At 39.3% G+C, this 288,358-nt stretch overlaps 2 protein-coding genes, 1 non-coding gene and 3 pseudogenes across 4 annotated transcripts; 3 read left to right on the top strand and 3 right to left on the bottom strand.

The window, feature by feature from the left end:
* Positions 1 to 17,453: 17,453 nt before the first annotated feature.
* LOC136306645 (PAS domain-containing serine/threonine-protein kinase pseudogene) lies at positions 17,454 to 21,232 on the bottom strand (annotated as a pseudogene).
* A 45,972-nt stretch (positions 21,233 to 67,204) lies between these two features.
* LOC136306160 (elongation factor 1-alpha 1 pseudogene) lies at positions 67,205 to 68,990 on the top strand (annotated as a pseudogene).
* A 76,247-nt stretch (positions 68,991 to 145,237) lies between these two features.
* Positions 145,238 to 219,506, bottom strand: CENPC (centromere protein C). Its single transcript, XM_066278711.1, has 19 exons — positions 219,108 to 219,506; positions 213,031 to 213,077; positions 210,497 to 210,567; positions 209,674 to 209,768; positions 203,982 to 204,081; positions 198,612 to 198,894; positions 197,256 to 197,465; positions 192,312 to 192,925; positions 185,353 to 185,538; positions 182,201 to 182,492; positions 177,483 to 177,629; positions 176,156 to 176,235; positions 167,941 to 168,000; positions 159,146 to 159,250; positions 158,238 to 158,366; positions 156,893 to 156,988; positions 155,075 to 155,229; positions 151,465 to 151,555; positions 145,238 to 148,179 (listed from the first exon to the last, which is right to left on the bottom strand). The coding sequence occupies exons 1-19, from the start codon at positions 219,489 to 219,491 to the stop codon at positions 148,109 to 148,111; spliced, it is 3,216 nt and encodes a 1,071-aa protein (XP_066134808.1). The 5' UTR covers positions 219,492 to 219,506; the 3' UTR covers positions 145,238 to 148,108.
* On the bottom strand, positions 147,835 to 147,965 carry LOC136307269 (small nucleolar RNA SNORA33). Its single transcript, XR_010725926.1, has one exon. It is a non-coding gene; the product is annotated as a small nucleolar RNA SNORA33 (small nucleolar RNA).
* Positions 219,507 to 219,536: 30 nt separating the features above from the next.
* On the top strand, positions 219,537 to 279,257 carry STAP1 (signal transducing adaptor family member 1). Of its 2 annotated transcripts, none has more exons than XM_066278713.1 (11): positions 219,537 to 219,808; positions 222,065 to 222,203; positions 233,376 to 233,555; positions 243,772 to 243,843; positions 256,048 to 256,161; positions 257,079 to 257,135; positions 260,736 to 260,908; positions 262,535 to 262,663; positions 269,744 to 269,813; positions 275,076 to 275,172; positions 278,240 to 279,257. In XM_066278713.1, exons 3-11 carry the CDS (start codon positions 233,436 to 233,438, stop codon positions 278,272 to 278,274), a joined length of 867 nt encoding a protein of 288 aa, XP_066134810.1. In that variant the 5' UTR covers positions 219,537 to 219,808; positions 222,065 to 222,203; positions 233,376 to 233,435; the 3' UTR covers positions 278,275 to 279,257. The 2 variants fall into 2 exon arrangements, with proteins under 2 accessions (XP_066134810.1, XP_066134809.1); XM_066278712.1 differs by lacking the exon at positions 219,537 to 219,808 and adding an exon at positions 220,183 to 220,253.
* Positions 263,478 to 263,578, top strand: LOC136307102 (U6 spliceosomal RNA; annotated as a pseudogene).
* Positions 279,258 to 288,358: the final 9,101 nt, after the last annotated feature.

The raw sequence follows: 288,358 nt of genomic DNA, 5'->3' as shown, positions 1-288,358 counted from the left end.
GGTGCCCGTGTTGCCCCACGGAGAGGCAGGGTCAGAGGCCTTTCTGTGGGCCAAGGACAGAGTCTCTGGGCAGCCCCAGCGCCCTGGGAAAGCCACGCACGGGAGGGAGTGAGAACTAATTCCAACGGTGGAGATTTTCCATGCTGGTGAGGGTTTCACTCAGAGGGAACCACGGCCGGCCTCATATCCTGGTTTGCGCGCGCAGATAAGGAGTGAGTGATTCCTCCGAGTGCCTCGGCAGTGTGCGCCCGTGTTATCGCAGAGAGGGGCAGAGTCAGGGGCCTTTGTGTGGGCCAAAGCGGAATCTCAAGCCGCCCCAGCGCCTTGCAAAAGCCGCGCACGGGGACGGAGCGAGACTCAATTCCAACGCTGCAACTTTTCCCTGCGGTTGGGGGTTTCACTCAGAGCGTGAGACTGCTGGCTGGATATACTGGTCGCAGACAGTGAGTGAGAGTTTCCTCCAAGCGCCCCCCAGAAGTGGGCGCCCGCTTGTGTTACCGGACAGAGTGGCAGAGCCAGTGGTCTTTGAGTGGGCGGAAAGCCCGCCTGATTATGCTAGCAGCTCTGACTGACTGAGCCTTACCCAGAGCCCTGTGCTGAGTGGAAATAGAGTGGGGAGTTGCCAGCTCTTTGAGCCTCTTACTATCCAGGCAGAGGCAGCAGCAACCCCATAGCTGGATTATCAGGCTACTAATTGAGGAAGGAAAGACTAGGAGAAAGGCTCCAGGAACACGGACTCTCTCACTGTCGGAGCCTATAAATGCTAATGAGCCTCGAGTCCCACGAGACTAAAGCACAATACATGACATTGCCATAGAGACTTATCAACTGCAAGCCTCTACCTGAGCGTGCCAAAGGGGAAGAACCCAGGGTACAGAGTCACCGACCAGGAAGAGGGAGAGAAAAGAAAAAGCAAGAAGATAACCTCTCAAAATCAAGAATAATCTGCAGACTTTATAACCTATCCCATTTTATTATATTTGTTCGTTTGTTTCTCTTATCTTCATTCTTGAGACTTTTTTTTCCTTCTCCAATTTGGCCGATTAACTCTCTACCAGTCTTACTCTCTCCTCTCCTTGAACTACACTACCCACAAGTGTTACATCTCCCATTATCTTTTCTCTTCTCTTCCTTTCTCTCTATGAGGGTTGCACTCCAAAACACTTAACTCTCTCTCTCTCTCCTTTCTTTTTTCTTCTTTTAGTGGTTCCCTCTTTTTTTCTCTCTCTCTCTTTCTTTTCTCCCTCTATATTAGTTTCTTCCTTTCTCCTTTACATCTCCTCTCATTCAAACCTCAATAACAAACAAATTATCTTATCTGGGACTCAAACCTATGTTTGTGGTATTTTGGGGGGTTTTTACTTCACCTTTTTAACTCACTAGCAGTGCTCCCATCCCTGGCTCTCCACATTATCTAGTTCTTGTTCCACTAAATACAATAGTAAGTTTTTAATTTGTCCCCCCATTTTTCCGTTTTCCTCTTATTCCTCTCATCATAACTCTTAGACAACCAACACCTAAAAGCAAGTCATTTTATTTTTGACCCAAATTTTTTCCTTATTTGCTTTTTGTGGGTCCATATGCTCTTTTTTTTTTTCTTTTTTCTTTTTTTTTTTTTTTCCTTTTTTTTTTTTTTTTCTTTTTTTCTTTTTTGCCCCTTTATTACTTTTCCCCAATTCAGGCCTTCCATCACAGGCATTGTTTGTTATAACTCACAGTCCACCACAAGATTTTCTCAAGAAAGAGGGGAGAGGAGAGGAGAGGAAAAAAGGAGGGGAGGAATAATTTCCTTTTTTAAAAAATTTTTATTTTATTTTATTTTTCTTTATTTCATTATTAATTTTTTTAAAAAAAAACAACTCTTTTCGATTTTTTTTAACTTTTTATTCTTTATTAAATCTCATTAATACTATCAACAAAACCACCCTCAGATGCCATTAAGGAAGAGAAAATCGAATATCATGAATACAAAAGAAAGAGAGGTAACACAGCTAGATGAGGAAAAATCTATGGAGAAAAAATTTAATATATTGGAAACCTTGGAGCTAAATGACAGAGAATTCAAGATAGAAATACTAAAAATCCTCCGAGATATACAAGAAAACACAGAAAGGCAATATAGGGAGCTCAGAAAACAACTCAATGAACACAAAGAATATATGTCCAAGGAAATTGAAACTATAAAAACAAATCAAACAGAGATGAAAAACTCAATTCACGAGCTGAAAAACGAAGTAACAAGCTTAGCTAATAGAACAGGTCAGATAGAAGAGAGGATTAGTGAAATAGAAAACAAGCAACTTGAGGCACAACAGAGAGAAGAAGAAAGAGACTCAAAAATTTAAAAAAATGAGATAGCCCTACAAGAATTATCTGACTCCATCAAAAAGAATAACATAAGAATAATAGGTATATCAGAGGGAGAAGAGAGAGAAAATGGAATGGAGAACATGCTCAAACAAATAATAGATGAGAACTTCCCAAGCCTGTGGAAAGAACTAAAGCCTCAAGTTCAAGAAGCAAACAGAACTCCAAGTTTTCTTAACCCCAACAAACCTACTCCAAGGCATATCATAATGAAATTGACACAAACCAACAGCAAAGAAAAAATTCTCAAGGCAGCCAGGGAAAAGAAGAATACAACATATAAAGGAAGGCCCATTAGATTATCATCAGATTTCTCAGCAGAAACTCTACAAGCTAGAAGAGAGTGGACCCCAATATTTAAAGTCCTGAAAGAGAGGAACTTTCAGCCATGAATACTATACCCATCAAAGCTATCCTTCAAATATGAAGGAGAAATAAAAACATTCACAGATACAGAAAAGATGAGGGAATTTATCATCAGAAAACCCCCACTCCAGGAATTACTAAAGGGGGTTCTCCAATCAGATACAAAGAACAAAAAAAAACAGAGCCACAAGTAAAAGCTCCAAGAAGAACACAATAAAACCAAATTTAAACTGGGACAACAACAAAAAGAAAGAGGGGGAGAAGATGGAGATTAACAGTAGCAAAGGACGATGGAGTACAAAAGTACTCACAAAATAGTTCGCTACAATGAACAGGGTAGGGACCCTTTTCATTACTCAAAGGTAACAACCATTGAAAAAACCACCACAGAAGCACATGAGATAAAAAAGATAGCAACAGAGGAAAGATGTATGGAATACAACGAAATAAAAACAAAAGATAGAAAAACGAAAGAGAAGGATCAAACAAGACACAAAACTAACAGAAAGCAAGATATAAAATGGCAATAGGGAACTCACAAGTATCAATAATTACACTAAATGTAAATGGATTAAACTCACCAATAAAAAGGCACAGAGTAGCAGAATGGATTAAAAAAGAAAATCCAACTGTATGCTGCCTACAGGAAACTCATCTAAGTAACAAGGATAAAAACAAATTCAAAGTGAAAGGCTGGAAAACAATACTCCAAGCAAATAACATCCAAAAAAAAGCAGGTGTAGCAATACTCATATCGGATAATGCTGACTACAAGACAGGAAAAGTACTCAGAGACAAAAATGGCCATTTCATAATGGCTAAGGGGACACTGAATCAAGAAGACATAACAATTCTTAATATATATGCACCAAACCAAGGAGCACCAAAATATATAAGACAGCTACTTATTGATCTTAAAACAAAAACTGACAAAAATACAATCGTACTTGGAGACCTCAATACACCGCTGACGGCTCTAGATCGGTCATCCAAACAGAGAATCAACAAAGACATAGTGGCCTTAAACAAAACACTAGAGCACCTGGATATGATAGACATCTACAGGACATTTCATCCCAAAGTGACTGAGTATACATTTTTCTCCAGTGTACATGGATCATTCTCAAGAATTGACCATATGTTGGGCCACAAAAACAACATCACCAAATTCAGAAAAATTGAAGTTGTACCAAGCATATTTTCTGATCATAAAGCCTTGAAACTAGAATTCAACTGCAAAAAAGAGGAAAAAAATCCCACAAAAATGTGGAAACTAAACAACATACTTTTAAAAAATGAATGGGTCAAAGAAGAAATAAGTGCAGAGATCAAAAGATATATACAGACTAATGAAAATGACAATACGACATATCAGAATCTATGGGATGCAGCAAAAGCAGTGATAAGAGGGAAGTTCATATCGCTTCAGGCATATATGAACAAACAAGAGAGAGCCCAAGTGAACCACTTAACTTCCCACCTTAAGGAACTAGAAAAAGAAGAACAAAGACAACCCAAAACCAGCCGAAGAAAGGAAATAATAAAAATCAGAGCAGAAATAAATGAATTAGAGAACAGAAAAACTATAGAAAAAATTAATAGAACAAGGAGCTGGTTCTTTGAAAAGATCAACAAAATTGACAAACCCTTGGCAAGACTTACCAAGGAAAAAAGAGAAAGAACTCATATAAACAAAATCCAAAATGAAAGAGGAGAAATCACCACGGACACTGTAGATATACAAAGAACTATTGTAGAATACTATGAAAAACTTTATGCCACTAAATTCAACAACCTAGAAGAAATGGATAAATTCCTAGAACAATACAACCTTCCTAGACTGAGTCAAGAAGAAGCAGAAAGCCTAAACAGACCTATCAGTAGAGAAGAAATAGAAAAAAACATTAAAAACCTCCCCAAAAATAAAAGTCCAGGCCCTGACGGCTATACCAGCGAATTTTATCAAACATTCAAAGAAGACTTGGTTCCTATTCTACTCAAAGTCTTCCAAAAAATTGAAGAAGAAGCAATACTTCCAAACACATTTTATGAGACCAACATAACCCTCATCCCAAAACCAGGCAAGGATGGCACAAAAAAAGAAAACTACAGACCAATATCTCTAATGAATACAGATGCTAAAATACTAAACAAAATACTAGCAAATCGAATACAACAACATATTAAAAAAATAATGCATCATGATCAAGTGGGATTCATCCCAGAATCTCAAGGATGGTTCAACATACGTAAAACGGTTAACTTAATACACCATATCAACAAAACAAAGAACAAAAACCACATGATCTTATCAATAGATGCAGAAAAGGCTTTCGATAAAATACAACACAATTTTATGTTTAAGACTCTCAACAAAATGGGTATAGAAGGAAAATATCTCAACATGATAAAGGCCATATATGATAAACCATCAGCTAACATCATATTAAATGGCACTAAACTGAAGGCTTTCCCCCTTAAATCAGGAACAAGACAGGGTTGTCCACTCTCTCCACTCTTATTTAATGTGGTACTAGAGGTTCTCGCCACAGCAATCAGACAAGACAAAGAAATAAAAGGCATCCATATCGGAAAAGAAGAAGTAAAGGTATCACTTTTTGCAGATGATATGATCCTATACATCGAAAACCCCAAAGAATCCACAAAAAGACTACTAGAAACAATAAGCCAATACAGTAAGGTCGCAGGATACAAAATTAACATACAGAAGTCAATAGCCTTTCTATATGCCAACAATGAAACAACTGAGAAGGAACTCAAAAGAATAATCCCCTTCACGATTGCAACAAAAAAAATAAAATACTTAGGAATAAACATAACAAAGAATGTAAAGGACTTATATAATGAAAACTATAAACCATTGTTAAGGGAAATCGAAAAAGATATAATGAGATGGAAGAATATACCTTGTTCTTGGCTAGGAAGAATAAATATAATCAAGATGGCTATATTACCCAAAGCAATATACAAATTTAATGCAATTCCCATCAAACTTCCAATGACGTTTTTTAAAGAAATAGAGCAAAAAATCATCAGATTTATATGGAACTATAAAAAACCCCGAATAGCCAAAGCAATCCTAAAGAAAAAGAATGAAGCTGGGGGCATAACAATACCTGACTTCAAACTCTATTATAGGGCCACCACAATCAAAACAGCATGGTATTGGCAGAAAAATAGACACTCAGACCAATGGAACAGAATAGAAAGTCCAGAAATAAAACCACATATATATAGTCAAATAATTTTTGATAAAGGGGCCAACAACACACAATGGAGAAAAGAAAGCCTCTTCAATAAATGGTGCTGGGAAAACTGGAAAGCCACATGCAAAAGAATGAAACTGTACTACAGTCTCTCTCCCTGTACAAAAATTAACTCAAAATGGATCAAAGATCTAAACATAAGACTTGAAACAAGTACATAGAAGAAGACATAGGTACTCAACTCATGGACCTGGGTTTTAAAGAGCATTTTATGAATTTGACTCCAATGGCAAGAGAAGTGAAGGCAAAAATTAATGAATGGGACTACATCAGACTAAGAAGTTTTTTCTCAGCAAGAGAAACTGATAACAAAATAAACAGAAAGCCAACTAAATGGGAAATGATATTTTCAAACAACAGCTCAGATAAGGGCCTAATATCCAAAATATACAAAGAACTCATAAAACTCAACAACAAACAAACAAATAATCCAATAAAAAAATGGGAAGAGGATATGAATAGACAATTCTCCCAGGAAGAAATACAAATGGCCAACAGATATATGAAAAGATGCTCATCTTCTTTAGCTATTAGAGAAATGCAAATCAAAACGGCAATGAGATACCACCTCACACCTGTTCGATTAGCTGTTATTAGCAAGTCAGGTAATAGCAAATGTTGGAGAGGCTGTGGAGAAAAAGGAACCCTCATACACTGTTGGTGGGAATGTAAAGTAGTACAACCATTATGGAAGAAAGTATGGTGGTTCCTCAAAAAACTGAAAATAGAACTACCTTATGACCCAGCAATCCCTCTACTGGGTATATATCCCCAAAACTCAGAAACATTGATACGTAAAGACACATGCAGCCCCATGTTTATTGCAGCATTGTTCACAGTGGCCAGGACATGGAAACAACCAAAAAGCCCATCAATAGATGACTGGATAAAGAAGATGTGGCACATATACACTATGGAATACTACTCAGCCATAAGAAATGATGACATCGGAACATTTACAGCAAAATGGTGGGATCTTGATAACATGATACGAAGCGAAATAAGTAAATCAGAAAAAAACAGGAACTGTATTATTCCATACGTAGGTGGGACATAATACTGAAACTAAGAGACATTGACAAGAGTGTGGTGGTTACGGGGGGGAGGGGGATATGGGAGAGGGATAGGGGGTGGGGAGGGGCACAAAGAAAACAAGATAGAAGGTGACAGAGGACAATCTGACTTTGGGTGGTTGGTATGCAACATAATTGAACGACAAGATAACCTGGACTTGTTATCTTTGAATATATGTATCCTGATTTATTGATGTCACCCCATTAAAAAAATAAAATTATAAAAAAAAAAACAAAAAAAAACTTATTTTCTCACTGTGTTGGATGCTGGAAGTTCAAGATCAAGGTATCAATAGTGTTGGTTTCATTAGAGGCCTCTCTCCTCAGTTTGTAGATGGCCATCTTGTCCCTGTGCCTTCATGTGCTCTTCATTCGTTGTGTGTTTGCGTCCTAGTCTTTTCTCATAAGGACAACAGTCATATTGGATTAAGGCCCACCCTAACAACCTCATTTAACATTAGTTACTATTTTTTTTTGAAATACCTTATCTTCAAATGCAATCATATTTTGAGGTACTAGGGTCTAGAGCAGGAGTCGGGAACCTATGGCTCACGAGCCAGATGTGGCTCTTTTGATGGCTACATCTGGCTTGCAAACAAATTTTTAATAAAAAAATAATAATAACGTTAAAAATATAAAACATTCTCATGTATTACAATTCATTCATTTCCTACCACTCATGTTCATGGTTGTGGGTGGTTGGAGTCAATCACAGCTGTCCTCCGGGACAACATCAAATTTTTATTGGATAACATGTAATGTACATGGGTCATTGTGAGGTCAGGAAGTAAACTTCCCTCCTTTTAATCAAGTAGTCAGCTAGCTAATTGCAGAAACCCTTTTGATGATGAAGATGGCTAAAAGAAAAAAAGATGAGTATCGTACTTTTCAGCAGGGATGGACAGAGGAATTTACCTTTGTGGAGAGAGCAGGTTCTGCAGTGTGTCTAATATGCAATGATAAAGTTGCATCGATGAAACAGTCAAATATAAAGTGGCAGTTCGACACATGCCATACTACATTTGCATCAAAATATCCAGCAGGCGACAGCAGGAAGAAAGCGTGTCAAGAGCTACTGTACAGAGTGCAAGCTAGTCAGCAACAACTCTGTGTTTGGACCCAACAAGGTGACTGGAATTCGGCTAGCTTTGCTGGTGCTTTAGTAATTGTGAGAAGCAGAAAGCCATTCACAGATGGGGAGTATGCCAAAACATTCATGCTTTATGTTGCCAATAAAATTTTTGACGACTTTTCTGATAAAGACAAGATAATCAAATGAATAAAAGACATGCCTCTATCGGCAAGAACTCTTCACGATCGTACCAGCATGATAGCAAATCAAATTGAGGCAACACAAGTAAAGGACATAAATGTAGCACCATTCTTTTCTCTTGCTTTGGATGAGTCAACAGACATAAGCCATTTATCCCAGTTCAGCGTGATTGCAAGGTATGCTGTTGGTGACACACTACATGAGGAAAGTCTTGCTGTTTTGCCTATGAAAGAGACAACAAGAGGGGAGGATTTATTTAAATCTTTCACTGAGTTCACTAAAGAAAAAAAATCTACCAATGGATAATTTTATTTCGGTGTGTACTGATGGTGCTTCGTGCATGGTGGGGAAAAACAGGATTCGTAGTGCTTTTTCGTGAACATGAAAAGAGACCCATCCTAAGTTTTCACTGCATCCTACATCAGGAGGCGCTTTGTGCTCAGCTGTATGGTGAGCAGTTTGGTGAGGTGATGTCACTGGTCATTCGGGTGGTCAACTTTATTGTTGCTCAAGCTTTAAATGATCACCAGTTTAAAACACTGCTGGATGAAGTTGGGAATAATTATCCTGGTCTGCTTCTGCACAGCAATGTGCATTGGTTGTCAAGAGGAAAGGTGCTCAGCCATTTTGCGGCTTGTCTGAGCAAAATCTGGACCTTTCTTGAAATGAAAAACATCGAGCATCCTGAGTTACCTAACACTGAGTGGCTCCTGAAGTTCTACTATCTCATGGACATGACTGAACATCTGAACCAGCTCAATGTGAAAATGCAAGGCATTGGAAATACAGTCTTATCCCTTCAACAAGCAGTATTTGCATTTGAAAACAAGCTGGAACTCTTCATCACCAACATTGAAACAGGTTGTTTATTACACTTTGAAAAACTAGGAGAGTTTAAAGATGCATGCACAGCAAGTGACCCTGCTCAACATCTTGATCTCCAGCAGCTAGCAGGCTTCACATCTAATCTCCTGCAGTCATTCAAAGCACACTTTGGAGAATTTTGTGAGCACACTCATCTTTTTAAGTTCATCACCCATCCACACGAGTGTGCAGTGGACAGTGCTGACCTGAGTTACATCCCCAGTGTCTCATCAAAGATTTTGAGCTACAAGCTGCTGACCTGAAGGCCTCAGACATATAGGTGAATAAGTTCAAGTCACTTAATGAAGATTTGGAAAGACTTACACAACAGCAAGCAGAGTGGCGAGCAAACACAAGTAGGGAGAAATGAAAAAACTTCAACCCACGGACCAGCTGATTGTCAAAACTTGGAACATGCTTCCCGTCACATACCACACATTACAGTATGTGAGTATTGCTATACTGACAATGTTTGTCTCTATGTATGCATTTGAGCAGTCTTTCTCACATCTAAAGAATGTTAAGTCCAACCTATGATCACTTTTAATGGATGGATGTCTAAACACCTGCATGAAGCTTAACCTCACCACGTATCAACCAGACTACAAAGCCATCAGCAAAACCATACAGCACCAGAAGTCGCATTAATGGTAAGAAGTACTTTATTCATCATTGGTTAGCAACAGCATAAGAACATTATTAAAAAAAAATTCAGAGGCCCTGGCCTGTTGGCTCAGTGGTAGAGCGTCAGCCTGGTGTGCAGAAGTCCCGGGTTTGATTCCCGGCCAGGGCACACAGAAGAAGCACCCATCTGCTTCTCCACCCCTCCCCCTCTCCTTCCTCTCTGTCTCTCTCTTCCCCTCCTGCAGCCGAGGCTGCACTGGAGCGAAGATGGCCCGGGCGCTGGGGATGGCTCCTTGGCCTCTGCGCCAGGCACTAGAGTGGCTCTGGTCGCAACAGAGCGATGCCCCGGAGGGGCAGAGCATCACCCCCTGGTGGGCAGAGCATCACCCCTGGTGGGTGTGCCGGGTGGATCCCGGTCCGGCACATGCGGGAGTCTGTCTGACTGTCTCTCCTCATTTCCAGCTTCAGAAAAATACAAAAAAAAAAAAAAAAAATTCAGAGACTTATTGTACTTTAAAAGTGTTGGTCTTAGATAAAATGCACACATTTACTTGTATTTAGTGTTAAACATATTGTATGGCTCTCACTGAATTACATTTTAGAATATGTGACATTCATGGCTCTCTCAGCCAAAAAGGTTCCCAACCCCTGGTCTAGAGCATCAACATATTTTGGAGACACAATTCAGCCTATAACAAGGGTGATTATGTAATGAAATAAAACTGTGCTAGAGTCACATAGAATGACCCTGCAATAAATACTTACCAAATGCCTGAGTCAGATGATGAACTTCCTTCCCTAGCCCTTGATAACCTCTTCCTCAATTTTTGTTTCTTGTGTTTTATGCATTTTTGATGTTTTTTAATGCTTTGTTGTTATTTAAAGGCAGGAATTAAATCCTAATTATTTTTACATCTCTCCAAAGAACCTTCATAGACTCAAATAAATAATTGATCAAGAAGCTCTTCTTGAATGGAACAAAAATAAATTTAATTGAATTAATTAAATTTTAATTTAATTGCCAAAGGAAACTGAAAGCCATTGCAAAGACCTCCACTCCAATCTTTTTTTTTTTTTGACAGAGACAGAGAGAGAGTCAGAAAGAAAGATAGATAGGGACAGACAGGAAGGGAGAGAGATGAGAATCATCAATTTTTTGTTGTGGCACTTTAGTTGTTCAATGATTGCTTTCTCATATGTGTCTTGACCATGGGGCTATAGCAGGCCCAGTAACCCCTTGCTCGAGCCAGCGACCTCGGGCCTAAGCTGGTAAGCTTTGCTCAAACCAGATGAGCCCGCACTCAAGCTGGCGACCTCGGGGTCTCAAACCTGGGTTCTCCGCATCCCTGTCCGACACTATCTACTGCACCACCGCCTGGTGAGGCACTCTCCAATCTATTCTTAAATTCATTTTTGCTTCCATTATTTTCCATCCTTTCCTCTGTCACAGCCCCTGCTGCTGTTCCTCTCTGTCATATCCTACAAGAGAGCAAACTCATCAAACTTCTTCCCATCTTCTGACATCTTTGTAGACCTTGCTCTTCTCCTTCCCCATGCACTTGCCAGGATATTGAGTTGCTCCGTGTTGCTGATCAGTGGCTAATTTCCTTTTTATCAGGAATAAAGAAACCCTTAATTGCCTCCTGCAATACCACTGGCATAATCCTGACACTAACACATCACAATGAACAGGAGGCTCATTAATAAACATGCAGTGCTGTGAAGAATTTCACTGATCCCTCTCCAGGTCATTAAATCTATACATGTTTGATGGGCAATAAAAGAGAAATGTGGAATGATAATGGCAGCTGGAGGAGGCTGCTGCTCTCCCGGTCTGACTTAACCACAAGAAAAGACAGGAGATGATCCATGTATTTTTTTAAATATGTATGTATTCTACTCATTATTACTAATTTCGAGTGCCTATGCATATTTCACAGGCAACCGGTTTATAAATAAAACTCAGACTGAGATTTCAGCATTAAATGTTTTCAACTGGAAGTAGGGATGTGATATCCAGTCTGATTAAACAAGGAGAAGCAGTGTGCTCTACAAAAAGTTCTTGTGTGGGGGTGACTTGGAGGCCAGGTGCTAATCAGAACACATTTCTGTCTGTCACTCTTTATGATGTTGCCCTGTGTTGTTAGGATATCAAGCAAAGTCAGATTCTAATTCCAGAAATAACTCAATAAATCAATAAAAATAAAACAGCCTTATAAGTTTATTCTTTAAAGCTAAAAAATCAAAGAAATAATTCATATCATATAAGACAGGTCAAAATTACTTTGTTTTATTTCTACTGCTTACCTTACAGATAAAGTCAAATATAGATTACAGCTTATAAAATAAAATGCCTAAAATACCTAATGTTAAAAATCAGCAAATTCTAGCATAAACCTACAATGGTGACCTACTTTGAACCAACACAGACAAAAAAATACTGCAGTAAACCTTTGGTAATTGAACATACAAAGTTTGTGCTTTCTAATACTTTTCAGCAACCCCAGAATTTACAGCAATTTTAAATTTTGCTGAGACTGAATTTGAATCATCTCCTCCCCCCCCCCACCATGAGTAAAATGAAGTAAATTACAGAACTAGTGAATTTACCTGGACACTCAGTATCTGTTCATTTGCTCAACCCCAATGCTCAATGCTCTCATGAAATTTTTTTTTTTTTTAAAAAGAAGAAAACTTGTTGGAAGATAGATAAGGGGGGTGTGGCTTATATAAAATCTAACATTGAGGTGAAAACCAAATAAGGATAATGCTGGAGTATTGAGGGAAATGAACTGTGTATTTTTTAGTGTAATGTTTGCCAGCAAATCGCAATTACAATGGATTATGCTTAATCTGAGTCAAGTCTAAATCTGACTGGAGATTATGACACAAATGATGCACCTAGCCTTTATTTAAAATCCTAAAGGATGAAGCCTGAAACTACCTCAATGACAGCTTGAACTAAAACAAAGGTGATTTATCCAAGTTAGCGAGCACAGTGGGTGGTTGCACCTGCAGCCTCTGCGCCAGGTCACCTGAATTTGCTCCCAGCTCCATCCCTTTTATGTGCGTGTGGTGAGGGGAGGGAGGTGGAACTTTCATATTATCTTGAGTATTGGCACAGCTCTTTGAGAACAAGCATCACTGAAAACATCTGACTCTGGTTCATTGAACATTGAACTCCAGGTTACAATCTCAATGAAATGGTGGCAGATATTCTTTGTGTTTTACCCACGTCCCTTCAGCCCTTCCCTGTCATCACCTGCAACTTTGATGGCTATTTCCCACACACCAACTACTTCTGCTCTCTACTGCAAACTCCTGTGCACTTGTCTGAAGCTTTCTCTGGCCACCACAGCATTCTCAGACAGGAAATACTAGGTAGAGGTTGGTTGTAAAGGAAAACAGAGAGAGCCATTCCCAAGAAATGGGACTCAGAAAGTCAGAATGCCCATTTATTAATTTATGTTATAAAATAAAACTGTTATTCCCACCAAAACACTATTATATTCTTTCTCTGTTGGAATAGACCTACTTAGAAGAACAAATTATAAGCAAGATGTTAGCTGGTTCAATGGATTAGTGGTATCACATTGGGTTGCCTCTTGTTTCCACAAGAGTAAGAGGTTACCAGGCTGTGACCCAAGTCTTTTCCCCTCGCCAGTACTTAGATGAGAACCATCAGCCCTTGCTGATGGAGCTCTCCCTTTTCTGCCTGCACGACTGACCTTCTTCCTCATATGGGTGACATGTTCTATGTTAATTACATGTGTTCATTCTGTCAAGCTCCAGTCAATTTTAGAAGGCCTGGGGTTCACTTTGAATTCTGTTGGTTTTTTCTATCTCTACTATGATTTTTACATAGGTGTTGATTTTATAGTTTAACATGTGACAGGAAATATTATATTCCAAGTTCTGGAAAAGGAGTGAGAGAGGTAATTCACTAAACTTCCCACTATACTGTCAAATATGTATAAAATGCACACACCCATAGCATACGTGTGGATACCTACATATAACACATCCACAACATGTATATACATAAAGCAAAACCTTGCTAATTTTTAATTGTTTCAGATATATATCTAGAAGAATGTTTTGTTGCATTTGGCATTGAGGCTCTCAAGTGATTAATATTGGATTTATATGAAGTTACAACTAACTTTCAAATGGAAAGAACATTATAGCTCCCATAAATGATGTGTTAATAATTATAAAATGCCATAAATGTTTTTGTAAGTAGCAAATTCCAATTAGAACACTAAATAATAATGAAATCAATGTAGGAGAAGCCAAGGCATTTAAGCAATTATTTAACTGTGCAGTGCTGAGCTAAGTATGGTTCTATATTTAAAATCATCCAACATGTAGAATAACTTTTTAAAACTTGAGGTAAAATTTTCCCAGCGAGCTCCTTACTCTGTCATTCTAGAAGTCTCTCTATTCCGTTAAGAGAGCTGACCTCCTTCTTGCCTTGAGGTCTCCCCCACACTATTTCCTCTGCCTGAAACCAACACCCCTGACCTATCCTGACCTCAAATCCTGGAAATCTTCCAGGTCCCTTAAAAGTTAATTCCTTAGGGACACCCTTCCTAATGCACCTTTCCAATCCACCCCAATCTGATGAAGTAAGTCATCTTGTTATACACCCTCATAGCATCCTAAATATTCTTACATAGTATGTATTACAACTGTTGTTGTAGTGAAATAATAAAGGGGACATTTTCTGCCTCTCATAATTACAAGTAAAGCTCCCATGCTGAGAACAATAGGTGCGAAGCACGCTTACATTCTTCACGAGAGCACCAAACACGGCCCATGGGATTTGCTAGCAGCAGAACCAAGCCTGCAGTGATGACCCAGGTTCAAGTCATGTAACAAATTATTAGTAATTTGGAGGAGGAGTCAATAGAAGATATAAGGAGTTTGGGGAAAATTATACATCTCTCCAAAGCCAAGTGACAAGTTAAGAGAATCACTCATAGAGGCTTGGGGGGGGGGGGGTGGAGTGGTCTATGAAAAGGGAATATTGACACCTTCAGTCAGCACACACCTTGACCTTCCCTTGGTTATGTAAGCAGAGAAATGGAGAACTGGAAAGAGAATGGGGCGAAAGCAGCAACTGTGGCCCTCCCACCAGCCTTATGATAAGGACATATGTGTTTTCCAGAGAAAAAGGTGGCCGGGCTGTGTCCTGCTCTAGAGAGTGAGCAGCCTTACAGGGGTGGGGACCCTAGCAACAGGTGATCCACCAAGTGCACCACTGGCGGTAAGGGCAGGAGCCGAAAGAGAGCGGCCACAGTAACCATCAGGAGGCAAGAGAGGGCCACACGTAGCACTCGTTGATTAAAAATACTCTTGCCTCTTTTCTGTAAAGGCTCCCCCCAATCCCAGCACATTCCTAGCCCCACATGGGTCAGAGAAAAGGAATAGGAAAGCCGGCCACGCCCCCTTCCCAGGGCACATCCCACCAGAAGTCAGGCCAGGGCCGGAAGAGAGAAACAACAGTGCATCAGACAGGGAGTACACTTTCAAATTAATCTGGAAAGGAATTTTTTTTTTTACCATAAAATTGCTAGTAAATTATGAAACCCCCCTAAAAGTCATTAAGGAGGGGAAAGGGAGAATCAACAAGTATAGCCAAAGGCACTAATTGGAGAAAAACAAAACTACTTCATACCTGCATCCCACCGAATTTTGGCAGTTTAATTCACAGATCTGACATAGTTCTTAAAATTTATCAGTGTGTTTACTTGCTCCATGTTCACGTCTCCCACTAGACCCTAAGCTCCATGGGGGCAGAGGTGGATTCCCCCGCGTAGGTTCAGCGCTGACACACACTGTGCTTCTATTGATATTTGTCTAATAAACGAGTGATCAATGGTTGTTAAATAAATGATCCTTATAGAATGTTTATAGAAATTAACTCTCTTGAATTCTCATTTTAAAATTCTCATTAGTTCAAAAGAGCCATCAAAAATGTGCTTTATTACATCCATATTTAAAAGATACCCTAATGATTGGATTTACCAATTTAAAAATTAAACTTTAAACCATGAAAAGAAATTTGGGGGGGAGGGGAGAGAGAACCTTCTGCCTGAGGATCTCTTCCCTCTGGAGATGCCATTTTCAGTATAAGTTTGATATTCCTCAGAGGGAAAGGACTGTGGGAAAACAGAACTGGATCAGTTAGTCTGATGGGAAAAACGTCTAAGTAGCTGTTGCTTGTTCCGGAGAAAAGGCATGCAAGGTGGGAGGTGGAGGGAGTTACTTTTCCTGTGCTTTCCTTATAATGTCTCTCAAGGTGATATTTCATCCCAGACTAATCGAAGTCCCTGAAATTTCAAGAACAGGCAGGCCTTCTTTTACAAGCAACAGTAAAAAAATTTTGAGCAGCTAAGCATGTTACTAGGGAATTAATAATAAATCTGTACAGATTGATATTCCCCTGAGATAAAAGGAAAGAGAAAATATTAAAAAAAAACTGATGCTTCTGGCAAATGAAAAACTATTGGAGTGTATATCTCTCTGGGGAGGGAGAGACACAATGCCTGCTTGCATTCCCAAGACCGAAGCCTGCCGTGTGAGCTGATGAGCAGGGCTGGCCTCTTGACCTGTGATGCCGTGAGACCAGTGACAATGACCCAGCCAAATAGCCCAGTCCGAGGAAAGGGCCCAAGGGGCTTCAGTTAGTATGCCAGTTCTACTGCCTGTTGCTGTGTGACCTCAGACAAATAACGTCCTCCAGCCTCAGTCTTTGCGCCAGGAAATGGGATGATGTTGTCTTCGTAAGGTAAGAAGAATTCAACCAGAGCATGCACACATTTACTAGGATCAGTAAGGACTCAGTAAGCTTCAGATTCTTTTCCCATGATACAGTAATTTTTCTAGTTAAGCTTATCTTTATCCAACAAAGCTTCTTTACACCGTATAAACTACCTACTAATTCACATACGGTAGTCCTCTATCATAATAACAATTCAAGGTCTTTAAACTCAGGAAAAATTTTTTATCCAATTTTAACTTATCAGATTGTATGGACACCAGGTTCCTTGAAAGTGTTGATCTTACTTCTTTGAACTTCCTTCCACCAATTCTCCATCTCACTGCCATTAGTCTTTAGTAGAGGTTTATAAGAGCTATGAAGCTAAAGTCTATATATTTTTCACTATTGTACCCAGCATTGACACAGAATCTGGCACTTTGTAGGTACTTAGTAGGTATCTGTTATCCGAATAGATGAATAAAAGATATTTTCATTATGACAAGCTAACTGTGTATCAAACAACTTCAATATCCCATTATTTTAGGCCAATAAGTGGGTATTTTTCATATGTGCACAGTTGAATGTGAGTGAGCATGGGGCCATGCTCTGCACAGTCATTCAGGCACTGAGATCTTTTCATCCAGTCAAAGTAAAAAACTCAACTGAACACTACAATGTTTATCCACAGTCAGAAAGAATGACTTCCACATCTATTTTATAAACTTAATGTAACAGCATCACTGGTTTTTGTTCCAGCATTTATCCGACTCACATGAGTTTTTAGGTGAATTGAGCCCAACCTTGAGAATTCCCTTCCTTGAATGGTGGAGCAGTTAGGGGGCACCCTGGGGGCAGGAGGCCGTGTGCACCTCACCATGCCCAGCCGCACCGCTGGGGCTCCTGCTCTCCGCCTCCAGACTCACAGTGGACAGGACTCCACTCTCTGGCTTAGTTACTCCACACAGCTCCTCCCAGGTGTAGTCAGCAAGGTTTACGGGCTGCATCACCCAGGGGTCTGTCACTAGCTTCTCCAAGGTGGTGTGCTGCTCGGGACCTGTTGCAGCAGCCCAGATAAGAGGTTCATGAGATCTTCTGACACCAGGCACGGGGGGTTTATCGCAGCCTCCACGGTCTCCTCGAGCTCGCTGAAGGGGTTCTCCTCAAAGATGAGTGTGTACAGCGTGACTCCCAGCGACCACATCTCCAGCTCCGGTCCCTTGTAAGGGGGGGTTCCCCAGAAGGTGTAGAAGAGCTTGCCCCTCTCCAGGTAGGCAGCGGAGCCGAATTCTGTGAGCTTGATGGTGAAGTCCTCAGCGATGACAATGTTCTCGTCCTTGATGTCCCGGTGCAGGACGCTCTTCAAGCGCAGATACCCCACCGCCGACACCAGCTGCCGGAAGATGTAACTGGGCAGCGGCTCGTCCAGGCTGGGGTGGTGGTCAGTGAATGCAAAGAGGTCCAGGCCGGAGCCGTGCTTCTCCATCACCAGCTGGAAGAAGCCCTGGTTCTCAAATATGTCCAAGACCTTGATGATGTTGGCGTGCTCTACCCTGGAAAGGATCGCAATCTCTAATTTAACTTTTCCAAACTTGGGGTCCTCGACCCAGCAATCCTCCAGAACCTTCTTCTTTTTAATAAACTTCACCACCACCTCCTTATTCTGTTCCCTGTCCAGTGCGGTCCACACAAAGCCAAAGGCCCCGCTGCCCAGCAGGCTCAGCGGGCTGTACTTGCGGGAGTACGCGCCCTCGCAGGCTGCCAGCCCCTCCAGCTCCCCCGCTTTGGCGGGCTCCTCAAACCATGATCTGCTGGTGACCACCTCGCCCGGGCTGAGCGGAGGGCGCTCACACGTGGAGTGTGTGGAGCTGGGCGGGCTGGCCAGCAGCAGCTGGGTCCGCGTGGCCCCGGCCTGCTGGCCATGCCAAAGGTCCTTCACCAGCCAGCAGCAGCAGAGGGGCGCAGGGGCCTGTAGCTCCACCCGCTTCACCTCCAGCTGCACACTCAGCAACAGGCCGTCGTGGTGGCAGCAGCTGCCCGTGTAGGTGCCCTCCTGGATGTCGCACTGCGCGCTGGTGGCCCTGGGCGCCGCCACATTGTCCCCTCTCCCAGGCGTGGAGGGGACCTGGATGCTCAGCTTGGGCCCCTCTAATGGGCATGCGCCCACGGGGCTGGTTCCCAGCCTGGGCAGGACACAGCCAGGGCTCTCCCTGCCACGCCCATCGTCACATGCCGAGGTGTCAGATGGCTCTGTCCGATCGAGGCCTGGATGGGTCTCACAGAACTGCTGACGTTCGCCAAGATCGAAACAGGTGCGGATCAGCAGTAACAGCTCCCTGTTGTGCACGGCCCCCGCCCCCTGCCCACGCACCACGCTCACATCCGCGTCGGAGCCGGCCAGCGAGGGAGGGGCTGACCCCACCGGCTCGGACAAAGCGCAGGAACAGTTGGAAGAAGTTCGGTCCGTCCATTTGCTGAATAACAGTTCTTTGAGGTTTCAGGAAAACAAGTTCCCGTTGGGCTCCGGGGCCTCCATTGTGTCCAGAATGCCGGGAGGTCTGTCGCCAGGGTATAGCAGGCCGAGGACTGCCCAAGCGGCTGCCGGACAAGGGAGTGTGTGCTGCCTGGACCAGCTCAACAGAGGAGACGCCCCAAGGCCCCCCCAAGCTCCTGAAGCTCTATGTGGACAGCTGCTCCTTCAGTAAGCACCCCTGCAGCTCTTCCCTGTCGTCCTGAGCTCTTGGCCACGGCTGCTCCACAGCTGGCATCGAGAGCAGGAGCCGCGCTGTCCCTAGTGGGCTGAGGGCCGTGCCCAGGCTCCCTGGGGGCGCACTCCGCTCAGCCCCGCACTCACACTGCTGCATGGGGAGGCCCGCCCCTGCCGACAGCCCCCTGGCAGTGGCCCCATGGCTGGGACTGCTGGCAGTGCTCAAACCCATGTGCTCCAGTGGTGCTTTCTGGGAGGGGCCACACACTGGACCCTGGCTCCTGTCCTCAGCGGGGGTCAGAGCTTCCGAGTCTTCACAGGAAGCGAATGGTCTCATGTCGACTGAGTCAGACCTGCTTCCCCCCAGAAGCTCCTGTATGGGGCTCTCTGTTGCCATCGGTTCCAGCTTCTCCCAAGACAGTGCCACACTGGTCCTTGGGTGGCAACGGCTGGTGATGGGCTGGTGGGCATCCTTCTGGGATGCTGTCCACCCCCGGAGTAGGCAGGGAGGGCAGGGGAGAAGGGAGCCGGCCTCCGGTGTCCACTGGGCCTGGGTTCTCGTGATGGCTGCTTGGCTCCCCCTTGGCTTTGCTGTCCTGTCTGGTGGCAGCACCCCCTGGGTCCTCAGCCCCATTGCAGCCCTGCAGGGCGTCCACGGTTGCCTCCTCAGGCCCACCCGAGCTGCCTGTGTCCGGGTGGTTGGCCAGGTCGGGCAGGGGCATGGAGCGGTTGTGCACAAGGTCCATGTAGTGGTAGAAACCGGGGATCAGGAAGGTGATGTTCTTGCCCCGGAGCTTGGTCCTCCCATAACCGAACAGCGTCAGCGCAAAGCTGTGGTTGATGCCATAGATGGTCCCATCCGGCAGGAGGGTGATGAGGCCACTGGTGGTGGAAAACACCCAGACAGATGCTGTGCAGCCTGGCTCAGAGGCCGCCTGGCCAGCTTCTGCCTCCTCACTGCTGGGCTTAAGTTTCAGCTTCAAGCTCAAAGGGAAGGTGGGACCATCCTTGGCTCTTCCGACAGACCTCTGAATCTTGAGATTCTGTGGGACATGCCGGCCTGGTGCAGGGAACTGCACGGAAGGGATCAGGTCTGTGCGGTGCTGCCCGGCCACGTCGTCCCCACACTCGTAGCCGTGCAGGTGAGCAAAGACGCTGTCGCACGCCGTGACGGTCCCATCGTTCTGGAAAGAGACCCAGGCTGAGACCCTCTCCACGGGCTCCAACACGACCACACAGCACAGGCAGGGCTCCTGCTTCATCCTCTTCATCCACACGGACACCGGGATCCTCTCCCCGCTGCGGCTCACGATGTCCACTACTCTGCCAAACACCACGGCAGCGTGGCCGGCGGCCTCCACGTGCTCCTCACTGAGCGCTTCCACCGCGTCCCAGTCGGGCTTCAGGAAGAGCTGCGTGAGCCTCTGGCGGATGAGGTCATGGCTGCTCTAACCCAGCAGCCAGCAGGCATTCTCGTTGGCCACCAGGATCTCCGAGGTGTTGGCATCCACCGTGAAGATGGCCTTGTTGGGGTTGCCCGCCGGGGCCGGGAGCAGGGCCGTGGAGCACCCCAAGGACAAGCAGCGCAGCAGTGAGCAGCAGGACGTGCTGGCTAGCGACCCCCCGGGTCGGCCGGTGCGGGGCTCCGTGCTTTGCCCGTGCAGATGTTCTGGGCAGCCAATGATGGGAGACCGTAGGAGCTCCATCTATCTTTGGAGAGCGTCATCCTGCTCTGGCAGAGTTTCGAGAGCCCATTCCTTCTGCTCAGGTGTCTGTGGGCCAAGGACACAGACTTGCTGAGTTGGGGGGAGGTCTGCACAGTGGGGCCCTCGTGGGCGCCGGCAAGGGTGGGCCCACGCACAGGCACCTCCGATCCTCGTCAACGGCCGGCCAGCCTCTGTCCTCCATTGGGAGACGGTCAGCTGTGGAACAACTGTCAACTGGGGCCGACTACCGACACCTTGCGGGGCTCTTCTTGACATAAATTTGTGTCTTGAGTAGATTTTTTCCATGCAACACCGGTAGTTCCCAGAGGGCTGGAGTACTTACTACACCCCACCTCCAAATACATCCACACTGCAGATTAGCCTCAATATATGATATTTATGAGGGACACAAACATTCAGTTCATAGCAGGCCTTACCCTGGAGGATGCGTTCAGGATCCCCTGCGTGCACCTGAAAGGCAGTGGCCTGCCTCTCCCACACTCGCTGCGATGCAGCCTCCTCGCCTGGACATGAACAAGGGCCCGGCTCTCACCTGCAGCACTGCCCTTGACCGGAGACTGACAAGACCATTCTCTCTCTCAACTCTCAGGTCTCCCCTTTGCTGCACATTTCCTCCCTACCAAGCACAATAATTAGTGCTTCTTTGTGGGTTTAATTATACATTTGTTTTGATTAATTAGGTTCAGAGCTGACTTGACAGTTTTTAAGGCGTTGGAGAGGATTCTGGATTTACTTTCTGTTCAGACCCCTGAGCTCTCTGGGATTTCTTTCTCTGACAGCAGCAAAACTTCCAGTTCAAAACTGACTATGTTAGAAAATGCTTTATGTGTCAAATTAACTATTTGTCACATAAGTACAAAGATAAAATTTCACCATCCTGTATAAGGTGATGGATGTGGATCTTTTTATAGTGCCATGGACCAGGGAACTCAAGAATCAGTGTCTAGCCTTGGGAACAGTGACAAAATTGTCTAATATATTAATTTGTGCTGTGACACATTACTTATGATGTAACATTCCAAATAGTCCTGTTAATGGCAAAAGTAGACCTTGGTTCTTGAATTGTGGTTAGGAAAGGAATTCAGAGCTCAGACTCAAACTCATCACGAGAGAAGCTTTACTCAGTAAGCAAAGTGAAAGTACATCGAAAGAAAAGTTTTAAGCAGGTGGCTCAAAGAGCTGCCTTGGGGTGTGGGCTAAGACGCAGCCACCATCACAGCCGCCTGGCCCATGCAGGTTTGCATTTGATTTGGACAGATGGTAATGAAACAATGGAGCCAAGAACTGGTGGGCCATCATCTTTAATCCTAGCTCACACCCGCTGAGCGAGAAATACACACAGTGGGAAAATACTTTCCTTTCATTCAGGGCTCCCAAAGCCACTGACTCATCCGAGTATTCCTAGAATCAAATGTTTCTACCTCACCAGCCTTATTCACCTCTGTTCTCCATCTCCTTCTCTCTGCACAAATTCTGCACAAATGGCTTCTCCTTCAGCTCTCTGCCATCTTGGCTGCTTCTTCTCTGCAATGCTAATTTCAGGAACTGAGAGAGAGAGAACCCCTGGTCTTCCTTATTTTATGGTGTAGAATTTAAAGTCTTTATGCCAGTATACAAATAAGGAAGTCTCTGATACAAAGCCACTCATCTGAGGCATAAATGGGATTCCTCAAAAGAGTGCACCACCAACATCATGCAACAGTCAAGGCTGTGGAGAAAAGCTGAGTTTTGAGAAGATCTTAGTATTAAAAGGGTGGGAAAGGCTTAGTCTTAAAACTAAGCCTTAGGCTATAAGGACCCTGCCTGCTTACAACCTGTCCCCACACCCAATGCAAACTATAAGAGAGCAAACATATACATCATATTTGCAAACTTACTTGATCCACAGGGTCCTTTTTACCCGAGGGGTAAGGAGGGGAGAATTAACTGCTTTTTTTCTTCGAGTTGACCTATTAGGGCCTGTTGGGCAGATAAAATGTATTATGCTCACTTTGTTAAAGAGGCCGTTGCCCAGGTGATATTAATGTGTGTTGAGAATCCTTGTAGCCTGGGGCTTGGTTTTGGGATTAAGCCTTTCCCACCCATTTTGATGTGGGGCGGTACAATCCAATCATGCCTCAGAAGTGACTTTGTATTAGAGACTTCCCTATTTTGTATATTGGATTAGAGGTTGTGAAGCTACAATATAAAATGGCGGTAGACTACACGAGGGCTGGCGCTCTTGGTTCCTGAGATTATCATTAAAAGAGAGAGCAGAGGAGAGCAGAGTAAAGCCACGTGGAGGAGGCCAGGAGAAGCAGCCAAGAAGGTGGAGTGCTGAGTGAGATGCCAGTTTGTGTAGAGTTTGTATTTGGGATAAGGAAGGAGATGGGGAACAGAGGTGAATAAGTCTAGTGAGCTAGAAATCTTTGATTCTAGAAAACTCGGATAAGTCAGTGGCTTTGTGAGCACTGAATGTGAGTGAGTTTTGGAGCCCAGTGTGTATTTTTACTTGCCCGCCAGGTGCAAGCTAGAATTAAAGACTATGGCCCACCAGTTTGTGGCTTCGTTGTTTCTTTACCGACTGTCCGAATCCAATGCGAACCTGCATGGGCCAGGAGGCTGCTAGGATAGTGGCCCTGGCCGTGGCTTCTGGTTTTACATTTGGCGTAGTCTGTGGCAGGATTCGATACAGATCAGCAAGGAGCCTTTGAGTGGTGGAGTAGAGGACTGGCTAGTGTTAGGGTTCCCCATGGCTGTCCTTTTGGGGATTGTAGGCTGGCTGACTTTTACAGCCATGCGTGAAGAAACTGAGAGTTCTGTGGAAGAGGCTGCCCGGGACCTGCAAACCAAGCAGTGGAAGGAGCTGGAGCAAACGCGGGAGAAACCGATGCTGACTCTTGAGCTAGAGGAAGCGCTGGAGGAGGAGGCCGACCAGGTTTGCAAGATTCGCCTGGAAATGGAGCAGCTGCTGGAGGAGGATTCACAAGTTCGTGAGTTGCAGCTTGCCCTGGATGTTGCGGAGAGCCAGCAGCGGCAGGAGGCCGGGGCTGAGGCTGAGGCTGAGGCTGAGGCTGAAGCCAAGTCCGGAGCTGCAAGGTCTGCAGAGCAGAAGGCGGCAGCGGATGGAGGCTCGAGCCGGAGCTGGTGTTTTCAGTTCCTCTTTGGAGGATGAGGAGAATCGGGCTGGAGTTGCAATCCACAGTCTCCATAAGTTGAGAGCCCAGCTGGAAGGATCACCTACTATGGCCCTGGTAGGTCTGCGATTTTGGGGACATAGGATGGACGCTGTAAGGCCAGGAGCCGCCATCGTGACCATTCACATGCAGGTTCCCATTGGATTCGGGCAGACGATAAAGAAATGGCGGAGTCAGAGGATGGGGGGCCATCCTATTTATTGGTGTCTCACCAAGACAGGCAAACCACAAAAGAAGACAAGGGAAAAGCAGAAAACCAGCTCTTCCCATGAAGGGCAAGGGATCAGGGGAGCCCCTGCAATTGTGATAGCAGGAACTGTGTGTCTGAGCTCCTGGTCTGTCCCACTTTATAGTGTAGAAAACCCAAATCCCTTAATCCAATATACAAACAAGGAAGTCTCCGATACAAAGTCACTTATCCAAGGCATAATTGGATTCCTCATGAGAGTGCACCACCCAGATCATACAATCAGTCAAGGGTGTGGGGAAAAGCTTAGTCCCAAAACCAAACCCCAGGCTACAACGACCTGGCCTGCTTATAGCCTGTCCCCCACACCCATTATAAGTCACAAGCGAGCAAACATATATATCATGTTTACAAACTTATTTGACCAACAGACGCTATCATGCTCTCCAGAGCCAAGATGGAAATGTTGACTGCCATTGCCATGTGGCCTTCTTTGGGACAGTGTAAGACCTGCCAGGATGGCAGGAATGAGGGAGGTGGCTGATGACCCATGTGCGTGGACTGATTTCCTGGACTACGACCGGAGTGGGTATTGGCTCCTTTGTTGGATGGACTTACGGTTTACGGATCTTGGACAATGTGAAATACCCTGATGGGGGTGGGGGGTGGCTTTGCTGGAAGCACTGCCCTGCTCCGGGAAGTTTTTCCCGTGGCTAGAAAGAAGACCGAGGACATTTTGCGCTTTGGGCTAAGTGCTCAGAGACTGGTGAAATGTACCTTTGTAATTGTTGAAACTGTATGATTTTTGCTGTTGTAATCTGTGTAATGTTCTAATTTCCTTGCACAGGAATGCTGGTGATGTAAATTGTGGGTAGTAAAGTGAGCATAGGGGTGGATTGTTGGGCAGATAAAATGTATTATGCTCACTTTGTTAAAGAGGCCGTTGCCCAGGTGATATTAATGTGTGTTGAGAATCCTTGTAGCCTGGGGCTTGGTTTTGGGATTAAGCCTTTCCCACCCATTTTGATGTGGGGTGGTACAATCCAATCATGCCTCAGAGAAGTGACTGTATTAGAGACTTCCCTATTTTGTATATTGGATTAAGGGTTTGGATTTCTACACTATAAAATAGGAACGGAGCAGGACCTTGGGCCCTTGGTTCCTGAGATTATCATTAGAAGAGAGAGCAGAGGAGAGCAGAGAAAGGCCACGTGGAGGAGGCCAGAAGAAGCAGCCAAGATGGTGGAGTGCTGAGTGAGATGCCAGTTTGTGTAGAGTTTGTATTTGGGATAAGGAAGGAGATGGGGAACAGAGGTGAATAAGTCTGGTGAGCTAGAAACCTTTGATTCTAGGAAACTCGTATACGTCAGTAGCTTTGTGAGCACTGAATGTGACTGGGTTTTGGAGCCCAGTGTATGTTTTTACTTGCCCGCCGGGTGCAAGCTAGAATTAAAGTCTATGGCCCACCAGTTTTTGGCTCCGCTGTTTCTTTACCGACTGTCCGAATCCAATGCGAACCTTCATGGGCCAGGAGGCTGCTGTGATAGTGGCCCTGGCCGTGGCTTCTGGCTTTACCGGGCCCATCCTGTTGTCTCTTTTCCTTATAGGGAAGTGAAATGGGGTCTTTCTCCAGCCCCTTTGTTCTTCTCTGTGGGGGTCTCTTGCATGACTAGCCACATGCCAGGGTGTAAAGCCAGTATCCAGAGCTGCCATCACCGCCTGGCCCATGCAGGTTTGCATGGGATTCAGACAGTCGGTAAAGAAACAACAGAGCCAAAAACTGGTGGGCCATTACCTTTAATCCTAGCTTGCACCTGGCGGGCAAGTAAAAAACACACACTGGGCTCCAAAACCCACTCACATTCAGTGCTCACAAAGCTACTGACTTATCTGAGTTTCCTAGAATCAAAGGTTTCTAGCTCACCAGACTTTATTCCCCTCTGGTCCCCATCTTCTTCCTTCTCCCTGCACAAACTCTGCACAAACTGGCTTCTCACTCAATACTCTGCCATCTTGGCTGCTTCTCCTGGCCACATGGCCTCTTTCTGCTCTCCTCTCTGCTCTCTCCTCTAAAGATAATCTCAGGAACCAAGAGAGCAAGCTCCCGTTCTGCCCCCATTTTATAGTGTAGATTCAAAACCTTTAATCCAATATACAAAATAGGGAAGTCTCTAATACAAAGTCACTTCTCTGAGGCATGATGGGATTGCACCACCCCACATCAAAAAGGGTGGGAAAGGCTTATCCCAAAACCAAGCCCCAGGCTACAACGATCCTGCCTGCCCACAGCCTGCCCCCAACACACATTAATATCACCTGGGCAACGGCCTCCACGTGGGCAGCGCCATCTTTAACAAAGTGAGCATAATATATTTTATCTGCCCTACACAGGGGAAAAAAGGTCAGGGGGACAACCTGACCCACATGACGCAGACAATCTAAGGAGAGGAAAAGGTGCCTTGGGAGTGAGTTCCTGATTAACAACACTTATCTCCAGTCCTTGTTCTGTCAGTTCTGTCCCTGCTTGCTGTCCAGGACTTTCTGCCCTGATGACCTTCAGTAACTGACCCATTGTCCTTGCTCTGCTCATGTCTGTCTAACTGCCTACACAGTTTCTCAAAATTTTAAAGCCTCCTCCCTCCACGGAAATTATCTTAGGTCTCTATCTGCAAAAATCAAAGTGAACACTGAAGCCGGCAATATTTAGCCCAGCAGAGCAGAGCCAACAGTCCCAATGAAATTTGTGGGAAGAGTCCAACCAAGAGACTGAAGATCAGGAATTGAATCTTATCCCTGCCACTCACTATCTGATTAGGACTCTCAGACATCCAACTCAAATGAGCGGAGGCAAACAGGAATGTTTGAGATCATATGACTGCAAAGTACAGGAATTAGTCTTCAGACACAGCTAAATCTAGAAGATCGAACCATGTTGCCAAGGCTCTATGGCTCTCTCTCCTGTACTGGGCCTCTTTATATTTTATACTGGCTTTATTTGTAAACAGTATGTTCAAGGTGGTTAGGGCAGACAGCCAATGGCAGCAATAGGTATGCATGGGCCTTACAACTCTCAATCCAGTTCAAAGGAAGTGCCTCTCTCTCTGAACCTTCCTAAGCAAAATTTTACACTAGTCTCTTTTTATCTCATCTGGGTCATTGGCCCACCCTGAATAATCACTGTAGCAAAGGGATAAAAATAATCTGAATCATGCAGGCTGTGTCTTATACCCCTTCTTATGGTGTTAGGCAGATAAAGTTATTTTTTCTCCCCCTTGTTAAAGATGGCCGCTCCCCACATGGATGGCTGTTGCCTAGGTGATAATATTAATTGCCTTCATGCTTGGAAAAAGGCTTGGTTATACTAATGTGTGTTGGGGGAGGGCTTTTGTGCCAAAAGGTTTTAAGAGGAGGAGCTAGAAGGCCATTGGAGGAGAGTAATCACATTCTTGTAGAGAGGGAGAGCCCAGGTTGGAGCAGGGCAGGGAAGCCACATGGAAGACGCAGCAAAAATGGTGGAATGGGGGAAGGAGAAGCCAGTTCGTGGAGGAGAAGGAGATGGGGAACAGAGGAGAATAAGGCTGGTGAGCTAGAAACCTTTGATTCTGGGAAACTCGGATGAGTCAGTAGCTTTGTGAGCACTGAATGAGTGAGTTTTGGAGCCCAGTGTGTTTGTTATTACTCGCTTGCCAAGTGAGAGTCTAGAATAAAGGAAAATGGACCACCAGTTTTTGGCTCCACTGTTTCATTACCGTCTGTCTGAATCAAATGCAAACTTGCATTGGCCAGGCGGCTGTGATGGTGGCCGTGGCTACTGACTTTACATATGGTAAGATGGCAGGGGGGGAATCAAAACAGTAATAGAATCATCATAACCACCTGCACTGGAGAAACATGGTCCAAGAAATGAAAGATCAGATGCTATTATCAGACACAAAAGAAGACAGGATAGACAAACAAAAACACCAGAAATTTGCTACATCACCTGTTTAAAACAATCACTAATTTTATCTGAAAAATAGTGCTCAGAACGTCTCTATCCACTTTACATGGAAATAAAAGCACAAAAAATGCTGAAGTAAATAGGACTTTGGAGAGAAAATATGTTAGATGCTCTAAGAAACAAATTATATCTCTTGAACACTGCTTTTGAAAGTAAAAATGTGCACTAACACTTTAGAAAATAATTTGGCTTTGTAAAACTGAATATTCATAAACCCTGCACAACCCACAAATTTCATTCCTAAGCGGCAGAGACAAAGGTGATCACAAACATCTATCTGCCCCTTGCATTAGGTTTGGCTTTACGGCTACTTTGGGTAAAGGAAATGTGAATAGTGTCATCTGTCACTTCTGGGATAAGACAAAAGCCCTAAGCAGTTCTATAATGTCCCTCTTACTCTCTAAGAAGGCAAAGGTCTTAAGTTCTTGAAGACATAACTAATGATGGAATAGCCTCTGTCAGCCTGGGTCCCTGACCCTCCCCCACTAAGAAGTCAACCTTTTTTGGGTTAAGCAATCTATATCTAGGGGTTAATTTTTCACAGCATAATATGCTTATCCTTTCTGATACAATCTTCAAGAGAAACTTTTGTACATATACACAATGATCATACCAGCACTGTTCAAAATACTAAAGATGTTTATGCAACCCGAATGCCCACTGACTTATGCATTTTTTAAAAATCACAGTATATTTACATAGTAAAGTATTACACAGCAATAAAATGCTTTGCTACAATAATCATTATCTATGAATTTTAACAACTAATGACAAGAAAAAATGTCAGCAAGTCTCAAAAGATGGCATATAGTGTGATGGCCTTTCAAAGTTTAAAAATAAGCAAAGGAAAATATATCATGTAGGCATATAGCTATTTGTAAATTTTAACTTAATTTATTAGGGTGACATTTCTTAATAAAATTGTATAGATTTCAGGTATACAATTCTATAACACATTATCTCTATATTGTACTGTATATTTACCACTCCAAGTCCAATCTCCTTTCATCACCATTTATCTTCCACAAAAACAAACAAACAAAAAAAAAAGACCTCATAGACACAGACAGCAGTATGGTGATTGATTACCAGAGGGAAAGAGAGTTTGAAGGAAGGTAGAAGAAGGTATCTGGATTTTTTAAAAAACAAAAAAACGACCATCACCAACATTAGTTTAGTGTTTACTTTGAGAGGTGACATGGGAGATGGAAGAGGAAAAACATATAAGTAAATATAATTTACGAGTAATTGCCAAGTACTGAATATTTGTGTCCCCCAAAAGTCAAATTGGTTTGGTTTGGTTTTAGGAGGATGAAGATAATATCTGAAATGTGAGACTGAAAGCCACATAATCCTATCAAAGCTACTATTTCCTCCACATTTCAGTTTTCAAACATTTCTCTATAGAATGGGCAGTCACTGGCAAAAATGGGAAGCTGTTCGAGTCTGTCTTTGGCTAACCAATCTCTAAATGTATGTGCTTTTCCCTTACAGCCCCTTAGATGCCTTTATCTTCATATTCTCTCCAGTCCCTCACCTACCAAAACATGGCTTTTACAGCAAGCTTGGACTTTTCTCTGTCAAGTATTCTTCAAGTTTCTCTGTCAAGTATTCTTCTTCTCTCCACTCTCTAAACACTTCCCAAGGGCAGTCTCAACAAACATGGCTTTGACAGTTTATATGCTGGTAAACTCCCCTTTATACAATTCTCTCCTGAGCAGCAAAATAACTTTGCTAACTTATCATATCTATTTGGCATCTGACAGACATCTTTAATTCAAAACATACATTATTCACTTTTTAACTTCCCCCAAAATCTGCTCTTTCTCCTTCCCCTTTTTTGATTAATGAATGCTGCTATTAGTTATGTTGTTTCTAGAACCATGGTTCTGGAGTTAACCCTAGACAATTTTCTACCTTTAATTACCTGAGTGAATGTTGCTAGCTTTCCATTGGGACAGCAGGGCAAAAATGGTTAGGGAAGATGTGAAGACCATTCCTAAACACACGTGAACCACTCCCACAAACTCCCATAAGTAACTGCAGAGAGTTGGGGCATGGATTTTAGAGACCAGGTTTTATGTTATCATGTAAAACTATAAACCAGGAGGCCTGACCTGTGGTGGCGCAGTGGATAAAGCGTCGACCTGGAAATGCTGAGGTCGCCGGTTCGAAACCCTGGGCTTGCCTGGTCAAGGCACATATGGGAGTTGATGCTTCCAGCTCCTCCCCCCTGTCTCTATCTCTCTCTCTCTCTCTCTCTGACTCCCTCTCTCTCCTCTCTAAAATGAATAAATAATAAAAAAATAAAAATAAAAATAAAAAGAACGAAAAAAAACTATAAACCAGGAGAATTTAAGTTACTCAGTTTTAGACCAGTAACACATAGAAATAGTCAAATTACATAGTTTGGATGTCTGTTTCCTACGCTGTATTGTAACTGCCTAGAAAGTATGGGCTATGTTTTATTAATCTTTGATTTCTCAATACCTACCATGGTATATATGCCTACCAACATAAAGTAGATAACAATACTATTTGTTATTTACGTGAATAAGTCAGTATAAAATGTAACCTTGACAGGCCCTGGCCAGTTGGCTCAGTGGTAGAGCATCGCCCTGGCGTGCAAGGGGTCCCGGGTTTGATTCCCGGCCAGGGCACACAGGAGAGGCGCCCATCTGCTTCTCCACCCCTCCCCCTCTCTTTCCTCTCTGTCTCTCTCTTCCCCTCCCGCAGCGAGGCTCCATTGGAGTGGAGATGGCCCGGGCACTGGGGATGGCTCCTTGGCCTCTGCCCCAGGTGCTAGAGTGGCTCTGGTCGCAACAGAGCGACTCCCCGGAGGGGCAGAGCACCCCCCCCCCGGTGGGCAGAGCGTCGCCCCCTGGTGGGCGTGCCGGGTGGATCCCAGTCGGGCGCATGCGGGAGTCTGTCTGACTGTCTCTCCCCGTTTCCAGCTTCGGAAAAATACAAAAAAAAATGTAACCTTGACAGAGCTATTTACATGTATATGATTGAGGACATTTGGTGGCATGGTGAGCCACCTCTGAGCCCCTGCCCACAAAAGGAACCACTCCTAAGTGAGCCCACACATCAGTCCTTTCTCAGTAAGAAAATTGTTTCAGAGCAAGGCTGCCTGACTCTTTGCCAGCAAGTTATCTTGCCTTGCACTTAACATGTTTTCTAACTCCACATAAATAAGCAAACAGTATAAGAAGGAAAAGAAAAGGCAAGAGTTCAGGAACAAGTAGCTTACTATGTTTTGGAAACATCTGCCTCAAAGGATTTGGCAGCACAATTCATAATCATTTTGTCTTTGTTTTTTCTGAAGCATCAACAAATAATATCATAGAAAGAGGCAAATACTCTCACAGAATGTAAATGAGATGAAATAAAGAGACGGTTATTTCTACCAGCTTAAATATTTACCAGTCCGGTTCTTAGAGATCATGATGAATAGGCGACTGCTCCTGGTCAGGGGAGCTCTGGATAGTTGTTGTAAGCTTATCCAGTGGAAATTGAGTATTTACTCTCTTCTATAATTTTAATGTTTGTTAAAGCATGTTCATTTATTTACCTTGTGGGATTCCAGATTTTTGTCAGGTTATTTCCTTTATGTTGTAAGAACCAATGTCAGATATTCATTGTGGTGACACTTGTAAAACCACCCAGTGGAATATAATGAGGCCTGAAGTCAATAAATTAATAATGTTGACCTGAAAAAAATAGGAAAAGCACAACTTCTACCCACCAGTCACTATTAACTGCACCACTAATGCCACAAAAAGAACACTGTGCCCATGGCAACCCAGCAGTTGAACTCCAATGGTCGGTTTTTATTTAGTCTTAGAAGAGGGGGCATGGATGTGCTTTCACATGCCCACCATAGTAAATAATAACTTCCAAATCTGGCATTTCCTGATAATGCAACAAGCTTATAAAACAGCTTTCATCCAAGACCTTAAAAACGCTCAAATCAAGAACATATTATCCGCATTTGAAAGATAAGAAAACCCCCAAAGATTATGCAATTTGCCCAAGGTTGGACAGAAAAACTTACTAAAGCAAAAATACAGCTCAAGGTAACTAGCTCCCTGTCTGTTGTTCTAATTAGACAATCCTCTCCTGTGTTGGGTTTGAAAGTCTGCCTTAGGTTCTCAAAACCCTCCAACAGATCACTGAAGTCCAGGAAATGTTCCCAAAGGGCAGCTGTGGTTAATTGAACATCTTGCAACTTGTAAGATTCTGTTATTAGTCTCATTAATTAGTTTAAAGCATTTCTCACAAAACAAATTCTCAAAACATATGAAAATTAAGGATTTCCCCCTTGTTTTATAATCTCATAAATTAAGACATTAAAAACAAATTATAATTGAAATGAACATATCACATTTTCATTTACAACTCAATAGAAAAATAAAGCTGTGAAATGTACTCAGTTAAAGTCACTGCAAAGAGGCTGAAAGTGCAAAAGTCAAACACAAGCATTCCTTCATGGTGAAGAGAGCATTCTGAATTAAGTAGCACAAAAAATAATTTGAGTAAATTGCCTAACACAGGCAAAGCTCTCAAAAACACTAAGTGATAATATCTAATATGTTTCTTTCTGTGTTTGTGCTGCACTTGCTGTTCCCTAAACCCTGGCCACCTCTCCTCTCTCATTTCTCCTTCTTCATCATGGTAATTCCCATAAGTCCCAACTTAGGTATCACCTTTTTCCTGAATCCTTGCCTGCCCTTTCCATTTTCCACCTCAACCCTCCAGACCAGAATATAGCCCTCCTCTGTGTTACCATGACCCTTTTGGCTTTTCTTCATCAACCACCTACTTCAGTGTTTGAATGGTCTCTCCCATGCATCAGATTAGACCGACCTCCAAGAAAGCAGGAAAAGTTTCCATTTTGCAGAAGTGGGAGAGGAGCCAGTGATTATTTCTATTCCTCCAAATCTGTGTCAACATTTATTATGGGCTGGGCAGATAAAATATATTATGCTTACTTTGTTAGAGATGGTGCTGCCTACGTAGAAGCCCATCACCCGGGTAATGATATTAGTTGCCCTTCTTGCTTGGGATGGGTGTGATTATGTTAATATGTGTTGGGGGAGGGCTTTGACGCCAAAAGGTTTTAAAAGGAAGAGAGATCACATTGTTCTGGGAGAAGAGTGATTACAATCTAGGAGAAGCCCATGCTGTAGGAGAGTAGAGAAAGGCCACATGGAGGAAAAGAGAGGCAGCCAAGATGGTGGAGTGCTAAAGAAAAAGCCAGTTTGTGCAGAGTTTGTGCAGAGAGAAGGAGATGGGGAACAGAGGTGAATAAGGCTAGTGAGCTAGAAACCTTTGATTCTAGGAAACTCAGATAAGTCAGTAGCTTTGTGAGCACTGAATGAGTAGGTTTTGGAGCCCAGTGTGTGTTTTACTTGCCCACCAGGTACAAGCTAGGATTGAAGGTAATGGCCCACCAGTTCTTGGCTCCATTGTTTTTTTACTAACTGTCCAAATCTAATGCAAACCTGCATGGACCAGGCGGCTTTAATGGTGGCTGTGGCTACTGGCTTTTCATTATGGTAAGTATTTTTAATTTTAGCCATTTTAATAAGTTTATAGTGGTATCTTATAGTTTTAATTTTCATTTTCCTGATGACTGTGAAGGAATATTAAGCATCCTTTTTATGTGCTTATTTACCCCACATATTTTCTTTGGTGATATATTAGCTCAAATGCTCTGCCTATTTTTCAATTGTGATTTTTGTTTCCTAACTGAGTTTAGAGTGTTCTATACCAATGCTTGATACAAGGTCTTTATCAGATATATGATTTGCAAATATTCTTTCCCAGTCTGTGGCTTGTTTTTTATTCCCTTGAGAGTGTCTTTCAAACATGGCGAAGAAAAAAGCCATACAAGTTCAGGAAGCACTGAGTCCCAATCAATATGAACCCAAAGAGACCCATACCAAGATACATTATAATTAAAATGGCAAAGGTCAAAGAAAAAGAGAGAATCTTTTTTTAATTTTATTTCTTGATTTTAGAGCGAAGGGGGGGAAGAGCAGGAACCATCAACTCATAGTAGTTGCTTAACACATATGACTTGACCAGGCAAGCCGAGGTTTCATGCCAGCAACCTCAACATTCCAGGTTGATGATCTATCTACTGCATCACCACAAGTCAGGCAACAAAAATAGAACCTTAAGAACATCAAGACAGAGACAGTTGGTTACCTACTAACTGTCGTTAGGGAGTTCCCATAAGACTATTAGTTGACTTTTCAACAAAAACACTTCGGGCCAAAAATGGTTGGCATGAAATATTGAAAGTGATGAAAAACAAGACTATTATTTAAAATCAGACACAAAATAAAGAGCTTCCCAGACCAAATAAATTAATTAATTAATATCACCAAACTAGTACTTCAAGAAACAGTAAAGGGCCTGCTTTAAAAATAAAAAGGGGAAAAAGAAAATAGAGAGAAAAAGCAACACAGTTAAAAAGACTAAAATGGCAATAAATAAATACCTATCAATAATAAGTGCAAATGCATTAAATGCTCTAATCAAAAGACACACAATAAAAAAAAATGACCATATATACACTATTTACAAGAGACTCACCTCAGAACAAAATATACACACAGACTGAAAGTGACAGGACAGAAAAAAAGATTTCGTGGAAATGAAAATGAAAATAGAAAAGGCTGGGAGAAGAATACTTGTATCAGACAAAATAAACTTGAAAACAAAGGCTATAACAAAATACCAAGAAGGTCACTACCAAGCGATCAATCCAACATAAAGATATAACCTTTGTAAACACATATGCACCCAATATAAGAGCACTTAAATATATAAAGAAAACTTTGGTTAACACTGAGGGAGAGATTGACAGCAATGCAATCATAGAGGGGAATTTTAACACCCCTTCAGACAAAAAAATCAACAAGGAAACAAAGACCATAAACAACACACTGGATCAAATGAATTTGACTGATATTTACAGAACATTTCCTCCCAAAGCAGCACAATATATATTCTACTCAACTTCACATGGAACATTCTCAAAGATAGACAAGCTAGGACACAAAATAAATCTTAGTAAATTCAAAAAGAATGATATCATATCAAGCGTCTTCTCTGACAACAATGATATGAAACTAAAAAGTAATTTCAAAAAATTCCTGAAAAATACTCAAACGCATGGAGGCTAAAAACATATTATTAAATAATGAATGGATTAACAATGAGATCAAGGAAGAAATTAAAAGTTTTCTGGACCCTGACCAGGTGGTGGCATAGTGAATAGAGCATTAGCCTGGAGTGTTGAAGCCTCATATTTGAGACCCTGAGGTCAACAGCTTGAGCATGGGCTCATCCAGCTTAAGCATGGGCTCACCAGCTTGAGCGTGGAGCTTCTGGCTTGAGCATAGGATCATATGCATGATACCATAGTCGCTGGCTTGAGCCCAAAAGTCACTGGTTGAAAGCCCAAGGCTGCTCGCTTAAAGCACAAGGTTTCTGGCTTGAGCAAGGGGTCACTCATTCTACTGGAGTCCCCGAGTCAAGGCACATATGAAAAAGCAATCAATGAACAAGTAAGGAACCACAACAAAGAATTGATGCTTCTCATCTCCCTCACTTCCTGTCTGTCAGTCCCTCTCTCCTCTCAATAAACAAAATTTTTTAAAAAAGGTTTTTAGAGACAAATGAAAATGAACACACAACAACCCAAAAATCCATGGGACACAGAAAAAGCAGTCCTAAGAGAATAGTTCATAGCATTACAGGGTGTTGGACAGATAAAATGTATTGTGCTCACTTTGTTAAAGATGGCGCTGCCCACGTGGAGGCCATTGCCCAGGTGATATTAATGTGTGTCTCTGTGGGCTGTGCGCAGGCAAGATCCTTGTAGCCTGGGGCTTGGTTTTAAGACTAAGCCTTTCCCACCCTTTTTGATGTGGGGTGGTACAATCCCATCATGCCTCAGATAAGTGACTTTGTATTAGAGACTTCCCTATTTTGTATATTGGATTAAAGGTTTTGATTTCTACACTATAAAATGGGGACAGAACAGGAGCTTGTTCTCTTAGTTCCTGAGATTAGCATTAGAGGAGACAGCAGAGAGCAGAGAGAGGCCACGTGGAGGAGGTCAAGAGAAGTAGCCAAGATGGCAGAGTGTTGAGTGAGAGGCCAGTTAGAGCAGAGTATGTACAGGGAAAAGGAAGATGGGAAACAGAGGTGAATAAGTCTGGTGAGCTAGAAACCTTTGACTCTAGGAAACTCGGATAAGTCAGTAGCTTTGTGAGCACTGACTGTGAGTGGGTTTTGGAGCCCAGTGTGTGTTTTTACTTGCCCGCCGGGTGCAAGCTAGGATTAAAGATGATGGCCCATCAGTTTTTGGCTCCATTGTTTCTTTACTGACTGTCCGAATCCATTGCAAACCTGCATGGGCAAGGCGGCTGCTGTGATAGTGGCCCTGGCCACTGGCTTTATACAGGGTTACCTCAAGAAGCAAGAAAAATCTCAAACAATCTAACCCTACACCTAAAAGAACTAGAAAAAGAACAAACAAAAATCCCAGAGTAAGCAAAATGAAGGAAATAATAAAGATCAGAGTAGAAATAAATGACAGAGACTAAAAAAAAGGACAAAAGATTATTGAAACCAAAAGGTGGTTCTTTGGAAAGATAAACAAGATTGATGAACATTTAACCAGAATCATCAAGAAAAAAAAGAGAGAGAATCAAAATAAATAAAATCAGAAATAAAAGAGATGTAACAACTGACACCACAGAAACACAAAAGTTGTAATAAACAACTATATACAACCTGGGCAACTGGAAACATTTCTAAAAACATACAACCTTCCAAAACTTAGTTGGGAACAATCAGAAAATCTGAATAGACTGATTACAATGAAAAAAAAATCAAAGCAATAATCAAAAAAATTCTCAAGAAACAGAAGTCCTGGACTGGATGGTGTGAAAATAAGTTTACCAAACATTCAAAGAACTAACACCTATCTGTATCAAACTATTTCAAAAAATTCAAGAGGTAGAAAAACTTCCAAGCTCTTTTTACAAGGCCAGCATTATCCTAATTCCAAACCAGATAAAGATACTACAAAGAAAGAAAATTAAAGGCCAATATCTTTAATGAACATAGGTGCTAAAATCCTCAACAAAATATAGGAAAACAGATCCAACATACTTTAAAAAGATCATACATCATAATCAAGTGAGATTTATTCCAATGATGCAAAGTTGGTACAATATCTGCAAATCAATGATACACCACATAAACAAAATGAAGTATAAAAATCACATGATCATATCAATAGATACAGAAAAAGCATTTGACAAAATCCAGCACACATTTTTTTTTTTGTATTTTTCTGAAGCTGGAAATGGGGAGAGACAGTCAGACAGACTCCCGCATGCGCCCGACCGGGATCCACCCGGCACGCCCACCAGGGGCAATGCTCTGCCCACCAGGGGGCGATGCTCTGCCCCTCCGGGGCATCGCTCTGCCGTGACGAGAGCCACTCTAGCGCCTGGGGCAGAGGCCAAGGAGCCATCCCCAGCGCCCGGGCCATCTTTGCTCCAATGGAGCCTTGGCTGTGGGAGGGGAAGAGAGAGACAGAGAGGAAGGAGAGGGGGAGGGGTAGAGAAGCAGATGGGCACTTCTCCTGTGTGCCCTGGCCGGGAATCAAACCCAGGTCCCCCCGCACGCCAGGCCGATGCTCTACCGCTGAGCCAACCGGGCAGGGCCGAGTTTTTCTTAATATCACGAACAAGACATGGATGTCTGCTTTCACCACTCTTATTCCACATGGAACTGGAAGTACTAGCCACAGCAACAGTCAAGAAGTAATAATAGGCAACCAAATTAGAAAAGAGGAAGTAAAAATCATTATTTGTAGACTGCAGTATTCCAGCCCACTGGGAACTACTGGTGTCATGTGGAAAAAACCTACTCAAGACACTGTTCGGCAGATAAAATATATTATGCTCACTTTGTTAAAGATGGTGCTGCCCACATGGAAGCCTGTCACCCAGATGGTAATATATATTGCCCTTCTTGCTTGGGATGTGTTGGGCAGATAAAATGTATTATGCTCACTTTGTTAAAGAGGCCGTTGCCCAGGTGATATTAATGTGTGTTGAGAATTGTAGCCTGGGGCTTGGTTTTGGGATTAAGCCTTTCCCACCCTTTTTTGATGTAGGGTGATACAATCCAATCATGCCTCAGAGGTGACTTTGTATTAGAGACTTCCCTACTTTGTATATTGGATTAGAGGTTGTGAAGCTACAGTATAAAGTGGGGGCGGAACGGGAGTTTGCTCTCTTGGTTCCTGAGATTAGCATGAGAGAGCAGAGAAAGTAGAGCCAGCAGCAGAAGGAGGCCACGTGGAGTAGGCCAGGAGAAGCAGCCAAGATGGCGGAGTGCTGAGTGAGATGCCAGTTTGTGTAGAGTTTGTATCTGGGATAAGGAAGGAGACGGGGAACAGAGGTGTATAAGTCTGGTGAGCTAGAAACCTTTGATTCTAGGAAACTCGGATAAGTCAGTGGCTTTGTGAGCACTGAATGTGACTGGGTTTTGGAGCCCAGTGTGTATTTTTATTTGCCTGCCGGGTGCAAGCTAAATTAAAGACTATGGCCCACCAGTTTTTGGCTCTGCTGTTTCTTTACCGACTGTCCGAATCCAATGCGAACCTGCATGGGCCGAGCGGTGGCTGTGATAGTGGCTACTGGCCTTACAGGATGGGTGTGATTATATTAATGAGTGTTGGGGGGCGGGCTGTGGGCAGGCAGGATCCTTGTAGCCTGGGGCTTGGTTTTGGGACTAAGCCTTTCTCACCCTTTTTGATGTAAGGTGGTGCACTCTCATGAGAAATCCTGTTATGCCTCAGATAAGTGACTTTGTATCAGAGACTTCATAGTTTGTATATTGTATTAAAGGTTTTGGTTTCTACACTATAAAGTGGGGCAGACCGGGAGCTTGCTCTCTCTCGGTTCCTGAGATTAGCATTAGAGGAGAGAGCAGAGAGGAGAGCAGAGAGAAGCCACGTGGAGGAGGCCAGGAGAAGCAGCCAAGATGGTGAAGTGTTGAAGGAGAAGCCAGTTTTTGCAGAGAGGAGATGCGGAAGAGAGGTGAATAAGGCTAGTGAGCTAGAAACCTTTGATTCTAGGAAACTCGAATAAGTCAGTAGCTTTGTGTGCACTGAAAGAGTGATTTTTGGAGCCCAGTGTGTGTTTTCACTTGCCTGCCGGGTGCAAGCTAGGATTAAAAGGTAATGGCTCACCAGTTCTTGGCTCCGTTGTTTCATTACCATCTGTCCAAATCAAATCGAACCTGCATGGGCCAGACGGCTGTGATGGTGACTGTGACTACTGCTTTACAGACAGAAATTTACTTCAAAAGGAAGAGAGAGGGAGGCCTGACAAGGGAAGCAAAAAGAGACCTCCTGATCTTCTTCTCCCTCAGCTTTTATTATCAAAAGCAGAACAGAGGCACAGGATTACAAGGAAGGGAGATCAGGTGACAAGGGGAAGAATGATTAATGGCCATTTTGCTGACATGGAGAAAGGGTTAATTTTGTCAGAACATTCTTTTCTTTTGCTAATTAACAAGCACAAAAGAAAGGGCAATCCAGGATCTTTAGACTACCTTTCTAAAGCCCTTTCACATGCATTCCTTTGTGTCTGCACAAAGGTCACACACTCACTCACACAGCTTCTTGGTATTTGTATCCAAGAAACATTCACTCAGGGCTTTTAACTAAAGTTCCCCAATCCAAGTCATAGAGCATAGTAATAGAGCTTCAAGGTTAGATGGGTGATTCCCCACAGCAGATTGTGACAAGGTGCTAAGAAACTCTAAAAACTGTTAGCATTAGCATTTTAAAAGGAAAAGTCAGGCCCCCCTACCTCTCCTTTCTAAGGGAGAAAAGAAAAAAGAAGAAGGGTTAACTACTTCCTATAATTCTCTGAAAGGGTGTCTGGAGCCACTTGCTACTCAGATCAAAGAAGATAGAATGTATCTGGAAACACTTCCTCTTCTCTTTTCTTAAAAGCCTTTAGAAAATAATGTTTATGGACCTTAATTAAGAATTCCTACACTTTGACTCACCCTCCCATCCTAAAGTCATGGGAGTGAGGAATACCTCTAGACAAGAGATCACAAGCTCCTCCTTACCCACCCCAACCATTATGTGATTTTGTCTTTAAAAGCAGGCTCAGAACTGTATTGGGGCCTACATAATTTGGTATTGTGCCTTGTGTAGCTAGCCGGCTAATAAACTCATCTTTAAAATTTTCCTGTAACTTGGGTGTTTTTGTGGAACTCGCTAGTCACTTTACAACAAGATGACATGACATTATATATAAAATCTCTAAAAACTCCACCAAGAAAACAACTACTAGACCTAGTAAATGAATTCAACAAAGTGGCAGGATACAAAATAAATATTCATAAATTGGGGCATTTTTATATACTAACTGTAACCGTGAGTGGAAAAATTCTGCTTGACCTTTTGACTAAAATTAAAGAAAGCAGGAATTGACCGCTCCCTACCATAAACTACTTAGAAATTTGCTTAGAGCTAGTTCACAGGAGGCAGCTGGACCCCAACCTGCTTACTCGAATAGGTATGTGTTCCTGATAAAGATAGAGATAGGATAAGGGTTAACGACTAACTGCCAACGCAGCTTCTGTAAACGGTTGCTTGCTTGCCTACCAAAGTATAAAAGCCCTTGCAAAAAGACTGAGAGTGCTCTTGGCCACCTTTTTGCCTTGAGCCCGCTCGCGAGTGTAATAAACTTTTTCTTCTGTTTTACCCACACACTTGGGTCTAGAGTCTTCGTGGTGCGCCCTCGGTCAACACTAACAATCAGAAAGAGAAATTAGATTGTCACATTTACTATTGCAACAAAATAATAAGTTACTTAGTGTTTAAACCAGCAGCCATGGCCAGGGCCACTACTATCAAAGCAGCCCGGCCCATGCAGGTTCGCATTGGATTCGGACAGTCGGTAAAGAAACAATGGAGCCAAAAACTGATAGGCCATTTTCTTTAATTCTAGCTTGCACTCACCGAGTGTAAAGCCAGAAGCCAGGGCCACCATCACAGCTGCTTGGTCCATGCAGGTTCGCATTGGATTCGGACAGTCGGTAAAGAAACAACGGAGCCACAAACTGGTGGGCCATAGTCTTTAATTCTAGCTTGCACCCGGCGGGCAAGTAAAAACACACACTGGGCTCCAAAACCCACTCACATTCAGTGCTCACAAAGCCACTGACTTATCCGAGTTTCCTAGAATCAAAGATTTCTAGCTCACCAGCCTTATTCTCTTCAGTTCCCCATCTCCTTCCTTCTCCAGCGTCAAACTGCACAAACTGGCCTCTCACTCAACACTCTGCCATCTTGGCTGCTTCTCCTGGCCACATGGCCTCTTTCTGCTCTCTGCTCTGCTCCCTCTGCTCTCTCATGCTAATCATCCCAGGAACCAAGAGAACAAACTCCCGTTCTGCCCCCATTTTATAGTGTAGATTCAAAACCTTTAATCCGATATACAAAATAGGGAAGTCTCCAATACAAAGTCACTTCTCTGAGGCATGATTGGATTATACCACCCCATATCAAAAAGGGTGGGAAAAGCTTAATCCCAAAACCAAGCCCCAGGCTACAATGATCCCTAACACACATTAATATCACCTGGGCGACGGCCTCACGTGGGCAGCGCCATTTTCAACAAAGTGAGCATAATACATTTTATCTGCCCAACAGCGGGCAAGCAAAAACACACAGTGGGCTCCAAAACCCACTCACATTCAGTGCTCACAAAGCTACTGACTTATCCGAGTTTCCTAGAATCAAAAGGTTTCTAGCTCACCAGACTTATTCACCTCTGTTCCCCATCTCCTTCCTTCTCCAGCGTCAAACTGCACAAACTGGCCTCTCACTCAATACTCCGCCATCTTGGCTGCTTCTTCTGGCCACATGGCCTCTTTCTGCTCTCTGCTCTGCTCCCTCTGCTCTCTCATGCTAATCATCCCAGGAACCAAGAGAGCAAGATCCCGTTCTGCCCCCATTTTATATTGTAGCTTCACAACCTCTAATCCAATATACAAAATAGGGAAGTCTCTAATACAAAGTCACTTCTCTGAGGCATGATTGGATTGTACCACCCCACATCAAAAAAGGGTGGGAAAGGCTTAATCCCAAAACCAAGCCCCAGGTTACAAGGATTCTCAACACACATTAATATCACCTGGGCGATGGCCTCACGTGGGCAGCGCCATTTTTAACAAAGTGAGCATAATACATTTTATCTGCCCAACACTTAGGAATAAATTTATGCAAGGAGGTAAAAGACTTGTACTCAGAAAATTGTAAGACTGAAAAAAGAAATCAAGGAAGATACAAATAAGTAGAAACAGATACCGAGTCCATAAATAGAAAGATTAACATCATTAAAAAGCCCATACTACCTAAAGCAATTTGTAGATACAACACCATTTCTATTAAAATACTAATAGCATATCTCACAGATCTAAAACAAATATTTCAAAAATGTATATGTAATCACAAAAAATCCTGAATAGCTTCAGCAATTTTGAGAAAGCAGAATAAAGTTGTAGGTATCACAATATCTGATGTCAAACTATACTACAAGTCTATAGTAATCAAAACAGTATGGTATTGAGCTAAGAACAGCTATATAGATCAGGGGTCCCCAAACTTTTTACACAGGGGGCCAGTTCACTGTCCCTCAGACCGTTGGAGGGCCGGAGTATAAAAAAAACTATGAACAAATCCCTATGCACACTGCACATATCTTATTTTAAAGGAAAAAAATCAAAATGGGAACAAATACAATATTTAAAATAAAGAACAAGTAAATTTAAATCAACAAACTGACCAGAATTTCAATGGGAACTATGGGCCTGCTTTTGGCTAATGAGATGATCAATGTCCGGTTCCATATTTGTCACTGCTAGCCGTAACAAGTGATATGACATGCTTCTGGAGCCGTGAGGCGTGCATCCCGCGTCACCGGAAGTAGTACTGTACGTGAGCAATGCTGCCAATGACCACCAATGAAAGAGGTGCCCCTTCTGGAAGTGCGGCAGGGGCCGGATAAATGGCCTCAGGGGTCCGCATGTGGCCCGCGGGCCGTAGTTTGGGGACCCCTGATATAGATCAATAGAACAGAATAGAGAGCACAAGGCATCTAAATCCATAACATGCCTGACCTGTGGTGGCGCAGTGGATAAAGCGTCGACCTGGAAATGCTGAGGTCACCGGTTCAAAATCCTGGGCTTGCCTGGTCAAGGCACATATGGGAGTTGATGCTTCCAGCTCCTCCCCCCCTTCTCTCTCTCTGTCTCTTCTCTCTCTCCCTCTCTGTCTCTTTCTCCTCTCTAAAAATGAATAAATAAAATAAAATAAAATTTAAAAAAAATAAAAAAATAAATCCGTAACACATTGAGAGCGCCTGACCTTGCATGATCTCAGAGAGCACAGAAATAAACCCATGCATCAATGGTCAATTAATATTTAACAAAGGAAGAAAGAACATAGAATGGGTTAAGACCATCTCTTTAATAAATCGTGTTGGGAAAAGGTCAGCCACATAAGTTTGTAAATATGATATTGTTGGGTGGATAAAATGTATTATGCTCACTTTGTTAAAGATGGCGCTGCCCACGTGGAGGCCATTGCCCAGGTGATATTAATGTGTGTCTCTGTGGGCTGTGGGCAGGCAGGATCCTTGTAGCCTGGGGCTTGGTTTTAGGACTAAGTCTTTCCCACCCTTTTTGATGTGGGGTGGTTCAATCCCATCATGCCTTGGATAAGTGACTTTGTATTAGAGACTTTCCTATTTTGTATATTGGATTAAGGGTTTTGATTTCTACGCTATAAAATGGGGGCAAAATGAAGGCTTGCTCTCTTGGTTCCTGAGATTATCATTAGAGAGCAGAGAGTGGTCATGTGGAGGAGGCCAGGAGAAGCAGCCAAGATGATGGAGTGCTGAGTGAGAAGCCAGCTTGTGCAGAGTTTGTACAGGGAGAAGGAAGGAGATGGGGAACAGAGGTGAATAAGTCTGGTGAGCTAAAAACCTTTGATTCCAGGAAACTCGGATAAGTCAGTAGCTTTGTGAGCACTGGATGTGAGTAGGTTTTGGAGCCCAGTGTGTGTTTTCACTTGCCTGCCGGGTGCAAGCTAGGATTAAAGATGATGGCCCATCAGTTTTTGGCTCCGTTGTTTCTTTGCCAGACTGTCCGAATCCAATGCGAACCTGCATGGGCCAGGCAGCTGTGATAGTGGCTGTGGCTACTGGCTTTAAAGATATATATGTTTGTTCCCTTATAGTTTGCACTGGGTGTGGGAGACAGGCTGTAAGCTGGCAAAGTCATTATAGCCTAAGGCTTAGTTTTAAGACTAAGCCTTTCCCACCCTTTTAATACTAAGATCTTTTCAAAACTAAGCTTTTTTCAGTAAAGCCAGTAACCAAGGCCACCATCACAGCAGCCTGGCCCATGCAGGTTTGCATTGGATTTGGACAGTCGGTAAAGAAACCTCGGAGCCTGTTGGTCAAATAAGTTTGTAAACATGATATATATGTTTGCTCGCTTGTGACTTATATTGGGTGTGGGGGACAGGCTATAAGCAGGCCAGGTCGTTGTAGCCTGGGGTTTGGTTTTGGGACTAAGCTTTTCCCCACACCCTTGACTGATTGTATGATCTGGGTGGTGCACTCTCATGAGGAATCCAATTATGCCTTGGATAAGTGACTTTGTATCGGAGACTTCCTTGTTTGTATATTGGATTAAGGGATTTGGGTTTTCTACACTATAAAGTGGGACAGACTGGGAGCTCAGACACAGTTCCTGCTATCACAATTGCAGGGGCTCCCCTGATCCCTTGCCCTTCATGGGAAGAGCTGGTTTTCTGCTTTTCCCTTGTCTTCTTTTGTGGTTTGCCTGTCTTGGTGAGACACCAATAAATAGGATGGCCCCCCATCCTCTGACTCCACCATTTCTTTATCGTCTGCCCGAATCCAATGGGAACCTGCATGTGAATGGTCACGATGGTGGCTCCTGGCCTTACAACTGGCGTAGTTTCCGGCAGGATTCAGAGATTGGTATGGAGCCACCACCCTTGATGGGTGGGATAGAGTACTGGTTGCTGCTCTGGCTCCCCATGGCTGTCCTTTTAGGGGCCATGGGCTACATGTTTTTTACTCAAGAGGAAACTGCCCAAGGTCAAAAGCTTCAGCATGAATTGCAAACAGAACGGCAGAAAAGGCTGGAATTGGAGCGAGCACTGGAGAAGGAATTACGGGTTCGAGAGTTGCAGTTTACCCTGGAAGCTGAATGTCTTCACCAGCAGTTGTTGGAGAAACAACTGCGGATTCAAGAGCTCGAGTCTCAGCTTCTGGCCAAAAGCCAGCAGCCACAGGAGCCTAAACGGTCACCAAAGGAGCAGCAGCATCCGTGCCGGTGGATTGGCTTTGAGTCAGCGGGAGCAGACGCTTGCGACTCCTCTTCTGAGGATGAGAAGGCTCAGGCTGAAGCTGCCATACGCACACTGAGAGCCCGACCAGTTGTCGCCAAGAAGGTAAAAACCCAGCAACAAAGAGTCCCTCAGGGGCAGCCACAGCCTCCTGCCCAGGTAATGGAACACTCTGTGGTCCGGCCCTATACCCAGGCAGAGCTGATGGAGTTGGGGGCACAATTTAGGCAGAAACCTACTGAATCCCTGGTAGCCTGGTTACTACGATTATGGGATATAGGGGTGGATGGCATCATGCTCTCCGGAACAGAGATGGAGAAATTGGCCACCATTACCACACACTCTTACTTGAGGCAGCATCTTCAGAACTGCCATGGCAACCCAGGAGACCATACCCTATTAGAATGGGTGATGGCTGCCATTCGTATGGTCTGGCAGAATGCTGGAGAACTGCCGGGGGCAATGAGTCGGTGGCAGTGCTACAGTGAGTTAGTAAAGGTCCTTCGAGAACTAGGTATGAAGAATGCTGTTTTCAACCCTGGGTCTTGTGGGCCAGACGAGGAAGTGTTTACAGCCAAAATGAGGGAATTTGTCCTTGCTAGCGCCCCATCAGCCCTTTTTGGGTCACTTGTGGCTATCTTGGGCCCCTATGTGGGGCAGCCCATCAATGCAGTTACACAGATGGTAGCAGATTTGGGAGAGCTGGAGGCCGCTCGGGATCATAAAGCAGTGAGGGCTGCTGCCTATGTTTCCCCCCCAACTAACAAGGGAAACAGGCCTGTAAAGGTTACCCAAACGCAGATGTGGGTAGACTTGATTGCGGCTGGAGCAGATAAGGGGAAATTGGATGGCCAGTCTAATAAAATTCTTTTGGAGCTTTGGCGGCAGCTTAAACCAGAACAGAAGTTCCAGCCACTGAGACGAAAGGCCCCAGCAGCTACCAATAAAACGTTTGGTGCGCGCACAGCTCAGTTACAAGATTATATGATAGAGACAGCCGAGGGAGAGGGGAACTCCCAAGACCCATTGTACCAGTTTGAATAGGAAAAAGGCCGAGGGACCCGTCTAACGGGGATGGGCGGGGACCGGAGGCCACATGTGGAACTGGCTATCCACTGGTCCCCTTCCAACGTACAACAGGTGTTGGCCTTGGTGGATACAGGTGCAGAATGTTCCCTTCTCTATGGAAACCCAGAGCGGTTTGCTGGGACCCCAGTGGCCATTGACGGTTATGGGGGCCAAACTGTTCAAGTGAAGCCAATAACTATTCCATTGGGGATAGGGAGACTGCCTCCTAAGCCATATAAGGTGTATGTATCTCCTATTCCTGAATATATTTTGGGGGTAGATGTCTTGCAAGGACTGTGGTTGGAAACTACAGCTGGGGAGTTCCGGCTGCAGATCAGGGTTGTGAAGGCAGTATTGTGGGGACATGCATCACATTCCCCTTTGCAATTACCCATCCCTCGGCGTGTGACTAACACCAAGCAGTACCGCCTGCCAGGTGGTTATGAAGAAGTCACAGGGACAATCCTTGAACTAGAAAAGGTGGGGATCATCCGGCCAGCACACAGTCCTTACAACTCCCCAGTATGGCCTGTGCACAAAGCGGATGGAACCTGGAGAATGACAGTAGATTACAGGGAACTTAATAAAGTTGTTCCCCCTTTGCACGCTGCTGTTCCCTCGATAGCTAACATGATGGATCGGCTAAGCCATGAGTTGGGGACATACCACTTTGTGGCAGACTTGGCCAATGCTTTTTTCTCTATTGATATAGCCGCAGAGAGTCAAGACCAATTTGCCTTCAGTTGGGAAGGGAGACAATGGACCTTTACAGTGTTACCCCAGGGCTATTTGCATAGCCCCACCTTGTGCCATGGGCTGGTGGCTGCTGACCTAGCTAAATGGAAACAGCCAGAGGTAGTCCGCATGTACCATTATATTGATGATATTATGCTAACTAGTGATTCTCTTTCAGAATTGGAGCAAGCAGTCCCTACCCTGCTATCCCATTTGAAAGCATGTGGCTGGGCAGTTAACGAGAACAAATTACAAGGACCTGGGTTATCTGTTAAATTCTTGGGAGTTGTCTGGTCGGGTAAGACAAAAGTTATCCCTGACGCAGTTATAGATAAGATTCAAGCATACCCCGTGCCCACTACGGTAAAACAGTTACAGGAATTCTTAGGTTTGTTGGGGTATTGGCGAGCATTTATACCGCCAGCATATCATGCTGGTGACAGCATATCATGTCACAGGGCATGCCCCTCTAGCCCATCCTAGGAATGATGAGGCAGATACGTTGGCAAGGGTGCAATGGTTGGAGATTGCACCTGCAGGTGATGTGGCACAGTGGCTCCACCGGCGCCTGCTCCATGCAGGACAGAAAACTATGTGGGCTACGGTTAAGGCTTATACCGCATTTGGCTCAGTTACTACGCCCCTTGTACAACCTTATTCGAAAGGGGGTTCGCTGGGATTGGACTGAGCAGGCGCAAGGTTCATTTGCAGCTGCTAAGAGAGCTGTCAAGGTGGCACAGGCCTTGAATGTGTTTGATCCTGCCAGGCCCTGTGAGCTGGATGTTCATGTAACCTCGGAGGGGTTTGGATGGGGCTTGTGGCAGCAGACAGAGCGCCTACGGCAACCTATTGGATTTTGGTCCCAATTGTGGAAAGGTGCTGAAGTTCGTTACTCATTAGTAGAGAAGCAGCTGGCAGCTGTGTATGCTGCCCTCCTGGCAACTGAGAGTATTACAACCACAACACCAGTTACAGTCAAAACAACATACCCTATAGCTGGATGGGTGAGAGATTGGGCAACTAAACCACGTAGTGGTATGGCCCAAATATCTACCCTGGCCAAGTGGGGTGCCTATCTGCAACAACGCTGTGCTCTTAGCACCAGCCCATTGAGGGCAGAACTGCAGGAAGTCTTGGGTCCAGTCACCTATGCGACCTTAGAGTCAGGTGCAACTGGGGCTCAGGAGGCAGAACCTGAGGTCAGTCCCTACCAGGAGGGGCGGGTGCCCATCCCCAAAGATGCCTGGTATACTGATGGTTCCAGCAGGGGCCAACCTGCCAAATGGACGGCTATCGCCTTCCATCCAGCCACTGAGACTATTTGGATGGACACGGGTACAGGCCAAAGCAGCCAATGGGCAGAATTAAGAGCTGTTTGGCTAGTTGCCCATAATGAACCTTCACCTCTGGTGATCTGTACTGACAGTTGGGCTGTCTATCATGGACTGACCCTTTGGATTGCTACTTGGCACATTAACCAGTGGATGGTAATGCACCGTCCATTATGGGGTCAGGCCATGTGGCAGGACTTATGGGAAATAGGACACCAGAAGCAGGTGACAGCATATCATGTCACAGGGCATGCCCCTCTAGCCCATCCTAGGAATGATGAGGCAGATACGTTGGCAAGGGTGCAATGGTTGGAGACTGCACCTGCAGGTGATGTGGCACAGTGGCTCCACCGGCGCCTGCTCCATGCAGGACAGAAAACTATGTGGGCTACGGTTAAGGCTTGGAACTTGCCTGTGTCCTATGCAGAGGTACTTGCAGCCTGTGAGCAATGTGCAGTATGTTCCAAGGGACACCCTCGGAGACCACTGGTGTCACCTGGACAGATCCAGAGGGGTCATGTCCCACTGACACGATGGCAGATAGACATCATTGGACCCTTACCAAAGTCAGAAGGGTACCAGTATGCAGTCACTTGTGTAGATACTGCCACCGGGCTGCTTGCTGCTTACCCCGCTCGTAACCCTGACCAGAGGGCAGTCATACAGGCTCTGGACCGCCTGAGTGCTGCATACGGGCGACCGCTGGCCCTTGAAAGTGACAATGGTACCCACTTCACTGGTTCAACGGTGAGGCAATGGGCTCAAAAGCTGGGGGTGGACTGGAAGTACCATGTTCCCTACCACTCCCAGGCTGCTGGCATCATTGAGCGTTATAATGGACTCTTAAAGCAGGGACTGCGACAGGAGGGGGGCACTGGCTCTCTAACTGGATGGACACGCCGCTTATGGACAGTACTTCGGATTTTGAATGAGCAACCTCGACGGGGAAGCCCAGCTCCAGTAGAGGCCCTCCTGCATCGGACAGCTGCCCCTATTCAGTTGCAGATATGCACCAAGGACATTTTACTCAAGCCAGGTTTCGGACAGCAGGGCAATGTGCTCTTGCCTGCTCCAACAGCCCTTCTTAAAGGACAACGGCTTCAATGGACTTGGCCCTGGACTGTACAGGCCCCCCATCTGAGATGGGTGGCCTTGTTGGCACCATGGGGAAAGGCGTTAGAGGTGGACCTCCAGTTAACTCCTTGGGCAACCAGCACCTGGCCACCTAAGGTAGAGTGTATTATCCCTTGAGTGCTCAAGGGGACAGCATTTTGAAGGGCACCTTCGTAATTTCTTTATGGCCAATAATGAGTTCCCCTATTTTACTACACATAGAACCAGCAGATGCTGGTGTATTGGCCAATAAGGTTTGGTATGCCCGCTCAGGGCAGCCTCTGGTGCCAGCTACAGTGCTGTCTGCAGACTAAACTCTGGCCTGTATTCTGCCAGAGGGAAAGGATTTGCCTCTCTTGGTGCCACTGACAGCTCTCTCATTTCGCCCATAGTTTTTGATCTGTTAATCCTATTGCTGTAGTTGGTACTATTTCTGTTTATGCAATGTATCCTACTCTTTGCACAGTGACCATCATGGAAGATGCCTGTGGTTTAGATTGTAAAGCGAGCAAAGGGGGTGGAATTTTGGTCAAATAAGTTTGTAAACATGATATATATGTTTGCTCGCTTGTGACTTATATTGGGTGTGGGGGACAGGCTATAAGCAGGCCAGGTCGTTGTAGCCTGGGGTTTGGTTTTGGGACTAAGCTTTTCCCCACACCCTTGACTGATTGTATGATCTGGGTGGTGCACTCTCATGAGGAATCCAATTATGCCTTGGATAAGTGACTTTGTATCGGAGACTTCCTTGTTTGTATATTGGATTAAGGGATTTGGGTTTTCTACACTATAAAGTGGGACAGACCAGGAGCTTGGACACACAGTTCCTGCTATCACAATTGCAGGGGCTCCCCTGATCCCTTGCCCTTCATGGGAAGAGCTGGTTTTCTGCTTTTCCCTTGTCTTCTTTTGTGGTTTGCCTGTCTTGGTGAGACACCAATAAATAGGATGGCCCCCCATCCTCTAACTCTGCCATTTCTTTATCGTCTGCCTGAATCCAATGGGAACCTGCATGTGAATGGTCACGATGGCGGCTCCTGGCCTTACAGAGCCAAAAACTGTTGGGCCATCAACTTTAATCCTAGCTTGCACCCGGTGGGCAAGTAAACACACACTGGGCTCCAAAACCCACTCACATTCAGTGCTCACAAAGCTACTGACTTATACGAGTTTCCTAGAATCAAAGGTTTCTAGCTCACCAGACTTATTCACCTCTGTTCCCCATCTCCTTCCTTCTCCCTGAACAAACTCTGCACAAACTGGCTTCGCACACAACACTCCACCATCTTGGCTGCTTCCCCTGGCCTCCTCCACGTGGCCTCTCTCTGCTCTCTGCTCTGCTCTCTCCTCTAATGATAATCTCAGGAACCAAGAGAGCAAGCTCTTGATCTGTCCCCATTTTATAGTGTAGTAATCAAAACCTTTAATCCAATATACAAAATAGGGAAGTCTCTAATACAAAGTCACTTATCTGAGGCATGATGAGATTGCACCACCCCATATCAAAAAGGATGGGAAAGGCTTAGTCCTAAAACCAAGCCCCAGGCTACAAGGATCCTGCCTGCCCACAGCCCACAGAGACACACATTAATATCACCTGGGCAATGGCCTCCACGTGGGCAGTGCTATCTTTAACAAAGTGAGCATAATACATTTTATCTGCCCAACAATCCACCCCTATGCTCACTTTACTACCCACAATCTACATCATCGGCATCCCTGTGCAAGGAAATTAGGCAAATTACACAAATTACAACAACATGACAAATCATACAGTTTCAACAATCACAAAGGTACACTTCACCAGTCTCTGAGCACTTAGCCCAAAGCGCAAAATGTCCTCGGCCTTCTTTCTAGCCGTGGGAAAAGCTTCCCGGGGCAGGGGAGTGCTTCCAGCAAAGCCACCCCTCACCCCCATCAGGGTATTTCACATTGTCCAAAATCCGTAAATCCATTCAACAAAGGAGCCAGTGCCCACTCCGGTCGTAGTCCAGGAAATCAGTCCATGCACATGAGACCTCAGCCACCCCCCTCATCCCTGCCATCCTGGCAGGTCTTACACTGTCCCAAAGAGGAGTACGTGGCAATTGCAGTCAGCATTTCCATCTCTGCTCTGGAGAGCATGATGTCGTTCAGCCCTATGTCCCAAAATCGCAGACCTACCGGGGCCGTAGTTGGTGCTCCTTGCAGCTGGGCTCCCATCTTATGGAGACTGCAGATTGCAACTCCAGACCGATTCTCCTCATCCTCCAAAGAGGAACTGAAAACACCAGCTCCTGCTGCTGGGCTCAAGCCCCAGGCCACTGCAGCCTCTGCTCCGCAGACCTTGCAGCTCCGGACCCAGCCTCAGCCTCAGCCCCAGCCCTGGCCTTCTGCTGCTGCTGGCTCTCCACAGCATCAAAGGCAATCTGCAACTCACAAACCTGTGAATCCTTCTCCAGCAGGTGCTCATTTCCAGGCAAATCTCGCAAACCTGGTCGGCCTCCTCCTCCAGCGCTTCCTCCAGCTCCCGGGTCAGCATCTGTTTCTCTTGCATTTGCTCCAGCTCCTTCCACTGCTTGGTTTGCACGTCCCGGGCAGCCTCTTCCACAGAGCTCTCGGTTTCCTTAGTCATGGCTGTAAAAGTCAGCCAGCCTATGGTCCCCAAAAGGACAGCCATGAGGAACCATAACAGCAGCCAGTCCTCTACTCCACCGCTCAAAGGTGGTGGTGGCTCCTTGCCGATCTGTATCGAATCCTGCCACAGACTACGCCAAATGTAAAGCCAGTAGGTACGGCTACCCATCACAGCAGCCCAGCCTCCTTTCTAGCTGTTTGAAAGGCTTCCCGGGGCAGGGGAAGGGCCTCCTTGTGGGCAGCGCCATCTTTAACAAAGTGAGCATAATACATTTTATCTGCCCAACATTCCCACACCCTTGACTGTTGCATGATGTGGGGTGGTGCACTCTTATGAGGAATCCCATTTATGCCTCAGATAAGTGACTTTGTATCAGAGACTTTCTTATTTGTATATTGGCTTAAAGTTTTTTATCTCTACACTATAAAATGGGGCAGATCGGGGGCTTGCGCTCTCTGAAATTAGCATAGCAGAGGAGAAGCAGCCAAGATGGCAGAGTGCTGAAGGAGAAGCCAGTTTGTGCAGAGAGAAGGAGATGGGGAACAGAGGTGTAAAGGGCTGGTGAGGTCGAAACCTTTGATTCTAGGAAACTCGGATAGGTCAGTGGTTTTGGGAGCCCTGAATAAATAGGGAAGTGTTTTCCCACTGTATTTCTCACCCGCCGGGTGCGAGTTAGGATTAAAGGTAATAGCCCACCCGTTCTTGGCTCTGTTGTTTCATTGCTGTCCGTTTGAATCAAATTTGAACCTGCACTGGCCAGGTGGCTGTGTTGGCAGTGGTGGCTACTGGCCATATGAACAACTAGACAGATAAATGTAAAAAGAAGGAGAAAAAAAACAAAAACACTAAACCACCACTTTACACCATACACAAAAATAAACTCAATATGGATTAAAGGTCCTGGCTAAGTAGCTGAGTTGATTAAGAGCATCATTCCAGCCCTGGCCGGGTTGGCTCAGCGGTAGAGCGTCGGCCTAGCGTGCGGAGGACCAGGGTTCGATTCCCGGCCAGGGCACACAGGAGAAGCGCCCATTTGCTTCTCCACCCCTCCGCCGCGCTTTCCTCTCTGTCTCTCTCTTCCCCTCCTGCAGCCAAGGCTCCATTGGAGCAAAGATGGCCCGGGCACTGGGGATGGCTCTGTGGCCTCTGCCCCAGGCGCTACAGTGGCTCTGGTCGCAATATGGCGACGCCCAGGATGGGCAGAGCATCGCCCCCTGGTGGGCAGAGCGTTGCCCCTGGTGGGCGTGCCGGGTGGATCTCGGTCGGGCGCATGCGGGAGTCTGTCTGACTGTCTCTCCCTGTTTCCAGCTTCAGAAAAAAATGAAAAGAAAAAAAAAACAAAAAAAAACATCATTCCAATATGCTAAGGTTGTGGGTTTCATACCCAGTCACGGTACATATATGTGCCCTAATCAACCAATGAATGCATTAATAGGCGGAACAAATCAATGTTTTTATTTATTTATTTATTTATTTATTTCACTCTATATCTATGCCCTTCTTTTCTCTCAAAATAAATCAATAAATATAGAAGTTGGATTAAAGACTTACATGTAAGTTGTGAAACAATAAAAATCTTAGAAGAAATAATAGGCAATAAAATTTTAGACATTTCTCATAGGAATATTTTTGCTGATATATCTCCTTAGGCAAGGGAAATAAAAAAATAAACAAATGGGACATCAAACTAAAAAGCTTTTGCATAGTAAAAAGTAAATAAAAATACCATCAATAAAATGAAAAGAGAACACACTGAATAGGAGAATATATTTGCTACTGATATACCTAATAAGGGGTTTGTTGGGCAGATAAAATATATTATGCTCACTTTGTTAAAGATGGCACTGCCCATGTGGAAGCCCATTTCCCAGGTGATATTAGTTGTCCTTCTTACTTGGAATGGGCGTGATTATATTAATATATGTTGGGGGTGGGCTGTGGGCAGGCAGGATCTTTGTAGCCTGGGGCTTGGTTTTAGGACTAAGCCTTTCCCATCCTTTTTGATGTGGGGTAGTACACTCTCGTGAGGAATCTCATTATGCCTCAGATGAGTGACTTTGTTTTTGTTTTGTTTTGTTTTGTTTTGTTGGGTTTTTTTACAGAGACAGAGAAAGAGTCAGAGATAGGGACAGAGATGAGAAGCATCAATCATCAGTTTTTCATAGTTGTTCATTGATTGCTTTCTCATATGTGCCTTGACCGTGGGCCTTCAGCAGACCGAGTAACCCTTTGCTCAAGCCAGCGACCTTGGGTCCAAGCTGGTGAGCTTTGCTTAAACCACATGAGCCTGTGCTCAAGCTGGCGACCTCGGGGTCTTGAACCTGGGTACTCCGCATCCCAATCTGACACTCTATCCACTGCACCACCACCTGGTCAGGCAGATGAGTGACTTTGTATCAGAGACTTCCTTATTTGCATATTGGCTTAAAGTTTTTTATTTCTATACTATAAAATGGGGCAGACCGGGGGCTTGTGCTCTCTGAAATTAGCATAGCAGAGGAGAAGCAGCCAAGATGGCAGAGTGCTGATGAAGAAGCCAGTTTGTGCAGAGAGAAGATGGGAAACAGAGGTGAATAAGGCTGGTGAGCTAGAAACCTTTGATTCTAGAAAACTCGGGTAAGTCAGTAGCTTTGTGAGCACTGAATGAGTGAGTTTTGGACCCTAGTGTGTTTTTACTTGCCCGGCAAGTACAAGCTAGGATTAACGCTAATGGCCCACCAGTTCTTGGCTCCATTGTTTCATTACCGTCTGTCCAAATCTAATGCGAACCTGCATGTGAATGGCCACGACGGCAGCTACTGGCTTTACATTTGGCATAGTTTGTGGCAGGATTCGAACAGTGGAGTAGAGGACTGGCTGCTGTTATGGTTCCCCATGGCTGTCCTTTTGGGGACCATAGGCTGGCTGACTTTTAACAGCCATGCGTGAGGAAACCGAGAGTTCTGTGGAAGAGGCTGCCTGGGACCTGCAAACCGAGCAGTGGAAGGAGCTGGAGCAAGCGTGGGAGAAAGAGATGCCAACCCTGGAGCTGCAGGAAGCAGCAGAGAAGGAAGCCGACCAGGTTCATGAGATTCTCTTGGAAATACAACAGCTGCTGGAGGAGGAATCACAGGTTCGTGAGTTGCAGATTGCCCTGGATGTTGTGGAGAGCCAACAGCTGTGGGAGGCCGGGGCTGAGACCGGCGCCAGGGCTGCACAGCAGAAGGTGGCACGACCTGTGGCTCGAGCCTGGTAGCAGGAGCTGGCATTTCCAGTTCCTCTTTGGAGAATGAGGATAATCGGGCTGGAGTTGCAATCTGCAGTCTCCAGAAGATGAGAGCCCAGCAGCAAGAAGTATCTACGACTCTCCTGGTACTTCTGCGATTTTGGGACATAGGGTGAACGCCATCATGCTCTCCAGAGCAGAGATGGAAATGCTGACTGCCATTGCCACGTGCTCCTCCTTGGGACAGTGTAAGACCTGCCAGGATGGCAGGAATGAGGGGGGTGGCTGCCACCCCATTTGCGTGGACTGATTCCTGGACTACGACCGGAGTGGGCACTGGCTCCTTTGTTGGATGGACTTACGGATTTTGGACAATGTGAAATACCCTGATGGGGGTGGGGTGTGGCTTTGCTGGAAGCCCTTCCCTGCCCCAGGAAGCTTTTCCCATGGGGCAAGGACAAGAAGGCCAAGGACATTTTGCGCTTTGGGCAAAGTGCTCAGAGACTGGTGAAGTGTACCTTTGTGATTGTTGAAACTCTATGATTTGTCATGTTGTTGTAATTTGTGTAATGTGCCTAATATCCCTGCATGGGGATGCTGGTGGTATAGATTGTGGGTAGTAAAGTGAGCATAGGAGTGGATTGTTGGGCAGATAAAATATATTATGCTCACTTTGTTGAAAATGGCACTGCCCATGTGAAAGTCCATTGCCCAGGTGATATTAGTTGCCCTTCTTGATTGGAATGGGCATAATTTTATTAATGTGTGTTGGGGCGGACTGTGAGCAGGCAGGATTTTTGTAGCCTGGGGCTTGGTTTTGGGACTAAACCTTTCCCACCCTTTTTGATGGGGGCTGGTGGACTCTCATGAGGAATCCCATTATGCTTCAGATGCGTGACTTTGTATCAGAGATTTCCTTGTTTTTATATTAGATTAAAGGTTTGGATTTCTACACTATAAAGTGGAGCAGACTGGGAGCTTGCTCTCTCTTGGTTCCTGAGATTAACATTAGAGGAGAGAGCAGAGAGGAGAGCAGAGAGAAGCCATGTGGAGGAGGCCAGGAGAAGCAGCCAAGATGGTGGAGTGTTGAAGGAGAAGCCAGTTTGTGCAGAGTTTGTGCAGAGAGAAGGAGATGGGGAACAGAGATGAATCAGTCTGGTGAGGTAGAAACCTTAGATTCTAGGAAACCTGGATAAGTCAGTAGCTTTGTGAGCACTGAATGAGTGGGTTTTGGACCCCAGTGTGTGTTTTTACTTGCCCGCTGGTGCAAGCTAGGATTAAAGCTAATGGCCCACCAGTTCTTGGCTCCATTGTTTCACTACCGTCTGTCCGAATCTAATGTAAACCTGCATGTGAATGGCCACAATGGTGGCTACTGGCTTTACAGGGTTAATATCCAAAATATAGAAAGAACTTATACTAAAGGAGGAAAAACCAGAAGAATGCAGAGGAGAGGGAGGCCTGCAATATTTGGGGTCTTACACTCCAGCCTGTGACCTCAGTGTTTTTGACTGAGGGAACAAGGCCAGATAGAAATGTTTGAAAAATAGCAAACCAAGGGTGTGAACCTTGCTGGTTATCAGTTCCTTGAAATGAACTGTAGCTTCAGTAAGAAGAATGAGTGATAGGATTATCAAGGACAGACTCTCTGGCTACCTTGCCCCTTTCCTTCCCAAAGACATGAAAGTCACATAGGCCTGCAACCAAAGAGGTCATAGAAATCAGACATTTGTCACATGAAAGCTAAAGCTGTAAAGGTATATAAGATGTAAAAAATCTAACTTTGGGGAGCATGTGTTTTGGTTGCTTCTGTTGGAGACATGCTGCTCTGCCAGTAGAATAAATCCTACTTCGTTCATCAAGTCACCTGGGTGTTTTTGTCCTGCTTTGATTCCTGCAGTGATAGAACTTAATACCAAGAAGACAGCCTATTTTAAAAATGGGCAAAGGACATGAATAGACACTTCACCAAAGAGGACATACAGATGGTGAGTAAACATATTAAGAAATGCTCATCATCACTAGAAAGATTCAAATTAAAAACAGTGAGATATCACCTCACTCCTATGAGAATGGCTATTATCAATAAATCAACAAATAATAAGTACTGGCAAGGATGTGGAGAAAAGGAAACCCTTTTGCACTATTGGTTGGAATGCATACTTGGGTAACCACTGTGGACTACAGTATGGAATTTCCTTAAAAAGCTTAAAATGAAACTGCCATTTGACTCAGCCATCCCACTTCTGAGGATGTATCTGAAGAAACTATAAACACTAATTTGAAAGAATGGATGCAGCCTTATGTTTATTGCAATGTTATTTAGACTACTGTAAGGCCAGTAGGCATGGCCACCATCACAGCTGCCTGGCCCATGCAGGTTCGCATTTGATTCAGACAGACAATAATGAAACAACAGAGCCAAGAACTGGTGGGCCATTAGCTTTAATCCTAGCTTGCACCCAGCGGGCAAGAAATACACACAGTGGGAAAACACTTCCCTTTCCATTCAGGACTCCCAAAGCCATTGACTTATCCGAGTTTCCTAGAATCAAAAGTTTCTACCTCACCAGCCTTATTCACCTCTGTTCCCCATCTCCTTCTCTGTTCCCCATCTCCTTCTCTCTGCACAAACTCTGTACAAACTGGCTTCTCCTTCAGCACTCCACCATCTTGGCTGCTTCTCCTCTCTTCTGCATGACCTTTCTCTGCTCTCCTCCAGCATGGGCTCCTCTGCCCCATTTTATAGTGTAGAAATCAAAACCTTTAATCCAATATACAAACAAGGAAGTCTCTGATACAAAGTCACTTATCTGAGGCATAATGGGATTCCTCATGACAGTGCACCACCCCACACCATGCAACAGTCAAGGGTGTGGGGAAAAGCTTAGTTTTGAAAAGATCTTAGTATTAAAAGGGTGGGAAAGACTTAGTCTTAAAACTAAGCCTTATGCTATAACAACACTGCCTGCTTACAGCCTGTCCCCCACACCCAATTCAAACTATAAGCAAGGAAACATATATCATATTTACAAACTTATTTGACCAACACTAGCCAAGAAGCAGTCCAAGTGTTCATCAGTAGATGAGTGAATAAAAAAGGAGTGGTACACGTACTCAATGGAATATTACTTGGCCATAAAAAAGAAAATCTTACGTTTTTGAAGCATGGATGGACCTGGAGAGCATTATTTTAATAAGTCAGTCAGAGAAAGACAAATACCATATAATCTCACTCACATGTGGAATCTAATGAACAGCTGTCATGGGAGGGTGTTTTTGGGGCTGGATGAAAATAGGTGAAGGGATTAAGCAAAAAAATATGTATATAACACACAAGGGTAGGGGGGTAGGTGGAAGTGGGCAAAGGGGATTCATGGGGATGGAAGGAGAGTTTGCTCTGGGTGATGGGTACACGATGCAGTGTGCAGATGATGTTTTGTTGAATTGTACACTTGAAACCTGTATGGTTTTGTAAACAAATTTCACCCCAATAAAGCCAATTTTAAAATAAGAGTGTCATTCAAAGAGAAGTTTCTAAGCTTGATAATGTTCAATTTATCAATTTCATCTTTTATGGATCATACTTTTGGTGTCATACCTAAGCAATCTTTGCTTGTTTTCAGCTTCTCTGATTATCGCTCATGGAGACGCCACATTGACAGCAGGAGCAGCACGCCTGCCTCCAAGCACATGCACACTCTGCACGCACATTTACATATACCACAGGTGTCTCTCAAGTTCTCTGAACTAGGCACAGATTTTGTTGTCTCCTTTCTAACAGTCAATGAAAACTTTATGTTTCTTTCATAATTAAAATGAAAGCTAATAAGTACAGTATGTAGATAAGAATCAGAACAGACTATCTCAAAATATGCCACCTTAGCATAATTGAATATTTTAAACAAAGGAGTTTGAGAAAACAGCGGAAACATGGTCAGTTTGACCTCTTCCAACAACTTTCTCTGACACAGGTCATAAAAGTCTCATGTGGCAGGTGCCTTCTCTGGACATGGGAGAAAAGAGCATCCTTATCTCCAAAGACCAAGAAGAATCCAAACCAACAGGCTTGCTCAGCTTTGCCCAATTTACTATGCTTACTTCATATTCTCTGACCTATCATATTTCTATGCTCTGCCCACCCTTTATCAAACTGAGGCATATTAGTAAGAAGTTAGAAAAATTCCTTAGCAAGTGGAATTAAGGAAACTGAGACAGACAGTTAAATGGCCGAGCAATTTACAGCCAGATAATAAATAGCAATATCTTATCTTCCCGAATCAAAAATAAGTAGGAGGAAATGGTTTACACTCCCGACTATGCTGGGGCAGACTCATCTTGGTCCTGGTCCCTTTTTGGTGACATTCTCTGAAGGTGAAACTGACCAGAGAATGACTTTGAATGTTCTATGCTTTTATTTTGATTCATCAGCATATCAAGGGGCATACTTAGAAAGCTGATGAGTATTCTGATTGAGAACTCCTAAAATTCTCACCTTTAGAAAACAGATAAAATCCTTTAAAGACAAAGAACCCAGTACACCCTCTCCATTGAGCAAACCCACACCTTTCCACCCTTCTTTCCACAGGCACATATCTTTGCTTTCCTTTACCTAATCTCTAGAGTGTTTATTTTTATTTATTCATTTTAGAGAGAGGAGAGAAAGACAGAATAGAGGGAAGAACAGGAATAGAGGGAGGAACAGGAAGCATCAACTCCAATACGTGACTTGACCAGGCAAGTCTGATGCTTCCAACTAGTGACCTCAGCATTCCAAGTCAACATTTTACTCACTGCACTACCACAGGTCAGGCATTTCTTTTTCCTAATCTCTAAAGATTACTAGAAGATTTGCAACCAGAGAAGCAGAGAGCAGTGGCAGCTTGTCCCAGGCTAACACTCTGAACCTGTCTCCAAGGGCCCTCCTTTTGTCTCTAACTTGTTTCCTGAGTCCACACAGCCCAGCTGGCTCACTTCTTCTGCCTCTGTGACCAGTGGTGGGATTCAAATAGTTGAACAACTAGTTCTCTGCCCTAATAACCGTTTTAAGTATAAAAAAACAATATACCAAAAGGTAGTTTATTATTTCATGCATGTAACACTTAAATAAGAACAATAAAAGAGGTACACAAAACTAGATTATAAAAAAGAGTTTTAAAATATTAATGAAAAAATATTACATAATACCTGAGAAAAAAACAATAAAACTGTTATTGAGGACATTTCCATATTGCTTCTTGATTGGCATCCTCACTTGCAATTTTTTTCACCTGTGGGTGCTTAGAATATGCTGTTGCCCAAATGAACGTTAAAAAAGAGTAAAGAATGTAAATTTGTGATTTCTACATTGGGCAGCTGCCCAGGCGCCCACCTTAGAGAGAATCCTGATTATAAGTGCCATTTTAACAACCAATTTGCCAAACTCCACAATAAAAATTAGGTATCCGTTCTGCTGAACCGGTGCGAACAGGATGAATCCCAACACTGTGACTTTCTTTCTAAAAAGCCGAGGCAGCCGTGCCTAGGCTCACCCCTGTTGAGATGATCTTGTCTCTTCCATCCTAAGCCCCTCCCTGTTTCACTGTGTCCAGCTTTAATAAACATACTGTCAAAGTCACAGGCACTCCTGTTGTGATGTCTGTCCTGCATGAACTCAAGAACCCACACGATCCAGAGCAAGCCAGGGTAAGCCCGCCTCAGTTCCAGTCCCTTTCCTAAGAAAAAACTTAGGAGAAAAGACTCAGAAGTGTTTCTCTGAGTTTCTATTTTTTTTAATAAAGGTTCCCATGTCTCATAAAACTTACATCAAATGTATGCTTCTCTCTTGTTTATCTTTGACAGTTTAATTTTCTTTTTTTTTTTTTTAATAAATTTTTATTAATGGTAATGGGATGACATTAATAAATCAGGGTACATATATTCAAAGAAAACATGTCTAGATTATTTTGTCATCAAATTATGTTGCAAACCCCTCGCCCAAAGTCAGATTGTCCTCCGTCATCCTCTATCTAGTTCTCTGTGCCCCTCCCCCTCCCCCTAACTCTCTCCCTCCCTCCCTCCCATGTCCTCCCTCCCCCCCCGCCCCACCCTTGGTAACCACCACACTCTTGTCCATGTCTCTTAGTCTCATTTTTATGTTCCACCAATGTATGGAATCATGTAGTTCTTGTTTTTTTCTGATTTACTTATTTCACTCCGAATAATGTTATCAAGATCCCACCATTTTGCTGTAAATGATCTAATGTCATCATTTCTTATGGCTCAGTAGTATTCCATAGTGTATATGTGCCACATCTTCTTTATCCAGTCTTCTATTGAAGGGCTTTTTGGTTGTTTCCATGTCTTGGCCACTGTGAACAGTGCTGCAATGAACATGGGGCTACATGTGTCTTCACGTATCAATGTTTCTGAGGTTTTGGGGTATATACCCAGTAGAGGGATTGCTGGGTCATAAGGTAGTTCTATTTGCAGTTTTTTGAGGAACCACCATACTTTCCTCCATAATGGTTGTACTACTTTACAGTCCCACCAACAGTGAATGAGGGTTCCTTTTTCTCCACAGCCTCTCCAACATTTGCTATTACCCGTCTTGTTGATAATAGCTAATCTAACAGGAGTGAGGTGGTATCTCATTGTAGTTTTGATTTGCATTTCTCTAATAACTAATGAAGCTGAGCATCTTTTCATATATCTGTTGGCCATTTGTATCTCTTCCTGGGAGAAGTGTCTGTTCATGTCCTCTTCCCATTTTTTTATTGGATTGTTTGTTTGTTTGTTGTTGAGTTTTATGAGTTCTTTGTAAATTTTGGATATTAGGCCCTTATCTGAGCTGTCGTTTGAAAATATCAGTTCCCATATAGTTGGCTGTCTGTTTATTTTGATATCAGTTTCTCTTGCTGAGCAAAAACTTTTAATTCTGATGTAGTCCCATTCATTTATCTTTGCCTTCACTTCTCTTGCCATTGGGGTCAAGTTCATAAAATGTTCTTTAAAACCCAGGTCCATGATTCTAGTACCTATGTCTTCTTCTATGTACTTTATTGTTTCAGGTCTTATATTTAGGTCTTTGATCCATTTTGAATTAATTTTAGTACACGGAGACAGGCTGTAGTCGAGTTTCATTCTTTTGCATGTGGCTTTCCAGTTTTCCCAACACCATTTGTTGAAGAGGCTTTCTTTTCTCCAATGTGTGTTGTTGGCCCCTTTATCAAAGATTATTTGACCATATATATGTGGTTTTATTTCTGGGCTTTCTATTCTGTTCCATTGGTCTGAGTGTCTATTTTTCTGCCAATACCATGCTATTTTGATTATCGTGGCCCTATAATATAGTTTAAAGTCAGGTATTGTAATGCCCCCAGCTTCATTCTTTTTCCTTAGGATTGTTTTGGCTATTCGGGGTTTTTTATAGTTCCATATAAATCTGATGATTTTTTGTTCCATTTCTTTAAAAAATCTCATAGGGATTTTGATGGGAATTGCATTAAATTTGTATATTGCTTTGGGTAATATGGCCATTTTGATTATATTTATTCTTCCTATCCAAGAACAAGGAATATTTTTCCATCTCATTGTATCTTTTTCGATTTCCCTTAACAATGCTTTGTAATTTTCATTATATAGGTCCTTTACGTTCTTTGTTATGTTTATTCCTAGGTATTTTATTTTTTTTTGTTGCAATCGTGAAGGGGATTATTTTTTTGAGTTCGTTTTCTAATATTTCATTGTTGGCATATAGAAAGGCTATGGATTTTTGTATGTTAATTTTGTATCCTGCGACCTTACTGTATTGGTTTATTGTTTCTAATAATCTTTTTGTGGAGTCCTTCGGGTTTTCGATGTATAGGATCATATCATCAGCAAAAAGTGATAGCTTTACTTCTTCTTTTCCGATATGGATGCCTTTTATTTCTTAGACAGTTTAATTTTCATACCCTGCCAGAGACCTTAAAGGGTCAAGAAAAATTTTCCCCACTACAATATACAAATAAAAGTGGATGCAATTGAAAGGCATTGATACCCAGCAGGTATCTGTAACTAAGGGCCCATTTAGCCTTAATGATTCAAAAAAAAAAAAAAAAAAAAAAAAGAGGGTCTGTGAAAATGACCGTCCTCTGTAAATGGTGACTAAATCTAAGTCTGATTTTATACATTCAGAGCACTTTGTTTTGATAGTAATGGTGTCTTTCTCTTCCCAAATGCAGGGGAAACTCTCCATGAGCACTGTCTGCATCCTTTATTATGGAAGGCCTGCTCTGTAATGGAGTCATTATCTCACTGGAAGACTAAGAAAAAGTGTTCCTTCTTTCCTGTCTGTATTAAAGTGTCTGCTCCTTGACTCAGTTATTAAAATGAGGGAGCAAATAGCTCCTTGTTCTAATTTTCCTTATCAGCCTCCACAGGGCCCATTTCAGGCTGTCTGTGAAGTGTTAGAACGCAATTGTGTGCTTGAATAAAAAGGAGAAACTGAATTAGAGCCTCTTAAGACCATTATACTGTCTTATTTAGTAACACTGTTTGCCTCATCATTACTAAGCAATGACCTAAGTGTTCTTCCTGAGTAATAATAATAACACCCACATTTAACTAGCACTTTACACTTCACAAAGCACTTTCCCAAATGTTTTTTCTTTTGGTTACCTCTTTTGAGTCCTGAAAAAATGCTGGAGCACGTGGGAGAGGTGGGGAGAGGGTTTGCTGATCATCGGTTTACAAAGACAGGGAGTAAATCATGATTAAATAATCACTTTAACACTTCAAAGCCAGAACTGAAAGCAGATGAGCTGGTATTAGAGCAGAGCCTGTTTTGTCTTTGGTGAGGCCACAGATGGCCATTGGGAACTCAACACTGAGACTCCCTGCAACCTCTGGGTAAAGCCCTCTGGATCCCAATTTCATTTATTGATTTTTTAATTCATTTTTTAGAGAGGGCGAGGGAGAGAGAGAAGGGGGAAGGAGCAGGAAGCATCAACTCCCATGTGTGCCTTGACCAGGCAAGCCCAGGGTTTCAAACTGGCAACCTCAGTGTTCCAGGTCTACGCTTTATGCTCTAGGTCACCACAGGTCAGGCCTTGATTCTAATTTCAATAATAGTCTGAGAGGACAGAAATGAGTCAAATCAGAAGCACTTCCTATTAACGGGCATAATCACAAACATTTGTTATTAATCCACACATTATGGAGAACAGATTATTTTTAAAAGTTTTTAATTATTTAACAGCTATTTTAACTATGGATCTTTATGTAATTTCATAATCTGTTTAGTTATTACCATATATCAAGAAAAGTCCACATTTTATAGAACGTTTCAATGTTGTCACAAGTGATTTGATTATGAATGATCTAGTAGTTATATATGCTCTTTTAGAAGTAAACATAATCCAATAATATGTTTGTATAAACCAATTTTATAATAAACTAAATTTTATAAGTTTTTCTTATTTATATAATTCCTTAAAGATGCTATTTAAATGATGCAAATAATTTCTACATCACTACCTTTACTGATTAATTTCTATTTTGAGTAAATATAGTTTTCTTCAAGGAGAATGCATGTGTATGACTTTTAGATATTTCAGATTGTTTAGTCTAAATCATCTATAACTTTGTTGAGCCCATACTACATGCCAGGACTTACTCTTACCCTAGGTAGCAAAAGAAATAAAATAACTAGGATAATGTTTATTTCCCCATTTGATGGTTTGCAAGTCCCCAGAGATTTCTGAAAATATTTTTTCATTACCAAAAATAGCATCTTATCTTCCTTAGCCTGGAGACTCTATAAAAGTAGAGCCTTACCAAGGACCAAAAATGGTAATACATTGGTTAAACTAAGGCCAAGGCAAAAGGGTCAGGGAAAAGGGAAGGGAGGTCAGGGAAGATGTGATGTGCTACAGCAATGCACCATTGTGTGGGTTCTCACTTTATAGGGAGCCAGCAAGTTGTTGAGCAAGTGTTAAAAGATAAACAGAGTACGTATATTAAAAATTTTTAAAGTGCCTGACCAGGCAGTGGTGCAGTGGATAGAGCATCAAACTAGGACATGGAGGACCCAGGTTTGAAACCACAAGGTTGCCAGCTTGAGTGCAGGCTCACCAGCTTAAGCAAAGGATCGCTGGCTTGAGCATGGGATCATAGACATGACCCCATGGTTGCTGGCTTGAGCACAAAAGTCACTGGCTTAAAGGCCAAGGTTGCTGGCTTGAGCTAGGGGTCACTCACTCTGCTGTAGTACCCTAATCAAGGCACATGAGAAAGCAATCAATGAACAACTAAGGAGCTGCAACAAAGAATTGATCCTTCTCATCTAGCTCCCTTCCTGTCTGTCCCTGTCTGTCCTTTTTCTGACTCTCTCTCTGTCTCTGTCAAAAAAAAATTTTAAGGGTTTATTCGAAGGCCCTGGCTGGTTGGTTCAGTGGTAGAGTGTTGGCCTGACGTGTGGAAGTCCTGGTTCGATTCCCAGTCAGGGCACACAGGAGAAGCACCCATCTGCTTCTCATTCCTTCACCCTCTCCTTCCTCTCTATCTCTTTCTTCCCCTCCTGTAGCCAAGGCTCCACTGGAGCAAAGTTGGCCTGGGTGCTGAGGATGACTCCATGGCCTCCACCTCAGGCACTAGAATGGCTCCAGTTGCAACTGAGCAACACCCCACATGAGCAAAGCATCATCTCCTGGTGGGCTTGCTGGGTGGATCCCACTCAGGCACATGTGGGAGTCTGTCTCTCTGCCTCCCCACTTCTCACTTCAGAAAAATACAAAAAAAAAGTTTGAGTAAAAATTGATTCGAATCAGGCAGAAGCAAACTGGAAATTCTTAGGAGAGCTTCGCTGTTAGGAGCTTGGGAAAGACTTTTCTAGAGAAGAAGCAGAAGCAAGGCAAGAAAATCGTTTGATTGGCTGTATGTAGTTTAAGCTGTTGACTTGTTTGGGTGAAGCTGGCTGACTATTGGTGCAAAGTTGCCCTTAGGTTTTGATTTCTTGCGTATGTTTGCTTATGTAGGCTACTAAGGTATTACAGCCTCTCATTCTAACTGTCTCCTTGTCCAATTAATTTAACAAAGTTCTGCTTATTCTATGTTAGAATTTCTTTGGAAAGACTATAAGAAGGAACTACTCAAAGTAGTCCCTGAAAGAGAGAAAGAAGGTAGAGTTTATGTTTCAGTTTCCCTTTTAAAAAAGAAAAACTAGTGGGTTTTTTTTGTTTTTTTGTTTTTGTTGTTGTTGTTTTTGCAATGGGTTTGCCACCAAAACACAGGTGTCGTGAAAACCACCACTAAGTCAAGGCCAAAATGGGAAAGGAAAAGACTCATATTAACATCGTAGTCATTGGACACGTAGATTCCGGCAAGTCGACCACTGCTGGCCATTTGATCTACAAATGTGGTGGGATCGACAAAAGAACCATCGAAAAATTCGAAAAGGAGGCTGCTGAGATGGGGAAGGGCTCCTTCAAGTATGCCTGGGTCTTGGATAAACTGAAGGCTGAACGTAAGCGTGGTATCACCATTGATGTCTCCCTGTGGAAAATTGAGACCAGCAAGTATTATGTGACCATCATAGATGCCCCAGGACACAGAGACTTTATCAAAAATATGACTACAGGCACATCTCAGGCGGACTGTGCTGTCCTGATTGTTGCTGCTGGTGTTGGTGAATTTGAAGCAGGTATCTCCAAAATTGGGCAGACCCGCGAGCATGCCCTTCTGGCTTACACACTGGGTGTGAAACAACTGATTGTTGGTGTTAACAAAATGGATTCCACTGAGCCTCCCTATAGCCAGAAGAGATATGAGGAAATTGTTAAAGAAGTCAGTACCTACATTAAGAAAATTGGCTACAACCCTGACACAGTAGCATTTGTGCCAATTTCTGGTTGGAATGGCGACAACATGCTGGAGCCAAGTGCTAATATGCCTTGGTTCAAGGGATGGAAAATTACCCGTAAAGATGGCAGTGCTAGTAGAACCACACTTGAAGCTTTGGATTGCATCCTGCCTCCAACTTGTCTAACTGACAAGCCCCTGTGTCTGCCCCTCCAGGATGTCTACAAAATTGGTGGTATTGATACTGTACCTGTGGGCCGAGTGGAGACAGGTGTTCTCAAACCTGGCATGGTGGTCACCTTTGCTCCAGTCAATGTTACAACTGAAGTCAAGTCTGTTGAAATGCACCATGAAGCTTCGAGTGAAGCTCTGCCTGGGGACAATGTGGGCTTCAGTGTCATGAACGTGTCTGTCAAAGATGTTCGACGTGGCAATGTGGCTGGTGACAGAAAAAATGACCCACCAATGGAAGCAGCTGTCTTCACAGCTCAAGTGATTATCCTGAACCATCCAGGCCAAATCAGTGCTGGCTATGCACCTATGCTGAATTGTCACACAGCTCATATTGCTTGTAAATTTGCTGAGTTGAAGGAGAATATTGACCGCCATTCTGGCAAAAAGCTGGAAGATGGCCCAAAGTTTTTGAAATCTGGTGATGCTGCCATTGTTGACATGGTTCCTGGCAGGCCTGTGTGTGTCAAGAGCTTCTCTGACTATCCTCCTCTGGGCCGTTTTGCTGTTCATAACATGAAACAGACAGTTGCTGTGGGTGTCATCAAAGCAGTGGATAAGAAGGCAGCTGGAGCTGGCAAAGTCACCAAGTCTGCCCAGAAAGCTCAGAAGGCTAAATGAATATTATCCCCAATACCTACCACCCCAGTCTTAATCAGTGGTGGAAGAATGGTCTCAGAACTATTTGTCTCAATTGGCCATTTAAGTTTAATAGTAAAAGACTGGTTAATGATTATAATGCATCGTAAAACCTTCAGAAGGAAAGGAGAATGTTTTGTGGAGCATTTGGTTTTTTTGTGTGTGTGGCAGTTTTTAAGTTATTAGTTTTTAAAAATCAATACTTTTTAATGGAAACAACTTGACCAAAAACCTGTCACAGAATTTTGAGACCCATTAAAGCAAAGTTTAATTTAAAAAAAAAAAAAGAAGAAGAAAAACTAATCAAAGCAGTGGCACAGTGGAGAGAGTGTCGGCATGGTACACTGAGGACCCAGGTTCAAAACCCCTGAGGTTGCTGAGTGTGGGCTTATCTGGCTTGACTGTGGGATCATAGGCATGACCCCTTGGCTGGCTTGAAGCCCAAGGTTACTGGCTTTTACCCAAAGGTCACTGTCTTGAAGGCCAAGGTCACCGGCTTGAGCAAAGCATCCCTCACTTTGCTGTCGTCTGCCAGTTAAGGCACATAATTATAATATAAGAAAGCAATCAATCAAGAAAGCAACAACTAAGGTGCCGCAACTATAAGTTGATGTGCTTTTTATCTCTCTCTCTTCCTGTTTGTCTGTCCCTGTCTGTTCCTCTCTCTCTCTCACTCTCTCTCACACACTAAAATAAATAAATTTATTAATTTAAGAAAACTAATCAAATTTCACCCTACAGAGAGCTAGATTATGCAAATCAGAAAGTCAATTACTACTCCCAGGGGATGGTGTTTCACTCAAGTCCAAACATGGATGGAAAACTTGGTGAGAGTAAAACTTCAAAGGAGTGAAAGAGAAAGAGGAAGGAGAGAAAGAAGGAGGAAGGAAGGAAGGAAGGAACTTAGAGATAGCCAATTATCTTTTATCCCAATATGGTATCCCTTCTCATTTTATGTTTCAGACTCAATACATAAAATAATTAAAAATCTGGCTTTTATCTTCAGTAAGCTTCCAGTAGCTGGCACTTAGTAGTTGCTCAGCAAATACTGAATAAATAAATAAATGGATGAGATGAGTGCTCTCAAGACTTCATCACTAAGCTGTTAGCATTCAGCGACACCTTGGCAGCTCTCTGGTGCTGCTATAGGTTTATAATATTTTTATTCTTCATCATATTTTTGAATAATCTTTTCTCAGTGTGTATAAACATTACATCATCTTTGAGTGCGTGCGTGTGTGTGTGTGTGTGTGTGTGTGTGTGTGTAGTCTTCCTCTCCTTTTATGTTTCTATCTCTTTGGTTTTTTGAACAAGGGAAAGAAATTAGAGGGAAAAAATGAATCACTTTAATTATAAACGCTGCTGTGGTCTCTCAAAGACATGAATGCCCTCTGGTGACAGACATCCCAAAGCTGGCTCCTCTGTAGAGAGTATGTGTTCTGCCAAGGCCTCTACTCTGCCAAGTTCCTTGATATCATAGATCTGCTCCAGCTCAACTTTCCCCAACACCCCCTATGCCCCCACTTCTGGCAGTCCAACCCTCAGGCTTGTTTTCCTGGGGTCCTTTCACTTGGTAACCAGCCCTCTTAGGCAGATGAGGGAAAAGTATTGTCAACATGGCTCAAGCTAAGCTTCCTCTAAAGTATTCAGTTGTCAAGGAGAATTTCTTTCACTGTTATGGAAGAATGAAGGTGTTAGTAATTTCTCTAGAACAAAAAGAAAGGAAAAGGAAAGGAAGAGGAAGAGAAAGAAGGATGTTAGTCAAATAAGTTTGTAAATATGATATATATGATATATCTGCTCACTTACAGTTTGTATTGGGTGTGTGAGACAGGCTGTAGACTGGCAAGGTCTTTATACCCTAATGCTTAGTTTTTTTTGTTTGTTTTTTTTTTAAAGATAAATGAGTCTTTTTTTTTTTTAGATTTTATTTATTCATTATAGAGAGGAGAGAGAGAGAGAGAGAGAAGGGGGAGGAGCAGGAAGCATCAACTCCCATATGCGCCTTGACCAGGCAAGCCCAGGGTTTCGAACCGGCAACCTCAGTGTTTCCAGGTTGACGCTTTATCCACTGCACCACCACAGGTCAGGCCTAATGCTTAGTTTTAAGACTAAGCCTTTCCCACTCTTTTAATACTAAGATCTTTTCAACATCCTTCTAATACTAAGATCTTCTCAACACTAAGCTTTTCCCCACACCCTTGACTATTGCATGATGTGGGGTGATGCATGCTTATGAGGAATTCCATTTATGCCTCAGATGAATGGCTTTGTATCAGAGACTTCCTTATTTGTATATTGGCTTAAAGACTTTAATTTCTACACTATAAAGTGAGGCAGACCAGTGGCTCTCTCACTCTCTCAGTTCCTTCCATTAGCATTGCAGAGGAGAGGCAGCCAAGATGGTGGTGTGCTGAAGGAGAAGCCAGTTAGTTTAGAGTTTGTGCAGAGAGAAGGAGATGGGGAACAGAGGTGAATAAGGCTGGTGGGGCCTTTGATTCTAGGAAACTTGGATAAGTCAGTGGCTTTGGGAGCCGTGAATGAAAAAGGAAGTATTTTCCCACTGTGTGTATTTTCTCACCCACCAGGTGCAAGCTAGGATTAAATAATGGCCTACCAGTTCTTTGGCTTCATTGTTTCATTACTGTCTGCCCAAATTCAATAAGAACCTGCATGTGAATGGCCATGATGGCAGCCCCTGGCCATACAGAGGGGAATGAAAAGGAAAAGAAAAAGGAAACATATGAAACTAGAAAAAAAATCATCAAAAGCAACCATTTCAAGGCCCTAGACATCCTTACTGCAAGCTATCTATGTTTGCTAATCCTCCCCTCCATCTGATTTTCTGACCTTGGTACTCAAATCACTACCAGGTAATTAGATGACTAAGCTAATCTAATTCCTGTTGCAGTGGTATTGATAAGTATGAATGATGTAATTAATGGCTTAAACTATATATCTAGATAACACATTTGCAACTTACTGGGTCCTTCAAAGTTTTACCTATAAGGAAGAGGGGGGAAAATGATAATTTGAGCAATAATGCAAATCAAAGATGGGGATATTTTAGATAGAAAAGAGAATGATTCAGCTCTTAAATGTATTATGTATCTAAGTTGCTGCGTTCTCTATATGCATTAAAATTTATATTTGTACTTAAAGAGAATTATAATAATTTTGTAAGATTTTTGTCATAATTTTGAGATAATGGAAGACTTCTTGATGTGACATAAACCTGGGTTAAAATTTTTTGCAGTAAATAATGTAATAGTTTGTGGAAAGCTTATACTTCCAAACCGAGACCAAATATCCAAATTCTCCCTCCAAAGCGCTGGTTCTAATCCTTAAATTATTCTGATTCATTTTAACAGAAGCTACTGTGACAACTGAGCTATAATTGCTAGAGGTACTATACATTAATGGTGTTATGTCTTTCTCTTTGATAAAGTTAAACTCTTACCGTTAGTCAGAAATTTGAGTGGTTTGTATAGATTGCAGGTTCAGAGCACCACCTGCTGGTATATTATATGGTTGCAACTTTTCTTTATAGCTAATACTCTTGTCTGGTCAGATTTATATGACCAAAAAATAGAACAATAAAATTTACTTTCAAAACAAAAGGAATTACTATACATAAAAAGTGTGCATTTTTTCCTGAGGTTATTCAAAACCTTTTAATTAAAAAAATTACTGAACTTATGTTAGAAAACCTGACTTAGGTCTACCAATTTCTAGCCAGGGGACCATGAGCAAGTTTTTAATATAACTGAGCCTCAGGTTCCTAATCTGTAAACTATAAATTAAAAACATTGTCCTGGATGAAATAAGATACCGTGGCATGCTGAGGAAGACTGCAAAGTACTGAGGATTGTGAACTGAATGCAGAGTAAGGAATTTACTTACACACTGATCCCAAGTCCTGTGCAGTGAGATTTGCCATGGGGTGGGAAAATAATAGGAGATCCTGGCAAGAGAATAAAAGATATTGTATAAGGATGTATCCTGGTAAGAAAAAGAGTAAAACCTAAGCTCAGAAAAGTACAAAAAGGCAAGAGACTATAAGGTGAGAGAAATGGTAAACCGTAAAAAAGGAAGTGAGAGACCCAGAAGAATAGATGATAAAGTCCAGATAAAAACAATGACACAAGAGTAGATAAGAACCATCTGATTTCACTCATATGTGGGATATAAAATTGAAAGCAACAAATGAATATACAAGAAAAACAAATTAACAAAAACTCATAGACACAGACAACGTATACCAGAGGGAAGGGGACGGGGATATTAAAGAGTAAAGGGGGTCAAATATATCATGACAGAGATAACTTGACTCTGGGTAGTGAGCACACAATGCAATATAAAGATCATGTACCATAGAATTGTATACTAGAAACCTATATAATCTCATTAACCAATATCACCCAATAAATTTAATAAAATAAAGTAAATAAGGGTAAATCTCACAGGGGTAGAGGTGCCACCAGCGGTCCCCAAACTTTTTACACAGGGGGCCAGTTCACTGTCCCTCAGACCGTTGGAGAGCCACCACATACAGTGCTCCTCTCACTGACCACCAATGAAAGAGGTGGCCCTTCCAGAAGTGCGGTGGGGGCCCAGATAAATGGCCTCAGGGGGCTGCATGCAGCCCGCGGGCCGTAGTTTGGGGATGCCTGGTTGAGCACTGAATGGTCAATGGCAGCAGAGAGAAAAGATCAAAAGCAGGAGTCAAAATCTTTACAAAATATGAGGAAAAGGCTGATAAAAGGAGGGATGGAAGTTATTAAGGCAGGTGGCATCAGTGTCACAGCAGGTAGAATTTTTACTTGAAGACAGTGGTTTCTTTAATCTCTCAGTAGGTAGATGATATAGATAGATAGATGGATAGATGATAGATATCTCAAAAGTCTTAGTGTAGTTTTAAACTTTAATAATTCCAAAATTATAAGTACTACCAACTTGAAAACCACATTATTTGAGGGTTTAACTATTTAAATATTTATATTATTCACTCTTAGTTTTGTGGCTTTTTAAATATAAATTTCTCATTTTAATTTGTAGTTTCAGTCAACATTTGCCATCTTCAATCAGAGGAACAGAATATAATAAGATGTGATTCTATTCCTCTACTACTTTGGTTAGTAAACCAACTTCTTCTACTATAAAATGGAGATGGTAACAATACTACTTATCTCAAAGGGTCGTGGAAAAGATTTTTTAAAATAACATACAAAAAGCCATACGTACACATCAGAATGGTTGTTTTTTATCATAATTAGCTCAACCATCTTCCCATCATCCTTTTCCTTTCCTCCTCCACATATTAACCTGGACTGCCTCCAAAATGTTAAGAAGTGGGAAGTTAAACTTAACTAGATACCCTGAATCTTCTTTTTCCAAATTCACTGTAGACAAGAGTGCTCCTTTTCTTCTGATCTCCCTTCCCCATATAAGAATTCAGGAGCAAACTATAAAACAATTAACTTCATCTGAATTTCAGGGAGCTCATAGTATATTTGAGCTCTGTCTACTCACTGTCATCTATCTCACTATTAGACTCTAGCTCTTAAATCAAAAAAAAAATGTGGATATATTTTGGTCAGCCAAATTCTATTCTTTGGTGCTCCCTGAACACAAATAAAATGAAGATTATTAAAAGTTTAAAGTATGTTTTTTTTACAGAGACAGGAAGTCAGAGAGAGGGATAGACAGGGACAGACAGAGAGGAACAGAGAGATGAAAAGCATCAATCATTAGTTTTTCGTTGCGCATTGCAACATCTTAATTGTTCATTGATTGCCTTCTCATATGTGCCTTGACCGCGGGCCTTCAGCAGACCGAATAACCCCTTGCTCGAGCCAGTGACCTTGGGCTCAAGCTGGTGAGCTTTTGCTCAAACCAGATGAGCCCTCGCTCAAGCTGGCGACCTCAGGGTCTCGAACCTGGGTCTCGAACCTCTTCCACATCCCAGTCCGACGCTCTATCCACTGCGCCGCCGCCCGGTCAGGCAAAAGTTAAAGTATTTTAAAAACCACATTATTATGCCTAGCTTTAACTAATTTATTAACCCTTCCATTGAATTAATGACAAGGTTAATTAGCTCAAACAAGATAGATCATTTACTTGGAGGGGGGAAGCCTTAGAAATTAGTCATTCTTTTGCCACCCTGTGGTTTCACTCCCACACTGTGGTGTGTTAATTAGATGTCTATAAAAGCTGGATAGATGCACTGTGCATGCATGTAATTTTAGTATATCTCAGCACAGCATTTAAAGCTGCCACTTAAAACTACCAGATGATTGCATTTGGTCCTTTTATTTTTTTCAAAATACCAGGTACTCAAATGTTCAGTCTTGATTAAAAGAGAGAATATTTCCATATACAGCTGTCAATAAATAAGACAAGATGATATAAGAAAGAGCCAAGTTCAAAGAGGAAGGTTGGAATTTGTACAGTTCTCTGGAACTCTCATGTATTATATAAGCTACATTCTCTTCAAGTGCATCATTCTTAGTTTTTATCAGGACAACCAGTGATATCCCTGGAAGACATCATTGACACAATTTAGACTACTTGGGGACAAAGTGTTGCTGTGCTATGCTGCTGTTTCTTTTGTTAACTTTCCATTCTCATATTCAGAAAGCCAATTCCTTCATTCCTTCACTTCATTCAAAATGCTGACAAAAAGAAAGCCTGAAAGTTACCCTCACCACAGGGCCCTCTCATTGCCAAGGAGGACACAGATCAGAGTACCAGTGCCAAGGTCCGGGGAAATGTTAAGTTCCTTATTCCTGTTCTACACTTATTTGCACCAAAGGCTTAAAACATAGCCTTGTTTATATAGCACATATAAAGCAAAAATTCTCCTGTTTCCATTGCTCCAAAAAAAAAGAGAATGACCAGAGATAACCTTTGAAGATAAAATAGTACCCAAAGCTAAACAAGCAATGTTCCAACTAAAACTCTAACTGAACATTGGCATACAGGTACATCCATCCTTAAATAACGTTCTGCTTTGTCTCAAAGATAGTGTTGCAAATGAATTCACTAGAAAAAGTCTCCTAACCCAGATCAGTTAGCTAATATAGCAAATATTGATAGTTAGCTGGGTAATCTGTATCAGTTAGCTGAATAACAAACCATGCCAAAGCTTAGTGGTTTAAAGCCATAATTTTTCAAGTCAAGAATTTGGACTGGGCTCAGCTGGGTGAGTCTTCTGGTCTTTCCTGGCTTTATGTGTGGATCTGTGCTTATTAGCTGGGTTGGCCAAAAGGTATTCTCAGGGTGTCTGGAGTAGGTTTTCAAGGCCTGTCAAGGCTGAAACTTAGAACTTGGCTGAGAACCGTTTAAGAACTCTTGGAGCATAGGCTTCAATTTGGAGCACTGTCACTCTACTGAGTTCTATTAGCAAAAGTAAGGTACAAGGCCAACCGAGTCATTTTACAAAAGGTATATTTTCAAGGAGAAGTGGAGAATAACTGTGGCTTTTTTTTTTTTTGGCAGTTTGCCATTTTTATACTCAACATTTGAAATTGCATCACCCTTATCTGAATACTTTCAAATTTATTCCCATTCACTATAGGACAATGATGTATTAGACCAGGTTCCCAATATTACTGAGAAGCTAATAATTTTCCATGGAAACTTATTCAAGACACTTTTACAAAGACCAACCTTATTTTAACTTGACCATTTATACATTAACTTCTTACATTGTAACTAAAAATTGATAGTGAATTTCAATGCCAAACAGAAAAATAATGCATTCCAGTGGGAACAGTAATGAACTGGGAAGCAGATAAGACAGTTGTATATTGGTTCTACCTATGACTCCCTAAGATAGTGTCTTCATGATTAAACCTACAAATCATATAGTTATCTGAATTCAGAAACTTTGCTCAATCAAAATAAGATAAATGAATGAAGAGAGGAGAAGTAGAGGTGGTGATGGAGAGGGAGAAGGCAAATAATTTTCCTGAAATTTCTCATTGGGAGGTAGCCTGACAGAATAGAAAGATTACTGGCTCAAGAAATAGAAAACCTGGGCTCTACTCCCAGCTCTACGACTTAGTTTTGGTGATATCTTTAGGACTGTGTTTGCTCATTTTCATAAATTAAGGAAATTGATCTCAAACATCCCTGCCAGACTGTGAAGGGTCCTGAGCTCACCATATAATAACTTTGCCTAATTCCTCACCCTGCCACTCCCACTTTTCATGCATCCTGGGGGGTGGAGGGGGGGGAATTTCAGAACTATGTATGAAGAATGGCCTCAATCCAGTTGGACTAAGATCTCTTGCAATGTAAACAGGAGAATTCAATATGCTACTGTTGGTAGTGAGTGAAACTTATTTGACAATCAGATCACGTGACAAGACAAGACAAGGCTGCCAGCAGTATCTTTTATATGTGACTGGCAGTGGGGAGGGGTACAAAGAATGCCAGCAATATGAAGGAAATAAAGGTTTTCCTCAGAAAACAGATGATCCAACAGAAAGTAAAAATGAAGCCATTTTGACAAAGGTAGATAAATAAGACTTCTAGGTAAACCCCTTGAATAGCTACCAGGATTGGTAATTAGAAAAGGTTTGAAAGTTGAAGGTGAGACGAGGAGAACGCTGATAACTCAGGGGAGCTGAATAGGACTGTGAGCTAAAAAAAAAAAAAAAAAAAAAAAAAGGAGATTCAGCCCTGGCCAGTTGGCTCAGTGGTAGAGTGTCGGCCTGGCGTGCAGGAGTCCCGGGTTCTCTTCCCAGCCAGGGCACACAGGAGAAGCGCCCATTTGCTTCTCCACCCCTCCCTCTCTCCTTCCTCTCTGTCTCTCTCTTCCCCTTCCTCAGCCAAGGTTCCATTGGAGCCTTGCACTGGCACTGAGGATGGCTCTATGGCCTCTGCCTCAGGCGCAAGAATGGCTCTGGTTGCAACGGAGCAATGCTCCAGATGGGCAGATCATCGCCCCCTGGTGGGCATGCCAGGTGGATCCCGGTCGGGCACATGCAAGAGTCTGTCTGACTGCCTCCCTGTTTCCAGCTTCAGAAAGATAAAAAAAAAAAAAAAAGAGGAGATTCAGAGAGATTTCTAGGAATGGAGTTCCTCAAAGAACTAGTATTCAATTCAACTCCATAAATTCATCACATGTGCATTGAGAGCTTACTGTATACCAAGCAATTTTCTTGAGTGAAAGAAAAACTTTAAACACATATACTTGTCTTCATCAACATATTAGTAAGGGATAATGAATAGAGAGAGAGAAGATGGCAGCGGAGTAGGCGGATGCACAGACACCCAGCTCTCAACACCAAACTGGAATACAAATCAATTTAGAAAAAATCAGCATGAAAAACCAACACTGAACTGCAAGAACAGCTCTCAAAAACCAAGGAGCAAAGAGGAAGCCACAATAATCCTGGTAAGGAGTGCCTGAATCTCCTCTGCTTACAGGAAGGGAAGGAGGGGGGTGAGGCTGAGAGCCCAGAGAGGATTTCACAGAGGAAAAAGAGCAGAAACTACTGCTCACAGCCACTTACCTGGCGACCAGGGAGCAAGGTGGGTTGAAAAGACCAGCTTATCTCCCAAGTGGAAAAGACAGGGAGAGGGACAGACTGTGAGGGGCTAAGGTATGCAAGAAACAAAATAAAAAAGCTGACTCATTCGTGCTGGAGGCGGCCATAGCTGGGGGAGGGACTGAACCTTTCACAAAACAGAGCTGAAGTGCTTCCGGATCAGAGATCTCCGGACATCTATCCAGCTCCAATCAGCACAACAAGACACAGCTGAAAACAAGAAGTGGGGAGGAGGGGCAGTAACTCAGGTCTCCATGGAGATCTGAGATACACCTCCCCCTACTGAAGCTGAGAGAAAAAACCCTGCCCCCAGTGAGATTAGTTGGAGGAAGAGACCTTCAGCATCTCAGGTTACACCCACAGCATTCCTGGATACAGTTTCAAGGAAGCCCCCTGCTGAGATCAGTTAACAAGACTATCACCTGTTAAGAAAACAAACAAATCAAGACTTCAAAGCTGCCCAAATCCGAAAGTGGATTACAAATAATAGCTGATACCAACCCACGAAGACCTAAAAATAACACAACTGAAAACTGGAGGCAGACAACACCAAGCCTAGACTCAATCAACTCTACAAATAAAAAAAAGAAGAAGAAGAAGAAGAAGATGAGAAAACAAAGGAGTGCAATCCAAATGAAACCACAAGAGACACTTTCGAGAGATGAACTGAGAGATATGGAAATAATCAAACTTCCAGATGCGGAGTTCAAAATAATGATTGTAAGGATGCTTAGGGATCTTAGAACAACAATGGAGGGGGAGTTTGAAAACCTAAATAAAGAAATAGCAAGTATAAAAAAGAATCAGTTGGAGACGACAAATACAATATCAGAAATAAAGACCACAATGGAAGGAATTAAAAACAGGATAGATAGAGCAGAGGATCGAATCAGTGAGTTAGAAGACAACTGGAATGAAGGCATGAAAGCAGAGAAGAAAAGAGAAAAAAGACTCAAAAAGTCAGAGGAAACTCTTAGAGAGCTCTGTGACAACATGAAGAGAAATAACATCCGCATCATAGGGGTTCCTGAAGAAGAAGAAAAAGAACAAGGGATAGAGACTTTGTTCAATCATATCATAGCTGAAAACTTCCCTAAATTAATGCAAGAGAAACTCTCACAAATCCAAGAAGCACAGAGGACTCCATTAAAGAGAAACCCAAAGAAACCTACACCAAGACACATCATAATTAAAATACCAAAGCTAAGCGATAAAGAGAAAATATTAAAAGCTGCAAGAGAAAAAAAAGTTATCACCTACAAAGGAGCCCCCATAAGGATGACATCTGACTTCTCAACAGAAACACTTGAGGCCAGAAGGGAATGGCAAGAAATATTCAAAGTAATGCAGAACAAGAACCTACAACCAAGACTACTTTATCCAGCAAGGCTATCGTTTAAAATTGAAGGAGAAATAAAAAGCTTCCCAGACAAAAAACAACTCAAGGAATTCATTACAACCAAACCAATGCTGCAGGAAATATTAAGGGGCCTGGTGTAAACAGATAAAGTGAGAAAAGAATACAGAAAAAAAAAAAAGAAAAAGGAATACACATTTAAAGAAGAAAATGGCAATAAACAACTACATATCAATAATAACCTTAAATGTAAATGGATTAAATGATCCAATCAAAAGACATAGGGTAGCTGCGTGGATAAGAAAACAGGACCCATACATATGTTGTCTACAAGAGACACACCTTAGAACAAAAGACACACACAGATTGAAGGTAAAAGGATGGAAAAAAATGTTTCATGCAAACGGAAATGAAAAAAAAGCTGGGGTAGCAATACTTATATCAGACAAATTGGACTTTAAAACAAAGGATATAGTAAGAGATAAAGAAGGCCACTACATAATGATAAAGGGAGTAATCCAACAGGAAGATATAACTATTATAAATATCTATGCACCTAATATAGGAGCACCCAAATATATAAAACAGATTTTGATGGATTTAAAGGGCGAGATCAACAGCAATACTATAATAGTAGGGGATTTCAATACCCCACTAACATCACTAGATAGATCCTCAAGAAAGAAAATTAACAAAGAAACAGCAGACTTATTGGAAACACTAGATCAACTCGATTTAATAGATATCTTCAGAACCTTTCACCCTAAAGCAGCAGAATATACATTCTTTTCAAGTGCTCATGGTACATTCTCTAGGATAGACCACATGTTAGGGCACAAAAGTGCTCTCAACAAATTTAAGAAGACTGAAATCATATCAAGCACTTTCTCCGATCACAACGGCATGAAACTAGAAATGAATCACAGCAGAAAAGCTCAAAAATTCTCAAACACATGGAAACTAAATAGCAGGGTGTTAAATAATGAATGGATTAAGAATGAGATCAAAGAAGAAATAAAGAAATTCCTAGAAACGAATGACAATGAGCATACAACAACTCAAAATTTATGGGACACAGTGAAAGCAGTGCTGAGAGGGAAGTTCATAGCACTACAGGCACACTTTCAGAAGCTAGAAAAAGCTCAAATAAACAACTTAACCCTGCATCTAAAAGAATTAGAAAAAGAACAGCAAGTAAAGCCCAAATGTAGTAGAAGGAAGGAAATAATAAAGATCAGAGCAGAAATAAATGACATAGAGGCTAAAGAAACAATACAGAGGATCAATGAAACTAGGAGCTGGTTCTTTGAAAAGGTAAACAAGATTGATGCACCTTTAAGTAGACTCACCAAGAAAAAGAGAGAGAGGACTCAAATAAATAAAATTAGAAATGAGAGAGGAGAAATAACAACTGACACAACAGAAATACAAAATATTGTAAGAAAATACTATGAAGAACTGTATGCCAAAAAACTAGACAACCTAGATGAAATGGACAAATTCCTTGAAACGTACAATCTTCCAAAAATCAATCTGGAAGAATCAGAAAACTTAAACAGACCAATTACACCAAAGGAGATCGAAACAGTTATCAAAAAACTCCCAACAAAGAAAAGTCCGGGGCCCGATGGCTTCACAACGGAATTCTACCAAATATTCAAAGAAGAACTAACTCCTATCCTTCTCAAACTATTTCAAAAAATTCAAGAGGAAGGAAGACTTCCAAACTCCTTTTATGAGGCAAGCATAATTCTGATTCCAAAACCAGGCAAAGACCACACAAAGAAAGAAAATTATAGGCCAATATCTCTGATGAATATAGATGCTAAAATCCTCAACAAAATATTAGCAAACCGGATCCAACAATATATGGAAAAAATCATACACCATGATCAAGTGGGATTTATTCTGGGGAGGCAAGGCTGGTACAATATTCGTAAATCAATCAATGTGATTCATCACATAAACAAAAAGAAGGAGAAAAACCATATGATAATTTCAATAGATGCAGAAAAAGCATTTGATAAAATCCAGCACCCATTCATGATCAAAACTCTCAGCAAAGTGGGAATACAGGGAACATACTTCAACATGATAAAAGCCATCTATGAGAAACCCACAGCCAACATCATACTCAATGGGCAAAAATTAAAAGCAATACCCTTAAGATCAGGAACAAAGCAGGGGTGCCCCCTTTCACCACTCTTATTTAACATAGTCCTGGAAGTCCTAGCCACAGCAATCAGACAAGAAGAAGAAATAAAAGGCATTCAAGTTGGAAAAGAAGAAGTAAAACTATCATTATTTGCAGATGATATGATATTGTATATAGAAAACCCTAAAGTCTCAGTAAAAAACTACTGGACCTGATAAATAAATTCAGCAAAGTGGCAGGATATAAAATCAATACTCAGAAATCAGAAGCATTTTTATACACCAACAATGAACAGTCAGAAAGAGAAATTAAGGAAACAATCCCCTTCACAATTACAACCAAAAAAATAAAGTACCTAGGAGTAAACTTAACCAAGGAGACTAAAGACTTGTACTCAGAAAATTACAAAACATTGATAAAAGAAATCAAGGAAGATACTAACAAGTGGAAGCATATACCGTGCTCATGGTTAGGAAGAATAAACATCATTAAAATGTCTATATTACCCAAAGCAATTTATAAATTCAATGCAATACCAATTAAAATACCAATGACATACTTCAAAGATATAGAACACATATTCCAAAAATTTATATGGAACCAAAAAAGGACACGAATAGCCTCAGCAATCTTAAAAAAGAAGAATAAAGTGGGAGGTATCACACTTCCTGATATCAAGTTATACTACAAGGCCATTGTACTCAAAACAGCCTGGTACTGGCATAAGAACAGGCATATAGATCAATGGAATAGAACAGAGAACCCAGAAATAAACCCACAGTTCTATGGACAACTGATATTTGACAAAGGAGGTAAGAAAATACATTGGAGTAAAGACAGCCTCTTTAACAAATGGTGTTGGGAAAATTGGACAGCTACCTGCAAAAAAATGAAACTAGATCACCAGCTTACACCACTCACAAAAATAAACTCAAAATGGATAAAAGACTTGAATGTAGGCCGTGAAACCATAAGCATCTTAGAAGAAAACATAGGCAGTAAGCTCTCCGACATCTCTTGGAGCAATATATTTGCTGATTTATCTCCACGGGGAAGTGAAATAAAAGACAGGATAAACAAATGGGACTATATCAAACTAAAAAGCTTTTGCACAGCTAAAGACAACAAGAACAGAATAAAAAGACAAACTACACAATGGGAGAACATATTTGACAATACGTCTGATAAGGGGTTAATAACCAAAATTTATAAAGAACTTGTAAAACTCAACACCAGGAAGACAAACAACCCAATCCAAAAATGGGCAAAAGAGATGAATAGACACTTCTCCAAAGAGGACATACAGATGGCCAATAGGCATATGAAAAAATGCTCAACATCACTAATCATTAGAGAAATGCAAATTAAAACCACAATGAGATATCACCTTACACCAGTCAGAATGGCACTTATCAACAAAGCAACACAGAATAAGTGCTGGCGAGGATGTGGAGAAAAGGGGACCCTCCTGCACTGCTGGTGGGAATGCAGACTGGTGCAGCCACTGTGGAAAACAGTATGGAGATTCCTCAAAAAACTGAAAATCGAACCGCCTTTTGACCCAGCTATCCCACTTTTAGGAATATACCCCAAGGACACCATAGAACGGCTCGAAAAGGAGAAATGCACCCGCATGTTTGTGGCAGCATTGTTCACAATAGCGAAGATCTGGAAACAGCCCAAGTGTCCGTCAGAGGACGAGTGGATTAAAAAACTTTGGTACATATATACTATGGAATACTACTCAGCCATAAGAAATGATGACATTGGATCATTTACAATAACATGGATGGACCTTGATAACATTATACGGAGTGAAATAAGTAAATCAGAAAAAAAACTGAGATGAATCCATACATAGAAGGGACATAAAAATGAGACTCAGAGACATGAACAAGAATGTGATGGCAACAGGGGCGGGGGGGTTGGGGGAGGGGGGAGGGGATGAAGAAGGAGAGAGGGGTTAGGGGAGGGGAGGGGCACAAAGAAAACCAGATAGAAGGTGACAGAAGACAATTTAACTTTGCGGGAGGGGTATACAGCACAATCAAATGTCAAAATAATCTAGAGATATTTTCTCTCAACATATGTACCCTGATTTATCAATGTCACTGCATTAAATTTAATAAAAAAATATTAATATTAAAAAAAAACATATTAGTAAGGAAAGACAGACCATAAGCAATATAATAAATATATATAAATTAGGAAGTGCTAAATGTTATGAGGGTAAGGAAATCAGGAAAGGGGTTTCTAGTCAAGTAAATTGCAAGTTTAAACAGGGTAGTCAGGGAACGTACTCAAAAGAAGGTAGCACTTAAACAAAGATTAGAAGGAGGTGAGGGTGGTTATATGATGGACATTTAGCAAAAGATGTTCAAAGCAGAGCATGCCTCATATATTCTAGGACCTACAAAGAGGCCAAAATAGCTGGAATGGAGTGGACAGAGGCGAGAGATGTAGGAGATCAGAGAGAAGAGCTGCTGTGGGGAATGTCAGAAGGCCATAGTAAAGACTTCATCTTTTACTTGGAGCTTTCCTCCAGGAAGCCAGGGGATGGCTTTAGACAGAATTTTGACTTAACTGCTATGGGGCTCTGGACTCAATCTGGTCTAGTTAGTTACAAAAGCTTGTTTGTATAAAAAAGGGACAAACAGACTTGGAAATTCATGGTTTTGTGCTGAGAAGTGGAAAGCTTTCTACAGAGCTAGAAGAAGTGCATAGGATAATATATGCCATGCAAAATTATGTAGTTTGATATGCAATGTATAACAATCAAAACTTGGCATGAAGAACTCATAGAATCAAATTTCTGTTGGAAGGCAATGAAATGTCAATCCAAGCCAGACTGACATCAGAGAAATGGTGACATGAGAGATAATCCTGATCTCTCCCCTTAAATTTCAACAAATTCTACAACTACATGCAGAGAAAAAAAGCCCAGATGGACCTGAAATATACACACAAGACAGACAAAGGTATGATTGTGTAAGAAGGCAGGCCAAAGCTCAGAAGAAGAAAAAATAATACCAGAGGACTGAATCTTTCTCTTTCCTCATGGACCTGAGGGAGGGAGGCACTGTTGCTGCAGGCTTTAACTTGGAGCTGGAACCAGAAGAAGAGAAGAGTCAGGGGGAAAGGAGCTGAGATAGGGGCGACAACCAAGAACACAGAGCAGGGCCATTTCTGGCATCTGCCACACCCGTGATTGCAGGGCTGGGTGATTATAGGCACTGGGAAAACACAAAGCCAGTGGCATGCTCCCAAGAACTACGGGCAAATAGCTTGTGGAGATTGGCCCACAGGGAACTGGGGCACGTATGATCTGCCGGCTGTTCAGCCTTGTGACACCAGGCGCCCCTGATCTGTGAGCTCTACCACAGTTGCTCCTGAAGCTTGGACACTGGCTCATGGTATGCAGCCCCTGCCCTGCCCAGGGCTGTGCTTAGAGTAGTATTGGAGAAGGGATTGGACTGTGTCATCCCAGCCTCCTGGTCCCTCATTGTTCCCCTTGCTGTGAGAACAGCAGTGGTAGCAAACCCCTCTCCATTAGGTCTCCAGGCTGCTCTCTCCTGTGAGAGGCAGGGGAACCCAGATGCTTGATCCCCTGCTCTGTTGTGATGTGGTGGAGGGCCCTGGAGTATCCCTGCTTGGCCATTCCTAAAGTCATAGAATTGCAAACCCCTGGCAACAGATCCCTCCTACTAATGCGATGGCCCTGCCTGCATCACTAAGAAAGCCACAGCAGAACACCCAAGAATCTCAGAGGCAAATCTGGTAGTACAGCGTCCCCTGCCAGAAAAAGAAATAATTATCTTTTGTTGGGGTTATTAAAAATACCACTTGCAAAAGCCATCAAGGAAAAAGAAATCAAATATGGATATACAAGACAGAGATGCAGCTCAGATAAATGATGAAAAATCTCCAGGAAAAAAATCTCAATTACTTGGAAACTTTGGAGCTTAATGATAGAGAATTCAAAATTGAAGCTCTAAAAATACTAAATAAGATACAAGAGAACAATGAAAGGCAATTTAGTGAGCTCAAAAAACAACTTAATGAACAAAAAGATTGCTGCACCAAGGAAATTGAAACTATAAAAAAGAACCAGAGATGAAAAACTCAATACATGAACTGAAAAATGAGGTAACAAGCTTAGCCAATAGAACAGGCCAGATAGAAGAAAGAATCAGTGACACTGAAGACAGGCAACTAGAAATACTACAGAGAGAAGAAGAGAAAGACTTACAATTTAAAAAAAATGAGAAAACCCTACAAGAATTGTTTGACTCCATCAGGAAGAGCAATATAAGAATAATGGGTATATTAGAAGAAGAAGAGAGGGAAAAGGAAATGGAGAACATATTGAAACAAATAATTGATAAGAACTTCCCAAGCCTGTGGAAAGAGTTAGAACCTTGAATCCAAGAAGCAAAGAGAATGCTAAGTTTCCTCAACTGAAAAAGATCTACTCCAGGACACAGCATAATGAAATTATACAAATCAATAACAAAGAAAGAATCCTCCAGGCAGCTAGGGAGACAAAGAATATAATATATAAAGGAAGGCCCATTAGACTATCATCAGATTGCTCAGCAGAAATTCTACAAGCCAGAAGAGAGTGGACCCCAACATTTAAAGTACTAAAAGAGAGGAACCACCAGCTAAGAATATTATATATATCAAAGCTATCTTTCAAATATGAAGAGGAAATGAAAACATTAAAGACATACAGAAGCTGAGGGAATTTATCACCAGAAAACCCCCACTACAGGTAATACTAAAGGGGGTTATCCTATCTGATTTAAAGAAAAATAAAAACAAAATTACAAGTAAAAATTTTAACAAAACTAAAATAAAAACCGGGATAATCTGTAACAACTATAACATAAAAGGGGAGAGGATAAAGATCACCAGTAGCAAACGAAGATAGAGAGCAGAAGCATTCATGAGATAATGGACTCTAATAAATATGCTAATTTTTCTATTAATAACCTAAAGGTAACCACCCCTGAAAATGCCACTACTGAAACACATAGCTAAACAAAAAAAGAAGAAACAGAAGATAGATGTATGGAACACCACAAAATAAAAACAAATAACAGAAAAACAAAAAAGAAGACCCAAACAAGACACAAAGCTATTAGAAAGCAGTATATAAAATGGCAATAGGAATTCCTCAAGTGTCAATACTTACAATAAATGTAAATTGTTGAACTCACCAATAAAGAGGCACAGAGTAGCAGATTGGATCAAGAAGCAAAACCCAACAGTATGCTGCCTTCAAGAGATACATCTAAGCTACAAGGATAAAAATAGATTCAAAGTAAAAGGTTGGAAAACAATTCTCCAAGCAAATAATATCCAAATAAAAGCAGAAGTAGCTATACTAATATCTGACAATGCTGACTACAAGAGAGCAAAGGTAAACAGAGACAAGGATGGACATTTCATAATGATAAAAGGTACACTGTATCAAGAAGACATAATACTCCTTAATATATATGCACCAAACCAAGGAGCACCAAAATAAATAAGACAGCTACTAACTGATCTAAAAGTACAAATCAAAAAATATATAATCACACTTGGAGACCTCAATACACCATTAATGGCTTTAGATCGTCCATCCAAACAGAAAATCAATAAAGAAATATTGGCCTTACAAAGATAAATGAATGGGACTATATCAGACTAAGAAGCTTTTGCACAGCAAAAGAAACTGACACAAAACAAATAGACAGCCAACTAAATGGGAGATGATATTTTCAAACAACAGCTCAGATAAGGATGTAATATACAAAATATACAAAGAACTCACAAAACTCAACAACAAATAAGCAAACAATCCAATAAAAAAATAGGAAGAGGACATGAACAGACACTTCTCCCAGGAAAAAATACAAATAGCTAACAAATATATAAAAAGATGCTCATCTTCACTAGCTATTAGAGAAATGCAAATCAAAACTACAATAAGATACCACCTCACACCTGTTAGATTAGCTATTATCAACAAGACAGGTAATAACAAGTGCTGGAGAGGCTGTGAAGAAAAAGAAACCCTCATTCGCTGTTGGTGGGAACGTAAATTAGTACAACCATTATGGAAGAAAGTATGGTGGTTCCTCAAAAAATTAAGAATAGAACTACCATATGACCCAGCAATCCCTCTACTGGGTATATACCCCCAAAACTCAAAATCATTGGTATGTAAAGACACATGCAGCCCCATGTTCATTGCAGTATTGTTCACAGTGGTCAAGACATGGAAACAACCAAAAAATCCTTCAATAGATGACTGGATAAAGAAGATATGGTATATATATACTATGGAATCTATTCAGCCATAAGAAATGATAACATAGGATCATTTATGACAACATGGATGAACCTTGATAACATTATATTGAGTGAAATAAGTAAATCAGAAAATACTAAGAACTGTATGATTCCATACACAGGTAGAGCACAGAATTGAGACTCATGGACATGGACAAGAGTTTGGTGGTTACCGGGGGAGGGAATGGGAGGAGAGAGGGGAGTGGAGGGGCACAAAGAAAATCAAACAGAATGTGATGGAAGACAATTTGACTATGGGTGATGCGTATACAACATAATCAAATGTCATAATGATCTGTAGATGTTTTCTCTGAATCTATGTACTCTAATTGATCAATGTCATCCCATTAGAATTAATTGTCTAAATAAAATGTTTAAAAAAAGAAATATTGGCCTTAAATGAAACACTAAAACAAATGGACATAATAGACATCTACAGGACATTTCATCCCAAAACGTCAGAGAATACATTTTTCTCCAGTGTACATGGAACATTCTCAAGAATAGACTATATACAGGGCCACAAAACTAACAACAACAAATTCAGAAAGATTGAAATTATACTAAGCATATTCTCTGATCATAAGGCTTTGAAACTAGAATTCAAGTGCAAAAAAGAAGTAAACACACCCACAAAAATGTGGAAATTAAACAATATACTTCTAAAAAATGAACGGGTCAAAGAAGATATAAAAGAAGAAATCAAAAGATATATACAGACAAATGAAAATGACAACACAACATGCCAGAATCTCTGGGATGCAGCAAAAGCAGTACAAGAGGGAAGTTCATATCATTACAAGCTTATATAAAAAAAAATAGAGAGCCCATGTAAAGAACCTAACATCACATCATAAGAAACTAGAAAAAGAAGAACAAAGGCAACCCAAAACCAGCAGAAGTAAGAAAATAATAAAAATTAAAGCAGAAATAAATGAAATAGAGAACAGAAAAACTATAGAAACAATTAATACAACAAAGAGCTGATTCTTTGAAAAGATCAGTAAAATCAACAATCCTCTGGCAAGACTCACTAAGGAAAAAAGAGAAAGGACTCATATAAACAAAACCCAAAATAAAAGAGGAGAAATTACCTCAGATATCATAGATATACAAAGGATTATTGCAGAATACTATGAAAAATTATATGCCACCAAATTCAACAATCTAGAAGAAGTGGATAAATTCCTAAAACAATACAATCTTCCTAGGCTGAGTCATGAAGAAGTAAAAAGCCTAAATAGACCCCTAAACAGGGAGGAAATAGAAACTATTGAATACTATCAGAAACCTCCCCTCCAAAAATGTCCGAGGCCAGATGGTTCCTATCCTTCTCAAAGTCTCCCAAAAAATTGAAGAAAAAGCAATACTTCCAAATACATTTTATAAGGCCAACATAACCCTCATACAAAAAACCTGGTAAGACAACACAAGAAAAGAAGACCACAGACTAATATCTCTAATGAATACAGATGCAAAAATTCTAAACAAGGCTGCCCACTCTTTCCTCTTTTATTCAACATAGTGCTGGAAGTTCTAGCCAGAGCAATCAGACAAGAGAAAGAAATAAAACACATTCATATTGGGAAAGAAAAAGTAAAGGTTTCATTTTTGTAGATGATATGATCCTGTATGTAGAAAACCCCAAAGACTCTACAGAAAGGCTATTAGAAACAATAAACCTATACAGTAAGGTTGCAGAATGTAAAATTAATATACAGAAGTCTATTGCTTTCTTATATGCCAGCAATGAAACCTCAAAAAAAAAACTCAAAAAAATAATTTATTTTACAGTTGCAACAATTAAAAAAAAATAACTAGGAATAAAGATAACAAAGAATGTAAAGGACCTATGTAATGAAAACTACAAAGCATTATTAAAGGAAATTGAAAAAAACACAATGAAATGAAAAAATATTTCTTGTTCATGGATAGGAAGAATAAATATAGTTAAAATGGCCATATTACCCAAAGTAATATACAAATTTAATGCAATCAAAATTCCAATGTCATTTTTTAAAGAAATGGAACAAAAAATCATCAGGTTTATACGGAACCATAAAAAACCTTGAATAACCAAAGTAATCCTAAGGAAAAAAAATGAAGCTGGAGGCAGTACAATATCTGACTTCAAACTATACTACAGAGCCATGATAATCAAACAGCATGGTATTGGCAGAAAAATAGACACAAAGACCAATGGAACAGAATAGAGAGCCCAGAAATAAAACCACATATATATGGTCAAATCATCTTTGATAAAGGAGCCAAAAACACAATAGAGAAAAGAAAGCCTCTTCAATAAATGGTGCTGAGAAAATTGGAAAGCCACATGCAAAAGAATAAAGCTTGACTACAGTTTATCTCCTTGCACAAAAATTAATTCAAAATGGATCAAAGACCTAAATATAAGATCTGAAACAATAAATTACACAGAAGGAAACATAGGTACTAAACTCATAAATTTGGCCATAAAGAACATTTTATGAATTTGATCCCAAAGACAAGGAAGTGAAGGCAAACAAAAATGTGTGGGACTACATCAGACTGAGAAGCTTCTGCACAGCAAAAGAAGCTGTCAACAAAACAACTAAATAAGTAAGAGATGATATTTTCTTTTTTTTTTTTTTTTTTTTTTTTCATTTTTCTGAAGCTGGAAACAGGGAGAGACAGTCAGACAGACTCCCGCATGCGCCCAACCGGGATCCACCCAGCACGCCCTCCAGGGGCGACGCTCTGCCCACCAGGGGGCGATGCTCTGCCCATCCTGGGCGTCGCCATGTTGCGACCAGAGCCACTCTAGCGCCTGGGGCAGAGGCCACAGAGCCATCCCCAGCGCCCGGGCCATCTTTGCTCCAATGGAGCCTTGGCTGCGGGAGGGGATGAGAGAGACAGAGAGGAAAGCGCGGCGGAGGGGTGGAGAAGCAAATGGGCGCTTCTCCTGTGTGCCCTGGCCGGGAATCGAATCCGGGTCCTCCGCACGCTAGGCCGACGCTCTACCGCTGAGCCAACCGGCCAGGGCCGAGATGATATTTTCAAACAACAGCTCAGATAAAGGGCTAATATTTAAAATATATAAAGAACTCATAAAACTCAGCAACAAACAAACAAACAATTCAATAAAAAATAGGAAAAGAATATGAACAGACACTTCTCCCAAGACGAAATACAAATGGCCAACAGATATATTAAAAAATGCTCATTTTCTGGCCAACAGATATATGAAAAGATGCTCAGCTTCATTAGTTATTAGAGAAATGCAAATCAAAACTACAATGAGATACCACCTCACTCCTGTTAGATTAGCTATTATCAACAAGACGGGTAATAGCAAATGTTGGAGAGGCTGTGGAGAAAAAGGAACCCTCATTCACTGTTGGTGGGACTGTAAAGTAGTACAACCATTATGGAGGAAAGTATGGTGGTTCCTCAAAAAACTGCAAATAGAACTACCTTATGACCCAGCAATCCCTCTACTGGGTATATACCCCAAAACCTCAGAAACATTGATACGTGAAGACACATGTAGCCCCATGTTCATTGCAGCACTGTTCACAGTGGCCAAGACATGGAAACAACCAAAAAGCCCTTCAATAGAAGACTGGATAAAGAAGATGTGGCACATATACACTATGGAATACTACTCAGCCATAAGAAATGATGACATCAGATCATTTACAGCAAAATGGTGGGATCTTGATAACATTATAAGGAGTGAAATAAGCAAATCAGAAAAAAACAAGAAATACATGATTCCATACATTGGAGGAACATAAAAATGAGACTAAGAGACATGGACAAGAGTGTGGTGGTTACCAAGGGTGGGGGGGGAGGGAGGACATGGGAGGGAGGGAGGGAGAGAGTTAGGGGGAGGGGGAGGGGCACAGAGAACTAGATAGAGGATGACGGAGGACAATCTGACTTTGGGCGAGGGGTTTGCAACATAATTTGATGACAAAATAATCTAGACATGTTTTCTTTGAATATATGTACCCTGATTTATTAATGTCATCCCATTACCATTAATAAAAATTTATTAAAAAAAAAAATGCTCATTTTCACTAGTTTTTTTTTTGCTTTTTTTTTTTTTTTTTTTTAGAGAGGAGAGGGAGAGACAGAGAGAGAGAAGGTGGGGAGGAGCTGGAAGCATCAACTCCCATATGTGCCTTGACCAGGCAAGCCCAGGGTTTCAAACCGGTGACCTCAGCATTTCCAGGTCGACGCTTTATCCACTGCGCCACCACAGGTCAGGCTTCACTAGCTTTTCGAGAAATGCAAATCAAAACTACAATGAGATACCACCTCACGCCTGTTAGATTAGCTGTTATCAACAAGACAGGTAATAACAAGTGCTGGAGGGGCTGTGGAGAAAAAGAAACCCTCATTCATTGTTGGTGGAAATGTAAAGTAGTACAACCATTATGGAAGAAAGTATGGTGGTTCCTCAAAAAATTAAGAATAGAATTACCATATGACCCAGCAATCCCTCTACTGGGTATATACCCCCAAACTCAAAAATATGGGTATGTAAAGACAGAGGTACCCTCATTTCATTGAAGCATTGTTCACAGTGGCCATGACATGGAACAGCCAAAATGTCCTTCAATAGAGGATTGGATAAAGATGATGTCGTACAAGGCCCTGGCTGGTTGGCTCAGTGGTAGAGTGTCAGCCCAGCGTGTGGAAGTTCCGAGTTTGATTCCTGGCCAGAGCACACAGGAGAAGCTCCATTCTTCCCCCTCTCCTTTTTCTTTATCTCTCTCTTCCCTTCCTGCAGCCAAGGCTCCATTGGAGCAAAAGTTGGCCTGGGAGCTGATGATGGCTCCATAGCCTCCGCCTCAGGTGCTGGAATGGCTCCAGTTCTGGTTACAATGGAGCAATGCCCCAAATGGGCAGAGCACAGCCCCCTGGTGGGCATGCTGGGTGGATCCTGGTCAGCTGCATGTGGGAGTCTGTCTGCCTCCCCACTTCTCACTTTGGAAACACACACACACACACACGCACACACACACACAAAAGATGTGGTTCATATATACAATAGAATACTACTCAGCCATAAGAAATGATGACATAGTATCATTTATGACAACATGGATGGGCCTTGATAACATTATACTGAGTGAAATAAGTAAATCAGAAAAAGCTAAGAACTGTATGATTTCATACATAGGTGGGACACAAAATTGAGACTCATGGACATAGATAAAAGTGCAGTGGTTACCAGGGAGAAGGAAAAGGAGGAGAGGGAGGAGAGGGAGGGGGAAGGGGGAAGGAGAGGGGCTTAATGAGAAAAAATATAGAATGACAGAAGATGATTTGACTTTGGGTGATGGGTATACAGCATAATCGATTTTCCAAATAATGTGGAGATGTTTTCTCTAAATCTATGTACTCTGATTTACCAATGTCAACCTGTTAAATTTAATTGTCTAAATAAAAAATAAATAATAAATAAATAATTAATAATTTAAAGTTTAAAAAAAAGGACAAACATAAAACAGAACAATGAACTCTTCATTCAGCTAATAAATATATATTTATTGAGTGACCAAACATAAGCCTAAACTCTAGGGATGCAACAGTGATATAACACAGACTTATCATTGGGACTAAGATTTAGAGAGAAATATAAAAGAAGTGTCACAACCCAGATAGAACTTTATTCTTTTATAAATGAACTTAACTTGCTCATAGGCCTCCTTTTCCACTCAATGGGTGGGAAAAGATTATCTATTCATTATAATCTATTCACATCTTCCAATTTAATTTAGTCTCTTTGGTTGTCCCAGGTTTTGAGGTTTTCCCTATTCAGAGTAAAATGTAAAAAGAAAGGGCATCTCTTCCCTTGTTGGTCTTGCTTGTAAGCATCTCTCTTTCAGCCTTAATCAGCTGAAATGTCACAGTGCTGGCTGTATTCTCAGCCCTGTCGATAGCAATGGTCTCTCCCAACACTAATGAGGCCCTCACTGATGGTGCTGGTTGTCTGCAGCTTTCCCAAGACCCCTACCTGGCCCCCAGCTCTGGAATATTTACCTATAAGTAAGTTAGTTCCAAACTTTCAGCCACATTGTACCTACTCCTGAAGGCCATACAAACATGTCTGCCCCTCCATGCCACTCACAGGCTTCAGGGGGCTTAGGAGGATAAACTGCAGCCACTTCATGTTGGAGGGAGCACTGCAGGCCATCTCCACCTGGCCTCTCGAATGAAAAACCAAACACAAAGGCACTCTGCTCTGCAAGTCTCCAAACTTCTCTGACTTGTCTATTTGCCAAACCAAGGTACTAATCTTATGGCGGGGTAAGGGAGTAGACCATGCACTGATCTCCTCTGCAACTCTCATCTCCTCCTCCACCCAGGCTTTTACTCCTGCTGAGTAAAAAGTATGCTTTGCACCCTCTGGGGGATGAAATGCCCTGATACAGCCTGCATTCTCTCTGTTAGATACCAAGATCTCAGGATCCCCTTATACTCTTTAGAAAATTGAGGACTTCGAAAGCTTTTGTGTGGCCTGACCAGGTGGTGGCGCAGTGGATACAGCATTGGACTGGGATTCGGAGGACCCAGGTTCGAAACACTGAGGTTGCCAGCTTGAGTGCAGGCTCATCTGGTTTGAGCAAGGCTCACCAGCTTGAGCCCAAGGTCGCTGGCTTGAGCAAGGGGCACTCAGTCTCCTGTAACCCTCAGTCAAGGCACATATGAGAAAGCAATCAATAAACAACTAAGGTGCTGCAACAAAGAATTGATGCTTCTTATCTCTCCCTTCCTGTCTGTCTCTCTGTCTCTCTCTGTCTCTGTCACAAAAAAAAGTTTTTGGGTGCATTATATATATTAATATTTAATGTGTTAAATATTATAATGAATATTTTTAAATACTTATTTCCAAATTATCTTTAAAATAACAATAAATATTAACATATATTTTATGAGGAAAAAATACTAAAATTTTCAAAACAAAAAATGTAGGGTAAAGTAGCATTGTTTTAAAAGTTTGCAAATCTCTTTAATATCTGCTTAATGGTTCAGCCTGCTATAGCAAAAATATAAACTGGGTGACTCTAAAAATATATATATTCTTCACAATTTTGGAGGCTAGAAAGTCCAAAATGAAGGCATTGGCTGAATGAATGTTTAAAGACCTAGTCCTACTTTGCAGATGGACACCTTTGTCCTCACATGGCCGGTAAGGAAAGAAAGAAGAGACAAGCTCTCTCTTGTCTCCTCATATAAGGGCACTAATCTCAGCATGAGGTCTCCCAAAGACTCTACCTGTACATATCATCACATTGAGATCTAGGGTTTCAGTATATGAATTTTGAATAAAATTATGCAGTCTATAACAACAAGAGACAACTGGATTCTTATCACTGCTTCTGCATATAATAATCAATGTATCACATATGTTATTTTGGTTGAAACTTGAAGAAAATCTGATCACAAAATTGGAAAAGGGAGAAATAATGACGTCGGATCATTTACGACAACACGGAACTTGATAACATTATACTGAGTGAAATAAGTAAATCAGAAAAAAACTAAGAACTATATGATTCCATACATAGGTGGGATACAAAATTGAGACTCATGGACATGGATTAGAGTGCAGTGGTTACGAGGGGGAGGGGAAGGGATGAGAAGGAAGGAGTGGGGGAGGGGAGGGGCATAAAGAAAATCAAATAAAAGGTGACAGGATAATTTGACTTTGGGTGATGGGTATGCAACATAATCAAATGTCAAAATGATCTGGAGATGTTTTTTCTGAATCTAGGTACTCTAGTTGATCAATGTCACCCCATTAAAATTAATTGTCTAAATAAATTTTTTAATTGGAAAAGGGAGGAATATTTTAATAGCCTTTTCAGATTATACTGTATATTCTTAGATACTATGACAAAACTTGATAAGTGGTAATGTTTTAAAAATTAATTGCAATGTTACATCTGAAAAAGCATAATTTCTCTTTTTTACTCCATCCATTTTTCTCTCTTACACTTTGAATAGATCTTTTACCCATACATGATTTTGTGTAATACATGGTTCGTTTGAAAATATTGGCTTACTGAGACATGCAGATCTTCATTGGCTACCAAAAAGTCACCTTAATTTGTTGCCCAATTGCAATTTATTGTTCTGATGCAAAAACACAACTAGAAAGACAACAATGAGATACTAATTCATGCCTACTTGGATAGTTATAATAGAAATGAAATATAGGAAGTAACAAGTTAGAAACTCAGTGCATAGCAAGTGGGAATATAAAATGGTATATCTGCTGTGGAAAACAGCTTAGTGATTTCTCAAAAGGTTAAACATAAAATTACCAGATAACCCAGCAATCCCACTCTTGTGTATCTACCCCAAAGAACTGGAAGTGGGGACTCAAATGAATACTGTAAAACAATGTTCATAGCAGCATTATTCACAATAACAACAATAAGAAATAGAAACCATCTAAGCATCCATCAACAGATAAAGAGATAAACGCAATACAGTATATTCATGAAATGGAATATATTATTCATCAATAAAAAGGAATGAAATTTTGATTCATGCCACATGAATGAACCCTAAAATATGCTCAGTAAAATAAGCTAGACACTGAAGGACAAATACTGTATGGTTCCAGTGAATAGGCAAATTCATAGATGCTCAAAAGAGCAGATTAGAGGCTACCAAGGGATAGGGGAAGTAAAAGTGGGGAGTTATTGCTTAACACAGTGATTCTCAAAGTGTGCACCAGGGCACACTGGTGTGCCCTAGAAGATTTCCAGGTGTGCCCTATGGTATTCCAGAGAAATATGTGCCTGTTGGGGACCAAAAAACCAACAGGGTTTTTGGAGTTTAGGTTTTTGGGGAATAGAGGTGTGGGGAATTGGCTGTAAACTGACAGTCTGTCCAACCCCCCACCTCACTTGCCTGATTAGGTTTGAAAAGGCTGTTAAGCTGTGGTGCTGGATTGTTTACACTACCCTCCATGTTCCCCAGAAAGACCGGAGGCAAGTTTCTTCTATCCTTTGTTTGGTGTAAAGTTAAGATGATATGTATGGTGGGTTTTGGACTGATGATTAAACATAAGGAATTGTCTCTTGAAGCCTTTTTGATTTCTATAAAAGAAGAATATGTGGCAATATCTTTAAAAACTTTGAACATTTTACTACAATTTTCAACATCCTATTTATGTGAATTAGGATCTTCTACTCTCAACACAATTAAGAGTAAAAAGAGAGGAATTCTTCAATATATTGACAAGGAAATGAGAGTTTGCCTTTCAAATATGATATATCCCCAATCATTGAAAAAATTGCTAGGACATATCAGGTTCATGTTTCTCATAAACACAAGAATGAAATAACAACACAATCGTATCAGGAACTGCCGAATTTACTAAATCTTACTAAGAATGTATCTATATATATGAGAAGATAACTTTTTGTCATTTTTTTTATTTTTTAACTCCTCTTTTATATGAATTCTAAAAAACATAACTCAAAGAATGTAACATAAAAATGTTTTTTAATGTCAGAATAAATTTAATTTTGTCATATTTATTTCATTTAATTACCATAAAATCACACAGACTTATTTTTCCTTTAATATTTGACTTAATTATTATAACATATTTCTCAGAAATTTATATGTAGTGCGCCTACAATTATTTGTAGAATTTTAAATGCACCCCAACTTCAAAAAGTTTGAGAACCACTGGCTTAATACTGTAGATACAAAGTTCCTGTTTGGGATGATGAAAAAGTTTTGGAAATAGTGATGATGGATGCACAACTGTGTGAGTATAATTTATGTCACTGAGTTGTACACTTAAAAATGGTTAAAATGGGCCCTGGCCGGTTGGCTCAGCGGTAGAGCGTCGGCCTGGCGTGCGGGGGATCTGGGTTCGATTCCCGGCCAGGGCACACAGGAGAAGCGCCCATTTGCTTCTCCACCCCCCCCCCCTCCTTCCTCTCTGTCTCTCTCTTCCCCTCCCGCAGCCAAGGCTCCATTGGAGCAAAGATGGCCCGGGCGCTGGGGATGGCTCCTTGGCCTCCGTCCCAGGCGCTAGAGTGGCTCTGGTCACAAAAGAGCGACCCCCCGGAGGGGCAGAGCATCGCCCCCTGGTGGGCAGAGCCTCGCCCGTGGTGGGCATGCCGGGTGGATCCCGGTCGGGCGCATGCGGGAGTCTGTCTGACTGTCTCTCCCCGTTTCCAGCTTCAGAAAAATACCAAAAAAAAAGGTTAAAATGGCAAATTTTATGTGTATATATTTTTGCACAATAAATACAAAATCTAAAAACCATGATAAAACACAGAGAACTAAGGAGACAGTACTGCATGTGTGATGATTAATAACAGTTGGAATAAATTTCTAGGTCCAAGATGGAGTTGCTCCTGCCCAGGCTGTCAAGTGAGCAAACTGAAACTTAAATAAATTTCATGTTCCTGTAAATACTCTGCTCAACAAGAAATTTAGTATATCCAGTCAGCCAATTCCCAAAGGCCAAGCCAACTCTGCACTCTATACTTATTTCTTTGTTTCTTATTACATTTTTATTTTCCTCTTTCATGTTCCTTATCATTTATCCTATAAAAGCTTCCTGCCCTCTATCCCATTTGGGAATGGAGTCTTTCTGCTTCATGAAATTTTAAATAAAGATTGTTTGTATCACCTAAATTGTCTTTTTTAATCATTTTTAAAAGAACAATAGATAAACAGTATGGCTCAAACAACCTGAGGTTGTGTGTGTCTCAGATTCTTCATCTATAGAATTAAGAACTAAAATTAGAACTAGGAAGTAAGTAGCTAGTCTATGGGTTGGAGGAAAAACATAATTCGTATCAACTACAAAGATAGCCTGGTGAACACAGTAGGTGGCTATTAAATATCAGCTACCATTATTATTATGATTCAGGTCACTTTCTATTTGCCCCAAAGTACTGAAAAGTCTGGTCTATGCGACTTTTTTTTCATACATTAGTCTTTCTTTTTCTTTTTCATACATCATTCTTTATTTAACTTTAGATAGAACAATTTTTTTTTACAGAAACAGAGAGAGAGTCAGAGAGAGGGATAGACAGGGACAGACAGACAGGAATGCAGAGAAATGAGAAACATCAATCATCACTTTTTGGTGCAACACCTTAATTGTTCATTGATTGCTTTCTCATATGTGCCTTGACCACGGGCCTTCAGCAGACTGAGTAACCCCTTGCTTGAGCCAGCAACCTTGGGCTCAAGCTGGTGAGCTTTGCTCAAACCAGATGAGCCCATGCTCAAGCTGGCAACCTCGGGGTCTCAAACCTAAGTCCTCTGCATCCCAGTCTGATGCTCTATCCACTGCGCCACTGCCTGGTCAGACTAGATAGAACAATTTTTAAATTATATTTTAACCAGGACAACCAATAACCAGATAAAAACTTAAATTTTGTAGTGTATGCTAAAAATCTCAGAAAATAAGGTCAGGAAAACTCAGAATAATCTGAAAGTTTAGAAAGTTCCTAATTATAACAGTTCAGAGATATACCCTGGCCCTCCACAACTAATGATTGCATATGAAGACTCAGCCACAATGGACATCTCAAAATCACAGGATGTACTGTAGAACTCTTCTCAAAATTGAGACCTGCAATGACAGGTAAGTATCCTCTGCTTTCCAAAAGTTTATGACACCACTTTGCTTTTACAAAATACCTACATTAGTACATCAATGGTTCTATAGTACCTGCTTTTGTAAAAGCAAAAATCCTCTTTGGATTTCTTTTGATATAGAAAAAAAGGTACTAAACAGTGAAGGATATTCTTCACTTTGCATGACTTTGGCTTACAAAGGTTTCTTAGAAACTCTTCTCAAATAGCAGAAGGAACCTGTATTGTGGATAAACATTAGAAAAAATCACCTATAAAGTGGTATATGTTATTCAAGAAATCCTGAAGAATGACTTTGTAACATTATTATTTATACTCTGAAGGTAAATTCCTGGAATAATTTATTGCCTACGAAAATTTAACTCTTGACAGAACAATGTAGTAAAAAGTACAATGAAGCAAGCTAATAAATACAGTTAAGAACACACTTCAATGGAAAAGTGAAGTAAAAATTATAGCAGAATACCAGCGAATTTTATCAAACATTCAAAGAAGACTTGGTTCCTATTCTACTCAAAGTCTTCCAAAAAATTGAAGAAGAAGCAATACTTCCAAACACATTTTATGAGGCCAACATAACCCTCATACCAAAACCAGGCAAGGATGGCACAAAAAAAGAAAACTACAGACCAATATCTCTAATGAATACAGATGCTAAAATACTAAACAAAATACTAGCAAATCGAATACAACAACATATTAAAAAAATAATACATCATGATCAAGTGGGATTCATCCCAGAATCTCAAGGATGGTTCAACATACGTAAAACGGTTAATGTAATACACCATATCAACAAAACAAAGAACAAAAACCACATGATCTTATCAATAGACGCAGAAAAGGCTTTCAATAAAATACAACACAATTTTATGTTTAAGACTCTCAACAAAATGGGTATAGAAGGAAAATATCTCAACATGATAAAGGCCATATATGATAAACCATGAGCTAACATCATATTAAATGGCACTAAACTGAAGGCTTTCCCCCTTAAATCAGGAACAAGACAGGGTTGTCCACTCTCTCCACTCTTATTTAATGTGGTACTAGAGGTTCTAGCCAGAGCAATCAGACAAAACAAAGAAATAAAAGGCATCCATATTGAAAAAGAAGAAGTAAAGGTATCACTTTTTGCAGATGATATGATCCTATACATCGAAAATCCCAAAGAATCCACAAAAAGACTACTAGAAACAATAAGCCAATACAGTAAGGTCGCAGGATACAAAATTAACATACAGAAGTCAATAGCCTTTCTATATGCCAACAATGAAACAACTGAGAAGGAACTCAAAAGAATAATCCCCTTCACGATTGCAACAAAAAAAATAAAATACTTAGGAATAAACATAACAAAGAATGTAAAGGACTTATATAATGAAAACTATAAACCATTGTTAAGGGAAATCGAAAAAGATATAATGAGATGGAAGAATATACCTTGTTCTTGGCTAGGAAGAATAAATATAATCAAGATGGCTATATTACCCAAAGCAATATACAAATTTAATGCAATTCCCATCAAACTTCCAATGACATTTTTTAAAGAAATAGAGCAAAAAATCATCAGATTTATATGGAACTATAAAAAACCCCGAATAGCCAAAGCAATCCTAAAGAAAAAGAATGAAGCTGGGGGCATAACAATACCTGACTTCAAACTCTATTATAGGGCCACGACAATCAAAACAGCATGGTACTGGCAGAAAAATAGACACTCAGACCAATGGAACAGAATAGAAAGTCCAGAAATAAAACCACATATATATAGTCAAATAATTTTTGATAAAGGGGCCAACAACACACAATGGAGAAAAGAAAGCCTCTTCAATAAATGGTGCTGGGAAAACTGGAAAGCCACATGCAAAAGAATGAAACTGGACTACAGTCTCTCCCCCTGTACAAAAATTAACTCAAAATGGATCAAAGATCTAAACATAAGACCTGAAACAATTAAGTACATAGAAGAAGACATAGGTACTCAACTCATGGACCTGGGTTTTAAAGAGCATTTTATGAATTTGACTCCAATGGCAAGAGAAGTGAAGGCAAAGATAAATGAATGGGACTACATCAGACTAAGAAGTTTTTGCTCAGCAAGAGAAACTGATAACAAAATAAACAGAAAGCCAACTAAATGGGAAATGATATTTTCAAACAACAGCTCAGATAAGGGCCTAATATCCAAAATATACAAAGAACTCATAAAACTCAATAACAAACAAACAAACAATCCAATAAAAAAATGGGAAGAGGATATGAATAGACACTTCTCCCAGGAAGAGATACAAATGGCCAACAGATATATGAAAAGATGCTCATCTTCTTTAGCTATTAGAGAAATGCAAATCAAAACGGCAATGAGATACCACCTCACACCTGTTAGATTAGCTGTTATTAGCAAGTCAGGTAATAGCAAATGTTGGAGAGGCTGTGGAGAAAAAGGAACCCTCATACACTGTTGGTGGGAATGTAAAGTAGTACAACCATTATGGAAGAAAGTATGGTGGTTCCTCAAAAAACTGAAAATAGAACTACCTTATGACCCAGCAATCCCTCTACTGGGTATATATCCCCAAAACTCAGAAACATTGATACGTAAAGACACATGCAGCCCCATGTTTATTGCAGCATTGTTCACAGTGGCCAGGACATGGAAACAACCAAAAAGCCCATCAATAGATGACTGGATAAAGAAGATGTGGCACATATACACTATGGAATACTACTCAGCCATAAGAAATGATGACATCGGAACATTTACAGCAAAATGGTGGGATCTTGATAACATGATACGAAGCGAAATAAGTAAATCAGAAAAAAACAGGAACTGTATTATTCCATACATAGGTGGAACATAATAGTGAAACTAAGAGACATTGATAAGAGTGTGGTGGTTACGGGGGGAGGGGGGAATGGGAGAGAGATGGGGGGTGGGGAGAGGCACAAAGAAAACAAGATAGAAGGTGACAGAGGACAATCTGACTTTGGGTGGTGGGTATGCAACATAATTGAACGACAAGATAACCTGGACTTGTTATCTTTGAATATATGTATCCTGATTTATTGATGTTACCCCATTAAAAAAATAAAATTATTAAAAAAAAATTATAGCAGAAGTAGGCATAGAAAATTCAGCTATTTTAGGTCAGAAAATGACCTATGAAATTGGTTAAACAATGTGCAATGGGGAAGCTCATGCTTATTCTTAATATAAACAACTGCGTTACCTTTTTTTTGTTATAAATAAATTTTTATTAATGTTAATGGGGTGACATCAATAAATCAGGGTACATATATTCAAAGAAAACATGTCCAGGTTATCTTATCATTCAATTATGTTGCATACCCATCACCCAAAGTCAGATTGTCCTCCATCAACCTCTATCTAGTTTTTTGTGCCCCTCCCCCTCCCCCTTCCCCTCTCCCTCCATCCCTCCCACGCCCCCCCCTCCCCCCACCCCCGGTAACCACCACACTCTTGTCCATGTCTCTTAGTCTCGTTTTTATGTCCCACCAATGTATGAAATCATGTAGTTCTTGGTTTTTTCTGATTTACTCATTTCACTCCGTATAATGTTACCAAGATCCCACCATTTTGTTGTAAATGATCCAATGTCATCATTTCTTATGGCTGAGTAGTATTCCATAGTGTATATGTGCCACATCTTCTTTATCCAGTCTTCTATTGAAGGGCTTTTTGGTTGTTTCCATGTCTTGGCTACTGTGAACAGTGCTGCAATGAACATGGGGCTACATGTGTCTTTACGTATCAATGTTTCTGAGTTTTGGGGGTATATACCCTGTAGAGGGATTGCTGGGTCATAAGGTAGTTCTATTTTCAGTTTTTTGAGGAACCACCATACTTTCTTCCATAATGGTTGTACTACTTTACATTCCCACCAACAGTGAATGAGGGTTCCTTTTTCTCCACAGCCTCTCCAACATTTGCTATTACCTGTCTTGTTAATAATAGCTAATCTAACAGGTGTGAGGTGGTACCTCATTGCAGTTTTGATTTGCATTTCTCTAATAACTAATGAAGATGAGCATCTTTTCATATATCCGTTGGCCATTTGTATTGAATATTTCTTCCTGAGAGAAGTGTCTGTTCATGTCCTCTTCCCATTTTTTTATTGGATTGTTTGTTTGTTGTTGAGTTTTATGAGTTCTTTGTATATTTTGGATCTTAGGCCCTTATCTGAGCAGTTGTTTGAAAATATCATTTCCCATTTAGTTGGCTGTCTGTTTATTTTGTTGTCAGTTTTAGTCTGATGTAGTCCCATTCATTTACCTTTGCCTTCACTTCTCTTGCCTTTGGAGTCAAATTCATAAAATGCTCTTTAAAACCCAGGTCCAGGCCCTGGCCGGTTGGCTCAGCGGTAGAGCGTCAGCCTGGCATGCAGGGAACCTGGGTTCGATTCCCGGCCAGGGCACATAGGAGAAGCGCCCATTTGCTTCTCCACCACCCCCCTCCTTCCTCTTTGTCTCTCTCTTCCCCTCCCGCAGCCAAGGCTCCATTGGAGCAAGGATGGCCCGGGCGCTGGGGATGGCTCCTTGGCCTCTGCCCCAGGCGCTAGAGTGGCTCTGGTCGCGGCAGAGCGACGCCCCGGCGGGGCAGAGCATCGCCCCCTGGTGGGCAGAGCGTCGCCCTGGTGGGCGTGCCGGGTGGATCCCGGTCGGGCGCATGCGGGAGTCTGTCTGACTGTCTCTCCCCGTTTCCAGCTTCAGAAAAATACTAAAAAAAAAACAAAAACAAAAAAACCAGGTCCATGAGTTTAGTACCTATGTCTTCTTCTATGTACTTTATTGTTTCAGGTCTTATATTTAAGTCTTTGATTCATTGTGAATTAATTTTTGTACAAGGGGACAAGCTGTAGTCGAGTTTCATTCTTTTGCATGTGGCTTTTCAGTTTTCCCAGCACCATTTGTTGAAGAGGCTTTCTTTTCTCCATTGTGTGTTGTTGGCCCCTTTATCAAAAATTATTTGACCATATATATGTAGGGTTTTTTTCTGGACTTTCTATTCTGTTCCATTGGTCTGAATGTCTATTTTTCTGCCAATACCATGCTGTTTTGATTGTCGTGGCCCTATAATATAGTTTGAAGTCAGGTATTGTAATGCCCCCAGCTTCATTCTTTTTCCTTAGGATTGCTTTGGCTATTCGGCTTTTTTATAGTTCCATATAAATCTGATCATTTTTTGTTTCATTTCTTTAAAAAATCTCATAGGAATTTTGATGGGAATTGCATTAAATTTATAAATTCCTTTGGGTAATATGGCCACTTTGATTATATTTATTCTTCCTAACCAAGAACAAGGAATATTTTTCCATCTCATTGTATCTTTTTTATTTCCTTTAACAATGCTTTGTAGTTTTTGTTATATAGGTCCTTTACATTCTTTGTTATGTTTATTCCTAGGTATTTTTTTTTGTTGTTGCAATCGTGAAGGGGATTATTTTTTTGAGTTCATTTTCTAATATTTCATTGTTGGCATATAGAAAGGCTATGGACTTTTGTATGTTAATTTTGTATCCTGTGACCTTACTGTATTGGTTTATTGTTTCTAGAAATCTTTTTGTGGAGTCTTTGGGGTTTTCGATGTATAGGATCATATCATCTGCAAAAAGTGATACCTTTACTTCTTCTTTTTCAATATGGATGCCTTTTATTTCTTTCTCTTGTCTGATTGCTCTGGCCAGAACTTCTAGCACCACATTAAATAAGAGTGGAGAGAGAAGACAACCCTGTCTTGTTCCTGATTTAAGGTGGAAAGTCCTCAGTTTTATGCCATTTAATATGATGTTGGCTGATGGCTTATCATATGTGGCCTTTATCATGTTGAGATATATTCCTTCTATACCCATTTTGTTGAATTTTCTTAAACATAAAGTTGTGTTGTATTTTATCGAAGGCCTTTTCTGCATCTATTAATAAGATCATGTGGTTTTTGTTCTTTGTTTTGTTGATATGGTGTATTACGTTAACCGTTTTACATATGTTGAACCATCCTTGAGATTCTGGGATGAATCCCACTTGATCATGATGTATTATTTTTTTAATATGTTGTTGTATTCGATTTGCTAGTATTTTGTTTAGTATTTTAGCATCTGTATTCATTAGAGATATTGGTCTGTAGTTTTCTTTTTTTGTGCCGTCCTTGCCAGGTTTTGGTATGAGGGTTATGTTGGCCTCATAAAATGTGTTTGGAAGTATTGCTTCTTCTTCAATTTTTTGGAAGACTTTGAGTAGAATAAGAACCAAGTCTTCTTTGAATATTTGATAGAATTCACTAGTATAACCATCTGGGCCTCGACTTTTATTTTGGGGGAGATTTTTAATAGTTTTTTCTATTTCCTCCCTGCTAATTGGTCTGTTTAGGCTTTCTGCTTCTTCATGACTCAGTCTAGGAAGGTTGTATTGTTCTAGGAATTTACCCATTTCTTCTAGATTGTTGAATTTGGTGGCATATAGTTTTTCGTAGTATTCTACAATAATTCTTTGTATATCTATGATGTCTGTGGTGATTTCTCCTCTTTCATTTTGGATTTTGTTTATTTGAGTCCTTTCTCTTTTTTCCTTGGTGAGTCTTGCCTGCGTTGCCTTTTTTAACCATATTTTTATGTTCTTAAAGTTTGTTAATACTGTGTATTGTACCAAAGTTTATCTTGAAAGGCAGAAAAAGTAAATTGTACCCTTTGGGAAGCTGAAGAGATATATAACTCAATCTTGCCCACTACTAGGTAAAAATTTTCTTGACGATTTAAGTTTTGCCTCAAAAATTTACTTGAATTTTTTCTTCTAGTTCTCTGTGTAAATCTTTAAATAATGTTCTAATTAACAGGGAACAACTCACATATCACATTGGTTACTAAGCAATATACTGTTCCATTTGGTATCAATTTTGAACTGGTATAAAATGGAAAATAGCAGACACTGCTCACATCTTGGTTTTACATTCACAGTCAGTTTTTGTTTGTGTTTTGTTTTGTTTTAAGGACATATTCATGTGCAAAAGTATTTCACCATGTCAGAGTAATCACTACAAAGAAAAACACAGATGGTCTGGGTGTGGCCCCAAGTGGCATTTTCAGGCATACTCTCTCTAGGGCTGCTATAACAAAACACTACAAACCTGGTAACTTAAAACCACTGTCATACTGTTCTGGAGGCTAGAAGTTTGAAATCGAGATGTCAGCAGGGCCACATTCTCACTGAAGGTTCTGGGAAGGCTCTCTCTTTGCCTGTGCTCATGTCTGTGGTTGTTGGCATCCTTTCCTGGGCTTGTAGCAGCATAAGATCAGTCTCTGCCTCATGTTCACATGGTCTTCTCTGTGTGTCCCTGGGTGTTTTTTTTCATCTCTTAGATGGTCACTCACATTGGATTTAGGGACAACTCTAATTCAGTATGATCTCACCTTAATTACATCTGCAAAGACCTTATTACCCAGTAAGGTCACATTCTGAGGCTTCAGATGAACATGAATATTCGGAAACATTATTCAACCCAGTACACTAATAAAGGGACTAGTCCTTGCCATCAGGTTTGGATTTAAGTCCCAAATCTGCCCCTTTCTAACTATGTGACCTTAGCAAGTCATGCATCTCTGGATTTCAATGTGTATCCTCATAGATAAAAGCACAATTAAGTTGCATTTAAAACATTGGAAATATTAATTATATTCTGATAAAGTATTTGGATATGATTTTAAATATATCTCATGTCATACCTGGAAAATGAGAAAACTCAAGTAGTGGGGAATTAACTCTTCATGGTTAATTCTTTTTTAGATAGTCTGAACAATTTAATAATAGAAATTGTGACATTTGGTCCTGATGTAATACAGATAGGCTAAGAAAGACAGTGAATGTATTGCTGAAAAATATCACTTGAAGTCAATTGAAAGAATATAATTAAATAAAAATAATTAATGGCATTATCAGGGTCATCAAAACTATTTTCAGTTAATCTCTCATTTCAAATCCTGTTGGGAATATATTTCCTCTAAATAATAAACAATGCAAAATGTGTTGTAAAGTACCCAATCCACAATTCCATGGGTTTTCGTAGAGGCATGTAATCCAAATAAGTTTTTGAAAAGTTTTATTAAAGGAGGAAATTTATTAAATATGCCGGCCGCATATATCTTACATGGGGTCAGTCCCAAATCATGTGTGTTATTAATATTCTAAGGGTTGGTTATTGTTGGGCAGATAAAATATATTATGCTCACTTTGTTAAAGATGGTGCTGCCCACGTGGAAGCCCATTGCCCAGGTGATGGTATTGGTTGCCCTTCTTGCTTGGGATGGGCGTGATTATATAAATATTAATGTGTGTTGGGGGTAGGCTGTGGGCAGGCAAGATCCTTGTAGCCTGGGGCTTGGTTTTGGGACTAAGCCTTTCCCACCCTTTTTGATATGAGTGGTGCACTCTCATGAGGAATCCCATTACGCCTCAGATAAGTGACTTTGTATCAGAGACTTCCTTGTTTGTATATTGGATTAAAGGTTTTGGTTTCTACACTATAAAGTGGGGCAGACCAGGAGCTTGCTCTCTCTCTGTTCCTGAGATTAGTATTAGAAAGGAGAACAGAGTAAGGTCACGTGGAGGAGGCCAGGAGAAGCAGCCAAGATTGTGGAGTGCTGTAGGAGAAGCCAGTTTGTGCAGAGTTTGTGCAGAGAGAAGGAGATGGGGAACAGAGGATAAAAAGGCTAGTGAGCTAGAAACCTTTGATCCTACAAAAACTTGAATAAGTCAGTAGCTTTGTGAGCACCTGAATGAGTGGGTTTTAGAGCCCAGTGTGTGTTTTTACTTGCCTTCTGGGTGCAAGCTAGGATTAAAGCTGATGGCTCATCAGTTTTTGGCTCTGTTGTTTCATTACCGTCTGTCCGAATCTAATGCAAACCTGCATGGCCCAGGCGGCTGTGATGGCGACCGTGCCTACTGGCTTTACAGTTATATACCATTAATTATACATGGGCAGGGAAATAACCTGACATCATGGTGTAAGCCTATACCTTTTGTTTTCTCCTATACAGGTTTGGGGAAAGGATGAAGGGAGATGGATGGGACACAATTCATTAGCAAGTTTATAACATCTGTCTATAGGATTCATAAAAAGATGCTTCTACATATTAAAACTTACAAGGCAACACAATGATAAAAATGTCACTTTACAGACTAAAAGACATTCCTATAATTTCTGGTGTTCATTTGCTATTCCTTTGTCCAGAGATACATACATTAACTACATGCTTTCAGGAGGGGAGAGGTAGTTTCCATGGGGACAAATGCCTGTAAATAGGCCATTAGTATAAGAAAAGGTTTAATTTAATCTTTTCTCTCCCTACACCTGACTAACTATTCACCCGTTTCCCCATAGGTATGGGGGAAGGTCAGAGAATCCAAGCCTCCTTCCTCTTCTGCATTTACCACATAATGCCATTGGCCATCTTGGTTTTATGCTAATCACAAGTACAAAGATCATTTACAAAATCCCTCTGTACGTAGCCCAAATTAACAAAATGTTCTTTAAGCTTTCTAAAATATTAATATTAATTCTGTAGCCTTTGGTACCTTACAACAAATGGTAGTGTCTTATAATCACTTTTGTGAGCTGAACTGTGTCCCAACAAAATCCATATGCTGAAACTCTATCCCACAGTACCTCAGAATGTGACTGTATTTGGAGATAAAGCCTTTAAAGAGGTGACTAGGGTAAACTGAGGTCATTAGGGTAGGCCCTAATCCAATATAACTGGTATCCTTATAAGAAGAGGACATTTGGACACAGGCACACACAGAGGAAAAAGCATGTGAAAACATAAACAGAAGACAGCCATCTGCAAGCCAAAAGAGGCCTCAGAAGAAATCAATCCTGCCAACACTTTGACCTTGGACTTTTAGTCTCTAGAACTGTGAAAATTTTCTCTTGCCTAAGCCACCCAGTCTGTGGTACTCTGTATGGCAGCCCTGGCAAACTAATACATTCAGCATTTATTTTTTGTATAGTACATTGAAATCTGATTATATTCAGAATTTTTTTCCTTCTTTAAGATCAAGAAGTGTATTATTGTCCACCAACTACTCTCCGTGAATAAGCATTGTATGGATTGTAGTGTAAGCACCATCTGCATACACAGCCAGTGGTTCACTGAGCCCAACTCACCTCCCAGAACAAAAGAAACTTTGCCATAAATATAAATCTACAGTGAAAAGTGCCTTCACCTTTTAGGATATAGATAGAACACTGAACACTAGCCTTGATTTTGTTTTTCTTTCTTAGTCTTTTAATAAGATTCTAAAATACTCTTCACTCTAATTTCATGGAAGGTCCTGATGGTTAAGAATAAAAAGAACTCACATCTGGTCAGGGGATAGGGAATGTTCCATTAAGGAGATATCATTCAAACCATACCCCTAAAGATGAGAGGGAAAGGCAGAAGTTAACAGGCAGTGTACTCTGGTTGGAAATAGAAGATTAAGAAAATCAATAAAGTCTGGAAAATTTGGTGTTTAGAGAACTTAGAACAAGCTCCTTTTATTAAAGCATTGGTAAGTGTAGGAAAGTGATCAGTTAACTTTTTTAAAAAGTATTCTAGAAACGAGTTATTGAAGATTATTGTAAAGCTAAAGAATTTGGACATTAGCCCAAAGGACCAAAGTATTTCAACAACTCACCCGGGGTATTTGTTAAAAATAGTTTCCTAAGCCCTATTAGTGAATAAATAAACCAGAATCTCTGCCGAATGAGGCTCCGGAATGTGCATATGTAGTTCCCCATGTATTGTTTATCACACTAAAACTTGAGAACCACTGCAATTGATAGCAGGCAACTATTAATGGCCCTAAAAATTCTTGATCAAGGGAATAAGCAAATTATGCCTAACTTTAGGATGATTAATCTAATAACAATAGGTTGTATAACTACAATAAAGGTGAAGTTAAAGATAAGGCCAAGGGCAGGTTTAGGAAGTACATGCAAAGTCAAGGCAAAAACAACGAAGGCTGTGGTAAGAGAGCATACAAAGTGCTCTATCTTATCATGACAAAAGTAAGAATATAGGATTCAATAGTAATCATATACCAGAGGATGAAAAAAAGGAAGCATCCAGGAAGACTAAGATTGCAAGCCTAAGCAGTTTGCAGTGGTGGGATTCAAATAATTTAACAACCGGTTCTCTGCCTTCATAACCATTTTAAGTATAAAAAAAATACATACTGAAAGGTAGTTTATTATTTCATGCACTTTATACCTAAATATGAACAAGAAAAGAGGTACACAAAACTAGATTATGTTATAAGAAAGTTTTTAAATATTAATGAAAAAATATTAAATAATACTTGACAAAAAACAATAAAACTGTTATTTAAAATATTTTCATACTGCATCCTTACTTGCAACTTTTTTCACCTATGGACGGAATGAACAAATGAACACTACTACGGGTGCTTAGCATATGCTGTTGTGCAGATGAACATTAGAAAAGAGTAAGGAGCCTGACCAGGTGATGGCGCAGTGGATAGAGCGTCAGTTTCAGATGCAGAAGGACCCAGGTTCGAGATCCCGAGGTCGCCAGCTTGAGCGCAGACTCATCTGGCTTGAGAAAAAAAAAAAAGCTCACCAGCTTGGACCCAAGGTCACTGACTTGAGCAAGGGGTTACTCGGTCTGCTAAAGGCCCATGGTCAAAGAATATATGAGAAAGCAATCAATGAACAACTAAGGCGCCGCAACGAAAAACTGATGATTGATGCTTCTCATCTCTCTCTGTTCCTGTCTGTCTGTCCCTATCATTCTCTCTGACTCTCTCTCTCTGTTCCTGTAAAAAAAAAATAAAATAAAATAAAAAAGAGTAAGGAGCCTGACCAGGCGGTGGCGCAGTGGATAGAGCATCGGACTGAGATGCAGAGGACCCAGGTTCGAGACCCTGAGGTCGCCAGCTTGAGCATGGGCCCATCTGGTTTGAGCAAGGCTCACCAGCTTGAGCATAAGGTCGCTGGCTCAAGCAAGGGGTCACTCGTTCTGCTGTTGTGCCTCAGTCAAGGCACATATGAGAAATCAATCAATGAACAACTAAGGAACCACAATGAAGAATTGATGTTTCTCATCTCTCTGCATTCCTGTCTGTCTGTCCCTATCTGTTCCTCTCTCTGACTCTCTCTGTCTCTGCCACAAAAAAGAAAAAAAAAAAAAGAGGAAGAAATGTAAGTTTGTGGTTTCCACATTGAGCAGCTGCCCAGGCGCCCACCTTAGAGAGAACCCTGATTACAAGTGCCATTTAAACAATCGATTTGCCAAACTCAACAAAAAATTAGGTATCGGCTCTGCCAAACTGGTGCGAACCAGCTGAATCTCACCAATGATTACAGGTTGAGTAGTCATAAGGAAAAGTTTGTTGGACATTTAACCAGAATTACATGATGAATTAAGACTGGAACATGTGGAGTTTGAGATTCTGGTAGGACACCCAGAGAAAGACATTCACCTGGTAGTTTGAAATGTAAACTGTAGTCCAAGAGTGAAGGAAGAGCTCCAAAAACAGATGAAGTGTTTACCTGGATAGAGATGATGGCCAAAGCAATCTGGGTGATGACAGTTGGCTGTTGTCTAGCCAGCAAGGCCCTATGGGAAAGTCACACAGAATCAGTGAGCTTAATGAGAATTTAAAAGTTACACATTAAAATTATATTACTAATACTATTATTTCTTGCACTGTTAAGTTTATAATAGTTTACATTATGATCTGTAACTAAAATTATATTTCTGGGCCCTCTACATAGATTTATTTTAAAATTAAAAATAAACATTCCTTACAATGTAATTATAATGAATATTATAATAACTTTCAATGTAAAATCAAGTAGAGTAACAGCCAAAAAAAAAAAGTGTCACTTGAGAAAGTGTCACTTGAGACATACTGATCCTTACCTATTTCCAGTATCTTCTGTGTTCACCTTTCCAAATCACTGTTTTTTCTTCATGTGCTGTCCATCAGACCTAAACTTTTTGAATAACTTCATTTGGACAATCTATCTTACTTTTGCTTATGTGGCTGCAGATACATTTTAAGTTCAAAATCATTTTTCCTCAGATTTGAAAGAAACCTTTTTCTTACACCACCCACCATTGCCAATGAGCTGTCTGAGGCTGATTCTTGTTTCTTTGTAAGGATCTTGTCCTATTTCTCTGAAAGCATTTAGAAACATTATCAAAATGTTTCAGGATATAGCTTCTTAAACTTCTTCTGGCTGTTTGGAGATTCTTTCAGTGTACAGCTTCTTTTCTTTCTTCAGCTCAAGAAAATTATCATCTACTATTTCTTTTCTCCTTCCCACTCTGTTCCACCCTTATGAAATTTCTATGAATGTTGTACCTACTAAATCTATCTAGCATGCCTACCAAATATTTAAATTTCTAAAAACTATCTTATACATGAGCTTCTTTTTTTTTTTTTTTTTACCAATAGTCATGCCTGGTTTACGGATCAAATTTCTTTTCTTGTAATACTATAGACCAGGGGTCCCCAAACTTTTTACACAGGGAGCCAATTCACTCTCCCTTAGACCGTTGGAGGGCCGGACTATAAAAATAACTATGAACAAATCCCTATGCACACTGCACATATCTTATTTTAAAGTAAAAAAACAAAACGGGAACAAATACAATATTTAAAATAAAAAACAAGTAAATTTAAATCAAGAAACTGACCAGTATTTCAATGGGAACTATGGGCCTGCTTTTGGCTAATGAGATGGTCAATGTGCTCCTTTCATTGACCACCAATGAAAGAGGTGCCCCTTCCAGAAGTGCAGCGGGGGCCGGATAAATGGCCTCAGGGGGCCACATGTGGCCCGCAGGCTGTAGTTTGGGGACCCCTGCTATAGACGCTAACTGGAATTTTTATTGTTTACATTTTTTGTTATATTTTCTTCTCTTACCTGAATTGTTTCTGTCTTTTCTAGTATGGTTGTTGTATCACTTCATCGTGATGTCTTTTTTTTTTTTTTTTTTACAGAGACAGAGAGAGGGATAGATAGGGACAGAAAGACAGGAATAAAGAGAGATGAGAAGCATCAATCATCAGTTTTTTGTGGCAACACCTTAGTTGTTCATTGATTGCTTTCTCATATGTGCCTTGATCATGGGGCCACAGCTGACCAAGTAACCCCTTGCTCGAGCCAGCGACCTTGGGTCCAAGCTGGTGAGCTTTTCTCAAACCAGATGAGCCTGCGCTCAAGCTGGCAACCTCAGGGTCTTGAACCTGGGTCCTCTGCATCCCAGTTCGATGCTCTATCCACTGTGCCACCACCTGGTAAGGCTTTTTTTTTTTAAGTGAGAAGCGAGGAGACAAACAGACTACCGCATGCACCCGACCGGGCCCATCTGTGCCGCTGCTCCATTGCATTCAGAGCCATTGTAGCACCTGAGGTGAAGGCCATGGAACCATCCTCAGTGCCTGGGCCAACCTTGTTCCAATGGAGCCTTGGCTGCGGGAAGGGAAGAGAGAGACAGAGGAAGGAAAGGAGGAGGGGTGGAGAAGCAGATGGGCACTTCTCCTTTGTGCCCTGGCCAGGAATCAAACCCAGAACTTCCCCACACCAGGCCAACGATCTATCACTGAACCAGACGGCCAAGACCCGTGATGTCTTTTTTGTGCTATTTTCTTTCCTCCTTGTGTAGTTTCCTCTGCAATTTGGTTTTCCTGTTTCCCTAATAGTCCTTTCATTTGAAGGGGAGAGCGGGTTGGATATAAAGGCATGACACTTGTTAATAGGCAGGCTTCCCTGCAGGGTAGAAAGCCTGGGAGCCAGCCAAAATGCAGAACAGGCTGACAAAATAAGGACACAAAGTATTTTAGCATTTTGTACTCATGGATGGAGCTGCCTATACTTTTCATTTTCCTCTTTATCTATTTTTGAGGACTCAAGTTCTGTTCTACTTTCTTAGAATCCAATATCCAAACCATTTATCTTTTCAAGAATCTGCTCCATTTCTTTGGAGAAAAGGTATTTAGTCTAGTATCTTGAGCTAGAAACCTCTGAATTAGTTTATTAAACTTTATGAATCTTCTTTTAGCTAGCAGACATGATTAAAACTGGAAAAATCATTGAGATACTGTGCTTTGCATTCAATAGAACCAACAAAATTATCTTGTTGCTGCTGCTGCTGCTGTTTATGAGACTATTTAGAGTAGTTTTAGGTTTATAGCAAAACTGAGTGGAAAGTACAGAGAATTCCCTTGTGGCCCCTTCTCTCCTTACATACCTCAGTTTCCTCCATTATTAATATATTGCATTAGTGTGATACATTTTTTATACCATAAAAAAAGTTTGTGGTAATTTTGGTGAACCATTACCTTGCATTTTTTTACTGAGGTGTAATTGGCATATACCTTATATTAGTTTCAGGTGTACAATATTGCATATGTTGTAAAATGATTGTTACCACTAGTCTAGTTTACATCTGTCATTATACATGTCACGAAATTCTTTTCCTTGTGATCAGAACTTTTAAGATTTGCTCTGTTAGTAACATTCAAGCATGCAATACAGTATTATTAGCTATAGACACCATGCTATACGTTACATCTCCAGGACTTATTTAATTTATAATTGGAGATTTAGTTTGTACCTTTTGACCACCTTCACTCATTCTACCCACCCCTCTCCCCACCTCTGGTAACCACTCGTCTGTTCTTTGTATCTATGAATTCAAGTGTTTTTAATTCTATTTATCTTTTCTCTTACTGACTTGTTTCAGTTAGCATACAAAATTAAATATCTTATGGAAAATTCTAACAAGGCCCTAATTATAAATATTTACCCTTCCTGTATCCATGTCCTTTTCCATGTGACTTTGCAGTTTCTCTTACCAAAGAGATGGAGGGAATCTACCCCCCCCCCATAAATCTGGACTGCCCTTAGTGACTTGTTTTCACCAATAGAACAAGTCTAGGGTTTTAGAAACCTTGAATGTTTTTGCTTGCTTGTTCTTTTCCTTTTGCCACTGCCAAAAGAACATGCCTGGGGTAGCTAGCTATTCTTCTAGAGGAGGAAATATATGCGGAATGGCCAAGTTGTCCCAGTCACCCAGGCTAAGTCATCCTTGATCACATAACAGCCATCTGACTGCCAGATATGACCAGCCAAGATGAGCAGAGTCACCTAGTTGACCACAGACAAGTGAGCAAACCCAGTCAACATCATTCAGGCCAAGTCCAAATTAGCAAATCCCTACAGACTCATAAGCTAAGTAAATGTTTAATGTTAAGTGCCATTAAAATTTTGCAGTTATTACACAGTATTATGCTGGCAACAGATTACTAATACCGACTATTTAATAATATTTCTAATATGGAAGCAAAGCAGTTGGTGATAACAACTGAGTCTCTTGAGTTTCTGAGGATATGTCCCTAAGGATGAGTATTTAGAGTATTATTGCCTTTTGGGAGAGAGTTGCCAAGGAGACCCATCTCAAAAGAAAAAAAAATCTTTGGGCTTTATTTGAATGAGCAAAAGGTAAACTTTTACTATATTAAGTTATGGATATTTTGCAGTTGTTTGTCATGGAAGATAGTCCATCCTAAATAATATAGTATCTAAAAACAAACCAACATTCCACAATCTTCTGCCTATTTACTTAAATTCAATAGCAAAGCACTTAAAACTTAATTATTCTCTGACTTGCATATATTCATCATGACTCAGACCTATTAACACACACTCATTATATACAATATACAAATTACATATATCTATTATGTGTTATAGATATATATTCTTTGAAAAATTATATATTGAATTTATATCATGTAATAATAACTTTAAAATAATGTGTACTTGAGCATAGACATTCTAATATATTATTTACCCACAATAAGAGTTAGTAAATCATTAAGTACTTAGGCTCAAAAGGTTTGATAAGTGCCAAGTTAAGCCAAGAGAGTGGGTTTAATAGGCTAAACTGAAGATAATTTCACAGAGCGAGAAATTATTATACACTTGCTAGATGCCAGCCATAGATAGACATTACTGAAAGATTCCAAGAATTGGAAGAAATAGTTCTTTTTTTATTTTTTTATTTTTTTTAATAATTTTATTTTTAATGGGGCGACATCAATAAATCAGGATACATATATTCAAAGATAACAAGTCCAGGTTATCTTGTCATTCACTTATGTTGCATACCCATCACCCAAAGTCAGATTGTCCTCTGTCACCTTCTATCTAGTTTTGGAAGAAATAGTTCTTATGCTGACAAATGTTCCTAATTACATTTAAACTTGGGTCTCATATATAATTTGTATTTTGTAGTTTTAATCATCAGGCAATAAACCACTAAATACCAGTGTCTATACACAGTTTTCTATTATGTTCTACAAGTCCTCATGATGGCATTTATTAATTGTAAATCAACTACAAATAATCACAACACACTTGAAATTTAAACTAAGACTACTTATGAGAAAAGAAAGTAAATTGAAAAGAAGTGTGCACAGCAATTAATAACATGCAAAATTCAAAATCAAAGTATGTAGAAAAAAGAACATCTGTTACTTTCTTGATACTGGTCTTGGCAATTATTTCTTAAATGACACCAAAAGCATATATCATAAAAGCAAAAATAAATAAGTGGGGCTACATCATCAAACTAAAAAGCTTCTGAATATCTATGGAAATAATCAACAGAATGAAAAGATACTCTACAAAATGGGAGAAAATGTTTTCAAACCATAACAGATTAATATTCAGAATTTGGTATAAGTAACTTATACCAAAATTTTTTTTAAAATGGACAAACAACTTGAATAAACATTTCTCCAAAGAAGATATTCAAATACCCAATAGATACATGACAGATGCTCAACCTCAGTAATTCCAAAGGAAATATAAATCAAAACCACAATGAAATATCACCTCTCACCTGTTAGGATGGCTATTATAAAAAAAAAATGACAAATGTTGACAAGAATTTGGAGAAATTGGCACTCTTGTACACTATTGGTAGAAATGTAAAATGGTGCAGTTGCTATGGAAAGCAATATGAAGGTTCCTCAAACCCAGGAGCATGCCCACACCTTTCCCTTCCTCCTCTTCCTCCCCCAAAGGCATGCATCTCTTAAACTCTAAGGGACCCCACAGGACTTGCAACCAGGAGAACAATGGGTAACAGGAGCTTGTCCTGGGCTAAGCCCCTGAACCTGTCTCCAAGGTCTCCCTTTTTACTCTGACTCTCCAGTGAGCCCAAGCAGCTCTGCCTTGGCCCACTTCTTTACCATAACATTTCTAGAGAGCCAAAGCAGCCTGTCTAGTCTCGCTCCTATTGCTTCTTCTATCATAAGCTCTTCCTATGTCACTGTCCCCAGCTTTAATAAACATGCTCTTAAAAAAATTTTTTTAATTAAAATAGAACTACCATATGATGCAACAATCTCACTTCAAGGAATATAGCCTAAGGAAATACAATTAGGATCTCTAAGTGGTATCTGCACTCCTCTTTTCATTGCAGCATTATTTACACTACCCAAGATATAGAAATAACATAAATGTTCATCAATGGATGAATGGATAAAGAAGATATGGTATATACACACAGTGAAATATTACTCAACCTTTAAAAAGAAGGAAATCTTGCTCTATATGACAACATGGATGAACCTATTACATTAAGTGAAATAAGCTGTCACAGAGGATCATATGCTGCATGATTACATTCATATGAATTAACTAAAATAGTAGAATTCATAAAGTCACAGAACACAATGATGGTTGCCAAGGTCTTGGGAATGGTGTGAATAGGGAGGAGCTGTTTGATACATTTTAATTAGGTAAGATAAATCTGTGTTGTACAACATAATGCCTATAGCTAACAATACTATATTGCACACTTAAAATTTTAAGAGATTTCATGTTGAATGTTTCTACCACAAAAATAAATGGGGCACAAGAAAACTTTTGAAGGTTATGGATATGTTTATTATGTCAATTGTGATGATTGCATGGGTATGTGCATATGTCCCAACTCATCAAATTGTATTCATTAAATATGTGCTTTTTGCCTGACCTGTGGTGGCACAGTGGATGGGGCGTTGACCTGGAATGCTGAGGTTGCCGGTTCGAAACCCTGGGCTTGCCTGATCAAGGCACATATGGGAGTTGATGCTTCCTGCTCCTCCCTCCTTCTCTCTTTTTATTCTTTCTCTCTCTCTCCTCTCTAAGATGAATAAATAAATAAAATTTAAAAAATAAACATGTGTTTTTATATCAATTATACTTTAACAAAGCTATTAAAAGTTTAAAAAGAAACAAATTGCCCTGTCATCCTAATTAACCTGAAATGTCTTTATGAATGGTCATTCAAACTTAAGAGGCAGGGTACTGCAACACCTAGTATGTACTAAGTACTTACAAGATGCTCAGATTAATCAACTTATCTAATAAATTCATTATAATCTATTGTCATGTGGCAGGGAAAAAATTGAGGAAAAGGGAAATAATAAATGTAAAAGTTATCATAGGTCCAAAGGAGAACATATTTGGACAGGATGCCAATAGTAAAAGTAACATTAAGACAAGGGTTTGAGAAGATATAAGGAATAATGAGGGAAGATTGTTTTTACCTTAGAAATAAAGGAAACTCGGTGTGAGGTACATGGAATGCTCTACTATCATTATGACTTTTCCTGTAAATCAAAATTGTTCTAAAATTTTTAAAGGTAGTTGAAAAACAGTTAAGAGAGTACTGTTTCAAATTCCATCAGGCTGTAACACAAAAAGCTCATATTTTTTCCCACAAAAATGTTTGATTCCTTACACTAAACAAAGAACTCTAAACTTTTGAGACACTGAAGGCAAAGGAAATACGGAATGGCTAGTGAAGGAAAAAAAAAAAAATCAATTATATCCTAGTCTCCAGTTGCAGAAAGAAAGCCAATAGAATATCTCTACCTTGATGTATCATTCATGAATTTCACTTCCACTGCCACCATCTCTTGGCATGCCTTATCTTCACAGTACATATATTTGGTACCCTGTTGGTAATTAACTTTACCATTTAATTATTGAATTGCAGAATATTGAGATAGGGTCATTATAGCACTGAAGGAAGAATTGAGATTACCTAATTAGTGTTTATTTGGATAGGAAGAGTGTATTTATAATATTATGAATAATTACATTGATTGGGATAATCTTGTAAATTCCCAACTGGGAAGATGGATTTACGGGCCTATTAGACAGCCAAAAGTTTGGTTTTGTGCATATACTTGAGTTTTAGCACCCTGGCTATTTCCTTGATTCCAAAAAGCTCAAATAATTCTGGTCCTTCTTCTGTCCCTGGGTGTGGTCTTGGCAGTTTTGAGCATTCAATGCAAGGTCATGAGCATTGACGATAAGAACAATGTAGTAGCAGCAATGGAAGCAGTGGTGGTGGGATTAATAGAAGCAGCCATGATGGCAGACATTTTACTCTCTAGCTCCATATGTAGAACAGATATTATCCTTTATTGAGCCTCATTCACCAGGTATTATATCTAAGCACTATCATGAACCTACTACCCTTATAATGGCTTCCTCTTCTGCCTTATCAGAGTTGTTTCCTTTAACAACAAAAAACATCTATTTATTGTGTTGTTATAAAATAATATAAAAAACAGGATGGTCGATATAGATGTATACTATGTTATTATATAGACATATCTGTTATATTTATTCACATATATATAATGGAAAACTAATATATGTCATGCACAAAAAACATCAACAAAAGTTATTTAACTGCAATATGAATTTCACATGTGAATATCTTGAAGTTTTTCTTAAACCCTAAATATATGTACTTATCACATAGATGATTCCTTCTTTTTTCCCTTTATCTATCCGGTCTCACTTACCTGTCTGGATTGTCGTCCAATGCTCTATAGCTCATCCGCACCAGAAAGAAATTTGCAGATTATTAGGTCGTCAGCTCTGGGTGACCCTCAGTATGTGGCTTTCCTATAAAAATTCTCTTTTCATTTGACAGTATAACACTTTCTTCTTGTTTCCTTTCTGAATTAAAGGGGGGGAAAGACCTAAATACCCTCAGTTGACATAATCTGTGCTGCTTGACAAATTACTTCTCAGGAAAATTAATGATTCCTCCAATCATAAGCAAACTATTTGATTCCTCTTCTTCTACAATGATAAAATGGATGAACAATGTTTTATAAACAGTAGTTGACAAATTTTTCTATTTGCAGAGTGCAGACTTTCAAACACTCATGAGGTCTCACTTCCAACATTAGAAACCATATCAATGTAGGTTAATCAAGGTTTGACTAAAGCAGGGGTAGTCAACCTTTTTATAACTACCGCCCACTTTTGTATCTCTGTTAGTAGTAAAATATTCTAACCACCCACCAGTTCCACAGTAATGGTGATTTATAAAGTAGGGAAGTAACTTTACTTTATAAAATTTATAAAGCAGAGTTACAGCAAGTTAAAGTATATAATAATAATTACTTACCAAGTACTTTATGTCAGATTTTTGCTAAGTTTGGCAGAATAAATCTTTTTTTAATTATTTTAATGGGGTGACATTGATAAATCAGGGTACATATGTTCAGAGAAAACAGCTCTAGGTTATTTTGACATTTGCTTATGCTGCATTCCCATCACCCAAAGTCCAATTGTCTTCCATCACCTTCTAACTGTTTTCTTTGTGTCCCTCCCCTCCAACAACCCCCTCCCTCTCCTCCCTCCCCCACCCTGTAACTCCCACACTCTTGTCCATGTCTATGAGTCTCATTTTTATGTCCCACCTATGTATGGAATCATATAGTTCTTAGTTTTTTCTGATTTACTTATTTTGCTCAGTATAATGTTACCAAGGTTCATCCATGTTGTTGTAAATGATCCGATGTCATAATTTCTTATGGCTGAGTAGTATTCAATAGTACAGGGATCCCCAAACTATGGCCCGCAGGCCACATGCGGCCCCCTGAGGCCATCTATCCGGCCCCCGCCGCACTTCTGGAAGGGGCACCTCTTTCATTGGTGGTCAGTGAGAGGAGCCTAGTTCCTATTGAAATACTGGTCAGTTTGTTGATTTAAATTTACTTGGTCTTTATTTTAAATATTGTATTTGTTCCCGTTTTGGGGGTTTTTTTGTTTTTTTTTTTTACTTTAAAATAAGATATGTGTAGTGTGCATAGGGATTTATTCATAGTTTTTTTTTTTATAGTCCGGCCCTCCAACGGTCTGAGGGACAGTGAACTGGCCCCTGTGTAAAAAGTTTGGGGACCCCTGCCATAGGATATATGTACCAAAGCTTTTTAATCCACTCGTCCACTGACAGACACTTGGGCTGTTTCCAGATCTTCACTATTGTGAACAATGCTGCCATAAACATGGGGGTGCATTTCTTCTTTTCAAACAGTGCTATGGTGTTCTTGGGGTATATTCCTAACAGGGAAATAGCTGGGTCAAAAGGCAGTTCAATTTTTAATTTCTTGAGGAATTTCCATACTGTTTTCCACAGTGGCTGCACCAGTCTGCATTCCCACCAGCAGTGCAGGAGGGTTCCCTTTTCTCCACGTCCTCGCCAGCACTTATTCTGTGTTGTTTTGTTGATAAGCGCCATTCTGACCGGTGTGAGGTCGTATCTCATTGTGGTTTTAATTTGCATTTCTCTAATGATTAGTGATGTTGAGCATTTTTTCATATGCCTATTGGCCATCTGTATGTCCTCTTTGGAGAAGTGTCTATTCATTTCTTTTGCCCATTTTTGGATTGGATTGTTTGTCTTCCTGGTATTAAGTTTTACAAGTTTTTATAAATTTTGGTTATTAACCCCTTATCAGACGCATTGTCAAATATATTCTCCCATTGTGCAGTTTGTCTTTTTATTCTGTTCTTATTGTCTTTAGCTGTGCAGAAGCTTTTTAGTTTGATATAGTCCCATTTGTTTATCCTGTCTTTTATTTCACTTGCCCGTGGAGACAAATCGGCAAATATGTTGCTGCAAGAAATGTCAGCGAGCTTACTGCCTATGTTTTCTTGTAAGATGCTTATGGTTTCACGGCTTACATTTAAGTCTTCTATCCATTTTAAGTAGATTTTTGTGAATGGTGTCAGTTGATGGTCTCGTTTAATTTTTTTGCAGGTAGCTGTCCAATTTTCCCAACACCATTTGTTGAAGAGGCTGTCTTTACTCCAATGTATGCTCTTACCTCCTTTGTCAAATATCAGTTGTCCATAAAAGTGTGGGTTTATTTCTGGGTTCTCAGTTCTGTTCCATTGATCTATATGCCTGTTCTTATGCCAGTAACAGGCTGTTTTGAGTACAATGGCCTTATAGTATAACTTGATATCCAGAAGTGTGATTCCTCCCACTTTATTCTTCCTTTTCAAGATTGCTGAGTCTATTCGTGTTCTCTTCTGGTTCCATATAACTTTTTGAAATATGTGTTCTATACCTTTGAAGTAAGTCATTGATATTTTAATCGGTATTGCATTGAATTTATAAATTGCTTTGAGTAATATAGACATTTTAATGATGTTTATTCTTCCTAACCATGAGCACGGTATATGCTTCCACTTGTTTGTATCTTCCCTGATTTCTTTTATCAATGTTTTATAATTTTCCAAGTACAAGTCTTTAATCTCCCTGGTTAAATTTATTCCTAGGTACTTTATTTTTTGGTTGCAATGGTAAAGGGGATTGATTCCTTAATTTCTCTTTCTGACAGTTCATTGTTAGTGTATAAAAATGCCTCTGATTTCTGAGTATTAATTTTATATCCTGCCACCTTGCTGAATTCATTTATCAGGTCTAGTAGTTTTTTGACTGAGACTTTAGGGATTTCTATATACAATATCATATCATCTGCAAATAATGATAGTTTTACTTCTTTTCCAATTTGGATACCTTCTATATCTTTTTCTTGTCTGATTGCTGTGGCTAGGACTTCCAGAACTATGTTGAATAGGAGTGGTGAAAGGGGGCACCCCTACCTTGTTCCTGATCTTAAGGGGATTGCTTTTAATTTTTGCCCATGGAGTATGATGTTGGCTGTGGGTTTGTCATAGATGGCTTTTATCATGTTGAGGTATGTTCCCTGTATTTCCACTTTACTGAGAGGTTTTTTTTTTATCATGAATGTGTGCTGGATTTTATCAAATGCTTTTTCTGCATCTATTGAAATTATTATGTGGTTCTTCTCCTTCCTTTTGTTTATGTGATAAATCACATTGATTCATTTGCGAATATTGTACCAGCCTTGCCTCCCAAGAATAAATCACACTTGATCATGGTGTATAATTTTTTTCATATATTGCTGGATCCAGTTTGCTAATATTTTGTTGAGGATTTTAGCATCTAAATTCATCAGGGATATTGGCCTATAATTTTCTTTCTTTGTGTTGTCTTTGCCTGGTTTTGGAATCAGAATTATGCTCTCTTCATAAAAGGAGCTTGGAAGTCTTCCTTCCTCTTGAATTTTTTGAAATAGCTTGAGAAGAATAGGAGTTAGTTCTTCTTTGAATATTTGGTAGAATTCACTTGTGAAGCCATCAGGCCCAGGACTTTTCTTTTTGGGAGAGTTTTTTAATAACTGTTTCAACCTCATTTGTTGTAATTGGTCTGTTTAGGTTTTCTGATTCTTCCAGATTAATTTTTGGAAGAGTATATGTTTCAAGGAATTTGTCTATTTCATCTAGGTTGTCTAGTTTTTTGGCGTACAGTTGTTCATAGTATTTTCTTACAATATTTTGTATTTCTGTTGTGTCAGTTGTTATTTCTCCACTCTCACTTCTAACTTTATTTATTTGAGTCCTCTCTCTTTTTTTCTTGGTGAGTCTGGTTAAAGGTTCATTGATATTGTTTACCTTTTCAAAGAACCAGCTCCTGGTTCCATTGATCCTCTGTATTGTTTCTTTAGCCTCTATGTCATTTATTTCTGCTCTGATCTTCATTATTTCCTTCCTTCTACTAGCTCTGGGCTTTACTTGCTGTTCTTTTTCTAATTCTTTTAGATGTAGGGTCAAGTTGTTTGTTTGAGCTTTTTCTAGCATCTTGAGATATGCCTGTAATGCTATGAACTTCCCTCTCAAGATCACTTTTGCTGTGTCCCATAAATTTTGAGTTGATTTATGCTCATTATTGTTCGTTTCTAGAATTTTTTAATTTCTTCTTTGATCTCATTGTTTACCCATTCATTATCTAATAACATGCTATTTAGTTTCCAAGTGTTGAAGTATATTTCAGTTTTTTGGTTGTGGTTGATTTCTAGTTTCATGCCATTGTGATCAGAGAAAGTGCTCAATATGATTTCAGTCTTCTTAAATTTGTTGAGACCACTTTTCTGCCCTAACATGTAGTCTATTCTAGAGAATGTACCATGAGCACTTGAAAAGAATGTATATCCTGCTGCTTTAGGGTGAAAGGTTCTGAAGATATCTATTAAATCGAGTTTATCTAATATGTCCTTTAAGTCTGCTGTTTCTTTGTTAATTTCTTTCTTTTTTTTTTTTTTTAATTTTCTTTCTTGAGGATATATCTAGTGATGTTAGTGGGGTATTGAAATCTCCTACTATTATAATATTGCTGTTGATCTCGCCCTTTAAGTCCATAAAAGTCTGCTTTATATATTTAGGTACTCCTATATTAGGTGCATAGATATTTATAATGGTTATATCTTCCTGTTGGATTGCTCCCTTTATCATTATGTACTGACATTCTTTATCTCTTAATATAGTCTTTATTTTAAAGTCCATTTTGTCTGATATAAGTATTGCTACCCCAGCTTTTTTTTTCATTTCCATTTGTGTGAATTATTTTTTTCCATCCTTTTATCTTCAGTCTATGTGCATCTTTTGTTTTAAGGTGTGTCTCTTGTAGACAGCATAGGTATGGGTCCTGTTTTTTTATCCATGCAGCTACCCTATGTCTTTTGATCGGATCATTTAATCCATTTAGATTTAAGGTTATTATTGATATGTAATTATTTATTGCCATTTTATTCTTCAAAGCTGTATTCCTCTTTTGCTATATTCTTTTTCTCCTTTGATCTGTTTACAACAGGCGGCTTAGCATTTCTTGCTGCCTTGGTTTGGTTGTAGTGAATTCCTTGAGGTTTTTTTTTGTCTGGAAAGCTTTTTATTTCTCCTTCAATTTTAAGCAATAGCCTTGCTGGATAAAGTAGTCTTGGTTGTAGGCTCTTGTTCTCCATTACTTTGAATATTTCTTGCCATTCCCTTCTGGCCTCAAGTGTTTCTGTTGAGAAGTCGGAAGTCATCTTTATGGGGGCTCCTTTGTAGGTGATAGTCTTTTCTTCTCTAGCAGCTTTTAATATTTTCTCTTTATCACTTAGCTTTGGTACTTTAATTATGATGTGTCTTGGTGTTGATTTCTTTGGGTTTCTCTTTAATGGAGTTCTCTGTGCTTCCTGAACATGTGAGATGTTTTCCTGCCTTAATTGAGGGAAGTTTTCAGCTATGATATGCTTGAACAAAGTCTCTATCCCTTGTTCTTTCTCTCCTTCAGGACCCCTATGATGTGGATGTTATTTCTTTTCATGTTTTCACAGAGCTCTCTTAGAGTTTCCTCAGACTTTTTGAGTCTCTTTTCTTTTTTCTGCTCTGCTTCCATGCCTTTATTTATCATGTCCTCTAACTCATTGATTCGATTCTCAGCTTCATCCATCCTGCTTTTAATTTCTCCCATTTTGCTCTTCGTTTCTGATATTGTATCTGTCATTTCTGATTCTTTTTTATTATTTCAATGTCCTTTTTTATATTTGCTATCTATTTATTTAGGTGTTTGTAATGACCATCTATTGTTGTTCTAATATCTTTGAACATCCTAACAATCGTTATTTTAAACTCTGCAGCTGGTAATTGGGTTATATCTGATTCATTCAGGTCCTTTTCTGGGGATTTCTCTTGATTCATTTGTGTTGCATTTCTCTGCCTTCTCAAGAAGGTCTTGGCCACTGGAGTCCACTGGGTGTGGCCTCTGTTCCCTAGGTATGGTCTGTCTGCAGTCCCACCACCCCCTCTGCTGTTGCTGCCTAGGGTGTTTGGGTATGGGCGTTGCCGGTGCCTGCCCACCTGGGCTGTTGCTATGGTTTCCACTTCTCCACTTCTCCTTCACAAGAGTGGCTGTGATCATGTGCTTGGGTGTACAAGCCTTGGTGGCCTTGGCCTTCGCCCCGCCCCTGTGGGTGGCGTTATGCTCGGCCCTGAGGACAGTGGCGAGCACCTTTGCTCAGCTTCAGGTTTCCGCCTGTTTCCGGGCTTCTGCCTTGCCCTTGCAGGAGGAGCCCACTCGTGGGACGGCTGCAAGCCTTGGCTCCACAGGCCAGGTGGGACTACGTGCCCATGCTCAGTAGCGGGACTCTGCCTGTTCTGGGTTTTTGGCTCCAACCCTGTGGGAGGTGACAGCTCCCAAGTCAGGCCACAAGCCTTGGTTCCACGGGTGGGGCAAGGCTGTGCTCCTGCGACCTTGCTCAAGGGTCAGTCTCCACCCATTCTGGGGTTCCCGCCCTTCTCCCACAGGCTGGATTGCAGGCTGCCGGCAGCTGGGCTTGACCACTTTTGCACGCCCCCTGCTCCCCAGCTGGCAAGACCGAGCTTACACCTGGACCCAGTGGTGGCCAGCCGGCTTCCGCCCTTGCCAACAGAACCGCACTTCTGCGTCCCACTGCCACCCATCCTAGGAAGAGCCCTCAGCTGTGTGGGTGGGGGTGCTACAGCTCAGACCCTAAGACTCACTACTGTAGCCCTGAAAGCTCCCTCCTTCTAAGTGACTCTGCTCTGAGTGCTGTGGGAAAGCTTGTTTGGCTGGTGTCCTGCTTCCCTTTGCGGGTATTGCTGTTTCCAGGGGAAATATTCACTTCAGATTTGGGGAGTGACTCATCCCAGGAGTTAGGGTGGCTGTCTCCCAAAATGTTTCTCCCTGTGCCTCCTAGATTACACTCTCTTCCTGCTACTCTGGTCCTCTCCTCTCTCCCCATCCCCCGAAGCCCTGGGTGAGTGGTTGTGAGAGAGGTGTTCTGCACGGTCCCTTTAAGAAGAATCCTGGGTCTGAGAAATCAGTCTCTTTCTCACAAACAGTATCCTGTCTTGTTTCCAGCTAAATACTGTCCATACACCTTTTCTAGGCTCTGGGGCTGCAGGCTGGAGCTTTGTTCCTGGGATTCAGGGCCCTCCCCTCTCTGCTAAACTCACTTCCCACCACGCGAGTCTCTCCTGGCTGCCGTTCACTCCGGGAAGCTGGGCAGCCCTCTCCGCATTTCCGCTTTTCCTACCAGTCTCGGTGTGGCTTCTTCAGTGTTCCTTGGTTGAAGAGTCCTCTTAGTTTAGTCCAAAGTTGGTTTTTCCAGATGATAGTTCTTAAAATTAGTTTGTAATCCACTCTGGTTCTGAGAGTTGGGAGTTGGTACGTCCGCCTACTCCATCGCCATATTTTCTTCCTCTCAAAATAAATCTTTATAAAACAACTTACTATAGTTAAATCTATCTTTTTATTTATACTTTGGTTGCACCACTACCGCCCACCATGAAAGCTGGAATACCCACTAGTGGGTGGTAGGGACCAGGTTGACTACCACTGGACTAAAGTTTAATATTCATGGAGAAGACAGTCCATTCACACACACCCATTTATAGTCATTAACATCAAAGAATTAGTTACAATCCCTTATACTTAAAACGAGCGTCATGTCCTCTCAAATAAAGCATGTCACTAGTAGGAGTCTTTCACAGACTGTCCCAATAAAAATACAAAAAACTGAAAGTGAAAATAAAGAATTAGGATCATTCACTTCCTAATACTTGTTTCCTTTCCTTCCCTTCCTCCTTTATATTATAGTTACAGCATTATATTGCTTATTTGAATTATGTATATTGTAGACTATATTTATTAGAATATTTTGTTATAAGGTATTAAAGGAACAGAGTATGTTATAAAAAAGAAAGCGTTTTTGGTCTTATAATCTCTCAGCAAATTTCAAGTATATAATACAGTATTGTTAACAACTACAGCCTCCATACTCATTCTCACCTACAATAGACCTCTAGAAGGAGGAAGAGAAGGGAGGGAAGGACAGGGAGGGGGGAGGGAGGAGTCTGTGTGTGTCTCACAAAGTCTAAAATATTTACCATCTGGCTTTTTGTTTCTAACTTTTTTTTAGTAAAGCTACTTTTAGACTACTTTTATTTCTACTCAGAAACTTCCAACTTAATCTTGGAACTTTTGGAAGCTATTTGTTTTAATTTAGTCTTATACATTTCATGAAAGTTATGAGTAAGAATTGATAGAACATATTCTGTCTTCAGAGAGATAAGATACTTTCATTAATGTAAATTCTTAGATAAAAAAAGCTAAATGTTTAAGAAATAATTCATAGGACAAATAACACATAAAAAAGTACAATACAAAAAAAAGTACAATACAGTTGCTCAAAAATAAATTCCTTAGATAAAAATCTAACAGAACATGTACATGACTTGTATACTAAAAATACACAATGTTGATGAAAGAAATCAAAGAATACATAAATAAATGGAGATTCAGTGTTCATGAATTAGAAGGCTCAGCATAATAAGGATGTTAATTTAATAACACAATTCTTATCAAAATCCTAGACAAGATAATTCTAAATTTATTGAAAAGGCAAAAGAATTAAAATAACTAAAATAATTCTGAAAAAGAAAAAAATAACTCTACCTGATTTCAAAGCTTATTATATAGATAGAATGAATGGGCCCTGAGTGGTGGCTCAGTGGATAGTCAGCCCAGAACATGGATGTTGCAGGTTTGATTCCTGGTCAGGGCACAGAGGAGAAGCAACCATCTGCTTCTCTTCCCTTCCCTGTCCCTTTTCTCTTTCTCTCACCCTTCTTCCCCCTTTCCTTCCTGCAACCAGTGGCTCAATTGGTTCGAGTGTGGACTCAGGTGCTGAGGATAGCTCAGGTGGTCAGGGCATTGGTCTCAGGCACTAAAAATAGCTTGGTTGATTCCAGCACCAGCCCCAGATGGGTTTGCCAGGTGGATCCCGGTCAGGGTACATGCAGGAGGAGTCTGCCTCACTATCTCTCCTCCTCTCACCTAAAAAAAATAAAAATAAGAATGTATGGCATGGCATTAGTAGTAGACACATGAAAAAATGTGAAATAATAAACTTAGAATGAACCCATTCAAATATAATGAACTGATTTTTGACAAAGGTAAAGTGAATCAATGAAAAAATAATTCTTTTTTAAAATGGTGTTGGAGCAATTGGACATTCATAGTTAAAAATTTTTACCTAAACCTTACATGTAGAATGTGAAACAATACAACTTTTAAAATATAACATAGGAGAAAGTCTTTGGGAATTAGGGATTAATGAAGTTTGCATGAGGAGTAACATCAGCAAAACAGTGAAATAGGAGACCCCAATCAATCCTCCTCAGCAACAACAATTTAGCAGCCATCTACATTTAAAAAGTGGCTTTCTGGGAGCTTTGGGATCAGGTAGGAGATTATGGAACCCAAGGCCAAGGAGGGCTACTTTGAGAAGGCAGACTTGTGCCCAGGTGGTACACTTGCCCAGCATGGTCCTATGTACAGACCCAAAACAGTCCTGTCCACCTGGAGACACTGCTACAGCCCTGTTTGGCCTTGTCCCAATACCATTACCATTTGCCAAGGGACCTATTAGGAGGCCGGCTGCCTATGCCCTGGATAATAGGCCCGGGGCATATATAAGTCCCTGCTGTGGACTGTGAAACTAGTGGACTCTGAAGTAGTTAGTTCCAGACTCTTTTCCCTCTTAGCCATGAAGCTGCCCAGAAAACAGGAGACAAGTCTATCTGTGTCCCAAGGCAGGTCCTCCAACCTCAGTTCAACTGCAGATCCTGAAACAACCCTATAACCTGCCAGCCCCTCAGCTTCAGCATAAAAGACAAAAGATCTTCAAAGGATTCACAGAAAAATGACTCATCACATAGAGGGAAACCGTAATATAATTAACATGGACTTACCAGAAATAATACAGAACAGCAATGAAATGACACAGCACTGGAACAAAAGGTAAACCTTCAAGTGAAGCTACCATTCAGAAATTAAATAAAAATAAAAACATCCCAAATGTACAAAACTTGAATTTGTTGTTAATAGACCTACCCTATAAGAATACCAAAGTGTTGATACAAAGGAAGCAGAGTACTAAAGATAGTACATATATAATATACAATCTTTTGATTGTACATATATTTTTTTATTATTCTAATTTAAAAAGAAGATAATTCAAAGTAATAACGTTAAGTTATACATCCAAAATTGTTGGGATATATAAATACACATAATCAAATATATGCATGTTAAAATGTAATGTAGGCCCTGGCCAGTTGGCTCAGCGGTCGAGTGTTGGTCTGGCATGTGAAACTTCTGGGTTTGATCCCCGGCAGAGCACATATCTGCTTCTCCATGCTACACACTCTCCTTCCTCTCTATCTTTTCCCCTCCTGCAGCCAAGGCTGCACTGGAGCAAAGTTCGCCCAGGCACTGAGGACGGCTCCATGGCCTCCACCTCAGGCACTAGAATGGCTCCAATTGCAGCAAAGCAATGCCCCAGAGGAGCTGAGCATCGCCCCCTGGTGGGCATGCCAGGTGGATACCGGTCAGGCATATGCGGGAGTCTGACTGCCTCCCCCCTTCTCACTTCAGAAAAAATACAATAAATAAATAAATAAATAAATAAATAAATAAATAAATAAATAGTGTAATGTAATGTATACATGATAAAATTGAGAAAAGGAAGCTACACAGGCCCAAAGTTGCTCTATTTTATCAAAATAAAATCAGTGTAATAGAGACTGAGATCAATTTAAGATAAATATAAAAATCTCTACAGCAACCACTAAAATAGTAACAGAAATATAAATTCAGAAGATTTAAATTGGTATACTAAAAGAATTGTCTAAACCAAAATAAGGCAGGAACAACAGAATAACAACAAATCACCATGAGACATGTATAAAACAACCAGAAAAATGGCAGAAATAAATCCAATATTATGAATATTTATATTAAATGTGAATTTAAAAATTGTTTTTCATTACAGTTGACATTTAATATTTTATTAGTTTCAGGTGTACAGTATAGTGGTTAGACATTTATAAAATTTACAAATTAATCCCCCAGTAAGTCTAATACCCACCTGGCAAAATTCATTACAATATTATTGACTATATTCACATTGTTGTACAGTACATCCTAATTATTTAGCTATCAGTTTGTGCTTCTTAATCCCCTTTTGTACTCATTCCCCCAGGCTGTTTTGTTGGTTTTAGATTCCACATATATGTAAAATCATGTATTTGTTTTTCCTTGTCTTATTTTTCTTAGCATAATACCTCTAGGTGCATTCATCTTGTGGTAATAAGACTTCACTCTTTTTTATGACTGAGTAATATTCCATTATATACACACTCATATCTTCTTTATCCATTTGTCTACTGACAGACACTTAGGTTGTTTCCAAACCTTGGCTATTGTAAATAATGCTGCAATGAACAATGGATGCATATATATCTTTGCAAATTAGTGTTTTGAATTTTTTCAGAGACCCAGAAATGAAATTACTGTCATAGGTAGTTCTATTTTTAAATTTTGTTTGTTTTTTTTGTTTTTGTTTTTACAGAGGCAGAGATAGACAGGGACAGACAGACAGGAACGGAGAGAGATGAGAAGCATCAATCATCAGTTTCTCGTTGCGCGTTGCGACTTCTTAGTTGTTCATTGATTGCTTTCTCACATGTGCCTTAACTGTGGGCCTTCAGCAGACCGAGTAACCCCCTGCTGGAGCCAGCGACCTTGGGTCCAACCTGGTGAGCTGTTTGCTCAAGCCAGATGAGCCTGCGCTCAAGCTGGAGACCTCGGGGTCTCGAACCTGGGTCCTTCCGCATCCCAGTCCGATGCTCTAGCCACTGCGCTACCACCTGGCTAGGCTATTTTTTTTTTCCTTTTCATTTTTTCTGAAGCTGGAAACAGGGAGAGACAGTCAGACAGACTCCCGCATGCACCCGACCGGGATCCACCCAGCACGCCCTCCAGGGGCGACGCTCTGCCCACCAGGGGGCGATGCTCTGCCCATCCTGGGCGTCGCCATGTTGCGACCAGAGCCACTCTAGCGCCTGAGGCAGAGGCCACAGTGCCATCCCCAGCGCCGGGGCCATCCCTGCTCCAATGGAGCCTCGGCTGTGGGAGGGGAAGAGAGGGACAGAGAGGAAAGCGCGGAGGAGGGGTGGAGAAGCAAATGGGCACTTCTCCTGTGTGCCCTGGCCGGGAATCGAACCCGGGTCCTCCGCACGCTAGGCCGACGCTCTACCGCTGAGCCAACCGGCCAGGGCTCAGGCTATTTTTTTTTGAGGAACCTTCATACTGTGTTCCATAGTGGCCACGCCAATTTGCAATTCTACCAACAATGTACAAGAGTTCTTCTTTTCCTACATAATACAACACTTGTTCATGGATTTATTAATGGCAGTCATACTGACAGAAGTGAGGTGCTATCTCAATGTACTTTTAACTTGCACTTCTCTGATTAGTGACATTGAGCATCTCTTGTCAATTGGCCACCTGTATGTCCTCTTTGGAGCAGTGTCTATTCAGGTCCTCTGCCCAATTTTTAATTGGATTGCTTCTTTTTGGTATTAAGTTGTATGAGTTCTTAATATTTTTTATATTAACCCCTTATCAGATGTATCATTAGCAAATATCTTTCAGTCAGTTGTCCTCTCATTTTGTCGATGGTTTCCTTTGCTGTGCAAAAACTTTTTGGCTTGATGTAGTCCCATCTGTTTTTTTGTTTCCCTTGCCCAAGGAGACATATTCAAAAAAAAAATTACTAAGAACAATGTCAGAGTTTATACTGCTTATGTTTTCTTCTAGAAATGTTATGGTTTCTGATCTTACACATAAGTCTTTGATCTAGTTTGAGTTTATTCTCATATATGGTATAAGAAAGTGGTCTAATTCATGTTTTTTAATATATTTGTATCAATATTTGCAGTAAATGTGAAAGAATTTAGCATTCCAATCAAAAGGCAAATACTGTTAAACTGAATTTTATAATCTCAAATTTTAACTGTTTTTATTAATTTTAATGGGGTGAAATTAATAAATCAGGGTACTTATGCTCAGAGAAAACACCTCCAGGTTATTTTGACATTTAATTATGTTGCATACCCATCACCCAAAGTCAAATTGTCTTCCATCACCTTCTATCTGGTTTTCTTTGTGCCCCTACCCTCCCCCCATCCTACCCTTCTCCTCCCCCCCTCATAACCACCACACTCTTGTCCATGTCTCTTAGTCTCATTTTTATGTCCTACCTATGTATAGAATCATATAGTTCTTAGTTTTTTCTGGTTTATCGATACTTATTTCACTCAATATAATGTTATCAAGGTCCATCCATGTTGTTGTAAATGATAGGATGTCATCATTTCTTATGGCTGAGTAGTACTCCATAGTGTATATGTGCCACATCTTCTTTATCCAATCATCTATTGAAGGGTTTTTTTGTTGTTTCCATGTCTTGGCCACTGTGAACAATGCTGCAATGAACATGGGGCTGTATGTGTACTTTACGTATCAGTGTTTTTGAGTTTTGGGGGTATATACCCAGTAGAGCAATTGCTGGGTCATATGGTAGTTCTATTTTTAGTTTTTTGAGGAACCACCATACTTTCTTCCATAATGGTTGTACTACTTAACATTCCCACCAACAGTGAATGAGGGTTCCTTTGTCTCCAGCCTCTCCAACATTTGTTATTACCTGTCTTGTTGATAATAACTAATCTAACAGGTGTGAGGTAGTATCTCATTGTAGTTTTGATTTGCATTTCTCCAACAGCAAATGAGGATGAGCATCTTTCATGTATCTGTTGGCCATTTGTATTTCTTCTTGGGAAAAGTGTCTGTTCATGTCCTCTTCCCATTTTTTTATTGGATTGTTTGTTTCTTTATGTTTTGTGTTTTCTATGAGACTCATTTTAAATTCAAAAACAACAGGTTGAATGTAAAAGACAGAAAAAGATATGTCAGAAAAGCAGTAAATATAAGACAGTTGAAGTGGCTATATTAGTATCACAAAATAGACGTTAAGATGAAAACTGTTATTGAGAGGAATATTTTGTAATGATAAAAGGGCTAATACAGTAATAAGATATACCAATGACAAATTAATATGAACATAATACAGTCTCAAAATATATGAAGCAAAATTGACAGATTTGAAAAGGAAATACTTTACAGTTATGAGAGTTATCAACATTCCTGTATTGACAATAGAAAAAAAAATTACAAAGAAAAATTGGTAAGGATATAAAAGATTTAAACAACATAACCAAGTTAACAGATGCAGATAACTCTAACCAAGAACAGATTATACATTTGTTTCTAATATACATAAACATTCTACAAGATAGACCATATTGCAGATCATAAAACAATCTCAATAATTGTTAAAGGATTGAAAACATAAAACGCATGCTTTCTGTTCACATCAAGAACTGGCAAATCACACCCACAAGCTGAATCCAGCTCAATGAATTTTGTAAAGTTTTATTAAAACAAACATACGGCTGACCAGGCGGTGGCGCAGTGGATAGAGTGTTGGACTGGGATGCAGAGGACCCGGGTTCAAGACCCTGAAGTTGCCAGCTTGAGTGCAGGCTCATCTGGTTTGAGGAAAAGCCCACCAGCTTGAACCCAAGGTCGCTGGCTCCAGCAAGGGTTAACTTGGTCTGTTGAAGGCCCACGGTCAAGGAACATATGAGAAAGCAATGAACAACTAAGGTGTTGCAACATGCAATGAAAAAGTAATGATTGGAGTGATGTCATAGAAATGGAGCCGTGAGGACACGGACCAAAAAATCTCCCCAAAATTTCAACAAGTTCAACAACCAGAGACAGAAAAACCTATCCTTGGAATATCCAAGAGTTTCACACCCTGAAGGCGAAGGGCTATCAACAAGACCACTCTCAGATGCCATTAAGAAAAAGGAAACCAAATATCATGGATACAAAAGAAAGAGAAGTAACACAGATAGATGAGGAAAAATCTATGGAGAAAAAATTTAATATATTGGAAACCCTGGAGCTAAATGACAGAGAATTTAAAATAGAAATCCTAAAAATACTCAGAGATATACAAGAAAACACCAAGAGGCAATTTAGGGAGCTCAGAAAACAACTCAATGAACACAAAGAATATATTAGCAAGGAAACTGAAACTATAAAAACAAATCAAACAGAGATGAAAAACTCAATTCATGAACTGAAAAACGAGGTAACAAGCTTAGCTAATAGAAGAGGCCAGATAGAAGGTAGGATTAGTGACATAGAAGACAAGCAACTTGAGGCACAACAGAGAGAAGAAGAGAGAGACTCAAAAATTTAAAAAAATGAGAAAGCCCTACAGGAACTGTCTGACTCCATTAAAAAGAATAACATAAGAATAATAGGTATATCAGAGGGAAAAGAGAGAGAAAATGGAATGGAGAATTTATTCAAACAAATAATAGACGAGAACTTCCCAAGCCTGTGGAAAGAACTAAAGCCTCAAATTCAAGAAGCAAACAGAACACTGAGTTTTCTTAACCACAACAAACCTACTCCAAGGCACATCATAATGAAAATGGCACAAACCAACGACAAAGAAAAATTTCTCATGGCAGCCAGGGAAAAGAAGAATACAACATATAAAGGAAGGCCTATTAGATTATCATCAGATTTTTAAGCAGAAACTCTACAAGCTAGAAGAGAGTGGACCCCAATATTTAAAGTCCTGAAACAGAGGAACTTTCAGCCAAGAATACTATACCCATCAAAGTTATCCTTCAAGTACGAAGGAGAAATAAAAACATTCACAAATACAGAAAAGATGAGGGAATTTATCATCAGAAAACCTCCATTCCAGGAAATACTAAAGGGGGTTTTCCAACCAGATCCAAAGAACAAAACAAAACAAAACCACAAGTAAAAGCTCCACCAAGAACACAGTAAAACCAAATTTAAACTGTGACAACAAAAACAAAAAAAAAGGGGAGAGGACAGAGATTAACAGTAGCAAAAGACGATGAAGTGGGGAAACACTCACAAGATAGGGTACTACAATGAATATGGTAGGTACCCTTTTCATTACTTAATGGTAATGAAAAAACCACCACAAAAGCACATGACTTAAAAAAGGTAGCAACAGAGGAAAGAAGTATGGAATACAAACAAAAACAAATGATAGAAAAACAAAACAGAAGAATCAAACAAGATACAAAACTAACAGAAAGCAATTTATAAAATGGCAATAGGGAATCCACAAGTGTCAATAATTACACTAAATGTAAATGGATTAAACTCACCAATAAAAAGACACAGAGTAGCAGAATGGATTAAAAAAAAATCCAACTGTATGCTGCCTACAAGAAACACATCTAAGCAACAAGGATAAAAACAAATTCAAAGTGAAAGGCTGGAAAACAATACTCCAAGCAAATAACATCCAAAAAAAAGCAGGAGTAGCAATACTCATATCTAATAATGCTGACTACAAGACAGAAAAAGTACTCAGAGACAAAAATGGTCATTTCATAATGATTACGGAGATGCTGAATCAAGAAGACATAACAATCCTTAATATATATGCACCAAACGAAAGAGCACCAAAATATATAAGACAGCTACTTATTGACCTAAAAACAAAAACTGACAAAAATACAATCACACTTCAAGACCTCAATACACCGCTGACAGCTCTACATCGGTCATCCAAACAGAAAATCAATAAAAATATAGTGGCCTTAAACGAAACACTAGAGAACCTGGATATGATGGACATCTACAGGACACTTCATCCCAAAGCGACAGAGTATACATTTTTCTCTAGTGTACATGGAACATTCTCAAAAATTGACCATATGTTGGGCCATAAAAATAACATCAGCAAATTCAGAAAAATTGAAATTGTACCAAGCATATTTTCTGATCATAAAGCCTTGAAACTAGAATTCAACTGCAAAAAAGAGGGAAAAAAACCCACAAAAATGTGGAAACTAAACAATATACTTTTAAAAAATGAATGGGTCAAAGAAGAAATAAGCACAGAGATCAAAAGATATATACATACAAATGAAAATGACAATACGACATATCAGAATCTCTGGGATGCAGCAAAAGCAGTGATAAGAGGGAAGTTCATATCACTTCAGGCCTATAGGAACAAACAAGAGAGAGCCCAAGTGAACCACTTAACTTTGCACCTTAAGGAACTGGAAAAAGAAGAACAAAAACAACCCAAAACCAGCCGAAGAAAGAAGATAATAAAAATCAGAGCAGAAATAAATGAAAAACAGAAAAATTATAGAAAAAATTAATAGAACAAGGAGCTGGTTCTTTGAAAAGATCAACAAATTGACAAACCCCTGGCAAGACTTACCAAGGAAAAAAGAGAAAGAACTCATATAAACAAAATCCAAAATGAAAGAGGAGAAATCACCACGGACATCGTAGATATACAAAGAATTATTGTAGATTACTATGAAAAACTTTATGCCACTAAATTCAACAACCTAGAAGAAATGAATAAATTCCTAAAAAAATACAACCTTCCTAGACTGAGTCATGAAGAAGCAGAAAGCCTAAACAGACCTATTAGTAAAGAAGAAATAGAAAAAACTATTAAAAACCTCCCCAAAAATAAAAGTCCAGCCCCAGACGGCTATACTAGTGAATTCTATCACACACTCAAAGAAGATTTGGTCCCTATTACACTAAAAGTCTTCCAGAAAATTGAAGAACAATATTTCCGAACACATTTTATGAGGCCAACATAACCCTCATACCAAAACCTGGCAAGGATGGCACAGAAAAAGAAAACTACAGACCAATATCTCTAATGAATACAGATGCTAAAATACTAAACAAAATACTGGCAAATCGAATACAACAACATATTAAAAAATATATACATCATGATCAAGTGGAATTCATCCCAGAATCTCAAGGATGGTTCAACATACGTAAAATGATTAGCATAATACACCACATCAACAAAACAAAGAACAAAAACCACATGTCTTATCAATAGATGCAGAAGAGGCCTTCGATAAAATACAACACTTTATGTTTAAGACACTCAACAAAATGGGTATAGAAGGAAAATATCTCAACATGATAAAGGCCATATATGATAAATCATCAGCCAACATCATATTAAATGGCATAAAACTAAGGACTTTCCACCTTAAATCAGGAACAAGACAGGGTTGTCCACTCTCTCCACTCTTATTTAACATGGTGCTAGAAGTTCTGGCCAGAGCAATCAGACAAGAGAAAGAAATAAAAGGCATCCATATTGGAAAAGAAGAAGTAAAGGTATCACTTTTTGCTGATGATATGATCCTATACATCGAAAACCCCAAAGAATCCACAAAAGGATTACTAGAAACAAACCAATACACTAAGGTCGCAGGATACAAAATTAACATACAAAAGTCCATAGCCTTTCTCTATGCCAACAATGAAATATTAGAAAGCAAACTACAAAAAATAATCCCCTTCACGATTGCAACAAAAAAATAAAATAAAATTCCTAGGAATAAACATAACAAAGAATGTAAAGGACCTATATAACGAAAACTACAAAGCATTTTTAAGGGAAATTGAAAAAGATACAATGAGATGGAAAAATATTCCTTGTTCATGGGTAGGAAGAATAAATATAATCAAAATGGCCATATTATTCAAAGCAATATATAAATTTAATGCAATTCCCATCAAAATTCCTATGACATTCTTTAAAGAAATGGAACAAAAAGTCATCAGATTTATATGGAACTATAAAAAACCCCGATTAGCCAAAGCAATCTTAAGGAAAAAGAATGAAGCTGAGGGCATTACAATACCTGACTTCAAACTATATTATAGGGCCACGACAATCAAAACAGCATGGTATTGGCAGAAAAATAGACACCCAGACCAATGGTACAGAACAGAAAGTCCAGAAATAAAACCACATATATATGGTCATATAATTTTCGATAAAGGGGCCAACAACACACAATGGAGGAAAGAATGCCTCTTCAACAAATGGTGCTGGGAAAACTGGAAAGCCACATGCAAAAGAATGAAACTCGACTACAGCTTGTCCCCTTGTATGAAAATTAATTCAAAATGGATCAAAGACCTAAATATAAGACCTGAAACAATAAAGTACCTAGAAGACATAGGTACTAAACTCATGGACCTGGGTTTTTGTTTTTTTAATAATTTTATTTTTAATGGGTCGACATCAATAAATCAGGATACATATATTCAAAGATAACAACTCCAGGTTATCTTGTTCACTTATGTTGCATACCCATCACCCAAAGTCAGGTTGTCCTCTGTCACCTTCTATCTAGTTTTCTTTGTGCCCCTCCCCCTCCCCCTTTCCCTCTCTCCCCTCCCCCCATAACCACCACACTCTTATCAATGTCTCTTAGTTTCACTTTTATGTCCCACCTACGTATGGAATAATGCAGTTCCTGATTTTTTCTGATTTTTTTTTTTTTTTTCATTTTTCTGAAGCTGGAAACAGGGAGAGACAGTCAGACAGACTCCCGCATGCGCCCGACCGGGATCCACCCGGCACGCCCACCAGGGGCGACGCTCTGCCCACCTGGGGGCGATGCTCTGCCCATCCTGGGCGTCGCCATGTTGCGACCAGAGCCACTCTAGCGCCTGAGGCAGAGGCCACAGAGCCATCCCCAGCGCCCGGGCCATCTTTGCTCCAATGGAGCCTTGGCTGCGGGAGGGGAAGGGAGAAACAGAGAGGAAAGCGCAGCAGAGGGGTGGAGAAGCAAATGAGTGCTTCTCCTGTGTGCCCTGGCCGGGAATCGAACCCGGGTCCTCCGCACGCTAGGCCGACGCTCTACCGCTGAGCCAACCGGCCAGGGCCTTGATTTTTTCTGATTTACTTGTTTCACTTCGTATAATGTTATCAAGATACCACCATTTTGCTGTAAATGATCCGATGTCATCATTTCTTATGGCTGAGTAGTATTCCATAGTGTATATGTGCCACATCTTCTTTATCCAGTCATCTATTGATGGGCTTTTTGGTTGTTTCCATGTCCTGGCCACTGTGAACAATGCTGCAATGAACATGGGGCTGCATGTGTCTTTACATATCAATGTTTCTGAGTTTTTGGGGTATATACCCAGTAGAGGGATTGCTGGGTCATAAGGTAATTCTATTTTCAGTTTTTTGAGGAACCACCATACTTTCTTCCATAATGGTTGTACTACTTTACATTCCCACCAACAGTGTATGAGGGTTCCTTTTTCTCCACAGCCTCTCCAACATTTGTTATTACCTGTCTTGTTAATAATAGCTAATCTAACAGGTGTGAGATGGTATCTCATTGCAGTTTTGATTTGCATTTCTCTAACAACTAACGAAGAAGAGCATCTTTTCATATATCTGTTAGCCATTTGTATTTCTTCCTGGGAGAAGTGTCTGTTCATGTCCTCTTCCCATTTTTTTATTGGATTGTTTGTTTGTTGTTGAGTTTTATGAGTTCTTTGTATATTTCGGATATTTATATAATGAAAACTATAAACCATTGTTAAGGGAAATCGAAAAAGATATAATGAGATGGAAGAATATATCTTGTTCTTGGTGAGGAAGAATAAATATAATGAAGATGGCCATATTACCAAAGCAATATACAAATTTAATGCAATTCCTATCAAAATTCCAATGACATTTTTTAAAGAAATGGAGCAAAAAATCATCAGATTTATATGGAACTATAAAAAACCCCGAATAGCCAAAGCAATCCTAAAGAAAAAGAATGAAGCTGGGGGCATTACAATACCTGACTTCAAACTATATCATAGGGCTACGACAATCAAAACAGCATGGTATTGGCAGAAAAATACAATAGACACTCAGACCAATGGAACATAATAGAAAACCCAGAAATAAAACCACATATATATAGTCAAATAATTTTTGATAAAGGGGCCACCAACACACAATGGAGAAAAGAAAGCCTCTTCAATAAATGGTGCTGGGAAAACTGGAAAGCTACATGCAAAAGAATGAAACTGGACTACAGTCTGTCCCCCTGTACAAAAATTAACTCAAAATGGATCAAAGATCTAAACATAAGACCTGAAACAATTAAGTGCATAGAAGAAGACATAGGAACTAAACTCATGGACCTGGGTTTTAAAGAGCATTTTATGAATTTGACTCCAATGGCAAGAGAAGTGAAGGCAAAAATTAATGAATGGGACTACATCAGACTAAGAAGTTTTTGCTCAGCAAGAGAAACTGATAACAAAATAAACAGACAGCAAACTAAATGGGAAATGATATTTTCAAACAACAGCTCAGATAAGGGTCTAATATCCAAAATATACAAAAGGACCTGGGTTTTAAAGAGCATTTTATGAATTTGACTCCAAAGGCAAGAGAAATGAAGGCAAAGATAAATGAATGGGACTACATCAGACTAAAAAGTTTTTGCTCAGCAAGAGAAACTGACAACAAAATAAACAGACAGCCAACTAAATGGGAAATGATATTTTCAAACAACAGCTCAGATAAGGGCCTAATATCCAAAATTTACAAAGAACTTATAAAACTCAACAACAAACAAACAATCCAATAAAAAAATGGGAAGAGGACATGAACAGACACTTCTCCCAGGAAGAAATACAAATGGCCAACAGATATATGAAGAGATGCTCATCTTCATTAGTTATTAGAGAAATGCAAATCAAAACTACAACGCAATACCACCTCACACCTGTTAGGTTAGCTATTATCAACAGACAGGTAATAGCAAATCCTGGAGAGGCTGTGGAGAAAAAGGAACCCTCATACACTGTTGGTGGGAATGTAAAGTTGTACAACCATTATGGAAGAAAGTATGGTGGTTCCTCAAAAAACTGAAAATAGAACTACCTTATGATCCAGCAATCCCTCTACTGGGCATATACCCCAAAAACTCAGAAACACTGATACATAAAGACACATGTAGCCCCATGTTCATTGCAGCACTGTTCACAGTGGCCAAGACATGGAAACAACCAAAAAGCCCTTCAATAGAAGACTGGATAAAGATGTGGCACATATACACTATGGAATACTACTCAGCCATAAGAAATGGTGACATCGGATCATTTACAACAAAATGGTGAGATCTTGGTAACATTATACAGAGTGAAATTAGTAAATCAGAAAAAAACAAGAATTACATGATTCCATACATTGGTGCGACATAAAAATGAGACTAAGAGACATGGACAAGGGTTAGGTGGTTACTGGGGGTAGGGAGGAGGGGGGGCGTGGGAGGAGAGGAGGAGAGGGGGAGGGGGTGGGGAGGGGCACAAGGAAAACTAGATGAAAGGTGACGGAGGACAATTTGACTTTGGGTGATGGGTATGCAACATAAGTGAATGACAAGATAATCTGGACATGTTTTCTTTGAATATATGTACCCTGATTTATTGATGTCACCCCATTAACATTAATAAAAATTTATAAAAAAAAGAAAAAAAGAAAAATGATTGATGCTTCTCATCTCTCTCCATCCCTGTCTATCCCTCTCTCTGACTCATTCTGTCTCTGTAAAAAATAAATAAATAGATAAATAAATAAAACCACATAACCATACTTAGTATACATACCTACCGTTTGTGACTGCTTTAAAGTTTCAACAACAGAACTGAGTAGTTATAATAGAAGCCATATAGCAGGCAAAGGCTAAAACTACAGAAAAACTTAGCAAATCCCTAAACTAGTAATCAATACAGAAAAATAAATGGGAAAATTCTTAAATATATGGAATTTATCAGCAACACTTCCAAATAACTCATTGGTCCAAAGAGACACCACACACAAAAAAAATTATAAAATGTTTTGAACTAAAAAAACAAGGTGAACAAATTAAGTGTAGCTTTAAATGGCTGAATTAGAAAGGAAGAAAATTGCAAAATAATCTAACAATCCATCTTAAGAAGCTAGGTAAAGAACAAATAATGCCCAATGTAAGTAGTAGGCAGTACAAAAATCAATGAAATAGGAACAGAAAGACAATAGAGAAAATTCAATGAAAACAAAAATTATTTTGAAAGAGCAACAAAACTGATAAGCTTAGTAAAACTAACCAAGAGCCCCGGCTAGCTGGCTCAGTGGTAAAGCACCAGCCCAGCATGTGGAAGTTCTGGGTTCAATTCGCGGCCAGGGCACACAGAAGAAGTGACCATCTGCTTCTCCACCCTTTCCCCTCTCCGTTCTCTCTCTCTCCTCCTTTCCCATGACCAAGGCTCCACTGGTGCAAGGTTTGCCCAGGCACTGAGGATGGCTCCATGGCCTCCGCATCAGGCGCTGGAATGGCTCTGGTTGCAATGGAGCGCACCAGATGGGAAGAGCATCGCCCCCTGGTGGGCTTTGCCGGGTGGATCCCAGTCGAGTGCATGGGGGAATCTGTCTGTCTCCTGGCTTCTCACTTCAGAAAAATACAAAGAAAGAAAAAAAACCTAACCAAGAAAAAAAAGACAATTTGTAGCATAACTTGTGCTACAGATATTGTACTAAACATGTTTATATTAATTTTAGCATATTATAAGACTATTTTGTCTTATAAAATAAAAGCTGTTGAAAGAGAAAATATTATAAAATATATGTGCACATCAAGTTTGAAGTTTAGATACAGGCAAATTCTTCAAAAACAAATTTACCAAAACTAAAGAGACAAGAAATCTGAATACTCTGATATTTATTAAATAAGTCAGAACCATAATTTAAAATCTTCCCATGAAGAGAACACAGGGCCTGGATAGTTTTACTAGTAGTTCTAACATCTGAGATGGAAATAGTAACAATCTTTTATAAACTCTACCAGAAATTACAAAAAAAAAAACCTTTCTAACTCATTCTATAAGGTCTGTAAACCTTGATACCAACACTTGACAATGTCATAACAACAACAGTAACAACAACAAAAATAAGACCCACAGATCACTATTTCCTCAAGGACCTAATCACACATAAAAAGCCCCTAACAAAATAGGAAGAAATGCAATACAACAATATATAAATAAAATAATACATATCCGAGTGGCCTCTATCTCAAAAATTCAAGGGGAGATCAAAATTTGAAAAAAAAAATGTAATTCACATTTTGTGAATTATATTTAAAAAGGTTTATTACAAATGAGAAAGTCATGATCATTTCAATAGACACAGATTCTGGATACTTTTTAAAGAAACTAGAAATGGAAATAAGTTCCTCAATCTAATTAAAAATATCTATTAAAGTTTATAGGCAACCTTATACTATAGGGTGAAATACTGAATGCCATTAAGGTTGAGCACAAGACAGGATAGCTGTTTGCTTTCTAACCAACACTGTGCTGGAGATTCTAGCCAGTATAGTATATTAAGAAAAAGAAATACAAGGCACAGAAGTTGGGGGAAAAAAGTCAGGAAATCTTTATTTACAGATGTGATGGTATATATAATACTAATAAAAAATCCTAAGCAATCTTTTAAAAAAAGAATAGCTGGACTTAGCAAAGTTACAGAATATAGGTGATTTCATCATTGTGAGAACATCACAGAGTGTATTTATACAAATACAGATGGTATAGCCTACCACACTCTTAGGCTATACTGCTCCCAGGCTACAAGCCTGTATAGCACGTTACTGTACAAAACAACATGAGATTAGATCAAGCACAAGAGGAAATCATGTAGTCAAGTGATGTGCTAAACAGGAGATGAAACTTCTACCTGTGTAACATGTCAAACTGTTTTATAGCAAACATTTTTATAAGTATAAAAAATACAACCTAAAATAACAATAAAAAGTATAGTAAACACATAAACCAGTAACATACTCATTATCATTATCAAGTGCTATGACCTGTACATAACTGCATGTGCTATACTTTTATATGACTAGCAGCACATTTTGTTTACACCAAAATCATCACTAATACGTGAATAATGCATTGAGTTACATTAAGAATGCTACATACATCATTACTACCTGACGGGAAATTTTCAGTTTCATTAAAATCTTATGGGACAGATGTGATGGTATATATAATATTCATAAAAAATCCTAAGCAATCTTTTAAAAAAAGAATAACTGGACTTAGCAAAGTTACAGAATATAGGTGATTTCATCAGTATATGCTACAGTATATACTATAGTATATACACAGTTCATCGTTGACCAAAACATTATGTGGTACTTGACTGTACACAAAAGTCAACTGTACTTCTAAATGTTAGCAACAAAAACTTGAAAAAAAAATGAAATTAGAGAAACGATAACATCAAAAACATTGTAATGCCTAGTAATAAGTTTTTTCTAAAAACGATAAGCTATATCTCTACTTTGAAACTATAAAATAACATCAAAGAATTAAGATCTAAGTAACTGGAAAGATATATCATTTACTGAAGAGCAAATAATATTGGTTCAGATGATAGTCCTTCCCAAATTGATCTAAAGAGTCAGTGCAATTCCAATCAACATGCCAGCAAGCTTTACAGAAAATATTGAAAAGCTAATTTTAAAATTTATAACCAAATGAAAAGGACCTACAATTGCCAAAATGACCTAGAAACTTAAAATTAGAAGACTCAGCACTTGGAAAACTTTTCAACAAAGAAAACTGGATATCTATACAGGAAAAGAAAACTGACTTTCACCTGTACCTGATACTATATAAAAGAAATTAATTTGAGATGGATTATAAAACATAAAAGCTAAACATTACATAAAACTTATATCTTCCCAAAAATGTAATTTCAACCTACTGGAATGGATAAAATGAAAGACTGATAACACCAACTGTTGGCAAAAGAAAAAAAACCCTGCAATTAGCATAAGTTGCATAATTTGCTAGTGGAAATGTAAGAATGATACAATGACTTTGGAAAAGTGGCAGTTTCTTGTAACATCAATCAGACACACATACTTTAATCTAGCAATTAATAGGTATCAATCCAAAAGAAACAAAAACTATGTCCAATTTACTTGAGAAGAATATCTATAGCAGCTTTATTCACAATACTTCAAAACGGGAATCAACCCAAATGTCCATCAAGAGAAAAAGTGATATATTCAGATGGAATACCATTCAGCAATAAAACACAAGTGACTGATATACACACCACAGTGGATGAATATTACATAGTTGCTGATTACAAGTTTCTTTTATGAGTCCATTCATATAAACATCTAGAACAAGCAAAACCTACCTACAGTGAAATATAGAAGAGTGCCCCAAGAGGTTGGCAACGGCTGGATAAGAAGGGAAGGAACTTCCTGAAGTGACAAAAATTTTGTGGGTTGCTTAGGTATAAGATGTGCTCGTCAAAAACTCTGAACTGTAATTAAGATCTATGCATTTGACTATAAGTAAATTATATCAATAAAATAAGTGAATACTTCAATTCAGGAATAAATAGCTGCTAGCATTTGTTTCTGATATTTAACAATTTTCTCCCCTAAAACCTCTTGTTTTCTTATATATAGTATCTGTGGTGCATGGTAAGAAGGCCCAAGTCATTCTGTAATGATCTTTCACACTGACTCTCCTATTAACAGAAAGATAGGTTTTAAGCAGAAGCATTCTTGTGAAACCTACAGATACGCGAGTATGGCCCTCTCAACACATGAATTTCAACTTCTAGTCTCTGAAACTGTGAGACAATATTTTGTTTTAAGCCATCCAGTATGTACTATTTTGTTACGACAGCCTTAGGAAAGTAATACAGATGTACCATTTTACCACAGATTTACTGGATATTTTGGATTAGTGACTTAAAACTAATATTTGGAAAAAAATTTTAAATGAATGGACACATTAATCATATCTCTTCTGATAAAGAAAAATATCTTATACTTCACTGTGGGAACACATTGAAGGTAAGCATTCTTTTTATGTTATTAAAATACTAAGAATATGGGTGTCACTTTAGAAAATACATGTAGGAGTTCAAATTATTCATCAGATACTAATACACAGAGAACTAAATAATTTTTTTTTCCTTATAGCCATTTTCAGGGACCTTAATGACTTTAAATGTCTTTAAGGCTCGTAACATGGCTTTACTATTGCCAGCTTTCTCCAAATTTCTGCATAAACACATTCAGGTAAGCAAATTCATTGGCTAGATTCTAAATAAATTTTTTATTTTACAATGTCACAAATAATTACAAATTAAATGTCCCAACTGCACAATTACACATGTATATGAATGTATGCATATATGTGTGCACATACACACACACACACACACATTTAAACTTGGCTTCATCTTTCATCTTTTTATCTGAGTGAAAAGAAGAACACTTTCCTCATTCAGGAGATTTTTGATGTTGTAATAATTACCTAGAAGTAATAAGAAAAAATTAATAGTTATTTCCACAAAATCATTTCCTTTGGATTAAATGCTTAGACATCACTAAAGCAGTTAAAGTATACAGAACCAAAAATCAATTAATTTAACCCAAAGTACCTCTTATTTCCATGAATCTGAGAGTTAACCACCACCTGTGACCCACATTAAACTTAAAAGAATGTAAACTTCACATCATTTTGATAATGAACATACAAAGATGAATCAGACAAGGGTGCAGGAAAAGAAACTCTCTCTGAACCCAAGGGTTCTTAGGGTCTTTAGAACTGCTGTGGATTCCCCTAAATCAGATTATATGTATATATAGCTACCGTATTCCCCATGTATAAGATGCACTTTAATTTTGGGGCCTGAAATTTGAAATTAAAAAAAAGTATTACATCAAGTTATTGAACTCAAGTTTTATTTATCATGTAATTCATACAACTCCTCATCACTGTCAAAACTCCCATCCATTAGCTTGTCCTCATCTGTGTCTGATGACGAATATCTGCCTCATCCTCAGTTCCATCTATGGCATTTGAAATACCACAAACACTGTATAAGACACACTCAGTTTTTAGACCCCAAATTTTTCGAAAAAAGGTATGTTTTATACATGGGAAATACGGTAAGTATAAAAGGTAAAATGTTAAGTAGAATTAAATCTCAAGGTTAAAAAAAGGCAAATGGTATTTTTACATAAATTAGGTAATAACAGCAAAAGTGAAATACAGATTAACAGCACACAAAGGCAGGTTTAGAGCATTGAGTACCACAATGTGCCTTTCTATATATTAGAAATTGATATATATTAAGATTGAATAACAAAATGTAAAGAGTTTATAATAGTGCTGACACATACGAAAGACTATACAAACATAGCTTCTATTATTATCTCCTCTCATTATAATGTAAGCTTCATGAGGGCAGGGATTTTTGCCTGTTTTGTTGTTATGTATCCCACCTTTTTTGGAACAATGTTTAATAAACTCTCAATCACATATGTTGAATGAACAAATTAAAATTCCTATTTCCAAAGACTTGTGTTCTTCAATAAGTATACTATCCAGAATGTTTAAAATAAACTACCGGCCTGACCAGGCAGTGGTGCAGTGGATGGAGCATCGGACTGGGATGTGGAGGACCCAGGTTCGAGACCCTGAGGTCGCCAGCTTGAGCGCAGGCTCATCTGATTTGAGCAAAGCTCACCAGCCTGGACCCAGGGTTGCTGGCTCGAGCAAGAGGTTACTTGGTGCTGTGGCCCCACAGTCAAGGGCACATATGAGAGAGCAATCAATGAACAATTAAGATGTCGCAAGGAAAGACTGATGATTGATGCTTCTCGTCTCTCTCCGTTCCTGTCTGTCTGTCCCTGTCTGTCCCTCTCTCTGTCTCTGAAAAAATAAAATTGAAAAATAAATAAATAAATAAACTACTGGCCCTGGCCGGTTGGCTCAGTGGTAGAGCATTGGCCTGGCGTGCAGGAGTCCCAGGTTCGATTCCCGGCCAGAGCACACAGGAGAAGCACCCATCTGCTTCTCCTTCCTCCCCCTCTCCTTCCTCTCTGTCTCTTTCTTCCCCTCCCGCAGCCAAGGCTCCATTGGAGCAAAGTTGGCCCAGGCATTGCCTGACCAGGCAGTGGCACAGTAGATAAGAGTGTCGGACTGGGATGCAGAGGACCTGGGTTCAAGACCTCGAGGTCGCCAGCTTGAGTGCGGCTCATCTGGTTTGAGGAAAAGCCCACCACCTTGAACCCAAGGTCGCTGGCTCCAGCAAGGGGTTACTCGGTCTGCTGAAGGCCCATGGTCAAGGCACATCTGAGAAAGCAATCAATGAACAACTAAGGTGTTGCAACGCGCAATGAAAAACTAATGATTAATGCTTCTCATCTCTCTCCATTCCTGTCTGTCTGTCCCTGTCTATCCCTCTCTCTGACTCACTTTCTGTCTCTGTAAAAAATAAATAAATAAATTAATTAATTAAAAAAAAAAGTTTGCCCGGGCGCTGAGGATGGCTCTGTGGCCTCTGCCTCAGGCGCTCAAATGACTCTGGTTGCGACAGACCAGTGCTCCAGATGGGCAGAGCAGTGCCCCCTGGTGGGTATGCCAGCAACAGAGCAACGCCCCAGATGGGCAGAGCATCGCCCCCTGGTGGGCATGCCGGGTGGATCCTGGTCGGGTGCATGTGAGAGTCTGTCTGACTGCCTCCCCATTTCCAACTTCAGAAAAAATACAAATAAATAAATAAATAAATTTATTTAATTAAATTAAATAAACTACTAAAAATTGCTTAACTATGCCTGACCAGGCGGTGGCACCGTGAATAGAGTGTCGGACTGGGATGCAGAGGACCCAGGTTCGAGACCCCGAGGTCGCCAGCTTGAGCGTGGGTTCATCTGGTTTGAGCAAAGCTCACCAGCTTGAGCCCAAGGTCGCTGGCTCGAGCAGGGGGTCACTCATTCTGCTGAAGCCCCCAGTAAAGGCATATTTGAGAAAGCAATCAATGAACAACTAAGGTGCCGTAAGAAAGAATTGATGCTTCTCATCTCTCTCCCTTCCTGTCTGTCTGTCCTTCTCTCTGACTCTGTCACAAAAAAATAAATAAATAAAAATAAAAATTGCTTGACTTATATGTCTTAGAGATAACACAAGGGGAATAATTTTCCCTCTACCCTGGATACAGCGACATATTTTCTAACTATTTTTATATTCAGCAATAAAGTAAATAAATCTTGCTCAATTTTCATGTATCAAAATACTCACATACTTACCTAATGACAAAATTAAAAAAAAAATATGGCCTGACCAGGTGATGGCGCAGTGGATAGAGCGTCGGACTGGGATGCGGAGGACCCAGGTTCAAGACCCCGAGGTCCCCAGCTTGAGCGCAGGCTCATCTGGTTTGAGCAAAGCTCACCAGCTTGGACCCAAGATTGCTGGCTCGAGCAAGGGGTTACTCAGTCTGCTGAAGGCCCGCGGTCAAGGCACATGTGAGAGGACAATCAATGAACAACTAAGGTGTCACAATGAAAGACTGATGATTGATGCTTCTCATCTCTCTCCATTTCTGTCTGTCTGTCCCTATCTATCCTTCTCTCTGACTCTCTCTCTCTGTTAAAAAAAAGAAAGGAAAAAAAAAAAAATATGTACCAAACTTCTTTGGCAGCAGTCACATTATACTTTATTTGACCACTGTGGCTTCTATTTTTATGGTGCTCATGAGCAATTATATAAATATTTAACCATGTGAAAGAGAATATCTTTAATTATTCTTACCTGAAGGAACATAGAATGAATCCCCAGTTGTTATTACATAAGGTGTTTCGTGTAAGGTGCATAAAAGGTCACCAAAGTTAACATAAAATACCTGTAAAATTAAAATTAAAGTCTCATTTCAAATTGAACCATCACAACTATACCTTAAAAAAACTTAAAAGTACGGAAAAATAACAGCCTTCAAAAGACGTACATTAAGAAATGAAAGGCCTTCAAATGTTAAGACTCAAATCTTGAGACTTAGCCACCAAGAATATTTTGCAAACTAAAATTATTCCTTCTCCTCCTCCTTTTTCTTCTCTTTTTTTAACCATTTTGTAAACTGAACCTAAAATACCAGAAAAACAATAGTAGCAAGTAGCTAGCACCTATATAGCACATACTCTGCACCAGCCACTGTTCTGAGCACTTTATTTTTATTCATTTAATGTATCCTACCAGTAAGACCAGTACTATTCTAATAGTTTTATTATTATTATTACTATTGATTTTTTAGAGAGGAAGGGAGAGAGATAAAGACAGACAGAATAAGTGACCTGTTTCCACTTATTTGTGCCATCATTGGTTGATTCTTATATGTGCTCTGACTGGGGATAGAACTCGCAAACTCAGTATATTGGGACGATGCTCTAACCGAGTGACCTGGCCAGGGCCTTAGTAGCTTTTCACAGATAAAGAAAATGAGGCTTGGCCCTAGCCGGTTGGCTCAGCGGTAGAGCGTCGGCCTGGCGCGCGGGGGACCCGGGTTCGATTCCCGGCCAGGGCACATAGGAGAAGCGCCCATTTGCTTCTCCACTCCCCCCTTCCTCTCTGTCTCTCTCTTCCCCTCCTGCAGCCAAGGCTCCATGGAGCAAAGATGGCCCGGGCGCTGGGGATGGCTCCTTGGCCTCTGCCCCAGGCGCTAAAGTGGCTCTGGTAACGGCAGAGCATCGCCCCTGGTGGGCGTGCCGGGTGGATCCCGGTCCGGCGCATGCAGGAGTCTGTCTGACTGTCTCTCCCCGTTTCCAGCTTCAGAAAAATACAAAAAAAAAAAAAAAAGAAAAGAAAGAAAATGAGGCTCAGAGGCGTGCAACCTTCCAAGTTCACAATGTAGATGGCAAGCTGAGATCTGAACTTTGATCCCAAAATTCATGTTCTTAACCACTACATGTACTAATTCCCTAAGTGGGAAAAAAGCTCTTGAAGTGGTTCTAAAGGTACTTTTATAATTTAATAAAACAAGTATTTTTACTACATCTAAAAATATTTTACCTCAATTTAAAAGACAAAAGGCATTAATTTAAAAGACAAAAGTTGAGAAACAAACGAGAGTGTCAAGTATACATTTCTAGGTGTTTTTTCCTTATTTATTCAGTTTGGCTCTCTAAGCACACCATTTCCCCATTTTTGCAAATAATTTACTAAGAAGGCTTTTGCAATACATAATGGAATGATGAACTCCTATGTCTACCTAACACCAATAACCAGCCCTATTCAGTCTCTCTACTTCCCAGATTCCCTATGATTTTGAAATGTTCAGCATCACAAATCATTAGTAAATATTTCAGTGTGCCCTTAAAGATCAGGTGCTTTTATAAAATATGACCACAACTCTGCCATCATACCTAAAAATAAATGAATATTTAATACCAAATTACCAGTCGTAATCAAATTTCCAGTTATCTGTTAAATGTCATATTTTTAGAGTTTGTTTGGATTGGGATCCAAGTAAGAGTCTTAAATCACTCAATCTATAGTGGTTCTCAATTTGGGATTGATTTTGACCTTCATAGGACAATTGACAATGTCTGGGGACATTTTTGATTCTCATCACTAGAAGGATACTCCTGGAATCTAGTGGGTAGACGCCAGAGATGCTTCTCAATATTCTACAATGTACAGAATAGTCCCCACAACGAGAATTATCCTGTCCAAAATGTCAATTGTGGCATGGCTGAGAAAGGGTTCTATAGGTTTCTCCTGGTTCTATTCTTTACAGCTTATTTATTAAACAAATCAAGCAGCAAAATGTGTTGTAAAAACACTTTGCACAGCTGGATTTTACTGATTACAACCTCAGAGTGTCATTTGAAAGGTCCATTATTCTTTATTTCCTATGAATTGGTAGACCTAGAGACTTGATCACATTCAAATATGTACTTTTTTTGGTATTCTGTTTTGCTTTCTTTGTTTCTGTTTTTTTAAGGAGGTGAGGCAAGCAAGACTACTTCATAGATACTGCATTCTTCTATTAGAGGCACATAATATCTGATTGTATTCTTTTAAATGTTAGCAGATATTGATGCTCAATGCCTAGATCCAATAGTTTTTCAGAGACTGCAAAAATGGTAATCTTTACTCTAACATTCTTTCTTCATTTAGTACTTGAAATATTTATAACAAGGACAAACTTCCCCTCATCTAATATTGGTTAAATAATAGTACAGTTTATATAACAAATATTTAATTATTTGCCTTTATTTACCATACTTGTCAAAATGAGTTGGATTCCTAGATTTCTCCAGCAGTGAAATAAAAAAATCTCACTTTTCACCTCTACCCACTTGATTCCAGTAGTAATCCTCTAGTTTTTCTTTTTGTAGCAGACTTACAAATGCATGGATTTAGACAATTCGTATGTATCAATACACTGAATTTATTCTTATTGATATTCAAGTTTTCATATATTTGTTCAGTGGGAACATCTTCAAGTGGAACCTGAGATCTTATGACTCAATCCTAAAGGTCTTCGATAGTTCACTACCAGGTATGATAAAAATATTTCAAGCTTAGTCCCAGGCCTGGAATCAAACATTTGTTAAAGAAACTCTGGTTCTTCTTAGTGAACTGCTGTCCCTTTTTTGTTTTGTTTCTTTGTTATTGTTATTTTTAGTTCTAGGAACATTTATTGTTTAATTTTCAAATATTTCTATCCTTTGTTCATTTATTTTTTTCCTCTTTTCTCCTGCTTTTTTATTTTCTTCACATCACATAACTTTTGTATTCTTCTACTTTTTAATCTCTTCTTGTCTTTTGAGAAAGCTCCCATAGCTAATTTGTTATTTCATCTGTGAACTAACAAACTTTGATTTTAACAAATATACCACTGCTTCCCTCTCTCACCTTTCCCTTTCATACAGATTCTCCAGCACTGAATTGGAAGAATGAGTTAATGACCTATGCCACTGGTACTAATACACACCATAATACTATATTATTTAATACTTATTGAAGGAAACTAGCTCCCAGTTCAGTCTGCTAATTACTTATATAATTTGGAAAAAGTCTTTTAAACTCTTTATTGCTATACTGCATGATCAAAGTGAGATTTAGAGTAACCCCCTCCCAGTTCTAAAATTCTAATGATATCTGTGCCAACAAACATTCTAAGAATCTTTTAAGTAAAGCCCATTCCTTAAACTTCTGAATCTCAAGGCTACACTGCTACACATTGAAGAGGACTTTTAAATAACCATTGGCTGACTAACTCCAAACAGATATAACAAATAAAAAAGAATTATCTGTGCACTATATCATTTCTGAGGAAATAGCATTTTTAATGCCTTGTCATGCCCAATAAAACAGAGATGTACCAACAGCAAAACATAAATATATGGAGAAATATACTCACCAATGTATCCATACCAACATGCTGCTTTCCCTTTTCTTGATGTGGCCCTAATATCAATTTTCCAGTAGAAAAAAGGGGTGTATCCAATGTTTTATATACTTTCAACTCACCATTCTCAAATAAAAACTGATACCTATCTCGTGGCCTTAAAAGATCTAAGAGGGAAAAAATAACATTGCTCAATGATATAACATTTGCACACATAATTACAATAGTCACTTCTAGATATAAATCTGCCTTAGAAAAACAAGAGTGATTAAGATCACTGACTCTGGAGCTAGAATGCCAAATAATTCTGTTTTACAAGCTACAGAACCTTACTCTGGTTACTTTCCCTTTCTCTGTGCCTACATTTTCTTTTCTATAAAATAATAATAGTTCATCTCTGTTAGAGTAGTAAATATCAAATGAGTTAATTTGTATAAAGTATTTAAAATATTGGCACAAAGTAAACATTAGGTAAGTCTTAGTTATTATTAATAATAAAGGCAGCATTATCATTATTGCTAATATAGCTAAAATGAAAAATAAAAGTAGCTAAGAGACAAATAAGACCTTCCACATATTTAAAAAGCTTAACATAGTCCACAACACAAATGTATCATCATCATGCCAATAGATTCCTTTGTGTTTCCGTGACAGATTAAAGATTTGTATTTATTAGGGTAAAGGCTCCAAGTAACCAGAGTTCTAACTGTTGCTCACAAATCACTATCTCCTTTTTGAATTTCTTTTTTACTTATAAACTTCCAAGTTCTCTAATTAATACATTCTTCTATCATCAGCTTCTGAATGTTTCTTTAGGTATTTGGCAATGCTAGTAATCCTACATTACAGGACAGAGAAAATAGTCTCAAGAAACAGACAAAAAGTGATGAATTCCTACCAACATAATTTTCTAACCTGGTATAGAAGAGCAATGTTTTTAATTGAAACACTACACTAAACAAAATTCTCTGTACTTCTACCTCTGCTACCAAAGAAACAATCTGAATATAGAAATAATTTTGTTACTTAAGTGGCCAAATGGAACCTATTTCATAGCCAAAATTTTAAGTATGAATACCATTATAACCTCCCTGGTTTGACCTATTTGTCCTATGACTTTGAATAAATAGTCCCTGGTACTCACTGAGACAGTCACAGGGTTATATTTACTATATATTATATAAATACTGCCTGGCTGGGAAATACCTGAGTATTCCCTATTTATTCCCACCACACTATGCACTACCCTTGGAACCTCCTATGGTCATCCAAGACACTAACTGCTTAATACCTATTCAATACAGCAGGAGGCTTCTACAACCTGGTGCCAACCATAAGGCTAAGGACTGCATTTGTTTGACTGATTGATGTAACTGCTAGTCATCTTCCAAAGGCTTCATGTCCCAGGTACCATTATTGGAATCTCACTGCCAAAAAGGCTAAGTTCTGCCCACAATCCCTTCCTGGTCTCATTTTAAAAGTGTATCCTGGTGTCTGCCAGCTAACTTGCTATGGTTCTCTATAAACAGCCCTTGTCCCCATGTGTTCTGGTCAAGGAAGGTCTGGACCCAATTGAGGAACTTCCTGATGGCAGTACTTGTATCTCAGGGGACAGATGCATGGTGCCATATGTCCCCTGAAAGTTGTTTGCCATCAATACTCCCCCAGAGTACTCTCCATACGGGCTGCTTATTAAAATTACACCCTCTACTGAACTTTGGCTCTTACAGAGCTGCAAGAGAAAGAATATAGAAAGGCCAGTCATCAAGCCACCAGTCTGTACTTATTAGCAATTAAATTAAGCATTTTCAATATAATTTCTGATCTTACCCATGAGAATCATCTTTCCTGTGTCCGGGTCCTTTATGCTCGTTGGCTTCAAAGGATCTCCTAGAGATATATTCAGATTTAGCACTATATTTTTCTCTGCAAAAGAAACACAATTGAAATACAAACTAATTTTAAAAAATTACTTATATGTAGAATCTAAAAGAACAGATAAACAAACAAAACAGAAAGAGACTCATAGATACAGAGAATAAACTGATTGTTGCCAGACTGGGGGTCTGGGTAAAAAAGGTGAAGGGATTAAGAAGTATAAACTGGTAGTTATAAAGTAGTCATGGGATGATGGGATGTCAAGTATGGCATAGGAAATATAGTCAGTAGCATTGTAATAACTATTAATGGTGCCAGGTGAGTACTAGACTTATCAGGGGGTTACTTTTTTTTTTTTTTGAGAGGAAGGAAGAGAGACAGGGAGAGATAAGAAGCATCAATTCATAGTTGCATCACTTTAGTTGTTCACTGACTGCTTCTACTTGTGCCTTTGACCAGGGATGTGGGGGTGGGTCCAGTCAAGCCAATGACCCCTGGCTCAAGCCATTAACCTTGAAATGTCAAGGATCCCGAGCTCAAACCAGCAACCCTGTGCTCAAGCTGGCAAGCCCATGCTCAAGCTGGCAACCTCAGGGTTTGGAACCTGGGACCTCAGCATCCCAGGTTGATATTCTATCCACTGCACCACCACTAAACAAGCCAGTGGGATCATATCTTAAGTTATATAAATGTTGGCCCTGGCTAGTTGGCTCAGTGGATAGAGCATCAGCCCAGTGTATGGACATTCCAGCTTGATTCCTGGTCAAGGCACACGAGAGAAGAGACCATCTGCTTCTCTCCCCTTCCCCCTCTCTTTTCTCCCCCTTCCACAGCCAGTGGCTCCATTAGTTCAAGCATGGCCCCGGGTGCTGAAGATAGCTTGGTTGGTTCAAGCATGTCAGCCTTGGGCACTAAAAATAGCTCAGTTGTTTCGAGCATCCACCCCAGGCAGGGGTTGCCAGGTGGATTCTGGTCAGGGCACATTCAGGAGTCTATCCCCCGTCCTCTCACTTAAAGAAAAGTTATTTAAATGTCTAACCACTATGTTGTAAACCTGAAACGAATAGAATACTGACTGTCAACTGCAATTGAAAAACAAAGAATTTAAAAATTAAAAAATAAAATCAATTTACTTTCAAAATTTATAAAAAATAATGGATATTAAAAAGTGAATTTACCCTGAAGTATCACACCTGAAGTTTTCATAGGTAAATTTCAAAATCCACAAAGAGCTACTTTTCAAAGCACTGTTATATATAAAATAATCTAAAAGTTACTTTCAGAAATAAGTTCATACTTCTTTCATCATTATCAAGACAGATCCTTTTCCTGTTAACTATTGTTTGGACTTTTTTCGTTTCTCCTTTTGCCTTCCTTTTAGAGGGTACTGTTTCTGGGGACAGTATTCCACCAATCACAAATCCTCCTGAAATTTAATACAAAAAAGATTATTATACCTGGGAAAGTAAAAGCTTTGAAACAAAGTCTTTAAATTATAACAATTTCTTTATAAAGTACAAAAATATACATTATTGTAATAATACATTTCACAGTTAGTAAGTACTTCAGTCACACAAATACCAACTCATTTCACTAATGTCTTTACAATCCTAAATCAAGAAGCACTGCTTAAATGATTAAATGACCCCTGTTGTTTGACAGCAAGAGTCATCAGTGGAGATTTATAATAAACAAAAGGCTAGCAATGAAATATTTACAGTAATCCACGTATGAGTTTAGTCCTTTGATTTATATCTGTTCATCAAAGAGAAGAATTAACTTCAAGATCACACTGTCCTTTTTTACCTCCCTACAATTGCTTTAGAAATATATGACAAAGTGGGATGAGACTTATAAATAAGTGGGAATACTTAGTCTTTGCCAGTTATAATTTATTCATGTTTTGATTAAATACTTAATTTTATGCAATTAGAAAACTTCCTACATAGTAAAGAAACAATAACACTATAAAGTCACACACACACACACCTCAAATTACTAGAAATAAAAAAAAGAAAGAAATCAGCATCTCAACAGTATTTAGAGAAACCTGGATTTCGATCTATTCTTGTCAGATTTTGGGTAGAGGATGACTAAATGAGATAATGTATGTAAATATGTAGGACAGTGCTTAGCACAAATATATATAAAAATACTGTAGTAATCTTTATGATTTTTTGTCAGATATTAAAGTGTATGTTTTACCTGACTGAGTTTCTTGATAATCTACTCGCTCCCCCCGCCAGTATTCCAAAGGTTTCAATCGTATTCTCTTGGTCCTGCGCACATTTGGTGTGTTGGTGGGCAATACTATAAAAAGATGTTAGACAAAAATGTAGACATATAAATGTTTAGTTGACTGATACCTTGCAGTGGAAAGGTTAATGTTACCTTCTAAAACACTAATAATACTTCCAGATAAAATACTAAAAAAGCAAAATTTTAAGATATTAAAGAAATGGCAATGAAAAACTAGGCTACTAGCCTGACCAGGCGGTGGCACAGTGCATACAGCATCAGCCTACAATGCTGAGGAACCAGATTGGAAACTTCGAAGTTGCCGGCTTGAGCACGGGTTCACCAGCTTGAGAGCAGGCTCGTTGGCTTAAGCACAGGATCATGGACATGACCCCATGGTCACTGGTTTAGCTGAAGCCCCTCCCCATCAAGGCACATATGAGAAATCAATCAATGAAAAACTGAGGTGCCACAACCATGAGTTGATGCTTCTCATCTCTCTCCCTTCCTGTCTGTCCCTCTCTCTTACTATAGAAAGGGAGGGAGGGAAGGAGAAAGGGAGGGGAAAAACTAGCCTACCAGATTTAAAAATTTGATAATACCCAGATTAATGATGTTAAAGGTACACATGAACTCATATATTGTATTATAGGTAGAAATGTAGAGTGATTGAAGACAATTGACAATACCTATAATTATAATACTCTTTGACTCAAATTTCATTTCTAGAAAATGAGTTTGTAATAATAGTCACAAAAATGGACAAAGCTAGAGGTAAAAGAAAATTTATTGTAGTACTGTTGATAATTGAAATAGAAAACAAAAACTAAATTGAAAGCCATCTAAATGCTCCGTAATAGGAAATTTGTACATCAGGGTAGTCATGTGTGCATATATTTGTGTGTGTAGCACACATACGTATTCACTTTATTTAAATAATACAAAGTTCTATATACTAAGTTAAGTTTGTTAGCTATATAATCAAATACCTGTGTTCGTATTTATTTTTTTGTTTGCTAAAGCTGTCCAATTCTAAAAAGTGGTATACCAGTATCTCTTAGTTCAACTGTACTATTTAAATGAAAATCTCCTTGCTTTTTCCTAGTTTTTTCTTTATATGTAAGTTGATGCTTAAGAGTTTATGATTTTCTCAGGAACAAGACAGGGTTGTCCACTCTCTCCACTCTTATTTAACGTGGTGCTAGAAGTTCTGGCCAGAGCAATCAGACAAGACAAAGAAATAAAAGGCATCCATATCAGAAAAGAAGAAGTAAAGCTATCACTTTTTGCTGATGATATGATCCTATACATCGAAAACCCGAAGGACTCCACAAAAAGATTATTAGAAACAATAAACCAATACAGTAAGGTCGCAGGATACAAAATTAACATACAAAAGTCCATAGCCTTTCTATATGCCAACAATGAAATATTAGAAAACGAACTCAAAAAAATAATCCCCTTCACGATTGCAACAAAAAAAATAAAATACCTAGGAATAAACATAACAAAGAATCTAAAGGACCTATATAACGAAAACTACAAGGCATTATTAAGAGAAATAGAAAAAGACACAATGAGATGGAAAAATATTCCTTGTTCTTGGATAGGAAGAATAAATATAATTAAAATGGCCATATTATTCAAAGCAATATATAAATTTAATGCAATTCCCATCAAAATTCCTATGAGATTTTTTTAAGAAATGGAACAAAAAATCATCAGATTTATATGGAACTATAAAAAACCCCGAATAGCCAAAACAATCCTAAGGAAAAAGAATGAAGCTGGGAGCATTACAATACCTGACTTTAAACTATATTATAGGGCCACAATAATCAAAACAGCATGGTATTGGCAGAAAAATAGACACTCAGACCAATGGAACAGAATAGAAAGCCCAGAAATAAACCCACATATATATGGTCAAATAATCTTTGATAAAGGGGCCAACAACATACAATGGAGAAAAGAAAGCCTCTTCAACAAATGGTGTTGGGAAAACTGGAAAGCCACATGCAAAAGAATGAAACTCGACTACAGCCTGTCCTCGTGTACTAAAATTAATTCAAAATGGATCAAAGACCTAAATATAAGACCTGAAACAATAAAGTACATAGAAGAAGACATAGGTACTAAAATCATGGACCTGGGTTTTAAAGAACATTTTATGAACTTGACTCCAATGGCAAGAGAAGTGAAGGCAAAGATAAATGAATGGGACTACATCAGAATAAAAAGTTTTTGCTCAGCAAGAGAAACTGATATCAAAATAAACAGACAGCCAACTAAATGGGAAATGATATTTTCAAACAACAGCTCAGATAAGGGCCTAATATCCAAAATTTACAAAGAACTCATAAAACTCAACAACAAACAAACAAACAATCCAATAAAAAAATGGGAAGAGGACATATACAGACACTTCTCCCAGGAAGAGATACAAATGGCCAACAGATATATGAAAAGATGCTCAGCTTCATTAGTTATTAGAGAAATGCAAATCAAAACTACAATGAGATACCACCTCACCCCTGTTAGATTAGCTATTATCAACAAGACAGGTAATAGCAAATGTTGGAGAGGCTGCGGAGAAAAGGGAACTCTCATCCACTGTTGGTGGGACTGTAAAGTAGCACAACCATTATGGAGGAAAGTATGGTGGTTCCTCAAAAAACTGCAAATAGAACTACCTTATGACCCAGCAATCCCTCTACTGGGTATATACCCCAAAACCTCAGAAACATTGATACGTAAAGACACATGTAGCCCCATGTTCATTGCAGCACTGTTCACAGTGGCCAAGACATGAAAACAACCAAAAAGCCCTTCAATAGAAGACTGGATAAAGAAGATGTGGCACATATACACTATGGAATACTACTCAGCCATAAGAAATGATGACATCAGATCATTTACAGCAAAATGGTGGGATCTTGATAACATTATAAGGAGTGAAATAAGTAAATCAGAAAAAAACAAGAACTACATGATTCCATACATTGGTGGAACATAAAAACGAGACTAAGAGACATGGACAAGAGTGGGGTGGTTACCAGGGGTGGGGGGAGGGAGGACATGGGACGGAGGGAGGGAGAGAGTTAGGGGGAGGGGGAGGGGCACAGAGAACTAGATAGAGGGTGGCGGAGGACAATCTGACTTTGGGCGAGGGGTATGCAACATAATTTAATGACAAAATAACCTAGACATGCTTTCTTTGAATATATGTACCCTGATTTATTGTCATCCCATTACCATTAATAAAAATTTATTAAAAAAAAAAGTTTATGATTTTCTTTCATAAGTTGTTCGTGTTATTGCATGTCTTCTTTACCCTGTTCAGTACTTTTATTTTAACCTTAAACTTCACTTAGCCTAATATAAAAATTGCACTACTGCTTGACCAAGTGGTGGCTGGCTTAGTAGATAGAGCATCAGCTTGGGATGCTGAAGACCCAGGTTCAAAACCCCAAGGATGCTGGCTTGAGCAAGGTCACTGGTTCGGCAGGAACCCCCTGGTCAAGGCATATATGAGAAAGCAATCAATGAACAACTAAAGGTGCTGCAATATAGAACTGATGTTTCTCATCTGTCTCCCTTCCTGCCTCTCTGTCTCTGTACCTCTCACTGTCTCTCTGTCTCTGTCTCTCTTGCTAAAAAATAAAATAAAAAAAAATTGCACTATTTTATTTTTGTTTACATTAGCCTACCTAATTCTTTTTTTTTTTTTTTTTTTTTGTATTTTTCTGAAGCTGGAAACGGGGAGAGACAGTCAGACTCCTGCATGCGCCCGATCAGGATCCACCTGGCACGCCCACCAGGGGGCGACGCTCTGCCCACCAGGGGGCGATGCTCTGCCCATCCGGGGCGTGGCTCTGTTGCGACCAGAGCCACTCTAGCACCTGGGGCAGAGGCCAAGGAGCCATCCCCAGCGCCTGGGCCATCTTTGCTCCAATGGAGCCTCGGCTGTGGGAGAGGAAGAGAGAGACAGAGAGGAAGGAGAGGGGGAGGGGTGGAGAAGCAGATGGGCACTTCTCCTGTGTGCCCTGGCCGGGAATCGAACCCAGGACTTCTGCACGCCAGGCCGACACTCTACCACTGAGCCAACCAGCCAGGGCCTACCTAATTCTTTGACAACCTTTATTTTAGTATTTGTTTTAAGTGTTTCTTATAAACATATAGGTCAAATTGTATTATTTAACCAAATTCTGATAGTCTCTAGATTATTAGAGAAATTCAATCCATTCATACTTACTTAGTATAACAAGCTTCCTTTTATTCCTTCCATCTTACTTTGTATTTACAAGTTATAGTAGTAATTATTCTCATTTTTACTGATTTGATTAAATGAACATTTATTTTCTCCCCTCTCCCCTTGGTCACTTAAAAGTGTGTTGTGCTTTGGCCCTGGCCGGTTGGCTCAGCGGTAGAGCGTCGGCCTAGCGTGCGGAGGACCCGGGTTCGATTCCCGGCCAGGGCACACAGGAGAAGCGCCCATTTGCTTCTCCACCCCTCCGCCGCGCTTTCCTCTCTGTCTCTCTCATCCCCTCCCGCAGCCAAGGCTCCATAGGAGCAAAGATGGCCCGGGCGCTGGGGATGGCTCTGTGGCCTCTGCCCCAAGCGCTAGAGTGGCTCTGGTCGCAACATGGCGACGCCCAGGATGGGCAGAGCATCGCCCCCTGATGGGCAGAGCTTCGCCCCTGGTGGGCGTGCCGGGTGGATCCCGGTCGGGCGCATGCGGGAGTCTGTCTGACTGTCTCTCCCTATTTCCAGCTTCAGAAAAATGAAAAGAAAAAAAAAAAAAAAAAAAAAAAAAAAAAAAAAAGTGTGTTGTGCTTTTTCCTTCTAAAATTGGTTACCTTCTCATTCCTGACACTCAAAAATCACTCTTATTTTTTTCATTATTAAATATTCCTTACTAAGATACGCTATCCTCTTTTTCCTCATTTGGTAAAATAAAACTTTTTGACTATAATAGTGCCCCCTTTTCTACCAGGGATATGATCCAAGTCCCCAAGTAGATGCCTGAACCCACAAATGGCACCAAACACTATATATTTTGCGGTTTTTTCTATACATACATACCTTTCACTTAAAGAAAACCCTTTATGACTTCTCTTTGTCATATCCTAATTGCCAGCATCACTATTCTTGAACTTTATTATAATATATGGGTTACTTGAACACAAGCACTGCGAAGCCACAACAGTAGATCTGATACCCAGGCAGCTAGTAAGTGACTCATTGGCAGGTAAGGTATACAGCGTGGATACACTGAACAAAGGGATGATTCACATCCCAGGTGGGAAGAAGCAGGACGATGTGAGATTTCATCACACTATCCCAGGGATCAGGAACCTTTTTGGCTGAGAGAGCCATGAACACCACATATTTTAAAATATAATTCCCTCTATCCTTGCATTATCCAATAAAAATTTGGTGTTGTCCTGAAGGACAGCTGTGATTAGCTCCAGCCACCCACAACCATGAACATGAGCGGTAGGAAATGAATGGATTGTAAAACATGAGAATGTTTTATATTTTTAACTTTATTATTATTTTTATTATTTTTTTTTTTAATTAAAGATTTGCGAGCCAGATGCAGCCGTCAAAAGAGCCACATCTGGCTCGTGAGCCATAGGTCCCAACCCCTGCACTATCCAGAAGGGTAGGCAATTTAAAATTAATGAGTTGTTTCTGAAATTTTTCTGTGGTTGACCTAGAACAGGGGTCCCCAAACTGTTTACACAGGGGGCCAGTTCACTGTCCCTCAGACCATTGGAGGGCCAGACTATAAAAAAAACTATGAACAAATCCATATGCACACTGCACAGATCTTATTTTAAAGTAAAAAAAACAAAACGGGAACAAATACAATATTTAAAATAAAGAACAAGTAAATTTAAATCAACCAACTGACCAGTATTTCAATGGGCACTATGCTCCTCTCACTGACCACCAATGAAAGAGGTGTCCCTTCTGGCAGTGCGGCAGGGGCCGGATAAATGGCCTCAGGGGGCCGCATGTGGCCCGCGGGCCGTAGTTTGGGGACCCCTGACCTAGAATAACTGAAACTGTATTTTTATTACCCCTTTCCTGTCCCTATATTCCTTCCTACCACACCAACTTTTAAGATAGTATGTATTTCAAAGTATTATTACAAAAAATTCCTACTTAGCATTTATTAGTCCTAAATCACATTAGCATTAAGTAGTAGACAAACCCTAAGGCAATCAGCATTGAGTCAGGCCCTTGCATAATCCCCTTCCCTAGGATGCATGTGGAACCTGTGACTGTCTTCTCATTAACAGCATATGGCAAAGGTGATGGGAAGTCACTCCTATGATTACATTATGATTGCATGACAATGTATGATATTATACATATAAGATACTATCTAGCATAAGCAGAGGAAAATTCTTCCTTGGTGACTTTGAAAAAGCAAGCTGAAAAACAATAAAACTGTTAAGATGTTAAAAAAAAAAAAGCAAAAGCAAGCTGCCACACTGTGAGGAGGCCTATGAAAAGAATCATCTGGTAAGGAACTGCATGTGGCCCTAGAAACTGAAAATAGTGACCCATGACTGACAGCCAACAAGGAAACAGGTACCTCAGTCCTACAATTTTAAGGTATGAAATTGTGCTAACAAACACATGCACCTGGAAAAGGGCTCCGAGTCTCAGATAAGGCTTCAGCCCAGGCTGACACTTCTGCTTGCAGCCTGCGAAACCCTCATACAGAAGACTCAGCTCATCTGTGCCTAGACTCCTAGTCCATGGGAATCATGGGATGATAAACATGTGTTGCCTAAGCCACTAAATTTGTGATAATTTAGTAGATAGCAATAGAAAAGACATTATTTAAATTTAACCACATGTATTTCAAGAATCATTCCTCACTAGTTTCCACTCTTTGGACTCAATTCTGTTTTATATGATACTTGGGTAAAATATCTAACATGGGTATTTTATATAAAAGATACTGAACTCCATCCTGCATTATCTGGAAAATAAATTCAACTATCAGAAAGAAAAATATCTTAGGTAGGCAGATTAAATGGATTGCAATACATTTCTGAAAGTAGACTACAAATGTTACTTTATTCCTCTAGTATTACATAAATGGGCAATGCTAGTCATTTACGTTTTTTCTCTGTCTTTTTTGGTTTTGTGAGAGACAAAGACAAGAGAGACAGACAGAGACAGACAGGAAGGGAGAAATATAAGCAACATCAACTTGTAGTTGTAGCACTTTAGTTGTTCACTGATTGCTTCTCATGTCTTGATGGGGGGGGGCACTTCAACTGAACCAATGACCCCTTGCTCAAGCCAGCGACTTTGGGCTTCAAGCCAGTAACCTTTGGGCTCAAGCCAGTGACCATGAGTCATGTCTAGGATCTCACATTCAAGCCAGCAACCTGTGTGCTCAAGCTGGTGAGCTGCACTCAAGCCAGCAACCTTGGGGTTTCAAATCTGGGTCCTCAGCGTCCCAGGTTGATGCTCAATCACTGTGCCACCACCTGGTCAGACTAACTTTTTATTTCTGTATGGAAACTTCCCTCTGTCCTTACATTTTAGGAATTTTATTCACTTATATGTAGAGGTATATCTTTTTCAATCATTCTATCTCCTACTCATTCAAACTGCAAATTCAAGCTTACATTTAATCCAGAGTAATTTTCTTTTTTCTGGAAATCTTATTATTTGTATCTTTTGTCTGTTGTGCCCATGTTATTTCCATTGGCTATCTTTTTTCCTTATGGTTTCCATCCTTTGTATTTCTGCTCTGAGGAATTTCTTCCATGTCAACACCAGCTACTAACTGACCTCTCAACAGTGACTATCTTTACTTTCAGTGCATATGCAGACTTTTTAAACTGAAAGATCATATTTCAGTACCAGAAATTCTTCAGTGCTATAAATGAACCCCTGAAAGTGCTCATATTTCTTTAGTCAACTGCTGTCCATCTACTACAAAAGTTCTAGCTGTGCAGAAGTTGCCGACTGCTCTTAGGCATAATGCTTGTTTTCTTCTCTCGTTGCTGGAACCCATGTCCAAGGACATTTTTTTCTTCTGTTTGCCTATTCCTGACTCTAGTCATCATTCTACTCTGACAAGCATTAGCACTGCAAGGTATAGAGTCTCGGCTTACAATACTGAGATGTGTAAGTTTGTACTTGAAGTAACTAGAGAAAACTTCACTCTTGCTGGTTCTCTTCAGGCACAAGTGCAGGAGCATTCACAGCCACAAGTATAGGGAGAAACACAAACAGCCACTCCAGTTACACTAAGGTGGGAGGGTCCCATGAATCTTGACTGGCAAATATCTCTGGGGATGAACCACGGAGTTTTAATCCTTACATAGGCCTCTGCACGGGTGCCCCAGCTCCTACCCTATTATTTGCTACCCTAGCTTCTGCTTTGTTTAGGACTAAACTGGATAAAACTGGGAAGTGAACTTACCAGGGATACCATCTACTAGTAGCTATATTTTTTAGAACTCCTCATCCTAGATTCTTAGCCAAGGTGGGGTCATGTTCCTAATTATGACATAGAGTGATGGAGCGCCAGGATTTACATATTGACAGTAAAGAAACTCTGTGGCCTATAATGATTTACTGTGAAATTCATTAAAACTAAATATGTAGTTTTAATTTATCTGCCAATTAATCCAAATAATATCCCTCCATTTAAGAAAAATTAAATTACATTTAGAAAGAGATTTTATAGTATCAAGATATTAAAGGACAAATAATCTTACCTATTTTGTGATGTATTTTATTCTCTTGTGTTACCTTAGATCTTTTTGTTCTTGGGTTATCTGCAAAACATAAAAGACAATTTTATAAACAATGGCACTAATTCCATGTTGAGTTAAAGTGTGTTACTTGGTAAACATCATCATAAGTATTTTAAATAAAATTTGGCCCTGGTGGGTGGGCTCAGTGGATAGAGCGTCAGCCCAGCTTGTGAATGTCCTGGGTTCGATACCTGGTCAGGGCACACATGAGAAGCGACATTCTGCTTTTCTTCTCCTCCCCTCCCCCCTTTTTTCATTTCCCCCTCTTGTAGCTAGCGGCTTGATTGGTGCAACTGTTGGCGCCAGGCACTGAGGATAACTCGGTCCGAGTTCTATTAGCCTTAGGCACTGAAAATAGCTTGCTTGATTCAAGCAACAGCCCCAGACAGGGTTGCCAGGTGGATCCCAGGCGGGGCACATGTAGGAGTCTATCTCACTATCTCCCCTATTCTCACTTTAAAAAAAGAAAAAATTGACCTAATAATACATGTTTTTACTCCTTCTGCTTTTCACTGTTAAGGAATAAAGACTAGTGAAACATAGTGTAACATTTCTCTAGATTTTGGTACAATGAATAAATATATCTAAAAGGGGCACAGGAGTTAAAAAATAAAAAATTAAAAAAAAAACAGGTTTTCTATTGCTCATGAACTTCAGGTGAAATAAGCCAATGAGTAAAAATGAAGAGTGTAATAATTTACAATTAATATGCTAATAATGTGATCAGTGTGCCAATTGTGTCAAGAGCTCTCAACTTCAGTGTTGTAGCATCTAAGCATAGCTGCATTAATTATTTATCTTCCTATACACAAATGTTCTTTATCGGGAGATGGAGTTTCATTCTCTTCTCCAAGAATCTCTGCTGGTCGTAATGACTTGCTTGATAAACAAAGCAAAAGAAATGATGTTCTGGGACCTTCAAAGGCTAAGTCCTAAGATGGTATGCAGGTTCCACCTGAGTGTCTTGATCTTCACTCTGGGAACAGACACCACAGTAGTATGAAGACTCAATACCCCGAAATTACCACGCTATGAAAATACCCATGCTAACCAAATGGAAAGATCATGTGGAGAAAAAGAGATGCTTGACTAGCCCCCAATTGTTCCATCCACCCTGGTTAGGTGCTAAATATATAAGTGAAGAAGTCACCTTGGGCTTCCTGCCCTGTTGAGCTTTCAAATTACTCCAGCCCCAGAAGTTTACATCTAACTACAAATGTATGTAGAGCCCAAGTGGGAATTGCCCAGCTAAACCAAGTGAACCCATAGAACCATGAGAGATAAAAAACAATTTTTGTATTAAGTCACCAAGGTTTAGGGTTATACCGTAATATGTAGATGGAACACTTAATGAACCAGCTAAAATTTTTGATACAATTTTGTATGTAATACTTATTTCCTGAAAAGTAGATCTAAGCTTTCATTATATTCTCAAGTGAGTCCATGACAGCAAAAGATTGTTAAGAATGACTGAATCAGATACTTTATAAAACTGCTGGTTTGGAAGACACATTATTGATCATAAAATCTGATTTCTCTGTCTAGAACAGCCAAATCTATAGGATCAAAAGCAGATTAGTGAATGCCTGAGGGGATGGGGGGGGCGTGAAAGATGCCTGCTAAGGAGTATAAAGTTTCTTTCTGGGGTTATGAAAATGTTCTAAATTTTATTGTGATGGCTGCACATCACTGAATTATATGTTATAAACAGGTTAACTGTACGGTATGTAAAGTATATCTCAATGAAGCTGTTACAAAAAAAAAATAAAATTTTCCATGCAACCCCCTCTAGAACAACTAGAAGATGACCAGTCTCTGCTTGAAAAATTTCTCACCACAGAAGGTCTTGGAGGCAGCTGGTTGGGTCAGAGAAAGAACAAAGCAAATGTATAAAAATACTGAGCATAACAGGAGCCAGGTTTCTCACAACCTGAGAAGTAGTTTATAAAAACGGACTGGGATCAGATGTACTGATATAACTCATGATTTCTAAATATAACTGGTTCCTTAAAAAAAATAACTGATTCCAGAGTAGAGGCAGGGGTCCTAAAACATTCTATGCTAAAAAAAATAAGACAGTATTCAAAACATGATATAAATATGACAAAAGGACACAGAGATCATTTGAAAGGATATTTACTAGCCACATATGGCATAATCTGAGTATCATAAATGAGCATAAATAATGAAAATAACAACTCATCAAATAAAACACAAAGTAGTATTCCATAATAATATCAATCAATAAATAATAAATAAATAAATGGGCAAGATTTAAGAAAAACTATTTCTTATGGAATGCTAACTAATTAAGAGAAGGAATTAGGGAAACAGAAAACTGGTACCATTAGTGACTAATGATTCAAGTGGGAGTCTTAATAGATACTAAGATTGGTATGGAGGTTTGCAAAGGAACAAGTTACTAAAACAGTATCAAGATTTCACTCCAGCCTGACCAGGAGGTGGTGCAGTTGATAGAGCATCGGCCTGGGATGCAGAGGACCCAGGTTCGAGATTCGAGGTTGCCAGCTTGAGTGCGGGCTCATCTGGTTTGAGCAAGGCTCACCAGCTTGAGCCCAAGGTCGCTGGCTCCAGCAAGAAAGTCCACGGTCAAGGCACATATGAGAAAGCAATCAATGAACAACTAACTTGTTGCAACGAAAAACTGATAATTGATGCTTCTCATCTCTCTCTGTTCCCGTCTATCTGTCCCTATCTATCCCTCTCTCTGACTCTCTCTGTCTCTACAAAAAAAACCAAAAAAGAATGGCTAAAATGATTAAAAAAAAAGATATCACTCCACCAAACACTTAATTATGAAAGAGTAAAACTGTATCTTCAGAGAGCTGACAATAACGTGAACAGGTGATCAAGACTAGCACCACCAGTAGAAGATGGGTCAACCCTGTGCGCCTCCGAACGTGATGCACACAGAACACAGCATCATTTCTGTAGCATTTCTCAAACATGTATCACTGGAGTCTGATCATATGGAAACATCAGAGACCTGGCTTGAAGGTCATCCTAAGGAATGAAAAGCTGAACTTTCTCAAAAATATAAAGGGCAGTAAAGTTAGAAAAAGTACAAGAAACAGTTCCTTACTGAAGGAAACTGAAGGGACAAGAGAGCTAAATGCAGTCATGATCCTGGACTGGCTCCTGAATCAGAGAGAGCAGGAACCCTGATGGAACTGCTGTGAAATATGCAGGGAATCAGTAAAGGAACAGAATAAGTCTTCAATGTTGTCAATAGAATCTTGGAAAATGTGACTTTAAGCAAAACAACAATAAGGAAACCAATTTTACCATAGGCTAATTGATTAAATAGTTAAGCTCCTATGGCATCTTTCTGATCACAAAAGCCAAATCCCCAAACTGGTAAATTAAGACCCAAAACACTTATAATATTAACATTGATAAATATGAGTTATACATACACTTAAGAAAGATTAATAAAAACAAGGAAAATCATTCTTTTCCAACCCATTTATTCCAGTTCAGGGTCACAGGTGGCTGGAGTCTATTTTGGACACTCAGGACTCACGGTGAAAAATATTGGTCAGGACATGGCACAGTCACTCAGATTGGAACAGCTTACACATGCTAAGTTACCTAACGTGTACATCTTTAGGATGTTGGAGGAAACCAGAGTACCTCAAGAAAACCCATGCAGACGTGGGAGAAGGTGCAAACTTCACACAGTAACCCTGGCCAAGAATCAATTTTTTCTCACAAGCATTACAATGAAACGACGTTACACAAGGACCTGCTGATTTACAGATTTGGATGTTTGAAGAGTAATTATGGTTCTGTCTCGCACTGTGTCTGCATATACTCACACGTAGCATGCCTGCAACTCGTTCTCAAAAGTTCAGAAGAGGCTAATGATATTATGTGTAACATATATGTAGGGGAGACAGTTTGATAACTGTAAAATCTAGATAAAGCAGATATGGGATTTCCAAATAAGTCTACAATTATTTCAAAAAATTATTTTAAAAAAGCAACACAGACACAATTACTGAATTTCAAAGATCAAAGAATCCTAATAAGAATAAAAAAGAGAATATTATTTTTGTGTACAGGTATGGATTTTAAAATATATATCCACTCATTACTCCGTTGTTAATTTTTTTTTTTAATGAGAGAAGGGGAGATATAAAGACTTCTACATGCATCCCGACCAGGATCCTGTCTATGGCTGATGCTTGAATCAACTGAGCTATCCTTAGCGCCTGAGGCCAACACTCGGACTAAAAGAGCTATACCCAGTACCCAGGGCCAACGCTCAAACCAATCAAGCCACTGGTGTGAGAGGGGAAGAGAAAGAGAAGGGAGAGAGGGAAGGGAAGGAAAGCAGATGGTTGCTTCTGATGCGTGCTCTGATCGGGGATTCCAGGACTTCCGCATGCTGGGACAATGCTCTAGCCACCGAGTAACCGGCCAGGGCAATATTCTCTCTATGCAAGCATACTCTTCCATGAATTTTTTTTTGTTCTAAACATATTCTAGAACATAAAGAAAATCTTAATAAATTCAAAAAGTAACACAGGCCAAAGTTTCCAGAATAATGAAATAAAACTAGATATTAACATAGATATTAACACAAAGCAAAACTCAACTTTGTAAAATAACAGTCAACATTTTGTATTTAACATATGCCAGCTATTAAACCAAGCAAGAAATGTCAGATTAGAATTGATATAACGATTTTACAAATAAAAAAGACAAAGCTAAGAACACTGAACTTTCTTACACAAAACAACATACTTAATAAGTGGTAGAGATGAATCCAATCCCATGTTCCTAACTCCTGCTTCTTGAATAATGTACATATTCCTAAATATCCCCTAGGTCAAAGAAAAATCGCTATAACTTAGAGTACACTAAAATAAGAAACTACATTTAAAAAATAATAAAACTATAAAATTAAGCCAAAAAAACTATACCCAGAAAAATTCATTGCTTTTTCTTTACCAAATAAAAAGTAAAATAATTATAAAACTCTGCATTAAGATACATTTAAAAATCTTATTCTAGAACATAGTATATATAATGACCGTGATTACCCATCACTCAGCTTAGGAATCATCAATACATAACTAATCTTGCTTCATTTATACACCCTCATGAACTTAATATTTTAATATACTGGAGTAGATACCTTAAGTGTCAATTATTGCATCATGTCCAACTGTAAAGAAAGGATTCTCAGCAGGGAGGAAATAGAAAAAACTATTAAAAACCTCCCCAAAAATAAAAGTCCAGGCCCAGACGGTTATACTAGTGAATTCTATCAAACATTCAAAGAAGACTTGGTTCCTATTCTACTCAAAGTCTTCCAAAAAATTGAAGAAGAAGCAATACTTCCAAACACATTTTATGAGGCCAACATAACCCTCATACCAAAACCTGGCAAGGATGGCACAAAGAAAGAAAACTACAGACCAATATCTCTAATGAATACAGATGCTAAAATACTAAACAAAATACTGGCAAACCGAATACAACAACATATTAAAAAAATAATACATCATGATCAAGTGGGATTCATCCCAGAATCTCAAGGATGGTTCAACATACGCAAAACGGTTAACGTAATACACCATATCAACAAAACAAAGAACAAAAACCACATGATCTTATCAATAGATGCAGAAAAGGCTTTTGATAAAATACAACACAATTTTATGTTTAAGACTCTCAACAAAATGGGTATAGAAGGAAAATATCTCAACATGATAAAGGCCATATATGATAAACCATCAGCCAACATCATATTAAATGGCATAAAACTGAGGACTTTCTACCTTAAATCAGGAACAAGACAGGGTTGTCCACTCTCTCCACTCTTATTTAACGTGGTGCTAGAAGTTCTGGCCAGAGCAATCAGACAAGACAAAGAAAAAAAAGGCATCCATATCGGAAAAGAAGAAGTAAAGCTATCACTTTTTGCTGATGATATGATCCTATACATCGAAAACCCGAAGGACTCCACAAAAAGATTATTAGAAACAATAAACCAATACAGTAAGGTCGCAGGATACAAAATTAACATACAAAAGTCCATAGCCTTTCTATATGCCAACAATGAAATATTAGAAAACGAACTCAAAAAAATAATCCCCTTCACGATTGCAACAAAAAAAATAAAATACCTAGGAATAAACATAACAAAGAATGTAAAGGACCTATATAATGAAAATTACAAAGCATTGTTAAGGGAAATCGAAAAAGATACAATGAGATGGAAAAATATTCCTTGTTCTTGGATAGGAAGAATAAATATAATCAAAATGGCCATATTACCCAAAGCAATATACAAATTTAATGCAATTCCCATCAAAATCCCTATGAGATTTTTTAAAGAAATGGAACAAAAAATCATCAGATTTATATGGAACTATAAAAAACCCCGAATAGCCAAAACAATCCTAAGGAAAAAGAATGAAGCTGGGGGCATTACAATACCTGACTTTAAACTATATTATAGGGCCACGATAATCAAAACAGCATGGTATTGGCAGAAAAATAGACACTCAGACCAATGGAAGAGAATAGAAAGCCCAGAAATAAAACCACATATATATGGTCAAATAATCTTTGATAAAGGGGCCAACAACATACAATGGAGAAAAGAAAGCCTCTTCAACAAATGGTGTTGGGAAAACTGGAAAGCCACATGCAAAAGAATGAAACTCGACTACAGCCTGTCCCCGTGTACTAAAATTAATTCAAAATGGATCAAAGACCTAAATATAAGACCTGAAACAATAAAGTACATAGAAGAAGACATAGGTACTAAAATCATGAACCTGGGTTTTAAAGAACATTTTATGAACTTGACTCCAATGGCAAGAGAAGTGAAGGCAAAGATAAATGAATGGGACTACATCAGAATAAAAAGTTTTTGCTCAGCAAGAGAAACTGATATCAAAATAAACAGACAGCCAACTAAATGGGAAATGATATTTTCAAACAACAGCTCAGATAAGGGCCTAATATCCAAAATTTACAAAGAACTCATAAAACTCAACAACAAACAAACAATCAATCCCATAAAAAAATGGGAAGAGGACATGAACAGACACTTCTCCCAGGAAGAGATACAAATGGCCAACAGATATATGAAAAGATGCTCAGCTTCATTAGTTATTAGAGAAATGCAAATCAAAACTACAATGAGATACCACCTCACCCCTGTTAGATTAGCTATTATCAACAAGACGGGTAATAGCAAATGTTGGAGAGGCTGTGGAGAAAAAGGAACCCTCATTCACTGTTGGTGGGACTGTAAAGTAGTACAACCATTATGGAGGAAAGTATGGTGGTTCCTCAAAAACCTGCAAATAGAACTACCTTATGACCCAGCAATCCCTCTACTGGGTATATACCCCAAAACCTCAGAAACATTGATACGTGAAGACACATGTAGCCCCATGTTCATTGCAGCACTGTTCACAGTGGCCAAGACATGGAAACAACCAAAAAGCCCTTCAATAGAAGACTGGATAAAGAAGATGTGGCACATATACACTATGGAATACTACTCAGCCATAAGAAATGATGACATCAGATCATTTACAGCAAAATGGTGGGATCTTGATAACCATTATTCGGAGTGAAATAAGTAAATCAGAAAAAAACAAGAACTACATGATTCCATACATTGGTGGAACATAAAAATGAGACTAAGAGACATGGACAAGAGTGTGGTGGTTACCAGGGGTGGGGGGAGGGAGGACATGGGAGGGAGGGAGGGAGAGAGTTAGGGGGAGGGGGAGGGGCACAGAGAACTAGATAGAGGGTGGCGGAGGACAATCTGACTTTGGGCGAGGGGTACGCAACATAATTTAATGACAAAATAACCTAGACATGTTTTCTTTGAATATATGTACCCTGATTTATTAATGTCATCCCATTACCATTAATAAAAATTTATTTTAAAAAAAAAAAAAAAAAAAAAAGAAAAGAAAGGATTCTCACTCACCTCTCTGATTCTGTGTATCTTCTATTTCCCCCCCTCCTTCATCTTAGTACGTCTCCCAAATCTCTAAACATAGTAAGGCTCTTCTTAAGAGTAAGTACTCAATAATTTAAATAAAACATAGCACACCTAATGCCATATGCATGATGCCATAAAAATCAAGACAACAGAAAATAAACAGTAACTTACCCAAACTTTCCTGAACTTCCTCATTATCCATAGCTGAATTCTCCTTTTCAGATGTTAAATTCTCAAGCCTGCAAGGTCCACTTAAGGAAAATAATAAATAAGGCAAACCATAAAATTTGTGCTTTTATAATGTATATTCTAATTATGTACCTAAAGATCATTTTCTTCTAAAACTGACAAAGATTTCTTTCTTATAAAACCAATAACAATGTTACAGATTATCAAGAATACACTTACTTGCAGCATAAAACAAAGAATCTACAATTTTGTAACTGACTGTCAGACTGATAAATACTGAATTTTATAGCCTTTTAAACTAATCGATCAGTTATGAATTTAAGTCATATTAAATAACATTCTTCTATAAAAATCAAATTATAAGAAATAAATTTAGATAAAAATCAGCTTAATATTTTTTGAAAACTACTTCCAAAAAAATGGAACTTAAAATATAGTCCAGAAATTGTTCAGATGATTTAGATTATCTTAGTCCTAGAGCCCTTCCCTCTTAGTATGAACCAGTTACAGGCTTAGTCACAACCCACCAAATTAGTAATGAACTCAGCCATCCCTTAAGTCTGAGAATCTGCTATAGTTTACCATTCCTTCATTTTTAAAATGGATACAGGACTCCAGATGTTGTAAAAGTATGTTAATTTGGTTTGTTCATTGAATGTGCTTGCTTTAAACATACAGGATGAGGCAAAAGTAGGTTTATAGTTATGAGTATGCAAAACAGTTTATTCTAGTATTATTTATTAATTCTTATAGTATTTTCCATACAAACAAGTATAAATCTACTTTTGCCCCACCCCATATAACCACAAATTCTTAGATAGTCCTTTCATGAGGTAGAGCCTAATTCCCCTCTCCCTGCAAGTGCTGGCCTTAGTGCTTTGTTTCTAACAAACAGAATGAAGTGGAAATGACAGTGTGCAATATCAGTGACATTAAAAGGCACTATGACCTCCACTGCAATCACACTTTCTCTTAGATCACTTGCTTTGTAAAGAGCTAGCTACCATACTGAACTGCCTTATAAAGAAGACCAAATTACAAGAAAGTAGGACCTCCAGCTAACAGCCATGTGCGGGAGCCACCCTCTAAATTAATCCTTGGGTTCCAGTCAAATATTCAAAGGACTGTACAGTAGACAGATATCTTGATGCAACACCTCATGAGAATCCCTGAGCTAGCTAAGCCTTTCCCAGATTTCTAACCTACAGAAACTATGATATGATAAATGTCTGCCAGCCACTATTAAGCTTTGATGTGTAATCGATTAACATAGTGAGTAAATCCTATAATGCTTAGATCACATACAAACCTTTCTTCCAAAACTGAAGTCTGAGGCTCTCCAGATTGAGAGTCAGACTCTGCTGGTGTCTTGCACGGATGTCCACTGTTCTGAGGCTCTAGATGAACATTTTGCATAGCTACAATACTATCTTCACCTTCTGAGCTTCCTTTAACTCTATAAAAATAAAAAAGTTTGTAATCGTTTACAGTTCTTCATAAAATATTTCATCCAGAAACAACACACAGGTGAGTAGATAATGTAATACTGTTAACAAGTAGCAGCTAACCATGTTTAGGTCCTAGGACTTAGAACTAGAAGGAAATTTTGATTCTAGGACCTACCAAGAACTTTAATTTGAAAAATTCTGATAGAAGAAATGGCACAGACCCAGTCTAAGATGGAAGTGATGATAAGAGGACACGGGAAGACATTACCTCCAGGTAGCTTATGATGTATATTATACAGTTGATCTATCAGTTTTTTTAGAAAATCCACAAACACCTGAAATTGTTTTCTTTCTTAACCCTAATCAGCCCACTGAGAAACAGTAGAACGTTTAAAGGGACCCAGTCTCATCTCTTTGGTAGTTACCAACTAATTAGTTTACCCCCAATATATTTAAACAAAACATACTATTCCTAACTTCTCATTTGTCTTACAAGTCTTATGCTTCAATTTGTTTTCTGACTCAGTTTACCAGCTGGCTTTTATCATATGTGTGAAAACAAGTGCAAGCAATACAACCAATGAGCATGCAAACTTCTGAGTATTCTTTGATAGTTTATTTTTAGAGGTTCTATTATCCCCCTAGGTCTTACCATCACAGTCAAAAGAAATAAAAGGAATTATAAGAGAATACTATGAACAATTATATGCCAAAAAGTTAGATGACCTAGATAAAATACACAAACTCCTAGAAAATACACAAGTTACCAAAACTGATTCAAGAAGAAATAAACAATCTCAAAAGATCTATAACAAGAGGATAAACTAGTAATCACAAAACTACCTGGAAAGAGAATCCTTGTCCCAGATGGTTTCACTGCTGAATTCTACCAAGCATTCAAAGAATAAAAATTCTTCACAAAGTCTTTCAAAAATAGAAGAGTATTTTCCAACTCACTTTATGAAGCCAGTGTTATCCTGATACTAAAACTAGACCAAGACAAGTACAAGAAACCTACATATTACAAAAATTCAACAAAATATCAACAAACCAAATCTAGCAACATATAAGTAGTATTATACATCATGACCAAATAGGATTTACACCAGAGATGAAATTTGGTTTAATATCCAAAAACCAATTAGTGCAATACATCATATCAATAAAAGTCACGTGATCACCTCAATAGATGCAAAAATAAAAAGAAATAAAATTTTAAAAAATTTTAATGATAAAAACACTCAACAAACTAGTAACAGAAAGTAACTTCCTCAATCCAACAAAAGGGTATCCATGAAATACCCACAGCTAACTCATACTGAATTGTGAAAGACCAGATCCTTTCCCCCTAAGCTCAGGAACAAGACAAGTCTGACACTGCCATTTCTACTGAACAATGTACTGAAGATTTTAGCCAGGGCAATTAGGCAATAATTTCTCTCAATACACAGGCAAGGCGAGGCTTATCTGCTTTGTTTAATAAAACATTGATTTATTTTTGTTACTACATTCAAGTAAAAACAACTGGACTACTAGCTGGAAGACCTAGATATCCAACAAAACACTAATCTATGCGGATCTTCCTCACATGTATTAATGGGGTTAATACTTGCCCTATTCACTATCAAGAGTATTATGAAAATTAAATGATAAAAGAAACAAGCTGACACAAATATGGAAGCCTGAAATAAGAGAGCATTATAAATCAGTGGGGGAAATGCAAAATTCAATAACATACCTCTGTATACCATACTGGCTCACCCCGCCCAAATCAAGTCTTCATCCATCCCTATTTATCCCCCCCTATAATCTCCTACCCCTCCCACCCCATAACCACCACACTGTTGTCCATGTCCATGAACTTTCTTTTGTCCTTTTTTTCTCTACCTACCTCCCTCACCCATCCCCCACCCCCACTCCTACCCACAACAGCTATAAGCCTGCTCTCTATGTATGGTATGTTTCTATTTTGTTTGTTAGTTCATTTTGTTCATTAGATTCCACATATGAGTGAGATCATACATTACTTGTCTTTCTCAGACTGGTTTATTTCACTTAGCATAATGTTCTTCAGGTCTATCAATGCTGTCATAAAAGGTAAGATTTCCTTCTTTTTTTCTTCTAGTTTTTGAAAAATCAAGTTAATACACAAATTTTAGGAGTGCACAGGGGTTTGGCACCCCACCCTGCTTCTGTGTTGGTTCAAGGGTCAAGTGTAATAATTCCAATACCAACACATTTTGGTGAAAACATGGAGCAACGAGAATTTTTCACATTGCTGTAGGACTGTAAATTGGCTCAACCTATTTGGAGAACATCTGGCAGTATTTGGGCACATTAAATATATATATACCCTAAATCCAGCAATTCTACTTCTTGGTATACAGGAAAGCTCTTCTACATACAGACAAAGAAACATAAAATGTCCACTGAAAAATTGTTGTTAATAGTGAAAAATTAAAAAACCTTTATCAAGAAAATTAAGGCCCTGGCCGGTTGGCTCAGCAGTAGAGCGTTGGCCTGGTGTGCAGGGGACCCGGGTTCGATTCCCGGCCAGGGCACATAAGAGAAGCGCCCATTTGCTTCTCCACCCCCACCCCCTCCTTCCTCTCTGTCTCTCTCTTCCCCTCCCACAGCCAAGGCTCCATTGGAGCAAAGATGGCCCGAGCGTTGGGGATGGCTCCTTGGCCTCTGCCCCAGGCACTAGAGTGGCTCTGGTCGCGGCAGAGCAACGCCGCAGAGGGGCAGAGCATCGACCCTGGTGGGCGTGCTGGGTGGATCCCGGTCGGGTGCATGCGGGAGTCTGTCTGACTGTCTCTCCCCGTTTCCAGCTTCAGAAAAATAAAAAATAAAAAGAAAATAAAAAGAAAATTAAGATATTTTCATATACCCAAATAAAATGCTATAAATTCAACCAGCCACTTGTTTAAGTCCTGAAAGATAAGAATAATTTTTTACATTTTTAAAGGGTTACATTTTAAATAGTTATTTCAGTATTTACATAATAGCCTTGATTTTATCTCTTGTCCTGCAAAGCAAAAATATTTACTATTTGGCTCTTTAAGGAAAGTTTGCTCATCTCCATTATAAAGGAATAAAAATAAATCATTTATCAACGTGAATAATCTCAAATGTATATAATGAACAGTGAAACAAACAAGACAGAGAGGGGTACATATAATCTGAAACCATTTTTACAAAGTTTTAAAACAATACAGAGCCCTGGCCAGTGGCTCAGTTGACAGAGCATCGGCCCAGTATATGGACGTCCTGGATTCAATTACTGGTCAGGGCCCACCGGAGAACTGACCATCTGCTTCTCCTCCCCTCTCTCCCCCTTCTCTCCCCCTCTTCCCATCCTGTAGCCAGTGGCGTGATTGGTTCAAGCATGGTCCCGGATGCTGAGGATAGCTCCATTGGAGAGCATCAGCCTCAGTACTAAAAATAGCTCGGTACTCAAGCATCAGCCCAAGATGGGGTTTCCGGGTACATCCCGGTCAAGACACATATGGGAGTCTGCCTCACTATCTCCCCTTCTCCCACCGAAAAAAACAAAAAATAAATAAAAATGAAAAAAAATAAAACAGCACAGCATGCATATGTAGGAAAAATATAAAAATATCCATGAGAATGATAGCTACCAAATTCAGCAAAATGGCTACTTCTAACCAAGGACAGAGAGGAATGAGCTTGGCAAAGGTACACATGAGATTTCAATAGTCACTATAATATTTTATTTCTGAAGTAAGATCATGGGGAATCAGATGTTACTTTTTGTATACTTGAAATATTTCATTTAAAGAAACTGAGTCAGAAAGAAGATATGAGAATCGTGTGAAAAAGTTAAATAGAATGTGTTTGGGATTTCTTTTGCACCATAACAATATATGCTAATATATCTTAGGGCACTCTATCATTTATTTCAGTACATCCACAACATCTTGTAGTTTCTCATACATAGTACATATTATTTGTTGAATGAATGAAAGAATGCTATACCATAAGCAAAAATGTATAAGAACAATACTAACTTTCTAGATTGTTAGGACTAAAGAGAATTTATTGAAAGCACCTAGCAAGTACTTGGCACATGATAAGAACTCAAAATATGTTAACTATTGTCATCTTAGGAAGGGAAATATTATGATGTATTCCTAATTATGAAAATCACATTAACATCACTTGAAAGGAAGCAAATTAAACTGTATACTTGTAAATGATTAAGATGGTAAATTTTATGTTATGTGTTTTTCCCAAAATAATTTAAAAAAAAAAAAAGGAAGCAATGTTCAGGCAACAATAGTACTATTGAATAATAATACTATTTCAATAATACTATTGAAATTATCACTCATCTCCCATGTATCATATATTACTCCCCATTTTAGTATGAGCAAAAAAAGTTCAGATCACTACTCTGCCTGAGGTGTCTCCCAGCTAACGGCAGAGCCCGGCTACCAGGTCTGTCAGGCTGAAGAGCCCTTTATACTAAACAGCCTTTCTGTAAATGATCAAACACAGACAAACTATCAAATGCTAAACAACAAAAATAACTATATGTAAACATAACAGACATTACCCAGAATGATCAAGATTTTCCTTCTGAACCATGTCTGTCTCATCACACTCCAAAGACTCATTCTGGGGAGAACCAGAAACTTCATCATGGTCAGTAATTCCTCTAGAATCCTTTGTATTTAAAATCTTCTGTGCTCTTGAGCGGCATGGATTAGCTCTCTTCCGCCCTTTAAATGGAACAGGTTTTTTCCCAATATTCTTAGATGATTGATTTGTTTTTTCAGCAGGTTTTCGCCTATTGCTGTGACGCACTGACAACACATTTCTTACTGAAGAATCGCTACTAAAAGAACCTAAAAAAATCAATAAGTTAAAGTTAACATAACATTTATCCAGATGATCTTGCTCACTGAAATACTAACATTACTTATATTTACATATAAACACATATACACACACACCAATTTGTAGGCTACAATTGTTTTCAAATTAAATTCTTAAACTATGCTGCTCTTCTATTTTTTGATACAAGTATGAAACTCTTTAAATTTATCACAAGCTTATAAATCCACCCTCTCTGGTTCTGCCCACTGCTCTTCTAGACATCTTTAAGATCCTACTATTCCCCAAGGTTCCAGCTTCATCTTCTCACATCTACTTTCTTTGAGGGACCTATGTACCCATAACCTTAATTACTATCTACATGTTGATATCTTCACCTACCCCTCTCCCCAAAATTTGCCCCAAGGCAACTATCTACCCAGATACCTAACCAGGAATCCAAGTCATCCAAGACTCCTGTCCCTATTCACAACAAGCCCTAAACCTCAGTTCTCCCTTCTTAATGCCTCTCAAATCTGCTTCTTGGCCATCACTTACAGGTAACCTTGTTTCTTATCTGTATTATTAAAATACCTCTTAACTAATCTTCCTTCATCTGGCCTTGCTCTTCTTCAATCCACTCTTCACACTGCTTCAAAACATCCTTGAAAAACACAAGTTGGAACACTACAACTCTGCTTAAAATTATTTAGTGATTATCTATAACTCAAGAATTAAGTCCAAAAACTTCCCATACTAACTTATTTCTACATCTACAGTGCTTATTTCATTAACCACAACTCTCAATACTCCCTCCAAACAAATAAAAGCCAGCAATGTTAAACCATTGGCATTATGCACTGGTTCTTAAAGGGTGATTCTAAACCCAGTATTAGCATCTTCCTGGAATGTGTTTGAAATGCAGTCTTAGGCATCCCCTCAGACCTACTACATCAGAAATTCTCAGAGTGGGGCCCCTCTAGATAATTCTGATAAAATAATTTTTAAACAGTCAAGCTCTCAGCTTCCAATCTCTGTACACGCTACTTCTGCTTGAAACATTCCATCCGTTCTCCTCGCCTCACCCAATCACTTAACTGACTCCTAATTCATCCTTCAGGAAGATTTGCCTAACTTCCAAGCCTAAATTAGGTAAACTCTCTCTCAGTCCTCTGATAATGTTTATCGTACATCTGACTGTTTACTTGTCTCTCCAGCAGATAGAAAATTCCTTGATATCAAGATTAGTCTTTTACCTATCTTCACATTCCCAATGCCTAACACCGAGGGTATGACTGTGGTGAAATAAGAGTAACCTAGGGTAGAAAAAAGTTATTTTCCCTCCAGTTTGAGATATAATTGATATATAACATTGTATAAGTTTAAGGTACACAGCATAACAATTTGATATATGTGTATACTGTGACATGATTACCAGACAGATGTTAAAAGTACTCATTTTTTTTTTTTAATTTTTATTTATTTATTCATTTTAGAGAGGAGGGGGGGGGGAGAGAGAGAGAGAGAGAGAGGAGAGACACAGAGAGAGAAGGGGGGAGGAGCTGGAAGCATCAACTCCCATATGTGCCTTGACCAGGCAAGCCCAGGGTTTCGAACCGGCGACCTCAGCATTTCCAGGTCGACGCTTTATCCACTGCGCCACCACAGGTCAGGCTAAAAGTACTCATTATAAGGAAAAAAAACCTGTGCTTGACCAGGCAGTGGCACAGTGGATAGAGCGTCAGACTGGGACACAGAGGGCCCACCCAATTCCAAATCCCTGAGGTTGCCAACTTGAGCGTGGGCTCACCAGCTTGAGCATGGGATCATAGACATGACCCCATGGTCACTGGTTTGAGCCCAAAGGTCGCTGGCTTGAGCCCAAGATCGCTGGCTTGAGCCCAAGGTTGCTGGATTGAGCAAGGCGTCCCTCGCTGTGCCCTCCCCAGTGAAGGCACATATGAGAAAGCAATCAAAAAACAACCCAGGTGTCTCAACAAAGAATTGATGCTTCTCATCTCTCTCCCTTCCTGTCTGTCAGTCCCTCTCTCTGTCGCTCTGTCCCTGTATTTCTCTCTAAAAAAATTAGAAAAGGAAAAAACCCTGTAACTAGGAATTAGGGTGGCAAATTTTAAAACGTGCTCACTCTCAGTTATGCAAATACCTACCCTGAACTTATACAACCCTGAAACCAAGTGCCTCTTTATACTTCCCATTCTAAGTTTCTCATTTGCCAATACACTTCATCTAAAATTTATCGGAGCCTGCCTCTCCTCTGACTTCATCTCCCCTGGCTTACTTTTCTTCAGCCACACTGGCCCTTCTTGATATTTCTCAAACATGCATGCCCATTAGCACCTTTACAAATACTGTTCCCTTGGTCTGGAATGATGTGGCTTCACATCAAATTACTTTGTGGCTTCCTCCCTCACTTTTTTCATATAGGTACTCTGAAAGATCACAGTGGACTCTTATCACTATCTGATAAGAGAATTCTGCTATATCCTCTTATCCACCATCTGCCATCTATTTCCCATCTCTATTCTTTACTCTCTATCTGCTTTATTTCTATTACCCTATCACTTTATGAATTATATAATATATCTATATTGTTAGTCGTACCCCACTAGAATGTAAGTCCACAGAAAGCAAGGTTTCCCTTTTCTGTTTTGTTCTTCCATAGCTGTATCCCTATATCCAGAATACTGTACAAGATAGAGCCTCAATGAATATCTTTATAACTAACTGATTTAATATTTCTATTGATGACCCAATTTAATTTTGTCTATAGACTTGTCTCTGGAGAACGAGAGTATATATAAATCAACATAAAACCTCTTACAGAATAATTTTTGGGGAGCTCCCAATGAACAAAATTTAAATAAGACTTACTTTGTTCTGATTTTACCACCCACCAATCAGATGGACACCTGGAAATTCTGTGACTTTTCAGGACAGTCATAGTCACTTCTTGAGGTTCAAGAGAGTTCTTGGAGCTACTTGAAAAATCTTCCTTTCCACTCTCTCTTTCTGCCTGATTTCTTGTATGAGGAACATTGGTGCTACTTTTCTTACTTCCTAAATTAAAGGAAACCATAAAAATAATATATATGCTAAGAAACCAAAGTGTTTTCAGAAAACCATAACAGATTATTTTAAATACCTCTCAGTTATAGAAACATCTTAAATTTGTCCTGTGAGCTTCTTTTCATTTGTATTTTTTTAAGTTACATGTTTTCAATAAGACCTCTAATAGTTAAATGCAAACTTTTCAGATTACTTGATAACATGTACTCCTGAACCAAAAAAGTAAGTACATTCTGATAAGAAAAAGAAAAGATTCCTTCCAACTATTTATATTTACCAATGTCCCAAGTAAAAAAAGGTAACTATTGCTTTTCTGTTTTGAAATAATTCATGATTTCTGTCAATCTAATTTTTTTGGAAAAAGATACTTAAAGTGAATTTGCAATGAAGAGCTCTTTCCTATATAAAAGAAAGACTGAATTTAAAAAGAGAAAACAGAATGAAAAGAAACAATAAATATGACAAACTAAGTAGATAACTAAAAAGATTTGGGATCAATATCAATTTCATTTTACTACAAGGCAAATGGATTAAAATTCTAACAAAAGGGGCAGATAAATTCTAGTTTTATTTTTGTGACTAACAACCAAGAAGAAGGGGAAAGCAGGGAAATACAGGATAATTTAATATAAATATTGCAGCTGAGATGGGCAAACCACCAAAATGAGTTTAACAACAAAGAACTTCATTTTTTCGGAAATAGGTTTAAAACATTAGATGTTAGTAGACAAAATGAAAAATTTTCTTGACCATCAAGTAAATTAAGAAACCAGCATTTATCAAGCATCTGATACAAAGATTACTATGGAATCCAAAGAAAGAATTAAATCTTATTAACTAAAAAAATACATAGAGTAAACTGCATAAAGGTATGTAAGACCAATAGAGCAGGCATTATATATAACCACATAATTTGCTATTAAATTACATAAGAGTAAAACAAAAAGGAGAACACAATTGGAGTAGAAATCTGAAATTAGAAGACCAGAGCTTTCCCTGAAAAGGTAAATTTGGGGAAAATAAGTCAAACAGAGATGAAATCTAATGCAAAGGGATACTTTTCTCAGGCTTTGGATACAAAGGAAGTTCAAAGGACAAACTATTAAACATAGGGATTATGGAGAGAGCAACAAAAATGTATAGGTGAAATGAAGAAAAGTCATCAATAAAGACATGGAAGGATATCAAACTATGAAATAATGAAAACCAGAATATTACAGTATCAGAAATTAGCTAGAGCCCTGGCCAGTGGTGTAGTAGACAGAGCACTGAGGTCACTGGTTTGATCCTGAGGTTGGCAGCTCGATTCCAAGGACGCCAGTTCAAGCCCCATCAAGGCTTGATCCTGAGAGTGCCAGCTCAACCCTGAGGTCGTAGGTTCCAGGGGTTAGGGCACGCATGAGAAGCAATCAATGCTGATGCTTCTCTCCCTCTCTACCTTTCTCTCTCTCTCCCTCTCCATTCCACTCTCTATTAAAAAAAAAGAAAAGATGGATGGGAGGGAGAGAAAGAAATTAACTAGTATTTAATTAGGCTAGAATGAAAACTGCATCTTAGTCATCCTTACTATCTACTGCATGTGCAGTGTTTGGCACACAATCTCTCAATAAACGGGCCATGAAAAAATGAATTCAGATTGTAGCCTTTGTTTCACTAGGCAATGAAATTGGCCAAAGTGCTATCAAGTATGAGCTATATATTGTATATAAATAGTTGGCAATGTGAACAGAGTTAACTTAGAACTGAGGAGACATGTGATAAGTAGGGCAATAGCTAGAAAAAGAGGTGACTTGTGATAAAATTTTACTAGTGTAGAAAATTTTACATATTTATATACATGTAAAAAAGTAGAGTTCTGAAGGTGGCCATATTTTAATAAACACAGCAAAATTACTCACCCAAAATAGAGTAATACTTCTCCCACTAATGACAATGTATTCTAGTGACCCTAGACATGATAACCACTATAAGATCTGGGGGATATTTTAGAAATGGGACAGATATATTCCCTATTCTTCATGGAACTTTCCGTCTAGACTCCAGAGAAAATTACAGAAACTCAGCAACTAATTATGTTTAATAAAATAAAAAGGGTGCTCTTGGAGTACATGTAGGAATATATCAGGGTAGAGTAATAATTAAGTGTTGATATTTAAACTGAAAACAAAGCCTGGTAGAGAACAGTGTACATTTAGGAAAAATTTTATAAGCAAAAAGAACAGCATATTAAAACACCCACAGTGCCCTGGCCAGTTGGCTCAGCGGTAGAGCGTCAGCCAAGTGTGTGGAAGTCCCGGGTTCGATTCCTGAACAGGGCACACAGAAGAAGCGCCCATCTGCTTCTCCACCCCTCCCCCTCTCCTTCCTCTCTATCTCTCTCTTCCCCTCCAGCAGCCAAGTCTCCACTGGAGCAAAGTTGGCCCGGTGCCGAGGATGGCTCCATGGCCTCCATGGCTCCAATTGCAGAGGAGTAATGCCCCAGAGGGGCCAAGCATCACCCCCTGGAGGGCATGCTGGGTGGATCCCTGTCGGCCCATGTGGGAGTCTGTCTGTCTGTCTCCCCACCTTCTCACTTCGGAAAAATACAACAAAAACTCACCAAAGCTGAGAAAACGGTCTGTTTGCAAGACTGGAAGAAATTCAGTATAAAGCAACCTAGGAAATGAATTTGAAGAGGAAGAGAGAAGCCAGAGGGTAGTATATAAACTGCTAAAACAATCTGGAAACAAATGACTCTAGGTTGGCTAAGGGGAGTAGCAGGAAGAATAGAGAGAAGTAACAGATCTGAAAACTAAAAACTTAGGAGGAAATCAAAGACTTATTGACTTTATATAATGTGCTAGGTAAAGGAAAAAGTTACAGATGATTTGGTTTCTTTCTTGAGCAGTATTAAATTAATTAAGGCTCTATTTATGAAGATAGGAAAACTAGAGGAGAAGCAAGTCTAGAGAAATTTAGTTTCTAATATTCAGTTTGAAAAGCCTATGAGACATCATAAATGGAAAAGTCAACTAGTTCAACCCAAGTCATCACTTTAGGCATTACAAGTTTATCAAGTGGCTTTTGAATTAAAGACAAATTATCTTTAGAGTAAAAATAACTTTAGAATTAAATTATCTTCATACTCTCCAGTCTTTGAAACTGATATGGTTGGTAAAATAATGGTCTCCCAAAGATGTACTCACCCTAATCCACAAAAATCTGTGAAAATGCTACCTTATATGGCAAGAGTCTTTGCAAATGTGATTTAGGTTATAAACATGAAAATAGGGAGATTATACTGAATTATCTAAATTAATTAATTTTATTACATGTGTCCTTAAAAGTAGTGGTCAGTGAGAAAAAATATGATGGAAGAAGCTCTGCAGAAAATCAAAATGTGAGTTGGTATTACTGGCTTTGAAGATGCAAGAGGAGCCATGATTCAAGGAATACAAGTGACCTCAAGAGTCTGGAAAAGGCAGTCTTTCCTAAAATCACCCAAAAGGAATGCTACCATGTTAATACCTTGATTTTAGCCCAGTGAGATCTATTTCAGATTTCTGACCCTCAGAACTATAAGATAAATGGGATTTTTTTTTTAACTACTAAATATGTAAACTGTTATAACAGCAATAAAAAATTAATATACTGGTATGATAATTAATCAAACGTATTCCCTAACCAATCTAGATAGAAAGGAATTTAATATATGTAAAAATCAGTATCCATAGCCTGACCAGGCTGTGGTGCAGTGGATAGAGCATTGGACTGGGACACGGAGGAACCAGGTTCAAAACCCAAGGTTGCCAGCTTGAGTGCAGGTTCATCTGGTCTGAGCAAGGCTCACCAGCTCGAATCTAAGGTTGCTGGCTTGAGCAAGGGGTCACTTAGTCTACTGTAGCTCCCTGGTCAAGGCACATATGAGAAAGCAATCAATGAACAACTAAGGTACAGCAACAAAAAGAAATGATGCTTCTGATATCTCTCCCTTCCTCTTTGTCCCTCTCTCTATCTCTGTCACAAAAAATAATAATAATAATAATAATAACCGCCTGACCAGGCGGTGGTGCAGTGGATAGAGCATTGGACTGGGATGCGGAGGACCCAGGTTCAAGACCTGAGGTTGCCAGTTTGAGCACGGGCTCACTGGGTTTGAGCAAGGCTCACCAGCTTGAGCCCAAGGTCGCTGGCTCGAGCAAGGGGTCACTCGGTCTGCTGTAGCCCCGGTCTAGGCACATGTGAGAAATCAATCAATGAACAACTAAGGAACTACAACGAAGAATTGATGTTTCTCATCTCTCTTCCTTTCTGTCTGTCTGTCCTTATCTGTCCCTCTGACTCTCTCTGCCTCTGCCACAAAAGAAAAATAATAATAATAACCACTGTGCATAATACAGCATATGTGATTAATGTTTAACATTTATAATTAAAGAGACTATCTTTCCACTATACTTTCTTGATGTTTTTTCCTAGGAAATAATGGATAAATCAAAATTTTGTGGCTTCAAATTTTGTCAATTCATATTCTACTCAAGGGACTTGTAAGAAAAAAACTTTCTTGTAACTATCACACTTACTGTAGTCAGATTCTTTATATTGTATTTTCTTGATATGGCGAAATATTTAGAAACAGAAGAAAGAAAAAATTAAAACAATTCCCATAAAAATATGGCATATATCTAACGTTTACAAAAGAGGTTCACAAAAGAGAAAAGGTTTCTTTTTTCTTCTGTGTGTGTGTGTGTGTGTGTGTGTGTTTTACTGAAGTGAGAAGCAGGGAGGCAGAGAGAGACTCCCGCATGCACATGACCGGGATCCACCCAGCATGCCCTCTAGGGGGCTATGCTCTGCTCATCTGGGCTGCTGCTCTGTTGCAACCGGAGCCATTCTAGCACCTGAGGCAGAGGCCATGGAGCCATCCTCAGTACCCGGGCCAACTTTGCTCCAGTGGAACCTTGGCTGCGGGAGAGGAAGAGAGAAATAGAGAGAAAGGAGAGGGGGAAAGGTGGAGAAGCAAATGAGCACTTCTCCTGTGTGCCCTGGCTGGAAATCAAACCCGGGACATCACACACCGGGCCCACTACTGCTGAGCCAACCAGCCAGGGCCCCCTCTCTTTTAAGTAGAATTTTTCAAATACTCAAAAGGCACACACAGACAAAATTGAAATCTGACTATTTTTCTCTGGTGACATAAAGTGTGTTACAGAATATATTAAAAGAAAGGTAAAATAATGAGTAATTATGCTTTAATAGGATCTTTCTCCCCTCTAAATTAGCAATATAATATAGTCATCTAGAACCTTCAGGCACATATACAACTCTGGACAAGAAGAGTTTTCCAGTTGGCTAATAGCTTATCCAATTTAAGCATCAAAAAAATGTTCACTTATTTTAAAACTTCTTGATAGAGTTGGAAAATGAGCTATAGAATGGAACAGATCCTGGGCCAATATTTTTTTTTTTTTTCAGAGAGAGGAAAGAGATAGAGAAGTGGGTGGGAGTAGGAACCAGAAGCATCAACTCATAGCAGTTGCTTCTCCTATGTGCCTTGACCAGGCAAGCCTGGGATATTGAATCAGCAACCTCAGCATTCCAAGTCAACACTTTATCCAATGTGCCGCCACAGGTGCTGACCCGGTATATTTTAACCTTGAGAGTTATCTCCTACCTTATAAGATTGTCAAGAAAGGTTAAATTATATTACATATATATAAAATGTCTAATACTTTTAATAAGTGTTTTCTATTCCACTAACTATTCTGAAGAAAATTCTTTCTATAAGAATAACTACATTTTTGCTTGACCTATGGTGGCATAGTGGATAAAGCGTCAATCTGGAATACTGAGGTCGCCAGTTTGAAACCCTGGGCTTGCCCGGTCAAGGTACATATGGGAGTTGATACTTCCTGCTCCTCCCCTCTTCTCTCTCCCTTTCTCTCTCTTACTCTCTCTCTATATATAAAAATGAATTTTTTAAAAAAGAATAACTACATTTTCTCCCTATTACTTAAAAAGTGGTACAAAGAACATAAATTGATCTCTTCTTCATAAGAGTGTCATGATTACAAACCTCAATCACTATACAATAATGATAGAAGGCCATATTCCAGGTTTGCTTGGGACAATCCCAGTTTATGCTTACTGTCCTTAACATTTTCTCTCATGTTCAAGTATCCCAAATTGGATGACAAATAATATAGTGACCCAAGATAAAAAGATCTATTGAGATATTTATTAGCTACTTATTCTGTTTCCATTATAATCCTGTGAACGTATGTATATCTGCTGGTCTCTAGACCTCATCAGACTGATTTTTTTTAAAGGTAAAAACTGTGTCTTAGTAATCTTTGTTACTTCAGTGTTTATTACCTTGTTTGGCATTTAATGGCTGTTAGAAAAATGAGTAAATAATAAAAGAGTACAGATTTTTATCTTATAAGAAACAGTCCCATATCACCCTGATTTTTCCCCTTGATTTATATTTAAATAACCTCAAGAATATATGATGCTGTCTTATCTGTTGTTATAATTACCTGGTTTACTAGCCTTTCCCTCTCACTTTCCCTTTATATGTACTTGCCATATTAGAAGTTACACAAAAATAAAGTGAGTTGGAATTGAATTACATGTAAAATAAAGAAATTCTACAAACGAACCTATAGGCTTTTAAGGCTTTTTGTAGATTTAGGTTTACTTTGCCTATTTCCAGAAGCTAAACAGGAATATTACAAAAACATAGTAGTAAAGTAATATTTATAGTTATATGTAATATAAACACTTACCCACAGGTAGCACCTGTTTTTTGGAAGTATGAACGTTCCTCTTCTCTTTACATGCTTTCAAACTTCTGGCTGAATTTCTTTGTGGCTTGTCTTGGGTAATATGTGACACATTTATATTTTTATCTTGAGCTTGTTCCATATCAACCTGCTCTTCAACTACGTTGGCCTTAAATTTTCTTTTCTGTTTTGGTTTTATAGTCCTTTCGCTTCCAGATGATGTTTCTGCATTCTTAGAATACCTTTCATGTTTTGTAGATCTACAATCATTTTCCATTTCATCTGTCAAAGCACAGTTCTTACCCAATTTTCTTTGTTCAGAGGGCTGAGATTTCTCTACCTGGTGAGCTTTCCCAGAATGTTTGTCATCTGTCAAAGTTGTAGGTGCTTCGTTGTGACATTCTCTCGATGTCTGACTTTGAAGGGCTGGAGTGCTCTCAGCAGGGGATACTGTGCGTTGTTTCCGTTGTTTCCTAGGCACAGTCTTTCTAGGTATAGTAATCCAAGACTCACTGGCAAAACTATCTGATTCATCAATTATAAATTCATCCTCTAAATTCCCATTACTTGCAGGAGATGACTGAGGTGGAACAGTTGCTATATGCCTAATAACAGGACTAAAAAAAGATGCTACAATAAGTCACAGCTCAAAAAAATCAAGTTTTTACCTTTGCTTAGTGAAAAATATAATCTATTAATAAAATCTATGTATCTTTTAAACAGCAGTTCACATGTCTCCTCAATTATCCCTTACCTTAAAAAGCCTTCCCTCCTTTTATATTTCTATATTCTGATCACAATCATTTATAACACTAATGAAATCACAGAAATTTAGAATTGGAAGAAAGCCTAGATGTCAACTAATTTGATGCCCCTACCCATTGTACATTTACTAAAAAGTTGCAACCCAGAGATGTATAAATATAGCCTCAGATTTATCAATATCCAAAAACGCATGCCATTATTACATATAATGCTATATTAAATTATATATTTGTATTGATGTCTCTTTAGATTTCTTCTCATCTAAATTGGGTTTCCAGACCCAACACGATTCCAACAAACAATTCTCAGACAACAGTAGCTTATCTGAGAATTCAACTCAATTCTCACACTATCTACTCAGAGACCATGTCAGATGCCACAGGTTAAAGGGTTCATTCAGTATTACAAGACTGTCCCCCCACACACAAACATTAGATGCCAGCCACAAGCCCATACCACCTGTGCTTCTGATTGAAGAGCTATAGACTGGAGGTTCTCAACAACCCCCTCCAAGTCAGAATGTTATCACAATTCGATTGTTACCTGTACTTCTGACCAACTGAGAGGTTCCCACAACTCCCTACTTGGGTTTATTTTGCTAGAACAGCTCACAGAACTCAGAAAAACATGGTAATAGATCACTAGTTTATTTTAAAAGGATTAACTGAGGAACAGCCAGATGGAAGAGTTGCACAGGGCAAGGTATGTGGGAAAGCACTCCAGGCTCATTGCATTTCTAGTGTTCACCAACCAGAAAGCTCTCGCTCAGAACGCCATTATCTTGGATTTTTAATGGAGGCTTCCTTACACAGTCATGACTGATTAAATCACTGGTCACTGGTGACAGATGACCCCCAGCCTCTCTGCCCTCCCTGGAGGTCTGGAATAGGGCTGAAAATGTCAGCACTAACTACACTCCATTGACAACTAGACCCCATTCTTACAAATTCTTTGCAAGTTGCCTCAATAACATCACAAAAGATACCATTCTTACAACAGAAGGAAATTCCAAGAGTTCTGGGAGTAGTGAACCAGAAATTGTGGCAAAGGACCATATATATAAGAAATATATTTTAGTCAACTGAATGACCAAATATTTATTTCTTATAAATCATAATACTGCAACATCCCAAACAAGATTATCTGAGACACCTTCAAGTATAATAAATTGTATTATATAAAAATTTATTCCAAGTATGAATAATTCACATATATTTTCATGTATATTTCAATACTATAATCATGGTACAGAAATAAATGGAGGCCCTGGCCAGTTGGCTCAGTGGTAGAGTGTTGGCCCGGCGTGTGGATGTCTTGAGTTCAATTTCCAGTTAGGGCAAATAGAAGTGACCATCTGCTTACACACTCCCCCCTTTCTCTATCTCTCTCTCTCTTCTTCTCCTGCAACCATGGATCAATTGGTTCGAGCGCATCAGACCTGGTTGCTGAGGATGGCTCCGTGGAGCCTCGGCCTTAGGTGCTAAAAATAGCTCAGTTCCAAGCATGGCCCCAGATGGGCAGAGTATTGGCCCCAGACAGGGGTTGCCAGGTGGAACTCGGTTGGGGAGCATGCAGAAGTCTGCTCTCTGTCTCCCCTCCTCTCACTTGAAAAAAGAAGAAAAAAATAAAATAAATTTAAAAATTAAATAAATAAATAAGGTTTAGCTAGAAAAGTACTGGAAGTGCATTGGGATTAAACAGCATCCATTCCAATTAGTTGGGAAAGCTTTCCAGAGAAGAGAAAAATTATTTAAAGGATTGTATCCCTCCAAAATTCATAAATTAAAAACTAATCCCACTGTGATTGTATTTGAAATAGGGCCTTTAGCAATTGATTGGGTCATCAGGGTGGAGTGATCATGAATGGAACTGGCACCCTTGTAAAAGAGGTCCTAGAAAGACCCTTTGCCACCTTCTACCATGTGAGGTTATAGCAACAAGGCAGCCATCTATGAACCAGGGAGCAAACCTTACTAGACATTGAATCTACTCTAGCACCTTGATCTTGGACTTCTCTGCCTCCAGGCCTGAGAAATAAATCTCTGTTATTCAAAAGCCACAGTCGCCTGGCCGGTTGGCTCAGCGGTAGAGCGTCGGCCTAGCGTGCGGAGGAGCCGGGTTCGATTCCCGGCCAGGGCACACAGGAGAAGCGCCCATTTGCTTCTCCACACCTCCACCGCGCCTTCCTCTCTGTCTCTCTCTTCCCCTCCCGCAGCCAAGGCTCCATTGGAGCAAAGATGGCCCGGGCGCTGGGGATGGCTCTGTGGCCTCTGCCTCAGGCGCTAGAGTGGCTCTGGTCACAACATGGCGACGCACAGGATGGGCAGAGCATCACCCCCTGGTGGGCAGAGCGTCGCCCCATGGTGGGCGTGCCGGGTGGATCCCGGTCGGGCGCATGCGGGAGTCTGTCTGACTGTCTCTCCCTGTTTCCAGCTTCAGAAAAATGCAAAAAAAAAAAAAAAAAAAAGCCACAGTCAATGGCAGGCTGTTATAGCAGCCTAAGTGGACTAAGACAACACTTTTAAGGTGCAGAATAGAGAAAGATGACTTCTGGCTAGGTGGAAAAACCAAGAAAGACTATGTGGCATTTGAGCTGGATCTTGAAAGATGGATAAGAGATGGTCATGAGGAGATGCAAGAACCATCAGCAAGAAGAGCATAAACAAAAGTAATGACACAAGAAAGTACAAGGAACACCGTCATACTGGGATGCAGAAGGACCCAGGTTCGAGACCCCAAGGTCGCCAGCTTGAGCACAGGCTCATCTGGCTTGATAAAAGATCACCAGCTTGGACCCAAGGTTGCTGGCTCGAGCAAGGGGTTACTCGGTCTGCTGAAGGCCCATGGTCAAGGCACATATAAGAAAGCAATCAATGGACAACTAAGGTGTCGCAACGAAAAACTGACGATTGAGGCTTCTCATCTCTCTCCGTTCCTAGTCTGTCTGTCCCTATCTATCCCTCTCTCTATTCCTGTAAAAAAAAAAAAAAGTACAAGGAATAGTGCTTACATTTGACTACAGGAATTAAGCATAAAATTAACTTACTAGTTCATTAAAAGAACATTAAAAATACTTAATTATTTTTTGGATATAGATGTAATTAATTAGCCTATAAGTATAACATATTTGTGTCATAAGATGGGGACAACATCTATAAATAAGGTAAAAGATTCCAGAGAAAGAGAAAAAGATATCAAGATCTCCTCTATAGAACAGAGACTAAATCAAAGAGGGATTTCATTCATTCATTCATTCAGTATATTTTTATAAAACCTTCCTAACATATTCACTAGCATTCTGATAGGTATCACAGAAAATACAAAACAAACTCTAAACTCCTGGAAAGAAAGGCTATGTCTTAATCTACTAAGAAAGAAAAACACAAAATAGCTAAACTGTAAGGCAAAGGACATGAAACTATTTTAAAAACACTGGAAACTGGAACTTGGAAAAAAAAATTGAAGGCCTAGCATGAACCTTAAAAAAAAAAAAAAAAAAAAAAAAAAAAAGGAAACTGGCATATGACAAGGGGACAACTGCAAATATGTATGACCAGTTGGCAGATAGAGTTAACTAGGGAAAGTCAAGACCTTAAATACCAGCTGACAAATCAGAAGTTTATTCCATAGACCAGTGGTTCTCACCCTAGCTGCCATTATATCTAGTTAACGCTAATGAGCAGCCACAGTTAAGAATCACTGTTTTGAAGTTGTAGAATGACTATTCTGTAGAATAGAATTTTACTATTCTGTAGAATATTTTTCAGTAATCGAAATATTTTAAATTTATCTTACTACTATCCTTTTATTAACACAAATCAGAAAAAAAACCAAAAAATTTTAAACTCTCAATAGTGAAATAGACACCGCCACATAATTCTATTTCTAAATACTGCCTTCACTCTTTGACAGCATACAAACTAGAAAATGTTGATGAGCTGAAGCAATGAAAGCTGAATATACTTAATTTCTTACATATCTAATTTAGTGCCTATTAAATTATGGTTTTAGGGTGATTTACTGGTTAGAATCTACAATCTTCTTAGGCATTATTTCAGTTAACACCTGTGTCAATTAAGATTCACTTCTAGTTAAAAATAGCATTTAGAATCCTTAGATATTGTTATTCATAGAATGTAAAAGAAAAAAAATGCCTCAAAAGACAGTTTCTCAATAACTCACCTGCATTCATTTTTTCTTTTTAAAGTTTCTAAAAACAATGTTGAAAAACTCTTTTTAGTTTGCGGTTGAATTTCATATTCTGAATCTTGTATTATTTTCTGAGATGTTTCTGTCGGTTTTCTCTCTTGTTCTGATACTTCATCCTCTATACTTGATACCGTATTCTCTATTTCTACTTTCTTCAAATTATCTTTATCTTCAAAGTCTAACCTAAAAGGTTAAAAAGAAGGCAAGCTGCATGCTCCCAGTTTGTTGAGTTATGAGTTTTGCTGAACTCCCTTACAGGGACAACAACAACACAGACTATTTATAAAAATTTCCAGAGACTTAACTTAAAACTTATAAATGCTAATTTGTAATCTCTTACACAAAATATACATGGCAAATCATTCAGAAAAATTAAGTTTTGTATTTGTCAATTAAAAAAAAAACCACACACCAAGGAAATGTATAGCTAGCTTACAGTACTAGTCTCAAACATTTAATATGAATCTGAATCATTTGAAGAATCTTATTCAAATGTAGATTCTGACTCAGTAGGTCTAGGGCAGAGTGTGACATTCTGTACTGCAGATTCTCAATGTCATTCCGCTCAGCATCATTTCATTATAACGTCGATAAGAAGCTATAGGAACTTAATTCCTGTATCTATCAATTAGCCTAGGTAAACTGATTTTGTTACACTTCATTTTACTTAAAGTCACAGAACAAACATATTGATGACGTTCAGTGAGAACTTACTGTATTACTAACAAGCTTCCTGATAATGCCATTGCCCTGATCCTTAGCCATAGACCAAACTTTAAACAGCAAAATCTTAGAATGCACTTAACTGTTAGCTCCAAAAATCAAATAAGACCCTAGACAGAAATGACACTCATTGCAGAGGAACCAACAGCAAAAGACATTGAATGATCTACTTTGCTTCTTAAAGGCCAAAGGGAACGCCCCAAGAAATGGATATGAATTTACCATAACTCGCCTTTAATAATACTTATCCTTTGCAACCCTAGAAATGACCTCAACATACCTACCCTTGTAATTACAAATAACAGAAGAAATACAAATTATTTCTCTTAGGAAGTTATAGAAAACCCTTTATCAGAAAAAAAAAAAATGTTTAGCATAGACAATAGAAAAGCTACTCCCAGCTTCTCTGAAGTACACTTTCAGGATTTTCCTTATTCGATATAAATTGAATACATATTGAATATATGTTACAAGTTATATTCTCGTCATAACATGTTAATATTCCTCAGTACTTACTATAAAATACATAAAAGATTAAATTATGTACTTTTTAACAAAGGTTAAAAACTTTATAGTAGGATTAATATTTATATTTTAAATGCTCACCTTTTTTTTGTTTTATGAGAAATTTCTGTACTTGAAGAAAGCATATTTACTGAATCTTCAAAAGTATAGGTCTTTCTCATTTGGCCAATAGACGAAACAGTGTTGTTTTGTGGTACAGATGTTTTTGCATCCAAAAGAACAGAAGGTGAGTCAACAGATAAAAATTCATCAGATTCCTTGTGATGATCTTTTACTTTTTCACTTGACATTTTTCTTGAGTCAGGTGTATTTTTAGAACCAACTCCAGTTGCCAAAGTTTCCTGATGGACTTCATGGGCCTGAACTAGAAAAAAATTATGTGAAGATATTTAAAATTTTTAAGTATGTAATTAGAACCTTTTAAGTATGTATTAGAACCTTTTTAAATTTCATCAATAATTGCATTGAAAATAATTTTCAGGAGACTCACAGATCATTAAGTTTATAATCAAATATCTGTAATTAAAATACATAAGTACATACTTTAAAAGTTTTAATTTATTAAATTAATGAACTAAAATGTGTACTTTGTTTCAAGCTCTGATGGTTGAAATAACAGAAATCCTCAAACACAGAAAACTCACAATTATATCGATAGTTAATTTATTCAGGGGCTAAATAAATCTATACATGTTCATGGATTCTATAGGACAGGAATTTGGCAGGGCACAGTAGAGATGGCTTGTCTCTGTTCCATGAAGTCTGGGGCCTAGAATCATCTGAAAGCTTGCTTAGTCACATGACCGACATCTGAAGCTGGTTATAGGCTAAAGGACTATTTCTGTTTATTCCTGTCATGTTATGAAGAAGCTAATTTGGGCATTTTCATAACATGGTGCCTGGGTTCCAAAAGGGCAGAGGGGGAGGGCAGGGTCATATCCTAAGAGGAAAATGAGGGAGCCAAGCAGAAGCCCTATAGCCTTTTATGATCTAACCTTGGAAAGTCACAGAGTATACATGTCCCACATCCCATGATACATCATAAATGTATAAAAAATACTAAAACAACATAATTGACATTTATAAACAAGCACACTCAATAACACAATATAGATTTTCAAGCAACCATGAAACATCCATAAAGACAAACAATATCCCAAGTCATAAATGTTCAGATATTTAAAAAAATTGAAATCACATAGTGTGTGCTATGCCATAAAGGAATCAAGATTAGAAATCAGTAAGAGGAAAATCCCTGAACACTTGGATTAACACACCCCCAAATAATCAATGGTTAAAGAAAAAGTATATTTAGAAATAAAAATAAATAAAAATGAACAGAACACATCAAAATCTGTGTGATGCAGCTATAGCAGTGATGAGAGGAAAATATATACCACTAAACTGATATACCTGAAAAGTATATTCACTTAGCATAATGTTTTCAAGGATCTTCCATGTTATGGTATGTGTCAGAACTTCATTACTTTTTATGGCTGAATAATATATATTATACTGTATATATACTACATGTTATTTATCTATTAAAAAAAAATTTTGTTTTGGTATTTTTCTGAAGTGAGAAGTGAGGAGGCAGATAGATTTCCACATGCGCCTGACCAAGATTCACCCGGAATTCCCACTAGGGGGCAATGCTCTGCCCATCAGGGTGTTGCTCCATTGCAACCAGAGCCATTCTAGTGCCTAATGCTGTAGCCACGGAGTCATCCTCAGCATCGGGCCAACTTTGCTCCAGTGGAGCCTTGGTTGTGGAAGGGGAGGAGACAGAGAGATAGAAAGGAGAAGGGGAAGGGTGGAGAAGCAAATGGGTATTTCTCCTGTGTGCCTTAGCCAGGAATCAAACCCAGGACATTCACACACCAGAACAACATTCTACCACTGAGCCAGTCGGCCAGGGCCTATCCACTCAATTCTTGATGGACATTTGTTTCTACCTTTTGGGTATTATGAATAATGCTACTATTAACACTCAGGTACAAGTATCTGTTTGCATCCCATTTTCATTTCATTTGAGTATTAACCTTAACCTAAGAGTGAAATACTAGGGTCACATGGCAATTAAATTCTAGATTTAATTTTGGGGGGGACTACCAAACTGTAAACTGTTTTCCACAGTGGCTGCACTGTCTGACATCACTCCCAACAAGGCACAAGGGTTCTAACTTATCCACATTCTCATGAATAATTGTTTTCCTTTTTCAAAAAATTAATACCAGCTACCCTAGTATGTATAAAGTGGTATCTTATTGGGGTTTTAATTTGCATTTCTCCAATTACTAGTAATTTTCAAGTCCCTTGCCCATTTTTTAGTTGAGTTTATTTCTGTTATTGTTGAATTGCAGGAATTATTTATATATTCAGGATGTACACCCCTTATTAGACAGACTATTGGCAAATATTTTCTCCCATTCTGTGGGTTATCCTTTTTATGGACAGTGTCCTTCAGACTAACATTTTTGAAGGACATAAATATATAAAATACATTTTCATGTAGAACACCCAAATAACATAAAAATATGAATTCTCACAAAATTATGATTAAATACTATTCTAGTTAGAATTTCAACAAAATTTTATTGGGAATTGAATAAAACTAAAAATTCATAGGAAGGAAGAAAGACCTGTGACTTGCAGGGGACTAGTGAATATAAAGTAGTGAATATAAATTATATCAGCACATTAAAAAAGATGTTAAAGATGAAAATCTATCATATATGTATACCAATGATTTTCAATCTTTTTTACATTTGAGGACTGCTGAAAATAGGAAAATTTTTTCAGGGAATTCTAAGGCAGAAATTACCCTGAGCTTAAGCAAATTTGACTAAGATCAATAGGTGATTTAACTCTTTTGCCGAATGGCATGAAATATCTGGCAGACCAACCCATGGACCAGAAGCTGAAAAACACTGATATATACCATTGAATAAGGCAGACCTTTTAACCAGAACAAAACTCAAAATCTATGCAAGTCACACATTTGACAATGGAAATATATTAAATTTATCCATCATATAGCTAAAGATACTACAAGCAAAATCCGTAACAGTCAAGAGATCATTTGGAAAAATATTGGTCATACAATTTACAGATGAATGATTACAGATACTCAATTCAAAGAGCTCTAATAATCAAGAAAACTAAATGAGCAAGGGATACAAATAGACAACTCAGATAACAGCAGATGTGAATAGCCAATACACTTATACAAAGGTGTTCAGTCATAATCATGAAAATAGATGCTGAAGTGACAAGATGATTTAATACTTGGATCAAATTGGAAAAAAAGCAGAATAGTAAGTAATCTATCAGAAGAAAGGTACTTCCTTACAATGTTGGTGTAAAAGAAAACTGTAAAAAAAACTCTTCTAAAACTGTGTATGCGTGCACAAACACACATTCACGTATGTTTTCATTTAGGTACACTAATAAGATATGGAAGGTTACTTTAGTGGGATAAGAGCAACAATTAGAAATTTCTTTTAAATCTTTGACTCCTATTTCAATGAAGGACTTTTCTAATTTGAAAAATGTAAACAAAGAAAAATTTAAAAAGTAGCAACACATATAACTGACTAAAGTAAATGGGACAAAAAGAAAAAAGAACAGTGACTATGTATATACAAACATCAAATGATTATGATATACATCTGAAACTAATGTTACAGGCCAATTAAACTTTATCAACAAAAAATAATTATTTTATATGCTCCAGATGCTCATGGAAAGGCCCAAAGGAAGAAATTAAGTCTTCCTGCCAGCAACCAGTCCACATGACTGAGTCATCTTGGAAAAATATAGCCCAGTCAAGCCTTCAGATGACTAAAACCCTGCCCAACATTTTGGCAACGAATTCATGACAGATTTCATGTTAGAACCATCTAACTAGACTACACTTAATTCCTAGCCACAGAAAATGTGTAAGACAAAAACATATATATATACACACACACACACACACACACACACACACGCACACAGAGTGTCCGTAAAGTCATGGTGCACTTTTGACCGGTCACAGGAAAGCAACAAAAGATGATAGAAATGTAAAATCTGCACCAAATAAAAGAACTCCTCTCCCAGTTTCATACCTATTCAGTGCAATTCAATGTGGGCTCACGCACAGATTTTTTTAGGGCTCCTTAGGTAGCTATCCCTTATAGCAGGCATCCCCAAACTATGGTCCGCAGGCTGCAAGCGGCCCCCTGAGGCCATTTGTCCGGCTCCACCACACTTCCAGAAGGGGCACCTTTCATTGGTGGTCAGTGAGAGGAGCACTGTATGTGGCAGCCCTCCAACGGTCTGAGGGACAGTGAACTGGCCCCCTGTGTAAAAAGTTTGGGGACCTCTGCATAGCCTCTACAGACTCATCACTGACTGATGGCCTACCAGAACAGGGTTTCTCCACCAAACCGCCAGTTTCCTCCAACTGCTTATCCCACCGAGTAATGTTATTTCTATGTGGTGGCGCTTCGTTATAAACGTGCCGATATTCATGTTGCACTTTGGTCATGAATTTGAATTTAGCGAGCCACAGAACACACTGAACTTTCCTCTGTACCATCCACATCTCGACTGGCATGGCCGTGGGCTGCTCCGCTGTATACACGGTGTTACGTCATCATCTGCGCATGCGCACATGCTGCCACATCATCCTACAGAAACTGGGAGAGTTTTCCTTTTATTTGGTGCAGATTTTACATTTCTATCATCTTTTGTTGCTTTCCTGTGACCGGTCAAAAGTGCACCATGACTTTACGGACAGACTGTATATTTATTCTTGTTCTAAAAGAAAAATCAGCCTGACCTGTAGTGGTGCAGTGGATAAAGCATCGACCTGGAACGCTGAGGCCACTGGTTCAAAACCCTGGGCTTGCCTGGTCAAGACACATATGGGAGTTGATGCTTCCTACTCCTCCCTTCCTTCTGTCTCTGCCTCTCTCTCTCTCTCTCTCTTTCTCCTCTCTCTAAAACAAATAAAATCTTAGAAAAGTCAAAATATCAATAACAAATAAGTAAAAGAAAAATTTATTTGAACACTACTAAAGCTATAGTCCCCATAATAATTCTTTTTAATGTCTCTTACCACATCCTAGTAAGCAATGTCCCTACCACTAAAGCAAAGAAACAATCACATAAAACCTCCTTTTCACATTAAGAAAAAAAACTACTAAAAAATGAACTTGAGAGGGACTCAAAAACAACTTCATTTCACAATTCTGCCTAGACTTGACCATGACCTTGTCACTCAAGCCAACACAAGTACTACCTGCAACATTTCTGACTTTTTAAATACATCTAATGTATTACAGAACAGTCCACCTGAAACTTACATAATTTTATTAGCCAATGTCACCCCAATAAATCCAATAAGAAAGATAAACAAACAAATATATCTAGAGAGATAACACCCACAGGCCTGCCACCAACCTGATGTGCTGCCATCTTCGCTGGGCTCTGTAGTGAACTGCGGAGAGGTTCCTTTCTTTCTTGAAGAACCCGGGACCGACTTTGATTGTGATATCTGGCACTGTGCATAAAAAAAAGAATACAACATTAAATCTACTCTATTAAATTACCAATTCTGATTAAACATACTTGTTTTTAAACAAACAAAAACATATTTAAAAATAATAAACCAGCTGTTAGAACTATATACCTAACCAGCATATATAACTAGAAAACAATTTAGCATTATCTAGTCAAGTCGAAATTTCATATAATCTATCACAGAAACAATGCAGCTCTGAACTGCAAAAAAAACCTATTCTGACAGAAGACTGACTAAATAAATCATGGCACAGTCATATATATAGTATCACATGCACAGTAATAAAATGAATAAAGTACATGAAATCACAAATACAAATGATTAATCAAAAAAGCAAGTTAAAGAAGTATGATACATAATAATCCCATTTATGTAAAATCCAAAATGGATGAAAAAACTGGTTAAACCAGGGAAGAAAAGCAAAAGAACAGGATCAGAAAGCAGCATAAAGATGTTTCAAAGATATTGGTGTCTCTTACATTAAGAGATGGGTACATCATGTCCACTTACATTATTTTTACTTTACTGTTTTTCTTAAATGAGAAGTGGGGAGGCAGAGACAGACTCCCGCATACACCCCAACAGGATCCACCTGGCAAGCCCCCTATGGGGCAATGATCTGCCCACCTGGGGCCATTGCTTCGTTGCTCGGCAGCCAAGCTATTTTAGCACCTAAGGCGAGGCCATGGAGCTATCCTTAGCGCCTGGTAACAACTTGCTCCAACTGAGCCACGGCTACAGGAGGGGAAGAGAGATATATAGAGAGAAGGGAAAGAGGAACAGGTGGAGAAGCAGTGGTCACTTCCCCTGTGTGCCCTAACTGGGAATCGAACCAGGGACATCCACACACTGGGCCGATGCTCTACTGCTGAGCCAACCGGCCAGGACTCACATTATTTTTAATATCTTACATATATTATATATTTTATTTTGTAAATGTGAAATACACCAAATTTTAAAATTCTAGGAAAAGGAAGTCTCATTCCTTTATTGCCAGTAGGAAAGAAAACTAGTAAACCATCTTGTAGAAAAAATTGACAATATTTAACAATTTCACTTCAAATGTGCATACCCTAGAGAAATTCAGTTTACAACATATGCACAAGGAAGCATGAACAAAGATGTTCAATACATCACTGTGATAATGAAATGGTGAAAACAAGCTAAAAATATCAAGAGGGGAATGTAGAAATAATAAAGCACTGCACTGGTGTTCAGTGGAGATACTATGGAACTCAATCACATAAAAAAAAGTTTCACTACACCCTGCTCCCTCTTGAAACCTCATTAAGGATTTTTTAAATGTATAAACCCAGCCTGACTGGTGGTGGTACAGTGGATAGAGAATTGACCTGAGACGCGGAAGTCACAGGTTCAAAATCCCGAGGCTGCTGGCTTGAGTGCGGGCTCATCCAGCCTGAGTTCAGGCTCACGAGCTTAAAAGTGAGGAGCTGGCTTGAGAGTGAGATCATCAACATGACCCCATGGTCAGATATGAGTTGATGCTTCTCACCTATCTCTCTCTCTCTCTCTCTCTCTCTCTCACACACACACACACACACACACACAAAAGAAAAAATATATAAACCCAGAAGGATGATAGGAAAGGGAAGGAAGTAGATGAGAGATGTCAACAAACATTAGGTTGAAAAGCAACTCAATAGAAACTAATCAGCTCATGAAGAGCAGAAACATGCTAGCCACAGAGAAAGACCAGAAGCAGACAGATTCATGTTTACAGAAAAAAAGCTGGTAATATCAGTAATTAGAAGTACAAAGGCACCTTTAAAAGAGGGGTCGAGGTGGGGCCTGCAAACAGAAGAGTTGTTTAAAGTATGCATAGGAAGTAGCAAGAATTTCAGCCTCTCCTCTCTCAACCCTAGCACAAGGTTAGATGTTTCAGAATCAGGGACTGTGAACCACTGGCATGAGACACAGCTGAAGGTAAGAGTAATACACTAAAAACAAATATATTAAATAGAAGATTTCAAATTGCACCATTCCTTTGCCCCAACTGGCTGAGAATACTTATGGTTAGAATCAGACTCCTAACCAAAATAGATTTCTTTGTCAGAAAAATGTACCAAGCCAAGAGGAAAAAACCTACAGTTATTAATACCCAGTTATCTAAAATGACATGACCCAGATAGATCATACAACAGTGAAATCTGTTAGTGCACAAATTTTACTGTGCAAATAAATAGAGCTTCCAATCACCATTTTAATTTCCCACTGTTTAATGAGGAGACAGCTAAGGATCACTGGACATTTGACAAAGGATTCTTAGCATGAAAGTCAATGAGCAAAGTAAGCAAAAAAGTACTTGCAGAAGCAGAAACAGTTAAAAGAAATCTTTAAAAAGGAATTACAGAAACCTAGTATCAAGGAATACCATAAAATTTCAGATTAAAGAGATGACATGATCCTAAAAGCTTACAAAATGAAAAAATATTCACTCACAAAAAAAATAAATCAAGGATTCAGAATGAAGTAATATACCATATTTGAAGCAAACGAAACACAAAAAGCTTTAAAAAAAAAAAAAACCAGAACGTCTTTAAAAAGCTGAAGAAATGTAATTTACAATCCAGAATTCTGTACCAACCCAAATTAACCATCAGGGTAAATTCATGCTATTTTCAAACTTTTTAGGTCTTAAATTCTCAGAAAGCTACTAAAAGATGAGCCCCATCAAAAAACCAGAAAGCAAGAAAAAGGAAGACTTGAGATCCAATAAATATGAACTGCAAGCAGGAAAAAAGAGAAGGGACTTCCCTGGATAATAAAATCACATGGCAACACCTATGTGACAAGCCTAAGGGTGAAAAAATAAAAAAAAATTATAAAAAAGAGGAGTACAGAGATCTAGGAGGGATACCTCCAGAAAAAAGAAATGAAAATGATAAATTACATGGCATATTTACATAGACTGAAAAGATGTTTATAATTCTGTCACAAAAAATAGTGATAACTTGGCAGGAGGGGCAAACACACAATATGGTTTCAGAGATGTGTTGTAGAATTGGGCACCTGAAACCTGTATAATTATGTTAACCAGTGTCACCCCAATAAAATTCAATTTAAAAATTTTAAAGAAAAGAAAAAGGCAGTAAATTATAGTTACAGGCACACAGAAAATCAACAAATGGTAAAAGCAAGACAATTAAATCAAGAAAAAATTGAGACAATTAAATGGCAAAACTATGGTACATTCATACCATGAAATACCACTCAGCAATAAAAAGAAGTGACTTACTGATACACCCAACAACATGGATGAATATCCAAAGAAATATCCTGAGTGAAAAACTCAACTCCAAAAAGTTATATACTACAGTATTTCCCCATGTATTAGACGTTTCCATGTATAAGATGCACCTTAATTTTGGGGCCCAATATTTGAAGAAACAAGTATTACATAGTTATTGAACTCAGATTTTATTCATCATATAATTCATACAACTCCTCATCACTGTCAAAACTCCCATCCATTTGCTTGACCTCATCTGTATCTGATGACGAATCACTGTCTTCATATATTGCCTCATCCTCAATTCCATCTATGGCATTTGAAATGCCACACTTCTTAAATGCAAGTTAAAAAATCTACAACCACTGTATAAGATGCACCCAGTTTTTAGACCCCAAATTTTTCAAAAAATGGTGCATCTTATACATGGGGAAATATGGTATATTACTCCATTTATAGTATATGTTTGAATGACAAAATTGTAGAAATTTAGAACAGAAGTTTCAAGGGTTAAGGAGGGGGTAAAGCCAGGAGGGAAGTGTCACTATAAAAGGGTAACAGTGATGGGATCATTCTCTATCTTCTCTGTATCATTGTGATATGATTACTAGTCTTGCAAGATGTTACCTTTATTTAGAAAAACCTAGGTAAAGGGTAAATGGGCTTAAACTCTCATTTCCTACAGCTGCTTCTACATCTACAATTATCTCAAAAATAAAAGCTTAATTTCAAAAAAAAAGGAAAGGCCCCCAGTAACACTTCTATAGAATAGGTTCTCCTCCTCTCCTTTTAAGCAGATTAAATTGAAGTGATCAGATCCTCTCTCAAGAATTGAGCTGTGTCAGTCCAAGATGAAGTTTTAGTAAGACACAGTCACTTGTAGTCTGCCCTGTTCTTCAGAATGAGCTCCTGGGTGATTGAGAGCCGGTCTGTCTCCTTAGCCCTAAAAGATTGTAAGATATTCAGTTCATCCTTTTGGAGGTTTTTGCTAAACTTTTTAGCCTTTTGCCTCATACTGTTTCAAAATCAGACAAATCTTTCTTTGTGGTGGGCCCCTCTCTTGCAGCAGGACTTTGTATTCTTAGTATACCAAGTCTGCATATTCACTCCACCTTTTTGGCCCAGAGTTCTACATCTCTCCAAAACTTACAAATGTTCTGTACGGAAAAATGGCTGTCTATTTGGAGTGCCTCTGGATTCCACTTTGTCATGCCAGCCCTGCACAGCTGACAAAAACTCTACTTTCCCAGAGTAGACTCCTTCTGTCTGGACCAACCTAAAACCTTTAGGTTTTGTCCAAAATTAGCAAATACTCTCAGGGAAGGAACTAACAACTGTCACCTCATCTTTTAAGGATTCTTCTCTCTTTGGAATTTTAGTTCACCTAGCCCTTGTCCCTTCCATAGCTTCCCATGTCTCTAAAAATATGATTTGTTTGCATTTTAATGTTTTTTTAACCAGCAGGAGTGCTGGCCTATTACAATCTGTTACATATGACCTAGAACTCCAGCAAAACCCTGAAACCAAAGCCCTACAAGACTTTCAGAAAAGAAAAAAAAGTTTTATTCATGAGCATTAATGCAAAGATCTTAAATATTAGCAGAGCAAATAAAAAACAGTTAATACTGTGTGACCAAGTCAAGGAATCTTAAAAAAACTGATTTAACTTCAAAAATCAATCTCATATGTCACACTGGAAAAGGTCTGTCAATTCAGAAAGAAACAGCTCTGTGTTCTTTCCTTACAACCAAAAGGCCATATATATATTTAATTATTTGTAATGCAAGTTTGTAATCAATATTATTCTAGGATTATATGATTTTTATCTCCAATTAGTATTGTACTTTTGAATACTTTCTCTTCAACCATGAATTTCAAAAAACTGTATTTGAAAGTCTGCCATATTGTAGAGTAAAATCAATCTGTCTTCTTAACTATGTAATCGATAAAATATTAATTTCCCCGTATAGCAATAGATTGCTTTGGTTTTCAGAAAATAGCCAAATTGTCAACCTAAATTAGAAACTTCAAAAGTTGCCCACTTTCCTAAAAACCTAATTTAAGTATTATTTTAGAAGTGATAAATTGTGTTTTAATTTGATAATTCCAATTCCCAGACCTCCAATTTCAAACACAGGAAATGTCAAATCAAAGTGTTCACAAATACCTCCAAACTTTATTTTAAAAAAATCAATGGAAATATAAAATTCCTTTTTAAAACTAAGATTTACAAACAACCAAAATGTACCTTACTACATTGTGTATTGCTTCACTCATTAAAACATTAAACCTGTACCTACCAGCTTTTCTTTTTGACTTACCTCTCTGCTTGGTGACGGAAGAGAAGTGTCTTTTTTTTTAGGTGTTGAATAAAGCACTGATTTTGTAGGCTCTATGTTAAAATCACTGGCAAGACCTCAAAAAAAAAAAAAAAGAAATTTTTAAAAATGAAATACACTATAAAGTCATTTAGTTTCAATTAAAAGCCCTATATGACAGATTAAGTCTGTTAAAAAAAAAAAAAAAAAAAGTCTGGTGACTCTTTAAACACAATTAGCTTAAATGAAGTATAGACATTAATTCAAGTTCAAACGATCACAGAAGGCACCAGGAACTAGGGGAAAAAAAGGAAAGATACTGAAGGAATATATGTCAGAGCTTATATAGAAAATACTTTTCCATGATCTATGTTTATTTCTTTGATTGGCCTGTTTTCTTATTCCAGTCAGTACCTTCTGACACTGATCAGTACTTAGAAAAGTTCTTGCCATAATTTAGCATTTCTTTAGAAACTAATGTATATCACCAAACATTATTTCAAGCTTTCCAGTGACCCCAAGAATTCTGCACATTTATTTCTATTATACGAAGTACTTTCTCTTATGTATGATCATTATTTATGAATATCCAGACTAAGGGAATCTGGTGAGAACTAAAGAGAATGACAATTATTCTCCTTTTTGCCAGTATTATCCTCAGGGTACCAAAGATACATGAAGGATAGCACACGTACTCAAACTTCTTGGGAAAATATTTTATAATATTTAAATGCTGAAACATATTTGCTGCATTTGATATTAATATGACAAATTTATATCTTCATCCATCCAGACCCTCAAAGTTCATATGGAAACGAAGCCTTACTTTTATCTTCAAAGCAGTCTTGTAAGATTACCATTAGGTTCTGGCCTTGCCTCATATTAATGTCAAGTGCCCTAATAAGAAGGAAAGAAGGAAAAATGTTAACATATCATTCAGAAGTTATTATTTTGGTTACCACCTATTCTGTAAATTCTCTATCTCCTAATTATAAAACGTTAATTTACTTAATCAGAAAAATATCACCTTTATTCTCTAAGGACAAAACAAGTACCTGAAAGTCCAAATGTTCCCTGAAAATTATGCAAGGAAGAATGTCATAATCTACAGTAATAATTACACTTCTTGGTCAAACAGCCACATCTAAAGCTATTTTAGGCTAATGTTGTATCTAAACAAGAACATAAATTTTTTGAACAAATTCATTCAGTCCTTAACTGTTTTAATAAAGACTGTGTCACAAGTCCTAACAGCTCCAAGTAACATAGTCTTTTAACAAGTTTTCAAATGTACAGTACTTTTGATTCAATATCATTAATCTTAACAATAGTTTATAAATCATATAAACTTTCAATTAAAAATTGCTTTGAAGCCTGTCCTGTGGTGGCACAGTGGATAAAGCATCAACCTGGAAATGCTGAGGTTGCCAGTTCGAAACCCTGGGTTTGCCTGGTCAAGGCACATATGGGAGTTGATGCTTCCAGCTCCTCCCCACCTTCTCTCTCTGTCTCTCTCTCCTCTCTCTCTCCCTCTCTGTCTCTCTCTTTCCCTTTCTCTCTCCTCTCTAAAATGAATTAAAAATTGCTTTGAAGCCCTGGCTGGCTGGTTCAGTGGTAGAATGTCGGTCCAGTGTATGGATGTTCTGGGTTCGATTCCTGGCCAAGACACACAGGAGAAGTAACCATCTGCTTCTCCATCCTTCCCCCTCTTACTTCTCTCTTTCTATCTCTTTCTATCTCTCTCTTCTCCTCCCCTCCTGCAGCCATGGCTCTACTGGCCCTGGGCACTGAGGATGGCTCCATGGCCTCCACCTCAGGAGCTAAAATATGGTTCTGGTTGCAACAGAGCAAGTGTAGCAGATGGGTAAAGCATCACCCCCTAGTGGGCTTGCGGGGTGGATCCTGGTCAGGGCGCATGCAGGCATCTGTTTCTGTATTCCCTCCTCTCATTAAAATAAAAAAATAAAAGAAACAAAATTCTATTGAAGTCATTCTAAATTCACACGCAGTTGTAAGAAATACAGGCCCTGACCGGTTGGCTCAGAGGTAGAGCATTGGCCTGGCGAGCGGGAGTCCTGGGTTCGATTCCCTGCCAGGGCACACAGGAGAAGCGCCCATCTGCTTCTCCACCCCTCCCCCTCTCCTTCCTCTCTGTCTCTCTCTTCCCCTCCCGCAGGCAAGGCTCCACTGGAGCAGAGTTTGCCCGGGCGCTGAGGATGGCGCTGTGGCCTCTGCCTCAGGCACTAGAATGGCTCTGATTGCAGCAGAGCGACGCCCCAAGATGGGCAGAGCAACGCCCCCTGGTGGGCAGAGCATCGCCCCTTGGTGGGCATGCCGGGTGGATCCCGGTCGGGTGCATGCGGGAGTCTGTCTGACTGCCTCCCCGTTTCCAGCTTCGGAAAAATACAAAAAAAAAAGAAATATAGACAAAATCCCTTGCTCCCTTTATAGTCTCCCCCAAATTTCAAAACATTTTGCAAAACTTTAGTATACTATCAGAACCAGGATACTGATATTGATACAATACACCAATCTTAATCAGATTTCTCTAGTTCTACATATACTCAATTGTGTGTATATATCTAGTTCTATACAATTTATCATTTATGTAGGTTCAGATATTTCCACAAGTTAAGATATTGAACAGTTCTATCGCCACAAAGATCCTTCTAAGACCCTTTCATAGCCACACCTTTTCTTTTAGCCCCACCAAACAAGCTGTATCTTTTTATTACTATTTAATCCTCTGAATAGTGAGTTTTTTTCATGCTCACTGACTCCAGGGAGTGTTTTCTTTCTCAAAAAATGAAATTAGTTCCAATTTTATCTGCATCCCAGTCCGACACTCTATCCACTGCGCCACCACCTGGTCAGTAGTTCCAATTTTATCAACTTAAAATGTTTGTTTGATAACTAATTTATAGAAACAAAAAGGACATACATTAGCCTTTTTTAAATGTTGCCTTACACATTTTTTTAAATAAAAATTTTGTACAATTATAGTCTGGATGGTCAGGAGATATGAGGACATACATGAACATTTGTACTACTTAAAGGGTTAATCCCATTGACACAGTGCTTTCTTTTTCTGTGGGCTGTCATCAGTGATAATTGAAACTGCCTCTTCCTGTTCATTTATCAGATGAATTTCTTTTCCCACTACCACTATGTCACTGTATTGCTTATATTACTATTTGTTTGTTAATATAAAATAATTTCTATAAAATGTCTATATTTAGTGGACATAGAAATCATTATTTTAGTCAGAGGTAATAGTTTTTCCTTTCTTCATTTAAAAATTCTGCTTTTTAAAGATGAGAAGAAAAGTCATCTTAGATGACATGTAAGTGTATAAATCACCTGGGAGACCGGCAAAATCTTCTTCTGTAGCCATTTTTGAGATGATCCTGAAAAAAAAAAAAGTAAATCATCAATTTGGTTTCTTTGTTTAAAATATATTCAAATACAATTTATTTTCAAAGTAATTTCAGCAATTGAACATGCCAGAAAATGTTATTCATTTATTCACTGAGCAAGTATTTGTTAACTGACCATTACAACACTATCAAGAGGAATTCTCAGTTGTTTCCAAACCTTTGCTTGCACACTTTCCTCACCCTGGGATTGATTTCCTCTTCTTCCCTCTCTTCCTTCACACCCCTCCCCACACCTTTCCCATCATCAAAATCCTAAGTATCTGGTCTTCCAATAATTAAAGTTGGTTGAATAACAGTATCATCTACTTATCTCCTTTCTCTGTAGGTAGATCTCTCTAAAGTAATATTAAAGGATTAAAATGGCATAAAACAAAAATGAAAAGAAAATAGAAGAGAGGACTATCTATGGACAAACAAATTTAACAACTTTCTGGAATATGGAAAATAAATGGAGCATAACCTATGCCTAAATAAGCTCAGAGAATACTGTCCTTTATGAGGAATGAAGTTGATATGCCAAGGAGAAAGCCATTATTACACAGAACTAGGAAACTCAACAGCTGAAGTTGGAAGAGTTAAGACAGTGAATAAAAACAGAGCAATTAAAAGAAAGCTTATACACAGAACAGTAGACCTCTACTACGCTTACCCCCTTAAACACAGAGCTCAAATACAGGATTACTAGACATTTAAAAGGCTTTAAAACAAGACAATCAAGGTATAAATTTTAAAAATGAAAAAGAAAAAGCTCCAGGAGGAAAAGTAATATAAAGAGAAAGAATAAAACTTCAAATACAAGAAAACTCATTATAATCAGTACCTTCAACAGAGATTTGAAATAATACTGGGCTCAAAACTAAAGTGGCATACTATGAAAACTAAACACAAAGCAAGAACAACTCTTAATAATTAAAAACATGATTGTCGCCTGACCAGGCGGTGGCGCAGTGGATAGAGCGTTGGACTGGGATGTGGAAGGACCCAGGTTCGAGACCCCGAGGTCGCTAGCTTGAGCATGGGCTCATCTGGCTTGAGCAAAAGCTCACCAGCTTGGACCCAGGGTCGCTGGCTCCAGCAAGGAGTTGCTCGGTCTGCTGAAGGCCAGCAGTCAAGGCACATATGAGAAAGCAATCAATGAACAACTAAGAAGTCGCAACGCGCAATGAAAAACTAATGATTGATGCTTCTCATCTGTCTCCATTCCTGTCTGTCTGTCCCTGTCTATCCCTCTGACTCCCTCTCTGTCTCTGTAAATAAATAAATAAATAAAAATTTAAAAAAAAAAAAAAAAACATGATTGTCTAACATAAAAACGCAATTAATTATAAAAACAAAGTATATTTGGGGGAGAGGAGAGAACAAAGACAAAGAAGAGACAGAAAAATAAGGAATAAAACAAAGAAGATACAATAATTAAGAGGTCCAGCCTGACCGGGTGGTGACACAGTGGATAGAGCGTTGGACTGGGATGTGAAGGACCCAGGTTCAAGACCCCAAGGTCGCCATCTTGAGCGAGGGCTCATCTGGTTTGAGCAAAAAGCTCACCAGCTTGGACCCAAGGTCACTGGCTTGAGCAAGGTGTTACTTGGTCTGCTGAAGACCCACAGTCAAGGAACGTATGAGACAATAATCAATGAACAACTAAGGTGTTACAATGAGCAGCGAAAAACTAATGATTGATGCTTCTCATCTCTCCATTCCTGTCTGTCTGTCCCTGTCTATCCGTCTCTCTGTCTCTGTATTTAAAAAAAAAAAAAAAAAAAAAGGTCCATCTTCTGATCAACAGTCATTCCAGAAAGAAGAGCAACAGCAAAAGGAGTCATATTTTAAGGAAATATAAAATCCAACTTCCCAATTCTGTAGAATATGGACCAGCATAATAAATGTAAGACCCATATCTAGGAACATAACAATAATATCATACTTCAGAATTGAGTATAAAAAGATCCTCGCCTGACCTGTGGTGGCACAGTGGATAAAGCATTGACCTGGAAATGCTGAGGTCGCCGGTTCGAAACCCTGGGCTTGCCTGGTCAAGGCACATATGGGAGTTGACTAAGACTCCAAAACCATCCTTGACTCTGTTTCTGGCAATGTTGGTTGTTGTGTCTGTAACAGTAAGCAGAACTAACTACTCTTACTGAACTTGTATTCCTAATCCTCCTTTAAATAGACCTGTTCATTGGAAAGACACCCCTTTTTTCTGTTTATGTTAATAATTCTGTTTGGCTTCCAGGACCATTTGATAGCCGTGGACCCGTAAGGCCTGAGGAAGAAGGACAGCTTATATCAAATTGCACTGTGGACTCAAGACAGATTACCCGTTTATATAGGTGCAGAAGATCATTGCTTAAAGATAAAATCACAGGGTTGGTTATCTACTATACAAAATGGGTCACATCACCTTATTCTATATATATTACAAGGGTAGACCTTTCAGACTTATGTACGCCTACCTTTTGTGTTCATGATTGGTCCTGTGTTCTGGAATAAATCAATTAATCTCATTACCTGTGTGAATTGTTCATTTTATACATGTCTCAATTTCTCTATTAATTATAATCAATCTGTTGATTCTCTGTATATACTTAAAGCTAGAGCAGTAGTCTGGATCCCTGTTCAGATGCACAGACAATGGCAAAACTCATCTGAAATGTAATTAATAGATGAGGTTCTAAACAAGATATATGTGACACTTTCAGAGAAAAACTGAAACTGCTTTCTAGTATACCTTTATTAAGCAGTACTGCTGATGGATTGTCTGAACTAAACCATTAAACATTTGCAATTATTAGGAGCTTCTACAATAAGCACATTAATTGTCATTGCTGTTTTGTTTTTATATTTGCTTGGTCTAGAGAAAGAGCAGAAGCAACTTGTGTTGTTCTGGAGGACGAGTGTCCTCGTACACCATAATGTGGCAGAATGAGTTAAAAAAGGGGGGGGGATGTTGGCGGAAAGCCAAAGCACAGAGCACTGACTCCCTGTTCCCATCCTGAGAAAGTGAAGGTTGAGAACAAGCATACATGACTGAAGGCAGTCACGTCCAGGGAAGGCTCCAGGACGTGATGGTTGGCCTTCCTTGCTGGAGCTTTCTGCAGGTCAGGAATCAGACAGCAGATGGTGTGGTGTTATGTCTCAGAAAGGGCAAGAGAAATCTAATCGGTTTTCCAAAACTAAACAATAAAATTGTACACTGTATTCTGTTTGTTAGTTTCTTATGCATGATGTCATGTTTCTGCTTAATAAATTGGATAACCGATCTCTCTAAGGCACCTCAATCCTGGAGAGATTGGGGTCCTCCACTTGCAGTATTGTTGCTGCCTCATTCCTTTGTGGTTCCTCTTCATGAAACCCTGAATACTAACAATAAAAATTGATTTCTAGAGAAGAGGGAGGGAGGGAGGGAGGGAGAGAAAGAGAGAGAAAGAGAGGGAATCAGAAATATGAATTTCTTATTCCACTTATTTATGGATTCATTGGTTGATCCTTACATATGCCCTGAGCGGGGATCAAACCTTGCAATCTTGGCATATCAGGGTGATTCCTTTAACCAACTGAGCTAAGTGGCCAGGGCACAATCAATTTCAATTTTAGTTTCTTCCATTCCCTGTCAGATTGTTTCTCAAAGAAAATAATATATATACAATTCATCAGGATTTCTAAACTCCAGCACTACTAACATTTTGGGCTGTATGACTTTTTGTTGTGAGGGCCAATTCTATGCATTGTAAGATGATGCTCAGCGGCCTTCCTGGTCTCCACCCACTAACACCATCAGGACCCATTCATCCATCCCTCTCAGGACAACCTGAAATATTTTCAGACATCACTAAATGTCTCATGGGGGCAAAACCATCCCCAGTTAAGAACTACTAATGTGCAGGCATGACAGAATAAACTCTCCTCTCTCCCCTTGTCTTTTAAATGGATTATGACTCAAAGTGAGTTATTAGAACTAAAAGGCTCTAAACAGCTCTAAGATTATGATAGGCATTTGAAAAATAAACTGTGGTCAAGAGAATGGGCAGACAGGCAGAAGGTAAGAAAATATTTGCAAAGACATATCTGCTATACAAAGAACTCTTAATTAAAACTCAACCATAAGAAAACAATCCAATTAAAAAATAAATGGGCCCAAGACCTTAACAGACACCTCACTTCAAAAGATAGAGACAACAAAGAAGCATATGAAAAGATGTCCTCAGGGAAATGCAAATTAAAATAATGATACCACCACACACCTATCAAAATGGCCAAAATCTGGAACACTGACAACTCCAAATGCTGGGGAGGATGTGGTGCAGCAGAATTCTCATTCGTTTTGGAATGCAAATAGGTATAGTTTGGAAGACAGTTTGGTGGTTTCTTACAAAACTAAACATTCTTACTATATAACCGAGTAACCGCGCTTCTTTGTATTTACCCAAATGCGCAGACAACTTATGCTCACACAACCATTTGCATGCAGATGTTTACAGCAGCTTTATTCACAACTGCCAAAACTTGCAAGCAACTTCAGTAGGTGAATGGATAAACTATGTACATCCAGACAATGAAATATTATTCAGCATGAAAAATAAATATGCAATCTTAAATGCATATTACTAAGTGAAAGAAGACAATCTTAAAAGGTCACACAGGTATGCTTCCAACTATATGACATTCTGGAAAAGACAGTATATGGAGACAATAAGAAGACAGATCAATGGTTACTGAGATTGGGGAGGAGAGGGATAAATAGCAAGTTCAGAGAATTTATACGGCAGTGAAAATACTCTGAATGATACAATAAAGGATATATGTCATCCATTAAATATATACTTGTCCAAATTCATAGAATGTACAACAGCAAGAGTGAACCCTAATGAAAACTATGACCTTTGGGTGATAATGGGTCAATAAAAAGTTCATCAATTGTAAAAAAAAATGCATCACTCTGGTGGTGGGGGGTGTTGATAACAAAGGTAGCTATGCATATGTGGGGGCAGAGGGTATATGGGAAATCTCTGCACTTTCCTCTCAATTTTGCTGTAAACCTAAAATTTTTTTAAATCTTTTATTTATTCATTCATTTTAGAGAGGAGAGAGAGTAAGAGAGAAAGAGAGAGAGAGAGCGAGAAAGGGGGAGAAGCAAGAAGCATCAACTCCCATATGTGCCTTGACCAGGCAAGCCCAGGGTTTGAGCTGGTGACCTCAGCGTTCCAGGTCAACGCTTTATCCACTGCGCCACCACAGGTCAGGCTAAACCTAAAATTTTTAAAAAGGTTATTTAAATGGTAAATTTTATTCCCCTTCCCCAATATTCTTTTTTAAATTATATAATGCAGATAATGTATGTGCTCACAGTAAAAAGTACACATTACACCACCCTTTCATACACATTTCTTTACGCAAACAAATACAAGTATATAGAAATGGGAATACCCCGATGCTGAAGACTTTCTTAAAAAAGGGAAATAAAGCAGAAATACAAGTGTAGAATAGGGTGTGCCGCGGGTCGTGTAATACATGGCAACCCAGGCGAAGTATGAAATCCAAGCCGGTGAGAACCAAGGGCGTGCAGAAGCAGGTAAACAAAGCCCGAGATCCCTCCGCCGCCGTCCCCCCTCGCCCCTTTCCCAGCTGCCCCTGGGAGAACGTTATCCCAACCGACTGCTTCCCCCCAAGCCGCTTCTCCCGACCGCCGCGTCCCAAACAAAGAGGCATTTCAACCGCTCTACGGCCAGGACGTTATTTGGATGACTAGGCACCGGAATTAGGCTTAAAAAGTCGAAATCACAAGACTCCCTTAAGAGAAAGATGTCATCACAGCCGAAATGACGACCAGAAACCTTGACAAACCAGGTAAATAAACTCTGGCTATTTGGCAAACAATCACTGTTGATCTCCACGCATTCGCGCGGCCTTCCTACAGAAAGCCTCAAGAGGTCACAGACTGGGCCCAACGTGTCCCCCGTCGCCTCGCGTCCGAGGTCCGAGGAGGCCGCCCGCACTCACCAGACCGGACGCAGCCATGCTCCGGCCGGGCGCCGTCCGCGCCCGGAGTCGGTGGGGAGCGCCCACCGGGACGCGGTTCGAGGAAGCGCAACCCTGACAGCGTCCACAGGAAGCAGCTAGGCGGCGAACCAGAGGCGCCGCCGTAGGAGGAAGCGGAGCACGAAAAGTTCGAGCCAACGGGAGCGCGCTCACCGGGACCTCCCATTGGCTCCAACCCTCACAGACATTGGGGTAGGGCCGTCTCCATAGTTTAAAAGGAGCTGCACATGCGCACAACCCAGGAGAAGGAAGGCCGTTAGAGGCCGGCCCCTCGTTGTACCCACCCACGGTTCCGCCCTCCGTAAGCCCGCCCCCACCTTCTTCCCGTAGCCCCGCCCGTCGCATTGCCCCGCCTTCCCTTAACCCTCCCCGGAAGCTGGCCGTAAAACTGCGCGTTTACTTCTCCGGCAAGGTCTTTGGACGTATCTTTGCTCTTTGGACATATTGTGAAACTTCACTAGTTCTGTTTTAGATTGAAAAGCAATACTTTCTATTTTTTATTAAATGCGTGCTTTCGCAACAGAATGACATGTAAAGATAAATCATTCAAGTGTGATGTCCTGAAAGGACTAGATCAAGGGTCTTGAAACCTGCTCAGCCTACTGGGCTAAGACGAAGCGTGGCACCGTTCTGGGTGTTTTCTTAATTATATAATGGGAAAGGTAAATTAGATGTTCTGAAGACTTCTGGCCTGTTTAATGACTCTATGAAATTGTGTCCTCTATTTTTATGAGTTAATAAATTTTTTCAAGGGAATTTTAACAAAATACATTACTTATTGATTAAATTCATTAATCAAGAGTTAAGACCATTTTTTCTTATTTTGTGTGTGTGTGTGTGTGTCAAGTTTGTAAAATGTGTTATTTGGTTTTGTTCACTTTTATTGTTAAAAATGGCACTGCCCACATGCGGCTGCTGATTACCTTCATGCTTGGGAAGGGGCTTGGTTATGCTAATGTGTGCTGGAGGAGGGACTTTCACCCTAAAAGTTTTTAAAGGACTAGCTAGGAGGCCATTTTTGAAAGAAGACCATGTTGTTGCTGGGAGGGAGGCCACGTGGTGACAGAGAGGAACAAGCAAGATGGCAGGAGCTGAAGGGGAACAGAGGTGAGGGGCTTTGTGAGCTCTGCTGGACTGGTGAGGTGGAAGCCTTTGATTCTAGAGAAAACCAGAAAGATTCTCCTGGTTGTGGAACAGGAGAACATATGAGTAGGTTTTGGTGCCCCATGTGTTTGTTTTTTACTTGTTGGCCTGTATGAGTGTAGAATACAGGATGGCTCACCAGTTCTTGGCTCCATTGTTTCATTACCATCTGTCTGAATTAAATGGGAACCTGCACGAGCCAGGCGGCTGTGATGGTGGCCTCAGCTATTAGCCCTACAGTGTGCATGTGTATAAAGGGAGGTTACAAATTAACTCTGAAATTTGACAAGTCTGAGTTCCTTTATAGTAAAGTGACCAATCGTCCTCCTTTAAGGAGGACAGTCCTTTTGTAACTTCCATCCTCCCTTGAAAAGTGTCCTCCTACATGTCCTCCTTTTTGATATTGGAAGACTGATGGTCTGTAGTCAATCGATGCAGAGTCGCTCCATTGCATGTGATGTGACATGACGATTCGTCAAGGATCAGTACAGTGCGGCCAGACACAATTATGGAGGCATGCGCTCTGCGCGATATACCAAACTGCGCAAATCGCTTTGTGTACTTCTTACTGAAACACAGCATGGCACATATGACATTGTAGACTCATGATTATTTCTTTCTCAGTGAATATTCAAGCATAGACAGGTAAGCACAATTCATGTTTTATTAATTCATTATCTATTTAATAATTTCCAAATACATATAATTTTATTTACAAGTATTTTCCCGAAATTCAAGTTCTAAAGTGGAAATCTAACCTCAAACCATATCTATTAATAATGCATTTTGATTAAATAGTTGCATAAAACAAATTTTTTAATTAGAAAATTATAAATACACCCGAATATCACTCCAAATTAGTGGTTTTGTTTGATATTTATTTTTACTAAATGAGTACTTTTTTCTTACAATTATTATTAAAAATTAAGTCATGAAAGCATAATTACAATATAAAATATTACAAATGTTTTTATTATGCATTTATATTGTGTATTGTTGCAATGAATAAAATTTTCTTTTATTTACGATATTGTTTTCTTCAATTTATTTTTGTCCTCCTTTTCATTGTAAAAAAGTTGGTCACCTTATATATAGGCCACTAATTCTGCCATACTGGGCAAGTTAATGAAACTTTCTCAATTCCCTTGCCTGTAAGTAGGAATAATATTGAAGTTATTGAGACATTGTATTAATTCCTTTTAAGATCTAGGTGAAATGCCTGAAACATAGTAAGAAATCAATAATAAATAATGAAATTGGTGTTATGATTTTTTAAAACTTGGTCCAGCAGAAGTTTTGCCAATCAGGCTACATCATACATAGTACTGTCACATTTGGTATAGATAATGGTAAAAACTATCATTTACTGAGTGTGTACTATATGCCAAGTTCTATTTCATACGTTCCCATGCAGTAACTTATTTGTTAGAACATTCCTATGAGAGAAGACAGCTAATATTCCCATTTTATATATAACAGAACTGGGATCGGGTTTAAGAAACTTGCTCAAGATCACACTATCATTAAAGGGCAGTGCCCTGGTCTTCTGACTCCAGAACTGAACACTTAATTATTGCAGGAATCAAAGGAGGACAAAAACGCCCGGACAACTTGATGAAGGAAACAGGATTTATTTAGCTGGTAGAGCTGCGTGACCCCAAAAGAGGCAACAAAACACGTGCTCCGCAGAGTTAGATTTCTTACATCTTCTATACCTTTACAGCTTTAGCTTTCATGTAATAAATGCCTGATTTCTATGACTTCTTTGTTTTCAGGCCTACATGACTTTCATGTCTTATGGAGAGGAACAGGAGAGGTTGCCGAGGGTCTGACCTTGATAATCCTATCACTCATTCTTACTGGAACTGCAAGTTCATTTCAAGGAACTGAAAACAAGCAAGGTCCACAGCCATGGTTTGTTATATTTCAAACTTTTCTGTCCGCCCTTGTTCCCTCAGTCAAGAACACTGAGGTCACAGGCTGGGAGGCCAGACACTGCAGGCCTCCCTCTCCTCTGCATTCTTCTGGTTTCTTCTTCTTCATAATCACTACACTTTTACCTCTGATGGGGATAGTTTAGCAAGCTCAATTATAGCTGTAGTATAGGTCCACATGTAAAATTATATTCCTCTGCTTCTACTGGAAACAGTAACTCTCAGAGGCATTTTGAGAAACTTGTAGTGCAGTGACATGCTGGTGTGAAATTCAGGGCACAAAGAGTAACAGGGATTAACTGCTGTTTTCTTGAGGGAATATGGAGTAGCACCCTTATGAAATCAGAAAAGTATGGAGATTCCATTGTTCCCAAACAAACTTTTCAGTTCCCTCTAGCCCATCAAAATAGGGTAGCTAGTTTATTAATGTTTATAAAACCCAGATTTGTCATTTTAAACCCCCATGCCACTCAAAATATATCAACTCACTTTTTATGAACTGCTGTGATAAATGACTAAAACTTTACATTTTCATTACAACTACTTACTCAAGTAAAGTGTGTGTTTGTGTTTATGTATCTGTCTATGGAAGTATGTGTATTAGAAATGTATATGGGGAATAAAATATCCAGAAATTTAACTTGAAAGAGAAGTAGAAATTTTTAATTACTTATGATTCTGTGTAGATAATTTAAATTTTGGAATCATTAAAACTTCCTTAAAGAATATTTTAGACCTTGTAAATTACACTACAAAATTAATTTTCTCTAGAAATTCTAACAGTTATAGTTTTAATTTAAAATTTGCTAATAAATTACTAAATAAATTCATTTGTATAATTTTTAGTTTTTTTAAATATAATTTTTTAGTTATTTTCTTTTTACTGCTAAATATTGGTACATCTGTTAATATATTCACTTTAGCCTTTTAGACAAAATTATCCTCAGGTGGAAAGGCTCTATTAGACTGTAATATATAGATTAGTTAATAAAATGTGCTTGCAAGATGCCAATAGGTGGCAGCAATTTTCACACAAATGCACACAGTTACTATGCAATGGGTCCTTAAGGTCTGCATTGAGTCCTTAATTCCAAAGTGCTAAATAAATTGACTAACCTTTTCATTTCCTAAATTATCTCTGATTTCCACCAGATAATTACGATATGGGTACTGAAAAGAAAATAATTCTGAGATATTCTACATTAAATTACAGTGGTCAGAGAGTGAGAGAGATGGAACTGTTTTAACGGCTGCAGTCTAGCCAACAAAAGCCTTCTCACATTCCTATTTTGCCTGTTGGGATTCAAATTTATTTCCATAGATTATTTTAGCCAGGAACAATCTAACCAAGGGGTCTGTTTGTTGTGTACATAAGGGATTTCCAAACTCTGCACTCAGCCAATCCACAATTCTTTAAGCAGACTCTGCTATCCCAGGGCTGGCCATGCTTCACCTTCCCTCACCCCTTTGCCTACAGCTCATGTAAATTCTTTCAGACTACCTCTTCTCCCCTTCTCCTTGCTTAATGTATAACAATGCTTGCAAAACTCTGGGATAATTGACATGCTGTCTTTTATGCCCAGCCATGTTGTTGGTGGTTTAGACTCTAGCCCCAAGACCAGTCTTGGATAACATTGTTTGGCTCAATCAAACCTTACTTAAAAAAAAAAAAAAATTCAGCCTGACCAAGCAGTGGCGCAGTGGATAGAGCGTCAGACTGGGATGCAGAGGACCCAGGTTCGAGACCTTGAGGTCGCCAGCTTGAGCCCGGGCTCATCTGGTTTGAGCAAAGCTCACCAGCTTGGACCTAAGGTCGCTGGCTCAAGCAAGGGATTACTCAGTCTGCTGAAGGCCCACCGTCAAGGCACATATGAGAAAGCAATCAATGAACAACTAAGGTGTTACAACCTGCAACGAAAAACTAATGATTGATGCTTCTCATTTTTCTCCGTTCCTGTCTGTTTCTATCTATCCCTCTCTCTGACTCTCTGTCTCTGTAAAAAAAAAAAAAAAAAGACTTTAGTCATGGAAGTTAAAGATTCTTAGTTTAACAGTACTTATTAACAAACTTATTGTTTTTTTTCCTTACGAGTTTCCATAGAGAAACAGAAGTCATAACACAAAAACATTCACAATTGAACTGACCTCTTAAAAATTAGTTTATATTCAAACCCACTCCTACAGTTTAACATAAGCATGTGTCCTAGTTCATCATCACATTGGATCACCATCTTTTTGAGGTCAGTCTCACACTGGTTGTCAGATACTGTAGAACAAAACTACACAAAATACTGTGTTAATTGATTGCAAAGTGAAAATGAATATCTTGCAAAGGACAAATGGCTTCAAAAGATTGACAGTGCTACTCAAAACGTTCTAAAATTAAATGCAAAGCCAACGACAAATGCAGAGTTAGACCTGTTAACTAGACAAGCTGGATGATATTCAAGGGATGCTCAAAACATCAAAGGTTAACATCACTAGTCAGCAGAGAAATGCAAACCAAAACCACAAAACAAAATTTTCACTTAGCAAAAAGTTAAGTCCAATGTTTAAAATGGACAAAAAATTGAATAGACATGTCATCAAAGAGTTTCACATGGCAATTAAGCACAAGAAACAATACTCAATACCATACATACTTACTAGTATCGTAAAAAAAAAAAAGTGCCAGTAAGGAGGAGCAGCAACTGGAAATCTCATACATGACTATTACAAATGCAAAACAGCACAGACACTGTGAGACTCTTTGGCTATTTCTTATAAAATTTAACACCCACTTAACATATGACCCAGCAATACCACATTTGGGTATTTCCTGAAAAGAAATAAACACATGTATCTACACAAAGAATTGCATACCGATGTTTATAGCGGCTGTATTAATAATGGGCTCAAACTGGCAATATGCTCATCAACTGCTGAATGAATAAATTGCAGAATATTCATACACTACAACACTCCTCAGTAACAATAATAAAAAAAAGGACTGACACATGCAACAACACAGATGAATCTCAAAAGCATTGCACTAAGCGCAGAAGAAGCCAGACATCAAAGGCTATCTGCTGTGTTATTCCACATATGTGACTACAGAAAACCATAGGAACAGAAGTCAGGGATGAGGTGGGATGGATGGAGAAGATACTGACTATAACAGGCTTTGAGGGAGCTTTTTGCAGTGATGGAAATAGTCTGGGTCTCGATTTTGGTGATGGTTACTCAACTATATCTATTTGTCAAAACTCTTAGAACTGTGCTCCTGAAAAAAGGGTGACTTTTGGGGTAAATTATACCTCAATTAACCTGTTTTGAAAAATTAAGAATGTTAGAGGAGAAAGAGAGAGAGAAAAACATAACTAAATGTAAATTTTGAACAGTTTAGTTCAAAACAAAGTATAAAGAGTATTAAGCAACAGTGAAAAACTATAATATTAATTGATTGTTCAATGGTATTAGGGAATTATGAATTTTTTTAGACATTACAGTGTTATTGTGTTTATGTAAAAGAACATCCTTATTCTTTTATGTCCTTATTAGGATACACATATTAAAGTATGGAGGGGTAAAATGTGATGTTTGTAAGTACTTTGAAACAGTTCAGTAGAAGAAAGAGATACAATTAAAGCAAGTATATGTAAATAATTATTGAACCTAGATGGTGGAAGTGTAGATGTCTATGGACAATACTCTCTCACCTTCTCTGTATGTTTGAAAAGTTTCCTTGTAAAATGATGGAGCAAAGGTAACCAACTGGAGAGTTTGTCCACCCTGCACTGCAGATAGCCAACTAAGCTGATACGGGGTCGCAATGAAAGAAGTTGCCATGTATTGTATAGCGCTACGCAGTGGAGAATGGGCAGCTGTGCTGGAAAAGCCAGCACTCTCGGATGGTTTATAGACAGGGGGTATTAGCCTGACCTGTGGTGGTGTAGTGGGTAAAAGCGTCGACCTGGAATGCTGAGGTCACTGGTTCAAAACCCCAGGCTTGCCTGGTCAAGGCACATGTGGGAGTTGATGCTTCCTGCTCCTCCCTTTGTTCTTTCTATCTCTTTCCTCTCTCTGTCTCTTTCTCTCTCTGTGTCTCCTCTCTCTAAAAAAATTAAAAAATAAAAATGTTTTAAAAAGAGGGGGGTGTTATAGAGCAAAATTAACAAGTCATCAAGGGTAAGGGGTTTGAGGTCCCGTTTCTTGTTGAGTAGTCAAAGTTAGTAAATGATTATTTAAGGTCTTGAGATCAGCTTCTGGATGCCTCAGTCTGGTTTTATGGGGAGGTGACCAGGCGGTCATTCAACTTTAGGGCTCAGGAGCTGAAACACAGTTTGAGTATGATGTCTTTAGGTTAACGAAATACATAGCTGTGACCATTTTAGGGCCTGGCCATAGTTTTTGGGCTGAGTTAATAAACATAAGGGAAAGGGATGAAGTTACAGGGCTTGCTGTGAAAAAACTGAATTGAGTTCTAGGGCTACATGTTAAGTCAAAATCATACATTAAATCAAGACCCTCAGTTAAACAAAGTGACATAATAAAATTATTGAAATTCTCAAATACTCTGCAAAAGCAATTTATTATTCTTCAAAAGTTAAAATGTTGGCAAATTACTATCAGAGAATTTTGTCCGAAAAATTACTCTCCAGAAATTGATTTACTCTAGCAATTAGAACATAAAATTTGTTAAAGTGATATAAACTTATTTGTATAATTTTGAGTTTTATATTTTAATATAAAATTTTATGTTGACTCTACTGCCAAATGATGGTTCTTTTGTTAAGTACTTTCACCTTGAGCAGCCTTATCTTACAGAATTACCCCCAGATAGAAAGGTTCTGCCAGACTGTAAAGTGTGCTTGCAATATGCCAACAGGTGGCAGCAGCGCTCACAGAAAACATTTTGTTATGCAACAGCACCTAAAAGTCTGCATTTACCCTTAATTTTAAAGTACTGTATAAATTTACCAACCTCTACTTTTCTTAAGTTACCTCTGTGCCTTTTTATAATTTGATTTTTAATTGCAATTATATTCTATAATAAATACATTGTCTCTTAACAAGAGCACAACAAATAGACTATTTTCTGGGTGTCCATTCTATATCTCATAGTTTACTTCCAGTCAACATAATTCTTACCTCATAAAAAGGAGGTTTTGTCATTTAAAACACTGCAATATATAGATCATGTACCATAGAAATATATACGTGAAACCTCTATAATCTTATTAACCAATGTCACACTAATAAATTCAATTAAAAAATAAAACAAAAGATAAAAAGCCTAAACATATATAAAAAAATAAATAAAACAAATACAGATTTTCAAAAGCTTAATAATATAGTTATGCATTATAATTTTACCCTTGCAAATATTTAAATTACTTTGATAGTACTAGGCAAAAATTTAAATAATGTACATTTATATTTATTGACATAGAAATGTGCTCTAGACACATTATCCTGAAAATGTAGCTTATGAAACAGTGTGTATTGAATTGATTACACAAATATATACAAATAGAGAAAAAGCGCCCCTAAAGGGATGGTACTCATCCAAACAGTGCCAATGGCAGATGGTCTACAACAAGGGATGGTAGAGTAGCATGTGATTTTCATATTCTTTTCTATGGCTGTGTTTTGTCTAAAATGTATATAAGTAAATTTTCTATTTATAATAAGAAAAAATATATTAAAAAATTAAGGGCCTGGCCGGTTGGCTCAGTGGTAGAGCGTCAGGCTGGCATGTGGGAGTTCTGGGTTCGATTCCTGGCCAGGGCACACAGGAGAAGCGCCCATTTGCTTCTCCACCCCTCCCCCTCTCTTTCCTCTTTATTTCTCTCTTCCCCTCCCGCAGCCAAGGCTCCATTGGAACAAAGTTGGCCCGGGCGCTGGGGATGGCTCTATGGCCTCTGCCTCAGGCACTAGAATCGCTCTGATTGCAATAGAGCAATGCCCAGATGGGCAGAGCATCACCCCTTGGTGGGCATGCTGGGTGGATCCCAGTCAGGCGCATGCGGGAGTCTGTCTGACTGCCTCCCCGTTTCCAGCTTCAGAAAAATACAAAAAAAAAAAAAATTAAGTATGTATAGGACATAATAAATTCAAATGCCTATAAAAATTTGTAAATAATAAAATGCCAAAATTGTGGATTGCAGACAATCCCTAACAGAGATTTAAAAGGTAAAAGAACCTGACCCGGTGGTGGCACAGTGGATAGAGCGTCAGACTGGGATGCAGAGGACCCAGGTTCGAGACGTCGAGCTCGCCAGCTTGAGTGCGGGCTCATCTGGTTTGAGCAAAGCTCACCAGCTTGGACCCAAGGTCACTGGCTCGAACAATGGATTACTCAGTAGTCTGCTGTAGCCCCATGGTCAAGGTACATATGAGAAAGCAATCAATGAACAACTAAGGTGCCACAACAAAAAGCTAATGATTGATGCTTCTCATCTCTCTCTGATTCTGTCTGTATCTAGCCCTCTCTCTGACTCTCTGTCTCTGAAAAAAAAAAAAAAAAGAATCAACCAATGAATGAATGTATAAATAAATGGAAAAACAAATCAATGTTTCTCTCTCTGTGTCTCCCTTCCTCTCTCTCTAAAGAAGACTTGAAGCTTCTCATCTCTCTTCCTTCCTGTCTGTCTGTCCCTATCTGTCCCTCTGTCTCTCTCTTTAAAAGAAAAAAAAGAATGATTCCCAAAGACACTGCACTGTGTAAAACTGATCCACCAAGAGTCAGCTTCTGCATGCATAGTGAGAAATCTAATTAAAATATTGGGAAGCTGATGCTTATGCTGGAATCTCCAAAACCATACTGACACTGCACAATCAGGAAGCCATCACAATTACAAAACAGTCCTGTCAAGAAGGAAGCCACCACAAATCAGAAGCCTCCATGACCAGGAAGCTTCCTTACTGCTTTTGGCTGCAGAAACACACCATACTTGCCAAGACAGGCATTAGAAAATTGGTGTTGTAGGCCTTGACTATCAACACCCACGAAACTAGTGGTCACACACTGAGAATTCTGATAATGTTCCCACTGAAAAAGTCAGGTGCTTACAAACTCTGCTTGCTTCTCGAAAAACCAAAGGCAGCCTAAAATTATGTCTCAGTTCTGCCTTACTAATGTTAAGTGCATCCCAATTCCAGCAGCAAAGAAGTCTGGGAAATTTAGTTTTTAGCTTTCAGCCTCAGCAGTAAGGAATGGCACTCTAGAAGAGATAGAAATGGATGTTAGGCATTAATCCACTTTGTCCCCTAAAGAAGCACTAACGGATCTTATATGAAGTAAAGGGGAAGAAAAATGGAAACCTAATTCTTGTGTATATTGAGTTGGAAGTGGTTAAAACTGAATTGATTATTAGTCTCTCCCCCAAACTATCAACTTATTTGGAATGTCCAGCTTCTATTAAAGCTGCCATTCTATTATTTATCTCATTTAGAAATCTGTACAAGTTCTGTATCTGTGTGGCATCCAAGAAATATTTTTCAATAATATAAATGTTTCCCTCCACTACAAAAAATAGTGTGAACACATAACTAGAAAAACTCTTTATCATCCTACAAGCAACTCTTTGTACTGGAATTATAAGGTTAACAAATTAATCATTCTGACAAAATTACTAATATCAGTTTTATAGCAGTGATTCCTCACCATTAGTTTTCTACCCCAAAAGTCATAGTAGGAGACAGTAAAGTTTCTAGAGAAGAGAGTATTTTTTATGGAGTTTTCATTTAAAAGGGCCCTATTGTGCCTAACAGGTGGGGGCTCAGTGGATAGAACGTTGACCTGGGAGGGTGAGATCCTAGTTTCGAAACCCCAAGGTCACCAGTTTGAGGACAAGATTATCAACATAATCCCATGGTCACCGTCTTGAGCAAGGGGTCACTGGCTTGGCTGGAGCTCCCCGGTCAAGGCACATAGGAAAAGCAATCACTGAACTACAAAAGTGCTGCAACTACAAGTTGATGCTTCTCATCTCTCTCCTTTTTTGTCTCTCTCTCTCTCTTAAAATAAATAAACAAGTAAATAAATAAATAGGCTCTATTATAATAGAACTGAGTGCCATTCTTGACCACATTGCTGGTGCTAAATAAATATTTAGTGTTGAATGAAAAAAATGAAGCTCAAAAGCAATGAGAATCCTTTAAAGTGTGTTAAGTGAAGGATGACTGTAAAGGACTGATTTTTAAATGAATAGAGAAGAAAAAGAGTGAACATTAGACTGCTTAGAAGTCCATTGTAAAGCAGGACAAGAGGCCATGTAGTTAGTTCCCTTATTTTATAGGTGAGGAAGCTGTTATCCCCAAAAAGTTTAAGGTCTGAGAGCTGGTTAGTGTCAAAATTGGCTTTTCTCCCTATGTCCAAACAAATTTTTCTACTGCATTTCCTAACCTACAAGTTCATTATTTAACACCTAAAATTTGAGATATCCATAAGAGGGTTTTCATTGCAATGCTGCAGTGGTACAATGATATTGGAAATTGTGGACAGGTCTAACTGGCTAATAAGCTTTCAGCAAGACTTTTTGGGTGGTGTTGTTCTTTTGTATGTTTTTATTTTGGGGTGGGAGAGACAGAATTTGAACTTTGGTATATTAAAGATAAAACTGACTTGCAAATCAGCAAACCAAAAAAACTTACACAGGTTGATGAGCTGGCTTTTCTTTAATTTGGCTTAATTTTTTTAAAGATAAGAAAAATATAATTAATTAGGTCATTATTTCTCAAATATTTCTATTTGTACATTTTTAAGAGGTGTTTCTTTTTCCTCCCATGCAACTGTCTGGCCATAAAGCTACTACTTTCCTCTTATTCCAACCACTGCTGATCCCCAACCTCCGCCCTCCCTCCCTGCTTTTCTCATTTCTCAGTTCTCAGCCCTCCTTTCTTTCACTTCCTGTCAGTGTTACACCAGCTTCCCATTGCCAAGGGGTGGATTAGGTCACTTATCAAATCAGGAGGTTTCCTTTTGTCATTTAACTCATCTTTTTATTGCATTGAAACTAAAAATTAGTGTGGTTTTTATCTCAAAAAAATTAAGTTAGACTTAGATTTTATCATTTGAAGATTTGGGTAAATAAGAAGCAATCTTGATTTAATTTAAAGGCAAGGCCGTGATTTTGAATCCACAACTCCCAATTTCTGTTTCAAGCTGTTCTGATTTTGATAATGCACCTGAACATTCTTCTCTAGTTTACCAATAACCCACCTGTATTGTTGTACCTCACTTTGTAGACAATTTCGCTCCCCATATCAACTGCTGCAGATCCAACGCAAATCATGTGGTCTCTCCATTTGAAAAGGGAGAACAGAACCTTTTAAAGGTTCCTAGCTTGTTTTGACTTCTGAGACTAAGCTAGTTTAATTGTGGAGAATGCTCAGGCCTTAACTAATAAATCAAGAGTTTTTCTGAAATACTGAGAGTGAAGTAAGAGATGTAGTTTCTCAGGACCTCTGCAAAACATAGCAGATTCCTCCCAATGTTCCCTTCCCCATTATTCCTTTGACAATGTTGAGCTAAATCCAGCCTCTCATTTCCCACATGGATTGCATTTTGGCCCAGCGTAGCTCTATAAATCTTACTAGATAACTGTAGAGACCCCATCTATGTATGTATCATAGCATCAGTGATCCACAGTTCAGAAAGCATAAAAGGACAAAATAAATTGAAAATGTATAGTTTTCGCTGCCAAACGTATTTTGCCAAACATCTCTGGCAACCCACAAATTCAAAATACTGATAAAAAGTGAAAAATCCCATGTGCCTATACTGTGTTTTATTCTTAATAAACCATCAAAATGGGCATGGGATAAAGAGTTTCATTTTTCTAAAAACTTAAACAAAGCTTGATCCTGAATTACAACAGAAATAGTCTTAATAAAAATACTTTTTGAATTAATTTTTAGTGAAGTAGAGTTCATTCAAGTCATGCTTTGTCAGGATAAAAATAGACAACAATTTCAAAAAAGAAAACGTTACTTGTCATAGAGATGCAAATAAAACCACAATGACATATCACCTCATGCCTATCGGAATGGCCATAATCAATAAACCAACAAACAAGTGCTGGGGAGGATGTGGAAAAAAGAGAACCCTCGTGCACTGCTGGTAGGAATGAAGATTGGTACAGACACTGTGGAAAGCAGCATTGAGTTGTCATATAAAATTAAAAATGGAGCTGCTTTTTGACCAAGCAATCTTACTTTTGGGAATAGAGCTGAAAAAAATGAAACACTATTTCAAAAGAATATATGCACCCGTGTGTTCATTGCGGTGTTTATTTACAATAGCCAAGACCTGAAAACAGCCAATTTCCATCAGTAGATGAGTGAATAAACAAGCTGTGGTACATTTATACAATGGAATATTATTCAGCCATAAAAAAGATCTTGCCTTTTGTGACAGCATGGATGGACGTGGAGAGTACTTTTCTAAGTGAAATAAGCCAGTCTGAGAAAGACAACTGCTATATGATCTCACTTATATGAGGAATCTAATGAACAAAATAAATTGACAAACAAAATAGAAACAGACATGAATGCATGGAACAGACTGACAGCTGTCATGGGGAAGGGGATTGGGAGGCTGGATGAAAGAAAGTGAAGGGACTAAACAAAAAAAATTCTATATGCAACACATAGACACCAACAACAGTGTGGTGATAGCCAGAGGTAAAGGGAGGTGGGGGGTAGGTAGAGGTGGGCAAAGGAGCGAGGCTGGGAAAGGAAAGAGACTTTGCTTGGGGCAATAGCACATGATGTAGTGTGCAGATTCTGTTTTATTCAATTGTAAAGCTTGAAACCTATATGGATTTGCAAACCAGTATCACCCCAATCAATTACACTTAAAAAAGAAAAAGGAAAGAAAGAAAACAAATGTGACCTTGATGTCTCCTCTAAAGCCCATGATCTATCTCCAAATTGGTTCCTTTCATCCTCTGATGATGTTAATCTTCTGTTTATTTTGTTACTGTAATTCTAAGTACATGTAGTTTACTAAGAGATTGTTTTCTCAAAGTTGGTCTATACCTGTTTTATCTTACCTCATAAAAAGGAAAGAAAAGAAAGTGTGTGTGTATGTGTGCGTGTCCTGTTGGTGGTTTAAAATCAAGTTGGGACTTCCTCTTTGAACAGTTGCTTTTTCCTCTCACACAAGGGAGATCTCATTTTGTGTGAGGCTGGATAGAGTTGAAACCAAACCACACACCGAGAGGGTATGATGGCTAAGAAGCCCCCGAAACCAGCGCCTCGCAGGATCTTCCAAGAAAGGTTAAAGATTACTGCTCTACCCTTATACTTCGAAGGTTTTTTATTAGTCAAGCGGTCAGAATACCAGGTAAGTCCACAGATGATAATGTTAAACTAGAAGCTTCTGCCTTTAATAACGTTTACTTCATGGTGTTGTGATGTGACAAGGACCGCCTTCTTTCCATTGAAATTAAACTCTCTTCCTGAAGCTCAGAAATACTATTGCAATTTTACATAATTAAAATACATTGTATGGCTTAAACATATGTGTATATATGTATGTATTATACTGGGGTGAGCAAAAGTAGGTTTACAGTTGTTTGTATGGAAAAATATATAATATAAGAATTAATAATAATACAACTGTAAACTTACTTTTGCCTACCCCTGTATATAATATTATAAAGTTCTAATGTTAAGTTAGTAAGATAAAAAAGTTCAATAAGCTACATTTCCAAAGAATTCATTTATACATCAGAGAAGATTTTGGCTTAATAGATAAAATGTTTCCTGTATTTATATATATCCATAATGACATGTATCATTAAGATAAAATATTATGACTGAAATTAAATCGTCTGCTCTTATTCTCAGTTGTTTTAAGTTTATAAATAATGCTCAAGTTATTTTTTAAAGTGGCAAACTTTTGTAAAAACATTGTGGAAAATGATAAAAGTAATACTGCTTAACATTATGTATAATATGTTCTAAAAACATTGTTGAAAATTGTGAGTTTAAAAGATAATACTAAGGGTAGGTGAAAATTTTTTCAAAGAGAAAAAAGATAATACTTAGGATGCTTTGTGGGTGGTATGTATTCCATTTGACTCTGTAGGAAAATTTGCAAAGCGGAGGTGTCCTTGTCAAACATAGTTCTCTATGCTGTAATTTACAACTTTTTAAAATAACACATTCCTTTCAATAATTTTGAGCCCAAATCTCTAATATAAAACTATTAATTTATTTAGAAATTATATACTTGTACTTCTGTATTAATACTACAAGCTGCCTGACCTGTGGTGGTGCAGTGGATAAAGCATTGACCTGGAATGCTGACATCACTGGTTTAGAACTCTGGGCTTGCCAAGGTCAAGGCACATACCACTCCTTTCCCACCACCTTTCTCTCTCTCTAAAAAGCAATAAATAGATAAATAAATAATTTTTAAAAATACTACAAGCAAATTACTAGGTATGCAAAAAAGCAGTTAAGAAAGATGAAATATCCTGACTGGTGGCGGCACAGTGGTTAGAGCATTGACCTGGGATGCCAAGGACCCAGGTTCGAAACCTGGAGGTCACTGGTTTGAGCACCAGCTCAACAGGTTGAGCACAGGGTCGCAGGCTTGAGTGTGGGATTACAGACATGACCCCATGGTTGCTGGCTAGAGCCCAAAGGTCGATGCTTGAGCAAGGGGTCACTGGCTTGGCTGGAGTCTCCCAGTCAAGGCATGTACATATGAGAAGCAATCAATGAGCAACTAAAATGATGCAACTATGAGTTGATGCTTCTCATCTCTCTCCCTTCCTGTCTGTCCATCTGTCTATGTCTTTCTCTGGCTAAAAATATATATATATAATTAGATATTCTAAAAGTTTAAAAGTTTCTTCCCCAATGGGATTATCGTGCACACCTCTGGGGTTTATACACCCCACTTTGGAGACCACTAGACATCCTTCTTTAAGTGGCATTTTTTTTACTCACAAGAAAAAGAATGATAGACTTGGAGATAGAGGATTGAGAGGAACTTAACTGGAAATTGCACTGTGACCCATTTTGACTAGTTACATCAACGAGAAAGAGCACTGGGGAGCCAGAAGATACAAATATCAGCCCAGCTATGGAACTTGGGCAATTCCTTTCAATCTTTTAATCTGTTTCCTTTTTTGTAAAACTGAATGGGTTGCTATAATGATCAAATGGGCTATATAATAGTGGGTATATTTTCTTTTTTTTTAACTTTTTTTTAGATTTTTTTATTTATTTTAGAGAGAGAGACAGAGAGAGAAGGGAGGGAGGAGCAGAAAGCATCAACTCCCCTATGTGCCTTGACCAGGGAAGCCCAGGATTTTGAACCGGCGACCTCAGTGTCCCAGGTCGATGCTTTTACCCACTGCGCTACCGCAGGTCAGGCAATAGTGGGTATATTTTCTTAAGGTGTGCCCATATGGCGGATATGCCAGAATGTTAATGTCCTATCACTCTTATCCTTAGAGCAACTCTTCTGGATAGAAATACATTTTATACCCTTCATAGATGAATAAGTTGTGACTCACAGATGTTATGGTCAAGGTTCCTTATCCATTAAGAACCCTCGTTTGGCCTGACCTGTGGTGGCGCAGTGGATAAAGCATCGATCTGGAAATGCTGGGGTCGCCGGTTCGAAGCCCTGGGCTTGCCTGGTCGGGGCACATGTGGGAGTTGATGCTTCCAGCTCCTCCCCCCTGTCTCTCTCTCCTCTCTCTCTGTCTCTCTCTCCTCTCTAAAATAAAAATAATAATAATAAAAAATAAAAATAAAAAAGAAAATTAAAAAAAAAAAAAAAAAGAACCCTCGTTTGGATTGTATTGCAAAGCACTTAACCTCATCATGCTGCCTATCAAACTAAAGTTCTAATTCCATTTGACTGTAGCCTTCCAAAGGTTGGAGATGTCAATCACTAGATTCTTTATCACACTGAGCTCAACAGTAAGCTCAATACTTCCAAACTTTTGTTTAATTGCATAAAAATGAGATAGTGACCTTAAACTCTAAATACAAGGTCATATAATGATTATGAAGCTAGCAATAAATTCAAAAGTCCCATTTCAGTCCTTTTTCTTACTTCAGTGACTCAGCACAACTGATTGCTTAAAAAATAAGAAACTTTGTGCTAACTGTATTTCATTCAAAAATGTGTTCTTTAAAATTATTTTAAAAAACATTTACATACTTCCATAGATATAAATATATACTTAGATGTTGATTATTGAGAACGATATTTATACATGACTCAGATCATACTAGTATTCGTGACAGCTTATCAGAAAGTAAATCAAGACGAAACCCACAGGTCTCTGCATACCTAATGGATGTTTGATCTGTTTAGGTTTGTGGCTGTGGTTGGCCTTCACAGCACCTATTGTTACTTGTAATCTTATTTTTCCTCCAGGTGGCCTTTACCCTCAATTCAGTGTCTTTGTTCTTGCTTCTTCCTCCACTTAATTTAATAAATCCTCCTTAATTCTTTCTATGAATCTACATGTTCATTTACCAGGAAAATTCCCATTTTTTCCTGGTTAATTCTACCTGATTCAAATCATTCTGTCATGAACAAGTAGCTCCCTAATTTTTCTCAGGAGCACAGATAGATGCCTGCAGATACAAACAGAAGAAAATCAATAAACTGTGACTGGCTGTTAATGACCTGAGGTTTTCTGTCTGATGATAGGTTAATACTAATGAAGCTAATGAAAAAGATGAACAGAGCAGCAGACTCTGATTTTAGAGTTTTCTCTTGCTTTCCTTTCCTCCTAGAATCAGAGAGTCTCAAATTTGGACTTGATCTTAAACGCTATATGTCAGTAAAACTACACAACCCATCATTAACTTCTCCTAACCAATATGCCTACATTCTGTTCTCTCCACTCTCCCTCATCCTCATCCTCATCCTTGTTAACAAAATACAGGGTGGCCTTGACTCGCCCCCAGCATTGAGAGGCTTACAACTAGAGCAGAATGGAAAAGACTTAAAAAGATATATATATATATAAAATTCCAAGATAAATTTGAATTCTTTTATTATTTAATCTCAAGTCAATGAGTAACTGAACCCTTTCATGGTTTTACAGTACATCTGCTTGATCTTAGAGACAGTATATATTAGCAAACTTCTCAAGCCATATTTTTCAAGTCAAGTTTTCTATTTAAGACAATATGAAAGGGTGATTTTATATAGGTGAAATGAAAGGTGTCATTTATATAAATGACAATAGTTTATAAAATATCCTCTCCCATTTATATATAATCCCATGGAAAGAGATCTGTTTTAGGGATTTTTAGATGCCCCCACTGTCTGTCACACACATACAAATCACCATGTGAAAAATCACCATATATCATTACATGGATAATGGAAAATGCAAAGTACCTGTTAATAATGTGAGTGAGGAGGCACTGCTTTTTTTATTTCAATTTTATTTTGTATTGGTTGCAGGTGTACAGCTTGGTAGTTAGACAATCATGTACTTTACATAGTGTTCCCCTGATATTTCTAGTACCCCACCTGGCACCATAGAGTTATGGCAGTATTATTGACTGTATTCCCTATGCTTTACTTACCTCCTTGTGACTATTTTGTAACTACGTATTTGTACCTCTTAATCCCTTCACCTTTTCCTCCATAACCCCCTAACCCCGCCCCTCTGGCAACCACCAGATCACTCTCTGTGTCTATGAGTCTGTTTCAGTTTTGTGTTTGTTCATTTATTTTGTTGTTTAGATTCCACATATAAGTGAAAACATATGGTATATGTCTTTCTCTGACTGACTTACTTCACTGAGTATAATACCCTCTAGGTCCACCCATTCTGTCACAAATGGTAAGATTTCATGTTTTTTATGGCTGAGTACTATTCCATTGTACATATGTACCTCCGCTTTTTTATCTATTCATCTATTAATGGGCACTTGGGTTGCTTATGTTATCTTGGCTATTGTAAATAATGCTGCCATGACCATACGGGTGCATATATTCTTTCAAATTAGTGTTTTGGGTTTTTCAGATAAATCCCCAGGAGTGGAATCACTGGGTCATGAAGCAGTTCCATTTTTAATTATTTTTTAAATCTATTTTTAAAATTATTTATTCATTTTTTTAGAGAAGATAGAGAAAAAGACAGAGAGAGAGAGAAGTGGGGGGAAGAACAGGAAGCATCAACTCCCATATGTGCCTTGACCAGGCAAGTCCTGGTTGCAGGGTTTTGAACCGGCGACCTCGGCATTTCTGGGTGACACTTTATCCACTGCACCACCACAGGTCAGGCCCACTTTTAATTTTTTTTTTTTTTTTTTTCATTTTTCTGAAGCTGGAAACAGGGAGAGACAGTCAGACAGACTCCCGCATGCGCCCGACCGGGATCCACCCGGTACGCCCACCAGGGGCGACGCTCTGCCCACCAGGGGGCGATGCTCTGCCCATCCTGGGCGTCGCCATATTGCGACCAGAGCCACTCTAGCGCCTGGGGCAGAGGCCAAGGAGCCATCCCCAGCGCCCGGGCCATCTTTGCTCCAATGGAGCCTCGGCTGCGGGAGGGGAAGAGAGAGACAGAGAGGAAAGTGCGGCGGAGGGGTGGAGAAGCAAATGGGCGCTTCTCCTGTGTGCCCTGGCCGGGAATCGAACCCGGGTCCTCCGCACGCTAGGCCGACGCTCTACCGCTGAGCCAACCAGCCAGGGCCTCCCACTTTTAATTTTTTGAAGAAACTCCATACTGTTCCCATAGTGGCTGCACCAATCTGGTAATGCTTTTTTTCTTTTTCTTTTTTATAAATAAATTTTTATTAATTTTAATGGGGTGACATCAATAAATCAGGGTACATATATTCAAAGAAAACATCTCCAGGTTATCTTGTCATTCAACTATGTTGTATACCCATCACCCAAAGTCAGATTGTCCTCTGTCACCTTCTATCTAGTTTTCTTTGTGCCCCTCCCCCTCCCCCGCTTTTTTTCTTTTTAGTGGCCATCATTTATGGAGCACTTGCTATGTCCCAGGCCCTATGTGCTTTACACACGTTATTTCACTCAATCCTCAACAACTCTTGGAAGCAATAAGAAGAGGTTGGTTTCCCTACTTCTGTTCTCAGTCCCTTAACAGTGAACTCTCACACAAAAAGCACAATACTCATTATTATCAATGCAAATATTACAATTTAGTGTTTTGAATATATTCACAAAATTGTGCAATCACCACCACTATCTAGTACTACAATATTTTTATGATTTCAAAAAGAAACTCTACTAGCAGTTATTCCCACCTCCCCTGCCTTGTACATTTTGTACCTTTTTGTTGGTATCTGTTCCCCAACTAGAAAACATTAACTATTAAGACACAGGCCCTAGCTGGTTGGCTCACTGATAGAGCATTCCCAGCATGTAGATGTCCTGGATTTCATTTCCAGTCAGGGCACATAGGAGAAACAACCATTTGTTTTCCACCTTCCTCCCTCTTCTCTCTCTCTCTCTCTCTCTCTCTCTCTCCCTCTCTCCCTCCTCCCATAGCCATGGCTGGAATGGTTTGAGCAAGTTGGCCTGGGGCACTGAGGATGGCTTAGTGGCTTCACCTCAGGCACTAATATATCTCAGTTGCCAAGCAACATAGCAGCCTGTCTCTGCCTTCCTGCCTCTCACTTAATAATAATAGAAAAAAAAATCTTAAGACACAGAAATGAAGATGAATTGGTTATTTTTTTTATTAATAAAATCTATCTATATATGGTTTAGATTTAAAGCCAAAACTGTACTAACCGCTTACCCTCCATTTAGGTAGTCTTGAGCTTCCCTGAGTCACTGGCTCAGTACAAGAGGCACAAGCCTGCTGCTCCAAGAGGCCCTTTGCCATGTGAAGGAGAATAGAGCAGAACACCTACTCTCTCCTAGTAGGCTGAGCTGAGAGAGAATGGGAAGGGGGTAGGTTGAGCATACTGCCTTCTAAACTCACCTATTATACAGTCCTTCTCTGGCAGCTCTGTGGGGGATAAACTGGAGACCATAAGGAGGCGGCAGAGAAACAGGTAAAGGGTGACTGTGATGCCAATAGCACTGAATCCTATATGAAAAGAAGAAAAGACTTCTGGTAGGGCTGAAATTAAGCTTGTTCCTTTGCCTTATAAAAATGCTTGACTCTGAAATGTGTCAGGTATCTATTGGGTATCTGGATTTTAGATGAGGAAGAATCATTCTGCCCAGTTTTATTTTATTTTTAGATTTTATTTATTCATTTTAGAGAGAGGAGAGAGACAGAGAGACAGAGACAGAGAGAGAAGGGGGGAGAGAAGCAGAAAGCATCAACTCCCATATGTGCCTTGACCAAGAAAGCCTGGGGTTTCGAACCGGTGACCTCAGTGTTCCAGGTCGATGCTTTTACCTACTGCGCCACCGCAGGTCAGGCTGCCCAGTTTTATAACTGCTCCTTTGGCGATCACCTGTTGGCTGCACCTTCAATGCTATGCTTTTTGGAATTGTTCTTTTCTAAGTAACTTGTTCTTGGTCAGGAGGCATGGGCATTTCATTATATTACATGATAGCCAGATCTTAATGGGGAGGTAGGATGGAGTGCAGAGACCACAGGGCTCAGACAAAGAAACTTTGCTCCAAGTTCCAACTCTGCCCCTGAGGTAGATTGCTCCAGTAATACCGTCAGTTTGTTCAAGCCTCACCATATGCACTCTTTTTTCAAATTGGACTTTTCTGTTCTTTCCATAAAAAGAATGAGTCTAGTTTTGTACCATTTGAACCTGGCCTGGGTCATGTTTTGGTAAATGTGACAAATGCAGAGGATTAGCACATGGGATTTTGCCCTCTCTTGCTCCTGAGAATCTCTCTGCCAGCATGCGAACAAGTCTAGGCTAACTGGAGAATGAAACCGAGGGGACGGTGTCTCAGTGGGGTGTTTCCCAACACCAACAGCCATTTCTCTGATTCTTCAGAAACCAACTGGTTTTTGAACAATTCAGTTCAATTCTGAAACTACATACCCAGATTTAGTGCAGAATCCACAGCTTAATTAAAGACTCAGTCCTATAAGACTGTTCCTCCCCACCATCCCCAATTCAGTCACCAGTTGTAAATCCCTGGCCTCCTACACTTCTGACTGGCTAGAAAGCAGGGGCTTCCATGACCCCTTCCTAAGATTTGATAATTTACTAGAGTGGCTCACAAAACTCAGGAAGATGCTTTCCTTATATTTAGTGGTAAGAAAAACAAATGAAGCGGTTTATAGGCCAAAGTCTGGAAGGGTCCCAAGCCCATAAGTGAGTGCTTCTGTCCCTGTGAAGTTGGGGTATAACACTCTCTCAGCATGTGGATGTGTTCAATAATTAGGAAGCCTCATCAAATGTCATTGTTCAAGAGTTTTTATAAAACTTAATCTCTAGTCCTTCTCCTCTTTTTTGAGTAGATAAATTGAAAGTTCCAACCCTTTCATCACTGTTTATTTGGGGTCCAGCCCCATCCAGAAGCTCTCCATGGGTCCCATTCTAAGTCACTTCATTAATATAAACTCAGGTCTGATGTAAAAGGGCTCATTATGAGTAACAAGAACACTCTTATCACTCAGGTTTTAGGATCTTTATTCCTGGAACTGAAGGACAAAGACCAAATATATTTCTGGTGATACCACTCCCAGTCATTCTGCATTCCCAGCTAAGACCCCAGGCAAGTAAGTGAGGCCACCCTAGACCATTCAGTCACAGCCAAGTATTGCCGTTTGAAGAATCCTCAGTGAGCCACAGAATGATAAAAAATAGAAAACATTCGCTGTTTCCGTCCACCAAGTTTTAGGGTAGCTTGTTACACAGCAAAAGTTGACTAATAGAGCATCTTATCAAGAAGAAAATTCTTCTTCTAAAAATATCAGAAAGATGGTTGTTGTAATTCAGGATGAATTTAATCTTGAGCTTTCTGGGAGCCAAGGCAAATAAAAGCAATGGGTTTAGAGTTCCCATTATTTGAGGAAATAAGTATATAAATTCTGAAGCAGTGACAAATATTTGCTGCTCAAAAAATAAATGATTTGTTAGTATTAAAAGAGACACAAAATACTATAATATATGAGTGTCTTCACATTTATAAACAAATTTAAAAAATTCTTCATGGTGACCTTTATACCTTAATCCTCAATGTAAATTTATATAATCCAGTATGTCATAAAAATTCATCTATTAAACCCTAAATAGAGCAATGATAAATGTGTCCATGAAACTGACTGGAATTTTTAAAAACATACTTTTGGAAAGAGCTGGGTATGAATGTAAGTATTTAGATGTGAAGGATTGTTGTTATGACAATGAACTTCTCAGAGACCAGATGAAATGCTCCCAGGGGCCAAGGGGAGGCAACAGTCCCCAGCCTTACTCAGATATTTATTAGCCAGTACAAATAACTCAAGGAAGCAGACAGCAGAAGTTTTCAGGCGGTGGTGTAAAGGACAAGGAACACGCTGACCTCTAATCTCTGTTCTGAGAGTCTAAACATTTTCTGTTACTGAACCTTATCCTGCTGTCTTGCTGTTTCCAGCACACACTGTTTCCAGTATAGGTCGAGAGGCCCCTGGACTCTCATCAGCTAAGGGTGCCTTGTTGTCTCTGATTGTTATTCTAACTCTGCATATTTTTATAGCATATTCCTACAGAGGATTTTACTCCTTAAACCCCCTTGCCATTCTTTTGTATTACAGACAGTCAAAATAGAAGGTAAGTTTCCCTATTTAAATAAACTTTCACTTGAGATAAATGAGAGTCTGACTAGGTTATTTACATTTTTTAAACTTAAAAATTAATATTTTTATAGAACCCTAACTGTGAATATGTTAATAATGAATTGTTCACCACATGAATGAAATCTGGACTTCAAAGTTTAGCTGTGTTATTTTTATCATTATCAATTGCTCATTTCTTTGATGTATATAAATATATACTACTTATGGAAACCAAACTATGAGTCATGTACTATGCTATGTGCTTTACATGCATTACTTTAGTCAGTCCTGCCTGACCTGTGGTGGAGCAGTGAATAAAACATTGACTTGAAAGGCTGAGGTGGCCGGTTTGAAACCCTGGGCTTGCCTAGTCAAGGCACATATAGGAGTTGATTCTTCCTGCTCCTCACCACCCCCTTCTCTCTCTCTCCTTTCTAAAATGAATAAATAGTCTTAAAATTTTTTATTCAATCCTCTCAACTGTCCTGGAAGGTAGATATTAAATGCTTGCTGTATGTCCTATCCTGGTCCCTTAAACGGCCCCTCTTACAGGTGGGCCTAAAGCTCGCACTAAAACTGCATAACAGTCAAATGCCTTAAATCAATGAAGAAAGTTATGGTAAATGATCTATTTAAACACAGATCAAATTGCATCATTACCTCACATCTTATACTAGAATAAATTTGTGAAGGAATCAATCAAGTTAAATGTAAAATTAAGCCATAAAAATTAGGTGATTAATCTCAAAATAAAGAAGAATCTTACTTTAATTAAGAAAGTTATAAAGTAAAATATCAGTAAGAAAATAACTGAATATTACACTGACTCTTATCATTTCTTTCCCACAGGAATTCAAACATTATTGGACAGAATTGAGAGGAACCACACTTTTCTTTTATAATGACAAAAAAAGTACAACAGTAAGTCATTAAACATGTTCAGCTGATTCAATTTTTCCCAATAAACATTTGTCATATATATTTTATTGTTCATTTGAAATTTTCTGTTTTCAAAGAGTAAAAATGTTTTAGTAAAATTAACTCAAGCCTGACCAGGCGGTAGTGCAATGGATAGAGTGTCAAACTGGGATGCGGAAGACCCAGGTTCGAGACCCCGAGGTCGCCAGCTTGTGCACGGGCTCATCTGGCTTGAGCAAAAGCTCACCAGCTTGGACCCAAGGTCGCTGACTCAAGCAAGGGATTACTTAATCTGCTGAAGGTACGCGGTCAAGGCACATATGAGAAAGCAATCAATGAACAACTAAGGTGTCGCAACGAAAAACTGATGAATGATGCTTCTCATCTCTCTCGTTCCTGTCTGTCTGTTCCTATCTATCCCTCTCTCTGACTCTATCTCTGTCCCTGTATACAAAAAAACAAACAAACCCACAAACAAAAAAAAAAAACTAATTCAAATAAAAATATTTATATCTGTGAAGGCTATCAATTATAAGACTAGTAGTAATAAGAATTTCTGGGCAACTCAGAAGAGGGTATTAACTTGTATTTTATTAACTTATATTTTAAACTTTGCATTCTTTTCTTTCTAATCCTGATAATAAAAACTTGATTGAAAAGTGGAAATTGTGCCTGACCTGTGGTGGCGCAGTGGATAAAGCGTCGACCTGGGACCCTGAGGTCGCCAGTTCAAAACCCTGGGCTTGCCTGGTCAAGGCACAAATGGGAGTTGATGCTTCCTGCTCCTCCCCACCTTCTCTCTCTCTTTCTCTCCTCTCTCTCTAAAAATGAGTAAATAAAATCTAAAAAAAAAAAAAATTAAAAAGTGGAAATTGTAACTATACATCTGAACACAATTGCTTAATACCAAGAGATAACCTTAATTTTCCCTCTTTCCATTTTGCTGTCACATGCAATTATAATTAAAAGGAGCTAGATGGTTCTCTAAACCTTGTAACATACAATACATCACAATTTCTTTTTTCTTTTTTTTCTTTTCTTTTTTTTTTTCAGAGACAGAGTCAGAAAGAGGGATAGATAGAGACAGACAGACAGGAATGGAGAGAGATGAGAAGCATCAATCATCAGTTTTTCGTTGCGACACCTTAGTTGTTCATTGATTGCTTTCTCATATGTGCCTTCAGCAGACCGAGTAGCTTCTTGCTCAAGCCAGTGACCTTGGGTTCAAGCCCGTGAGCTTTGCTCAAACCAGATGAGCCTGTGCTCAAGCGGGCGACCTTGGGGTCTTGAACGTGGGTCCTCTGCATCTCAGTTTGATGCTCTATCCACTGCACCACCACCTGGTCAGGCCACAATTTAATTTTTCTTGAAAAACAAAACCATACCCCAGCAAACAAGATTTCTAAGAGCTCAAGCATAAGAACAACAATGAAGAGATTCTGATATCTATTTATTCACATTAATTTCAAATAATTGATTTGTTTTTCAAAAAATTGAGAAGTGGTTATGTATTTCATTTTTGTCTCCACAAATAAAATGTAGTTTTTAGTAGCAAACATTTATCTACCTTGTAATACTATGTTTACAAGAGATTTTATGATCCAGCAACTTGTTTAAATAAAAACATTTTGAACCATAAATGTAGTAGCCTACACTTCTTAGAACATCATTACTACAAATCCAGATCTGATGAAAGAAATAGAAAGAACCTGCAGGCATTTCAGCACCATTAGTGGTAAGCTAGCCAGACATCATCTAAAACAAAACAAAACAAAACAAAACATACAGACAAACCCAAAATAGTTATTTCTCAACAGAAGTCTGAATAGACAAGATTTACATAAGCCTGTTTTCAAATACAACGGGTCCTCAGGTTATGACACAGTTCTGTTTCTATGACAGTGATATAACCCAAATTTTGGTGTAAGTTGAAACATACCCTAGCTTAAGTCACTTACCTATCCTACTACAGTTGTAAAATCATACTCTAGAACAGGGGTCTCAAACTCAACTCAGCATGTGGGCCGCAGAGCAAGATCACAGCCATTCGGCGGGCTGCACTAGGTCTACAAAAGGCAACTGTTATGCAACACTTTTCTCACTGCAGTTGAAAACAAAAAAAAATCAGTACAACAAGCACAATCGTACATGCAGTTTACTCAGTGTCACAAAATGACCAGAAACTAGTTCGCATCACAACTGCTGTTAACTAAGCTAATATCTAGCTAGGATGCTAGAGAAATGAAAAATACAAGTAGGCTTACTTAATTTTATCCAAAATATTTTGAACTTCGTGGATTAGTCTGCAGGCCGCACAAAATTGTTTGGCAGGCCGCATGCGGCCCGCGGGCTTCGAGTTTGAGACCCCTGCTCTAGAACATAAAAACACAACTAAGCCACAGGAAAGAAGAAAAGGACAAAGATATATTGTACTGTACACTGTATTGCAATCCCCAACCTTTTTTGGGCCATGGACCGGTTTAATGTCAGAAAATATTTTCACGGACCAGCCTTCAGGGTGGGACAGATAAATGTATCACTTGACTAAGGCAAGCATCAAGAGTGAGTCTTAGATGAATGTAACAGAAGGAATCTGGTCATTTTTTAAAAATAAAACATCGTTCAGACTTAAATATAAATAAAAAGGAAATAATGTAAGTTATTTATTCTTTCTCTGTGGACCGGTATACCAAATGGCCCACAGACTGGTACTGGTCCGTGGCCCAGGGGTTGGGGACCACTGCTATATTGTATTAACAGTCCAAAATGGTGTAGGTAAGTATACTGGGGGGGCCAACTCCCTCACTCATATGTCATGATACTGTGTATTCTTCTGCCATGGCAACCAAACTAGCTCCCCCACTTAGTCTGTAAGTACGATGCTAATGGCATAAGCCAAAACATTCATGTCTCAATTTTTTTGTTTTTATGGATTGAGCATCATAAACTCAAAAGGTCATATGTTGAGACTGTCATAACCCAAGGACCCTCTTTACTGTAATAAATTTTAGCAAAATTAATTTCTCTGTTGTGCCTTCTGTAAGAATGAGACAGCACTCGATCACCAGATGTGCAGGCTTTATTAGAGGAGAAAGACCTGCTGGGGCACCCCTCCAGGAGAAGTGCACCGGGTTACAGACTAGCGGCGAGTTATGTAGTGTTTGGGAGAGCTTGAGGGGATACTGAGGCAAAAGTCCTGGTATGTCCGGAATGCTTCTCCTTGGGGGGCTTTGAGCATGTGGGTGTTGAATCAATAGTCCTGGTATGTCCGGAGCCCCTCCTTGGGGTGGCTTCTCAGCTTTTTTGGAATTCCTCTGTCTCAGGGTCATTAGTCCAGTAAGGGTGAGGTCTGACAGATAAGCGGAACATCAAGAGGGCAGTTTGGAATTCACGTATCTATCACCTTCCAATTCTCCGATGATGTCAGTAAAAATATAAAAACCTTGGTCTAACCTTTGTATAAAACACACTACAAGTAAAAATTAATAGTTATTCCTCACTGCAAGAGACAGTACAGCTTAGTGATTGAGAGCCTGGTCTTCAGGTAGACTACTTGAATTTTTATCCTGGTCCTGCCACTGGTCACTCAGCCAGCTTGATATCTTGGATAACTTCCCTAACCTATGTGTGTTCCGGTGGTATCAGACAGGGAACTGGTAGGAAAACGTTGACATATCAAATTGGGCACACACACAAAAAAAGAGTTTAATAAAGATGCAATACTCAAAGCAGTGGACAGGCTGTAAGAAAGCCACAAAGGATAGCTCAGAACCCTGAGGCTAGTAACAGTGCCCGCTTCCCACTGCTAGGGGTAAAGGACAGAATGAGTGAATAGTGGGGAGAGTTCTGTGACGATGACTGCCTTGATAGCAGTATGATCTTTGGGTAATAAATTCCTAACCTCAGTCCTCTCACTCTTCTATCTCCTGCCAATGTTCATCACCAATCCAACCCAGCAGGAAGATAGAAGGCGAGGATGCCAATAATGTTGTCCATATAGGTCCCTCTCCAGGTGCACGGTGATGGGTGGTGAAGCTATAAAGGGGAAAATGAAATATCTTCAACATACTCAGTTTCAAATCTTTAAAATTAGAATGCAACATAGCTTATCTCATAGGTTATCAAAAGGATTAAATGAGATAGTAAATGTAAGGCCCATAGTAAGCATTCAGGTATTTTTGCACATTATCTCATTTAATTCTCACAACAACTTAGCAGAGTAGGTACTATTTTAACCCCCACTTTATAGATCAGAGTAGATCAAGTGTAAAGATTAAGAAATTGTACAAATTCAGACAGCTAATGAAAGAGGTACAATCTGAGTCTTTCTCCTGAGCCACCATTGTTACTACTTGTTGGGCAAATAAGTCTGTAAAATTTGTATTTTTTGAGTTTGTTCACTTTTAGTGTTAAAAAATGGCACTGGGCAGCGCCAGGCATGTTGTCTGTGAAATTGCAAATTACCTTCCTGCTTGGGAAGGGCCATTGTCTTGCTAAGGTTTGCTGGAGGAGAGGGTTTGCACCAAAAAAGTTTTAAAAGGAAGGAGAAGGAGAAGAGGCATAGGGAAGCCATTTTTGCAGAGTGAGAGCAGAGAGGATGCAGAGTGCTGAAGGAGAAGGAGAAAGAGAATAAGAAGCCGTGTTGGCAGATGGGGAACCAGAGGTGAGGGGTTTTTGTGAGCTCCTCTGATACTGGTGAGGCCTTTGATTCTAGAAATTGGAGAAGATTCTCCTGATTGTGGAACTGGTGAATGTGTTGGTAGCTTTGTGAGCTCTGAGTGAAAGGGAAGTGTTTTCCCTGTGTGTTGTTGCTTGTCGGCTGGTATGAAACTTGAATAAAGAAATGGCCTACCATTTTCTGGCTCCACTTTTTCTTTACCATCTGTTCGAATCCAATGGGAACCTGCATATGCATGGCCACAACGGTGGCAACTGCTGGCCATACACTATTGTGCCACGAAGAGACTGTTATAATGAAATGGTACAGAATTGTCTGTATGGCCAGGAGCCACCATTGTGGCCGTTCACATGCAGGTTCCCATTGGATTCGAGCAGATGGTAAAGAAATGGCGGAGTTGGATGATGGTGGGTCATTCTGTTTATTGGTGTCTCACTAAGACAGGTGTCTCACAAGAGAAGACAAGGGAAAAGCAGAAAACCTGCTTTTCTCATGAAGGGCAAGGGATCAGGGAGGTCTCTGCAATAGTGATAGCAGAAACTGAGAGAGAGCAAGCTCCTGGTCTACCCACTTTATAGTATAGAAATCAAAACCTTTAAATCCAATGTACAAACAAGGAAGTCTCTGATACAAAGTCACCTATCTGAGGTAAAATGGGATTCCTCTTAAGAGTGCACCACCCCACATCATGCAACAGACAAGGGTAAGGGTGTAGGGAAAAGCTTAGTCTTAAAATGAAGCCTCAGGCCACAACTACCCAGCCTGCTTACAGCCTGTCTCCCACACACAATGCAAACCATAAGCAAGCAAACATACACATCAATTTACAAACTTATTTGACCAACATGCCCTTCTACCAATTATGTGAAAATAGGATGCAGAATTTGGGAGAAATTTTTTGGATGATAGGTTTAAAAGAAAGCACAGGAATAGAATAGGCAAGAACTGTAGATATTTAGCCTATAATAGGAAAGAATTTAAAGCTGCTGTTGGGCAAATGAGTTTGTAAAATTTGTATTTTTTGAATTTGCTCACTTTTATTGTTAAAACTGGTGCTGGGCAGCGCCAGGTATGTGATCTGTGAAATTGCGAATTACCTTCTTGCTTGGGAAGGGCCATTGTCTTGCTAATCTTTGCTGAAGGAGAAAGAGGGGAAGAAGGGAGGGAGCTATGTTTTGCAGGGAGAACAGAGAGGAGAAGGTATGCAGATGGGAACCAGAGGTGAGGGGCTTTTGTGAGTTCAGCTGAGACTGGTGGGGTCTTTGATTTTAGGAGAAACCAGAGAAGATTGTCCTGGTTGTGGAACCGGATAATGTGTCAGTGGCTTTGTTAGCCCTCTTTGTTGTTTATCAGCTGGTGCGAGACTTTAATAAAGGAATGCCCACCATTTTTTGGCTCCACTGTTTCTTTACCATCTGCCAGAATCTAATGGGAACCTGTATCTGCATGGCCATACAGCTGCATTTAGTTTGAAAGGCTCTCAGGAGGTCGTGTAAATCACTGAGTTTGTTAGTATTATTCCAGAGAAAAGGGATAGGACAAAGGGATGAAAATTGCCTGAAGAATAACGGTGGCTTAATACAAGAAAAAAAGTTATTAATAGGCCAAATTGCATAAGAGACATGAGTTCCCTTTTGCTTCAGATGTTCAAATATAGGCTAGATGACTACATGGAAGGATAGTCTGGAGGGCATTCAAACTAGATTAGAGAGATGACCTGTGAGGCTCTTTTCAACACTACAATTAAAAACAAAAAGATATGACTTCCTTTTTTCTAATCAATAGATCAGCTTACAGGCACTCTATCTAACTGGCCACTTCTTCCTTCGTTGCTTCCTTTTGTCTCAACAAAATTCACTGAACTTAATCTAGACAACCCAAAGAAAAAGATTCTTGTGAAATTTTTAATTCTGCCTTTCTTCCCTTAAACCTCTCTTTCTGTGTTTAATGTCTCCTTGTTCATTGAAAATAAATAGGCCGTGGTAGAGCGTCGGCCTGGCGTGCAGGAGTCCCGGGTTCAATTTCCAGCCAGGGCACACAGGAGAAGCACCCATCTGCTTCTCCACCCCTCCCCCTCTCCTTCCTCTCTGTCTCTCTCTTCCCCTCCCGCAGCCGAGGCTCCATTGGAGCAAAGTTGGCCCAGGCACTGAGGATGGCTCTGTGGCCTCTGCCTCAGGCGCTAGAGTGGCTCTGGTCGCAACAGAGTGACGCCCTGGATGGGCAGAGCATCGCCCCCTGGTGAGCATGCCGGGTGGATCCCGGTCAGGCGCATGCGGGAGTCTGTCTGCCTCCTCGTTTCTGGCTTAGAAAAAATACAAAAAAAAAAAAAGAAAAGAAAAAAGAAAATAAATAGGCCAACCCAAACTTAACCTCAACCTTATTAAAACAGAAATTGCTCTGAAATTTTTACTTACTATTTTTATGCCCTAATTTATTCAGAAAGATAAAATAAGACATAAGAATATAGTAAAATAAGTTATATTATGCATAACAAGGAGAAAAATAAAAGGAGATAAAAATAAGTAAAGAATAAAGTTAATTTAGCAAAAACTTATACCATAAAAATTCTATTATCCTTATTAGATATGGTGCTAATTTTTCTAATACTAGAGAATAAGTCTGGCCAGTTACATATAAACCAGTCTACACACACACATATGTAAAGCCAGTAACCACAGACACCATCACAGCCGCCTAGCCCATGCAAGTTCACATTGGATTCGAACAGTCAGTAATTGTTGGGCAGATAAAATATATTATGCTCACTTTGTTAAAGATGGTACTGCCCACGTGAAAGCCCATCACCCAGGTGATTGCTTGGGATGGGTGTGATTGTATTAATGTGTGTTGAGGGCGGGCTGTGGGCAGACAGGATCCTTGTAGCCTGAGGCTTGGTTTTAGGACTAAGCCTTTCCCACCCTTTTCAATGTGGGGTAGTGCAATCCCGTCATGCCTCAGATAAGTGACTTTGTATCAGAGACTTCCTTGTTTGTATATTGGATTAAAGGTTTTGGTTTCTACACTATAAAGTGGGGCAGACCAGGAGCTTACTCTCTCTTCATTCCTGAGATTAGTATTAGAGAGGAGAGCAGAGTAAGGTCACGTGGAGGAGGCCAGGAGAAGCAGCCAAGATGGAGGAGTGCTGTAGGAGAAGCCAGTTTGTGTAGAGTTTGTGCAGAGAGAAGGAAATGGGGAACAGAGGATAAAAAGGCTAGTGAGCTAGAAACCTTTGATCCTACAAAAACTTGGAAAAGTCTGTAGCTTTGTGAGCACTGAATGAGTGGGTTTTGGAGCCCAGTGTGTGTTTTTACTTGCCCGCTGGGTGCAAGCTATGATTAAAGCTGATGGCTCACCAGTTTTATTGTTTTATTACTGTGTGGCCAGTAGGAACGGCCACTATCACAGCCTCCTGGCCCATGCAGGTTCGCATTGGATTCAGACAGATGGTAATTGTAAAACCAGGAGCCAGGGCTACCATCACAGCTGCCTCCCAGCCCATGCAGGTTCGCATTGGATTCGGACAGTCGGTAAAGAAACAGCGGAACCAAAAACTGATGGGCCATAGTCTTTAATTCTAGCTTGCACCCGGCGGGCAAGTCAAAATACACACTGGGCTCCAAAACCCAATCACATTCAGTGCTCACAAAGCTACTGACTTATCCGAGTTTCCTAGAATCAAAGGTTTCTAGCTCACCAGCCTTATTCTCCTCAGTTCCCCATCTCCTTCCTTATGCCAGATACAAACTCTACACAAACTGGCATCTCACTCAGCACTCCGCCAGCTTGGCTGCTTCTCCTGGTCTCCTCCACGTGGCCTTTCTCTGCTCTCCTCTGCTCTCTCTTCTAATCTCAGGAACCAAGAGGGCAAACTCCCATTTTGCCCCCACTTTATATTGTAGCTTCACAACCTCTAATCCAATATACAAAGTAGGTAAGTCTCTAATACAAAGTCACTTCTCTGAGGCATGATTGGATTGTACCACCCCACATCAAAAAGGGTGGGAAAGGCTTAATCCCAAAACCAAGCCCCAGGCTACAAGGATTCTTAACACACATTAATATCACCTGGGCGATGGCCTCACGTGGGCAGCACTATTTTTAACAAAGTGAGCATAATACATTTTATCTGCCCAACAGTAATGAAACAACAGAGCCAAGAACTGGTGGGCCATGAGCTTTAGTCCTAGCTTGCACCTGGTAGGCAAGTAAAAACACAAACTGGGCTCCAAAACACACTCATTCAGTGCTCACAAAGCTACTGCCATATCCGAGTTTCCTAGAATCAAAGGTTTCTAGCTTACCAGACTTATTTACCTCTGTTCCCCATCTTCTTTTCTCTACACAAACTCTGCACTACCTGGCTTTTCTTTCAGCACTCTGCCATCTTGGCTGCCTCTCCTCTCCTCCACGTGGCCATACTCTGCTCTCCAACCTGCTCTCTGCTCTAATGCTAATCTCAGGAACCAAGAGAGCAAGCTCCTGGTCTGCCCCACTTTATAGTGCAGAAATCAACACCTTTAATCCAATATACAAACAAGGAAGTCTCTGATACAAAGTCACTTATCTAAGGCATAATGGATTCCTCATGAGAGTGCACCACCCCACATCAAAAAGGGTGGGAAAGACTTAGTTCTAAAACCAAACCCCAGCCCTGGCTGGTTGGCTCAGCGGTAGAGCGTCGGCCTAGCGTGCGGAGGACCCGGGTTCGATTCCCGGCCAGGGCACATAGGAGAAGCGCCCATTTGCTTCTCCACCCCTCCGCCGCGCCTTCCTCTCTGTCTCTCCCTTCCTCTCTGTCTCTCCCTTCCCCTCCCGCAGCCAAGGCTCCATTGGAGCAAGGATGGCCCGGGCGCTGGGGATGGCTCTGTGGCCTCTGCCCCAGGCGCTAGAGTGGCTCTGGTTGCAACATGGCGACGCCCAGGATGGGCAGAGCCTCGCCCCATGGTGGGCGTGCCGGGTGGATCCCGGTCGGGCGCATGCGGGAGTGTCTGACTGTCTCTCCCTGTTTCCAGCTTCAGAAAAATGCAAATAAATAAATAAATAAAATAATTAAAAAATAAAAAAAATAAAAAAAAATAAAAAAATAAAACCAAACCCCAGGCTATAAGAATCCTGCCTGCCAACAGCCCGCCCTCAACACACATTAATATAATTATGCCCATTCCAAGCAAGAAGGGCGACTAATATCACCTGGACGACGGGTTTCCACGTGGGCAGCACCATCTTTAACAAAGTGAGCATAATATATTTTATCTGCCCAACAATTACCGTCTGTCCGAATCTATTGCGAACCTGCATGGGCCAGACGGCTGTGATGGTGGCCGTGGATACTGGCTTTACAGTAATGAAATGATGGAGCCAAGAACTGGTGGGGCATTACCTTTAATTCTACCTTGCACCCAGTGAGCAAGTAAAAACACACACTGGCTCCAAAACCTTCTCATTCAGTGCTCACAAAGTTACTGACTTAACCGAGTTTTTTAGAATCTAAGGTTTCTAGCTCACCAGCCTTATTCACCTCTGATCTCCATCTCCTTCTCTCTGCACAAACTCTGCACAAACTGGCTTCTCCTTCAGCATTCTGCCATCTTGGCTGCTTCTCCTGGCCTCCTCCACATGGCCTTTATCTGCTCTCCTCTCTGCTCTCCTCCTAGAAGAACATAATCACACTTCTCCCGAACAATGTGATCTCCTTTTTAAAACCTTTTGGCATGAAAGCTCTCCCACAACACACATTAATACAATCACGCCCATCCCAAGCAAGAAGTGCAATTAATACTATCACCTGGGCGACGGGCTTTCACGTGAGCAGCACCATCTTTAACAAAGTGAGCATAATATATTTTATCTGCCCAACAATATAAATATAGTTTGTAAACCATATATATGTATGAATATATGTATATAAATGTATTATAAAGATTGACATAAAGAATGTATGGGGCCCTGGCCAGTTGGCTCAGTAGTAGAGTGTGGGCCTGGCGTGCGGGAGTCCCAGGTTTGATTCCTGGCCAGGGCACACAGGAGAAGAGCCCATCTGCTTCTCCACCCCTCCCCCTCTCCTTCCTTTCTCTCTCTCTCTTCCCCTCCTGCAGCCAAGGCTCCATTGGAGCAAAGTTGGCCCAGCGCTGGGAATGGCTCTGTGGCCTCTGCCTCAGGTGCTAGAATGGCTCTGATTGAGGCAGAGCGACACCCCAGATGGGCAGAGCATCGCCCCCTGGTGGGCATGCCGGGTGGATCTCGGTCGGGTGCATACGGGAGTCTGTCTGACTGCCTCCCCGTTTCCAACTTTGGAAAAATACAAATAAATAAATAAATAAAGAATGTATGGTACACAATTAAAAATATACAATACTTTTTATTATAGTTTTCATATAAGCAAATGATTCTCATGGAATGTTTTTGTTGATTTTCCTGAATGCATATTGGAATTGCAATTCAATTATGATATGATAAATAGGGTTGTTTTTCAATATGCTGTTTTCCTAACAAATTTATTGTCATTAAATGATATTTGACATGAATATTAGCTAATATTTTTGTTTACATTAACAAGTAAAAGGAAAGTAAAACAATCATGTATGTCAGAATTTCACCTATTTTTCAACAACACCAACAACTTCTTTGCTGAATTAGGGTTTTTGAATTATAGAATAATATTTTGTTAATTTTTTGTTCTGTTCAAAATGAAAAAGTTTGAGACACAACAAATTTTAAAGTTTCATCTGCATTATAAATATTTTCTCTTTCACTTTTTTAAGTCCAGATCAGAAGCCAGCAAACTATGGCACTTGTGCAAAATCTCGGCCCAATTTTCTACACTCTATGAGCTAAGAATGTTTTTACACTTATAAAGTGTTGTTAAAATAATAATAATAATAATTTGCAACAGAGACTGCATGTGGTCCAAAAAGCCTAAAATGTTTACTATTTGACCTTTGCAGAAAATAATTGCTGGCCTCTAAGATAATTAATAAAACAATAAACCAAGCCCTAAATGGTAAGGTTTACCAATTTCCAAGGTGTGAACATTCCTACCATGTGTGGGTTTCAATCTATTACGTGACCTCACTGAACATGGAGGTGGGAAGAAAGGCACAGTAACACACCATTATATAGCATATTTCCACCACACAGAAATGAAGATGTAAACAACTGTAAGAGCATAGCAAATGTTATGTGGTAATATAATTAGAAAATGATGAATTTTGATTTTTAATTATCTTTTTTTAAATTAATGTACTTATCTGTTTATATAATTTAACTTTAATAAAGGCTGTGTTTAACAACCAGCTAGCAAAATTCCTGAAAATTTAACAAATCAGCTTGCACACTTGTAAGAGACACCTCCAGCACATAATATATTTTCAAGTGCTCGTTGAGTTGGAAAGAGGTGACACACTGAAAACCAGGATATCATGCAAACTATCAATCAGTTGAAAGGAAGATATTATTTACTTTCCTTCTTACTAAAACTAATGTATGTTATTCATGAAATAATTTAATGAAATTTTCCTTTGTCTTTGCAGTACTGTGACAAGTTAGACATAATCGACCTCACATGCCTTACTGAGCAGAATTCAAATGACAAGAATTGTGCACAATTCACCATTGTTTTGCCAAAAGAAGAAGTGCAACTGAAGGTGAGTGAAGAGAAGAAATCAGTCTGAAACAGTTGTGGTTATAAATAGCATTCACCTCTTCACAGCCTAGTGGCTGAGGTAAAGAGGAATATTACATGAGAAGTGCCAAGTCCTATATTTTGTTAATATTTATTGCCTTTTGCCAAGAACTATGCTTGTCTAAATAGGGATTTAAAAGGGCATGTTCATTTGTTTAGTATACAAGTATTTGAAACCATATACTTTGTCTTGTGATGAAGTCAGAGATCCCACCTGGTGTTTTTTAAAAGTTGTCCTTGAATTGGTCTTCAAAAACTTGGCATTCACCAAGTTCCTAGGTGATTCTGAGACAGGTCCAACATGATACATGTTTGGAACCACTGAATTAGACAAACCCATATTTCATAAATTCAGAGACATTCTGCAAAGCAATTGGCCTAGACTCTTTAAAAAAAATAACAATTTAAGAAAAGCTAAATTTTAAACCAGTCAATGTTAATAACCAATTAGGGAAGTAACCATGAATTGACATAATGCAGAAGTATGTGTGCTAACATTTAAATTTTTTTGAGTTAAGTAAATGAGTACAATTTTACTTGTTTACTAAATAAACAGATTAAAATTGTATACTTTTGTCTTCTGACGAAAGAAAGCAATATTGAAATATCTGACAAAAGAAAGCAATATTAATAGTTCTAAGTAAAAAGAAAAATGAATTGTTTCTTCCATTCACCTGATTCTAAGTGGTTTATAACATTACAGTTGACTTTTTAAAACAGTGTGCTTCAATAGAATATACATTTTTGTTGCTCTTGATTTTTGATGGCATATATATCTTTAGCTTCTTCAAACAATCATGAAATTCGGAAGTTATTTGAAGTTAAAAATAGTCACTCATGTCTTTTCTTCTCTGTATCTGTTTTTGTCTTCATCTCTAGACAGAGAACACAGAAAGTGGGGAAGAATGGAGAGGCTTCATTCTTACAGTAACAGAGGTAAGAAGAACATTACTTTTGATTAATTAATTCATTCAACAAATATTGAACTTTTACTATGAACCATGCAGAGTAAAAGGATTATTAAAGATAAAGCATTAAAAAAAGACTGATATAAATCTTTACACTTACTTGTGAAATTTCTATTCTTATTAAGTTGGATGGAAAGGGAGAAATAAAATAAACAAAAAACAAACAAGAGCCTGACCAGGCAGTGGCGCAGTGAATAGAGAGTTGACCCGGGACACTGAGGACCCAGGTTTGAAACCCCAAGCTTGCCAGCTTGAGCGCAGGCTCAGCAGCTTTAGTGTGGGGTTGCTGGCCTGAGCATGGGATCCTAGACATGACCCCATGGTCGCTGGCTTGCACCCAAGGTCGCTGGCTTGGCTGGAACCCGCCACCTGGGTCAAGGCATGTATGAGAAAGCAATCAACAAACAACTAAAGTGTCACAACAAGTTGATGCTTCTCATCTCTCTCCTCCTGTCTGTCTGACCCTCTTTCCCTTCATCCCTCTTTCTCTCTCTCTGTTGCTAAAAAACAAACAATAAACAAACAAAAACAAGATAATTTAAAGTTATAATAATTGCTATGAAGAAAATAATCAGGGCAGTGTGCTAGCTAGTAACAGGTGATCAGGGAGAGCAACTTTTTGGTCTCATCCTTTTGACAGTGGTCCTTTTTCTATTCTGATATTTTTAGCTTATGTAACATCCCCTAACATACTTTTCAAAGCCATACTTATTCATTTGATGCATATTTATAAAATGCTAATTGAAATGGATTTTATGAATAATATAGACAGCATAACAGGGAGGGACCATCAGAATAAAACTCACTTTGAAATGTTTAGTGAGTATTAAGACAAAGGGATGCTTATCTGTTCAACTCTTGTGGCATCTTATCTGAGATCAATAGTTAGTAAGAGCTACTGCTTATGGTTTACTGTTGTAGCAAGATAACTACCATTATTTCAAATAAAGCCACTGTAGCAACTGTCTTAGAAACATAAGGTACTTTGATAATCAGCCCCAAAAGAGCACCATATTCTCTAATACTTTTAGATGATAAAAAAATGTTCTGTGTTTAATATGGTAAGTTAAATAAAGCTTGTTCTTAACTAAAATTTTTGCAGCCATGTGAAATAAGCACTGTACTTTAGATGAAGGATGCTGGTTCTTTACTTTAGCCAACAACATGTAAAAGTTGGAGGCTCAACTACCATGTGGGTAAGTCATAGGCGGCTTAAATATTAGGCCAGTTAAAGATGTGAAAGACATGTTGACTTGGGGGCATGGAGAAACTCTTTGGGTAATTGCATTCTATTTTTTTTGTTTTTTTTAAATTTTTTTATTTATTCATTTTAGAAAGGAGAGGGAGAGACAGAGAGGAGAGACAAAGAGAAAGAAGGGGGGGGAGGAGCTGGAAGCATCAACTCCCATATGTGCCTTGACCAGGCAAGCCCAGGGTTTCAAACCGGCGACCTCAGCATTTCCAGGTCGACGCTTTATCCACTGCGCCACCACAGGTTAGGCAGTAATTGCATTCTTTTCCTCAGTTGTGGCAAGGCAGCATTTTGTTCTATGGCATGTCTTACACCGGGGCCCTAGAATCACAATGGTATCTGAGAAGGTATCAAGGAGTACACTAAAACTGGAAAAGCTTTATGTTTTTCTTGTACACTAACTACATACATACTTGACATTTTGGTCCCAAAATTTTGTTTTTATTTTTTTTTTTCTTGAGGAAAGGCCTTAAATTAAATATATACTTTTTAAATTAAAATGTATATAAATATATTACAGAATGTAAAATATGTGTGAATTTCCAAAAGAAGACAAGTTGCCTTCAGTTTTGTGGTCTGTAAATGTCATATTTGCACAATGATCCCAGATCACTCTGTGTTGTTGTTAGAACTTAAGTAGAAGTTTGAGAAACAGATACAGTACTAATAATGTTGAAAGAGTTGCTTTTGAATCAAAGAAAGTGTGGCCCTGGATTAGTTATTTAATATTTCTAAGCCTGTTTTCCTTTTTTTTTTTAATTTTTAAAGTAGTATACCTAGCCTGACCTGTGGTGGTGCAGTGGATAAAGCGTCAGCCTGGAAACGCTGAGGTTGCCGGTTCAAAACCCTGGGCTTGCCTGGTCAAGGCACATATGGGAGTTGATGCTTCCTGCTCCTCTCCCCTTCTCTCTCTCCCCTCTCTATAATGAATAAATAAAATCTTAAAAAAAAAAGTAGTATACCTATCTTGTAGCATTGTTGTGAAGATTTGCAATAACACAGCGATTGGGATATAATAGGTAATTAATAAGGAGTCGCTGTTCCATTAGTTTTTCCTCATTCTATTATTTTTTTTCTGAATTGGTATAAAAGAAAATAGCCTTCATGATTATTAGTTAGCTTAATTATCCACAAGACTATCCTTTAAACCTTTTGATTTTGTACCCTTATTAGTAAATTTTTATTTCAAATTTCATATATATGTACCTACAGGTTTTAAAAAATAAATAATTATCCTAGTTAATTAGATATTAAGGAAATAGAAAATGCAGTTCTAATGTTTTATTCCAAATGGACTTTTTTATACACCCCCTGGAAGGCATGTATGTACTCTACTCAGGAGATCAGGATGTTAATCCATCTATGCTAGAGGTTGAAATTTTTGAAATTCAGTTCTTCAAAAATTTCTCCAAAATTCACATCATTTTTTGACAAGCTCCTAACATACCAATATCTGCAGCAGTGACTCACGTGAGAACGTACCCTCAGGAGGCAGACCCGTGTGAAGAATCAGACCTCGGTGATGACCTTGAGCAGTAGGATATAAATAACTCCCACATCACTACCATTCCAGTAATGGAACATGAGGCATAAATGGGTTAATTAGACACAGCTGCCTCAAAACATAGACTAGGTAGTGTCACGTGACAAAGTGTTCTACCATTCAGATTGCACCTTCCAAGAGCATACAGCTGACCATTATGAGGTGTATAAAGAGAAACCAGGAGAATATAGGTTACTCAATACAAAATATATCTCTAGAAAAGGTTAAAAAATACTGTAGTGAGTAGAGCAGTATTATATTCCTAATATATAAATGAAACTTTGAAATATACACACAAGCACACCAAAATATAGACCTCTGCTGATTCTTGGTCACCTAATGAATAGTGCCATCTCAACCCCATGTTCCCGTACGGTTGGTGGAGAGAATCGTGGGTTACCTGTGACGGCTGTGCACTTGGTGGGTGCTCTGGGACTTCCCTGGAAGTGAGAACTGGCCAACTCAGAATGAAACATGACAGATCTGTTGTTACTTGAAATAGCCTGTAGTGCAAGGTGGGTGCACTTTACTTTGGGGCCAGACCAAAAGAAACATTTCTTGGAAGAAGATCGGGCACCTGTATAGGTTCTAGTTGGTTTAGAGGCTGTTCTAGGACACCTACCTTACACCAAGAGTGTCTGTTTTTTACTCTACCCATCCATCTCTGACAGGTAACTGAAGGTCCTTAGGACCAGAACAGGCTCAAGTTTGATAAAGATTGGTTGGTTATTTTGCTGTCTCTCTTGTTTCCCTACTGTTCTAATTGGTTTCAGCTGTCAGTTCCACAACATGTGTCTCTCCTTCCTGGACAAGTAATTAGGCTGCATGAAGTCTTAGAGAGAGAAAGGAAAAGGAGGATTGAGACAGAGCAGCTACCAAGTACATCTCTGGAAAAGGAGAGGGAACCAATCGAAGATTATGTGGATGTACTGAACCCTATGCCAGCGTAAGTGCACCGTCAACTCTAGATTATTTATTAGATTGTTAATATTAATTTCTATTTATCAAAGAGAGTTAGTCATTGACATTATTAAGCCAGGGGCCATAAGCTGTTTTGTGGATAAAAGCATATTTCTGAGTACATGCCACATTTCCTCTTCTGTGTCATGATCAACAGAATGCAATATGCAGATTTGAACCAACTCTCTTACCACACAGGAAATCCCCTTCCACCCACACTGTTAGGTCAAACAGATAGTCTTTCCAAAGTTTAAACCTAAATAAAAACTGTTATGAGGAAGGAAGGAAATGATATTTTTTTCACCATGCAACTCTCTGATTGACTGGTATTCTATCATTAAATTATACCAAAGAATTAAAAATAACAATGTGCTGTCCATTGTTCAGTCAATCAGTGAGTAGTCATTGAGCATGCAATTTGAGGAAGACCCGGTATAAAGTGTATAAGGTGTTGGAAAATTAAAGAGGCATAGAACATGCTGAATTCAGTAGCATCCTACATCTATTTTTCTGCTGTTATATTATTTAAAAATGTGGCTAAAATTGTGAACTTCTTTCTCCTGGAATCTTGGTCAACTTCTCATCAATGAAACTTGTCCTGGGACCGTCTTTGACATCAGTTTCTAATACATGTTTGTTCTTTCTATACTATAATCACTGAAACCTGCCCACCATTATTTTTAGCTGAAACCAATGGCAACTGATGGACTGAAAGGTTAAAAGTCACAGGCTGCTTCTTTTCCTTTTGTGCTCTATGAAACAGTATATGTTTTTACAGATCAATAAAAAGAAGACTAAAATCATTCCTTATTTCACAACTCAAAGATATTTGCTGTTAACATTTTGGTGTATTACATATACTGCCAGATATTTTTCTGTGACTATATATTTCCTTGATTATAATATTTACAATAAAAATAAGAAGTGCTTTCTTAAAAGTGTACATGTAAAAACACTAGTAGTGTTATAAGAAATCCAAACGGAATTAAGACATACCCTTAAATATAAATAATTATAATAGAGACCATAAAAGAGAAACATGTATAGCGATGTTTGTATCTCTGGAAAGAAACTACCAAAACAAATATTATTTGTCCTAGAGCCTATTAAACTGCGACTGGAGAAAGATTAATTCTTGTCTTAGATTTTCAAATGGCAGTAGTGATTATATATATACTGATCAGTAGATAACTTCTCAGGTCCCCTTTGGTTAGAGAAAGAGGCTTTGGAGGAATAAGGGAAGGAGGATGTTAAGTATACACATACTCATAGTGGTGCAGGCCTGTAATAACAGTAATTATATTATTGTAATTATAATAATAAAGCTGGGGATTTTAAGAAAAGTTAATGACTGCAACTCTTAAAGTTATTTAGTAGCATTTAAAAATGCTTTACTTATTAATTTAAGAGGACAGGCAATAGAGAGAGAGGGAGAGAGAGAAACATCGATTTGTTCCTGTATGTGCCTAACTAGAAATCAAACCTACAACTTACGCATATCAGGACGACACTTTAACCAACTGAGCTATCTGGTCAAGACTTTAGTAGCATTTTTTCAGGTAGTGATTTTTATCATTTTAAAACAATTATGTTTTCTATCTCACCTCTGTAGATGTTTTTATACAGTGTCTCGAAAAGAAGCAACTGAGATGCTTGAGAAGAACCCTTCGCTGGGAAGCATGATCCTGAGGCCTGGAAGTGACAGCAGAAATTTCTCCATCACTATCCGGCAGGAGATAGAGTATACTTAATTAAAAAAATATATGAAATTATTAAAAGCATGATATCACTATAGAAAGATCATAAAGTTCAGATCAGCGTCTGTTATGTGTTTTGTTGGGCTGAAAATATGAACTCAAGAATAGGGAGGGAATGTTATATAAGCAATGCTAAAGACTAAGCCAAGGCCAATATTTGCAATAGAGAATAAGATGAGCAAATTAGCCTGACCAGGCGGTGGCACAGTGGATAGAGCATCGGCCTGGGATGCGAAGGACCAGGTTCGAGACCCCGAGGTAGCCAGCTTGAGTGCGGGCTCATCTGGTTTGAGCAAAAGCTCACCAGCTTCAACCTAAGGTTGCTGGCTTGAGCAAGGGGTTACTCAGTCTGCTGAAGACCCGCGGTCAAGGCACATATGAGAAAGCAATCAATGAACAACTAAGGTGTTGCAACGAGCAACGAAAAACTAATGATTGATGCTTCTTATCTCTCTGTTCCTGTCTGTCTGTCCCTGTCTATCCTTCTCTCTGACTCTCTCTTTGTCTCTGTAAAAAAAAAAAAAAAAGGTGAGCAAATTACTTGGGTCCTGGATGTAGTTCATTTATTCATTCATTGCAACAAATATTTATTGATCAATTACTATGGGCCAATAATATATCAGGTACTGAGGATACAGTAATGAGCAAAACATCCCTGGCTTAAGGAAGTTTACATAGTTGCAAGGAGACACAGACTAAATAAATACATAAGCAAAAATGTTATACATCTGCTAATAAGGCCTATGGAAGTAAAATAAACCAGGATGAAAGAAATAGGAACTTCAGAGGTAATAAAAAGTGCTTTACTAGCATATATACTAAAATTGGCATGACACAGAGAAGATTAGCAGGGCCCCTGCGTAAGGATGACATGCAAATTTGTGGTGTTCCATATTTAAAAAAGAAAGAGATTTTCTAGTTGCTGTTGTTTTAATATAGAATGGTCAGAGAAGGCCTACTTTATTAACTGACATTTAAGCAGAGACCACAAGGAAGGGGGAACAAACTATTTCGGTATAGGGGACAAGAGCATTCCAGGCAGCAAGTGCACATGCTCAATGTAGGTGAAGGCTTGGTTTGTTCAAGAAACAAAAAGAGGCCTTTGTAATTGCAATAGGGTGGGCTAGGAAAAAGTGGTCGGAGATCAAAGTTCACAGGTGGGGTGGGGACTGATCATGCTAAACCCTACAAGTAACTGTGGGGTCAAGGGTTTTGCGCTGTATGACATGAGAGGCCATTGGAGTGTAATAAGTAAAGAAGTAACATAATGTGATGTATCCATGAAAAAGACCATTTAGGAGGATTAACCATCAAGGTTAATAATTTCTTTCTGGTAAAATGATATATGTTTGATTAAGTATGTAACATTTACATGCGTGAGTTGATTTTTCTGTGTTACTAAGGTGGTTGGATCTTTTTTTTTTTTTTTTTTTTTTTTTTTTTTTTTTTTTTTTGTATTTTTCTGAAGCTGGAAACGGGGAGAAACAGTCAGACAGACTCCCGCATGCGCCCGACCGGGATCCACCCGGCACGCCCACCAGGGGCAATGCTCTACCCACCAGGGGGCGATGCTCTGCCCCTCCGGGGGGTTGCTCTGCCGAGACCAGAGCCACTCTAGCACCTGGGGCAGAGGCCAAGGAGCCATCCCCAGCACCTGGGCCATCTTTGCTCCAATGGAGCCTTGGCTGCGGGAGGGGAAGAGAGAGACAGAGAGGAAGGAGGGGGTGGGGGTAGAGAAGCAAATGGGCGCTTCTCCTATGTGCCCTGGCCGGGAATCGAACCCGGGTCCCCCACACGCCAGACCGACGCTCTACCGCTGAGCCAACCGGCCAGGGCCGGTTGGATCTTTTAAGGTTCACTTCATGAAGCTCTCAGAGTACAGGAAAACTTGCTTTTCAATAAGAGCTCTGGCTTAGTTAACATTTTCACAACCCACAATGTACTTAGCATATAGAGGTTTTGTCCTATATGAAAATACCCACTAAGTGATTCTTTTTCAAAAAAAGTATAAAAACAAACTTGATTTTTAAATTTAATTTTTCTGAGGGTAATATTCTATTAATTTTTAAGCTATGACATATCTATCAGTGAATCTGTCTTCCAATCTACCACAGTTACTAATAATTCTAAATAGATTAAATATAAAGACATTGACAATGAATAAAAGCAATAAAAAGAAAACAATCACAGGAAAAGATAAAAATTATGACCTTATGGCTGCATTGCTAGTATGAATGTTCTAACCAGCTTTACTCATTTGCCAATTACTCTTTATACACTAGCCATGTACACTGAATAGTTGGCAAGAATGTTAGAAGGTAAATCAGATCCTGGTTCTGTGTGTGAAGTAAGAGCATCTGTGTGTGTGTATGTTTTCCACAACTTAACCTTTCAGTTTCATTATTTTTTTGTTTATTATAGGCTAAGAATTGGAGTTAATACTTTTCAACTAATATAGGAGAATATCATAGATTATTTAGTTATAATTTATTTATCATTTAATTGGCCATCTTGAAACAAATCCAACATAAATAAAAATTATGATGGCTGTTAACTATCAGTGAGCTTAGAAGAATTCCTGGGAACAAAGTGGGTTTTTCTATGTATTTACTATACCTGATCAAGGAAATTATTCCTTTTCAGGGTGTAGGATAGTAACTATCACATAAAATATTGAAGACTGTTTTTGTTGTTGTTGTTGTGTTGTTGTTGTTGTTTTTGACAAAGACAGAGACTGAGAGAGAGAGAGAGAGAGTCAGATAGAGGGACAGACAGGAAGGGAGAGAGATGAGAAGCATCAGTTATTCATTGCAGCATCTTAGTTGTTCATTGATTGCTTGTACATCAGTTGCTTTCTCATATATACCTTGACCCGGGGGCTGCAGCAGAAATAGTAACCCCTTGCTCAAGCCAGTGACTTTTGGGCTCAAGCCAGTGACCCTGCGCTCAAACTGGATGAGCCCGCGCTCAAGCCGGCGACCTCAGATTTTCAAACCTGGATCCTCTGCATCCCAGCCCGATGCTCTATCCACTGCACTACCACCTGCTCAGGCTATTGAAGAATGTTTTTACTTCCACTTAAAAAAATAAGAATATAGAAACCTGAATTAGAACTTATCTTGCAGATTTTAAAAAAAAGAAACCACCCAACTTCGTAAAAGGTGAACCAGATTACACAAAAGAATGAGAAAATTTTTCCTTCATATTATTTTTTTTTCTTGGTTAGGGTTCAGTGTTTGATTGATTTGCATGTAAACCCAGTGCTACTATTCTGAATGAAACAAAATCCTGAGATCTAATAGTTCTTTAAAGACTATATATTTCCTGTGCAATAGTTGCCAGGTCTCATTTAAGGTTGTCTAATTTAGCCCAACTTTTGCATTGCACTTTCTGTATGAGCGAGCTTTGTGAAATAGTTTTTTTCTGCTGTAAATGTGGTTTTTGACCAAATGCAAGAAGTTTCTATACTTAGGATATGAATTTAATGCCACAGTTTTCACAGTTTTTAACTTCTATTTATATTGTATTTAAATTCATACGTGTCTGGCAAAGAAGTTCATTTCAAAGTTATACACTTCTAATTTTAGTATATTCACTTCCAGTTTAAATTTATATAGTTCATACTTTTGTACAGCTTGATGGTCATAAGAACATAACATTTCATAAAACTAATTACTCTCCCACCCCCAAAAGTTCATATTTAGGAAGCAAGGAGTGAGGCAGAATGGTTAAACTAGAGCATTCTAAAACTAGAGCCAGTGTTCAGACTTTGGGGCATAGTGTATAACATGAAAATGGTTAAGAAATTTTTAGCCGTTATTGTAAACTTTTCCTTATGAGTCAGATATACAACATAATGTTAAGTATTGTTACATGTGTTATCGAATGCCTCAAAACAGGTCATGTAAATGCCTAGATTTAATATTTTATTTTTAACAGACCACTTAATTTTAAAAGAAGGCATTTGTAGAGAGGCGTAGAATTTTACCTTCTCAGACTGTAGAGCTTAATGTAAACGCTTGGCAGAAATCCATGTTACCCACAAAACCAATTCATTTTCTTATAGGTTGTAGGAGAAATATTCAACCATGCAAGTTTAGATGAGTGTATGTGGCAAAACACTAACTGAAAAGGGCAAGTCAGTTTACAAAATACCATGAAAGTAAAATTATCTCCATCTGTTAACAAATCAGTGGGAGGAAAGATTGTAGTTCTCAGGAACCAGCAAAAGTCACTCGATGTCAAATTATCAGGTGACTCCTCTCGATGTAAAATATCCACCTTTACCCAACCTAGTGGTGTGTGAATTTGTAAGACATAAAGCTATCCCTACAACAAACTTCATGGTTTGATTTGCTTTTCTAAAAATTGCTTTAGGGTTCTGTGGCAAGCTAACAGTATAAACACTTTGGAAAGCCATTAACCAAGGAAGCAGTAGAAATATTTACTCAAAGTTCATTCCTTTGCAAAAATTGGGGTTAACAAGTATTTATAACCGCATTTAAGTCCACACATCCTTTTTTAAAGACAGGTTACTTCTTTTTTTGAGGTCCTACACAGGAAACCTCAATATACCAAAATTTATCAATCTCATTTTCTCCCTCTCTTTATTCTTTTGGAAAAACAAAACGAAATATGAAAGAGAAACAAAAGTCTAAAATGAGAGTCAAAGCCTAAGTGACTTCAATGGAATTTTTTTCTACCTTTCTGCTTCAGAACTTAGTCCTGTTAGTCAAAAGTTCCAAGAGACCTTGTTAACCTTTGCTGCTTTTCCTTTCACAACTTTGCCATACATGGTGGTGAGGATGATGATGATACAATAGTGATTACTAACAACAATCATTCCCCCCATTTATAGGGTATCATCTGTGAGTGCTGTGTTGAGTGCTTGACAACAATTTTCTTCAGGCACAATAAAGCTGAGACAGTATGGTCCATATTTTACAAATAAAGAAGATGAGACAGAAACTAACTTAAAACAATACATTTTAAAAAGTATAAAAAATAGTTATAATTTACTGAGTGTCTAAATGTGCTGGACAGTGTACTTAGAACTTTCCAAACATAATTCACAACAGCCTTGTGAGCAAAGGCATTACCATCTCCATTTAATAGATGAAGAAACAAAGGCTCAGAGAACTTACCAAACAGAACCAGAGTTTGAACCTAGATGTTTCTAGTTATAAAGGCCATGCCCTTTCCTGACCAGGCCATGGCGCAGTAGATAGAGCGTCAGATTGGGATGCGGAGGACCCAGGTTTGAGACCCCGAGGTCGCCAGCTTGAGCACGTGCTGCTCATCTGGTTTGAGCAAAGCTCACCAGCTTGGACCCAGGGTCACTGGCTTGAGCAAGGGATACTCGGTCTGCTCTAGCCCCATGGTCAAGGCACATATGAGAAAGCAATCAATGAACAACTAAGGCGTTGCAACGTGCAATGAAAAATTAATGATTGATGCTTTTCATCTCTCTCCGTTCCTGTCTGTCTGTTCCTATCTATCCCTCTCCCTGACTCTCTCTCTCTGTCTCTGTATATATATAAAAAAAGGCCATGCCCTTCAAACTTTCTATCAATTATACAAGGAAAAATAATCACTTATTTCATAGGAATAGAGGAATTCTAAATGGAATTGGTGCAAGTTTTCAGAAGTAACTGAATGATTATAAAGGTATGATTTTCATGGTAGGGATAAAGATAAAGCCAGAGCCCATCACCCCAACAGAGGGTACTACTGGTATGACCCACTCTGTCCAAAGTGTTTCCTTTGCGGGTCTGTAACTGATTCTGAAGGTTCAGCATTAAGAAATGCTTTTTGCCTTTTATCCCTTTTGGCAAAGGGAGAGGATTGGTTAGGGTTTATCCTATGTTTTGAAAGTAAAGCTCTAGTCTAGAATAAGCCAATGGAATAAAATTATTAGCTGTTTTCCAACAACACAGGCAATTGAGAGAAGACTTAAATGTAACAGTTGATGAGGAGAGAGTTCCTTGTGTCCTAGAGAAATGTGACCTGGAAATGGAGAGAAGAGAGATGAAAAAGATGGGAAGTCCTCAGACAAACTTACCCTGAAAGTCCTGATAGACAATTTTGATTTAGCCAGGTGCTGTAAATTGGACAGGTGTTGAACTAGTTTGTATTTCAAGCAAATGGCAGAGTAATAAATGTTTACTTTTCAACATTAGAAAAAGTCTTGGTCCTGACACTGCTGCCATATGAATCAAAAGAATTCAAGACAAACATCCCATTGTTCAAAACTAAATGGCACGGATGCTGACTTGTTCTCAGTATAAATTAGTCCTAGCAAATAGCACTATGAGGTGGGCTCCTAAAGTTTTAAAATTCAGTTTCATAAATACTTATTGTGTGCCTGGTGTTGGAATACAAAAGTGAATAGAATGTGCTTCTTGTTCTTAAGCAATTCACAGTCAATATAATACTATATATTTAGGGTGAATTGATTTAGAGTGCTGTGTAACTACAGAAGAAAAAGGCATTAAGCTTCATTTAATGTACTCACATTCTCACCTAGGTGTTCGTACAGTACCTAATACCTAGCATATTCCTAAATGTAAGTCCAAGGTGCTATATAAGCTACCAGGAAGCCCACTGAGGGCTTTCGGACTGGAATAGTGATGAGGTGGAGTGGAAAGTAATTTGCTTTCACCAATTCTACTCCTCTGTGAACACAGAAGAATACATATTTGGTTTGTATATGTCCACCTAGGGTGTTATAATATTGTCTACTTTTGTAAGTTACCGGCATTCACAAATATAATTTCTGCCTAAAAGATTTTAGGTCCATGATTCCTTTATTTATCCCTGTTGATTTCTCATTGAACTACTCCATGACCTGGGTTACCTATATCCCTACTCTGTAAGCTCTCAAAAAGAAGCATAGAGAACTAGGTAAACAGAAAAACAAAAGCTTTTTTTTTTTTTTTTTTTGCCTAGTCATTGAAACATAGATTTTACTATACTGGTGATATTTTTATACTCACTTTAGTTTGATTTGACCTAAAAGTATACCCAAATAGAAATTAACCTTTTTTATTTTTTTTTTATTTTAGTGTGCCAAAAATCAAGCACTACAAAGTGATGAGCATAGGAAAAAACTATACGATTGAACTGGAAAAACCTGTAAGTAGCTATTTCCTTGTTGTTGATGAATTTTCTCCTGCTTCTTTCCAAGCCTACCTTACAGAACACAAAGAGAGGTAGAAAAGCATATCCCTTGCCTAGGAACATGGTACTGGGGAAAAACAGCCATGCTAAGGAAACCTAAGGCAGCAGATCCGGGGTGAGGACCGAGATTCAAGAGCAAGTGGATGGAACAGAATAGAAAGTCATCTGCTAAAAATTCCTTACATTTTCCTTTTTCTGGAAATCTTTATCCATATAGTTGTCTTAGGGAGAGAAAAATATTTTAAGTGGTGGTTTTACACCTTTCAAATTAAGTATTTAAGTATGTTTATTTCCTTTCATTAAAAATAATTTTTTTAAAATTTATTCAGTGAGAGAGGAAGGGAGAGAGACAGGAACATTGAGCTGTTCCTGTATGTGCCCTGACCAGGGATCTAACCTGCAACCTTTGCACTTTGGGACAATGCTCAAAGCAACTGAGCTATCCGGCCACGGCTAAATTTCTTTTCCATTACAGTTAACATTCTATATTATTTTATATTAGTTTCAGGTGTACAGCATAGAGGTTAGACATTTACATACTCTATGCAGTGATCTCCCCAATATGTCTAGTACTACCAGGCACCATACATAGTTAGTTATTACAATATTGTTGACTGTGTTCCCTATGCTGTACTTTACATCCCTGTGGCTATTTTGTGACTACCAATTTGCACTTTTTAATCCCTTCACCTTTTTCACCCTGCCCCACAATACCCCACCCATCTGGCAACAATCAGTTTGTTCTCTGTATCTATGAGTCTGCTTCTGTGTTGCTTGTTCATTTATTTTCTTCTTTAGATTTCACAAATAAGTGAAATCATCTGGTATTTGCCTTTCTGTCTGACTTATTTCACTTAGCATAACACCTTCTAAGTCTATGCATGTCTCAGCTGGTAAGATCTCTTTATTTTTTATGGCTGAGTAATGTTCATTGCATATGTAGCACATCTATACAATCATCTATTTTTTAAAATTTTTTATTAATTTTTAATTTATTGTGTTTACATGGGTTCAAGTGTTCCACTGAATATAACTTCCTCACCCCTCACCCCTGTGTCCCTTTTTATAATCCTTTTGCCCCAACTCCCTCCCCCCTTCCCTCTAGGATTTGCTGTCCTGTTATCTTTATCTCTGTGTTATATATCATATATATAGTTTCACTAAACCCTTTACCTTCTCGATTCCATCCCCTCATCCCCCTTCCCTCTGACTGATGTCTCTCTGATCCTTGGGACCTTGTCTCTGCCTCTATTCCATTCCTCAGTTCACTTTGTTCATTAAATTTCACATATATGTGAGATTGTAAAGCCAGTAGCCACAGCCACCATCCCAGCTGCCTGGCCCATACAGGTTTGCATTAGATTTGGGCAGACAGTAATGAAACAATGGAGCCAAGAACTGGTGGACCATTAGCTTTAATCTTAGCTTGCACCCAGCGGGCAAGTAAAAACACACACTGGGCTCCAAAACCCACTCATTCATTGTTTGCAAAGCCACTGACTTATCTGAGTTTCCTAGAATCAAAGGTTCCTAGTTCACCAGACTTGTTTACTTCTGTTCCCCATCTCCTTCTCCCTGCACAAACTCTGCACAAACTGACTTCTCCTTCAACACTCCACCATCTTGGCTGCTTCTCTTGGTCTTTTCCACGTGGACTTTGTCTGCTCTCCTCTCTAATGCTAATCTCAGGAACCGAGAGAGCAAGCTCCCAGTCTGCCCCACTTTATAGTTTAGAAATCAAAACCTTTAATCCAATATACAAACAAGGAAGTCTCTGATACAAAGTCACTTATCTGAGGCTTAATGGGATTCCTCGTGAGAGTGCACCACCCCACATCAAAAAGGGTGGGAAAGGCTTAGTCCTAAAACCAAGCCCCAGGCTACAAGGATCCTGCCTGCCCACAGCCCGCCCCCAACACACATTAATATAATCATGCCCATCCCAAGCAAGAAGGGCAACTAATATCACCTGGATGATGGGCTTTGATGTGGGCAGTGCCATCCTTAACAAAGTGAGCATAATATATTTTATCTGCCCAACAGAGATCATATGATATTTTTCTTTCTCTGCCTGGCTTATTTCACTTAGCATAATAATCTCCAGGTCCAGCCTGACCGGGCAGTGGCGCAGTGGATAGAGCGTCAAACTGGGATGCAGAAGACCCAGGTTCAAGACCCTGAGGTTGCCAGCTTGAGCGCTGGCTCATCTGGTTTGAGCAAAAAGCTCACCAGTTTGGACCCAAGGTCACTGGCTCAAGCAAGGGGTTACTTGGTCTGCTGAAGGCCCGCGGTCAAGGCACATATGAGAGAGCAATCAATGAACAACTAAGGTGTTGCAACGAAAAACTGATGATTGATGCTTCTCATCTCTCTCTGTTCCTGTCTGTCTGTCCCTATCTGTCCCTCTCTCTGACTCTCTGTCTCTGTAAAAAAAAAAAAAAAAAAAAATCTCCAGGTCCATTTATGCTGTCACAAAAGGTAAGATTTCTTTCTTTTTCACAGCCATGTAGGATTCCATTGTGTATATGTACCACTGCATTTTTATCCACTCGTCCACTTACAGACACTTGGGCTGTTTCCAGATCTTGGTTATTATAAACAATGCTGCAAAACCATGGGGGTGCATTTTTTCTTTTGGATCAGTGATTTGTCATTCTTAAGATATATTCCTAATAGTGGGATAGCTGGATCAAAGGGCAGTTCCATTTTCAATTTTTTGAGGAATCTCCATACTGTTTTCCACCGTGGCTGCACAAGTCTGCATTCCCACCAGCAGTGCAGGAGGGTTATACAATCATCTATTGATAAGTATTTGGGTTGCATCCATATCTTGGCTATTGTTAATAATGTTGCAGTGTACATAGGGATGCAAATATGTTTTTAAATTAGTGTTTCAGATTTCTTAGGATAAATACATAGAAGTAAAACTGTTGGGTCATAATGTAGTTCAATTTAATTTTTGAGGAACTTCCATGCTGTTTTTCACAGTGGCCGCACCAATCTGCATTCCACCAACAGTGCATGAGGGTTCCCTCTTCTCTATATCCTCACCAATACTTGTTTGTTGTGAGGTGGTATCTCATTGTAGTTTCAACTTGCATTTCTCTGATGATTAGTGATGTTGATTGAGCATGTTTGCACATGTCTATTAGCTATCTGTATGTCCTCTTTGGAGAAATGTGTTTTCAGGTCTTCAAACTATCTTTTAATTGAATTTATTATTTTTTTGGTGTTAAGTTGTATGAGTTTTATATAATTTTTGGATGTTAATCACTTATTAAATGTATCATTAGAAAATATTTTCCCCTAACTGGTAGGCTATCTTTTCATTTTGTTGATGGTTTCCCTTGCTCTGCAATAAATTTTTAGTTCGATGTAGTTATTTTATTTTTTGCTTCTCTTTACTAAGAGTAATGTCAGATAGTTTACTACCTATGTTTTCTTTTAGAGGTTTTATGGTTTCAGGTCTTATATTTAAATATTTAATTCATTTTGAGTTTATTCTTGCATAGGGTGTAAGGAAGTGATCATTTTTACTTATTTATTTATTTTGCACATATCTAATTTTCACAACACCATTTATTTAATAGACTATCTTTACCCCTTTACTTATTCTTGCCTCCTTTGTCATAGATTAATTAACCATATAGGCATGGGTTTACTTCTAGGCTTTCTTCAATGTGCTTATTTCTAATGGAAAAAAGCTGTGAATGTCTAGTCCTCTAACACCCACCATGCAGAATTTTAGAACTCCCTACCCCCTTAAGAGCAACATAATAGTAAAGAAAAGGTTTTGTTCTTTTCTGCAACCCCTCTTCTACCCCAACCAACTTATCATGGAGCTAATGATATAATAACAACTACTTACTGTGTTAGGCACAGAGCTAGTACTTTACATACACTATTTTATTCTTTATCACTATGACAAAGAAATGTCTGTTATACAGTCTCAACCAATGAGAATGTAGTAATGTGGTCTATGGTCCAGGCTGCTGAAAAAACAAAATGTATCTCTGTGACCTTAGGCTGCAGTGGTGAAAGGATTGTGCGGGGAAAGTAGTATCACTTAAATGGAACCTATGGTTCTTGAAGATACTAACAATATCTTCTGTAAAATTGAGCTTCTAGCTCTCCTGCCCCTCCATGCCCATTGTGTTGATCAAACAGAGAAAGGGTCAGTCAGAATGGTTGAATTTATGTTTTGACCATAACCCTTAAGAGTGCAGAAGTAACCTTTGCCACAAGTAAGGCAGCTGCTGATTCATATACCCCACTTAAAACTTTTGCTCTAACTGCATCCCAGAGCTTCTTCATACTCATGTTCATGCCTGATTGGGATCTTTAAAAAACCCTGACGAAGGAAACAGAACAAGATTGCCGAAGGGTAATCCAAATAACCTGTGACTAGAAGCAATGGTCAGGAAAGAAGAACGCGTCTTTCTGCAAGTGATGACCTAGAGCTCATTTATCTGTCTTTAGTCCAAACAGTTCCTAGTTTAAGGAAAGCTAACCAACCTGGATTATTCTTTCACTTTTCACACTCTACAGCTCAACTAGGTTGTCACTTTCTGAATTTTTTTTACCTCTTCAAGGTTACCGGGGATATTCAGCTTTAACCCAATTTTACGTATTTGAAAATATTGGGGGTAGCAACTCATTTCAGTTATTCCTAGCCAAGCAAATTATTCTATTATAATGAGATATTAAAATAATAATTTCTCTGTTTGTTTCAAGCAGAAGAAACCAACGATAGTTAAATTAAGCAAAAATAAATTTTAGAACATAGGGAGTACACAGCAGGTCTGGAAGGCTAGAAAACCAGGCACTAGGAAACAATTACTTATAGTAAAAACCAGCTGATTAGGAATCTACTATCCTTCCTTGTTTACCTACTTAAGGTCAACTTTCAAGACGGGAGCATTCCTGACATAACTTGAGCCACATTCACATGCAATAACTGGGGTGAAGCGGAGTAGCTAATTAAAGTCCACCAAAATGTATCCAATGGGAAAGGGGTAATTCCTCAACAGGGAATCAGCTATGGTTAGAAAAGAGAAGTAAAATGCATGGGTAAGCAAAGCCATTTAGTAAGCCATTGAAATGAGGGAAGGATGATTTTCTGGAGGTCAGGATTACACTCCATGACATTTCAGTTGAGCTTTCTCTTACTCTATTTTTACATAGGTGACACTGAGCCTTCTCTCACTCTCTATACAGGTAACGCTCCCAAACCTTTTTAGTGTCATTGATTATTTCATGAAGGAGACTCGAGGAAATCTACGACCATTTATATACCCAATTGATGAAACCCTCGGTATGTTCATATCATTGCTGTATTAAGAAAAGCAAAGTAAAACCAAACCAAATTCTGTATATTGATCTATAGTACCTACCGGGTAAGGCTGCTGTTCCGCTTTTAAATTTACCCACTTAGAAATTATTTCCTCACTGATCTGTGAAAGTAAGGGAGTACCAATATATCTGGTTGGATAGAGGATGGAGAAAGACAAACCCTGAGGCATGTGTTATGACTATTTTTTCTTGTTTTTTTATTGATTTTAATTTATTGTGCCTACATAGATTCAAGTGTCCCACCAAATATATCTCCTTCTCCCCACCTCCGTGTTCCTCTTGATACCCCTTGTCCCCTTCCCCCCAGTGCCTCCCCTTCCCTTCAGGATTTGCTGTCCTGCTCTCTATAAAGCTGTGTGATGTATATATAATTTCACTAATCTCTTTCCCTTCTCTGATCCCAACTTCTCCTCCTCTTTCCCTCTGACTGCTTTCCTTCTGGTCCCTTTGATTCCACCTCTGCCTCTATTCTGTTCCTCAGTTCACATTGTTCATTAAATTCCACATATGAGTGAGGTCATATGATATTTTTCTTTCTCTGCCTGGCTTATTTCACTTAGCATAATAGTCTCCAGGTCCATCCATGTTGTTGCAAACCTTGAGACTATTAACTTCATTCCATTACTCTACTTGCCTCTACCAAACAAATTCAGAGATAGAAGAAAACCAAAATAGTCATGGAAACCAAACAGGAAGTTTAAAGATAGGGTCTGTCAACAGTGTCAAATGCTCTAGACACATTAAAATGAATTGGCCATTAGGCAGATGACCTGCGAGAGAGGTCTTATTCTACCAGAAAGGCAGAAGTCAGAATTCACGATAACGAGGAGTGAGTGGGTGGTAAGAAGTTACAGATAAAGATTATTGTAGACAGAACTGGCTACAGAATTTTGGGGGCCCCTTGTTCATAAGTAATGAAGACTTTTAAAACAGTGACAACGCCTAACCTGTGGTGGCACAGTGGGTAAAAGCGTCGACCTGGAATGCTGAGGTTGCCAGTTCGAAACCCCAGGCTTGCCTGGTCAAGGCACTTAATGGGAGTTGATGCGCTCCTCCCTCTGTTCTTTCTATCTCTTTCCTCTGTCTCTTTCTCTCACTGTGTCTCCTCTCTCTAAAAAAATGAATAAAAAAAAAAAAACTTATTTAAAACAGTGACAGCAATCATTCATTCAACCAAGCATGGGACCTGTGCAACTGCAAACAACCATGAAACTGGCTTGTTTTGTGCTCATTTTTGGGCAGAGCAGGGCAGACTCCTTATGAATTTCTCTCTATCCTTTAAACCAATCCCTGGTAGGTGGTCACTTCACAAGCCATAAGCAGAAGAGAAAAAGTATTTTCCAGTTTCTTTGTTTTCAGCTGTCAAAACAAGTCCCTGTTCCTACAGATTGAGACAACTTCGGCTTCCTGTACCAGGGCACATCTGGAAAATCTCCCTAATTAATAGGGCAGCAAGTTTATAAAAAGTTTTTTTTTTTTTTCTGAAGCTGGAAACAGGGAGAGACAGTCAGACAGACTCCCGCATGCGCCCGACCGGGATCCACCCGGCACGCCCACCAGGGGCAACGCTCTGCCCACCAGGGGGCGATGCTCTGCCCATCCTGGGCGTCGCCATGTTGCGACCAGAGCCACTCTAGCGCCTGAGGCAGAGGCCACAGGGCCATCCCCAGCGCCCGGGCCATCTTTGCTCCAATGGAGCCTTGGCTGCGGGAGGGGAAGAGACAGAGAGAAAAGTGTGGCGGAGGGGTGGAGAAGCAAATGGGCGCTTCTCCTATGTGCCCTGGCCGGGAATCGAACCCGGGTCCTCCTCACGCTAGGTCGACGCTCTACTGCTGAGTCAACCGGCCAAGGCCTATAAAAAGTTTAAGTTTTAAAACAAGGGTCCCCAAACTTTTTACACAGGGGGCCAGTTCACTGTCCCTCAAATTGTTGGAGGGCCGGACTATAAAAAAAACTATTAACAAATCCCTATGCACACCACACATATCTTTTTTTAAAGTAAAAAAAACAAAACAAAACGGGAACAAATACAATATTTAAAATAAAGAACAAGTAAATTTAAATCAACAAACTGACCAGTATTTCAATGGGAACTATGGGCCTGCTTTTGGCTAATAAGATAATCAATGTCCACCAATGAAAGAGGTGACCCTTCCGCAAGTGCAGCGGGGGCTGGATAAATAGCCTCAGGGGGCCGCATGCGGCCCGCAGGCCGTAGTTTGGGGACCCCTGTTTTAAAACATAGCCATATATCTTGTGATGCAAATAATTAAAAAAAAAAACACCCCAGAGTCTAAAGGACCTTTAGAAAATTATCTAGTAATGTTTTATTATTATAGGAATCACCTGCACATTTAGTACAGCCAGCCATCAACTTTAAGGTGTGACCATTCAGCTTGTTCAAAAATTTCTAATTATGTCACCTTACTGATTACTGGTTTTTGAGGCAGCACAGCTCACTTTTAGTCAGCTCTCATATTAGAGAATTCCTCCTTAATATTGAGTATGAAACGTTCCTTCCTTTAACTTCTACATATTAATCCAATTTCTGGCTTTGAGACAAGAGTTTTAAAAAGTCCATCAAATAATTGAAAATAACCCTGGTTATCTATATAGCTCAGTTGGTTAGAGCATCGTCCTGATGTGCAAAGTTTGCTGGTTTGATCCCTGGTCAAGACACATACAGGAACAGATTGATTTTTCTGTCTGTCTCTCCCTTACTCTCTAAAACTCAAGAAAATAAAATTTAAAAACATATATATTTAAAAACAGCCACAATGCTCCCCTCCCCAAATCTGTCATCTATAAATTATTGGTTTCTTTAGCATTTTACACTCATCTTAACCTTCTCTGTACACTAATTAAGCATCTCTCTTAAAACATAACAACAAGGGATAAACATATCTCTACAGATATGGACAGTATACTATATTTCTTGGGCTTTACGCAGGAAAATATCATCTAAGAGAAACCTCTGGGGATGAGCAGTTAATACTATTAATGAGCTTTCTTCGTTTTCTCTTTTTCAGAAACCAAAGGATTTCCTGTAACATCTCTAAAATAAAAAATTAAAAAAAATTAGCGTGGGAGGAAATTCAAAATTAATTGTTTCCTCCATGGATGATATTGTGTCAGTTATCTAATGCTGTGTAATGAACCACCCCCAAATCATGGTGGTTAAATCAGCACACCTTTTACTTGCTCATGATTCTGTACATCAGCAATCTGGACTGAAACACTCTCTTCCTGTGGTCTCTAATCCTTCAGGTTAGCTCAGGCTCTCACATGAGATCTCAGAGCAGTTAAGAAGTGAAGGGTGGCTGCATGTTCTTGGGCTACAAATTCTTAGTGTTGGGAATCAAGTTCAGAAAGTCCTCACTTAAGCTGTTGACAGGTTCTGCACTTTTAAGCAAAAGAATGTTTAACAAAACCTATTTTTACCATAGGCCAAGTGATATAAACAAGAATTATGGTAAATTCCTGCAGCATCTCATCAATGTTGTAACAAAACATTAAACGAAACATTATTTAAGGACCTGCCTTCTTGGAGCTTTTAATACAGAAGCTGTGAAGTGAATAAATATATATATAATTCCAAGTGTAATATGCTTTCCATACAGGGGCCATATATATATATATAATTTTTTTTAATTATTAATTTATATACCATAACATTTTTGGTGTATAGTCCTACCTGTTTTGAAAACAAACACCACGATCAAGATGCAAAAAGTCCCATCACCTCAAAAAAATGCCCTAGTATTCTTTCGTTGTAGCCAGCCCTTTTTATTGTCCATCTCTGGCAACCACTTACCTGTTTTCCATTCCTGTAGTCTTGCACTTTCCAGAATGTCATATAAATATGGAATATTTTGAGACTGATTTCTTTCACTCATCACAATGCCGAGAATTCATACAAGTGTAGCATGTATTACTAGCTTGTTCTTTTTCTTAAGGTTGAACAATATTTCACTGTATGGAGACACCAGTTTCTTTATTCACCCATCACTGTAAATATATTAGGTTTGTTTCCAGTTTTTGGCAATTATTAATTAAGCTATATAAATTTTTTTTTATTTTTTTATTTTTTTATTTTTTTTTATTTTTTATTTTTTTTTATTTATACACTTTTTTTTTTTTCAGAGACAGAGAGTGAATCAGAGAGAGGGATAGATAGGGACAGACAGACAGGAACGGAGAGATGAGAAGCATCAATCATTAGTTTTTCATTGCGCGTTGCGACACCTTAGTTGTTCATTGATTGCTTTCTCATATGTGCCTTGACCGTGGGGCTACAGCAGACCAAGTAACCCGTTGCTTGAGCCAGCGACCTTGGGTCCAAGCTGGTGAGCTTTTGCTCAAACCAGATGAGCCCACACTCAAGCTGGCGACCTTGGGGTCTCGAACCTGGGTCCTCGGCATCCCAGTCTGACGCTCCATCCACTGCGCCACCGCCTGGTCAGGCAGCTATATAAATTTTTATATAGATCTTTTTGTGTGTGAATATAAGTTCATTTCACCTGGGTAAATATCTAGGAATGAGACAACTGATTGTATAACTTAATATAAAACTGCCAAACTCTTTTCACAAATGGTTCTTTTTGCCTCTCTGCCAACAATGTCTGAAAGTTCTATTTGCATTCTCAGCACTTGACATTGTCATTTTAAAAAGATTCGAATAAGTATGTAGTGATCTCACTGTGGTTTTCATATGCATTTCCCTAATGACTAATGATGTTGAGCATCTTTTTTATGTGTTATCATTCATATACTGAATTGGGTAAAATATCTGTTTAAATCATTTGCCCATATTCTTATCTGGCTATTTTATTATGGTTGAGTTCTGGTCCTTTGTCAGATACCTGACTTGCAAATATTTTTTTTATTCTTAAAACAATTCTTTTAAGAGAGAGAGGGAGGGAGATAAGAAGGGAGAGAGATGAGAAGCATCAACTTGTAGCTGAGTCACTTTAGTTGTTCAGTGATTGCTTCTCATCTGTGCCTTGATGGGGGTGGGGGTGGGGTGGGGGTGGGGACCAGACCTCCAGCCAAGCCAGTGATCCATTGCTCAAGCCAGTGACCTTTGGGCTGAAGCCAGTGACCATGGGATCATGTCTGTCATCCCACGCTCAAGCCGGTGAACCTGTGCTCAAGCCAGATGAGTCCATGCTCAAGCCAGCAACCTTGGAGTTTTGAACCTGGGACCTCACTGTCCCAGGTTGATGCTCTATCCACTGTACTACCACAGGTCAGGCTGTTTTGTTATCCTTTTAACAGTGTCTTTTGCAGAGTGTAAGTTTTAAATTTTGATGAAGTACAAATTATCAATTTTCAAACTCTTTGCCTAACCTAAGACCATAAATTTTTTTTTTCTGTTTTTCTCCTTAAGTGTTATAGTCTTATTTTTACAATTTGGTCTGTGATACACTTGGAATTAATTTTTTTTTAAGTTTTAGGGATGCATCAATGGTAACTATTGGTATTTGAACATGTAATTAATTGTTCAGTACTACTTTTTTTTAAAAACCCTTTCTTTATTAAATCACCTTTGCATCTTTGTAAAAAATCAACTGACGCCCTGGCCGGTTGGCTCAGCGGTAGAGCGTCGGCCTAGCATACGGAGGACCCGGGTTCGATTCCCGGCCAGGGCACACAGGAGAAGCGCCCATTTGCTTCTCCACCCCTCCACCGCGCTTTCCTCTCTGTCTCTCTCTTCCCCTCCCGCAGCCAAGGCTCCATTGGAGCAAAGATGGCCCGGGCGCTGGGCATGGCTCTGTGGCCTCTGCCTCAGGCGCTAGAGTGGCTCTGGTCGCAACATGGCGACGCCCAGGATGGGCAGAGCATCGCCCCCTGGTGGGCAGAGCGTCGCCCCTGGTGGGAGTGCCGGGTGGATCCCGGTCGGGCGCATGCGGGAGTCTGTCTGACTGTCTCTCCCCATTTCCAGCTTCAGAAAAATGAAAAAAAAAAAAAAAAAATCAACTGACCATACTTTTTGTGGATCAATTTGTATTAATCTATCATATGTTCCTACACTTTTGCCAATACCATGCTGTCTTGATAACTATATTTTTACAGTAACTCTTGAAATCAGAAGGTATGAGTGCCACTTTGTTCTTTTCAAAATTGTTTGGACTAGTCTAGTTTCTTTGCTTTTAAGTTTTAGAATCAACTTGTTATTTACAGAAAAGTTCTCCTGGGTTCTGATCTGGGTTTTGCTAAATCTGCAGGTCAGTTCAGGGAGAACTGACAGAAGGATGAGTTTTCTCTTGGGGTTTTAGGCTCTCATGTTACTCCCGGCCATAGTGCAACACCTTGACTAGGGACCATCCTCAGAGCAGGAGCAAAAAACAATAGAAAATGGAAATAAATAACCAAATTGGGCTGTTTGTGTAACATGCCAATACTTTTAGAAAAAGCCAGATTACTATTGCTCTGTGGCTGAATTGGTGCAGTTTGCTTTGCGATCAGAACAAATTACTCAACTTCCCTGCATTTCAGATTAAGAAATGATGTACTACCAGATGGAACTAGAGGGACACATGAAGAGAGACTTCAAATAATCAGACTGTCTCCTGTAGAATAATGCATTTTTCTTTCAAAAGCAGAAAGACAGAAGAGTAAACTGAAAAAGTAAATCAGAATGGAACTAGAACTTTCTAGGAAAAACTAAAAAAGGCCAAAACCTTTTTAACAAACAGTGAAGTTTTAGAAAACTGTGGGGAGCACTACAATCATTTCAGGAATTTGGACTCATAGCTGATTGGGGCACAGTAGGAATGCTAGAACCCTGAACTTCAAGTTGCCGTGAGCTGGGACATGGTAGCTATAAAGAGCTAAGAATTAAAATTGGGAGGCTTGGAGAAAATTAAATTGTTTTCAAAAAATACTATTAAAAAAGATGAGATTTTAGTCTGTCTGACTGCCTCCCCGTTTCCAACTTCAGAAAAATACAAAAAATAAAAATATAAAATATCAAGTTTTTAAAATTAAAAAAAAAGATGAGATTTTATTTGTTTCATAGTTAACCTATGTCAACATTCAGCTTTCTCCCTGATATAAGGAGACAAGAGCAATGCTAAGGCCTTGACCTTTTAGCCTTCAGAACTATGAGAAGATAAATTTCTGTTTTTTAAGCCACTCTGTGCTATTTGTTATGGCAGCCCTAGCAAACAAATTCAGTAAGTTATTTGGAATGCCTAAAAATAAGCAGAATCCTAAACGTCCCTAAGACTTTAGTTAATTTCTGAGCACTGGCCCAGAAATCTGCATTTTATCACACACCACAATAAAGTCTGCTAATAATAGTAAAGTTGGCAACCGAAAACTTAGTGGGATTTCAAGTGTGTTAACAGACTCAAAGATTACAAAAATATCTTATCTGTACCTTATTCACAAGGATCTTACAATTGAGTTAGTAAAATGCAGATAAGAAATAAGAGACTAAAGAGTTCCAATTTGTTACCAACTCAAAACGTTGAGTGAATTGTTGAATTCTGTAAAAAAAGTGTTTAGTATGTTAACACTTAAAAGAATATGGGCTCCTGAGGATGGTGAAGCAATGTGGATGACTGCAACGAAGTGAAAAGGAATGGACAAGGGAGACAGAAATAAAATCCAGGGTTGAACAAGGTGCACAGGTAACAGAAGACCACCAACAGTTAGCTGGGAGAAATAACACAAAAGAACCACAAAAACTACAGAAATTGAAATTGGCAGACAAAGACCATAAAATGACCCTCGCAGGGGTCTCTAAACTTTTTACACAGGGGGCCAGTTCACTGTCCCTCAGACCATTGGAGGGCTGCCAAATACAGTGGTCCTCTCACTGACCACCAATGAAAGGTGCCCCTTCCAGAAGTGCAGTGGGGGCTGGATAAATGGCCTCAGGGGGTCGCAGTTTGAGGACGCCTGCCCTAGAGTTTAAATGATGTATGTTAGAAAATATCTGCTAGGATATAAAAAGTGATCTAGCAGTTTTTACAAAGAGAACCAAACAGAACTTCTAGGACTAAAAAATACAACCAAAATTAAAAATAAAATAGGTACAATACAATAATAAGTACATATGAAACACATGAAGAAAAGTAAACTAGAATATGGGTCAGAAGAAATTATACAGAATAAAGCATGACAAGACAAAAACAATTAGAAAATATAAAGGAGAACAAATATGAAAGGCAGAGTAAGTTGGCCATTGTTTAGTGACAAGCCCCACAGAAAAAAAGAAAATGAGGACAGAGGCAATATGTGAAGGAGAAATACATGAGACTTTCTCAGAACTAACAAGACACAAATCTAGATTCAAAGAGCTACAAAATCCCAAATAGGATCAATAAAGATATCTATACCCAGACACACAATAATTAAACTGCATAAAAGAGACATAAAGAGATTTCTTTGAAGATCTAATATTTAGCTTTATAGCTGACTAAACAGCAACAGGGGAAGTTATAAGGGTAGAAACATATTTCTAACATGCTAAAAGATAATAAAGATCAAATTAGAATTTTACATTCAACTAAAATATCTTTGAAGAATGAGGGCAAAACAAAGATATTTTCATACAAAAAAAAAATACATGACCATAATATGCAAGTTAGAAATTAGAGAATTGGTGCAGTTATTATGTCTTCTAATAAGTAAATCCCAAAACTTAGTTGCATACAGTCCATCTTCATGGACTTTGTAGGTCAGAAATTTGGCAGGTAACATCAGGGATGGCTGCTCTCTGCTTCAATAAGTCTGGGGCCTGAAATCACCTTAGTTTGCTTACTCACATGTCTGACACCTGAAGCTGGCAGTAGGTTGGGGGCTGTTCTCTCCCTGTGGGTTAGTTTAGGCTTCCTCACAGCATGATGTTTAGATTCCAACATGAAGCTTTCCAACAGGGAGACAGCAAGCAACAGTGAGCCAAGCAAAAGCCTTTTATGACCTAACCTTGAAAGTCAGACGGAGTTACTAAATATGCTGCATTCTGTTATATTAATTGAGACAATCATAAAATTTTGCTTGGGTTCAACAAAATAGAAACAGACTCTATCTCTTGATGGGGGTTGGGGAATACATCAAGCTTCTAGAAGAGCATGTTGAGACTGGAAATAATGCTATGGCCATTTTTGGAAACTATAATCTGCAAAAAGGTAAAGATAATAATTAACTTTAGTGTGACTTAATTTGAATATGCATGTTGTAAAATATGGTGATTATCAAAAGACAAAAGCCTCTAAACAGTAAAGAAAAAAGGTGTAAAACTCAGGAAAAAAGAAATCATATCCAGTGGTTTTCAACCACTGGTCCACCAGAAATTTCGGGCTGGTCTGTGAAAGAGTTAACCACCCTGATACAAACCAGCACAAAATTTCTGGTAGACTGGTGGTTGAAAACCACTGATTTAATATTATGAAAGAATTTAATCTAAGGAATTGGTTAAATAGATTTTAGGAGAACTGAAAATGTCTGCAAGGGACACAACTATTAAAGAGCACAGGGTAAATAAATGCAACGCCTCACCCTAAAAAGGGCAGAGGGTGAGATTATTCGAATCTACAGAGTGCCAGAGAAAAGATAACCTAGAAACCAACCACAACTACTGGAAGAAAAGCCATCCCGCCTGACCTGTGGTGGCGCAGTGGATAAAGCGTCGACCTGGAAATGCTGAGGTCGCCGGTTCGAAACCCTGGGCTTGCCTGGTCAAGGCACGTATGGGAGTTGATGCTTAGCTCCTCCCCCTTCTCTCTCTGCCTCTCTCTCCTCTCTCTCCCTCTCTGTCTCTCTCTCCTCTCTAAAAAAATGAATAAATAAAATAAAATAAAAAATATCCAAGCATTAAAAAAAAAAAAAAAAAAAAAGCCATCCTGATAATGTCAGGAAGCAAACAGCAAGGCGAGTTTCTTCTCCCTTTGTCCAGCATTCCAGTCTCCTTCTGGAGCTCCCTAATTGTGAAAATGAAAAGAAGCCAAATGGCAAAGGAGAAATGTAGTATGCAAAGCTTCATAATGCAGAAGGGTGTGAGAGTTGAGAGAAAAACAAGCATGAACAGACTAAAGAAACTAAATATGGTAAATACAAATTTAAAAAATAAGAGAAAAACAATCAGTGAACAGGCTAAAACAGAAAATAATCCATAAATGGCAGAAATAAATCTAAATATATCAGTAATTATATGAAATGTAAATGGTCCAAATGTTCCAATTAAAAGACAAAAATTGGAGGATGACGTCAGAGTAATGGCGGGGTAGGAAGCGATACCGATAAATCTCCCCCAAAACTCAACAAGATCTTCAACCAGAAACAGAAAAACCTATACTTGGAGCTTCCAGATGCTTCGCAATACACCCAAAGGTATGATTGAGTGAAAAATTGGCTAAATATATAACCAAACCCCGAAGGAAATAGGGAGTAAGAAATGCTCCGCCTTCCTCACTAACCTAAACAGGGCGGCTTTCTCTGGTAACTGTGAATATAGAAACTGAGGTGGGCAAAGGGGGTGAATAGATCCAGGCCGCCGCAGCAAAAACGGCCGAACCAGGCTGTGGCACGGAGATCCAAGCCGAGGAAAATCTGATCCTGTGGCAACCCGGGCAATACAAGCTAACACTCGCGCCAAACCCAAACAAAGAAAGACAAGCGGAGCGGCCATTTTACCCAGTTTCCTGGTCGGTGCGCAGTTAGTGGGCGAGAATTTCTTCCTAGGCCCCGAGAGTGGGTGCCCGTGTTGCCCCACGGAGAGGCAGGGTCAGAGACCTTTCTGTGGGCCGAGGGCAGAGTCTCTGGGCAGCCCCAGCGCCCTGGGAAAGCCACGCACAGGAGGGAGTGAGAACTAATTCCAACGGTGGAGATTTTCCATGCTGGAGGGTGTTTCACTCAGAGGGAAAGGCGGCCGGCCTCATATCCTGGTTTGCACGCGCAGATAAGGAGTGAGTGATTCCTCCGAGTGCCTCGGCAGTGCGCGCCCGTGTTATCGCAGAGAGGGGCAGAGTCAGGGGCCTTTGTGTGGGCCAAAGCGGAATCTCGAGCTGCCCCAGCGCCTTGCAAAAGCCGCGCACGGGGACGGAGCGAGACTCAATTCCAACGCTGCAACTTTTCCCTGCGGTTGGGGGTTTCACTCAGAGCGTGAGACTGCTGGCTGGATATCCTGGTCGCAGACAGTGAGTGAGAGTTTCCTCCAAGCGCCCCCCCAGAAGTGGGCGCCCGCTTGTGTTACCAGACAGAGTGGCAGAGCCAGTGGTCTTTGAGTGGGCGGAAAGCCCGCCTGATTATGCTAGCAGCTCTGACTGACTGAGCCTTTCCCAGAGCCCTGTGCTGAGTGGAAATAGAGTGGGGAGTTGCCAGCTCTTTGAGCCTCTTACTATCCAGGCAGAGGCAGCAGCAACCCCATAGCTGGATTATCAGGCTAATTGAGGAAGGAAAGACTAGGAGAAAGGCTCCAGGAACACGGACTCTCTCACTGTCAGAGCCTATAAATGCTAATGAGCCTCGACTCCCACGAGACTAAAGCACAATACATGACATTGCCATAGAGACTTATCAACTGCAAACCTCTACCTGAGCGTGCCAAAGGGGCAGAACCCGGGGTACAGAGTCACCGACCAGGAAGAGGGAGAGAAAAGAAAAAGCAAGAAGATAACCTCTCAAAATCAAGAATAATCTGCAGACTTTATAACCTATCCCATTTTATTATATTTGTTCGTTTCTCTTATCTTCATTCTTGATACTTTTTTTTCCTCCTCCAATTTGGCTGATTAACTCTCTACCGGTCTTACTCTCTCCTCTCCTTGAACTACACTACCCATAAGTGTTACATCTCCCATTATCTTTTCTCTTCTCTTCCTTTCTCTCTATGAGGGTTGCACTCCAAAGCCCTTAACTCTCTCTCTCTCCTTTCTTTTTTCTTCTTTTAGTGGTTCCCTCTTTTTTTTCTCTCTCTCTCTTTCTTTTCTCCCTCTATATTAGTTTCTTCCTTTCTCCTTTACATCTCCTCTCATTCAAACCTCAATAACAAACAAATTATCTTATCTGGGACTCAAACCTATGTTTGTGGCATTATGGGGGTTTTTTACTTCACCTTTTTAACTCACTAGCAGTGCTCCCATCCCTGGCTCTCCATATTATCTAGTTCTTGTTCCACTAAATACAATAGTAAGTTTTTAATTTGTCCCCCCATTTTTCCGTTTTCCTCTTATTCCTCTCATCATAACTCTTAGACAGCCAACACCTAAAAGCAAATCATTTTATTCTTGACCCAAATTTTTTCCTTATTTGTTTTTTGTGGGTCCATACGCTCTTTTTTTTTCTTTTTTCTTTTCCTTTTTTCTTTTTTGCCCCTTTATTACTTTTCCCCAATTCAGGCCCTCCATCACAGGCATTGTTTGTTATAACTCACAGTCCACCACAAGATTTTCTCAAGAAAGAGGGGAGAGGAGAGGAGAGGAAAAAAGGAGGGGGGGAATAATTTCCTTTTTTGTAAAATTTTTATTTTATTTTATTTTTTATTTCATTATTAATTTTTTTTAAAAAAAACTTCGATTTTTTATTTTTTTTAATTTTTTTAACTTTTTATTCTTTATTAAATCTCATTAATACTATCAACAAAACCACCCTCAGATGCCATTAAGGAAGAGAAAATCGAATATCATGGATACAAAAGAAAGAGAGGTAACACAGCTAGATGAGGAAAAATCTATGGAGAAAAAATTTAATATATTGGAAACCTTGGAGCTAAATGACAGAGAATTCAAGATAGAAATACTAAAAATCCTCCGAGATATACAAGAAAACACAGAAAGGCAATATAGGGAGCTCAGAAAACAACTCAATGAACACAAAGAATATATGTCCAAGGAAATTGAAACTATAAAAACAAATCAAACAGAGATGAAAAACTCAATTCACGAGCTGAAAAACGAAGTAACAAGCTTAGCTAATAGAACAGGTCAGATAGAAGAGAGGATTAGTGAAATAGAAGACAAGCAACTTGAGGCACAACAGAGAGAAGAAGAAAGAGACTCAAAAATTAAAAAAAATGAGATAGCCCTACAAGAATTATCTGACTCCATCAAAAAGAATAACATAAGAATAATAGGTATATCAGAGGGAGAAGAGAGAGAAAATGGAATGGAGAACATACTCAAACAAATAATAGATGAGAA

This window comes from Saccopteryx bilineata, chromosome 5 (genome assembly GCF_036850765.1).
Source record: "Saccopteryx bilineata isolate mSacBil1 chromosome 5, mSacBil1_pri_phased_curated, whole genome shotgun sequence".
Taxonomy (NCBI): domain Eukaryota; kingdom Metazoa; phylum Chordata; class Mammalia; order Chiroptera; family Emballonuridae; genus Saccopteryx; species Saccopteryx bilineata.
The sequence above is the reverse complement of the archived record's forward strand: the minus strand, read 5'-3'. Positions and strand labels throughout refer to the sequence as shown.

Coding starts and splice junctions, on each gene's coding strand:
- STAP1 (XM_066278713.1), top strand. CDS start 233,436: ATGATGGCTAAGAAGCCCCCGAAACCAGCGCCTCGCAGGATCTTCCAA. Junction 243,844..256,047: donor ATGACAAAAAAAGTACAACA/GTAAGTCATTAA, acceptor TTGTCTTTGCAG/TACTGTGACAAGTTAGACAT. Junction 269,814..275,075: donor CGATTGAACTGGAAAAACCT/GTAAGTAGCTAT, acceptor CTCTCTATACAG/GTAACGCTCCCAAACCTTTT.
- CENPC (XM_066278711.1), bottom strand. CDS start 219,491: ATGCGACGGGCGGGGCTACGGGAAGAAGGTGGGGGCGGGCTTACGGAG. Junction 213,078..219,107: donor GCATGGCTGCGTCCGGTCTG/GTGAGTGCGGGC, acceptor TTTTTTTTTCAG/GATCATCTCAAAAATGGCTA. Junction 148,180..151,464: donor TTCATTCTATGTTCCTTCAG/GTAAGAATAATT, acceptor TATTACTTCTAG/GTAATTATTACAACATCAAA.